Raw genomic sequence first — 288,358 nt, 5'->3', positions numbered from 1 at the left:
TTTTAAATGATCTCTGGCCCAGTGAAAACGCCTGAGCTTGTGGATCTTGCTTAGAAATGGCTTCTTCTTTGCACTGTAGAGTTTCAGCTGGCAACGGCGGATGGCACGGTGGATTGTGTTCACTAACAATGGTTTCTGGAAGTATTCCTGACCCCATTCTGTGATTTCCTTTACAGTAGCATTCCTGTTTGTGGTGCAGTGTCGTTTAAGGGCCCGGAGATCACGGGCATCCAGTATGGTTTTATGGCCTTGACCCTTACGCACAGAGATTGTTCCAGATTCTCTGAATCTTCGGATGATGTTATGCACAGTTGATGATGATAGATGCAAAGTCTTTGCAATTTTTCGCTGGGTAACACCTTTCTGATATTGCTCCACTATCTTTCTGCGCAACATTGTGGGAATTGGTGATCCTCTACCCATCTTGGCTTCTGAGAGACACTGCCACTCTGAGAAGCTCTTTTTATACCCAATCATGTTGCCAATTGACCTAATTAGTGTTAATTGGTCTTCCAGCTCTTCGTTATGCTCAAATTTACTTTTTCCAGCCTCTTATTGCTACTTGTCCCAACTTTTTTGGGATTTGTTGACACCGTGAAAATTGGAATCAACTTATTTTTCCTTTAAAATGATACATTGGAATGGCACGGAGCACGTAGCGGCATGACGTAGGGGTGCGTGTCGCGCTTCTCCCTACGCCGCCTCCCCCTCTCTCCATGCCTCCTGCTCTGCCTCCTGCTCTGATGCGGTACGCGGAGCCCTGCTAGTGACCAGCTGGGAGAGCGTGCACTTCGGTCTCAAATCGGGAGCTGCCTTGGGTGGAACACGGGATCCGGCATTCCGACGTGGGCCCTGGGGGACGACGCTCTGACCCTTTCATCGGTCGAGGCCATACTCCTGGACGCAGTGGCTAAGTGATGGATCCTGCGCTGTACGGCTGAGGTCCCCACGATGTACGGTTGAGGTACAGTTTTCCTACCTTGAGTGGATGTCGGGAGACAGTGCGACCCGTCTAGAGCCGGAGTGTGCGCCACGCTTTGTCCTAGCCCCGTCGATCCTACGGTGGATGTCTTGTGCTCCTTCCATCCTGGCCCTGCTGTGCTTCTCTTTCTTCTGGCTGTCCTCTGGCTGCGGGCGAGCGGTGTTGATTGGCTGTAGACGTTGGTGGAGCCGTGAGTGGGGTCTGTGTTCTGTGGCCTCTGGAGCGAGGTCCCCCACCCGGATTCGACGTGTGGTATGCTTGTGAGGAGTGGAGACCACGGGTGGAGGCTTGCTGTCCCCCACTGTCCCATCAGCAACTGCTAGGTGTACTTTTGGATGTACCAGAGGTCTTGGGCTGATTGACTGGACAACCTTTTTGGCTCGATTTCCTGGGTGGACCAGCTCTATTTGGGGGGCTCTAATGGTCGGGCCGGACTATGGGGTTTAAGAAGGCATTCCCCTGATCTACTATAGTGGCCCCATGCGCTTAAAATATATTACCCCTATAGGACTTTTATGTAATAAGCCCTTTGGTCCCACAGTGATCCGGGGTTGATTCCTACCTATGCCGGTGGATTATATTATAGCTTTATCCCGTGCGAAAGGAGTCCCTCATTTGTATAGTGGGTCTCCTAAGATGGTATAGCGGTGGGAGGGGGCCCACATATTGTGGATATTTTTATGCCTGTGCCTTAGTTTAGCAGGCCCCCTGTTTCTATCCCTGTCTCTTACTTATATTTAGTTCGCTCCTGGAAGCCAGGCGCAATACGTATTTGTAATTAAATTAAGTAAAAGACATTAATTAGTGGCCCTGCCACATACTGCCACGAACATGACTCTTATAGAATGAATACCAGCTATATCTGAGTTTGTTAGTGGTCAGGAACCGCTCTCTGTTCTAGAGGTTGATCTTTATATAAGTATTTGTAACCTTTTACAGCCTTTCTATTTGGGGGACGTAATTTAGTATTTACTGTGCAATTATTTTGTGTATAGGGGTACGTTTCTATTTATTTAGCTTAAAAAATGCCACCAAAGTTCCGTAAATCAGGAGGAGTGACTTCCCCAAAAGGAGGATCAGGGGGGAGCCCACAGGCCCGATTAGATACATTTTTGAAGTCACCACCACCTAAAACTAGAGGAGGGGTACACAGGTCTACCGCCCAGACCGAGTCAGGATTGGAAATTCCGGATCAGTTAGAACGGGGTTTATCAAAGGTCAGTTCCTCCCATAGTGAAGGTTTCGATAGTATTAATAAAAAACTCCAGGATATACTGGGTGTAGTAAACGCTACTAATACCTCGGTGGCAGAGTTGACCTCTTCCCTTTCAGTTGTTCAAGGTGATGTCACCATAATAAGAGACGAAATGGTGAAATTGAGACTAAAGGTGAAGGAGTTGGAATCCGCAGTCAACTCTGTCACCGTAGAGAATGGTCTATTAAAGAACAGATTAGAAGAGGTAGATGAAGACCGCTCTTGGTTAAGAAGGAAAGTGGTTGAACTGGAGGACAGATCTCGTAGATATAACCTGCGGTTAGTAGGGTTCCCAGAAGGGGCAGAACAGGATAACCCGTCGAATTTCATTCAGAAATGGCTGGTAGAGAATCTGGGACCAGACTATGACGTGTCTACCTTCTGTGTGGAAAGAGCCCATAGAATCCCCTTTAAAAAACCTCCTCCAGGGGCCCCTCCTAGGGCTATCCTGGCAAAATTTGTTTGCTCAAAGGACCGGGATTGGGTCCTTAGACGCAAAAGAGAAATAGCAGACACACAATTTAACGGTAATTTGATATCAATCTTTCCTGATTTTTCGTGAGAAACTCAAAATAAAAGAAGAACCTTCTCTGATGTGAAAAAAAGATTGATGGCAGCTAAGATTAACTATTCAATGTTATATCCCGCTAAATTGAGAGTGGTATATAATGATTCGGTGCGGTTCTTTTCCACACAGACGGAAGTGGCACAATGGTTGGACTTGAAGGGTCTATGAGTGGCGCGGAAGGCAGGTGAGGTGGGAGGTTAATGAGGGGAGGTGGCGGGGGGGAGGTTTGGTGGAAGGAGAGAGGTTGATGGGTATTGTGAAATGCCCTGTCAACCAGATAGGGTTTTTTTTGGGGGGGGGTTAAGGGTGGGCTTGGCTGCCGTCGTTTGCTGTGTAGATTCGCGTGCTTCTCCGTTAAGGAAGGGGGTTTTGGAAAGCTTATTTATTATTAGGATATGCCGTGTAACATTCTATTTTGGAATGTGAGAGGGTTGGGAGACAGGGTGAAGAGGACGGTGGTGTTTGACCTTGTAGTCCGCCACCTGCCGGCGATTGTGGTACTGCTAGAGACCCATGCCACATTAGACAGGATTTACACATTGAAAAGGAAATGGGCATCTCTTGAGTACCACTCTTGCTACTCTTCTTATGCAAGAGGGATTAGTGTTTATATTCATCACGGGATGGAGTACCAACCGCTAGATAATCTGATTGATAAAGAGGGTAGATTTGTATTTCTCCATGGGTATTGGAAAGGGCAGGAGGTCATTCTGGCTTTTATTTATATTCCCCCTCCATTTAATGCAACGGTGTTTGCACTGCTAGTGCAATATATATCTACAAAAAATCAATGTGCGCTTTTTGTGGCAGGTGATTTTAATGCAGTACCGGATCCTGAGTTGGATCGGTTCTCGTCGGTCTCCGGGCGCGGCCGCGCAGGATCCCCCTTGACTTCTATATGCCAGGAGTTGGCGCTGGTTGATATCTGGCGCCACCTATATGGCAATAAAAAAATCTTTTCATGTTTTAGCCAGTCATTCGGGTCAATGTCCCGTATAGATTTGGCGTTCGCAAGTCGTGATCTGTGCGGACGAGTCCTGAGAATGAGATATGAACCCCATGGAATCTCGGATCACTCCCCAGTCCTTGTTGTGTTTAAGGAGGCTCCAAATACAGGTAGAACTTTTAAACTGAACCCGCACTGGTTTGATGTGATAGGGGAGCAATCCCGAATAGACCAGGATATTCGGGAATTTTGGGACCTTAATGTAGGATCGACACATATTCACTATGTATGGGACGCCTTGAAGGCTCATATAAGGGGCCTATACTTTAGTAAAATTAATAGGTTTAGAACGGAAGCACGCCATAGTGAACAACAATTGACACACTTAATAAGGAGTTTACGAGCTGCATTAAATGATTCCTATATGGAACAATCTATTAAAGAGTTAAAAGAGGCCAATTTACAGCTCAAGACGCTACTATATAAAAAAGCACAACATAAGCTTCTATTTCAAGGCCAGAATCGTTTTTGCGAATCTGGTAAAACGGGTCGGTTTCTGGCTCGTTTGGTGGCTAACCAGAGGGAGTCTACCAGTATAAGAGAGATTAGGAATTTACAGGGGGCTGGTGTGGACTCTGCAGAGGAGATAAGGGAGGAATTTGCGAGATATTACTCTACCCTCTATAAATCTGAGTCTATGTGTAGTCGGACTGTTATGGATCAATATCTTCAAAAATTAGAGCTCCCCCAGTTAGGCTCTCAAGATAGAGAGTGTCTGGACTCCCCCATTCTTTTAGAGGAACTCCAGGCGACTCTTCCCTCTCTAAAATATAAATCAGCCCCTGGACCAGACGGATTGCCGTTTGATCTATATTGGTTTCACGCTAGCGCACTCTTGCCGATTCTGCTTCTAGTCCTGAATGAATCTTGCGGATGCGGTGCTTTACCCCCATCATTTGGGGAAGCAGTGATTACTTTGGTTTTGAAAAAGGACAAAGATCCGTGTGATATGGGATCATATAGACCCATATCACTTCTGAATACGGATTATAAGATCTTTGCTAAGATTTTGTCTAACCGTCTAAAGAAGGTCATAGCGGGTTTGGTACACCCTAATCAGACGGGTTTTATTCCGGGACGACAGATACAGATGAGCCTATATAGGGTTTATCTGAATCTGTCTGTTGGGGGTAGTATAGACCACTCCATTCTGTCCTTAGACGCTGCAAAGGCGTTTGACAGGATGGAGTGGCCTTTCCTGTGGGCTACAATGTCTCATTTTGGCATCGGGAAGCCCTTTCTGGAAATGACTCAAATGCTATATGCACATCCAGTCGCACGTATTAGTGTCAATGGTATTAGATCTTCCCCCGTTATGATGCGGAGGGGGATGCGACAAGGTTGCCCCCTGTCTCCTCTCCTCTTTGCTCTATTTATTGAACCGTTGGCTTCACGGATTCGCCTAGACAGACGTATAGACGGCTTTGGAGTTGCGGGCGCGGGCGATAAAATAAGTCTATATGCCGATGACGTGATTCTGTTCTTGGACCAGGGGTGGAAAATTCTCCCGTATGTTATAGAGGTAATAGAAGATTTTGGTAAACTATCAGGCTATAGAATTAACTGGTCAAAATCATCGCTTCTTCCGCTGAACCGCAAGGCTGTAGACGAGGGGAGGCGAGTTCGTGTTTTGGTCCCCAATGATACTTTAGATTATCTGGGGGTTAAGATTGGGCTCCCTATAAATAGGTTTTATGATCTTAATCTGGCCCCGGTTCTGAATAAAGTTAGGGACAAAATCTGTGCTTGGCGGAAGGTGATATTGGCACAGACGGATAGAATAGCTTTGATTGAAATGATTATCCTCCCGATAGTTTTATTTCCGTTGTGTGCCTCACCCATCTGGATAGATGATATCTTTTTTCATAGGTTGGAGGCTATGATTAATGATTTAATTTGGGGAAGGAAGAGAGTGCGTATAAAGCAGAGATATCTATGGTTGTCGGAGGCAGATGGTGGGCTGTCACTACCCTTTTTTCAAGGTTATTATTTGTGTGCACAGATTCAGCGTTGTTGATGTTTCAAGGAGAGTTTACTTTCACGATATTTAACAAAACTTTTTGATAAACCAGTGGATAATATTTTTGCATGCCTGGAGAATGGGTCCATGGGAATGAGGAGGTCCTTGTTGATCCCGTGCTCTCTGCAGAGGGTTTGGAACAGATTGAAGAAGACCCTTAAATCTTCCGGTCCGTTTGGTTTCACCCCTCTGTGAGAGAACAGGGAGCTGGAGGAGTTCTTCAAAATTACAGATTTTGGTTATTGGGTGAGTAAGGATATTGACAGGGTGTCTGACCTTTTTTATATGGGTCAGTTTAAATCACTATCGGAGTTTGGTTTTACTGATAGTTCACCATTAGATTTATTTATGTATTCACGTCTGAAACATACATTTAATGCCTCCAGGAATAGAGGCCCTTTTTTTCCACGAGAGAATATATTTTTTGATTTTTGTGACGCTCAGAAATACGAAAAAGTGAAATTATCCAGACTGTATGAAAAACTCCGAATCGCACTGGCAACTGTAACACCTTTCAAGAGCACAGTTAAGTGGGAGCAAGAGCTGAATTGCCCCCCACTACAGTGGTCTACTATTTATAGGAATGTGAGAAGGGTGTCAGTTTCCAGTGCGCACAGGTTAATCCAATTTAAGATCCTTCATAGACTTTACTATATGCCTAAAATTCAAGGAAAATTTCCCCAAAATAAAGAGCGGGATTGCTGCTGCTCCAAATGCGGATATATTAATGCGGACTATGTCCACTTGCTTTGGAGCTGCAGCAAAATAAGAAGTTACTGGGATGAGGTTTTCGCTACCCTACAAAGGGAGAGCTCAACGAATTATAACCCAGGGATTCTGATAATGCTCTTTGGAGAATGTGGGTTAGAAGGGGAAGTCCCGGCCCAGGTCAGACGGATTTGAATGCGGGGTTTGATGGTCGCTAAAGCTATATTGATGAAGTATTGGGGCTCTGTCTCCCCGCCCTCAATAAGGGAGTGGGGTGCATATCTTTAGAAAATTAAAGTTTATGAGGACATTGAAAGGAAACGGAGAATTGCACGCAGATCTACATAGCCATAAGTTGTTATTATTGTAAACATTAAATGATGGAGTGGACGGCAGCCAATGGGGGGGGGGGGATATAGTTATTAATATTTATTATCGTGAGGGTGTTCTTGGGATGTTGTATAGAACTTTTCCATTTGTAAGGATGTTTATCTTTGCCATGTCAGGCATACCGTTATGATTATTATTGTCTTATGTACTAACATTATGATTTGGAAAATAAAAATATATATTTAATAAAAAAAAAAAAAAAAGACCCATTGGATGCAGGGACTAATGTCTGATGGCAATATACTGTACACAGCTGTAGACTATGCCCCAATACTGAGTTATGGCACTTATACTCCTTCACAGGGTTTTACTAAAATGGTCCTGTATTCTAGGGAAGTGTCGATGTAAATTCAGTTAAAGTTAAAAATATATATTTGTACGGTGCTCTTTACCACAAACCAACTAGCTGCACAACATACCTCAGATGGGACAGTTTCCACCTCAAACACATAAAAATGTCCATCATCTACAGTCAAGCTATCACATACAACCGCAAGGAAAAACACTTTGAAAAACCTCAAAAAGACATTTTTGAGTCAGGGATACCATCCAACTACAGTGGAAAACCAAATTGCTAGAGTCACCAGATTACCAAGAAGTGAGCTCCTACAATACAAAAAAAAATATATGAAAATCATCGGGTAGTCACCTACAACCCAAATCTGGAAATTCTGAGGGTTGTTCTGAAACTACATCCAATGATACAAAAAGACTGTTTCCAGACCTCCCACCCATGTGCTACAGACAGCCCCCCTAATCTCAAAAACATCATTTTAAGAAACTCACTGTCCTCTTCAACAACAGGCAGGAACATTCCCACATACCAAATTTAAGACCTCTCCATACATAATGACCAATGACAAGGTACAGGTCCCAAATACACGTCAGGACGCCGGTACGTTGCCAGGTACGTTCACCTGCTCCACGTCAAATGTGGTCTATTTGATTGTATGTACCAAATGTCCTATTGGCGGTCTCTGTGTCTATGAAACTGGTCAAAAACTTAGAACAAGAATGAACGCTCATCGCCACACAGTAAAAGAAGAAAGGAAAGATTTGCCTGTACCTAAACCTTTCTGCAGCCATGACCACAACATGACAGACATGACAGTATTGATACTAAAAGGCAATTTAAAATCTCAGAGGGACAGGAGAATCTGGGAATACAAGTTCATGACAACCTTAGACACACAGATCAGGAATGAATGTGTCTTATGGATTTATGTCCTTCTACATCTCTTAAGGAATGTGCCCCTTAGACTTCTTGGATTCATTGCATTCATGGACTGGATATCTATTACAGAACAATACAACTTTCACACTGCTTATCTATAATCCTCATGTATAAGTGCTCCAACAATTTACTGCTACAAATGTTTGATTACTCCTCCACTCATATTCATCTGCTTTACATCACTTGTCTCATCTACCTCATAATTCCTATGTACTTTGGTGTATAAATATGTGAATCTTCAGATACTGTCTTAAGAGACGCCTGAAGAAGAGGCCCAAGTAGTCTCAAAAGCTTGCAATTTTGTCATCATCTTTTCAGTTAGCCATTAAAAGGTATCAACTACTGAGAAATGTGCATTCAATAATTTGCAGAGACCCCGGTGATCATTGTGATCAAAAAGGTGAAGCTATTACTAATGCTATTGTATATCCTAGTTAGTGGCTATAGTGGGTCACCCCAAAAAAGCACCACAGGTAGAACCACTAGAGATATAAGTTACTGACCTGTAATATACTCTCGACCGCTAGGGATATTCCGCCATAGATTGCTACTCTTTTTTATGTGGTGTATGTTGTCTAGATTCACCATGTGGAGTCTTCTACGTGCAGGTAATCTGACATATCACACTACAATCCATTGGTTGTCACTCAAGTAAAAGTAATAGGCTGCTGTCTGCATTGCTATAGTACATTTTATTAGCCACAAAATGTGATTAATACTCACTCTCTTTGGTAATAATTCTTCTTGAGACAGAAATCCAGGCTGGTGAATGTTAGGATTGTAATTGCCATACTACAAAAGACACATAGGTTAAATATTCCTAGTTTTTCTGATATTGTATGATATATGATATTCATGAAGGAAGGCAGAACAGCATTATGTCATGTGTATTATATCCTACTATACAATGTACTGTACTGTATATGAAGTATAGTATACATGTATATATCTCAAATACTAAAGTGTCAAGGAAATTAAAGGGGTTGTCCAAGATATTAATACTGATGACCTATCCTCTGGAAAACCCTTTTAGTTATTCTCCTGATGTAAGTGATTCCAATCTGTGTACAGTGATGTCGAATACTATTTCATTAAAAATAAAATAACTGGAAAAAAAATAATAAAAAAATAAAATAAAAAATGATACATTTACTCGGATTAAACGTTTGATCTGTCATCTATGTTCTATTACAAATAAAATATTGACATTTGCCATCTCCTCATAATTGCATTCAGTTTTTATCCACAATTTGTTTAGTGTCCCAACTTTTTTGGAATCCGGTTTGTACTTGCCCCAAGAGGCCATCACAGCCATGCCTACTATTGGCATGGCTGTGATTGGCCAGTGCAGCATGTGACCCAGCCTCTATTTAAGCTGGAGTCACGTAGCGCCGCACGTCACTCTGCTCTGATCAGTGTAGGGAGAGGATGCAGCTGCTGTTAGGGCGAGATTAGGCAGGGATTAACTCAGCAAAAACACTTAATTCAGTGATCGATCTACAGCTGTGGATCATTGAACTGCTGCTATTTAATTGCTCACTGTTTTTAGGCTGCCCAGAGCGTTTTTATGTCACTTTTTTCTTTGGTGATCGGCGGCCATTTTGTGTCTTGTGGTGCGCCAGCACAAGCTGCCACCAAGTCCATTTAACCATCAATAGTGTGGTTATTTTTTTGCTATATCCTACATCAGGGGCTTGGCTGTGCTCGCTATTTTATTGAGGGGTGAAATACAATTGCCAAAATAGCAGTACCCTAAATCGGGTGTTTCAGATGTGGCTAGCCAATTGTAATACTGTCTGCTGTCTGGCAAAGGATATATTTTTGTTCTGGGTTGAAATACAATTCCCAGGTTAGCAATTCCCTAAATCAGTGGTTTCTGCTGTATCAGGCCAAGTTTAAATCGATCCATAAAAGGGAATATTAGATTTAAGGTGCGGATAGTGTCATCCTCAATAACTTCACACGCTACCGTGCATTTCCAAGTTTAATTCTGTCCGTAAACGTATACCTGTCACCCAGCGCCTAAATAATAGGCCTAAAATTTATATTCAGCTAAATCTGTGTTTATTGCTGAGGCTGGTCAATTCATTTAGTGTCCGCCAAAGCACAGTTTTTGTTCTGGGTTGAAATACAATTCCCAACTTAGCAATTCCCTAAATCAGTGGTTTCTGCTGTATCAGGCCAAGTTTAAATCGATCCATAAAAGGGTATATTAGATTGAAGGTGCGGATAGTGTCATCCTCAATAACTTCACACGCTACCGTGCATTTCCAAGTTTAATTCTGTCCGTAAACGTATACCTGTCACCCAGCGCCTAAATAATAGGCCTAAAATTAATATTCAGCTAAATCTGTGTTTATTGCTAAGGCTGGTAAATTCATTTAGTGTCCGCCAAAGCACAGTTTTTGTTCTGGGTTGAAATACAATTCCCAACTTAGCAATTCCCTAAATCAGTAGTTTCTGCTCTATCAGGCCTACTTTAAATCTATCCATAATAGGGTATATTAGATTGAAGGTGCGGATAGGGTCATTCTCAATAACTTCACACGCTACCGTGCATTTCCAAGTCTAATTCTGTCCGTAAACGTATACCTGTCATCCAGCGCCTAAATAATAGGCCTAAAATTTATATTCAGCTAAATCTGTCGTTACTGCTGTGCCTGTATTAGTGTAATACGGTACCTACCGTATTTTTCGCTTTATAAGACGCACCTGATGATAAGACGCACCTGGATTTTTGAGGAGGAAAATAAGAAAAAAAATATTTGAACCAAAAGGTGTGCTTTTGCTGGGTTTTGAACTAATGGTGGTCTGTGGATGACGCACTGTTATGGGGGACCTGTGGATGACACTGTTATGGGGGGATCTGTGGATGACGCACTGTTATGGGGGGACCTGTGGATGACGCACTGTTATGGGGGACCTGTGGATGACACTGTTATGGGGGGACCTGTGGATGACACTTATGGGGGGACCTGTGGATGACACTGTTATGGGGGGACCTGTGGATGACACTGTTATGGGGGGACCTGTGGATGACACTGTTATGGGGGGACCTGTGGATGACGCACTGTTATGGGGGATCTGTGGATGACGCATTGTTATAAGGGGGATGTGTGGATGATACACTACTAGGGGGGATGTAGCTTCATATATAGCATCTTATGTAATGGGGGTCACTATTCACACAGGGACAATATACTGTGACACATATGATACTGTGACCAGCATAAGATCATCTTATGCTGGTCACAGTATAATATGTGTCACAGTATATTGTCCCTGTGCGAATAGTGACCCCCATTACACCACAGGGCACAGTAAAATTTCTATGTAAAATCTTTTAATGGCTCTGCTTTCTTCTATACCAGTACTCATTATAAAAGCAGCAGTCCGGCCAGCACGTGACGTCACTCACTCAGTCACGCTCCTGCCAGCTTCATTAATGAAGTGGGAGGAGCATGACCGAGTGAGTGACGTCACGCGCCGGCTGGACCGCTGCTTTCATAGTGAGTACTGTTATAGAAGAAAGCAGATTGTAATGAAGCCGTTTTCATATGTAAAGTCTATAATCTTCAAGCAGTATCTCTGCTTTTAACTAGGGCAATCCTCTGTAGTGCAACTCACTATGAAAGCGGCAGGCAGGGCGGCAGCGTAACCTCGCGATGCTCACTCATTCACGCTCCTCCCACTTCCTTCATGAATGAGTGAGCATCGCGAGGTTACGCTGCCGCCCTGCCTGCCGCTTTCATAGTGAGTTGCACTACAGAAGATTGCCCTAGTTAAAAGCAGAGATACTGCTTGAAGATTATAGACTTTACATGTGAAAATTGCCGTGAGCATCTGTGCGCCCATCTGTGCGCGCTTCCGGCGTTCACATCCTGCCGCTGCTCGCCTGTCTGCGCTACAGCGTAACTTCGGCCTTCACGCTCACCGCCTCATATGCGACGTGCCCACCAGGTGGAACTCCACCTTGCACATGCTGGACAGACTGTGCGAGCAGCAGCAGGCCATAGTGGAGTTTCAGCTGCAGCACGCACGGGTCAGTCGCACTGCGGAACAGCACCACTTCACCACCAATGACTGGGCCTCTATGCGAGACCTGTGTGCCCTGTTGCGCTGTTTCGAGTACTCCACCAACATGGCCAGTGCCGATACCACTTCTATGTCTCCTTGAGAAAACACTTAGGGCGATGATGGAAGAGGAGGTGGCCCAGGAGGAGGAGGAGGAGGAGGAGGAGGAAGAGGGGTCATTTTTAGCACTTTCAGGCCAGTCTCTTCGAAGTGACTCAGAGGGAGGTTTTTTGCAACAGCAGAGGCCAGGTACAAATGTGACCAGCCAGGGCCCACTACTGGAGGACGAGGAGGATGAGGATGAGGAGGAGGAGACATGAAGACTGATTCTCTGCTGACATGAAGCCTGAATCTCTGTAATGGGACCTCTCTCCTCTGTCTGGGTACCGGGGCCTAAATATATGACAATGGACTGTTCCAGTTTTGGATGACGTGAAGCCTGATTCTCTGCTATGACATGAAGAGTGAATCTCTGTTATGGGACCTCTCTCTTCTGTCTGGGTGCCGGGGTGTAAATATATGACAATGGACTGTTCCAGTTTTGGCTGACGTGAAGCCTGATTCTCTGCTATGACATGAAGACTGATTCTCTGCTGACATGAAGGCTGAATCTCTGTTATGGGACCTCTCTCCTCTGTCTGGGTGCCGGGGCCTAAATATATGACAATGGACTGTTCCAGTTTTGGCTGACGTGAAGCCTGATTTTCTGCTATGACATGAAGACTGATTCTTTGCTGACATGAAGCCTGAATCTCGGATATGGGACCTCTCTCCTCTGTCTGGGTGCCGGGGCCTAAATATCTGACAATGGACTGTTCCAGTTTTGGCTGACGTGAAGCCTGATTCTCTGCTATGACATGAAGACTGATTCTCTGCTGACATGAAGCCAGAATCTCTGTTATGGGACCTCTCACCTCTGTCTGGGTGCCGGGGCCTAAATATCTGACAATGGACTGTTCCAGTTTTGGCTGACGTGAAGCCTGATTCTCTGCTATGACATGTAGACTAATTCTCTGCTGACATGAAGACTGATTCTCTGCTGACATGAAGACTGATTCTCTGATGACATGAAGCCTGAATCTCTGTAATGGGACCTCTCTCCTCTGTCTGGGTACCGGGGCCTAAATATATGACAATGGACTGTTCCAGTTTTGGCTGACGTGAAGCCTGATTCTCTGCTATGACATGAAGACTGATTCTCTGCTGACATGTAGCCAGAATCTCTGTTATGGGACCTCTCTCCTCTGTCTGGGTGCCGGGGCCTAAATATCTGACAATGGACTGTTCCAGTTTTGACTGACGTGAAGCCTGATTCTCTGCTATGACATGAAGACTGATTCTCTGCTGACATGAAGCCTGAATCTCTGTTATGGGAACTCTTTTTTATTATAAAATTACAAAACGTTACATAAATAATTACAAGTATAGACATACAAAACTTAAACATAGACAGCATTCCAGCTGCCCCAGCCACATTCACACACACATTCATACCTACACATAAAACTACAAACCTACAATCTACAATAAATAACCTAAAATAAATAAAACTTACCCAGCCGGTTCGGCCGAAATAACCTAACCCAAAGAAATTGAAATAAAACACAGAATAAAATCAAACTCAAACGAAAATATGGCTACTTCGCTGTAACTCAAATCCAGGCAACTTGCCCCTAAGCAAAAAAAATATATGGAGATATCTTCGCGGCTACCTCCAGTCGAGACCAGATCTTCGAGTTTCCTCCTCAGACCCTGATACAGGCGGTACCTGTCCAGGGACCTGAGGCTCGAGAGCTGGCGGAAGAATTTTGCGGCCCGGTCTTTGAATATCTCCCACCACTCTGACTTAGTGTCACAGAGATCCAGCAAAGCTACCTGACTCTGAAGAAAGTCCTCAAAGGATTGTCTTACCTCTGCTTCCTCCAGGACTCCCGCATTCAGCTTCCAGTAACCTCTTCCCATTTGGGGGGATTCTGAAATATTCAGAGAGAACATAATCAGACAGTGGTCGGAGAATTCTACCTCCACAACCCTCAAGGGCGAGAAAGTAGCCTCCTCCTTCAAAAAAAACCTGTCTATTCTAGACCTAATCCTATCTCCTCTATAGAAAGTGAAACCCCCGTGGTCTGGGGTGTGCCTAATGTGGACATCCACCAGACAAGCCTCACTAGCTATGCTATTTAAAGCTATACTATCATAAGCCAGCGGGTTTCTGGTGCCTCCCCTATCTTGGGACCTTATGATGGTGTTAAAGTCCCCACCAAAGACCACTTGCCGGCTTGTAAAAAGGAAAGGCTTGATCCTCATAAAGAGACATTTCCTGTCCCACCTGGACTGGGGCCCATAGATATTGATCAGGCGCAGTTCCTGTCCCCTCATGAGGATATCCAAGATCAAACACCTCCCCATTTCCAGCTCAACCACCCGTCGGCATTCTACCGGTACGGTGAAAAGAACCGCCACTCCGCTATACGACTCAGCCGCAAGAGACCAGAAGGAGGGCCCAGATCTCCACTCCCTCTTCGCCTTGTGGACTTCTGCCAAGTTTGACAGTCTGGTCTCCTGCAAAAATAAAACATCAGCTTCAACTCGGCTGAAAAAATCAAAGGCTGTGTAGCGAGCCGCATCAGATTTAACGCTGGTGTTTAAGCTGAATGTCCTCCTTCCTTCCCGACCCTCTTACCCCTCCCGGGGCTATCCTCTAAGGCGGCGCGTCCTCTTTTGAGAGAGACGGTGGTGTCCATTCCATCTGTCACCACCGCTCCCTCTTGCGTACCGCCCCTGTCTTTCTCAGTTCCAGGAATCAGATTTGCCTCCTCTTCTGGGGACCTTACATCCACACCAGAGAGGGGCACGGGGCCTCCTGGAAGCCCTCCCACCTTCGCCCCCGGTACCCCACTTCTTACCTCCTCCCCGCATGAAGAGGAGGCAGAGGTCTCATCCAAAGTGAGATACCGGTTGGAGAGCTCAAGAGGGGAGCCAGTTATGCCTTCCCTGGCTACTTTGGTCGGGCTCTTTTTTTTTGAGAACCGTTTCCGTCTATTGATATTAGACCCAGTCTCACTACCCTCTGCACTTTCGTAGTTTGAAGACTGGGTCTCATCGGCCCGGTCTAGTCTCCTGATCTCCACACTTAGCTCCCTGTCCCCTAGGGTCTCCGAACTACGGGAGCCCGCCACTTGGGGAGGGGCAGACATCACCCCATTTTGGTGGGGTTCCTTCTGTTCCCTCTCCGCCTGGCGCCTCTCCCTCCGCCTCTGCCGGGACGGACCGCTCTTGGTCTTCACTGACCCCTTAACTCGATTGTCTCCGCCAGCACCCGCATCAGCCGAAGAGACCTCCCGGCCCACTCCTGCGTGAGCTCGGGCCGCATTGACCTCTGAGAGGGGACAGCGACTAAATGGGTGTCCGAGCACACCACACAAGTTGCACCTAATTTCCACACAAGATGCGGCAAGGTGACCTGTCCCTCCACACAACGCGCACTTCTGCACTTGGCAGCTGGCGCTGAAGTGTGAAGGGCTGCCGCACTTGTGACAGAGCTTAGGCTGCCCCCTGTAGAAAACGAGAATCCTATCCCGGCCGATGAAGGCAGAGGATGGAATGTGGGAAACCATGCTTCCTAGACATTTCAACTTCACATTGAAAGTCCAGGCTCCCGACCAAATGCCAAATTCGTCCAGGTTTTTCGATGGTACACCCTGGACGTCCCCATACCTACTTAGCCACGTCAGAATATCAACGCAAGAAAGCGATTCATTACGGGTCAAAACGGTCACTTTCTTGACGTTGTTCTGCCGGGTTATCGCCTGAGCGAAAAAACCCTTCCAATCCGGTAAGTTCTTCACCAGCTCATACCCGGACCAGAAAAGCTCTAGGCCCTCCGGCCGGGCAAAACTGATGTCAAACTCCCTGGAACCATAGGGATGCATCAGGGCGAAGATGTCAGCCACCCTGAAACCCATCTCAAGCAGGAGCTCCACCACCCTCTTTCTCGTAGGGCAGGCATCATTGCTTCTCCACTTGAGACAGACTACATTCCGTCTGGTCCCAGGGCCGGTTGTGGGCAGGGACCAGGTGGTCTCGCCCCCCCTTTCCTCTCGGAAAGCTCGCAGGCCGTGCCTGTCTATCCATAAGGATAGGTCCACCTTCTCACCCTCTACTGTCATTGAACTCTCCCCCTTTTTCAGGGCCTCCAGGAGCCGCCGCTGCAAGTCACCAACCGCGACTCCTGGGAATGAGGAAGCCAACGAGGATAGCCCCTCCCCCCCCACGGCCGCAGCCACACTGGCATAACTTCTGCCAGGTGTTACGGCCGCAGGAGGGGCAACCGAACCGCCCCCCCCCACTACACTAGCACCAGACACCACACCGGACCCCTCCGGAGGGCGGACACTAGGAGCCGCAGCCATCGCTTTCTCAGCGACGGTCCGCTGACTCCCAGCATCTATCCCACCTTTGGGACCAGATGCAACACCTCCACCAACACCCCTACCACTACCCTGCTCACATGCACCCTTTCTCTCTGCTGGGACAGCTGGTGCAGCAGGTGTCATTTTACCTTTATTTTTTTTATTATTATTTGCCTTATCATTTTTTTCTCTACTATGCTCCTTGCCACCCTCATTGCCATTGGTCAAGCCCCCCCCTGCTGCCCTTGAGACCTGGGCAGTGATCATCACACTCCTCCCCTCCCCAGCACTTAATTCAGCGCTGGAGGAGGAGGCGGAGACAGAGGGGGCGTGTCCAGTGGCAATGCACATGGCCACCTGTTCTGGTGCAACACAACCTTTCTTAGTGGACCGGAGCGCCGTAGTCATATCCTCCCCGGCAGCTCCGGCCCCAGACTCTTCAATACGCAGGCGTTTACTGCCTGCACCTGCACTTTCTTCAGCTACGGGAGTGCGTCCAGAAGCACCTCCAGACACACCCCCGGCCACGCCTCCTGCTTCATTCACCGCCGCCGCCTCCCTTGATCCCCGCCGCACGTTGGCAGCTGCAGGCGGGGACCCAGAACTATCACCGCCCCGGGTAGGAGGGACGGTGACCTCATCATCACACCGCCCCAGTACCACCCCACATACCTGAATGGCAGGCAGGGCGGCAGCCAGAGCGGTGGGCGGAGCGGCTGGCAGAGTGGTGGGCGGGGCCTCCCGATGTATTTGCCCGCCCCCCCCACTTTCAATGGGTGACTGTCGGTTCCCTCTATCTGCCAGCACCTTCTCCCTGCCCCCGCATGCAGGGACGGCGTCCGGGGCCATTTTGGGCTGCACAATCTCCCCGCTCCTCTGCTCAGGCACCACCTCAGATGCAGAGCCAGGGAGTTTAGCGGGATACACGCCTGGTGAGGACTTTTCAGCCCCCACCAAGCGTGTATAGACATAACGTGTCTGGATGTTTTCTTCACTATTTTTCTTGTTCTTCTTGTTCTTTTTCTTCTTGCCGCAGCTCTCGTCCTCGTCCAGCAGGTCTTCTCCGAATGCAAAACCCCGAAAGTCCACCGCAGGCGACTCCAACATCCGGATCTCTCTTAGCAGACCACCATCCTCATCGCTGCCCTCCATAGCTGATGCCTCATCCGAAGATGGCAATGCAGGTAAGCGCAATTGTTCTTGCTCTGGCGGAATGCCACTGTATGCCTCCGTTACTGGGGTTACCGGGAGGGCCGGTTCAGACTGCGAGGTTTGGGGACCTGCCTGGGATGCCAGAGATTTGGAGTTTTCCAACTCCTCCACCTCGCTCTCCACACCCCCGCACGGCTCCCCTCTCCTCGCAGCCTCCATCTCCCTAAATCGATCCCCGTTTAATAACTTTTCTCTGAAGGGCCCACTGCCCTCCAGCAACTGGTCCTGCCGCTTCAGGGAGGCCTCCAGGTCCTCTTTCAGGACCCTAATTTTTTCTCTGAGTGGGGGCCTCTTCGAATTAGAGGAGATAGTGGACCTGGCCCTCGTCTCCTTCAGATCCTTCCTTACGGCTTTGAGGTGCCGTCCCAGCTCATCGTATTCTCTCAGGTGGGCAGCTATACGAGAGCTGTAGGTGAGGGTACTCTCTCCCTCCCACCGAGACCCCCAACCTACCTGGGACGACACCTCTCGGCTTCCTGCTGGTAGCCTTTTTCTTTCTGATGTCTTCGGGTCCTCAGGGGGGACTTGGCTACCACCGCGTCCAGATGTTTTCACCCCCTCGCCGCCATCGCTCAGAGTCGGTCGCCGCCCGTCCATGCTCCCCTCCGACCCAAGCCGGGGAGCAGGGGCACCCTTCCGGGAGCTCATGGCCACAGGACCCCACCAGCTCCCTAGGGAGAGGCAGGGCCTGGGCTGGGGGAAAAGGTGTCACACTCCCCCGCAAGCCTGGAACTCCTCCTGGGGAGCAGATGGTAGGAAACTCCCCGGAGAGGCCTGTGCTGTGGAGGTTCAGGAGCTGCAGCAGACACACCCTTTCACCTCAGCTGCAGACACCAGACACACCCAAGCCTGATTCTCTGCTATGGGACCTCTCTCCTCTGTCTGGGTGCCGGGGCCTAAATATCTGACAATGGACTGTTCCAGTTTTGGCTGACGTGAAGCCTGATTCTCTGCTATGACATGAAGACTGATTCTCTGCTGACATGAAGCCTGAATCTCTGTTATGGGACCTCTCTCCTCTGTCTGGGTGCCGGGGCCTAAATATCTGACAATGGACTGTTCCAGTTTTGGCTGACGTGAAGCCTGATTCTCTGCTATGACATGAAGACTGATTCTCTGCTGACATGAAGCCGGAATCTCTGTTATGGGACCTCTCTCCTCTGTCTGGGTGCTGGGGCCTAAATATCTGACAATGGACTGTTCCAGTTTTGGCTGACGTGAAGCCTGATTCTCTGCTATGACATGAAGACTGATTCTCTGCTGACATGAAGACTGATTCTCTGCTGACATAAAGACTGATTCTCTGCTGACATGAAGCCTGAATCTCTGTTATGGGACCTCTCTCCTCTGCCTGGGTGCCGGGGCCTAAATATATGACAATGGACTGTTCCAGTTTTGGCTGACGTGAAGCCTGATTCTCTGCTATGACATGAAGACTGATTCTCTGCTGACATGAAGCCGGAATCTCTGTTATGGGACCTCTCTCCTCTGTCTGGGTGCCGGGGCCTAAATATATGACAATGGACTGTTACAGTTTTGGCTGACGTGAAGCCTGATTCTCTGCTATGACATGAAGACTGATTCTCTGCTGACATGAAGCCGGAATCTCTGTTATGGGACCTCTCTCCTCTGTCTGGGTGACGGGGCCTAAATATCTGACAATGGACTGTTCCAGTTTTGGCTGACGTGAAGCCTAATTCTCTGCTATGACATAAAGACTGATTCTCTGCTGACATGAAGCCAGATTCTCTGCTATGGGACCTCTCTCCAATTGATATTGGTAAATTTTTATTTATTTTATTTTTATTTTTATTAATTTCCCTATCCACATTTGTTTGCAGGGGATTTAACTACATTTTGCTGCCTTTTGCAGCCCTCTAGCCCTTTCCTGGGCTGTTTTACAGCCTTTTTAGCGCCGAAAAGTTCTGGTCCCCATTGACTTCAATGGGGTTCGGGTTCAGGTTCGGGACGAAGTTCGGGTCAGGTTCGGATCCCGAACCCGAACATTTCCGGGAAGTTCGGCCGAACTTCTCGAACCCGAACAACCAGGTGTTCGCTCAACTCTAGCGGTGGGACCTCATCCTTGCATTGAGTTTCTGTCCTGTTTTTTTCAACATAGAGGACTCCAACAGGAAATTTTGTGCAGAGAATCAGATAAACAACATTAGATGTAGAACACGTGAATGTCCCAGGAATCTTATAGTCCTTCTTATATTACAGGGATAGATTCCTTTATCTGTGGTACATGGCCTTGAACTTGATCTGATCAGAATATTCCTTAGATTTGGAGGTTGTCTGTAATCTAGAAAGGGGATCTGGGAATATTGTTTTTAGTCGTTCATCTTTACCTAGGACATGATGTAATATTTTGGCAGTTTTTTTCCTCAGTACCTCTAGTACAGTGGTCGGCAAGCCGCGGCTCGCGAGCCACATGCGGCTCTTTTGATCCTTCACTGCAGCTCTTTGGTTCGGGCTGGCGGGTGGGCGGCCGGCGTGCAGCCATATCGCGCCGCTCAAGCTGCTTGTAAATTGTCTGTCATACGCCTGCTGCCCCGTCTGTCTGCTCCTTCCACTTTATGAATGAAGCAGGCAGGCGGGGCAGGAGGCGCATGACGGAGGAAGAGATGTCACGCTGCGCACAGCAGCAGAAGGGCGGGCAGCGCGGCTCTAGTTCGGCTGCCCACTGTGAGGAGGGGTGGAGTGGTGAAGAGGCCGCCGCTCAGGAGGAACGAAATGTCCTGCAGCAGAAAGGTAGGAGCTGCCCCCGGTGTGTGCACTGCACCGGCCGCGCCGCAAGTGTCCCTGCCCCCTTCCTTCCCCCCACTAATACATTACTTACTGGAAGGCACTTATGGGGGATATCTGTGGAGGGCACTTATGGGGGATATCTGTGGAGGGCACTTATGGGGGATATCTGTGGATGACACATATATAGCATCTTATGCTATATATGCATCATCCACAGATATCCCCCATAAGTGCGTCATCTACAGATATCCCCCATAAGTGCGTCATCCACAGATATCCCCCATAAGTGCGTCATCCACAGATATCCCCCATAAGTGCGTCATTCACAGATATCCCCCATAAGTGCGTCATCCACAGATATCCCCCATAAGTGCGTCATCCACAGATATCCCCCATAAGTGCGTCATCCACAGATATCCCCCATAAGTCCTCCAGCAACTGGTCCTGCCGCTTCAGGGAGGCCTCCAGGTCCTCTTTCAGGACCCTAATTTTTTCTCTGAGTGGGGGCCTCTTCGAATTAGAGGAGATAGTGGACCTGGCCCTCGTCTCCTTCAGATCCTTCCTTACGGCTTTGAGGTGCCGTCCCAGCTCATCGTATTCTCTCAGGTGGGCAGCTATACGAGAGCTGTAGGTGAGGGTACTCTCTCCCTCCCACCGAGACCCCCAACCTACCTGGGACGACACCTCTCGGCTTCCTGCTGGTAGCCTTTTTCTTTCTGATGTCTTCGGGTCCTCAGGGGGGACTTGGCTACCACCGCGTCCAGATGTTTTCACCCCCTCGCCGCCATCGCTCAGAGTCGGTCGCCGCCCGTCCATGCTCCCCTCCGACCCAAGCCGGGGAGCAGGGGCACCCTTCCGGGAGCTCATGGCCACAGGACCCCACCAGCTCCCTAGGGAGAGGCAGGGCCTGGGCTGGGGGAAAAGGTGTCACACTCCCCCGCAAGCCTGGAACTCCTCCTGGGGAGCAGATGGTAGGAAACTCCCCGGAGAGGCCTGTGCTGTGGAGGTTCAGGAGCTGCAGCAGACACACCCTTTCACCTCAGCTGCAGACACCAGACACACCCAAGCCTGATTCTCTGCTATGGGACCTCTCTCCTCTGTCTGGGTGCCGGGGCCTAAATATCTGACAATGGACTGTTCCAGTTTTGGCTGACGTGAAGCCTGATTCTCTGCTATGACATGAAGACTGATTCTCTGCTGACATGAAGCCTGAATCTCTGTTATGGGACCTCTCTCCTCTGTCTGGGTGCCGGGGCCTAAATATCTGACAATGGACTGTTCCAGTTTTGGCTGGCGTGAAGCCTGATTCTCTGCTATGACATGAAGACTGATTCTCTGCTGACATGAAGCCGGAATCTCTGTTATGGGACCTCTCTCCTCTGTCTGGGTGCTGGGGCCTAAATATCTGACAATGGACTGTTCCAGTTTTGGCTGACGTGAAGCCTGATTCTCTGCTATGACATGAAGACTGATTCTCTGCTGACATGAAGACTGATTCTCTGCTGACATAAAGACTGATTCTCTGCTGACATGAAGCCTGAATCTCTGTTATGGGACCTCTCTCCTCTGCCTGGGTGCCGGGGCCTAAATATATGACAATGGACTGTTCCAGTTTTGGCTGACGTGAAGCCTGATTCTCTGCTATGACATGAAGACTGATTCTCTGCTGACATGAAGCCGGAATCTCTGTTATGGGACCTCTCTCCTCTGTCTGGGTGCCGGGGCCTAAATATATGACAATGGACTGTTACAGTTTTGGCTGACGTGAAGCCTGATTCTCTGCTATGACATGAAGACTGATTCTCTGCTGACATGAAGCCGGAATCTCTGTTATGGGACCTCTCTCCTCTGTCTGGGTGCTGGGGCCTAAATATCTGACAATGGACTGTTCCAGTTTTGGCTGACGTGAAGCCTAATTCTCTGCTATGACATGAAGACTGATTCTCTGCTGACATGAAGCCAGATTCTCTGCTATGGGACCTCTCTCCAATTGATATTGGTAAATTTTTATTTATTTTATTTTTATTTTAATTAATTTCCCTATCCACATTTGTTTGCAGGGGATTTAACTACATTTTGCTGCCTTTTGCAGCCCTCTAGCCCTTTCCTGGGCTGTTTTACAGCCTTTTTAGCGCCGAAAAGTTCTGGTCCCCATTGACTTCAATGGGGTTCGGGTTCAGGTTCGGGACGAAGTTCGGGTCAGGTTCGGATCCCGAACCCGAACATTTCCGGGAAGTTCGGCCGAACTTCTCGAACCCGAACAACCAGGTGTTCGCTCAACTCTAGCGGTGGGACCTCATCCTTGCATTGAGTTTCTGTCCTGTTTTTTTCAACATAGAGGACTCCAACAGGAAATTTTGTGCAGAGAATCAGATAAACAACATTAGATGTAGAACACGTGAATGTCCCAGGAATCTTATAGTCCTTCTTATATTACAGGGATAGATTCCTTTATCTGTGGTACATGGCCTTGAACTTGATCTGATCAGAATATTCCTTAGATTTGGAGGTTGTCTGTAATCTAGAAAGGGGATCTGGGAATATTGTTTTTAGTCGTTCATCTTTACCTAGGACATGATGTAATATTTTGGCAGTTTTTTTCCTCAGTACCTCTAGTACAGTGGTCGGCAAGCCGCGGCTCGCGAGCCACATGCGGCTCTTTTGATCCTTCACTGCAGCTCTTTGGTTCGGGCTGGCGGGTGGGCGGCCGGCGTGCAGCCATATCGCGCCGCTCAAGCTGCTTGTAAATTGTCTGTCATACGCCTGCTGCCCCGTCTGTCTGCTCCTTCCACTTTATGAATGAAGCAGGCAGGCGGGGCAGGAGGCGCATGACGGAGGAAGAGATGTCACGCTGCGCACAGCAGCAGAAGGGCGGGCAGCGCGGCTCTAGTTCGGCTGCCCACTGTGAGGAGGGGTGGAGTGGTGAAGAGGCCGCCGCTCAGGAGGAACGAAATGTCCTGCAGCAGAAAGGTAGGAGCTGCCCCCGGTGTGTGCACTGCACCGGCCGCGCCGCAAGTGTCCCTGCCCCCTTCCTTCCCCCCACTAATACATTACTTACTGGAAGGCACTTATGGGGGATATCTGTGGAGGGCACTTATGGGGGATATCTGTGGAGGGCACTTATGGGGGATATCTGTGGATGACACATATATAGCATCTTATGCTATATATGCATCATCCACAGATATCCCCCATAAGTGCGTCATCTACAGATATCCCCCATAAGTGCGTCATCCACAGATATCCCCCATAAGTGCGTCATCCACAGATATCCCCCATAAGTGCGTCATTCACAGATATCCCCCATAAGTGCGTCATCCACAGATATCCCCCATAAGTGCGTCATCCACAGATATCCCCCATAAGTGCGTCATCCACAGATATCCCCCATAAGTCCTCCAGCAACTGGTCCTGCCGCTTCAGGGAGGCCTCCAGGTCCTCTTTCAGGACCCTAATTTTTTCTCTGAGTGGGGGCCTCTTCGAATTAGAGGAGATAGTGGACCTGGCCCTCGTCTCCTTCAGATCCTTCCTTACGGCTTTGAGGTGCCGTCCCAGCTCATCGTATTCTCTCAGGTGGGCAGCTATACGAGAGCTGTAGGTGAGGGTACTCTCTCCCTCCCACCGAGACCCCCAACCTACCTGGGACGACACCTCTCGGCTTCCTGCTGGTAGCCTTTTTCTTTCTGATGTCTTCGGGTCCTCAGGGGGGACTTGGCTACCACCGCGTCCAGATGTTTTCACCCCCTCGCCGCCATCGCTCAGAGTCGGTCGCCGCCCGTCCATGCTCCCCTCCGACCCAAGCCGGGGAGCAGGGGCACCCTTCCGGGAGCTCATGGCCACAGGACCCCACCAGCTCCCTAGGGAGAGGCAGGGCCTGGGCTGGGGGAAAAGGTGTCACACTCCCCCGCAAGCCTGGAACTCCTCCTGGGGAGCAGATGGTAGGAAACTCCCCGGAGAGGCCTGTGCTGTGGAGGTTCAGGAGCTGCAGCAGACACACCCTTTCACCTCAGCTGCAGACACCAGACACACCCAAGCCTGATTCTCTGCTATGGGACCTCTCTCCTCTGTCTGGGTGCCGGGGCCTAAATATCTGACAATGGACTGTTCCAGTTTTGGCTGACGTGAAGCCTGATTCTCTGCTATGACATGAAGACTGATTCTCTGCTGACATGAAGCCTGAATCTCTGTTATGGGACCTCTCTCCTCTGTCTGGGTGCCGGGGCCTAAATATCTGACAATGGACTGTTCCAGTTTTGGCTGACGTGAAGCCTGATTCTCTGCTATGACATGAAGACTGATTCTCTGCTGACATGAAGCCGGAATCTCTGTTATGGGACCTCTCTCCTCTGTCTGGGTGCTGGGGCCTAAATATCTGACAATGGACTGTTCCAGTTTTGGCTGACGTGAAGCCTGATTCTCTGCTATGACATGAAGACTGATTCTCTGCTGACATGAAGACTGATTCTCTGCTGACATGAAGACTGATTCTCTGCTGACATGAAGCCTGAATCTCTGTTATGGGACCTCTCTCCTCTGCCTGGGTGCCGGGGCCTAAATATATGACAATGGACTGTTCCAGTTTTGGCTGACGTGAAGCCTGATTCTCTGCTATGACATGAAGACTGATTCTCTGCTGACATGAAGCCGGAATCTCTGTTATGGGACCTCTCTCCTCTGTCTGGGTGCCGGGGCCTAAATATATGACAATGGACTGTTACAGTTTTGGCTGACGTGAAGCCTGATTCTCTGCTATGACATGAAGACTGATTCTCTGCTGACATGAAGCCGGAATCTCTGTTATGGGACCTCTCTCCTCTGTCTGGGTGACGGGGCCTAAATATCTGACAATGGACTGTTCCAGTTTTGGCTGACGTGAAGCCTAATTCTCTGCTATGACATGAAGACTGATTCTCTGCTGACATGAAGCCAGATTCTCTGCTATGGGACCTCTCTCCAATTGATATTGGTAAATTTTTATTTATTTTATTTTTATTTTAATTAATTTCCCTATCCACATTTGTTTGCAGGGGATTTAACTACATTTTGCTGCCTTTTGCAGCCCTCTAGCCCTTTCCTGGGCTGTTTTACAGCCTTTTTAGCGCCGAAAAGTTCTGGTCCCCATTGACTTCAATGGGGTTCGGGTTCAGGTTCGGGACGAAGTTCGGGTCAGGTTCGGATCCCGAACCCGAACATTTCCGGGAAGTTCGGCCGAACTTCTCGAACCCGAACAACCAGGTGTTCGCTCAACTCTAGCGGTGGGACCTCATCCTTGCATTGAGTTTCTGTCCTGTTTTTTTCAACATAGAGGACTCCAACAGGAAATTTTGTGCAGAGAATCAGATAAACAACATTAGATGTATAACACGTGAATGTCCCAGGAATCTTATAGTCCTTCTTATATTACAGGGATAGATTCCTTTATCTGTGGTACATGGCCTTGAACTTGATCTGATCAGAATATTCCTTAGATTTGGAGGTTGTCTGTAATCTAGAAAGGGGATCTGGGAATATTGTTTTTAGTCGTTTATCTTTACCTAGGACATGATGTAATATTTTGGCAGTTTTTTTCCTCAGTACCTCTAGTACAGTGGTCGGCAAGCCGCGGCTCGCGAGCCACATGCGGCTCTTTTGATCCTTCACTGCAGCTCTTTGGTTCGGGCTGGCGGGTGGGCGGCCGGCGTGCAGCCATATCGCGCCGCTCAAGCTGCTTGTAAATTGTCTGTCATACGCCTGCTGCCCCATCTGTCTGCTCCTTCCACTTTATGAATGAAGCAGGCAGGCGGGGCAGGAGGCGCATGACGGAGGAAGAGATGTCACGCTGCGCACAGCAGCAGAAGGGCGGGCAGCGCGGCTCTAGTTCGGCTGCCCACTGTGAGGAGGGGTGGAGTGGTGAAGAGGCCGCCGCTCAGGAGGAACGAAATGTCCTGCAGCAGAAAGGTAGGAGCTGCCCCCGGTGTGTGCACTGCACCGGCCGCGCCGCAAGTGTCCCTGCCCCCTTCCTTCCCCCCACTAATACATTACTTACTGGAAGGCACTTATGGGGGATATCTGTGGAGGGCACTTATGGGGGATATCTGTGGATGACACATATATAGCATCTTATGCTATATATGCGTCATCCACAGATATCCCCCATAAGTGCGTCATCTACAGATATCCCCCATAAGTGCGTCATCCACAGATATCCCCCATAAGTGCGTCATCCACAGATATCCCCCATAAGTGCGTCATTCACAGATATCCCCCATAAGTGCGTCATCCACAGATATCCCCCATAAGTGCGTCATCCACAGATATCCCCCATAAGTGCGTCATCCACAGATATCCCCCATAAGTGCGTCATCCACAGATATCCCCCATAAGTGCGTTATCCACAGATATCCCCCATAAGTGCATCATACACAGATATCCCCCATAAGTGCGTCATCCACAGATATCCCCCATAAGTGCGTCATCCACATTACATCCACATCTGCAGACAAGTTTAAGTAAAAAATGATAAAGATAAAATGAAATAATAATCAAGATCCAAATAAAAGAAAGTACATATAAAAGTATTCAAAAACACACTCTGGGCTCATGCCCACGAATGTAAGGGCGCCGTGCCTGTGCTGCGGACCGCAAATAGCGGTCCGCAATGCACGGACACAGACCATGGGGCAGCTGTATGAGGATCGCGGACCCATTCACTTGAATGGGGTTCACGATCCGCATCCGACTGCCCGCACCGCAAAAAAGTAGCGTATGCTGAAGTGAATGAGTCCATGATGCGGGCTGCACACGGCCGTGTGCAGCCCGCATCATGGACCCATTCACTTCAATGGGTCCAGGATCCGGGATATGAGTGCTACAGTGTGCTTCCGTGGTGCTTCTGGCTGTGCCTCCGCACCGCAAAAAAGTAGTGCATGCGCCCGGATCCTGGACCCATTGAAGTGAATGGGTCCTTGATGCGGGCTGCACACGGCCGTGTGCAGCACGCATCATGGACCCATTCACTTCAGCATGCGCTACTTTTTTGCGGGCACACGGTCGTGTGCATGAGCCTAATAGTCCTCACTGGTACTGTTGATGCAATATTTTAGGTTTTAAAAATGTGGCTCTCGAAAGAAATTCCAATCGTGGTTTTGGCGATATTTGGCTCAGTTGACAAAAAAGGTTGCCCACCACTGCTCTAGTAGGTCACAACCAGAGGTACGCGCTGGTTCTGTTTCTTTTCATTGTATTGGAGAAGTTGACTTCTGGGTATCTTGGTGGCTCTTGTGATTTGATCTTCAATTGAAGCAGGATGATAGCCCTGGTGTAAAAATGTCTTTCAGATATTGTATGTTTGGGGTAGAAGCTGTCCTATTTGAGGTATGTAGGCCGATCAATAGGTTTTCGATACAGGGATGCCTGTATTGAGCCGTCTTGAAGTTTTATGGTGGTGTCCAGAAAACTGACTTCTGTGTGTGAATAGTTGAGGGTCAGATTTATGGTGGGATGGAATTTGTTGAATTGTTCATGAAATTTTATTAGTTCATGTTCAGAGTCGGTCCAGATCATTAGGATGTTGTCAATGAAACGGAAGTAGGCCATGGGTTTTTTTGGGGCAGGATACCAAAAAGTCATTTTCCAGTTTTGCCATGAAGAGATTTGCATATTGCGGTGCCATTTTACTGCCCATGGCGGTCCCAGTGCACTGTAAATAGTGCATTATAAAAAATAAAAAACTGAGGATGACAGGCAAATTTATAAGATTAGGCAGAGAGAGGCCAAACAAGTTCTAAGAGCTTGTAAAGCACAGGCAGAAGAGAAATTAGCTCAGTCAGTGAAAAAAGGCGATAAGACATTCTTCAGATACATAAATGAAAAAAGGAAACTAAAACAAGGAATTAACAAATTAAAAACAAAAGAAGGAAGGTATATGGAAGAAGATAAAGAACTAGCTGACTGCCTCAATGAATACTTCTGTTCAGTTTATACAAAGGTAAATGTAGGAAAAGGACCTCAGTTAGGAAGGAAGACAAATGAATCTTTTGATGCACGTGTCTTTACAGAGGAAGAGGTTCTAAGTCAGCTGTCTAAAATTAATACAAATAAGTCACAGGGGCCTGATGGGATACACCCAAAGCTATTAAAAAAGAGCTCAGCGGTGAACTAGCAAAACCATTAACAGATTTATTTAACCAATCACTGGCAACAAGAGTCGCCCCAGAAGATTGGAAATTAGCAAATGTTGTGCCCATTCACAAAAAAGGTAGTGGGAAATAGTGGGGAAATTAATGGAAACCATACTTAAGGAGAGGATTGTGGAACATCTAAAATCCCATGGATTAAAAGATAAAAAACTGCATGGAGGGCAGAGTGCTGGATGTAGTGTGCGATCACATTTGCATTTTCCGTTTGTGTATGTATTTCGCCATAGTGATGTGCACCTACAGGCAGGTTGTGCTGACTCAACCCCCTATATTTTTTTCTTTGTAGCATATATTAGAGGCGTGGCGATCTCCTTTGAGTCATGCACACCTGACCAGTTAATCTGTCCTGGAGGCTGGTTTTAAAGTCAGTATAAAACTGAGTCTGCTTATATAGAACCTACCATTAGCCATCTGGCTCCAGGAGAAGTATATGGTGGGTTCAGCATGCATGTTGGTACTTGCATCCCTGGATCCGATGAAAGCTGTAATGGCACCGGACGGGGTTACAAGCAAAGTGTACTTGGCTTGCATGCTGACCTGCATTTCCTGGATTTTATGTGGCTGTCATGGCCCATGAACAGGTAGGAACAAGAGTTAGGGACCACTCAATTGAGACGACCTTGACGCGGTGAGTGGCTTACTATGCTTTGGCCAAAATATAAACCAATGTCTCATCCAGCATGGAGGGCAAAGTGCTGGATGTAGTGTGCGATCACATTTGCATTTTCCGTTTGTGTATGTATTTCGCCATAGTGATGTGCACCTGCAGGCAGGTTGTGCGGACTCAACCCCCTATATTTTTTTCTTTGTAAAAAACAGCATGGGTTTACTTCAGGGAGATCATGTCAAACTAATCTTATTGATTTTTTTGATTGGGTGACTAAAATAATAGATGGCGGAGGTGCAGTAGACATCGCTTATCTAGACTTTAGTAAGGCTTTTGATACTGTCCCACATAGAAGGCTTATCAATAAATTACAGTCTTTGTGCTTGGACTCCCATATTGTTGAATGGATTAGGCAGTGGCTGAGGGACAGGCAACAGAGGGTTGTAGTCAATGGAGTATATTCAGACCATGGTCTTGTTACCAGTGGGGTACCTCAGGGATCTGTTCTGGGAGCCATATTGTTTAATATCTTAATCAGCGAAATTGCAGAAGGCCTCGATGGTAAGGTGTGTCTTTTTGCTGATGACAAAAAGATTTGTAACAGGGTTGATGTTCCTGGAGGGAAACACCAAATGGAAAAGGATTTAGGAAAACTAGAGGAATGGTAAAAAATCTGGCAACTCCATTATTAGGGGAACAGATAGGGAAATCTGTCACAAAGACAGTGATCGCCGAACAGTGTGCTGTCTTCCTGGCGCTAGAGTTTGACACATAGCGGATCGGGTTGACAGATTACTGAGAGGGGCTGGAGAAGATCCAGCGGTTATGGTCCATATCGGAACCAATGACAGAGTTAGAGATAGGTGGAGAGTCCTTAAAAATGATTTCAGGGATTTAGGTCAAAAGCTTAGGGCAAGGACCTCAAAGGTAGTATTTTCCTAAATACTGCCTGTACCACGAGCCACACAAGAAAGGCAGTGGGAGATTAGGGAGATTAACAAGTGGCTCAAGAACTGGTGTAGGAAGGAGGGATTTGGGTTCCTGGAGAACTGGGCCGACTTCTCTATCGGCTACAGGCTCTATCGTAGGGACGGGCTGCACCTCAATGGGGAAGGGGCAGCTGTGCTGGGGAGAAAGATGTCTAGAAGGTTGGAGGAGTGTTTAAACTAGGGACTGGAGGGGAGGGAAATTACACTATAAGAGGGGAAGATAGTGCAGATAGAGACCGGGGGCGAGGTAGTGGGACTGGGGGAGGAATGGAAGGAGGGACTAGAACAGCTCAGAAGGAAAGGTGTAGGGTAAAAAATATACATAAACCTCTCAAATGTATGTATACTAATGCCAGAAGCCTGACTAATAAAACTGGGGAGCTGGAATTAGTGATGTGTGAGGAGAACTATTACATAGTGCGAATAACTGAGACATGGTTGGATGATAGCTATGACTGGGCGGTTAATGTACAAGGTTACAGTCTGTTTAGAAAGGATCATCAAAACCGGAGAGGGGGAGGGGTTTGCCTTTATGTAAAGTCTTGTCTAAAGCCCACACTCCGTGAAGATATAAGTGAGGGACATGAACATGTGGAGTCACTGTGGGTAGAGATACATGGAGCTAAAAACAACAATAAATTACTAATAGGAGTTTACTATAAACCACCTAATATACCAGAGTCCACAGAAAATCTACTACTAAACGAGATAGATGAGGTGGCAAATCATAATGAGGTGGTTATTATGGGGGACTTCAACTACCCAGATATAGACTGGGAAACTGAAACTTGTATATCTCATAAGGGAAACAGGTTCTTGGCAATAACCAAAGACAATTACCTCTCCCAACTGGTTCAGGACCCGACTAGAGGGTCGTCCATACAGGACTTAGTATTAACCAATAGGCCTGACAGAACAACAGACGTGCAGGTTGGTGGAAACCTGGCAAATAGTGACCATAAAGTAATAACCTTCCAATTATCATTCAAAAGAGCGTTTCTACAGGGAGGAACAAAAATACCAAACTTCAAAAAAAGCTAAATTTAGCCAACTAAGAGAGGCCATAGGCCTAACTAACTGGGATAAAGTCCTCACAAATACAGCCACAAAATGGGATATATTTAAAAACATCCTAAAATCTCATTGTGAGAGGTACATACCGTATGGGAATAAAAGGTTAAGGAACAAAAAGAAACCAATGTGGATAAACAGAACTGTAAAGAAAGCAATAAATGACAAAAAGAAAGCATATAAATCACTAAAACAGGAGGGAGCACGGAAGCACTGAAAAACTATAAGAAAAAAATAGAACATGTAAAAAACAAATAAAAGCGGCCAAACTAGAGACCGAGAGATTAATTGCCAAAGAGAGTAAAACTAACCCTAAAATGTTCTTCAATTATATAAATGTTAAAAAGTATAAATCTGAAGGTGTCGGCCCTTTAAAGAGTAATGAGGGGGGAGTCGCAGAGAGCGACGAGGAGAAAGCAAAGCTGTTAAAAAAAATTTTCTCCAATGTATTCACTGTGGAAAATAAACTGTCAGATGACATGCAGAATGTAAAAATAAATTCCCCATTAAAAGTGTCCTGTCTGACCCAGGAAGAAGTACATCAGCGACTTAAAAAGATTAAAATAGACAAATCGCCAGGACCGGATAGCATACAGCCCCGTATCCTAAGGGAATTAAGTAATGTCATAGCCAGACAGTTATTTCTGATATTTGTGGACTCTATACTGACAGGGAATGTCCCATAGGATTGGCGCATGGCAAATGTGGTGCCAATATTCAAAAAGGGTCCAAAAACAGAGCCTGGAAACTATAGGCCGGTAAGTTTAACATCTGTTGTGGGTAAACTGTTTGAAGGTTTTCTGAGAGATGCTATGTTAGAGCATCTTATGGGAAATAAGCAAATAACGCCATATCAGCATGGCTTCGTGAGGGATCGGTCATGTCAAACTAATTTAATCAGTTTCTATGAGGAGGTAAGTACTAGACTTGACAGCGGCGAATCAATGGATGTCGTGTATCTGGACTTCTCCAAAGCATTTGACACTGTACCTCATAAAAGGTTAGTATATAAAATGAGAATGCTCGGACTCGGAGAAAACGTCTGTAAGTGGGTAAGTAACTGGCTCAATGATAGAAAACAGAGGGTGGTTATTAACGGTACATACTCAGATTGGGTCACTGTCACTAGTGGAGTACCTCAGGGGTCAGTATTGGGCCCTATTATCTTCAATATATATATTAATAATCTTGTAGAAGGCTGGCATAGTAAAATATCAATTTTCGCAGATGACACTAAACTGTGTAAAGTAATTTACACTGAAGAGGACAGTATACTACTACAGAGGGATCTGGATAGATTGGAGGCTTGGGCAGATAAGTGGCAGATGAGGTTTAACACTGACAAATGTAAAGTTATGAACATGGGAAGGAATAATGCAAGTCACCCGTACATACTAAATGATAAAACACTCGGTAACACTGACATGGAAAAGGATCTAGGAATTTTAATAAACAGCAAACTAAGCTGCAAAAAACAGTGTCAGGCAGCTGCTGCCAAGGCCAATAAGATAATGGGTTGCATCAGAAGGGGCATAGATGCCCGTGATAAGAACATAGTCCTACCACTTTACAAATCGCTAGTCAGACCACACATGGAGTACTGTGTACAGTTCTGGGCTCCTGTGAACAAGGCAGACATAGCAGAGCTGGAGAGGGTCCAGAGGAGGGCAACTAAAGTAATAACTGGAATGGGGCAACTACAGTACCCTTATTATCAAAATTAGGGTTATTCACTTTAGAAAAAAGACGACTGAGGGGAGATCTAATTACTATGTATAAATATATCAGGGGTCAGTACAGAGATCTATCCCATCATCTATTTATCCCCAGGACTGTGACTGTGACGAGGGGACATCCTCTGCGTCTGGAGGAAAGAAGGTTTGTACACAAACATAGAAAAGGGTTCTTTACGGTAAGAGCAGTGAGACTATGGAGCTCTCTGCCTGAGGAGGTGGTGATGGTGAGTACAATAAAGGAATTCAAGAGGGGCCTGGATGTATTTCTGGGGTGTAATAATATTACAGGATATAGCTACTAGAGAGGGGTCGTTGATCCAGGGAGTTATTCTGATTGCCTGATTGGAGTCGGGAAGGAATTTTTTATTCCCCTAAAGTGGGGAAAATTGGCTTCACAGTTTTTTTTTTTGCCTTCCTCTGGATCAACTTGCAGGTTAACAGGCCGAACTGGATGGACAAATGTCTTTTTTCGGCCTTATGTACTATGTTACTATGTTACTAAAATTTTATGTTGATAAGTGCAAGATAATGCACCTGGGGCATAAAAACCCAAGAGCAGAATATAAAATCAGTGATATAGTCCTAACCTCAGTATCTGAGGAAAGGGATTTAGGGGTCATTATTTCAGAAGACTTAAAGGTAGGCAGACAATGTCATAGAGCAGCAGGAAATACTAGCAGAATGCTTGGGTGTATAGGGAGAGGCATTACCAGTAGAAACAGGGAGGCGCTCATGCCGCTCTACAGAGCACTAGTGAGACCTCATTTGGAGTATTGTGCGCAGTACTGGAGACCATATCTCCAGAAGGATATTGATACTTTGGAGAGAGTTCAGAGAAGAGCTACTAAACTAGTACATGGATTGCAGGAAAAAAAACTTACCAGGAAAGATTAAAGGACCTTAACATGTATAGCTTGGAAGAAAGACGAGACAGAGGGGATGTGATAGAAACTTTTAAATACATAAAGGGAATCAACAAGGTAAAAGAGGAGAGAATATTTAAAAGAAGAAAAACTGCTAGAAGAGGACATAGTTTTAAATTAGAGGGGCAAAGGTTTAAAAGCAATATCAGGAAGTATTACTTTACTGAGAGAGTAGTGGATGCATGGAATAGCCTTCCTGCAGAAGTGGTAGCTGCAAATACAGTGAAGGAGTTTAAGCATGCATGGGATAGGCATAAGGCCATCCATCATATAAGATAGGGCCAAGGGCTATTTATAGTACTCAGTATATTGGGCAGACTAGATGGGCCAAATGGTTCTTATCTACCGACACATTCTATGTTTCTATGTTTCCTTGTCAAAAGAGAAATAGTTTTGGGTGAGGATGAATTTGGTCAGTTGTACTACAGATTCTGAGACGATCCCATTCACCTCTAAGTATACTCGGCAAGCAGTTAATCCATCATTGTGCGGGATATTCAAATACATTGATTCCACATCCATGGTTGCTAAGATTGTGTCTTTAGGGAGGGGACCTATGGTTGACAGTTTGTTCAATAAGTCAGTGGTGTCGTGTAGATAACTTGTTGTGTTCCTCACTAATGGTTTGAGGATGCCCTCCTCCAACCTGAGATTTTTCAGTGAGGGTTCCCACACATGAAATGATCGGTCTCCCTGGATTCCCTGCTTTGTGTATTTTGGGAAGCATGTAGAATACCCTGATCCTGGGATTCTCAGGTACTAAATCTAAAAGTTGCATCACCATAAAACTTCAAGACGGCTCAATACAGACATCCCTGTATCGAAAACCTATTGATCGGCCTACATACCTCAAATGGGACAGCTTCCACCCCAAACATATTAAAAAGTCCATCTATAGTCAAGCCATCAGATATAACCGAATCTGTTCCACCCCATCAGTCAGGGATGAGCATTTACAATAACTGAAAAGGACATTTTTACACCAGGGCTATCATCCTGCTTCAATTGAAGATCAGATCACAAGAGCCACCAAGATCCCCAGAAATCAACTTCTCCAATACAATGAAAAGAAACAGAACCAGCGCGTACCTCTGGTTGTGATCTACAACCCATAAGTAGAGGTACTGAGGAAAACTGCCAAAAGATTACATCATGTCCTAGGTAAGGATGAACAACTAAAAACAATCTTCCCAGATCCCCCCTTACTTTCTTACCGACAACCTCCAAATCTAAGAAATATTCTGATCAGATCAAGTTCAAGGCCATGTACCACAGATAAAGGAATCTATCCCTGTAATATAAGAATATGCAAAACCTGTTCCCATATAATGACAACAGATAAGATCTGGATCCCCAACACACAGCAGGACTATAAGATTCCTGGGACATTCACATGTTCTACATCTAATGTTGTTTATCTGTTACTCTACGTTGGAGAAACAGGACAGAAACTCAATGCAAGGATGAGGTCCCACCGCCACACAATTAAAGAGAAGAAGCTGCACTTTCCTGTGGCTAAGCATTTCTGTAGCCCAGGACACAATGAAGAACATATGAAAGTTCTCATATTAAAAGATAACTTCAAATCCCAACGAGCTAGAAGAATTTGGGAATACAAATTTATAACACTGCTTGATACTTTGAATACTGGACTGAATTTGTCCCCGGAATTTATGACACACTACAAGATCTAAAGAGTCTTCTATAAATATAGTCGGGGCACCAGGTCTCTGAGATAACATCAATTTAGAGACCATAAAACTTTCACACCCCTTATCTGTAAGATAATTAAGGACTTATTCTCAAGATCTTTGATATGTTGTTCTGTAATTTTTCAAATGTCCATTCATTCCCCCATGTCTCTGTTCTTATTGTATATATATTGCTGTTTCTTCATATATTCTTGCAGTACGCCTTATGAAGGGACTGGTGATGTCTCGAAAGCTCGCTATGTAACATCATTACTAGGGATGAGCGAACCCGAACACCTCCGAATTTTGGGGTGTCCGTGACACGGACCCGAACATTTTCGTAAAAGTCCGGGTTCGAGTTCGGTGTTCGGCGCTTTCTTGGCGCTTTTTGAAAGGCTGCAAAGCAGCCAATCAACAAGCATCATACTACTTGCCCCAAGAGGCCATCACAGCCATGCCTACTATTGACATGGCTGTGATTGGCCAGTGCAGCATGTGACCCAGCCTCTATATAAGCTTGGGTCACGTAGCGCTGCACGTCACTCTGCTGATACAAGCATAGGGAGAGGTTGCAGCTGCGACGTTAGGGCGAGATTAGGCAGTGATTAACTCCTCCAAAACACTTAAGACAGTGATCGATCTACAGCTGTGGATCATTGAACTGCTGCTATTCAATTGCTCAGTGTTTTTAGGCTGCAAAGAGCGTTTTTCAGTCACTTTTTTCTGGGGTTATCGGCAGCCATTTTGTGTATTGTGGTGCGCCAGCCCAAGCTGCCACCAAGTCCATTTAACCATCAATAGTGTGGTTATTTAAATCTATCCCTAAAAAGGTATATTAGATTCAAGGTGCTGATAGGGTCATTCTCAATAACTTCACACACACGCTACAGTGCAGATCCAAGTCTAATTCTGTCCGTAAACGTATACCTGTCACCCAGCGCCTAAATAATAGGCCTCAAATTTATATTCAGCTAAATCTGTCATTACTGGTGTGCCTGTATTAGTGTAATACGGTACCTAAATAGATAGCCAGACAGTGTTAGGTGTCTGTAAAATAAGGCCTGAATTTGAATTCAATACATTGGGCCAAATAATATTTTTCTTATTGTGGTGAACGGTAACAATGAGGAAAACATCTAGTAAGGGACGCGGACGCGGACATGGTCGTGGTGGTGTTAGTGGACCCTCTGGTGCTGGGAGAGGACGTGGCCATTCTGCCACAGCCACACGTCCTAGTGAACCAACTACCTTGGGTCCCAGTAGCCAGCAGAATTTACAGCGATATTGGGTGGGGCCCAATGCCGTTCTAAGGATGGTAAGGCCTGAGCAGGTACAGGCATTAGTCAATTGGGTGGCCGACAGTGGATCCAGCACGTTCACATTATCTCCCACCCAGTCTTCTGCAGAAAGCGCACAGGTGGCGCATGAAAACCAAGCCCACTACTGGAGGACGAGGAGGATGAGGAGGAGGTGGAGGAGGATGAGAATGAAGCATGTTCACAGCGGGGTGGCACCCAACGCAGCTCGGGCCCATCACTGGTGCGTGGCCTGGGGGGAAACGCAGGACGATGACGATACGCCTCCCACAGAGGACAACTTGTCCTTACCTCTGGGCAGCCTGGCACACATGAGCGACTACATGCTGCAGTGCCTGCGCAACGACAGCAGAGTTGCCCACATTTTAACGTGTGCGGACTACTGGGTTGCCACCCTGCTGGATCCACGGTACAAAGACAATGTGCCCACCTTACTTCCTGCACTGGAGCGTGATAGGAAGATGCGCGAGTACAAGCGCACGTTGGTAGACGCGCTACTGAGAGCATTCCCAAATGTCACAGGGGAACAAGTGGAAGCCCAAGGCGTAGGCAGAGGAGGAGCAAGAGGTCGCCAATGCAACTGTGTCACGGCCAGCTCCTCTGAGGACAGGGTTAGCATGGCAGAGATGTGGAAAAGTTTTGTCACCACGCCACAGCTAACTGCACCACCACCTGATACGGAACGTGTTAGCAGGAGGCAACATTTCACTAACATGGTGGAACAGTACGTGTGCACACCCCTCCACGTACTGACTGATGGTTCGGACCCATTCAACTTCTGGGTCTCCAAATTGTCCACGTGGCCAGAGCTAGCCTTTTATGCCTTGGAGGTGCTGGCCTGCCCAGCGGACAGCGTTTGGACAAGCTGACGTTCATAAAAATGAACCAGGCATGGATCCCACAGGACCTGTCCTTCCCTTGTGCAGATTAGACATTAACTACCTCCCCTTAACCATATATTATTGTACTCCAGGGCACTTCTTCATTCAATCCTATAGTTATTTTCATTTTACCATTATATTGCGGGGCAACCCAAAGTTGAATGAACCTCTCCTCTGTCTGGGTGCCGGGGCCTAAAAATATCTGACAGTGGCCTGTTCCAGTAGTGGGTGACGTGAAGCCATATTCTCTGCTATGACATGAAGACTGATTCTCTGCTGACATGAAGCCTGAATCTCTGTTATGGGACCTCTCTCCTCTGCCTGGGTGCCTGGGCCTAAATATCTGACAATGGACTGTTCCAGTGGTGGGTGACGTGAAGCCTGATTCTCTGCTATGACATGAAGACTGATTCTCTGCTGACATGAAGCCAGATTCTCTGCTATGGGACCTCTCTCCTCTGCCTGGGTGCCTGGGCCTAAATATCTGACAATGGACTGTTCCAGTGGTGGGTGACGTGAAGCCTGATTCTTTGCTATGACATGAAGACTGATTCTCTGCTGACATGAAGACTGAATCTCTGTTATGGGACCTCTCTCCTCTGCCTGGGTGCCGGGGCCTAAATATATGTCAATGGATTGTTCCAGTGTTGAGTGACGTGAAGCATGATTCTCTGCTATGACATGAAGACTGATTCTCTGCTGACATGAAGCCTGAATCTCTGTTATGGGACCTCTCTCCTCTGCCTGGGTGCCGGGGCCTAAATATATGACAATGGATTGTTCCAGTGTTGGGTGACGTGAAGCCTGATTCTCTGCTATGACATGAAGACTGATTCTCTGCTGACATGAAGCCAGATTCTCTGCTGACATGAAGCCAGATTCTCTGCTATGGGACCTCTCTCCTCTGCCTGGGTGCCTGGGCCTAAATATCTGACAATGGACTGTTCCAGTGTTGGGTGACGTGAAGCCTGATTCTCTGCTATGACATGAAGACTGATTCTCTGCTGACATGAAGCCAGATTCTCTGCTATGGGACCTGTCTCCTCTGCCTGGGTGCCTGGGCCTAAATATCTGACAATGGACTGTTCCAGTGGTGGGTGACGTGAAGCCTGATTCTCTGCTATGACATGAAGACTGATTCTCTGCTGACATGAAGACAGATACTCTGCTATGGGACCTCTCTCCAATTGATATTGGTTAATTTTTATTTATTTTATTTTTATTTTAATTCATTTCCCTATCCACATTTGTTTGCAGGGGATTTAGCTACATTTTGCTGCCTTTTGAAGCCCTCTAGCACTTTCCTGGGCTGTTTTACAGCCTTTTTAGTGCCGAAAAGTTTGGGTCCCTATTGACTTCAATGGTGATCGGGTTCGGGACGAAGTTAGGGTCGGGTTCGGATCCCGAACCAGAACATTTCCGGGAAGTTCGGCCGAACTTCTCGAACCCGAACATCCAGGTGTTCGCTCAACTCTAATTAAAAGGTATCAAACCTGCAATACTCTTATTTTGTTTATCTTAATGAGAGCACTCAACTAATTTTCTATTGGCTAACACGGTACCAGACTTTTTCCTTTTTCTTTTCACCCAACAATGTAACAGACGAATTAGTGAATATATATTTCCCTTTCCACTATGTAGAGCAGGCTATGTAGAGCAGGGGTATATGACAGCCAAAAATTGGTGAATGTCACACAGCAATCTAACAGACAAATTAGGGAAATATATTTCCCTTTCCACTATGTAGAGCAGGGGTATATGACAGCCAAAAATTTGGGAATTTCACCCGACAATGTAACAGACAAATTAGTGAAATTTATTTCCCTGTCTACTAGGTAGAGCAGGGGTATATCACAGCCCAAAATTTGGGCTATGTAACCCAACAATGTATCAGACAAATTAATGAAATGACTTAAAGGGACACTGACAGGTCCAAAAAGCATATTTAGGTATATATATATATATGACAGTACAGGTCTTATAAAGTGTATTAGAATCATCTAAGTATCCCCCCTGTCCACCTTATAACTACAGTAAAATGAAGTTTTATAACCTGCTTGAACCGTGTTCAATCTGCCCAAGGGGCGGCGTTTCTTCTCAACTTGCGCCCAGTCAGCCTCGCCCCAACTGCCGTTTGAAGCGCCGCCCAGCTCATCAATATTCACTTCGCTGGGCGGCTACTAGTTTCCCCGACGCAAGATCCGGCGCATGCCCAGTACAATCCTATGGGCATCGTCCTCCGGCTCATCTTCAGCGCATGCGCCCGGCACCCTCACTGGCCGGGATCGCATCGCCCATTGCCGGGCACAGTTCATAGCAGCGCTAGGTCCATTTGGAGTAGGAGGTTGAGGAGGCGGTGGACGTAGCGGTGTAAGTGGAAGCGGCGGTGGAGGAGGACGAGGTAGCCAACACAGTTTTTTTGTTTTAATTCTATAATTTTTTTTTGTTTAAATTAGGGTACACTGCAGAAGAGTGTGAAAAATCTAAAATACAACAATGAGCAATTGCGCTGGAGTATAACAATGGCTGGGTAAGGCTGGTATACATGTCTATTCTGCACAAGGTAAGGACAAGTCCTGTGGGATCAATGCCTAGTTCATTTTAATGAACGTGAGCTTGTCCACATTGGCTGAGGACAGGCGGCTGCGCTTGTCAGTGATAACGCCCCCTGCCGTTCTAAACACACGTTCAGACAATACACTGGCTGCAGGGCAGGCCAGCAACTCCAAGGCATAAAGGGCAAGCTCAGGCCATGTGCCCAATTTGGAGACCCAGAAGTTGAAGGGAACAGACCCGTCATTCAGTACGTGTAGGCGTGTGCACACATACTGCTCCACCATGTTGGTGAAATGCTGCCTCCTGCTAAGACGTTCCATATCAGCTGGTGGTGCTGGTTGTTGTGGTGTGCTGACAAAGCTTTTCCACATTTTGGCTATGCTAACCCTGCCTTTTAAGGTGCTATGGTGCCCCAGCTGCGTTGGCGACCTCTTCCTTTTCCTCTGCCTTCGCCGCGTGCTTCCACTGTGCCCCCGCTGTCAGGTAGGAATGCCACCAGCAGCGCATCTACCAGCGTGCGCTTCTACTCGTGCATCTTACAATCATGCTGAAGTGCTGGAATTATGGACCGTACGTTGCCCTTATAACAAAGATCCAGCAGCGTGGCCACCCAGTAATCAGCACAAGTTAGAATGTGGCCAAATCGGTGGTCGCTGCAGAGACACTGCAGTATGTAATCGCTCATGTGTGCCAGGCTGCCCAGAGGCAACGACAAGCTGTCCTCTGTGGGAGGTGTATCGTCTGTGTCCTCTGTATCCACCCATCTATGCACCAGTGATGGCCATGAGCTGGTTTGGGTGCCACCCTGCTGTGAACATGGTTCCTCCTTCTCCATTTCCTCCTCCTCCACTTTCGTCATCCTCCAGAACTGTGCCCTGGCTGGACAATTGTGTAGCTGGCATTTGTGGGTGCAGGAACCCATCCTCTGAGCCACTTTTGAATGACTGGCCTAAAACCCTTGGAAATGATCCCTCTTCCTCCTCCTCCTGTGCCACATCCCATTCCATCATCGCCCAAAGGGTTTTTTCAAAGAGGCATAGAAGTGGCATAGTAACGCTGAGAAAGGCGTTATCGGCACTGGCCATGTTGGTGGAGTACTCGAAACAGCGCAACAAGGCACACAGGTCTCGCATGGAGGCTCACTCATTGGTGGTAAAGTGGTGCTGTTCCGCAGAGCGACTCACCCGTGCGTGCTGCAGCTGAAACTCCACTATCGCCTGCTGCTGCTCGCACAGTCTGGCCAGCATGTGCAAGGTGGAGTTCTACCTTGTGGGCACGTCGCATATGAGGCGGTGAGTGGGAAGGCCGAAGTTACGCTGCAGCACTGACAAGCGAGCAGCAGCAGGGTGAGAACACAGAAAGCGTGCACAGACGGCCCGCAGTTTATGCAGCAGCTCTGACATATCAGGGTAATTTTTAAGGAACCTCTGCACCACCAAATTCAGCACTTGCGCCAGGAAAGGAAGGTGCGTCGAACCGGCTAGGCCCAGAGGTGATACGAGATTTCGCCCATTATCGCACACCACCAGGCAGGGCTTGGGGTTTGTCCCCCAAACAGATACGTTTTAAAACTGCCTGCTTTCGTTTACCCCTGGCTGTGCTGAAGTTGGTGGTTAAGGGGTTACGCTAACCGGATGAGGTGGCGGTAGAGGATGAGGAAGCGGAGTAGAAGGAGGAAGCAACAGGAGTCAAGGAGAAGCGCCCTGCAATTCTCGGTGGTGGAAGGACATGGGCCAAACTGCTATCCGCCTCAGGCCCAGCCTCCACTGCATTTACCCAGTGTGCTGTTAAGGAGATTTAACGTCCCTGACTGTCCATACTGGTCCACGTATCTGTAGTTAGATGGACCTTGCCACAGATGGCGTTGCGCAGTGCACACCTGATTTTGTCCCCCACTTAGTTGTGCAGGGAAGGAATGGCTCACCTGGAAAAGTAATGCCGGCTGGCCACAACGTACTGTGGGACAGCCACCTCCATAAGGCTTTTATAACTCTCCGTCTCCACCAGACGGAATGACAGCATTTCAAAGGCCAGGAATTTTGAAATGCTGGCATTCAGGGCCAGGGATCGCGGGTGGGTTGGGGGGTACTTCCTCTTTTGCTCCAGTGTTTGGGAGATAGACAGCTGAACACTTCCATGGGACATTGTGGAGATGCTTGGTGACCCAGGTGGTGGCGTTGCTGGCAGATCCTCTGTTTGCGGGGTGGCAGGTGCCACGGTCGCTCCAGAGGGGGGGGGGGGAGGACGAGACTGCAGCAGATGAGGAAGCAGGAGGAGCCAGAGACCTTTCTATGTTTTTGAGGTGTCTACTCCACTGCAGCTCGTACTTTGCATGCCTAGTCATGCAGGTTGTGCTCAGGTTTAGAACGTTTATGCCTCGCTTCAGGCTCTGATTATCTGAATCTGCAAACCACTCGTGTCTTTTTGTCAGCACATTATCTGAAGAACTGCCACGCCAGTGAACTCCTTGGAGCTGGCTTTGGTGTGCTAGGTCCCTTGGTGCGGTGTGCAGTAGCAGGCGTACTGTCTAGGGGACGGCCGCTCCGCTTTTGCACCCTGCTCCCTCTTCTGCTTTCGAAAGCCACAGCAGTTGGCACCTGTGTTTCATCATCATCGGAGACGTGCTGCGGTGGTCCTCCCATGTACTCATCCTGAAACATAAGTGGCTGGGCATCGGTGCACTATATATCTTCCCCTTCTGGGGCAGGGCTATGTGGATGGCCCTGGGAAACCCTACTAGCAGAAGAGACTGCTGCATGACTTGGGGCTCAGACTGCTTGGCTGATTTGCAAGCGGGTGAGGTGAAAGACTGATGGACATCGGCTGGAGGTGCCAACTCTGATCTTTCAGCAGGAGACAGGGTGGGAGACAATGTGAAGGAACTGGAGGCACTGTATGTCCGCAACCCAATCTACTATCAACTGTACTCAGGGCTGGGACAAGGCCATTTGGTGCCCAGGGCGAAGATGGCAAACTGCGCCCCCCCCCCCCGTTTTTAAGAAAGAATCAATGTTGTTTCAAAACAAGAATATACTTAAAGCAATAGAACAAAGGACTGTGGGACTTTGAAAGTCACAGACACTATAAAGTTCCCCCCCATCATCATGTGCCAGTATAAAGTCCCCCCCATCATCATGTGCCAGTTTTGTAATAAGCCCCCCCAATGTGCCAGTAACACTATTGTAAAAAAAAACAAAAAAAAAACACTTATACTTACCTCAGTGTCAGCGATGCGATGCAGCCTCTTCCTGTGTCCCACGCTGTAATGTAAGGCTCAGGCCGCACGATGACGTCATTGCGCTGGCCTCTGATAGGCTGCCGGCCTAGTGCCTGCAGCCAGGGGCGTACATAAAAATCACTGGGCCCCATAGCAGGAATCTAAATTGGGCCCCCATTCCCCTTTTATAGCCCCTCCCTTTGTTCCATGAACTATTCTTGCTGCTGCGTTTTATAATTTATGCCATCAGGGCCGGATTGGGATTACAAAACAGCCCTGGCACACAAAAGAGGTATAATAGATGCAGATGTATATTATATACAGCAGTGTACAGTTATGTGAGGTACGCGGTATAATAGATGCAGTGTGTACAGGTATATAGTATATTCCCTAGTGTTCTGATATGTGAGGTACAGGGTATAATAGATGCAGTGTGTACAGGTATATAGTATATACAGCAGTGTACTGATATGTGAGGTACGGGGTATAATATATGCAGTGTATACAGTATATACAGTAGTGTAATATGTGAGGTACGAGGTATAATAGATGCAGTGTGTACAGGTATATAGTATATACAGCAGTGTACTGATATGTGAGGTACGGGGTATAATATATGCAGTGTATACAGTATATACAGTAGTGTAATATGTGAGGTACGAGGTATAATAGATGCAGTGTGTACAGGTATATAGTATATACAGCAGTGTACTGATATGTGAGGTACGGGGTATAATATATGCAGTGTATACAGTATATACAGTAGTGTAATATGTGAGGTACGAGGTATAATAGATGCAGTGTGTACAGGTATATAGTAAATACAGCAGTGTATTGACACCTCGTACCTCACATATCAGTACACTGCTGTATATACTATATATCTGTACACACTGCATCTATTATACCTCGTACCTCACATATCAGTGCACTGCGGTATATACTATATATCTGTACATATTGCATGTATAATACTGTGTAATATATGCAGTGTGTGTGCATGTATGTGTGTGTATATATATATATATATATACAGAGCAGTGTATTGATGTGACACATAGAAGGTATAATACTGTAGATGCAGTGTTTATAGAAATATGTGGTCAGTTATGCATTATAGTCACTGTGAGGTACATGAGGTAGTGGTAACTGTCTGAAGTAGTATACATGAGTGAGCAATGAGTAAAAACAGGGCATGGAGGGGGGGGGGGGTAAATGATGAAAAGTGGAGGACCTCCTCTTACCTCTCCATTCCAGTCTGTATGGATCAATACAGAGCTGCTTGTGAACTTTTAATACTTGCTGTTAGGGGTTGAAGGACCTGTGATGATGTCATCACAGGTCCTGGCAGATGTACCTTTGAAACCTAGGAACTACACCATTTTTGGTGCAGTTCCTTTGCTAGATTCTGCAGGACCTGTGATGTTGAAGATGATGTCATCACAGGTCCTGGCAGATGCACTGTTCTAACCTGGGAACTACACTTTACACTGTGCAGTTCCCTTATAGGACCTGTGATGACATCATCAAAGGTCCTTTAGCTTTAGAAAGGTAAACAGGAGTAATTAGGGGGCGGGGCCTCTCCTCCACTTCGGTGCCTGCCTGCAGCCTATCAGAGGAAAGGGAAGGGACACGCCTCTCCCTCCCCTGCACCTCCGCTGGCACAGACAGTTTACAATGGAGATGAGCGCAATGGAAGCGCTCATCTCCCTGTGCCCGGCGGCGGCTGCTCACTTGGGGGGGGGGGTCATTTTAGTTGGGGGGGCACATGGGGGGGCACAGCATGATGTAGGGGGGGCCGTGGCCCCCTCTGGCCCCCCCTGGCGATGCCACTGCTGCTGGCACTTCACCTGCGCCCCCCTCCTGTCCGCAAATGGTAGCGCCCAGGGCACCCGCTCCTTCGGCCCCTGCCTTGTACCGGCCCTGACTGTACTTGTTCTGGCCTCACCATTCGTAGAGCCGCATTCGGCACTACCAAATAACGCTGAAGGTTCTGTCGCCTACTCACACGGAAGGTGTTTCACTTGTGGCACAGATTGACCACCTCCTCTCCCTGCAACAGGAGCTCCACCAGCAGCACCACGACCGGGGCCACGTCCCTTATTTGACGCTCTTCTCATTCTTTGCGTTCACCCACCAAACAGATGATTTATGTCAGGCAACAATGTAAACTCCAATAGTCAACAATTAAGTTCACTGAGAGTAAGGCAGTTCCGGTGTCATAAAGAGGAAAAATTTCTTGAGGTTACACAACAGCAAATTTTATACAATTACTTCACGGTCACAAAATTTTTTAATTTGTCAACCAACAATGTAACTGCAGTATTGACTAGTTGTATTTGACTGTGATAAATGCAGCAAAGTCCCCAGATGTAGGGGGGTCTTGCTCAAAATGGGTGGTTTTTTTTTAACCCAGAATATAACTGCAGTATTTAAAGCTTGTATTCGACTGTCACAAATGCACATATGCTGTGCTAGTGCACTGAACTTGCACAAAATGGCCGACAACGCCCACCTAACAGACGGATAAAAGGTATTTTTCTGTGTCATTGGGCTCAGGGCAGGGTAAAAAAATTGTGCACTGCACACACAAAACAAAATCACTGTAGATCGCTGAGTTAACAAGCACTTCGGATAACAGATTTTTTCCTATTCTCTCCCTCACAACAGCAGCATCCTCTCCCTACACTAGAAAGAGCAAAGTGACGTGCAGCACTACGTGACTCCAGCTTATATAGAGGCTGGGTCACATGCTGCACTGGCCAATCACAGCCATGCCATTAGTAGGCATGGCTGTGATAGCTTCTAAGGGCACATGAGTTAAACGCTTGTTGATTGGCTGCTCTGTGGCCTTTCAAAAAGCGCCAATAACTCGCCAAACACGGAACTCGAACCCAAACTTTTACTGAAAAGTTCGGGTTCGGGTCCGGGGTCCAAAAATCCTAACGTTCGGTACGAACCCGAACTTTACAGTTCGGTTTTGCTCAACACTAGTTTTTGGCAATATTATCTGCTCATATTCAGCCAAATGCTTCAGAACTAGTGATGAGCGAGCACCAAAGTGTTTGGGTGTTCAAGTGTTCGGTCCGAATACATCGCAATATTCATGCGCATGAAGGTGAGGGCCTGAAGGTGAGCAAACCCCATAAAACATTTTAGTGAGGGCCTACAGGTGAGCAGACCGTATGAAACATTGGAGGTGAGGGCCTGAAGGTGAGCGAACCTCATAAAACATTGTACTGAGGGCATATATACTGTATGGAATAGGAGGAGGAGGAGAAAACAAGATTCAAACATATACCCTTTTTTGGAGGTGAAAAGGGTGCATCTGAATCTTGTGGGTTGAGTCCATTGTAAAGCATACATTTAAATTGTGTTTAGCGTTCCTCTGGTGGAGTAGAGAAATCAGGGGCAATCCAGGCCTTGTTGATTTTTATCTGAGTCAACCTGTCAGCATTGCCAATGGACAAGCGGACACACTTATCTGTTATAATGCCACCAGCAGCACTAAATACACGCTCAGACAATACGCTGGCGGCAGGGCAGGCCAGCACCTGCAGGGCATAGAGCGCAAGTTCGGTCCACGTGTCCAGCTTGGACATCCAGTAGTTGGCACCGAGGGATCATTCAGGATGCTGACAGGGTCTGCTATGTATTCTTTCACCATCTTCCAAAACTTGTCCCTCCGTGAGCCACTATGCCGCTCTTCAGGGTGAGGTTGCTGGCGGGGTGCCATAAAAGTGTCCCATGCCTTGGACAGTGTTACCCTGCGTTTGTTCGAACTGGTGTGTGTTCCCCTTGTCTCCCTTCCTTGGTTGCCACCACCAGCATTGTCAGATGTAAATGTTTGGAGCAATTTCTCAACAAGGACCTTCTGGTATTGCACCATTTTACTTGCCCTCTCCACCGCAGGAATGAGAGATGAGAAGTTCTCTTTGTAGCGGGGGTCAAGAAGGGTGAACACCCAGTAATCCGTGTGGTCTAAAATGCGTATAACGCGAGGGTCACGGGAAAGGCGGCCTAACATGAAGTCAGCCATGTGTGCCAGAGTACCAACAGTCAAGGCGTCTATGTCGATGTCAGCATGACTCTCCATCTCCTCATCCCCTTGTACCCGTCCACATCAAACCAGTTAAATTAAAGTTCCATTGATAGTACCCTCTGTAGCAGAGGCAACATTCTCCAGCTCCTCCTCATGGTCTAATTTGCGCTGAGAATACAAAATGTGGGTGGTCTGGCTATTACCCACACTAAAGTCCTCCCCCATTTCCACGTCTGCCACATTCAGAGCATCGTCCTTAATTGTGAGCAGCAATCTTCTCACTAACCCACTCAAAAATGTACTATTTTTCCATTCATAACACATCCATAGATGAGCAGCAATAAAATAACCTTTGAACCAAGGGAGGTTTAAACCCCCCTGTTCCAAAGGTTTATACAAGTATTCCAATTTGAGTCTCACACGTTTTCTTCCCCAAACTAAATCATTTATTATTCTTTCAATAAGTTTAAAATATTTATCCTCTATCCGGTTAGGTATATTCCTAAGAACAGAGGATTTGAGGTAGAATCACCACCTTGACCAGTAAAAGTCGATCTGCCCTGGATAAGGAAAGTCTCAGCCAAGTCCCTACTTTTGCCCTAATTTTCGCTATCAATGGGATCAAATTGAGTTGTACACAATTATTAACCTTGGGAGATATCATCATACCCAAGTATTGAAAATGGTCAGCAACATCTAGCTGGGTTATCAAGGACTCCTTTTGGGGCAACGGATCTATTGGCATCAGAATTGTCTTCGTCCAGTTTATATCTAGGCCTGATACCTCACCAAATAGTTTAACCATTCAGATAATTCTTGGGGCGGTTATTTCTGTATTATCTATTAAAAAAAAAGGATATTGTCTGCATATAAGGAAATCCGATCCTCACGCCTAGTATTCCAAATCGTTTAATTTGAGTGTCCTGCCTAATAGCCAGAGGCTCAATATAAATATCAAATAGGAGTGGTGACAATGGGCAGCCCTGGCGAGTACCTCTATTTAAATCAAAACTGGTAGTAAGGCACCCGTTGAGACTCAACAGCCGTGGGGGATCTATACAATAGTTTAATCATATTTATGAATCTCTCCCCAAAGCACATCCTGGCCAGGACCCTCCACAGGAATCGCCACTCCACCCTGTCAAAGGCCTTAGAGGCATCCAGTGACAGGATGGAGCGGGCAGACCCCCCAGGGGCCTGTATATTAGCAAAAAGCCGATGAAGATTATGGCGAGTGCCCTTTTTTGGGATAAAACCGTTCTGGTCCAGGTGGACAATGGAGGAGATGACCCCAGAGAGTCTTGTGGCCAAAATCCTTGCGAGGAGCTTTACGTCCGCGTTCAACAATGAAATCGGTCTGTAGGATCCCAGTTCTGTGGGGTCCTTACCTTTTTTTGGAATTAATATTATCACAGCTCCTGACATTGAACCCGGCAGGGTCCCCTCCTCCACCTACTCAGCAAAGACCCCCAACAATTTGGGAAAAATAACCTCCTTATATTTACTATAAAATTCATATGGGAGTCCATCTGAGCCGGGGGTAGAGTTACCCGAGCAAAGTTTAATTGCCCCTTCAAGCTCCTGGATTGAGAGATCAGCCTCAAGTAGCCTCCTTTGAGCCGAGGTAATAGTAGGGAAAATAATACCGTCAAGATAGACATCCATCATTTCATCCGTAATCCTACAATCAGCTCTATAAAGTTCAGAAAAGTAGTGATGTCCCGAACTATTCACCGGCGAACAGTTCCCGGCGAACATGGCTTGTTCGCGTTCGCCGCGGCAGGCGAACATATGCGATGTTCGGTCCGCCCCCTATTCGTCATCATTGTGTAAACTTTGACCCTGTACCTCACAGTCAGCAGACACATTCCAGCCAATCAGCAGCAGCAGACCCTCCCTCCCAGACCCTCCCACCTCCTGGACAGCATCCATTTTAGATTCATTCGGAAGCTGCATTGTCAGTGAGAGGAGGGAGAGTGCTGCTGCTGCTGATTTAATAGGGAAAGCGTTAGCTAGGGCAGTGTTCTGTGTCCACAGACTCATCTGCTGTAAGGACAGCGTCCTGACAACACCCCAAAAAGCCCTTTTTAGGGCTGGTACATCAGTCTGCTTTTTTTTTTTTTTTATATATAGATATATACACTGCTCAAAAAAATAAAGGGAACACAAAAATAACACATCCTAGATCTGAATTAAATATTCTTCTGAAATACTTTGTTCTTTACATAGTTGAATGTGCTGACAACAAAATCACACAAAAATTAAAATCAAATTTTTCTACCCATGGAGGTCTGGATTTGCAGTCACACTCAAAATTAAAGTAGAAAAACACACTACAGGCTGATCCAACTTTGATGTAATGTCCTTAAAACAAGTCAAAATGAGGCTCAGTAGTGTGTGTGGCCTCCACGTGCCTGTATGACCTCCCTACAACGCCTGTGCATGCTCCTGATGAGGTGGCGGACGGTCTCCTGAGGGATCTCCTCCCAGACCTGGACTAAAGCATCTGCCAACTCCTGGACAGTCTGTGGTGCAACGTGACGTTGGTGGATAGAGCAAGACATGATGTCCCAGATGTGCTCAATTGGATTCAGGTCTGGGGAACGGGCGGGCCAGTCCATAGCATCAATGCCTTCGTTTTGCAGGAACTGCTGACACATGAGGTCTAGCATTGTCTTGCATTAGGAAGAACCCAGGGCCAACCGCACCAGCATATGGTCTCACAAGGGGTCTGAGGATCTCATCTCGGTACCTAATGGCAGTCAGGCTACCTCTGGCGAGCACATGGAGGGCTGTGCGGCCCTCCAAAGAAATGCCACCCCACACCATTACTGACCCAATGCCAAACCGGTCATGCTGGAGGATGTTGCAGGCAGCAGAACGTTCTCCACGGCGTCTCCAGACTCTGTCACGTCTGTCACATGTGCTCAGTGTGAACCTGCTTTCATCTGTGAAGAGCACAGGGCGCCAGTGGCGAATTTGCCAATCTTGGTGTTCTCTGGCAAATGCCAAACGTCCTGCACGGTGTTGGGCTGTAAGCACAACCCCCACCTGTGGACGTCGGGCCCTCATATCACCCTCATTGAGTCTGTTTCTGACCGTTTGAGCAGACACATGCACATTTGTGGCCTGCTGGAGGTCATTTTGCAGGGCTCTGGCAGTGCTCCTCCTGTTCCTCCTTGCACAAAGGCAGAGGTAGCGGTTCTGTTGCTGGGTTGTTGCCCTCCTACAGCCTCCTCCACGTCTCCTGATGTACTGGCCTGTCTCCTGGTAGCGCCTCCATGCTCTGGACACTACGCTGACAGACACAGCAAACCTTCTTGCCACAGCTCGCATTAATGTGCCATCCTGGATAAGCTGCACTACCTGAGCCACTTGTGTGGGTTGTAGACTCCGTCTCATGCTACCACTAGAGTGAAAGCACCGCCAGCATTCAAAAGTGACCAAAACATCAGCCAGGAAGCATAGGAACTGAGAAGTGGTCTGTGGTCACCACCTGCAGAACCACTCCTTTATTGGGGGTGTCTTGCTAATTGCCTATAATTTCCACCTGTTGTCTATCCCATTTGCACAACAGCATGTGAAATTGATTGTCACTCAGTGTTGCTTCCTAAGTGGACAGTTTGATTTCACTGAAATTGAATTGGAGTTACATTGTGTTGTTTAAGTGTTCCCTTTATTTTTTTGAGCAGTGTTTTTATATATATATATATATTTATTGCAGTTGCCTGCCCGTGTGTGAGAGGCTGCAGGCCCACAGACTGTACTGTGTGCACACCACTCATGTAGGGTGTCACAATACCTTGCAGATAAAAAAAAGTCAATTTATTATTATTTTTTAAATATAATCACAGTTGCCAGACAGTGAGAGGCTGCAAGCTCGCAGACTGTACTGTGTGCACACCATTCATACAGGGTGTCACAATACCTTGCAGATAAAACTAAAGTCAATTTATTTTTTTCTCTGTAATAAATATAATCACAGTTGCAAGCCAGTGAGTGTCTGGCCCACACAGACTGTACTGTGGCCACTGGCCAGGCCACCACTCATACCATTACAGGGTGTCACGATACCTGGCAGATAAAACTAAAGTCAATTTATTTTTTCTCTGTGATATAATCACAGTTGCAAGCCAGTGTGTGTCAGGCCCACACAGACTGTACTGTGCCCACTGTCCACCACTTATATAGGGTGGCACAGTACCTTGCACGCATAGTACCACTTATCTAAAAAAAAATTACAGGCAGAGGCAGGCCACCCTGCAGGGGCCGTCGTGGTCGTGGTGCTGTGATTTCCACTGGCCCTGGAATAACGCCCAGTGTTCAGAGGCCACGTACCCTGAACCCGAAAAATTCGGAGAAAATAGTTGACTGGCTTACACAGGACACCCAATCTTCAACAGCTTCCGCTAAGAACCTTGACGCACCATCCTCCTCCAGCTCCGCTTCGGTCACCTGCTCTCAAGTTACCACTATCCCGCCCGCCGCCACCACCACCACTACAGCCACCACAGCTGCTTCACTTGATCCGTCAGAGGAGTTATTTACACATCAGTTGGATGAAATTAGTGATGCGCAACCATTATTGCCAGAGGATGTAGATAACAGGGATATGTCTCAGTCAGGCAGGATTACACACATGGACGTACAGTGTGATGATGATGATGATGATGATGATGATGTTGTACCCGCTGCTGCTTCCTTTGCTGAGGTGTCAGATACAAGTGAAGTGGTTGATGATGACGATGTGTCCGTGGATGCCACGTGGGTGCCTGCTCGAAGAGAAGAAGAAGAGGGGGAAAGTTCAGAAGGGGAAACAGAGAGAAGGAGGAGACGAGTTGGAAGCAGGGGGAGGTTGTCGCAAGGAGCTAGTGGCACAGTCGGACAGCATGTATCGGCACCCGGGGTCAGCCAGATAGCACGCTAATTAACGCATGCTGTTGCCACCACCAGAATGCCGTCATTGCAAATCTCAGCAGTGTGGCATTTTTTTGTGTGTCTGCCTCTGACAACAGCGATGCCATTTGCAACCTGTGCCAAAAGAAACTGATTCGTGGGAAATCCAACACCCACCTCAGTACAACTGCTTTGCGAAGGCACATTATCTCACATCACAAACGCCTATGGGATCAACACATGATGACGAGTACAAGCAGCACACAAGCTCAGCAGTGTGGCATTTTTTTTGTCTGTCTGCCTCTGATAACAGCAATGCCATTTGCAACCTGTGCTATTGGGCAGACTAGATGGGCCAAATGGTTCTTATCTGCCGACACATTCTATGTGCCAAAAGAAACTGAGTCGTGGGAAGTCCAACACCCACCTCGGTACAACTGCTTTGCGAAGGCACATGATCTCACATCACAAACGCCAATGGGATCAACACATGAGTACAAGCAGCACACAAACGCAAATCCACCATCCTCCTCCTGGTCCAGCATCTTCAGCCACGTCAACCACTGCTGTCCTCCTTGCCCCCTCTCAACCATCCGCCACGCCGCCTCTCACCTTCAACAGTTCGATCCCATCTGCCCACAGTCAGGTGTCTGTCAAGGAAATGTTTGAGCGTAAGAAGCCAATGTTACAGAGTCACCCCCTTGCCCGGCATCTGACAGCTGGCTTGACGGAACTCTTAGCCTGTCAGCTTTTACTATACAAGCTGGTGGAGTCTGAGGCCTTCAAAAAATTTGTCGGTATTGGGATACCACAGTGGAAGGTACCCGGACAAAATTTTTGTTCAAAAAAGGGAATCTCAAACCTCTACTCAGTTATTGAAAAGGAAGTCATGGCATCTCTGGCATACAGTGTTGGGGCAAGGGTCCATCTGACCACTGATACCTGGTCTGCAAAGCACGGGCAGGGCAGGTATATCACCTACACTGCGCATTGGGTCAACCTGCTGACGGCTGACAAGCATGGAATGCGTGGCTCTGCAGCGGAGTAGGTGACACCACCACGACTTGCAGGCAGGCCTACTGCCACCTCCTCTACTCCTCCTACTCCATCCTCTTTGATAACCTCCTTGGCTGAGTCCTCTTCTGCTGCGGCATCTGGCTGCACATCAACTAAATCCCCCCAGCTCCCCAGGGGCTATTCCACATCCCGGATACGACAGTGTCACGCTGTCTTGGGGTTGACTTGCCTGAAAGCAGAGAGCCACACCGGACCAGCACTCCTGTCCGCCCTGAATGCACAGGTGGATCAGTGGCTGACCCCGCACCAACTGGAGATCGGCAAAGTGGCGTGTGACAATGGAAGCAATTTGTTGGCGGCATTGAATTTGGGCAAGTTGTCACATGTGCTGTGCATGGCACATGTGTTGAATCTCATCGTACAACGCTTTGAGTCTAAGTACCCAGGCTTACAGGACGTCCTCAAGCAGGCCAGGAAGGTGTGTGGCCATTTCAGGCGTTCCTACACGGCCATGGCGCACTTTTCAGATATCCAGCGGCGAAACAACATGCCAGTGAGGCGCTTGATTTGAGACAGCCCAACACGTTGGAATTCAACACTCCTAATGTTTGACCGCCTACTCCAACAATAAAAATCCATCAACGAGTATTTGTATGACCGGGGTGCTAGGAAAGCCTCTCCGGAGCTGGGAATTTTTTTTGCCACGTTACTGTAGGCTCATGTGTCCTTTTCAGGAGGTGACAAACCTAGTCAGTCGCACCGAAGGCACCATCAGCGACCTCATCCCATTTGTTTTCTTCCTGGAGCGTGCCCTGCTAAGAGTGCTGGATCAGGCTGTAGATGAGCGTGAAGAGGAAGAGTTGTGGTCACCATCACCACCAGAAACAGCCTTGTCATAATCGCTTGCCAGACCTGCGGCAACGCTGGAAGAGGAGTATGAGGAAGAGGAGTCAGAGGAGGAATGTGGCTTTGAGGAGGAGGAAGACCAACCACAGCAGGCATCCCAGGGTGCTCGTTGTTGTCACCTATCTGGGACCTGTGGTGTTGTATGTGGCTGGGGGGAAGAACAGACCGTCAATGACATCAGTGAGGACGAGGAACAGGAAATGAGTAGCTTGGCATCCAACCTTGTGCAAATAGGGTCTTTCATGCTGTCATGTCTGTTGAGGGACCCTCGTATAAAAAGGATGAAGGAGAACGACCTGTACTGGGTGGCCACGCTACTAGACCCCCGGTATAAGCAGAAAGTGGCGGAAATGTTACCAAATTACCGAAAGTCGGAAAGGATGCAGCAGTTAAAAACCAAACAAAAAAATATGCTTTACACAGCTTATAAGGGGGATGTCACAGCACAACGTGAATCTAACTGGGGAAGAGGTGAAACTAATCCTCCTCCTACCACGACCACGGCAGCAAGGACAGGACGCTTTACAGATGTGTTGTTGATGGAGGACATGCAGAGCTTTTTCAGTCCTACACATCGCCACAGCCCTTCGGGATCCAGCCTTAGAGAACGACTCGACCGACAGGTAGCAGACTACCTCGCCTTAACTGCAGATATCGACACTCTGAGGAGCGATGAACCCCTTGACTACTGGGTGTGCAGGCTTGACCTGTGGCCTGAGCTATCCCAGTTTGCGATAGAACTTCTGGCCTGCCCCGCTTCAAGTGTCCTGTCAGAAAGGACCTTCAGTGCAGCAGGAGGCATTGTCACTGACAAGAGAAGTCGCCTCGGTCAAAAAAGTGTTGATTACCTCACCTTTATTAAGATGAATGAGGCATGGATCCCGAAGGGACTGACAGTGGGGGATATGTTCGACTAACAAAAAGCCTGCTGACATGCCTTGGCCTCAAAATGGTCCCCACGCTGCTGTATTTAATGTCTGCATACCGGATGAATTTCGTGAATTCTCCGCCACCAACTAGGCTTCAAGCCGCAATGTTTTAGTCACCTTTCTGCCTGGAAAACATAATTTTTTCCGGCCGCTGCTACAACAGCGGCTGCAACAATAACATTATTTTATAGGCATGTGTACATGCCTAATTTTTCTGTCCTCTGGTGCTGCACAGTGGCTGCAAAAACAAAACAAAACAAAAAGGCACATACAAGTGTCAATTCCCCTTCGTGATCGTTACCTTGTCGTGGTGAAGGGGCTTGCGTATCACAATGAAGCGATCATCACCTCTATGAGTGTGTTGGTAATGTTGCCACACCCCAGATAAGGCCGTTGTTTCATTATGATCAGACCAAAAGCGATTGGCTGGATAATTTTTCATAGGAAAAACATTAAATTTTTTATTTTTATTTTTTTTAAGTTGTATGGGTTTTTAATACATAAAATAAAAAAATCATAATAAAGTCTCTTAATAGTTTATTCGAAATAATGCAGACAATTTAAAAAATCCCCATCAATTCCAGTACAAAGCAAGTACAGAGCTCAGAACTAAATTATTTCAGGATGTCGCAATGGTTCGTTAATTCAACAATGGTTAATCAATTCGACACACGTCCCCGGATAGGGGACGTAACAGGGATTAAACTGATAGGAATAGTACTAGTTAACACACCACTCATACCGTGTGGCAGAGTACATTGCACGGTGCACGCGCAGTGCCCCAAATTTGAAGCAACAAGAAGGACGCACACGGATAAATCACATTTCTGCAAGGAGTTTGTCAACTTTTGACAACTGTTTACGGTCGTCTAAAATCCATTCAATACATGTCCCGACAGGGGACGTAACAGGGATTAAACTGATGAGAATAGTACTACAGAAAATACCACTCATATCGGGTGTGAGAGTAAATTGCACGGCGAAGACGCAGTGACCGTGGATTCAAACAAAGGGGAGGGAGCCAGCGTTTTTTTAACCATCTCCCCGTTCGAAAAATCAATTCAATAAATGGACCCCAGATTGGGGACGTAACAGGGATTAAACTGATGAGAATAGTACTACAGAAAATACCACTCATATCGGGTGTGAGAGTAAATTGCACGGCGCAGACGCAGTGACCGTGGATTCAAACAAAGGGGAGGGAGCCAGCGTTTTTTTAACCATCTCCCCGTTCGAAAAATCAAGTCAATAAATGGACCCCAGATTGGGGACGTAACAGGGATTAAACTGATGAGAAGAGAACTACAGAAAATACCACTCATATCGGGTGTGAGAGTAAATTGCACGGCGCAGACGCAGGTACCGTGGATTCAAACAAAGGGGAGGGAGCCAGCGTTTTTTTAACCATCTCCCCGTTCGAAAAATCAATTAAATTCACCTTTCGGGGACCCTTGGTGTTGTACGTGGCTGGGTGGAGGAAGAAACCTTCAATGACATCAACGGGACATGGCTAGCTTGGTATCCAACCTTGTGCAAATGGGGAGTTTGCGGTTGGGCAAATGGACTGTTTGCGGTTGTTTGCGGTGCATTAAAAGGGGAGTTTGGTCTGTCAATGTCTGTGAAGCGGGCGTAACCCTTACACTACCTGATGGATACAACATCATACCTGATCGTATACACACACTGGATGTTTTAAACCACGTTGTTCAAAAAATTTTAGGATTGTTAGGTGATTTATGCCCTTTATAGATTAAAACCCAACTCTGCGTCAACTATGTAATTTTCCATGGGAGTTTTGCCATGGATCCCCCTCCGGCATGCCACAGTCCAGGTGTTAGTCCCCTTGAAACAAATTTTCCATCACTACTGTGGCTAGAAAGAGTCCCTGTGGGTTTTAAAATTCGCCTGCCTATTGAAGTCTATGGCGGTTCACGAACATTTGAGGAAATTCGCGTTCGCCAACTGAAAATTTTATGTTCGCAACATCTCTACTGAAAAGTGGTCCAAGAAAACTTTCTCTATAGAATTTTGTCCAACAACTATCCTCCCATTAGCCAATCAGATATTGTCTATATTTTTCTTGGGTTCCTGACTCGAGATCACTCTAGATAGAAGTTTCCCTGGACGCCCCGATTCAGTAAAGTATTTTTGGCCCTTAACCCCTTAAGGACATAGGACGTACCGGTACGCCCTATTTCCCGAGTCCTTAAGGACCAAGGACGCACCGGTACGTCCTAACTTTTAAATCGGGATTCCGGCGCCCCAGGGGTTAAACGGAACGGGATTTCGGCTGAAATCCTTCAGCCGGCATCCTGTGACAACGCCAGGGGGGGTCATGTGACCCCCCCGTGTCGGCGATCGCAGCAAACCGCAGGTCAATTCAGACCTGCGGTTTGCTGCACTTTTTGCAGTTTCTGATCCGCGGGGATCAGAAACTTTAGAGTGGCTAAAATCAATATTTTTCACCCCCCCCCCTGCACCCCTGCATGATTTGATGCCGGCGGGGGTGTCGCAGGCGGTGGGGGCGTTGCGGGAGGCGGGCGGTGGGCAGGCGGGATCGCGATCCCCCGCCCGCCTCCCCATGAATGATCATTGGCTTCTAGTGGGTATACCAGGGTGCCAGCACATTGCTGGCACCCTGGTATAAACGGCTGACATCTGTGCAGATGTCAGCCGTTTAACCCTCTCCATACCGCGGTCCGTACGGACCGCTGTATGGAAAAAGTTAACTGTCATCGGTCAGGGAGCTCCCTCCCTCTCCATCGGGGGGCTGCTGTGCCTTTGCAGCCCCCCGATGGAGAGGGAGAGAGCCCCCAGACAGCCCCCAGAGAGCCCCCCTCAGCCCTGTGCTTACCCTTCCCCGTCTGCGAAGTTGTGGCAGACGGGGAAGGTTCCCATGGCAACAGGACTGTACTGTATTATACAGACATCAGACCCACTGGATCTTCAAGAACCAAATGGGTCTGGGTCACAAAAATGTAAAAAAAAAGTGAAAAAAGTTAAGATAAAAAAAAAAACATTTATCACTGAATAAAAATTAAAAAAATAAAATACACTACACTTATAAGGTATCGCCGCGTCCGTAACGACCTGATCTATAAAACGGTCATGTTACTTTCCCCGCACGGTGAACGCGATAAAAATAAAAAAATAAAAACTATGAGAAAATTGAAATTTTGCCCACCTTACTTCCCAAAAAAGGTCATAAAAGTGATCAAAAAAGTCGCATGTACGCCAAAATAGTACCAATCAAACCGTCATCTCATCCCGCAAAAAATGAGACCCTATTCAAGATAATCGCCCAAAAACTGAAAAAACGATGTCTCTTAGACTATGGAAACACTAAAACATGATTTTTTTTTGTTTCAAAAATGAAATCATTGGGTAAAACTTACATAAATAAAAAAAAGTGTACATATTAGGTATCGCCGCGTCCGTATCGACCGGCTCTATAAAAATATCACATGACCTAACCCCTCAGGTGACCACCGTAAAAAAATAAAAATAAAAACAATGTAAAAAAAGCCATTTTTTGCCATCTTACGTCACAAAAAGTGTAATAGCAAGCGATCAAAAAGTCATATGCACCCCAAAATAGTGCCAATCAAACCGTCATCTCAACCCGCAAAAAATTAGATAATCACCCAAAAACTGAAAAAACTACGGCTCTTAGACTATGGAGACACTAAAACATTTTTTTGGTTTTAAAAATGAAGTTATTGTATAAAACTTACATAAAAAAAAAAATTGTATACATATTAGGTATTGCCGCGTCCGTGACAACCTGCTCTATAAAATTAACACATGATCTAACCTGTCAGATGAATGTTGTAAATAACAAAAAAAAAAACGTGCCAAAAAAGCTATTTCTTGTTACCTTGCTGCACAAAAAGTGTTATATAGAGCAACCAAAAATCATATGTACCCTAAACTAGTACCAACAAAACTGCCACCCTATCCCGTAGTTTCTAAAATGGAGTCACTTTTTTGGAGTTTCTACTCTAGGGGTGCATCAGGGGGGCTTCAAGTGGGACATGGTGTCAAAAAACCAGTCCAGCAAAATCTGCCTTCCAAAAACCGTATGGCATTCCTTTCCTTCTGCGCCCTGCCGTGTGCCCGTACAGCTGTTTACGACCACATATGGGGTGTTTCTGTAAACTACAGAATCAGGGCCATAAATAATGAGTTTTGTTTGGCTGTTAACCCTTGCTTTGTAACTGGAAAAAAAATATTAAAATGGAAAATCTGCCAAAAATTCGAAATTTTGAAATTGTGTCTCTATTTTCCATTAAATCTTGTGCAACACCTAAAGGGTTAACAAAGTTTGTAAAATCAGTTTTGAATACCTTAAAGGGTGTAGTTTCTTAGATGGGGTCACTTTTATGCAGTTTCTACTCTAGGGGTGCCTCAGGGGGGCTTCAAATGGGACATTGTGTCAAAAAAACAGTCCAGCAAAATTAGCCCTCCAAAAACCAAACGGCGCACCTTTCCCTCTACGCCCTACTGTGTGCCCGTACAGTAGTTTACGGCCACATATGGGGTGTTTCTGTAAACAGCAGAGTCAGGGCAATAAAGATACAGTCTTGTTTGGCTGTTAACCCTTGCTTTGTTAGTGGAAAAAATGGGTTAAAATTGAAAATTAGGCAAAAAAAATGAAATTCTCAAATTTCAACCCCATTTGCCAATAACTCTTGTGCAACACCTAAAGGGTTAACGACGTATGTAAAATCAGTTTTGAATACCTTGAGGGGTGTAGTTTCTTAGATGGGGTCACTTTTAGGGAGTTTCTCCTCTAGGGGTGCATCAGGGGGCTTCAAATGGGACATGGTGTAAATAAACCAGTCTATAAAAATCAGCGTTCCAAAAACCAAACGGCACACCTTTCACTCTACGCCCCGCTGTGTGGCCGTACAGTAGTTTACGGCCACATATTGGGTGTTTCTGTAAACGGCAGAGTCAGGGAAATAAAGATACAGTCTTGTTTGGCTGTTAACCCTTGCTTTGTTAGTGTAAAAAATGGGTTAATAGATGATCAAAAAATGCTCCGGCACTCGAGGACGTTCTGTGCAAGGAATCCCGATCTTTATTATCTTCACCCAAATACAGGTACAGACAGCAAACAGTGACACGCGAACCCCACTGCTCCCCACGATCTACGCGTTTCGAACGCTATCGTTCTTACTCATGATCACAATATGGGTTAAAATGAAAAATTAGACAAAAAAATTAAATTCTCAAATTTCCTCCCCATTTGCCAATAACTCTTGTGCAACACCTAAAGGGTTAACAATGTATGCAAAATCAGTTTTGAATACCTTGAGGGGTGTAGTTTCTTAGATGGGGTCATTTTTGGGTGGTTTCTATTATGTAAGCCTCGCAAATCGACTTCAGACCTGAACTGGTCCCTAAAAATTGAGTTTTTGTAAATTTCTGAAAAATTTCAAGATTTGATCCTAAACTTCTAAGCCTTTATAACATCCCCAAAAAATAAAATATCATTCCCAAAATAATTCTAACATGAAGTAGACATATGGGGAATGTAAAGTCATCACAATTTTTTGGGGTATTACTATGTATTACAGAAGTAGAGAAACTGAAACTTTGAAATTTGCTAATTTTTCCAAATTTTTGGTAAATTTGGTATTTTTTTGTGCAAAAAAAATATTTTTTTTTACTTTATTTTACCAGTGTCATGAAGTACAATATGTGACGAAAAAACAATCTCAGAATGGCCTGGATAAGTCAAAGCGTTTTAAAGTTATTAGCACTTAAAGTGACACTGGTCAGATTTCCAAAAAATGGCCTGGTCCTTAAGGTGAAAATGAGCCCGGTCCCTAAGGGGTTAAAGAATAAACTCTGTTGGGCTTTCTCCAGCAGGAAGTTGGAATATACTTGTGTGGTTTTCTGCGTGGTTTCCCTATTTTCCTCTGTCCTATTTATATAATAAGATTGTGTAGCTAGTTCTTTTAAGTTTCCCTCCTTTTCCCCGTACTCCTTTCTTAGGTTAGCACTATTACTAACCATTATTCCCCTCATATAGGCCTTAAAAGTGTCCCATACTACTTGGGTTTTTGCTGAAGTATAATTAGCCTCCCAAAATTGGTTAATTTCATTTTGTATTATTTCATGATTTTCTATTACTGATAACCAATAGGGGTTAAGTCTAAATGGAGACCTCCCTATTTGTTTATCCTGGGTCAGGCAGAGTTCGAGGAGTAGGGGCAGATAGTCCGAGAGTGACCTAGTCTCGTACCTCATTCGTTTTACATATCGCAGATTTTTTTTATTATTTAAAGCATGGTCTATTCTGGACATAGATCTACCTAATTTACTAATGCATGAGAAGACCCTTCTCCCCTGTCCCAGACTTCCCCAAACATCCTCAAACCCAGCCTCCAAACAGAAACGTGCCAAGGGGGACCCCTGAACAGAGGTGTCCCCCTTGACACCACTAGAGACCCTGTCGTCCGCGGGATTGATGATACAATTGAAGTCTCCCATAATCAATGTAGATCATTCTGGCCATTTATCCATGAATTTTAGCAGAGAGTTAAGTACTAAGAAAGAAAATGGAGGTGGAATATAGACAAAGGCCAGAATACACATCTTCCCCGCCAGCTTACAATATAGGAAGACAAATCTCCCCTGGGGGTCAACAGAGGCTGCCTCGCACATAAAATCAGTCGTTCTAGGAATAAGACAGTCACTCCCCTAGAATGACTAGAAAAGGTAGAATGGTATGTGTGCGCAACCCAGCCCCTGGTGACGACCCTGGAGGTTTTCCCCGTAAGATGTGTTTCTATCAAACATATAATAGCTGGGAGATGTGAACGCATCAAATCAAAATCCGCTTGTCTTTTTCTTCTATCCCCCGGGCCCCTGACATTCCAGGTAGGAATTCTGATTGACATTATAAAAATTAATCAAAAAAAATAAATAAATAAACACACACAACTCTTCCCCACCCTAGACACATCCAACCCCCCCAATCCAATTAATCCACCACATAAATCAGCAGATCCCTGGCCTATGACCATCCCCCCCACCCCTCCGCTTGACACCTCCCCGCTAGTTAACCAAAGAAAGGGAACAATATAGAGCATAATCTGCCAGCTAATGATCCCGACAAAACCTTAAGCAGTTAGATCACATATTGTTTCGTTCAAGCCACTCCGCAGCTTTCTCCGGCGTATCAAAAAATAAAGTTGTATCATTGAAAATAATCCGGAGTTTGGCTGGGAAGACAAGTGAGTATTTAATATCCCTTTCTCTTAGTCTCTTTTTAACAGTAATAAACAAGCGTCTCTTTTCTTGGACATCTTTGGAAAAATCAGTGAAAAAGGCCAGTCTATTTCCATCATATAAAACAGGGGGACATTCCCTCGCCCGTCTTAGTTCTATAACTCTGTCTCTTGAAGCCAGCATTTTAGCAAGGAGTGTCCGTGGTTGTCTCCCAGGAATTAATTTACCACCTGGGACCCGATGGGCTCTTTCTACTAGAAACAAGGGCGAAAAGTGCTCCCTCCCAAAATTTTCAAGAATCATCACCTGTATGAATTGAGTAGGGTTCTTATCTTCCGCGCCCTCTGGGATCCCCAGGATTCTTACATTGTACCTTCGTGATCTGTCTTCCAGATCCACCACCTTTTTTTAAGGCGATTAAAATCTGTCTTTAACGTGGACATCTCAGTGTTTATTTCTTTGTATTCATTCTGTATAGTAACCATAGAGCTCTCCACCTTATTGACTCTATCACAGATTTTAGACAGATCATCTCTAATCAATTCAATCGACTTGAATTGCGCCCAGCTGGGTTGTAATAGCCTGTATTAGGTCCCCGTTCTGTTTTACTGCCAGAAGAATTTCATTTAACGGCGAGGGGTTGGGGTTGGTCACACCTTCTCCATCTATTCCCTCCTCCCCTTGGGGATGCCCAGGAGCTTTTTGTAATTCGAGTTCCATCACTTCGGGATTCTCATTTTTTTTTTAGAGCTGGTATCCTTTTGCCCACCTCTGGTATTAACCCTTGGGGACCTCAAAAACTGGTCTATTTTCCCTCCTTCAGAGGGTTTAATAGCTGGTTTCTGACCAGAAAGGTCCACAGAACGCCTACTGGACTTCGGTGCCATTTCCTTTTTTTTTTTTTCTTCTTCTCCCTTTTTCATCTTTTTTTTCCTCTTTCTCTCCTTCAGCCTTGGTTTTCCTTTTTTTTCACTTTTTTTTTCTTTTTTTCCTTCCGCTTGTCTCTCTCCACTATAATATTCTCCTCACCAACCACCTCCCTCTCTCTCTCTCTCCCCACAAACCGTTTGATTTTATTTATTTTTTTCTGGACAGAATACCTCAATTCCTATAGGTACAATATCCCATATAGAGTATGGGTGTAAGTTTAGGCTGCATAAATGTCCTTAACGTTGAGAAGGTTAGCTGGTTAGAGGATTAGTTGGTTCCTCAGTTAGTAAAAGTTAATGTTAATGGGAGGAGAAATACAGAAACAATCTCACCAGTCTTCAGTTCACTGTTTAAAGGCCCGGCTGGAGAGAACAAGGGGGACACACTCAGGGAGATCTGGTAGATCGCAAGGTGCAGGAGGGACGAAGGATTCGGAAGACCAGAGAGGAACAGCCACCGGAGCACACCGCACGCAGCAGCAGAAACCATCCAGAGGCACCGGGATATCACCCCAAAACATCGGCAACCTCCTGTATTTCACACAAGAGCTCAGGAGACACCGGGTAGGAGGAGGAGGAGCAAAAGCACCAGCACCGCTTGTTCAGGTCCGCAGGTCCCCTATCCGGGCGTGGGAGCAGGAGGCAGAGGGAGAGACGCCGCAATCAGCGGTCAGCGAGGCAGCCGAGTATCGGGGAGGAGAGGCGAGCGCAACATCCTCACGTCATCACCCGCAGTATTGTTGGTACTATTTCTTTATTTTGAAAGCTTTTTGGTACTGAACACAGCGATTTTCCAGCCCTGCACTATCTGTCCCTTCCTGCAGACGCCATTCCCCAATACTGCTGAATTTAACCCTTGTTAAAAAAAAATCAAAATGCTGCACTGCTGTCAAACACACACTTTAGTCTTGAAGCGGACTGTTTTGTCTTTCAAGAGGTTTTTGGGAGTTAAATTGTTGTAATTTCAGCAAACCGCTATATGTCCTGCCTACCGTCGGCTCTCCCTGACACTGAATGATCCGAGTGCGGGACGTTGGCTCCTATATAAACTAGTACCACGTGTTCCGGCCATCCGGTGTAAGGCTTATAGCTAACATGGCTATGGCATTACACTGGAGGGAATTACTTAACTGAACGCTGATTGGATGCTTCAGGAGGTGCCAAACGTGCGGGGCGGAGACTCGAGCAATGCGACGAGCACATGTGGTATTCGGCCGAGTACCGCCACAAGCCGAGCATAGCGATGCTCGAGCCGAACCGGTACTCGGCCGAGCATGCTCGCTCATCACTATTCAGAACTTATTGGATGGCGCTTCACAGTGCAGATGGACAATGACCCAAAGCATACTGCAAAAGCAACCAAAGAGTTTTTTAAGGGAAAGAAGTGGAATGTTATGAATGGCCAAGTCAATCACCGGACCTGAATCCGATTGAGCATTTCACTTGCTGAAGACAAAACTGAAGGGAAAATGCCCCAAGAACAAGCAGGAACTGAAGACAGTTGCAGTAGAGGCCTAGCAGAGCATCACAAGGGATGAAACCCAGCGTCTGGTGATGTCTGCACGTGGGAGGCACATAAGTAAAATGTTGTAATTCCTACACCGTTCACCTGATTTGGATGTAAATACCTCAAATTAAAGCTGACAGTCTGCAGTTAATCTCTTCCGGACACAAGGTGTACCGGTATGCCCTGATGTCCCGGAAGGACCCAGGGCGTACCAATACGTCCTGTGTATTTCTGATCACCGCTGCTCGGCGGGCGGTGATCGGAACAAGATGCCTGCTCAAATCAGTCCAGTGACCCCCCCCCCCCCGTGTCGGCGATCGCCGCGAACCGCAGGACAATTCAGACCTATGGTTCGCGGCTTTTACCTGGTGCGGCGGCGCCATCGGGTCCCTATGCGGCTGTAGGGGGGACCCAATGGCATGGAAGGCAGCGCGAGGCCTTCCTTAGGCATCGGCGCTGCCTTCCTGTGACGAGCCTGTGAGATCCAGCCCCCTGGATCTCACAGGCCGGAAGCTGTATGAGTAATACACACTGTATTACTCATACAGCCAATGCATTCCAATACAGAAGTATTGGAATGCATTGTAAAAGATTAGACCCCCAAAAGTTGAAGTCCAAAAGTGGGACAAAAAATAAAGTGAAAAAAAGTTGAAAAAATTAAGTTTTCCCCCCAAAAAATTAAAAGTTTCGAGTAAAAATAAACAAAAACGTAATTTTCCCAAATAAAGTAAAAAAAAATAGGGGGAAAAAAAAAGTAGATATATTAGGTATCGCCGTGTCCGTATCGACCGGCTCTATAAATATATCACGTGACCTAACCCCTCAGATGAACACCGTAAAAAATAAAAACTGTGCTAAATAAACCATTTTTTTGTCACCTTACATCACAAAAAGTACAACAGCAAGCGATCAAAAAGGCGCATGCCCACCAAAATAGTACCAATCTAACCGTCACCTCATCCCGCAAAAAATGAGCCCCTACCTGAGACAATCGCCCAAAAAATAAAAAAACTGGCTCAGAATTAGAAATGCCCCGAACAATTCGCCGGCGAACAGTTCCCGGCGAACATAGCTTGTTCGCGATCACCGCGGCGATGTTCGGCCCGCCCCCTATTCGTCATCATTGAGTAAACTTTTACCCTGTACCTCACAGTCAGCAGGCACATTCCAGCCAATCAGCAGCAGACCCTCCCTCGCAGACCCTCCCACCTCCTGGACAGCATCCATTTTAGATTCATTCGGAAGCTGCATTCTTAGTGAGAGGAGGGACAGTGTAGCTGCTGCTGATTTAATAGGGAAATCGATAGCTAGGCCAGTGTATTCAGTGTCCACTCCAGTCCTGAAGGACTCATCTGATCTCTGCTGTAAGGACAGCGTCCTGATAGCACCCCAAAAAGCCCTTTTTAGGGCTAGTACATCAGTCTGCTTTTTATTTTTCTCTGTAATCTAATTGCAGTTGCCTGCAAGCGTGTGTGTTTCAGGCCCTGCAAGTGCACAGTGTCACCAGTGCCACTCTATCTGGTGTCACAGTAAATTACATTTAAAAAAACAACAACAATTTTGACTGTAATATAATAGCAGTTAGTTGCCTGCAAGCGTGTGTGTCAGGCCTACAGCGTGTACTGTGCCAACTACTGCCAGTGCACAGTGCCACTCATATCTGGTGTCACAGTAGCTTGCACGCATAGTACAACTAATCTAAAAAAAATTACAGGCAGAGGCAGGCCACTCCGCAGGGACCGTCGTGGTCGTGGTTCTGTGATACCCTTTGGCCCTAGAATAATGCCCAGTGTTCAGAGGCCACGTACCCTGAACTCGAAAAGTTCTGAGGACATAGTTGACTGGCTAACACAGGACACCCAATCTTCTACAGCTTCCGCTCGGAACCTTGACGCACCATCCTCCTCCAGCTCAGCTTCGGGCACCTCTCAAGTTACCACTCGCCCGCCTGCCGCCACCACCAACACTAGCACCACAGCTGCTTCACTTGATCTGTCAAAGGAGTTATTTACACATCAGTTGGTAGAAATGAGTGATGCGCAACCATTATTGCCAGAGGATGTAGATAACAGGAATATGTCTCAGTCAGGCAGCATTACACACATGGACGTACGGTGTGATGATGATGATGTTGTACCCGCTGCTGCTTCCTTTGCTGAGTTGTCAGATACAAGTGAAGCGGTTGATGATGACGATGTGTCCGTGGATGTCATGTGGGTGCCCGCTCGAAGAGAAGAAGAACAGGGGGAAAGTTCAGATGGGGAGACAGAGAGGAGGAGGAGATGAGTTGGAAGCAGGGGGAGGTCGTTGCAAGGAGCTAGTGGCACAGTCAGACAGCATGTATCGGCACCCGGGGTCAGCCAGACAGCACGACAATTAACGCATGCTGTTGCCAGCACCAGAATGGCGTCATTGCAAATCTCAGCAGTGTGGCATTTTTTTGTGTGTCTGCCTCTGACAACAGTGATGCCATTTGCAACCTGTGCCAAAAGAAACTGAGTCGTGGGAAATCCAACACCCACCTAGGTACAACTGCTTTGCGAAGGCACATGATCGCACATCACAAACGCCTATGGGATAAACACATGATGACGAGTACAAGCAGCACACAAGCTCAAAGCCACCATCCTCCTCCTGGTCCAGCATCTTCAGCCACGTCAACCACTGCTGTCCTCCTTGCCCCCTCTCAACAATCCGCCACTCCGTCTCTCGCCTTGAGCAGTTCCTGCTCATCTGCCCACAGTCAGGTGTCTGTCAAGGAAATGTTTGAGCGTAAGAAGCCAATGTCACAAAGTCACCCCCTTGCCCGGCGTCTGACAGCTGGCTTGTCGGAACTCTTAGCCCACCAGCTTTTACCATACAAGCTGGTGGAGTCTGAGGCCTTCAAAAAATTTGTAGCTATTGGGACACCGCAGTGGAAGGTACCCGGCAGAATTTCTTTTTCACAAAAGGCAATCCCCAACCTGTACTCTATTGTGCAAAAGGAAGTCATGCACTATGTGGTGTTGGGGCAAGGTTCCATCTGACCACTGAAACCTGGTCTGCAAAGCACTGTCAGGGCAGGTATATCACCTACACTGTGCATTGGGTAAACCTGCTGACGGCTGCCAAGCATGGAATGCGTGGCTCTGCAGAGGAGTTGGTGACACCGCCACGACTTGCAGGCAGGCCTGCTGCCACCTCCTCTACTCCTCCTACTCCATCCTCTTCGATAACCTCCTCGGCTGAGTCCTCTTCTGCAGTTGCGTCTTGCTCCACATCAACTGCACCCCCCTATCCACATCCCGGATACGACAGTGTCACGCCGTCTTGGGGTTGACTTGCCTGAAAGCAGAGGGTCACACCGGACCAGCACTCCTGTCCACCCTGAATGCACAGGTGTATCAGTGGCTGACTCCGCACCAACTGGAGATCGGCAAAGTGGTGTGTGACAACGAAAGCAATTTGTTGGCGGCATTGAATTTGGGCAAGTTGACACATGTGCCGTGCATGGCACATGTGTTGAATCTGATTGTGCATAAGTACCCAGGCTTACAGGACGTCCGCAAGCAGGCCAGGAAGGTGTGTGGCCATTTCAGGCGTTCTTATACGGCCATGGCGCACTTTTCAGATATCCAGCGGCGAAACAACATGCCAGTGAGGCGCTTGATTTGCGCACCCCGACATGTTGGAATTCAACACTCCTAATGTTCGACCGCCTGCTCTAACAAGAAAAAGCCGTCAACGAGTATTTGTATGACCGGGGTGCCCGGACAGCCTCTGCGGAGCTGGGAATTTTTTTGCCATGCTACTGAACGCTCACACACAATGGCTGTCGGCTCATGCGTCCTTTTGCGGAGGTGACAATCCTGGTCAGTCAAACCCAAGGCAACATCATCGACCTCATCCCATATGCGTTTTTTCTGGAGCGTGCCCTGCGAAGAGTGCTGGATCAGGCCGTAGATGAGCATGAAGAGGAAGAGTTGTGGTCACCATCACCACCAGAAGCAGCCTTGTCGTCGATTGCTGGACCTGCGGCAATGCAGAGAGAGGAGTCTGAAGAAGAGGTGTCAGAGGAGGTGGAAGACCAACCACAGCAGGCGTCCCAGGGGGCTTGTCACCTTTCGGGGACCCTTGGTGTTGTACGTGGCTGGGTGGAGGAAGAGACATTCAATGACGTCAGTGAGGACAAGGAACGGGACATGGCTAGCTTGGTATCCAACCTTGTGCAAATGGGGAGTTTGCGGTTGGGCAAATGGACTGTTTGCGGTTGTTTGCGGTGCGTTAAACCGGGAGTTTGGTCTAACCCTTACACTACCTGATCAATACAACATCATACCTGATCGTATACACACATTGGATGTTTTAAAGCACGTTATTTCAAACAATTTAGGAATGTTAGTTGATTTATGCCCTTTATGGATTAAAACCCGACTCTGCGTCAACTACGTAATTTTCCATGGGAGTTTTGCCATGGATCCCCCTCTGGCATGCCACAGTCCAGGTGTTAGTCCCCTTGAAACAACTTTTCTATCACTATTGTGGCCAGAAAGAGTCCCTGTGGGTTTTAAAATTTGCCTGCCTATTGAAGTCTATGGCGGTTCGCCCGGTTCGCCCGTTCGCGAAAATTTGCGTTCGCCGTTCGCGAACGGAAAATTTTATGTTCGCGACATCTCTACTCCCTGCGTCCATATCGACCGGATCTATAAAAATATCACATGATTTAACCCCTCATATAAACACGGTAAAAAAATTAAAAAAAATTAAACTGTGCTAAAAAACTATTTTTTGTCACCTTACATCACAAAAAGTGTAATAGCATGCGATCAAAAAGTCATATGCACCCCAACATAGTGCCAATCTAACCGACATCTCATCCCGCAAAAAATGAGACCCTACCTAAGAAAATCGCCCAAAAACTGAAAAAACTATGGCTCTCAGAATATGGAGACACTAAAACATGTTTTTTTTTTGTTTCAAAAATGATATTATTGTGTAAAACTTACATAAATAAATAAAAAGTATACATATTAGGTTTTACAGCATCCGTATCGACCGGCTCTATAAAAATATCACATGACCTGCACCCCAACATAGTGCCAATCTAACCATCATCTCATCCCGCAAAAATCATACCCTACCCAAGATAATTTCCCAAAAACTGAAAAAACAATGGCTCTCAGACAATGGAAACACTAAAACATGATTTTTTGTTTCAAAAATGAAATCATTGTGTAAAACTTACATAAATAAAAAAAGTATACATATTAGGTATCACCGCATCCGTAATAACTTGCTCTATAAAAATATCACATGAACCCACCCCTCAGGTGAATACCGTAAAAAAATAAAAATGGTGTAAAATAATCCATTTTTTGTCACCTTACATCACAAAAAGTGTAATAGCAAGCGATCAAAAAGTCATACACACCCCAAAAAAGTTCCAATCAAACCGTCATCTCATCCCGCAAAAATCTTACCCTAGCCAAGATATTCGCCCAAAAACTGCAAAAACTGAAAAAACTATGGCTCTCAGACTATGGAAACACTAAAACATGATTTTTTTTGTTTCAACTAAAACTTACATAAATTTAAAAAAAGTACACATATTAGGTATCGTCGCATCCGTGACAACCTGGTCTATAAGAATACCACATGATCTAACCTGTCAGATGAATGTTGTAAAAAACAAAAAATAAAAACGGTGCCAAAACAGCTATTTCTTGTTACCTTGCCTCACAAAAAGTGTAATATAGAGCAACCAAAAATCATATGTACCCTAAACTAGTACCAACAAAACTGCCAACCTATCCCATAGTTTTTTTTAAATGGGGTACATTTTTGGAGTTTCTACTCTAGGGGGGCATCAGGGGGGCTTCAAATGGGACATTGGGTCAAAAATCCAGTCCAGCAAAATCTGCCTTCCAAAAACCGTATGGCATTCCTTTCCTCTGTATCCCAATCGGCACCCCGCAAATAAGATTGTGGGGTGAAGATGCCAGTGAAGGCAGGCCGAGACCTATAGTAGGCCTCAAGCCTTTCTCTAGTGTTTCCCAGCAGGCTGCGCCTCTGGTCAATGTGAGTATAAGGGCTCATGCACACGACCGTATGCCCTCCGAGACATACGGTCAGTGAGCGGCCATATGTCCCGGAGCGGCATACATAGTGCGCACGGGAGCGCACAGCATCATAGGTTACTATGATACTGTGTGCATCGGGCCGCCCGCAGGACTATTGTCCCGCATTCATATGATATTATGAGTACAGGACAATAGCCCTGCGGGCGGCCCGAAGAGCACAGCATTATAGTAACCTATGATGCTGTGCGCTCCCGTGCGCACTATGTATGCCGCTCCGGGACATTTGGCCAGCTCACGGACTGTATGTCTCTGAGGGCATATGGTCATGTGCATGAGCCCTAACACTGACATCAAAATACAATGCACTATAGAAATTTTATAAGCAATCAAAAGATTAAATGGTAGAAAAGTAAAAAAAAAAACACATTGAATAAAAAAATACAATGAAAGAAAATATGCTTTTTTCCCACAAAAAAAAAACTTCTCAATGAAAAAAATTACAAAAATAAAATCTCCCCCACATGTTTGGTATCACTGCATCCATAATGACCTGCACTACACAAATACCATGCAAATTATCACGTACCGTACGGTGAACACCTAAAAAAAATGAATTTTTCTGGAATGGAATTAAAAGTGATCAAAAAGCATTATGTACCCAAAAATGAAAACTACGAGACATCCTGCAAAAATCAAACTCTCACACAGCTCCGTAGAAAGAAAAATAAAAAAGTAATTTTTTCTTTAAAAAAAAGTGTTTTTATTTATGTTATTTTTTTTTTTTTAAATTGTATTTGTTTATGTTATTTATGCAGAAAAATGAACATCACAAAATGTATATTGTAAACACTCAGTGTTACGTTGCTTTTTTTTTCCCCCTACCCCCCTCCCAGAAAGAGTTAAGAGGACACATTTTGGGACACATTTTGGCCGGAGGCACAGCAGTGGAAAGAACGGTTCCTTTGTGTAACAACTAACAAACTGATCTGGATGATGCGGCTTCCGCTACTTGTAGCAGAGGCAGCTGGAAAATGGCTGCTAAAAATTGGCAATTGCGGACAAGGATAGGCATATTCTATTAGTGCCAGCGATGTGCGGTTCACAAAATGCGGAACACACATTGCCATGTCCGTGTTTTGCGGATCCGCGGATTTGTGGATCCGCAAAACACACTAGGGACGTGTGAATGGAGCCTTACTCTGATTGGAAATGCTGGCCGGATCTACTTACCACAGGATCCGATGAAGCCGCCTCATGGGCTACAATAGAGCCCGGTACCTATTTTTGAACACCCACGGCTTATATTAATCCTGCAGATTTTGCACACGTCTGTGGCTTTGTGTCTGCGATGACGGGAACTGCTGGCACAGAGCTGGAGGCCCTGCCAGTGAAGAGAAGTTCAGGCCAGATGTTGCTTGTGCTCTTTAGTGCCACTGCAGCCACCACTCTCCTCCTCCGGTCATCTCCTGCCCTCAGCACCCTGACCTGTATGCGTGGTCCTGTCCTACATACAACACTCCTCATAGTCCTCACCCTGCCCACCACTGTTAGCAGCCTGTGATATGTCATCATAGGTTTCTGGTCTGTATTTGCAGCAAGTGCCACCATCACTACCACTGTCACCTCCATGGCTACAAGTACCACTACTACTGGCCACGTGGCTGCTGCTGCTACTAAACACATTCTGAAGAGGCCTATGCCTTTCATTTCCACTCTTCAGTTTTCCAGATATTTTATTATGAGGCCTTTAAATAAAAACTTACCAGTTTCCTATAAAGGAAAAGTCAAGGGTTTCCGAAATGAAAAATCATAAGTTTTGTACACAGATTACTGAATGGTACAAGCAAAATAGCAAGTGTTTTTTTTTATTTTTTTATTTATATAAAATTTAGATTCATTTTGTGGACAGGTTTTTGTGTAATTCACAACAAATCTGGTTAATTTAGAACCAAATCGCTCTTTCCTACCATTAACCCTTGTTTTTCACTTTTCTTTTTATTGGGGTGGCTATTTGTATCTAATTGTTTTATGTCTTAAAGTGTCCTTGGCGGTACTTACTACTGGTGTTTACCATCACTGTGTTATTGGACTGGTATATCAGTAACAGGTGAATGGGTTTCTATTGGTCCCTGTTACCGATTGATATGGAGGTAGATGTTTGGTTGGTCTGCATTTCATGGTCCCTCTGCCTTCCTCCCTATAATCTGGTCCTGGTCAGAAATCCTATGGTCATTGATTAGTGAACAGTCATGTTTAGATCCTCCTTACAATTAGATATGAATTACTTCTTCTTACATCATCTTTACTACAAGAAGTCATTAGAAAGTCAGAAGAAATGCAGAATACTTACGGAATACAGTCAATTGAATGTAAATTCTCTAGAAATGTAGACCCGTGATATCTGGAAACAGAGGACGCTAGTTGTATTATCCCTCCAACTATCAGGTCCCCTGGGCTTTCGGTGAAAGAAGTTGTATCAATCATTTCCAGTCTGCATGGAGGAGCCCAGGAACAGGTTCTGTCAATGATAATAAGCATCCGGGCGAAGAACTGTATGAGGCTCCTCATGATTTCCTAAAATAACAGAAACATATCCCAAGTTAAGACATTGTCAGTCTGGTCCTTCATGCTACATATGATGTATCTTATTAGAGCAGTAGATGAGAGTCAAAGTGAAAAAGCTCCTCTTACATTCTAGAAAAAGAACAGCATGGTGGCATAGATGGCCTAATGTGTAATAAGGATTATACTGAGAAAGAGCCCCAGCTGGAAAAAGGAGTGATATGTCATAGAAAGCAAAATATTTCTTCCTGATCCCTGTGGAGATGACACTGGATGAACCTTCAGACAAGGATTTTACTATATAAACGCTTATGTAAGACAGGACTGCAGGTAATCAACAATTCCAGTTACTACATGTATACGGCTAATGAGTGCAGAAAGCTTCCAGAAATCATGACTTACAATGTTATATATCACACCGGGCTAAGGGGCTAGGAATGTCATTACTGATAGATATGTCTGAGTGAGGGGCGTCAGGGTCCATGTGATGTCTGAGTGAGGGGTGTCAGGGTCCATGTGATGTCTGAGTGAGGGGCGTCAGGGTCCATGTGATGTCTGAGTGAGGAGCGTCAGGGTCCATGTGATGTCTGAGTGAGGAGCGTCAGGGTCCATGTGATGTCTGAGTGAGGAGCGTCAGGGTCCATGTGATGTCTGAGTGAGGGGTGTCAGGGTCCATGTGATGTCTGAGTGAGGGGCGTCAGGGTCCATGTGATGTCTGAGTGAGGGGCATCAGGGTCCATGTGATGTCTGAGTGAGGGGCGTCAGGGTCCATGTGATGTCTGAGTGAGGGGCGTCAGGGTCCATGTGATGTCTGAGTGAGGGGTGTCAGGGTCCATGTGATGTCTGAGTAAGGGGCGTCAGGGTCCATGTGATGTCTGAGTGAGGGGCGTCAGGATCCATGTGATGTATGAGAGAGGAGCGTCAGGATCCATGTGATGTCTGAGAGAGGAGCGTCAGGGTCCATGTGATGTCTGAGAGAGGAGCGTCAGGGTCCATGTAATGTCAGAGAGGAGCGTCAGGGTCCATGTGATGTCTGAGAGGAGCGTCAGGGTCCATGTGATGTCTGAGAGAGGAGCGTCAGGGTCCATGTGATGTCTGAGAGGAGCGTCAGGGTCCATGTGATGTCTGAGAGAGGAGCGTCAGGGTCCATGTGATGTCTGAGTGAGGGGTGTCAGGGTCCATGTGATGTCTGAGTGAGGGGTGTCAGGGTCCATGTGATGTCTGAGTGAGGGGCGTCAGGATCCATGTGATGTATGAGAGAGGAGCGTCAGGATCCATGTGATGTCTGAGAGAGGAGCGTCAGGGTCCATGTGATGTCTGAGAGAGGAGCGTCAGGGTCCATGTAATGTCAGAGAGGAGCGTCAGGGTCCATGTGATGTCTGAGAGAGGAGCGTCAGGGTCCATGTGATGTCAGAGAGGAGCGTCAGGGTCCATGTGATGTCTGAGAGAGGAGCGTCAGGGTCCATGTGATGTCTGAGTGAGGGGTGTCAGGGTCCATGTGATGTCTGAGTGAGGGGTGTCAGGGTCCATGTGATGTCTGAGTGAGGGCTGTCAGACTCCCTGTGATGAGTAGAAGTGGCGGTCATTTACCTGTTAGTATGGAGATCCTGACTGTACGGTGACAGGTGAAGATGATTCCAGGTCCTCTTCTTCCCAGAGTCTGTCTCTGATCCTCACATTTATCTTCTCCTTACATCAGCGCTGGCTCATCTGTGAAGAGATCAGGTAGAAATAGAAGAGTTCGGGGAATTATGAGAAATTTTGAAATATGTTTTTGCAGAAGATGAAATATTCTTATTTAGCCCCCTGTGTCTTGATTATAAAATTATACATTTCTTTTCTGAAGTTTCTCACATCTGCTCACTGTAAACTTTGTTATAACTTAGAAGTGCCACAGTAACATCAAACCATTGTGCACCAGTAGAAATAAGTGAATTGTAAAAGGCTCATTCGTGAGGTCTGGTGAAAAGTGACCAGTAGAGGCGAGGTTATCGTACCTCCCCTGTTATTATCCAAGTGGGTGTGTAGTGCCCTGGAGCAGGGAGTACTTTGAGGTTTGGACATTTGTCCATTTCCCAAATGCAGGGTTATAGACTTCTTATTTTGTTTCACTTGAAGGGGTTAACTTGAACTGTTTAATACTGTGTAACTGCATTTTATATGTTGTAATATATATATATATATATATATATATATATATATATATATATATATTTGTGGTCGTGGCTAATAATACGAACTCGGGCATGCATGCCCGCCTTGAACCTAAACCGGCTGAGGTGTGCCTGGAGCCGGGTACGAGAGCAGCCTATAAGGGGGCAAAAAAGTAAACCAAAATAGTTAATTCAAGAATTTATTAACTCATAACACCAGAGACTGAAAGGCTTGCGAAATCTCTACCTGTGGGTTAGGTATATACGTGGTGAAACAAGACGAGCGCCACTTTCCCATTCTCCGGATGATATGAGCGGGGACCCTGTGCTGGGAAGCCGCGGAGGCAGCTCCAATGTGGAAGGAATGGCCAGATATAGAGCCGGGGTCAAACCCTAAGTCAGAGGCAAGAGTACGGATATATGGCTGATGAATTGTGCGGAGGTGAGAGTGCCATTGAGATGTGGTAGAAGTGGGCTGTGAGGGGGAGCATCATGGATGGCGTGCATGAGCTGGCCAAAAACTTGTACTGGGCACCATTTATTGCCAGACTGGAAAAAATTAACCTCTTAGTGGATGTTAACAATCATATAATGGTCCTGGTTCCGAACCAGCTGTTCCTTTGACAGACCGCTACGCCCCGCAAAACTGCAAGTGAATTCGCCTGGCCTAAGGAAACCATAGAAGCCCAAGTACATAGCAGCTTTAATGACCAAGCTGGAGAAGGGCCCAAAAGGGGCACCATCCAGGGCTGAAGACAACCTCCGGAACATCTCCCCTGTGACAGCCTGTCTGCGGGACGGGGGATTGACCCTACCTTTCTGGACCCCTCGCAAGGTGGCTGTAATGACCGGCATCACGCACAGGGAGGGAAAAGGGAAAGCCCTGCCCAAGGGAGAGGGAAAGGTGGTGACCCCTGACTCACCTTGCGACTGGCACCTGACTGCCCTGACGTCCCTAGACGGGTTCCTCACCCGTGCGGCGATCACGTGCCTAAACCCTGGCTTTCCCTAGAATGAGCCCTAGATAGTGAACGGGCCGGTGGGATCGCTAGTCCGCACCACTGTCACTAAGAGGGAAACACCAGGGAGAGGACAGACAATACCCAGGTGGGCGACCACAGCAGACCACAAAAGGTCCAACAGGGATCCGGAGGGAAACGTTCTGGACCAACAACCAGAGAACGCAGCAACACAGCTCCAGTGGGTCAGTATAGATGTCCAGACAGGAAGCTCTATATCTGGCAACCAGAGAAGTGTGAGAGGGGAATATAAGGAGGTTGGGAGTGCTGGACAAGGAACAGTTGAGGAGAAGGAGCTACGGATCCCTGAGTGAGCCAAAAAGGGTTGCAAAGCAAACCCAGAAAGCTACCAAGGAAACAGCCCTATCTTACTACATAGAGCGCGCAGCCAAGCGCTGCGACTTTCTGACCCCGGGTATAACGGAGTCAGGCGTGGTTCTTGACACCCTCGTGACAGTACCCCCCTCTCTACGAGGGGCCTCCGGACACTCAGGACTAGGTCTTTCAGGATGAGAGGCATGAAAAGCCCGAACTAGCCTGTCGGCGTTTACCTCAGACGCAGGAACCCACATTCTTTCCTCGGGACCGTAACCTCTCCAATGTACCAGATATTGAAGAGAGCGGCGGACCCGACGAGAATTAACAATTTTGGATATCTGAAACTCTAGATTACCATCCACAACAACAGGAGAGGGTGGCAGCAGTGACGGTTCTAGAGGTGGAACATATTTTTTGAGTAACGACTTATGAAAGACGTTATGGTTTTTAAAAGTCTGAGGTAGCTCCAGGCGAAAAGCCACGGGGTTGATGATGGCTACAATTTTGTAAGGGCCAATGAAACTAGGACCCAGTTTCCAAGAGGAAACCTTTAATTTAATATTCCTAGTAGACAACCACACATAGTCATTCACTCCTAGGTCCGGACCTGGCGACTGTCTCTTATCAGCCATGCATTTGTATTTACCTCCCATATTTTTCAAGTTAGCTTGCACCTTCTGCCATATCGATGAAAGAGATGATGAAAACCGTTCCTCTTCGGGAACCCCAGAAGACCCCCCCTCTTTGAAAGTACAGAATTGGGGATGAAAACCATATGCACCCAGAAATGGTGACTTGCCAGTGGATTCCTGACGACGATTATTTATGGCAAACTCAGCTAACGGTAAATATGATGACCACAACTCTTGGTTTTCAGACACAAAACATCTTAGATATGTCTCAAGGTTTTGTTTGGTACGCTCAGTCTGTCCATTCGACCGAGGATGGAAAGCTGAGGAAAAAGTGTACCCCCAAACGGGAACAAAAAGCTTTCCAAAATTTAGAAATAAACTGGGTACCCCGATCCGAAACATCGGAAGGGACCCCGTGAAGCTTCACGATTTCACTGATGAATACCTGAGCAAGAGTCTTAGCATTAGGTAGTGCGGGTAACGCAATGAAGTGTACCATTTTGCTAAACCTGTCCACTACTACCAAAATAACTGTTTTACCCGCAGACAAAGGTAAGTCAGTGATAAAATCCATTGACAGATGTGTCCATGGTCTATTGGGAATGACGAGTGGTATTAGAGACCCTGCAGGGCGTGTATGCGAAACTTTTGCGCGCGCACAGGTAGAACAAGAAGACACAAAATCCAATACATCCTGACGCAACCTTGGCCACCAAAAACGACGAGACAATAGCTCCAAGGTTGCTTTACTACCCGAGTGTTCAGCAAGTGCCGAATTATGATGTTCCTTTAATAATTCGAAACGCAGGTTCAACGGTACAAACAATTTCTCTGAGGGGCAAGAGACCGGGGCGTCCCCCTGGGCCTCTAACACCTTCCCCTCCAGAGCAGAGTGTACCGCAGAAACAACCACTCCTCTTTGAAGAATGGGTACCGGATCACTCACATTACCCCCTCCAGGGAAACAACGAGATAGTGCATCAGCCTTGGTATTTTTTGCCCCAGGACGATAGGTAATAACAAAGTTAAACCTGGTAAAAAATAGCGACCACCTAGCTTGTCTAGGAGTGAGACGCTTAGCTGATTCGAGGTACAGAAGATTTTTGTGGTCCATAATCACAGTGACGGGGTGGACTGCCCCCTCTAAAAAGTGACGCCATTCTTCAAACGCTAGTTTAATAGCTAATAGTTCCCTATTGCCAATATCGTAGTTATTTTCTTCTGCAGATAGTTTTTTAGAAAAGAAAGCACAAGGACGCCATTTACCAGGAGACGGACCCTGAGACAGCACCGCCCCCACTCCCACCTCTGACGCATCAACTTCAACAAATAAAAGGCTGAGAGACATAAGGTTGGACTAGTACAGGTGCCGAGGTAAACCTCTCTTTTAGAGAGGAAAAACCAACTTTAGCGGCGTCAGACCATTTAGAAAAATCAGTCCCCTTCCTAGTCATGTCAGTAAGGGGTTTTACAATAAGTGAATAATTTTTTATGAATTTCCTATAGAAATTTGCGAAGCCCAAGAACCGTTGCAGTGCTTTGAGGTTCTCAGGAAGATCCCAATCTAAAATTGCCTGGACCTTCCTAGGATCCATACGGAAACCTGAAGCGGATAAAAAATAACCTAGGAATTGTATCTCCTGAATGGCGAAGACACATTTTTCAATTTTAGCATATAATTTATTCGTCCGTAGGACCTGCAGTACTTGTCTGACATGCACCTCATGTGTTCTCAGATCAGACGAATAAATTAAAATATCATCTAAGTATATTACCACAAACCTGCCGATTAGATGACTAAAAATGTCATTAACGAAATGTTGAAAGATGGCAGGAGCATTGGTCAGACCAAAAGGCATAACTAGATTTTCATAATGCCCCTCAGGGGTGTTAAAAGCTGTCTTCCACTCATCCCCCTCCTTGATACAAATCAGATTGTAGGCCCCCCTAAGATCAAGTTTGGAGAACCACCTAGCACCCGCAATCTGGTTAAACAGGTCAGGAATGAGAGGAAGAGGGTATGGGTCTCGGATGGTTATCCGATTTAATTCGCGAAAATCTAGGCAAGGACGCAAACCCCCATCAATTTTTTTAACGAAGAAAAACCCTGCAGCCACGGGAGAAGAAGAGGGTCTGATGTGTCCCTTAGCCAAGCTCTCGGAGATATAATCTTTCATGGCTTGTCTCTCTGGACCCGAAAGATTATAAAACCTGGTCATGGGTAATTTTGCGCCGGGAATAAGGTTAACCGGGCAATCATAAGGACGGTGAGGTGGTAACTTCTAACAACCCTTTTCAGAAAAAACGTCCTCAAAATCCGAAATAAATGTAGGTAGGGTAGTTATGGAGGCGACTAAACAATTGCTATTTAAGCAATTTTCTCTGCACTGCTCACTCCACTCCGATATCTCCTTGGCCTGCCAATCCACCACTGGATTGTGCGCTACCAACCAGGGAAGGCCCAGCACTACCGGAGTGGGAAGCCCCTCCAGAACATAACATGAAAGCATCTCGTTATGGTGGTCCCCTACCCGAAGGTGTAAATTATGAACAATGTGGGTGAGGTTTCTCTGAGACAGGAGCAGAATCAATAGCGAATATGGGAATAGGTCTCTGTAGCGTACAGAGAGACAAACCCATAGTGCGGGCAAAATGGGCATCTATCAAATTTACCCCTGCTCCACTGTCTAGAAAGAAAGAAATAGTCTCCGTCTTAACACCAAAAACAATAACCGCTGGCAACACAAATTGCGATGTACGTATGGAGGAAACATATACCCCCCGGCTGACATCCTCCACACAGCCTGGGGTTAGTAGTTTTCCGACGGTCTTTTGTTTCTGAGGAAAGAAGGACAGACATTAATGAAATGACCCCTCTCCCCACAAAAAAAACAAACCCCACGCCTACGGCGAACCTCAGGAGGACGGACCTGATGAGTGGTTCCTCCTAGCTGCATAGGCTCGTCTAAGTCCGTACAGACTAACTGCTGCTTGGGAGGGGTTACCAATTGCTCCGGTTTTTTTGACCTGTCCCTAAGGCGTCTATCTATTCGGATAGAAAGGGACATAACCGCATTAAGGGAAAAGGGGGTCTCATATAATGCAAGCGCATCCTTAACCCTTTCGGATAACCCAGTGCAGAACTGACTCCTGATAGCCGGGTCGTTCCATTTGGTATCCGTAGCATACCTACGGAAGTCAGAGCAATACTCCTCTACCGGCCGCTCTCCTTGTAGGAGTCTCCGTAATCTTGATTCAGCCAGTGCGACTCGGTCAGGGTCGTCATATATGAGACCCAAGGCCCCGAAAAACTCATCCACTGACCGAAGAGCCTGGGAATCAGTGGGTAAAGAGAACGCCCAGGACTGCGGGTCCCCCTGCAGCAGGGAAATAACAACCCCCACCCGCTGTTCTTCATTACCAGAGGAGTAAGGGCGCAGTTTAAAATATAATTTACAGGCCTCACGGAATGTCAAAAACTTGTCCCTTCCCCCAGAAAATCTGTCAGGGAGAGGGACCTTGGGTTCCGCAACAACCTGGTTACCAGTAGCAACCGCTGGGCTTGCGGTCAGTTGTAATTGCTGCTGTTGCTGGAGGACCGACGCCTTCAATCCTGCCACCTCCAAAGACAGGCCATGAAATTGTTTGGACAGAGCAGCAATTGGATCCATACTGGATTCTAAGTAGGTAAAAAATATATATATATTTTTTTTACCTACACAAAATAAGGGCCAGATATAATGTAATGACCGGCGTCACGCACAGGGAGGGAAAAGGGAAAGCCCTGCCCAAGGGAGAGGGAAAGGTGGTGACCCCTGACTCACCTTGCGGCTGGCACCTGACTGCCCTGACGTCCCTAGACGGGTTCCTCACCCGTGCGGCAATCACTTGCCTAAACCCTGGCTTTCCCTAGAATGAGCCCTAGATAGTGAACGGGCCGGTGGGATCGCTAGTCCGCACCACTGTCACTAAGAGGGAAACACCAGGGAGAGGACAAACAATACAAACACATAAACCCAGGTGGGCGACCACAGCAGACCACAAAGGTCCAACAGGGATCCGGAGGGAAACGTTCTGGACCAACAACCAGAGAACGCAGCAACACAGCTCCAGTGGGTCAGTATAGATGTCCAGGCAGGAAGCTCTATATCTGGCAACCAGAGAAGTGTGAGAGGGGAATATAAGGAGGTTGGGAGTGCTGGACAAGGAACAGCTGAGGAGAAGGAGCTACGGATCCCTGAGTGAGCCAAAAAGGGTTGCAAAGCAAACCCAGAAAGCTACCAAGGAAACAGCCCTATCTTACTTCATAGAGCGCGCAGCCAAACGCTGCGACTTCCTGACCCCGGGTATAACGGAGTCAGGCATGGTTCTTGACACCCTTGTGACAGTGGCCTTGACCGCATGCGCAGAAAAAATGGAGCCCCCCCCAGGTTGTGGAGCATGGTGTGGTGTTGGACGCCCGCATGGTATAACTTGATGGTGTTGTATGAGAGATGCAAATGGTGATGACAATGGGCGATGAAGGCCATGATGTATGGGATGTCCGCTAGGCCACCCTGCGGGTGCAGATTTGAAAACTCCCGGTAGGTTCTCAGGCCTGATTGATAGTTCCTGGCTGTATTTGGGGCGAGGGACTGCTGTGCCAGGTCCCTTGCTGAGGAGACGAGCGTATTTAGCCCATTGTCAGGGAACTGAATGCCGGGATGGGACATCTGAGTGGATCGGCTTCTGGCATGACCTGAAAAAAAGAGGGTGAAATTAAACCGGGATAGCGCGTCAGCCGCTAAGTTTTGCTGACCCGGAATGTGGCTGCAATGTAAATGTAAATTGTCGGACAGGGCAAGCCATACCAGCTGGCGTAATAGTGCCATGATCTTTTGGGACCTAGCCCTACCCTTGGCCAAGATGTCGACTAGAGCCTGATTGTCCGTAACAAACATCACCGGTGAGTTAGCCCAGAGATGACCCCATGCCTGAGCAGCTGCGACAATGGGGTATAGCTCCAACAGGGAGTAGGTGCGGATGGACTCGGCATCCTCCAGGATGAACATGGGCCAACGGTCAACCAGCCAATGGGCACCCCAAATGGCTGCGTAACCGCAGGATGCGGCGGCATCTGAAAAGATAGTCGGGAAGGAGGGTGACCACGGAGGGACGAAGAGGGAGATGCTGTTCCACTGGGAGAGGAACAACTCCCACATGGCCAGGTCTGCCATTGCCTGGCCGTCTAAATGGATGAATCTGTCCTGTTCGGGTACCGAGGGAAGAAGCTGGAGTAGCCTTGACACGAATGTCCTTCCCTGGGGCATGATCCTAGAGGCGAAATTAAGCCGGCCCAGAAGAGATTGCAACTCGACCCTAGTGAGGTACCCAGAGGAGGCAGCGTGGGAAATGACCTCTCGGAATTGAGTGAGTTTCTCTTCCGGGAGGCTGGCCTGCAGGCTGACAGAATCCAGGATGATGCCCAGGAACAAGACCCTAGTGGCAGGACCCTCAGTCTTGGCCTGGGCGACCGGAACATCCAGACTGGCGAACATCTTAAGGAGGACGGCGAGAATGCCAGATCCGACCTGCGGGCCCTCAACGACCAGAAAGTCATCTAGGTAGTGGATGACCGTCTGAAGGCCACCGTGATGGACCAAGATCCAATGTAGCGCCTTGGCAAACTGGTCGAATAACCAGGGGCTACTTTTAGAGCCGAACGTGAGTCTGTTGGCAAAGTAATATTGGCCGGCCCACTCGATGCCATAGAACTGCCACAACTGTGGTTGGATGGAAAGGAGCTTGAACGCATCGGCGATGTCTGCCTTTGCCAACCAACCGCCCCTGCCATGCAACAGAATGGCTCGTATGGCGTCGTCTATGGAGGAGTACCTCATGGCAAATTCCTCCGACGGAATGAGGGAATGGAGTCTGGGAATAGCAGAAACGTGAGGGGCGGAAAGGTCATATATCAACCTTTTTTTATTAGTGTTCTTCTTGGACACTAGGCCGATTGGGTTGATGCGCCATGATGCAAAGGGAATTAGCGGGAAAGGGCCTAAGAGGAAACCTTTCTCCACCTCAGACTGGATCAATTCGCTAGTTGCCGGTTAATCCATGGTGGCCGCTAGCAGATTCCTGCCTTCCCAGGGAACCTGTGGCAGTGTAATGAGCCCTGTGTGGAACCCCTGCCAGAAGCCTGCCAACAGGAATGCCACGAAGTTCTGATCGTGGTGGTCCCGAAGGAGAGCCGCCAAGAGGTCCACATTAATGTCGGCTAGTCAGGACCCTTTGGCTGCCTTTTTAGGACAGGAGGACCGTGGGGGGGGGCTCTGAAACACAAGGAGCACACATGGAGAGATCTGCAACTGGCATAGGACCAACCACCCGAATTAAAATTGTTGCAGATCTGACTCCTTCCTAAGTAGACAATGGGTCGGCCAAGTTTGTCAGTGGAGGGGTTGGACGGCTGAGACCCGGAGATTCCCGGGAGAGCCCTGTCCTGAGACAGGTGAGCGTTATTTGGGCACCATTCAGACGTTTGAAAAATCGACTGGCACATTGCGCAGGTGGGTGCCCTGAGGCCAGCGAAGTGACGGCAGAGGAGTTCTATGTCAATGGAGGCCCAGCTGGTGACATATTGGAACTGCGCCAAAGCTGCTGCCGCTTTAGCCGAGAAGGAACGATGGTAGTCGTAGAAGGCTGAACCACCATACTTGTGACCCAGGTCAGTGACCAGATACAAGTAGCTGTCCAGCACTTTTCTCCTTTCAGGCTGTGCTCTGCAGACAATGTCTCTGAAGAGGCTAAACACTAAAACAAACTCAGGAATAGACAACCTGCTGTTAAGCTAAGAGTCCTTGGCCCTGAGGACCACAGACACATCCCCACAATTGATCACCCTGTTCTCGGGCACATCCTGGGCGGCAATGAGGATCGATGCCAGATTAATGTCCTTCCCTGCCAGAATGTCCCTCTTGAGATTGTCAGGGATGAAATGCGAGGGGGCCACCTGGGGAATGGGCCTGGGCATACCTGGTGTCAGCCACATCGAAGTGGACGGAGTGATCAGTGGGACGGGTGCCGGGGACGCCATGGATGGCCGGGACTCCAGCTCTGACACCCTCGCCCGGACGTCAGCTACAGAGTCGACCAACGAGTTCAAGGTAGACTGCAGCTGTACCAGTGACAGCTGGATGGAAGACGTCTCCGGTTGCACCACAGAAGCACTAGCGTTGATCATGAGAAGTTTGTATAGTTCTGCCTTTCTGGCGGTGGCTGGGTGCGGGATGCCTCTCCGGTTAAGCTCCGCCAGCAACTTCGGAATGGTCCAACTCCTTAAGGATGATGGACCAGCTTGGCCTGACATGACTGACCCTGAGACAGATAGGCTGTCATCTATATCCGATGCCCGAGACATAGTTGAGCTGTTGAAATATAAACAGCGTGACAGATAATAAAAAAAAAAAAAAAACGAAAGTGATAGAGCAACGGGATCGAAGAGGTGCAATACGGAGATAAACACGTACCCGAAATAAAACCCGTAACATGGACTAGCAGAACCTGACCTGGCCGGATAGACGAAGAAACAAATTAACTGTGAACATTGACCCGAGGGGTACGCTGACGGAGTCAGTTCGAACTTACCTGTACAGGACCGATAGGAACCTGGGAAAACCCTGAAAATAAAAGCAACAGGCAAAATTTGAGAGTGCAGAGTAAAGGGTGTTTACCTGTTAGAACCAGGTGAACTGGCCAGGATGGGGCGCACCCCTATGTCAAGTAAACAATCCGAGCGTATCTGACTGGTTATTTTGACAGAAGACCACCTGAGCGTACCAGGTAGGTGAAAGGAGCGATGGCGCGTTGCCATGAGATAGAGGCTGCGCGTAGCAGCGACCCGCGAAGGGCGGCAGACTTACATGGAGAACCTGTGAGTCAGGGGAAAAAGAGCGTAGAACAACTAGGGGAGCAGCCGGAGAATGGCCCCTTAGACAGTACAGAACGACAAGGACAAGCAAGCAGAAAGGTGCGACGAGACCCACGTATCAGAGAAGGAGAAAAGGAAGAGGACCTGGGCGTACCAGGAATGTATCGTAGTCTGGGCGATCCAGGGGAGACACTGTGACAAGACAAGACCACCGACTGTGCCCTGGTGACAAAGATCTAAGTGGCTATAAACACAAAGACAACAGTGGCCTGGGCGTACCAGGTAGATGAAACCGGCCTGGGCGCAACCAGGTAGAGAGCAATTGAAAAGAAGCAGGGCGAATCCTGAAAATGATGGCCACCTTAGTGGTTAAGGTGGTGGTTTTATTTTTTAACAATTTTTTTTTTTTTTTTTTTTTTACTTCTAAACGTGAAATTATTATTTTTTTTTCAATGGCCCCCCAAGAGCATGGAAGAAGGCCCTGCCGCACCCCACCTGGGATTCTAGCACGCGGAACCCTGGCGCAGGAGAAGTTAACCTGGTCTTAAATATTTATAAAACAGGAATTATGTTGTGGCTGGAAGAAAAACACATAGCGGTTGCACATTTAATAAAACCCGTGGAACTTGAGCTAAAAGCCCCAGGGCATGGAACCGAAGGTGCTGCAGCCAGGAGGAGGCGCCGCATGCGCTCCACAGTGGAACGCATGCCGCTCCCCCAGGACAGGCGCTAGTATAGAGACGTGCCTACCTATGCAGCCAGCTAGGCAAGGACCCGTAAGCGCTCCACGCCGGAACGCACGCCGCTGACCGCTGCATAGGGGCCCGCAGGAGCCGGTCAACCCCCTGTCGCCAGCCATGATGAGGGGGCGCGTGCGTTCCACGGTGGAACGCACCCCACTGTATAATGACGGTGACTGCCCTGGGGGTGGATCAAAACAAGGCGGCTGCTAGGACCAGGAGGCGCATACGTTCCACCCTGGAACGCACGCCGCTGCGTGCTGCATATGCGCCTATTAGAGTCAGCCAACCGCCTGTCGCCAGCCATGATGAGGGCCGCGTGCGTTCCACGGTGGAAAGCACGCCGCTGCAGCAGCATCGTGAACCGCCATGGGGGTAGGACGAAGCAAGCCGGCCACCAGGACCAGGAGGCGGGTGCGTTCCACGCTGGAACGCACACCACCGACCAAAGAAGTGTGCGAATGGTGGTGGGACTGCCGCTGTCCCTTGCTCGGCTCGGCACCGATCGGAATCCCCAACTTATCCACTTGAAACGGAGCTGTAGCGCGAGGCAGCTGGCAGAACGAGGGAAGCACACGTCACTCTCCTACCCGGAAGTTGAATACCGGAACGCCTACCAGGTGAGGGAGAGAGGGGGTGATAAAGGTTCAAGCCCCTCCCACAAATGCAGGCTGAGCTTCAGCCTTACAAACATATATATATATTATAAGGGGTTACACTCTAAGGTAGGGCGGTGATGACAGATTCTCTTGCAGACCACAGGGTTAAAGTCCAAATGTTGCTTTATTTGTGGTCAGGACCTAAACGAGTGGAAGATGCCCAACCACCACCCCCCTACCTAACTGGCCTGAGGTGTGCCTTGGCCTCACTAGGTCGGTATGCCTGAAAAAGGGGGCATACCCTGAATGTGATGGTTGAATGACTGAATGAAGAATGGGAATGGGTGGGCAGGGGACGTCCGAATGCCGACGTGCTGCCTGGGAGAGCCGGACTGCTTAAGACAGGTACCGGCCCCTCCCACAAATCCAGGCTAGCCTGCGGTCAGCCTTAACACTTGTGGTCAGGACCTAAACGAGTGGAAGATGCCCAGCCACCACCCCCCTACCTAATTGGCCTGAGTTGTGCCTTGGCCTCACTAGGTCGGTATGCCTGAAAAAGGGGGCAAAACCCACCAGTGAGGGAAGGATTGGCCTGAGGTGCTACTCTGCCAATGTACTGAATGCTTGGACCAGCTCCGCTTGTGGCTCCGGGATATACCGTACAAAGCACCCCGAGCGCCAGCGCCCCAAGTGTTTAATGATATGCACAGGGACTCCATGCTTGGACGCTGCGGATGCCGCACCGATGCGGAAAGAATGCCCCGAGAATTGAGCCGGATTCAATCCTACACTGGTCAACAGGATGCGAATATGTTTGATGAACTGGCTGGACGTCAGTGGACCAACAGGGAAAGGAAGTAATGGGTCGGTGGGGCTGTGAAGACTAAGGGCCAGCAAGAGGTTGTCCAAGACTGTCACTGGACACCATGCGTTTGTGGTCTGGAAGAACTTAACTACATGGCCGGGACCTACCTGCCTTGTTTTGTTGTGAGGCAACTGCAAATGAGTTACTGCCCATCCTGACTAAATCTCCCTTGCGGAGAGCCACCGCCCCTTGTCTGGCCTGTGTCACTTCACCTGGTCTTAAAAACCCGTAAAACGCCAAGTACATCGCCGCCTTGATCACCAGGCTGGGAAGGACTCCGAATGGTGACAATGTGAGAACTTCCGACAGGCTACGAAACGTGTCCCCCTTAATAGGTCGACGGACCGACTTGACCGTGACCTGGCTTTTTTGAATGCCTCTGAGGATGGCCTTGATTTGGTGAGCTGAAAATATAGAGGGTCTGTCTGGCTCTTGAAGTGCCAAAAAATGCTGCACCCCAGCCAAATATAGCCCAATGGTGCCGTAGGATAAAGCCAATACCGAATGACAATAAGACACGAAAGCCACCATATACTTGACCTGACCTGTGTCACCTCTAGGATATGCCAACTTAAAGTTCGAAAAAACCACCCACGCTCGGCGGTACGACTGCAACGTACTGGCCGACAAAGACTTGGTAATGAGTGAACTGGCGACCACCATCAGAGAGTCTAATCCAAGACCAGCAGCCGCCAGTCCGGTACCGGGGTGCCCACTGAGTCTGCTTCTGGGTTCTGTAAGAAAAAGCGAGAAAAATCAAAACAAGATAAAGCATCAGCTGCAACGTTGCTGACCCCGTCCAAAAACAGGGCATGAAAATGAAACCCCTGTTCCAGAGCTATCCAGGTCAATCTACGCATGAAAGACATGATGAGTAACGATTTAGATCTGCCCTTGTTAATAATCTCTGCGGTCGCCATGTTGTCAGTGTGGAAACCACCGTGTGACCCGACCACCTATGCCCCCAGACTATAGCAGCTGCTACGATAGGATAGATCTCGAACAATGCCGACATCTGAGAAAACCCCGGCAACTGTAGCACGTGTGTGGGCCATGAGCCGGCGAACCAATGTGAGCCAAATATGGCCGCGAAACCTACCGAGGCAGCCGCGTCTGAAAATACGTGTGGAGAATCAGAAGTGGCCCTCAGAATAAACTTGGAAATGCCGTTCCACCCACTGAGAAATCTGTCCCACATGAACAGATCTGCTCGGGCGTTCGCATTAAGATGCACTGATGCGTCCAAATCACTGGTCTGTTGTAATAAGACTAGCAATCTTGAAATGAATGATCTACCCTGAGGAATGATCCTCATGGCAAAGTATAACATGCCCAACAGAGACTGCAATTCTCTCTTGGTGCAAACCTGAGACATGAGCAAGGAACGGACACCTGATTTGATTCTGTCGAGTTTGTCTTGTGGCAGACTGGCCGACATGGCACGTGAATCCAGAGGGATCCCCAAGAACGTGACAACATGCGCAGGCCCTTCTGTTTTGTGTTCGGCCACTGGAATGTTTAACTCCTTGAAGACCTGCAAGAGAACCTGCAAGTCAACAGGTGCCTGTGAGGGTTCTTCGATCAACAGAAAATCATCCAGGTAGTGAATGACATTCTGGCGACCCTGTTCCAACAAAATCCATTCCAGTGCCTGCGCTAACCTGTCAAACAGACTGGGGCTGCTCTAGGAACCAAACGTCAACTTGGTGGCGAAATAGTACGCATCTCTCCATTTGATGCCATGCCACTGCCAGAGAGATGGGCTAATGGGCAGCAGTTTGAACGCATCAGAGACATCTGCTTTGGACAGCCAAGCCCCCATGCCTGTCTGAAGAATGACCTGGATAGCCTGGTCTACGGAAGTATACTTTAAGGAAAATTCCTCGGACGGAATCAACGAGTTGAGACTAGGAACGTGGGAAGAATGTGGAGCAGACAAATCATAAATCGAACGAAATTTATTGGAATATTTTCCCTGCACCACCCCCACCGGGCTCACCCTCCAAGTGCAGAAAGGAGGGGACTGGAAAGTACCAATGATGAAACCCTTGTCCAGCTCAACTGCCAAGAGTGAATCCACCAGACCAGCATGTTTAGAAGCCGACTGCAAGTTGGGGCATTCATGAGTCTGCTGGGGCAAGGTGATGAGCCCAGTGTGAAACCCCCGTGAAAACCCTTCCACCAGGAATGTACGGAACGGCTGAACCGGATGAAGCCGCAGCAGCTGGTCTAGTGCCTCCACATTCACCCGGCTCAGTCACGCCGGCTTCAATGTGCAGACCGTGACCGGATGTGCCCTAAAACATGTGGCACAGACATGCAGGAGCCTGCACTGGCTGAAGTTGCAGATGGCGTTGACCACTGCAAACAACACAACAAACACCACAAAACAACAACAAAAAAAAACGAAGAAAAAAAGAAGAGAAAAAAAAAACAAAAAAAACTGTTAACCCTACGACCTGCTGCCCGTAAGCTGACAAACAAGATGATGGAATCTAAGCCCCTCCCCCCCCCCCCCCCCCCCAGCAGCGTGAAACGATTGAACGAAAAGCCTTCGAGGCTGACAGGGAGTATGATAGTCGTTTCCACTGACGTATGAAGCGAGCCCGAGTTTGTGTGAATCTGTGACGTGGCAGATTAATTAAAAACGAATACTGCGGGCTAAAGAACCTACAGACGTGGTAGGTAATGTATGTAAGTATAGGATTTGTGGAAAACAGACCGTATGACGTATGACACTAGTCTACGAGATGAAACGGGGTGTGTATGTCGTGCGAGCGTGTAGCTGTATTGGCGGATGTACCTATGCTAGAGGTGTATGGATGAAGCTTGGTGGATAAAGTTTTTTTTTTTTTTTTGGTTTTTTTTCTTCTCTTTTTGAACAACCCACTCTTTTTTTTTTTTTTTACTTTATTTAACAATCCACTTGTACCCTTTTTTTTTTTTCTTTATTTGAACAACCCACTTTTTTTTCGTCAAACTGCCTGATGTGCGAACTATGTGTCTAAGGTATGTATGTAGTGTATGTGATGAGTGTCAAACATGTGCACAACCAGCAACCTTGTAAGTAATCAACTCAGTAATGGCACCAGGACCCAGCTGCCAGAGTTTAACTTGCTGAGCCCAGATGACTCGCAGCCCCTGTATGAACTTAGATACAGGTTATGCTGAAAGTGCTGAACAGGCAATGAGCTCCAACTATGTGACAATGCTGCCCCCTGGTGCCAAAACTTGAATTGCATGTGCCTGAACGCAGTGAGGAGAAGCGATCCTCCGGCACACTTCCCCCTCTCTACACACCCTCCTACCCTCCTCCACGTTGCCACGCTCCCCAAACAAACCAGTTATCTTGGAAAACGATCTGAACAGCTTGCAGACTGAAGTGAAAGGTACACCCGGCTTCTCTGAGATCCGACTCGTGCAGGACGCTTGCTGATGACGTCACACCCGGAAGTAGCAGACGTCCGAATGCCGACGTGCTGCCTGGGAGAGCCGGACTGCTTAAGACAGGTACCGGCCCCTCCCACAAATCCAGGCTAGCCTGCGGTCAGCCTTAACACTTATCACACTCCGGCAATACAGGCGACCCTAGTTATAATTCACTGGGTAAGGTGAAGGTCCAGCCCCACAAAACATAAACCAAAATAAACACCTGCCCGTCTGGGCTCTGGCTAATACAGTGAAGTTCCTAACTCACCTATTGAACACCGTCCACACAGAGAATTTGGCTTCTCTAGCCAGCAGGGCAGCCAGCTTCCCAGACTTTCTCCAGGTAGTACTCTCCCCAGACTGACAGCCTGGACTGTGCTTTATTTCTGCAATGAGCAGGACACTGGGTCATTGGGGCTGCTATGCAGTGGGTCAGATTTGGGTGTAACTAAGTTCGTGACGCCAGTTGCAGCTTGCGCAGGTAAGATGGTATGAGCACACGTAATAGGTTAAGAATGCCAGAGGGGGATATTGTCTTTGTATTGTGTCAACGGTGTCTCCTACCTTAGTACGGCTGGACTCCTGTATCCTGGCTCACATGCAACAAAATTGAGTGCTGTAAATTGGAGTAATGGAGGAATGATGGAATTCCACACAGATAATAGGGTCCAACTCGTCTTTACTTGATGTTATAAGTGGCAGCTTTAGTTCCATACAATTTACGGCAGTAGTCTAGGGTCCCAGCAGGTGTTGGCAATATGTGGCAGGAATTATATCTATATATTCTGCATCTGAACATAAGCCTATAGATCTGGCAGGTATCTGTCTTCTGCTCTGTCTTGGGTTCTGCTTGGTTTGGGCCTGACTAGCTATGGAGGTACTTATCGTCTCCTTGTTCTGGAATCTGTACTTACAGGACTGCCCGCAGGGAATGGTGGTTTCGTCCTGGAGATCTAGAAGTTCTGCAGTTGCTGCTTTCTTTGTCATCCAGCTGAGGTAAGGAACTCAGGCTAGGAAGGTTGCTTTGGGCCTCAGGTTAGGCCTGAATCCTTGGTTGGGATCCCTGTTTCTCTGGGAGCTCCTATTCACACACAGCCTACCCCAACAGGGGGGCTGGTGCACACTCACAAAAACTTTCTGTCCTCCCTCTGAAGTAAGAGTGGGCACATTCCACTCCTCCTCAGATGGGGGAAGCTAGCCTGGAATGGTCTATTCCAGTCTAGGTATACTAACTTTCCTACAGACTATCTGCTACATACTGCTGCCACCTTCTGGTATACATGGAAATTACAGCAAATATATAAAATACAGATAAATATAATGTCAGATTACATAGGATATTAACACATTCACATCTTAACATCATGAAGCTGGGTGACAGAGTTAAGTGACATACTCTGGGATGTTACATTTTCCCTTGATGATCCCAGCTGGCTTCAGCTGTGGATCCCTCAGGCTAGGGGAAAACCTGTCCCGGAATGGGGTGGACTGGGGAGGTCCCTCTACAAATCCTACCTTCTCCCAGTCCAATAAAATCCAGCCCATAAACTTAACAAAACTGTCTCAGCAACCTACACATTGCTGAGACCATTTTAACCTTCTGGATTTTATTTACCTCACCCAGTTGAGGAAGCTGGGTGGGATATACACCCCTTCCAGGACTTTACCATACACTTTTCTGTTCAGCTTACCACATATCCCCCCCTTCCTCTTCTCCAGACCGGAGGTCTGGATATTTTTAGCCAACAAGCAATGTATCCTGGAAAAAGCATCTAATTAATATTTTGCAGGGAGAGAAACCACCTGGTCACTCTTCAGCAGGGGCGTAACTAGAAGTGACTGGGCCCCACAGCAAATATTTGTAAGGGCACCCCCAGCGCGCTTCGCACCTCCCTCCTCCTGTGTAAACCCCACTCCTTTGGCACAGTGTAGCCGTATACTGTATATTGTGTGGCACAGTGGATGCTATATGTGTATAACATAAACATATTTCATATGAAAACTTACAGTTACTTGACCCTTGGGGATCTCGGACGCCACTTCCACACTTGGCCGGGGGCTCGGCGGAGCTGATGTTGTGTTTTATCCTAATGAGAAAGATTTCATAATAAGGATTTGGAGAAGGGGCAGAGGGATAGCAGAGCAGGGGGAGGCTGGTGCTGCTACTAGGGGGTCATAACATGGGGGAGTAATAAAGCCCACTATAATGCCCCCCCCAGTAGTAATAATTCTCCTTATAATGTGACAGTGCAAAAATACCCCTTTGTAATGCCCCCAGTTGAGCTAATGTCCCCATAGTGCCCCCATAATGTCCCAGTATAAAATACCCCTATATAGTGCCCCCAGTAAATTCCCCCATAGTGCTCCTCTCCCCCCTTACTGCTAGTGCCCCCCATAATGTACCAGTATAAAATGCCCCATATATAGTGCCCCAGTAGATGCCCCTCAGTGTCCGGCCTCTGATAGGCTGCCGGCCTAGTGTCCCCCATAATGCCCCCCAATAATGTGCCAGTAAGTGTCCCCATAGATGCCCCCCCCATCATGTGCCAGTATCAAGTGCCCCTCCTCGCCCCCCCACATGTCCCAGTATCATAGTGCCATCTCCCCCCCCAATGTGCCAGTATCAAGTGCCTCTCTCCTTCCCACCCCCATATGCCAGTATCAAAGTGCCACCCCCCCCCCCATGTGCCAGTATCAAGTGCCTCTCTCTTCCCCCCCATGTCCAAGTATCATAGTGCCATCTCCCCACCCAAAAAAGTGCCAGTATCAAGTGCCTCCCCCCCCCCATGTGCTAGTATCATAGTGCCAAACCCACCCATGTGCCAGTATCAAGTGCCAACCCCACCCCCCACATGCCAGTATCAAGTTCCTCTCTCCTCCCCCCCATGTCCCAGTATCAGGTGCCAACCCTCCCTCCCAGGTGCCAGTATCAGGTGTCAACCCCTCTCCCCCCCCATGTGCCAGTATCAGGTGCCTCTCTCTCCCCCCCCCCCCATGTGCCAGTATCAAGTGCCCCCCGCTCCCCCCTTGGCAGTAACAGTCGGGTATTAAAAAAATAAAATAAACACTTCTACTTACCTCCATGTCAGCGATGCAGCCTCTTTCTGTGTCCCACCCTGTATGTCCATATATGGAGTCAGTGCTTGTATTTCAGAAAAGTTTCTGCCGGGATTCGAACCCACGACCTTCTGTATCAGAGGCAAAGCACCTAACCACACAGCCATAAGAGATGCCTTGCTGCTGACTGAAAAAATATGAGACTTCTACTGTTATAGCTGGCTAAGTGTACATCTATACACATGACAGCTGCTCATATATAGAGATATAGCAGAGCTGAGTGTGCTGGGACAGCTGTCATATAGAGATATAGCAGTGCTGGGTGTGTTGGGGCACTTGAAAATAAACTGTCACACACGCTGCCGGGGCGCCGGGCCCCCTTGGCAGCCCAGGCCCCGAAGCAGCTGCTTCCCCGGTAGTTACGCCACTGCTCTTCAGTTTTTCTCCCTGTTTTGTTTCATCCAAGTTAAAGGAGCGTGATCTGTTACCAACAGAAATTTCCTACCCAGCAGGTAATATTTAAGTGACTCCAGAGTCCAATTAATGGCTAGACACTCTCGTTCCATAATTTTTCTCTGCTGGGGTCAACCTCCTACTTAGGTACATCACTGATTGCTCCTCCCCATTTATCACCTGTGACAGGACCGCTCCCAAGCCTGTCTCAGATGCATCAGTCTGGACCAGAAACTCTTTTCTGAAATCCGGGGAAATGAGCACCGGCTGTTGACAGAGAGCGGACTTTAGGCTTTGAAAAGTCTTTTCTGCCTCTGGGGTCCACTTCACCATTACTGACTTAGGGCCTTTCGTTAAGTCAGTCAATGGTGCTGCCATCGAGGCAAAACTCAGTATCAACCGGCGGTAGTACCCTGTCATGCCAAGGAAGGCCCTAACTGGTTTCTTCGTTAAGGGCCTAGGCCAGTCTTGTATCGCCTCTACTTTATTGATCTGGGGTTTAACCAGCCCTTTACCGATAATGTAGCCCAGATATTTTGCTTCCTCTAGACCCGCTGCACACTTCTCAGGGTTTATGGTTAGGCCAGCATCACTAATGGAGTCTATAACGGCCTGTACCTTCCAGAGGTGACTTCTCCAATCAGATGAAAAAATTACCACATCATCAAGGTAAGCGGCAGCATAGTCACGATGTGGCTTCAAGATCAGGTCCATCAACCTCTGAAATGTAGCAGGGGCTCCATGTAACCCGAACGGCATCACTGTGCACTGGAACAGCCCCTCTGGAGTGGAGAATGCCGTCTTTTCTTTTGCATCATCTGCTAATGGTATCTGCCAATACCCTTTTGTAAGGTCAAGGGTCGTGATGTACCTTGCTTTCCCAAGCCTCTCAATTAGTTCATCTACTCTGGGCATGGGGTACGCATCGAATTTTGATACCTCATTTAGCTTCCGGAAATAATTACAAAATCTCCAAGTCACATTAGGCTTCGAGATTAAGACAATAGGGCTTGACCACTTACTGGTAGATACCTCAATGATGGGAAGAGGCACCAAGGGACTCCGGAAATGTGAGGTCGGGGCACTTATCTGGCAGGTTGGGCAGGACTCGCAGTATATTTCCACTTCCTTGTATACTCCAGGCCAGAAAAATCTTTGCAGTACCCTCTCCTGTATTGATATGTAGAGAGAATCTAAATCGCACATCCTCATTCCTATACTTCTGATATGACAACTGTTTGCAATTTTCAGCATTTCTTTTGATAAAACATGGCTATACAGCACTATTATCAATCATTTGCTGTGCACTATTAGGAGGTATCAGTATACAGTTTGATCAAAGAGCATAGGCCCACTTACCGCGACAAGGTTGCCTCTTTTAAGTGGGGACCTACTCTAACCATGGCGCGGCGCCGTGCGCGCGACCACCGCGCCTCCACGCCGCTCCAGCAGGCAATGGGATCCAGCAGCCACACAGCGGCCCCACTGTGCAGCTGTGGTAGGAATTTATAGACCCTAATAAGAGGCAACCTTGTCGCGGTAAGTGGGCCTATGCTCTTTGATCAAACTGTATACTAATTGCCTCTTTATAGTGCACAGCAAATGATTGATAATAGTGCTGTATAGCCATGTTTTATCAAAAGAAATGCTGAAAGTTGCAAACAGTTGTCATATTAGAAGTATAGGAATGAGGATGTGCGATTTAGATTCTCTCTACATATCAGTACCCTCTCCTGTGTTTTGCTAACACCCAAATGACCCCCAAGTACGTGGTTATGTGTGAGATTTAGTACCATACGTCTATAGGGTTTTGCCACCAGAAGCTGCTCCACAATTTCATTGTTGCATTTATTAACTCGATGCAGCAGGTTTCCACTCATGGCAAAATGCGGAAATTTCTGGTCAGCTTCTGGTACCGGTGGTACACCATCTATCACGGTAACATTTCCGTGAGCACTCATGAGAGAGGGGTGTCTCAGGGTAACTTTGGTACACAGCAATTGAGAGACCCCAAAGTCCAACACCTTTTACCCAGTTGGGGAAGCTTCATCTTCACCAGCTAACACCTGCAATGGAAAAGTGTCATTATCAGGTATGTCACATAACCCTGCATATTCATCAGACATTTCAGTTACCATGACATCTTCATTTTGCACCTTATCGGCACCATTGTTTTCAATGGTCTCTTCCTTTAAACCATTGGATTCAATGGGCCCCTTTTAGCAATGATTATTTAAAGGAGAAGGCACAAATTCTGCAGGAATATTTCTCTTCTCCCACAACTTCCAAAACAAGGGGAAGTCCCGACCCAATATCATATCATGCATAAGTCTTTTTACGACCACTACTTCATAGAATACATTCCCAGCCGGAGTCTCCAGCTTAACGCAAGCCACCGGGTATGATTTTGCTCTTTTGTCCGGCACATAATTCCCAGCCACGAAGCTGGCATGCACTAAGGTGACCAGACTACCGGAGTCCAACAGAGCCCTGACGGAGCAGTCATTTATCACCAGGGTACACATCTGCGGCTCAGTCTCTAGTCCTGGGGAGGCCGCACACACTGGCACCGCATACAGCGACTGTCTCAGGCTCCCAGCACACTCCATGGGCTCTGAGGTCAGAGGGCAATAGGCAGCAATGTGTCCCTTCTCATGGCACCTCCAGCACTGAGGCGCCCCGGGTCTTCTAGGTGAGAAGACCTCTCCGGGTCCGGACTGCCCGGGAGACTCAGTCTTATGCCCACGCCCAACCTCTAGAGCCTTATTTCCTCTTGCACCCTTCCACACACCCCCAACAGCCAGAACTCTCTTACCCATAGATGACACTGGTCGGGCACTCCAGGGAGGTGTTGGTGTGGTAGGGACATCACGGAGGTAGTCCTCAGTCGCCAGGAACCTTTCCACCATGTTCACGAGCTGATCCGCAGTTTTGGGGTCTCCATGTGCGACCCACCGTTGTAGCTCCGCCGGGAGGGCTCTGAAGTAGTGATCCACCACTACTTTATCCACGATCTGGTCCGGTGTAGAAGACTCAGGTTCCAGCCACTTCCGTACAAGATGGAGGATGTCAAACATCTGAGATCGGGCAGGCTTGTCCATGGTGTAGCTCCACGTGTGGACTCTCCGGGGACGAACCGCCGGTGTAACGCCCAAACGAGCCAGGATCTCCATTTTTTATTTGACATAGTCCCGGACATGTGAAATATTTGAAAAAATGAGTCGTTTTGGATCACCTATTATTTAACAAAGAGGCCTGAGGAGGCGATCGTATGGAGTATGTAGAAACTAAAACGTAACTTTTAATACATTTCAATGCAGCACGCCAGACCTGCAGGGTATAGCGAAGTGAGGTCACGGTTATGGGCAATCGAGGGTTGCTCACTGTATTGGAGAACCCTGGGCAGGCATGCGGCAGTGAAGGAGAGGGAGACACAGTTCCTCTGGGGCATACTCGGTATGTAGGGACCAGGCCTGATGGTGGATGAGGTGCCCTGGATGTTACAGGTATTTTGAGTGCCTGAAGCAAGGTCCCTTTTGGATTCGTGACGCCAGTGCCTGTAACGTTGGCACACCGATTTATAGTTGGAATAAGTGAGGTACACAGGTGGTATAGTGAACCAAACGTTGCTTTACTTAACAGTCCAACTTTGTACAGCAAGATAGTTATACAGTCCTTTAGATCACAAGCTTCACAAGCAGGCTTATTCCACAAGATGGCAGGTATTGATCATGCAAGATACTCAGAGGGTAAATCCACAACACACTCAGAATCAGGTTGTACCTTTCCTCAGAAATAGCGTACACTGTTCTTTTAGAACTCCTGTCTGGTTTCTATCTCAAGGCCCGGATGCCTAAATGGTGGCTTAAATCCTTGGTAAAATATATATCTTCCTCCCGTATAAATCCTTGCTTTGCTTTGTAGTTCCTCTGCCTATTAGTGTACTTATCTTGGCTGGAAATATCCTTACTTGACCGGTGAATGACTGTAGGTTTCTCCCAGGAGGTCCTGTCCTTCTACTGGGGTGTCTCAACTGAGCTAGTCCTAGCCTCAGGAGCTTCAGGAAGATGAAGTAACTCCTCTAGTCCCCTGGAATGAACCAACTTCCCCTGTCTGGGCCTACCTATATATAACCAGGGCTCTCTGGCTCCCTCTAACGCCCGGGAGGCTAAACTGCACCCTGACAGGCCTGACACCCAGTTAACACAGGGAAATGCATACACATGACATTAAATGCAATCAAAACACATTAACCCCTTTTGTGCAGTGCCCACCTTTACCTAGTGGGACACTACATACAACCACGCTATAACGTTGCCCGTCCTCGGCGCAACATGGAGGGGCCCTGCCCGGCTGGATACTGCAGCCTGAAAGACAAAATAGAAAACCCGGCATACATGGCAATTATCACAACAACAATATAAAGATTAACAAACATTGTAACTGAAGGAATGGTGAAAAGGGGCGTCGTTCTCTTCTCTCAGGATAATGGAAGGGAACAGGGGCGCTGACCTGGTGCAGCGTATCAATAACCAGGATAGTCCATAAAAATGCAAACAAACATAAGTCCTTGGAGGCTCAAAGGATCACATGAGTCCGTACCCAGGCTTGCAAAAGGGTTAAACAGGGGTTTCCCGTGAGGGGCTACCTGGGCCCATGATGTAGTCCTCAAACCTCACAGGTGGGTGTCCCCTGGTAGAACGAGTGGACCTCCTTAGTGGCAGGGATTCTTCCTGCCTGGACTCAGGAAGGTCAGGGGAGCTCACCGCCTCTGGAACTTCTTCAGGAGCCCTCTGGGGTAAAATGTCTTGAGACGGAGGACTAACAGGAACAGGAGCAGGAACCAGTAAATTCAACCAAGGCGTGAGGGCCCAGTGGAGTGGCTCTTCATCATAGATCAAGTTCTCCACAGCCTGCATAGGGTCCATAGGTGGAGCCGGCAACTCTTCCTCAGAAGGCTCAGGCTCCATCTCCTCTGCCGCTGGTTCTCCTTCTACACAGGGCTTGAGGCGGTTCCGGTGAACGACTTGGGGACCTTTTCCTTCTCTGGAGACCTGCTAAACGTGGGCTGCAGTATTGGGTATGGCAGTAATAACGTAGGGAATCCTTTCCCATTTGCTGTCCAACTTGCTGGTCCGGTGGTTGTTTTTCAACCATACCTTGTCTCCAAGAGCCAGGGGTCCCGCATGGGCAGTCTGGTCGTAGTCCTTTTGCTTGCGTTCCCGGACATTCTCCATGCGTTCTTGCACAATCTCCTTGGCATTAAGAAGACGCCTCTGGTGCTCCACTACCCAATCAGTCCTGGGCAGTGGGTTGATCACATCCGGCACTTGTACCCCCAGGGAGTGATCCACAGGTAATCTCCCTTGTCGCCCAAACATCAGATAGAACGGGGTGTAACCGGTGGAACAATGGATGGTGTTGTTATAAGTATACATAAGTTGTGGCAACAGAGTAGACCAATCACCCCTCGTATCAGGGGGTACTGCTCGCAGCATTTCAATGAGAGTCTTATTCATTTTCTCACAGAGTCCGTTACCTTGCGGATGATAGGCGGTGGTCCAGACTTTCTGGCAGTTGTGCAGCAGACACATCTCATGGAACAGCTGTGACTCAAACGCAGACCCTTGGTCGGTGAGGATCCTTTCTGGGCAGCCGTAGGGCAACAGGAAATGCTTCCAGAACGCCTCTGCTGTGGTCTTGGCTGTCAGGTCTTTCACAGGCACTGCTACGACAAACTTGGTGAAGTGATCAATTATAGTCATGGCATATGTATACCCAGAGCGACTCGGCTCCAACTTCACATGATCAATCGCGACAAGTTCTAAAGGAGCTGTACTTACAATAGGATGGAGAGGCGCCCTCTGGTCATGGTGTTCAGTCCGCCCCACAGCACAGGCAGTGCATTCTCGGCACCATTTTTCAATATCCTCTCTCATCCCAATCCAATAGAATCTTCTCCGTATAGTGGCCTCAGTCTTTTGCACACCGAAGTGTCCGGACTGGTTGTGGTACATGTCCAGTACCAGGCTGGCATCCCGACGTGGCAGGAGAATTTGGTACACTCTATCACAGGACACTGGATCCAGACTCCTTCTGAGCAACAGGCCTCTTTGAAGGAATAGTTGGTGGCGATGTCTCCACAGTCTCACTAGTTCTGGGTCTGCACTCTTCCTGCGGATTCTCTCAGGGATTTTCCCACTGGTAAGGAAGTCAAGCAGTTCACCGAGGACTCTACTTTCGGACTGGAGCTTAATCCATCTTTCTTGATCGCCTCTGGACTCAGGATCATCTGAGGAGGGAGGATCAGCAGCAGGGGAATTTTCAGTACGGATATCATCGTTCTGGGCAAATTTTTTGTAAAACGCGGGCATTTCCACTTCTTCCCAGGCATCTTTTAGCTCATCTGGGGCCTCTGTAGTGGGAAGCCGCGACAGAGCATCGGCGTTATCGTTGGAGCGGCCTGCCCGGTACTTCACAGTAAAGTCATAGTTGGCCAGGCGGGAGGCCCATCTTTGCTCCAGTGCCCCTAATTTGGCTGTATTCAGATGTGCCAGGGGATTATTGTCCGTGAAGGCAACAAATGGTGTGGCAGCGAGATAGTCTTTAAACTTTTCGGTCACAGCCCAGACTAAGGCAAGAAACTCCAGCTTGAAAGAACTGTAATTCTGGTCATTCTTTTCAGCTCCCTTCAGGGATCTGCTGCCGTAGGCAATTACCCTCTCTTTGTTATCTTGCACTTGAGCCAACACGGCCCCCAGGCCTCTTTTACTGGCATCCGTGTAGAGGAGGAATGGCTTCTGATAATCTGGGTAACCCAGAACAGGGGGTTCAGTCAACTTCTTCTTTAGGAGTTGAAAGGCAATTTCCCGTTCTTGGTTCCGTTCAACAGGAATAGGGGTTTTCGGGCTCTTCTTTGGATGCCCCCTCAAAAGTTCCTGGATGGGATCCGCAATTTGTGCGAAATGCGGGATGAAACGCCTGTAGTACCCTGCAAAACTGAGAAAGCTTCTCACCTCTTTCACGGTCGTCGGAATAGGCCAGTTGCGGACAGCAGCAAGTTTATCAGGATCAGGCTGTATTCCTTCGGCACTGACAACATGCCCAAGGTATTTGACCGCTGGTTTCAGCAGGAGGCACTTGGATGGCTTGATCTTGAGGCCATATTTAGCAAGAACTTGAAACACCTCACCCAGGTGCTTTAAATGGTCCTCATACGTCTTGGAGTATACAATGACGTCATCCAGATATAAGAGTACAGTCTCAAAATTCCTATGGCCTAAACAACGTTCCATCAGCCTCTGGAACGTTCCTGGAGCATTACACAGCCCAAACGGCATATAATTGAATTCAAACAGGCCCATAGGTGTAGTGAAAGCAGTCTTTTCCCGATCTTCTGGGGCCATGGGTACCTGCCAGTACCCACTGGTTAAGTCCAAGGTGGAGAAATAGGCTGATGACCCCAGGGCAGTCAAGGACTCTTCAATGCGTGGCAATGGATATGCATCTTTGTGGGTGATTTGATGAATTTTTCTGTAATCCACGCAGAACCTTATGCTGCCATCTTTTTTTTGGACAAGTACTAGAGCGCAGCCCAGGGACTATGACTGTCCCGGATTATGTTAGAGTCTTTCATCTCTTGTATCATCTCTTTCACAGACTGATAGGTAGTAGGTGGTATGGGTCTGTGCCTCTCCTTAATAGGAGGATGAGAGCCGGTGGGTATGGTGTGTTTGATTACACTGACCTCTCCGTAGTCCGTGGAGTGCTTGCTTAAAGCCTGGTGGTGCTCCTTCACCAGCTTCAGGATTCCCTCTATCTGCTCCTTTGGGGTGGATTCGTCCCCCACATGTAGTTCTTCCCACCAGGATGTTGAAGAGGTGCTGCTGCTCTGTGTGGTCTGGAACGCCTCCGTGGCAGGCAGACGGATTACATCCTGGAAAGACACCTGGAAAAGCTGAGCAACGGGGCAATGTTTAAAGAGAGTAACGGGATGATCACCAAAGTTAATTAAGCGGACAGGCACTTTACCTTGAGACACAGTCACCATGCTCTTGGCTGTCCGTACGAAGGGATGATTTTCAAAGGGAATAGGTTCCACTAGGGCTTGATAGTCCTGGCCCTGGATCCCTAACACCACACGGCACCACAGGATGATCTGGGAATTTGGAGGCAGAATTACCAGCCGGTTATCCCGGATCCGGACAGTGCAAATTTCTCCTTTCTTGTTGGCGAACTTTTGTTGAGCACACAGCACACAAATAGTCTTTTGAATAACTCTTCTGGAAGCAGGTGAGGCTGAAGATATAGTTTGATTTAATGCATCAAGCACTTTAGAGTAAGAATTTTTTAGAACGTTAGTCCCTAATATCACAGGGTGTCCTCCTTTATCTCTTGCTTGCACCACAATCACGCCTTGCTGTGGCAGGGTGGCTTCTCCCACCTGAAGGGTAGGTTCCCAATACCCATGCACTTTCACTGGCTTACCGTTGCTGGCAATGATATCTAGCCAGGACTCTGGTGGCTGGGTGAGGAGACTTGGATCCCAGAACTTGTCAAAGGCAGGCCGTTGAATGGTGGTGACCTGTGACCCAGTGTCCAACAGGGCTTCAAAGGGTATCCTGTTGATACATATATTGACTTTTGGACGGGATCCTACATACTTAGGCATCCAGCTTGGATCCTTCGGACCTACTGTTCTACCTCCCGAGGGGCGGTCCTCTGCCTCAGGGGTTGCCCGTTTAACTGCCAGCACATTGATTCAGTATGTCCATATTTCTTGCAGTGGTGGCAGACAGGCTGTTTTCTACTTCTGGGCCGGTACCTCGGTCGCCCATCAGGCTCTTTTGGGTAGACGTATCCATATGCAGGTGGGAGCCTTGGAGGAAAAGGGCCTTCATCTTCTAATAACAATGGTCTCTCCCACTCTTCTATCTTCTTGCACACCTTCTCTAGACTTAGAGTAAGATGGTTCACTTGCTCCATAAGGGCTGCCACTACATCTGTGACTGGAGCTTGGGTCGCCTGACTGACTCCTGCAGGTCCCACATTAACAGTCTTGGGCTGACAAGCCTGGGGTTCATAGGAGGCTGCTGGCCCTGGAGCAGGCTTCTGGCCTAATATACTGATGGCCAATTCCTTAAAGTCCAGAAATGCACAGTGGGGGTGTTGAGCTGACAACATGCGTAGCTGGCCCTTTAAATGCTCAGTACTTACGCCCGCAATGAATTGCTCTCTAAGAGTCCGGTCCTGGTCCTCAGCTTCTTTAGGATCCACTTGGACTACAGCTCTCAGTGTCTCTTGTAAGGACAGGGCAAAATCTCGGAGCGACTCTCCAGGGTGCTGCTTTCTGCTGAAGAAACACATTTTAACTTCTGACACCGTTCTGGCTTCAAATGTGGTGCCCAAGCGATCAAAGATCTGTTCCAGGCTACTTTTCTCAGAGCGGGGCCACGACATGACTTCCCTGCGGGCGGCCCCTTCCAACTGAGCTAGGAGGATCTCCATTTGCTGTTCAGCGGTTATGGGATAAAGCCGGAACAAGGCCAGTATCTGCTCCCTAAAGTCCTTTAACTTGTGAGCTTCCCCTCAATAACGTGGGAACCAGGGGGCCCCAAAATAGTACGGCATAGTTAGCGGCATCAGGCTTGGCAGTGCCGCGGCGGCAGGGGCCCTAGGGTCGGCTGGGGATACTTCAGAAGGCACGACTGGGGCCACCTGTCCGATTTCCTCAGGTGTAGACATGGCGTTGCTAGGTGGGTATGGCCCTTTAAATGTAGCAGAGCGGACCGGAGCGGCAATGGTAATAACTTTTTTTTTTTTTTCCACAGTAAAGTCTTTGGTCACTAAAGGGGTTCCCTCCGGTGCCCTGACAGGGGTCGGGAATGTTCCGGTAAGGTAATCAGAGGAGCCGGCAACAGTTCCAAGTCTGTACTTACTACGGTGATGCGAGATGCGTGGCTACAGGCGTTGAGCGTCCTGCGTACAGCGTCAGCAGGTGGGCGCGGCCTCTCGTAGCTCCGGGACTCAGGTAGGCGGCATCTTTTCTTCCAGACAGGGCGGCGTTCTTCCTCCTTGTTGGCCGGGCGATGACTCCGCCTGGTTCTTTTCGCGCCAAAGTCCTCTTTTTCGCGCCAAAACGGATCCACAAGGCGCACTTGTAATCCACCTCAGGTTAAGTGGGCAAAATCGCTGTCTATTCACTGACAGCAAGCGGTGGCTTCAAATAAGCAGGAAACAGTCCAGAAAATATTATCTTCACACTGATAATTATAACAGTTCTTTGGCCCAGCAATAATTAAATAAAACAATAGGGCTTGGTCACTTTAAGGCAATTTTTAGCACACAGTTTTATATCCGCAATGGCGCAGGAATGTTCCGTAAATCCTGTTTGTGACGCCAATTTATGCAGCACGCCAGACCTGCAGGGTATGGCGAAGTGAGGTCACGGTTATGGGCAATCGAGGGTTGCTCACTGTATTGGAGAACCCTGGGCAGGCATGCGGCAGTGAAGGAGAGGTAGACACAGTTCCTCTGGGGCACACTCGGTATGTAGGGACCAGGCCTGATGGTGGATGAGGTGCCCTGGATGTTACAGGTATTTTGAGTGCCTGAAGCAAGGTCCCTTTTGGATTCGTGACGCCAGTGCCTGTAACGGTGGCACACCGATTTATAGTTGGAATAAGTGAGGTACACAGGTGGTATAGTGAACCAAACGTTGCTTTACTGAACAGTCCAACTTTGTACAGCAAGATAGTTATACAGTCCTTTAGATCACAAGCTTCACAAGCAGGCTTATTCCACAAGATGGCAGGTATCAATCATGCAAGATACTCAGAGGGTAAATCCACAACGCACTCAGAATCAGGTTGTACCTTTCCTTAGGAATAGCGTACACTGTTCTTTTAGAACTCCTGTCTGGTTTCAATCCCAAGGCCCGGATGCCTAAATGGTGGCTTAAATCCTTGGTAAAATATATATCTTCCTCCCGTATAAATCCTTGCTTTGCTTTGTAGTTCCTCTGGCTATTAGTGTACTTATCTTGGCTGGAAATATCCTTACTTGACCGGTGAATGACTGCAGGTTTCTCCCAGGAGGTCCTGTCCTTCTACTGGGGTGTCTCTACTGAGCTAATCCTAGCCTCAGGAGCTTCAGGTGGACGAAGTAACTCCTCTAGTTCCCTGGAATGAACTAACTCCCCCTGTCTGGGCCTACCTATATATAACTAGGGCTCTCTGGCTCCCTCTAACGTCTGGGAGGCTAAACTGCACCCTGACAGGCCTGACACCCAGTTAACACAGGGAAATGCATACACATGACATTAAATGCAATCAAAACACATTAACCCCTTTTGTGCAGTGCCCACCTTTACCTAGTGGGACACTACATCAATAATATAAGGTATCCCTGAAAATATATAATATACAATACAATACATCGAAATTGTAGTAGGAAAAAATGGTGCACGGCGGTACCTATGGGTCCCAGGAAGGAAGCTAAAAATAGAAATTCAAACTATCCCTGGGTATGATGACGTGGTGATGAAAATGACCGGGAAGGGGCAATGTCCCTAGTTACGTCCTGAGTGGGGGGTGCTGCTCTGGCCCTGATAGCTAAATAAATGTAGCAGCCTAACAGCAGAGCACCCGCCCTGAAAAGGACGACCCTGGCAGGAACCTTGCCCTGAAATAAATAGCCCTAGTACGCCCTGCTCCAATCTATCCCTACATCAGACATCCCAACCTGCAAAAACTCATTTCAGGGAGGTTTTCTTTTTTTTTCTGTCACAAACTTTTTATGACATTTCCCAGCCATCTGCAGTATCTGCACACTTTGCTCTATGGTGTGGAGGACGGGGCTCATTACCCTGCCCCAAATTATCCTATTTATATGATTAAAGGGATTCTGTCACCACCTATAAGCCCTGTGAGCTAAACATCTGCTCATGTCCAGGGCAGCATTCGGATTTCTAAGGTGGCCTTATAAAAGCTATTTGTGGCTTTATTCTGCGGAAAAACAGGTTTTACTAACCTGTCAATCATCGAATTAAGATGCCCAAGCAGGGGAGGTCTGTGGATGCATGGTGCCCGGCCGCACGCATCGCCGTTCGTGCCCAGCGCCGCCTTCTACTCCTCAGTGCCGCCTCTCCCTCCCTCCTCCCGCTTTGAGATCCCGCGCGTGCGCACAGGCTCAGCCTGATGCGCCGTTGCGGACTGCTGGCATCGGCTTCTTCTTGCACTGTGCGCACGCACCGAGAAGGGGACACTGCTACAGGTTGCCGGAAAGGTTTACTGCGAGTAAACTAGAGATGGGAAGTTCGGATCTTTCACATGAATCGGTTCATTCGCTGAGCCGACAAGAAGCAAGTGTACCGAAGCTTAGGTTGCGCATGCGCGGATGCTTCCATTCACTCGCTGACTCGCTGAGTCGGCTCTTGGTCTGAGTCAGGAAGTTTATTCTTTAAAACCCTGTGTGTAATTATCTACCCCACTGTAGGAAAACTGTCAGTTTTTGCAAGGACCGCTGCACAGCCCTCCTCACATTCAAAGTCTCTGGGGGGCTTACCTCCACTTGTGGGGCTGGCGTTACAGCGGTCTCTCTTATTGCAGCAATATGCTCCATCAACAAACGATTAATTTCCTGCTGCTGTGCCATGGCCTGTTGTTGCTGCGCATTAGCCTGTTGTTGCTGCGCATTAGCCTGTTGTTGCTGCACATTAGCCTGTTGTTGGACACATAATGATTCTTCGTGTCTCTTTTTATCCTCTGCATGCAACCTCTGCTGTTGCTCCATGGCCTGTTGTTGCCTTGGGTTAGCCTGAACCAGCTGCTTCATCATTTCCTCCATGGGACTTGATGCACTTTGCATTGTATTTTACCCAGGACATTAAATCATCAACTGTCACGCCGTTGCCCTTAGCAACCCGCTATTGCCTTTTTTCAGCAGGGACGCTTGCCCGCATCCGACACCAATTGTAAGGGGTTACACTCTCAGGTAGGGCGGCGATGACAGATTCTCTTGCAGACCACAGGGTTAAAGTCCAAATGTTGCTTTATTTATCACACTCCGGCAATACAGGCGACCCCAGTTATAATTCACTGGGTAAGGTGAAGGTCCAGCCCCACAAAACATAAACCAAAATAAACACCTGCCCGTCTGGGCTCTGGCTAATACAGTGAAGTTCCTAACTCACCTATTGAACACCGTTCACACAGAGAACTCGGCTTCTCTAGCCAGCAGGGCAGGCAGCTTCCCAGACTTTCTCCAGGCATTACTCTCCCCAGACTGACAGCCTGGGCTGTGCTTTATTTCCCCTTGATGATCCCAGCTGGCTTCAGCTGGGGATCCCTCAGGCTAGGGGAAAACCTGTCCGGGAATGGGGTGGACTGGGGAGGTCCCTCTACCAATCCTACCTTCTCCCAGTCCAATAAAATCCAGCCCATAAACTTAACAAAACTGTCTCAGCAACCTACACAGCCCGAGACCATTTTAACCTTTTGGATTATTTTTTACCTCACCCAGTAGAGGAAGCTGGGTGGGATATACACCCCTTCCAGGACTTAACCATACACTTTTCTGTTCCCCTTACCACAATATATATATATATATCCTGTTCATTATCACTGTATTTGCAAGGCTCTGTGGAAAGAGTTAATAAATATTCCTGACAAAAACAAGTTTCCAAACATAACAGAGCTAAACCAGACATTCAAAAGGTCAGACTGTCTGGTTTTGGTGTTAAATAGAGATGAGCAAATTTAAAAAAAAATTTGATTCGGCCGGTTTGCCGAATTAAAAAAAAAAATGTGGTTAGATCCGAATTTATTTGCGGCAGATCGAGTTAGAAAACGGCTATTTCCTGGCTGCAGAGAGCCTTTATAGCGGTGTAGAACACTGTGCCTTGCAGTAACACACATAGGGAGTCTGCTGTGGTAGTGAAACAATACTGTCAGTCAGTATTACATGCGGATGACAGGCATCGCTCTTAGAATTACTGCACACTTCACTTATTTGGGCCAAAAACTGACCAAAACGGACCAAATAACTCGAGTATGAACTCAGCCTTACAGGTCGATGTTAGCACCAAGAAGAAGCGCACTCTTTTTACACCATCGTCAGCTGATTCCACATAGATGTCTACAAAACCTGTTCTATTAAACGCTTATACAAGTAGAACGCCCCCAACAGAGTGAAGAGGGTGTCAGCAGTAAGTTTGTGTTGACTTCACTGATTATTTTGCCCTTCCTCTTATCCCTCAGAACAATAACCCCCAAAATACGGATCCTGTCCGTTGAGCATCCGCCTTTACTCAGTCAGCATTCGGTCAGTAATCCATCAGTAATGCTAATGCCCAAAAAAACAGGAGTGGATCCAAAACAGAGATGACATATGAATGGAATATTTGCATGAATTCTGTGTTTTGTATCCACTCCTGCTTTTGGCTACCAAATCACAAGCCAATTCTGATGGGACCATACAGGCCTTACAGCTGCTACACAGACAGGATCCGTTGTGCGTCTCATTTTTCCTTCCTTTTGACAGATCAGAAGAAGGGTCAAATAAATGATGATGTCAGCGAGGCAGAAAGGCAAAATAGTGGCCCAGTCATGAAGTGGGGAGGTGGAATCAGCTTAAGGACACCACAGAGTGGCCAAATGACAGAGTCTGGAGGTGGCGGCAGCATCAGGAGGAGGCCACAGAGTGGCACAATGACAGAGTGTGGAGGTGGCGGCAGCAGGAGGCAATTGTCACGGATGGTGTACAGGAAACAAGACAATGCAAAATAATCTATGACCCACTGGATCCACAACTAAGGAACAAAAGGGAGACCCCTGCATGAGACCTGGCACACTCTCCCTGACTGCTCAGCCTATGCGAACACCCCAAAGGTGGATGGTCGCATATCCACGTACCTCGACTATCTAACACCTGAAGACCCTACAATAGTGAGAGGACACGACCACCGGCTCCCTACACTAGACACGGAGGGAGTCAGGGTCACCTGAGATCCAGCAAACAGAAAATCACAAATAAAAGAACAGCACTTATCTTGCAGAAGACTGGGAAATAGGAACAGCATGCACACACACTCCAGGAAGTTGTATAAGCCGCACACTACTGCATTATGGGGAGGAATTTAAAGGGATGCAATCAGTCCAACTGCATGACAGCTGAGAGAGGCTAACAAGATGAGGAACTGAAAACCAAAACAAAGAAAACTCAAGGAGGAGGTTCTGAAAGGCTTCTGTCAGAGCTTCTCAGCAGTCTGGTTGTGACAGCAATAGAGTGACAAGGTGACAAAGTGTGGAGGTAGCAGCAGCATGAGGAGACCACAAAGTGGCAAGGTGACATAGTGTAGAGGTGGCAGCAGCATGAGGAGACCACAGAGTGGCAAGGTGACATAGTGTGGAGGTGGCAGCAGCATGAGGAGACCACAGAGTGGCAAGGTGACATAGTGCGGAGGAGGCAGCAGCATCAGGAGGCCACAGAGTTACCCAGTGACAGAATGGGGAGGTGGGTGGCAATACCAGTACCAGCTGAAGATGGTGGGTGAAAGAAGGAGCACTTGGCATCAGATGTGTGGCATCATTCATTCAAGAACCGCTGGGTTGCTGGTCAAGACAAAACAACTAGCTGACACTGGGAGCTCAGGTTTTCAAAGTGACCCCTGCTGCCATGGCCCCTTACTCTTTTACGACCTGTGCCTGCACCAGAAACATTTAGGCCTCTGCCACTCCCCTGTGCAGTTCCTGGCACTTCTCTGTCTGACATACTGTTAGATCAAATAAATAAATAAAAAGGAAATTAAAACACCCCAAAAAAGTCAGCAATTTTCTCACTTCACCACACAACGGCTAATAAGCCCTTTTTTTCCCCCCACTAATACACACAAAACAGGGCATTAGAAAATATTACTGCACCGCTGAACGGCAAATAGGCCCTTATTTTTTTCCACTTATGCATGCCACAAAAGGCTTCAGAAAATATAACTGCACTGCTGAACCGCAAATATATTTTTCTTTTGCCACTAATACACGACAAAAAGGGCTTTAGAACATATAACTGCATTGAAACGGCTAATTTTATTTACTTTTGCCACGTGAAACCTGCCGTTTGCTCAGGCCCTTTGAGTACGCCACGTTATTTGTCAGTTGCAAGGAGTATGGGATGAACAACGTCATTTCACTGCTTCATGTACTGGAACAGATGGTTGTAACAATAGCTGATCAGGGGACAGGAGACGTGGCGCCTATATTACATGGCCACATGAGCCCTGTGGGGGCTGAACTGGAAGAGGAGTAGGAGGGTGAGGAGGACATTGGAGCACAGGCAATGTGTAGTGAAATGGGTGGTTTATATACTCAGCTGACAGGAGAGGAGGAGCAGGAGCAGCCAGAAGAGCTACAGGGCGATGAGAAAGATGAGACAGAGGACCCAGACACACCATGGCAGTATGCAGTGGAGATGGAGACAGGGAGTTCCTCCGAGTCACTTGCACAAATGGCCCAATGCATGCTCACTTGCTTGCGTAGTGACAGATGAATAGTCACCATTCGGCAGAGGGATGACTTCTGGCTCTCCACCTTGTTGGACCCTCGCTACCGGTCTGGAATGGGGGCCTTTTTTACACCCAGTGAGAGGGAGGACAAACTAAACTATACCAGAAACATCCTATGTAGTCAGTTGGCCGCTGCCTATCTGCGCCATTATCCATCCTATCGCAGATCTGGCCGGGGGAGGGGGCTTTCTGCGCGCACGTTCCACTGCCATGGCTGCTGGGGAGGGGTGGGGTGGCAGGAGCAGTACCAGCTACTGCAGCAGCAGCATGAGTCTGCAGTTGATGATGAGTAGCATTCTTCACCCGCATAGTGAAGAAACTACAGTCGTGGCCAAAAGTTTTGAGAATGACACAAATATTAGTTTTCACAAAGTTTGCTGCTAAACTGCTTTTAGATCTTAGTTTCAGTTGTTTCTGTGATGTAGTGAAATATAATTACACGCACTTCATACGTTTCAAAGGCTTTTATTGACAATTACATGACATTTATGCAAAGAGTCAGTATTTGCAGTGTTGGCCCTTCTTTTTCAGGACCTCTGCAATTCGACTGGGGATGCTCTCAATCAACTTCTGGGCCAATTCCTGACTGATAGCAACCCATTCTTTCATAATCACTTCTTAGAGTTTGTCAGAATTAGTGGGTTTTTGTTTGTCCACCCGCCTCTTGAGGATTGACCACAAGTTCTCAATGGTATTAAGATCTGGGGAGTTTCCAGGCCATGGACCCAAAATGTCAACGTTTTGGTCCCCGAGCCACTTAGTTATCACTTTTGCCTTATGGCACGGTGCTCCATCGTGCTGGAAAATGCATTGTTCTTCACCAAACTGTTGTTGGATTGTTGGAAGAAGTTGCTGTTGGAGGGTGTTTTGGTACTATTCTTTATTCATGGCTGTGTTTTGGGGCAAAATTGTGAGTGAGCCCACTCCCTTGGATGATAAGCAACCCCACACATGAATGGTCTCAGGATGCTTTACTGTTGGCATGACACAGGACTGATGGTAGCGCTCACCTTTTCTTCTCCGGACAAGCCTTTTTCCAGATGCCCCAAACAATCGGAAAGAGGCTTCATCGGAGAATATGACTTTGCCCCAGTCCTCAGCAGTCCATTCACCAAACTTTCTGCAGAAGATCAATCTGTCCCTGATGTTTTTTTTGGAGAGAAGTGGCTTCTTTGCTGCCCTTCTTGACACCAGGCCATCTTCCAAAAGTCTTCGCCTCACTGTGCGTGCAGATACGATCAGACCTGCCTGCTGCCATTCCTGAGCAAGCTCTGCACTGGTGGTACTCCAATCCCGCAGCTGAATCCTCTTTAGGAGACGATCCTGGCGCTCGCTGGACTTTCTTGGACGCCCTGAAGCCTTCTTAACAAGAATTGAACCTCTTTCCTTGAAGTTCTTGATGATCCTATAAATTGTTGATTGAGCTGCAATCTTAGTAGCCACAATATCCTTGCCTGTGAAGCCATTTTTATGCAACGCAATGATGGCTGCACGCGTTTCTTTGCAGGTCACCATGGTTAACAATGGAAGAACAATGATTTCAAGCATCACCCTCCTTTTAACATGTCAAGTCTGCCATTTTAACCCAATCAGCCTGACATAATGATCTCCAGCCTTGTGCTCGTCAACATTCTCACCTGAGTTAACAAGACGATTACTGAAGTGATCTAAGCAGGTCCTTTAATGACAGCAATGAAATGCAGTGGAAAGTTTTTTGGGGAATTAAGTTAATTTTCATGGCAAAGAAGGACTATGCAATTCATCTGATCACTCTTCATAACATTCTGGAGTATATGCAAATTGCTATTATAAAAACTTAAGCAGCAACTTTTCCAATTCCCAATATTTATGTCATTCTCAAAACTTTTGGCCACGACTGTACTCACCAGAAGCAGCAGGTAGACCTGGAGCAGGACCTGAACCAGCAGGTGGTGGCATACTTGGACAGCACCCTGCCAACCCACATAGAAGATCCGCTGGACTTCTGGGCAGCCAAACTGGATTTGTGGGCGCAACTAGCAGTTTACCCTGGAAAAGCTGTCCTGCCTGGCCAGTAGTGTGGCATCAGAGTGGATGTTTAGTGCGGCGGGGGCCATAGTAACCCCAAGGAGAACTCGCCTGTCCACCCAAAATGTGGAGACACTGACCTTTGTCAAGATGAATCAGGCGTGAATCAGCCAGGATTTACACCCACCAATGCCTGATGCATCAGACTAGATCATCCATGGTGCCACACCAACACTATGACAAAATAGACCGGTATCTTCTGCCTACCTGCCTTAGCTACTCCTCTGATGCTGCCACCCGCCTGATGCCACACATCTGATGCCAAGTGCTCCTTCTTTCACCCACCTTTGTCAGCGGGTACTGGTTGTGCCACCCACTGCCCCACTCTGTCATTGGGTCACTTTCAGGTCTCCTGCTGCTGCTGCCATCTCCACACTATGTCACCTTGCTACTCTGTGGTCTCCTGATGCTGATGCTGCTGCTATCTCCACACTGTCACCTTGCCACTCTGTGGTATCCTGATGCTGCTGCTGCCATCTCCACATTATGTCACCTTGCCACTCTGTGGTCTCCTGATGCTGATGCTGCTGCCATCTCCACACTATGTCACCTTTCCACTCTGTGGTATCCTAATGCTGATGCTGCTGCCATCTCCACACTATGTCACCTTACCACTCTGTGGTCTCCTGATGCTGTTGCTGCCATCTCCACAGTATGTCACCTTGCCACTCTGTGGTTTCCTGATGCTGCTTCTGCCTTCCCCACACTATGTCACCTTGCTACTCTGTGTCCTACTGATGCTGCTGCTGTCGCCCCCTCCAAACCCTGTCATTGCGCCACTCGGTGGCCTTCTCCTGATGCTGCTGCTGCTGTCAACTCCAGACTCTGTCATTGTGCCACTCTGTGGTCTCTTCATGCTGCTTCCAACTCCACACTCTGAAATTGTGCCACTCTATGGTCTCCTCATGCTGCTGCCACATCCACACTCTGTCATTGGGCAGCTCTATTGTCTCCTGATGCTGGCGCCACCTACAGACTCTGTCATTGTGCCGCTCTGTGGTCTCCTCATGCTGCTGCCACCTCCAAACTCTGTCATTGTGCAGCTCTGTGGTCTCCTCATGCTGCTGCCACATCCAGACTCTGTAATTGTGCCACTCTGTGGTCTCATGATGCTGGCACCACCTCCAGACTTTGTCATTGTGCCGCTCTGTGGTCTCCTCATGGTCTTCCCATGCTGCTGTCACATCCATGCTCTGTCATTGTGCCGTTCTGTGGCCTACTGAAGCTGCTGCTTCCTCCAGACGCTGTCATTGTGCCGCTCTGTGGTCTCCTGATGCTGCTTCCACATCCACACTCTGTAATTGTGCCGCTCTGCGGCCTACTGAAGCTGCCTATCACGGCTTGGATGTAGTTTGCTGTAACATTTCCGCTGCGCATGCTAGTTGACGGTGGCAACGTGTTGTTGTTGTTGCATGTGGGGGCACTTCCCCTTTAAGGCAGTCTTCCTTCCCATTCTGGTTATTACGGGGTTAAGAGGTGTGTAAGGTGGAGCTGGGTTTGGCCTCATGGCTCTTATTGTTATGAGTTGTGAGCCTGAGGTCAGATTGTCTTCAGTGTTTTGAGCTGGTGCTATTCCATCGGCCAAGTCCTTGAGGGCCACCTTATGGGACATCGATATCACCTGATGTCTTCTGATGTCACCCCTTTGTGTCTGTTTCAGTTTCCTTACCTCACTTGTTGTATGTTTGGTGTGGGTTTATGTTTGGGGTTGTTGTTATGTCTAGTTTGGTTTTAAATTTCTGGCCTGTTTGGTGTTTCAGGTCAGCATGGATGCCAGACATATCCTTTGTATGTCCTAACCTCTGAAAGGGGGTCCCTGGAGTTCCCCGGAGGGGAACTACAAGCAGCGCAGCCTGGTGCCGCCATGGTTCATGATGCATGGTGGTGCAAGTTGTTTCTACTGGATTCTGTGTTTGGTGTTCGTGCTGGGTCCTGCTTGGTGTGTGGGTTTGGGCCTAAGCGCATTACCAGGATCCTGTGCTAGCAGCGTGGACGGCTCGAGTACCTGTTGCAGCTGTGTCAGGTAGGTGTCCATGTTGGTCCAGTTGGCAGTGGTGTTTTCTGCCACTGGACACTAACCTGTCGTGTCGTCCACTGCTGGTTGCTTTCTTCCCCTTTGTTGCTAGGCCTGTTGGAGACTCCGGTTCCTCAGTGTCTTGGAGGAATCAGCTGTCTCCACCTTCTGACGCCATATTGCAGAGATCATTGGGGTCAGTTGGGCCCAGGTTTGAGAGTATGAGCCTCCCTACCTTCAAAGGTGGCTCATACAGTCAGGAGGTCAGGGATAGGATTTAGGGATGCTTAGTTGGTTTCCAGCTCCCTTTTCCCTGTTTCCAGGCCTAGCTGCTACCTTATTTTTCCCCACATTGTACGGTGGAACACCGTGACACTGCCGCTGCCTCCAGACTTTATTATTGTGCCGCTCTGTGGTCTCCTCATGCTGCTGCCACCTCCAGACTCTGTCATTGTGCCGCTCTGTGGTCTCATCATGCTGCTACCACATCCACACTCTGTCATTGTGCCGCTTTGTGGTCTTCTCATGCTGCTGCCACCTCCAGACTCTGTCATTGTGCCGCTCTGTGGTCTCCTCATGCTGCTGACACCTCTACACTTGGTCATTGTGCCGCTCTGTGGTCTCCTCATGCTGCTGCCACCTCCAGACTCTGTCATTGTGCCGCTCTGTGGTCTCCTGATGCTGCTGCCACCTCTAGACTCTGTCATTGGGCCGCTCTGTGGTTTCCTCATGCTTCTGCCACATCCACACTATGTCATTGTGCCGCTCTGTGGTCTCCTCATGCTGCTGACACCTCTAGACTCGGTCATTGTGCCGCTCTGTGGTCTCCTCATGCTGCTGACACCTCCAGACTCTGTCATTGTGCCGCTATGTGGTTTCCTCATGCTGCTGCCCCCTCCACACTCTGTAATTGTGCCACTCTATGGTCTCCTCATGCTTCTGCCACATCCATACTCTGTCATTGTGCCGCTCTTCGGACTCCTGATGCTGGCGCGAACCTCCAGACTCTGTAATTGTGCCGCTCTGTGGTCTCCTCATGCTTCTGCCACATCCACACTCTGTCATTGTGCCGCTCTGTGGTCTCCTCATGCTGCTGCCACCTCCACACTCTGTAATTGTGCCGCTCTGTGGTCTCCTCATGCTGCTGCCACATCCACACTCTGTCATTGTGCTGCTCTTTGATCTTCTCATGCTGCTGCCACCTCCACACTCTGTCATTGTGTTGCTCTGTGGTCTCCTCATGCTGCTGCCACATCCACACTCTGTAATTGTGCCACTCTGCGGCCTCCTCATGCTTTCCATTATGTCATAGGGCCACTAGTGGACTTCTCATGCTGTTTCCACCCTCCTCACTTTATAACTGGGCCACTATTTTTCCTTTCAGCCTGGCTGACATCATCTTTTTTTTTACCTTTCTTCTGATCTGTTAGAAGGAAGGAAAAATAAGAGGCACAACGGATCCAGTCTGTGTAGCAGCTGTAAGGCCTGTATGGTCCCATAAATTATTATTTTGTGATTTGGTAGCCAAAAGCAGGAGTGGGTACAAAACACAGAAGACATGCAAATATTAAATTTACGTGTCATTTCTGTTTCACACTAGCGTTTTTGCAGATCCATCATGGATCTGCAAAAATGCTTCTGTTACAATAATACAACCGCATGCATCCATCATGAACGGATCCGATTGTATTATGTCTTCTACAGCCATTACGGATCCGTCTTGAACACCATTGAAAGTCAAAGGGGGACGCATCCGTTTTCTATTTGCCAGATCGTGTCAGAGAAAATGGATCCGTCCCCATTGACTTACATTGTGTCCCAGGACGGACGTTTGGCTCCTCTTCATCAGGCGGACAGCAAAACGCTGCAGGCAGCGTTTTGGTGTCCGCCTCCAGAGCGGAATGGTGACTGAACGGAGGCAAACTGATACATTCCGAGCAGATCCTTTTCCATTCAGAATGCATTAAGGCAAAAATAATCAGTTTTGGAACGCTTTTGAGAGCCTTGAACGGATCTCACAAACGGAAAGCCGAAACGCTAGTGTGAAAGTGGCCTTACTGACCAAATAAAGGCGGATGTGGAACAGACAGGATTGTTTTTTTTGTGGGTTATTGTTCTGACGGATCAGAGGAAGGGCAAAATAATCAGTGACATTAACACAAACTTACTACTGACACCCTCTCCACTCTGTAAGGGGGGCTCTACTTGTATAATAGTTTAATAGAACAGGCTCTGTAGACATCTATGTGGAATCAGCTGACGACGGTGTAAAAAGAATGGCGCTAACATGGACCTGTAAGGCTGAGTTTATACTTGAGTTATTTGGTCAGTTTTAGCCCCGTGACTGCCCAAGTAAGGGAAGTGTGCAGTGATACAAAGTGTGTCATACAAAGTACATCTTTATTGTGTCTCATTAAAAAGACATGCAAGACATAAATATCAACAATAATAAAAAGTAAAAATGCAGAAGGAACTGAAAGAGTGATACCCCCCAATCTCTAGGTCCCATTGTATATCTCATTTATAAATCTGTCATAATTATAAGATGGCAAAAGTTCTTACATACAATAAAAATCACAACTTCTATCATGCATAGTGCCTCATTCATCCACATATATGATATAACAATCCATTCCCCAATATTCTGTCTTACCATGCCCCCCTAGTGAGTACACTGGGGCAACACACGACCAAATGGCCGTCACAGTTCACTCAATGGGAATATAATTTGTCTCCTTTTAACAGAGCTTAAAGGATAACTGTCGTATTTCTATTTTTTTGGGAGTATTGGATTGTGGTGATTAATATCACCTTGGTGGCCCTATTTCAACTTTTCACTTTGTATTCAATTACCCCTTAATTCCACATTTTTGTTCCCTGTACTGCCTACTTTTACCTATGCTTAAAATAGGGTTGCGAGGCATGGTCCGTCTAGCTGTTGAAGGATGGAGCACGCATCGTGCAGGCTCACATTACTGACAGCCAGGGACTGTAAGTAAATGATTAAAGCCAGGTAAATGATTAAAGCCAGCCACGCAAGCCTCGCATCACAGAGCGCTACCATTCCGGACAGATTTCTTCAGGCCCCAAGTAAGTACTGGGAGCTCGGAGCCCTCAGCTTCTTCTCCGTCCCCTGCCAGGGATCTCTTCCCGCGAGAAGTCTGCATGCCTCGCGTGCAGGCCACGGTGGAACGCACGTACATCCGCCGGCGCTCCAGGCACTTCCAGCAGAGCGCCGAGTGACTCCCCCCACACACGTCCGCCGCCCACTCTTTCAGGGATGGAGCAAGCGACGGGGGACAGCATTCCGCAGCAGGGCACAGGTCCAGGGTCCCCCCCACCACCGACCTCTGAAGCACTCAGGGCGCTGCGCACCACCCGCACAGCCGCCAGATCCTCTCCCCAAACATAGGAGCACGTGCTATACAGCAGAGGCGGCACGGTTAGGCAGCAGGGTCACATCAGGCACCGGCGGCGAGCCGGCAACGGGCAGCCCGGCTCCCAACCGGTATCAGGAGGCACATCCCACACAACGGATGCATACCCACACACCCATCACCCTGCCAAGTCACGGGTCAGTCCAGGCCATTTGAAACACACAGGCCAGGGCTGCGCAATAACATGGAGGCGGGGCCCCACGGCAGCAGTAGGCACCGGGGGCCCCGATTGCGCTTCACAAGCATCACCGCTTCATCGCATGTCCCAGCCAGGCGAAGGGGACAGCAATGAACGAACAGTCGAACAGGCCCATAGCTTATCCGGGCCGTCCATATGCAGCCCCGCGGATACCGGCCACGTCTTTAGGTCTCCCACCTGGATCGTCCAGGCCAAGTTTGAAATATCAGCTGTTTTGTTACCTGGATCGTCCAGGCCATGTGCAATATCGCATGGCTCCCGGATCGTCCGGGCCAGGCGTAATATTGCATGTTACCTGGATCGCCCAGGCCGAATCCAATGTTGCACGTCACCTGGATCGTCCAGGACGAGTTTTAAATATTGCATGTCACCTGGATCGTGCAGGCCGAGTGTAATGCTGCATGTCACCTGGATCGTCCAGGCCGAGTTCAAATGTTGCATGTCACCCGGATCGTCTGGGCCAAATCCAATGTTGCATGTCACCTGGATCGTCCAGGCCGAGTGTAATGCTGCATGTTAACTGGATCGTCCAGGCCGAGTTCAAATGTTGCATGCCACCTGGATCGTCCAGGCTGAGTTCAAATGTTGCATGCCACCTGGATCGTCCCGGCCGAGTTCGACGTTGCACGTCACCTGGACCCTGCCGGGCCAGCTGCGGCAGACCTCAACTATGTCAGTTGTTTGTTACCTGGATCGTCCAGGCCGAGTTTTGAATGTTGTATGTCACCTAATTCTCCCAGGTCTAGCCTCCACAGATACCTGTGATGTTATTGTTCGTTATCTGGATCGTCCAGGCCACGTTAAACGTTGGACGTCACCTGGATCGTCCAGGTTCAGCTACCGTTGACTCCGCCATGTCATTTATTTTGTCTCCCGGGTTCCCCAAGACAAACTAACCGCTTGGCCGTCAATTAGACCGCCGGGTCCAGCCGCCCGGCTACCACACTATGTCAGGCGGAGCCCTCCACATCCTGCACGCTATCCTGACCCGCCTTTAATTAAGAGCCCCCCGGACTGCGAAGGGTCTAACGGTCCGCATCTTGCCTCCACGGCTACGTTATTCAGTCTACTTAATGTTCCCCCTCAGATTCCTAGAAGTGTCTACCGACCACCATCGTCTCCAATTCAGGCAAAGCCTCGCAAGGTAAGAAATGCGCAATAAGGGTAAAAGCATCGGTAGGTCCTATCCATGCATACCCCAGTCTGTATATACTTTGTTAGTTCTTATTGTTGGTTTTCCACAACCTAGGAGCAGGTCTTGGTCCGGTTAAAAGACTGGTCCACGATGTCACAGGTGTCCGACATAGAGGACAATGGTTCCATGCTAGGCTCTTCGATTTCGGGCCAGGCCAACAACGGGTCCCTCCGGAGCTGGACCATCCCAAGACTGATCATGGAGCTGAACAAAAGAGGGATTCAGTATCCAGCTTCTGCCAGGAAAGCCGAACTTTATAGGCTACTGACAACAGAGGCCGGGCCCTCAGAGGAACAAACCTCCCTTCCGTCCATTCAACTCTCATTGGCCCAACTCCAGTCCTCCATCAATGGCTTAGTCAGCTCCATCTCAGACATCCAGTCCAGGGTGGGGGTCCTGGAATCTCAGCCGTCAGTGTCCGGTCAGACCCAGGCACCAGCACCATCCCTGCTTCTCCCACAGCTTCTTCCAGGTACACTCATGCCCCCCCCCCCCAGGTTGCCCCATCTTATTTCTTACCAGATAGCCTCAAAAAGGATATCTTGGCAGGGAGGGATATAAACCTAGCATCGATCCTGATAGCGTCCCAAGACGCCCCAGAAAGTCGAGTGATTAATTGCGGGGACGTGTCAATAGTCCTGAAAGCAAAGGACGCACGCATGAATAGAAAGTTGACCATGCCCGAATTTGTGCTGGCCTTCAGCATATACAGGGATGTGGTATGTTCAGCCCAGCCAGACAGGAGGGAGGAACTGGACAAATACCTATAACGGGTCACCGACCTAGGCCAGAAATATGGTGGATCGGCTTTTTACGATTTCCACCGGTCCTTTTCCGCCAAAGCAGCAGCAGCACTCACCCAATTCCAGTTTGTCACTAATTGGGCGGAAATGGACATAGAACTTTTCTGCCGACACTTCGCGGGTCTCCGGGCTTCCACATGCGCAAGCTGGCAATCTATATTCCACTCCACCGAATGGTGCCCGAACTCCAAACCTGCTACTCCGCAAGGGGGCGTGGCCCGGCCCCTCCGGAACCCAGGGGAACTCCGGCACAGCCGACAAACTAGGGAGACCCATAGTGTACCTCGGCAAGAGCCAACTATGCAACAACTTTAATCTGGGAAGTTGTGCCTTCAACGCATGTAGGGCCCTCCACATTTGTTCACTATGTTTCAGAGCCCACCCTCGCTCCACGTGCCCTAGGAAGACGTCCAAACATCTATGACTAACCGACATCAATGTCGAATTGCTGTCGGGGCTCCTCGAAAACCACCACGACCGAGCCTTCGTGGAGTTCCTGATATCTGGCTTCCACGAAGGGTTTCATACAGGGATAATCGCCCTTCCACAAACCAATTGGGAGGGTCGTAACCTACTATCCGCTAGTCAGGACCCGGAAACAGTCGAATCTCTGCTCCAAGCGGAGGTCACTAAGGGTTTTTTGTTGGGCCCCTTCTCTGATGTCCCCTTCCAGCACTGGCGCATTAATCCAGTCGGCATTGTGTCTAAACAGTCGTCAAATAAAAAACGTCTCATCTACGACTTGTCCGTTCCACATGCTTCTTCCACCCCAAGCCTGAATTCCCTGATACCTTCAGACGAGTATTCGATGCGTTATTCCTCCATCGACCAGGCAGTACAACTCATTTTGCTCTCAGGCAAAGGCACTTGGCTCACAAAGGCAGACATAGCCGACGCTTTCAAGCTGCGGCCTGTTCGGCCGCAGCTCTGGGGCTACTACGGCATCAGGTGGTCCAACAAATTTTACTTTGCAAACCGTCTCACTTTCGGATGCAAAAGCAGTCCCTGGATTTTTGACCAGCTGGCGAAAGCGCTCCACTGGATCTTGGTCCACCACGGTGACTTGCCAATGGTTATCCACTATTTAGATGACTTCCTGATAGTCGAAAAACAACATCCTCACCCGTCCGGCCTAGTCACGCTAACGGAGACCTTCAGACAGTTACAGGTTCCGATAGCTTCAAATAAGACAGAAGGGCCAGCCACCCAGGTCACCTTCCTAGGCATCATTCTGGACACTGTCCGGATGGAAGCCAGGCTCCCAGCAGAAAAACTGACCAAGATCCGAACAGCCATAACTAAAGCCAGACTCGCAAATTCCGTCACCAAAACGGAGCTCCAGTCTCTTCTGGGGATGCTTAACTTTGCGACCAGGGTCATGCCTCAAGGCAAATCATTCATGTCGAGGTTGCTTCAGTTTCTCCCCGAAGCTCAAGATCAAGGCAGCACCATTCCCCTAGATAGTCATGCCATAGCAGACCTGTCAATGTGGGAATCTTTTCTAGCGGACTGGAATGGCGTTGCTTTATTCATCCCCCCTCGAACCATGCTCTCACCCATTGTTTTTTCGGACGCAGCAGGGTTAGCCGGGTTTGCAGCCATTTTCGGCAACCACTGGTTGGCAGGTGGGTGGCCCCTAGAACTAAGCTCAGACACAGAAGCCTTAAAGCCATCTCCTCTCCTGGAGTTATATCCAATAGTCGCCGCGGCTCGAGTCTGGGGCGAAAAGTGGGCCAACTCCTCCGTCTTGTTTGTCACGGATAGTCAGGCGTTGGTCGACATCCTGCACAAACAAAGAGCCAAGTCACCCAGGATCATGTCTTTGCTGCGCAGGCTGGTATGGCTATCCCTTTCCCTCAACTTCCGTTTTTCAGGTGAACACATTCAGGGCCAAAAAAATGTAGCTGCAGACGCACTGTCCAGATTAAATTTTACGGTTTTCTTTCAGGAGATGCCCGACGCGGATCCCACGGGAGCCTCAGTCCCAGCATACCACACCCTAGTCATGGGTTAGAAACTTTGGTTTCAATGGCGAAACACCTCATGGGCCAGTCTCTAGCCCCAAATACATCCAGGAACTACAGAGCGGGGTTGAAAGCGTTCGATCAATTTAAGCTTCGCTATCCTCAGGACGGCCGGGATGAAATATCCTACCTTCTGGCGTTCATAGCCTTCTGTCACTCCCAACAAAAACTTTCACACAGTACCATCAAATTATACCTAGCAGGTCTCCAACATCACTTCATCCTCAGTAACCCAGGTCACTTTTCCATTTTTTCAAACCAGGCCATCAAGGCGGCTCTCAGGGGAATCCAAAAAAGTGCCAAACAGGCTCCCACCGGCAGGCAGCCAGTATCCAGCGAGTTGTTCAGGGACTTGTCTGCCGCCCTGGACGGCAACCCTTTTGGGCCCCTCACCAGCACGGTAATTCAAGCGGCCATGTTCCTAAGTTTCTATGGCTTCCTCCGGCCAGGAGAGTTCACTGGCAGCTCGCTGGGCCATGGCTGTCTCCGCAAAGAACAGCTGTCTTGGCACAATAATCATTTCATACTCAGCATCCCGCTGACCAAGACAAGCCAGACGGGGCCACCCATGGAAATAAGATATTTCCCCACCCAGAACAACTGGCGCCCAGTCCAGATCCTCAACAAGTTATTGTCCCTGTTACGAACAGCACCTCCTGACAGTCCTGACTGCTGGTATCCAGGGTAACAGGGAGAGGGGATACCACCTTTAACTCACCCTTGGCCCCTTTACCCAACCTTGACCCATAACAAAAGACACCGACAACTGTATTATTTTATTGCTGGATGGTGATCGGCCACAGCTTCTTTATTAAAGCGGCAAACCTTAATAAACCATAATATCGGAACGGTATGCCAAAGGCTGGACTCCCAGCGGGCAAGTTAAACCGTAATCATCAGAGCTGTCTGCCAACCGCTGGACTCCCAGCGGGCAGTTACTCCATCTGCTACCACCATATCTCCGCTGTACTCAAATGCCGCCACGGAGGAGGCCCGTTCTCCCAACGGGGCTCCGACCACCACCCAGCATAACCGAGTCTGTTTTAGCTCACGTACAGGCCAGAAAAGGAATTGTCCAAATTAACACCCAAAAGGAAGACACCATCAGGTCCCATTAAAAACCAAGGCCAATAATGCCCGTGATGAGAGCATAGTCCAACCACTTTTCAAATCACTAGTCAGACCACACATGGAGTACTGTGTACAGCTCTGGGCTCAGAGGAGGGCAACTAAAGTAATGACTGGAATGGGGCAACTACAGTACCCTGGAAGATTGGCAAAATAAGGTTTATTCACTGTAGAACAAAGACGACAGAGGGGAGATCTAATAACTGTGTATAAATATATCAGGGGTCAGTACAGAGATCACTCCCCTCATCTATTCATCCCCAGAACTGTGACAAGGGGAACATTCTCTGTGTCTGGAGGTAAGAATGTATTTTCACAACATAGAAGAGGATTATTTACGGTAAGAGCAGTGAGACTATGGGACTCTCTGCCTGAGGAGGTGGATGAGAAAGGGATAATCATATGTCAGGACACATGAGGTCCAGAGCTCTGGAATAGACAACGGGGCATTACCACAACACGGGTCACCAGCATCACCGCGCCTCCGGTGGAACTCTATACCAACCACCTCCGGAAGGAGTTATGACCACCTGAATTCCAGGATCCCTGTCCAAAAGACTTCCACCTCTCGAAAAACCAAAGAGCGCCCACCAGCCTCTGTTTCTCTCTCCGCACCGCACAGAAGGTATACGAAAGCCAGCCATCGAACCGCAAAACGCCACAAATCTGAAAGAAAAAAACAATTAGCCAGAGCCACAACACGCAAAAGAGGATCGCACAACTAGACACAGAATAGTTATATTTCATCCAAAAAGTATTTTCTTTTTTGTTATTATTATTATTATTATTATATATTTTTTTTTTAAAAGACCAAGGTAAATTGTCAAACCATAGTGCACTTGGAAAGAGTAAACGGATGGCTCACTGTGAGTGATCACGCTGGGTGCTCTGGACGAAGAGAGCCACCCTTTGCTCTGGAGAAGGTAAGATACATGCATAAAATTAAAAAGCAACTAACAAAACAATATCCTTAATCGATGAATACTCGATTTTCCTGGAGACCTAGATGTTTCTCACAATAAAAGTCCCAGTGTAATAAGCCCATATCATATGGGTGAGTCCCAGTGGAGATGATACAAGCTGTGTCCCAGTAGGAGTAATCAGAATTGTATCCTCAAAGCTCTATATAGAGAACAGGGTTGTGCCTATCCAGGCTGGCATAGATAATAAATGCAACCAGATTTATTTTATTTTACCGTACCCGAACAAACTAGTCCGGGTACACACCCCCCCGGGCGCCCCGAGCGCCGGCCCAAATCACCCACAAATTGTCAAACCGCCTGGGGGGGAACCTAACCTAAAGGGAAAAACAATTGGAGCCCAACCATGCGTGAAGTCATTACAGAATACCAAACGAACCGACCAGCCGGACCGAAACCAGGTGGAGGGGAGGTACACACCCCTTTATATTAACTGGATCGACAGGTATAGACGGACCCCAATCCCGAGTACTATTACCCCATACAAAAATTCTGGAATAACAACCCCCTGCGCAGTGTGGCCTTGAATGAAGAGACAAACACCTTGGAGAAAATCTCAATCAGCCAGAACAGAAGGCTGAAGGAGACGGGACGTGACTATCCTAACTAAATACTCCCTAACTATACCCGTATCGCCTACCATACAATGGAATGATACATGCAAATAATGCTTGGAGGGTCACCATGCCGACCTGTGAAGTCCTGTCAAGAGGACCCGTCAGTAGGACTGACCCGCATCACAACATAGATCCGAACGGGGAATGAAAGGCTGCAGTTTAACAGTGTAACTCCATGAATGGTGTTATATCAAGGCTCCACCCTGAGCAATGTCTACGAACGGACCTGGTTATCCGCTACTGGCTTACTATCTAGTTATACCTGCGACTACTGATTTCGCCATATCCACTCAACTAGGGGCAGCCCTGCTTCGTACAAACCATGCTGCACCAGTATACTAATACCGCCCTCACGGCAACCAACCCAGCTGGACTAGAAGAAAGTCTCATGTACTGCTAACATCGTGTACATCTCCCCTGGATTCGACCCTACTGGATCCCACCGCACTGTAACTCCTGCAACACTGGACATGAGGCAATTGCATCACCACCAAGCTGCCCGCCTGCACAGACATGTTAGAAGCTCAGCAGAAGTGCCCAGGTATCAACCATACCAACGGAACCTTGGGCCGGTGACCCGTACCGTAGACTGCAGAAAGAGAAAACCGTAATTGCGGCTGTGATGATATGAACTCACAACCATTTACATTAAAGGAAGGTCCATAGCCACGAGCTATAGAGCTGAATGCTAGAGGGATTACTACTACTGCGTCTCGCCTCCGTATATATGTACTAACCATGTCCTGTATGTCATTGTTGAAAGGCAAATAAAACGCTTATATATTTTTTATTTATATTTTTTATTATTTTTTTTATTTATTTTTTTATATACACACGGCCTAGTGCCCGCAGATAGGATCATAACAGGCAGTACTACTTTTTTTTTTTTTTTTTTTTTTTTAATACTACACTCCATGCTGAAAGGGAAATTGGGAGAACACCCGGCAGGACTGATCTATCCTGAAAAACATCCGCAAAAAAGGCCAGCCAATAAACAAGACACAAGGTAGAAGCAAGGCTTCTCATGCAGGAGAATCTAAACATACATAATAAATATATACATAGATCAAACCTAATTATTTATTTATATATGTATTTATTATTATTTTTTTATTTTTTATTATTATTATTTTTTTTTTATACATTTATCGTAATATATATATTCCATTTTTTTTTTATCCATAAAATTACATTGTTAAATCATTTATTATTAGTATCATTTCATTCTTTTTAATCATGTTTTATTTTAATTTTTTTTATTATTTTTTTATAATACCTATATATATATATACTCAGTTCCATTATTATTTTTTTTTTTTTTTTATAATACCCTCTATTATTCATTTGTATATTTTAATGCCTATAATATATTAATTCGGTTAGTAATTTTTTTTCATTTTTTTTTTTAAACGTATAGACAGAAAAAACCTCCATATATGCTAATGATATCCCGTTGCTCAGGGCTGCACCTGAGTTGCCCAATTTCCAGGAAAATATGTGCGAGTAACCTACAGGCTCTGTAAATCCACCCTGAAGCCATTAAGCGACCATCGAGATTGTTTTTTTTTTTTTATTATTATTTATTTTTTATTCATTAAGGCAGGGACACCGTCTCTACCAGTGATTCTAACTCTGCACAAGAACCATCCTCCCCGCAGTACTCACCAGTCACAGAGAGGGACGGAACCTCCAAAGGAGCGGTTACGGGCTGCAGCGACCAGGCCGAGCCCTGGAGTGACGGTCAGGCAACAGCCTCGATACGGTGATTGTATAACCAGACTCCTCCGATGCGCCTGACATCCGTCCTAAAGACGATGATAAGCGCCACCTGAGGATCTGGAGCGCCCATTTCTCCCTGAAACCCAGGAACGGCGACAGGACTGGCGCATGTGGAATCCATTACGGCCATGCCTCCAGGCAACCTAAGGGAAGAAAAAAACGCACCTGTGCCTGCGTGAAGGGGAGGAAGGAAGGGGGGGGGGGTTGTCGCCATAATGGCTACAAATAAGACTCAGAGAGTCTCATTGTACGGAAGGGGCTCTGATCGCAACGCTGGGACAATACCCCTTAGAAGCCATAGGCACAGGTGCACCGAAATCGGACATGGCAAGCACGAGGGGTTAATCTATAATACTGGACAGGAGACTGGGGGAAGCTAAAACAAGCAGCACATATGAAATATCCTGAGGGAAACATAGGTGAGCGGATCCCTTTTTATTTTTATAAATTACATATGAAAACTCGCCTGCCCAGCGGTGCCCGGTACAGGACTCGGTAAACTCTGCAGGGGAAGGGGGGCGGGGCTTAGGTGAAGCGACCTAGCTTGCGCCATGGGAGCTAAAGGAGGCCGTCCAAAGCAGCAGGGGGAGGGGTGAGGACTCCATATTGCCCTACATTACCGGGGAGACCAACAATCCCGCCCGGCTTGCTTAGCCCTAACGCCATGGATCAGAAGCTGGGAAGGGGGGGGGGGCGGAAACACAGCGCAGCGCCACAGACATCACAGGATGGGTCGAAAGAAACGGCGCACACACGCGGGAAGCTGGGGGATAATAAAAGTCGGGGGGGGGTTAGGAGGAACGGCGAGCAGACCGCCGGACCTTCGCTGAAGCGCTGGAGCTGCATGTATACCGCAGCAGCAGCTCCACAAAGCCCCAGAAGCAGGCACAGGGGAGGAGGATGGCAGAGCACAGCTAACCCTCCCCTCCTCATGTAACTCACCAGGAAGCAGCCAAAGGGCAGAACCACCTGTGGACTCCTGGTGTGGACAGAGCAAAGGGGTATGTACATACCAATCTGCTTCCACTTGCAAGAGGAAGTGACCAGGACAGAGAGGAGGTATATGTGACCTTCAGGATTTCCTGCACCGCCCCCATCCTGTCTAAGGAGGTTCCCCAGGGATTAACCCTCAATGACCCTAATCTGCAACCTACTTAACCATTACTGAGACGGGGCCAGATTCCTAAATGCCCTTAAGGGGAAAAGGGGGGAAGGGGGAGGACCATCAGTCCCTAAGCACCCTCCCTATACAGTCAGGCGCTTTCCACTCCTGCCGTTCAAAAACAAGCCACTCTCTTCAACCCAATTTATATCCCATATCCGCTCCCTGGTGTCCGGTCTCGGGTACGACCCCAAAGTCATTTCAGGCCATTCATTCCGCATCGGGGCAGCATCTGCAGTGTCAAGGCACAGGGTCCCCACTCATGTCATCCGGTGCATGGGGCGCTAGAGATCGTCTTGCTTCAGCAGGTACATCCCCGATCCACACAGGGAAATCTCTCAGGCTTTTCAGTTATTGGCATTATAGATTATGCATGTTGGAAAGAATTCGAATAAACTGATTTAGTCAACACAGTGTCCTTGACTTTTTGCCCTCTCCAGGCCTACCCACGCCCGTGGCTCCAGGCACAACCCAGCCATATAGTTCAGGTTCGGCATGCCTTACCCACGACCAAGACGCGTTCAGCCCTGCCCATAAGTATTAAGGCTGAGGTCAGCCTGTATTCGTGGGCAGGGCGTCGGCACCCTATATATACCTGCCTCCCCCGTTCTCTAGTAGTGTGACTCACTTACCCCTCCCTCCCATCCCCTTTTCTCACACACTCCAACAGGGTATGCCCTCTCCAGGCCTAACGGACTAGACTGAATAAATAAGAAGCCGTTCGGGTATAGGTACCTAGTAATTACGTAGAACAATTTAATTGGAATAATGGTCACCTTTAATATTTAACTTTTAATAATATTTATAATAAAATAGTTGCCCTTAGATGAGGTGCAGATAGAAAAGGGAGGGATGGGCATCCACCCTACTCCTGGTGAATGTACAAACACTTCTAGGGAGGGAATAGGGAAAGGGGGAAGGGGAATGCTGGGTCTCAGCCCCTATTATTACCCTGGTAAAAGGGCCCTTTTCCTAGACACCGCAACCTCCTATGCAGCCCCTAGTAAGTCCCTAAGCAGTGCTCTGACTGCCCAGCTTCGTCCTGAGGGGGAGGGAAAGGAGGGGGAGGGAATCCCTAGAAACCGATAAGGTACACCACTCACAGAACCGCTCCCAGGTCCCTGGAAACGGCTGTGAATATGACACTAGACCTGCGAGGATCCGTGTCCTGAAAGAAATAGTGTGTTTAGGGTGTCACGCGGTGATCACCCAACACATATACACATAGATTCCTGCTGAAAGGATCAGTAACATAAAGTGGCCCGACGCGTTTCCCTGTTGTGTTACAGTTCGTCAGGGGCCCACAGAAATTGACATCAGCAGCAGTAACAGTGGCCTGTCCTCAGGTTGGGGCAGGTCACCAGAATTTCCAACAGAATATACTCAGCATTAGTTAGTTCACAACCGCTGATATGTATCATGCCTCCCTCACACACCTCCCATGGTGTGGCAGTATAACATTAGCCGCAATCACAAATGGGGGTCGAGGGAATGTTACTTAGCTCGTCAGGAATAGCCGGTCAGTGGACCTGTTCCCACGATACAGACTGGTTCCAGTTCCTCGTCAGTCTGTGTGCTGGATCCCACGTGTGGCAGTACAGCAGAGAACGCCGGCATCGCTGCACCATTTAAGCCCTTAAATGGTGCAGCGATGCCAGCGTTCTTTGCTGTACTGCCACAGTAATGTAATGTAATGCTGAGTATATTCTGTTGGAAATTCTGGTGACCTGCCCCAACCTGAGGACAGGCCACTGTTACTGCTGCTGTTGTCAATTTCTGTGGGCCCCTGACGAACTGTAACACAACAGGGAAACGCGTCGGGCCACTTTATGTTACTGATCCTTTCAGCAGGAATCTATGTGTATATGTGTTGGGTGATCACCGCGTGACACCCTAAACACACTATTTCTTTCAGGACACGGATCCTCGCAGGTCTAGTGTCATATTCACAGCCGTTTCCAGGGACCTGGGAGCGGTTCTGTGAGTGGTGTACCTTATCGGTTTCTAGGGATTCCCTCCCCCTCCTTTCCCTCCCCCTCAGGACGAAGCTGGGCAGTCAGAGCACTGCTTAGGGACTTACTAGGGGCTGCATAGGAGGTTTTGGTGTCTAGGAAAAGGGCCCTTTTACCAGGGTAATAATAGGGGCTGAGACCCAGCATTCCCCTTCCCCCTTTCCCTATTCCCTCCCTAGAAGTGTTTGTACATTCACCAGGAGTAGGGTGGATGCCACCCCTCCCTTTTCTATCTGCACCTCATCTAAGGGCAACTATTTTATTATAAATAATATTAAAAGTTAAATATTAAAGGTGACCATTATTCCAATTAAATTGCCCTCTCCAGGCCTACCCACGCCCGTGGCTCCAGGCACAACCCAGCCATATAGTTCAGGTTCGGCATGCCTTACCCACGACCAAGACGCGTTCAGCCCTGCCCATAAGTGTATAAATGAAAGCAACATGTGGTAAGAGGACCCCTTTGTGCTGCAGGAGATTAACCCTTTAGGGGGAGGGCTCTGGTTACTGACACTTTTGGGGGGCTATTGTTACTGGCTAGTGAGGGCAGGCGGGATTAGCCTCAGGGTGAGGGCAGTGGCGGCCATCTTAACTGAATAGTGAAATCGCAGTTTTATGCAGACTGGTTGCTAAGGGCTGAATCTTATTAAATATGGGGTAAGTCAGTCTAATAGTAACTGATTCTGGAATATCATGTTATTAGTAACTACATATATGAAAATTGAAATTAGGGTCTAAATGTGACAGTTATCCTTTAAGAGCATAGCATGAAGGAGGCACAGTGCATGGCTGATATGAAAATAAAAGAGCATACAGACCAAGAGCTGGAGCAGACTGGACAAACCCCGATGTACGCTTCTTCTAGTAGACGCCCCCAGAGACTTCAAACCAAACTCCCACCTGATACATATTTAGGACCCAATAAGCAATCAGCAATCCACACATACAGCCTAACAAATAGAATCTGTTAGGCCAAAACCACAGCATTCAATCCAATATCTGCTCAAATTAGATATCCAGTCAGGTCCATAAATATTGGGACATCGACACAATTGTAACATTTTTGGCTCTATACACCACCACAATGGATTTGAAATGAAACAAACAAGATGTGCTATAACTTCAGACTGTCAGCTTTAATTTGAGGGTATTTACATCCAAATCAGGTGAACGGTGTAGGAATTACAGCAGTTTGCATATGTGCCTCTCACTTGTTAAGGGACCAAAAGTAATGGGACAATTGGCTTCTCAGCTGTTCCATGGCCAGGTGTGTGTTATTCCCTCATTATCCCAATTACAATGAGCAGATAAAAGGTCCAAGTTCATTTCAAGTTTGCTATTTGCAGTCTGTTGCTGTCAACTCTCAAGATGAGATCCAAAGAGCTGTCACTATCAGTGAAGCAAGCCATCATTAGGCTGAAAAAAACAAAACAAACCCATCAGAGAGATGGCAAAAACATTAGGCCTGGCCAAAACAACTGTTTGGAACATTCTTAAAAAGAAGGAACGCACCAGTGAGCTAAGCAACACCAAAAGACCTGGAAGACCACAGAAAACAACTGTGGTGGATGATGAAGAATTATTTCCCTGGTGAAGAAAACACCCTTCACAACAGTTGGCCAGATCAAGAACACTCTCCAGGAGGTAGGTGTATGTGTGTCAAAGTCAACAATCAAGAGAAGACTTCACCAGAGTGAATACAGAGGGTTCACCACAAGATGTAAACCATTGGTGAGCCTCAAATACAGGAAGGCCAGATTAGAGTTTGCCAAACGACATCTAAAAAAGCCTTCACAGTTCTGGAACAACATCCTATGGACAGATGAGACCAATATCAACTTGTACCAGAGTGATGGGAAGAGAAGAGTATGGAGAAGGAAAGGAACTGCTCATGATCCTAAGCATACCACCTCATCAGTGAAGCATGGTGGTGGTAGTGTCATGGCGTGGTCATGTATGGCTGCCAATGGAACTGCTTCTCTTGTATTTATTGATGATGTGACTGCTGACAAAAGCAGCAGGATGAATTCTGAAGTGTTTCGGGCAATATTATCTGCTCAAATTCAGCCAAATGCTTCAGAACTCATTGGATGGCGCTTCACAGTGCAGATGGACAATGACCCAAAGCATACTGCAAAAGCAACCAAAGAGTTTTTTAAGGGAAAGAAGTGGAATGTTATGCAATGGCCAAGTCAATCACCTGACCTGAATCCGATTGAGCATGCATTTCACTTGCTGAAGACAAAACTGAAGGGAAAATGCCCCAAGAACAAGCAGGAACTGAAGACAGTTGCAGTAGAGGCCTGGCAGAGCATCACCAGGGATGAAACCCAGCGTCTGGTGATGTCTATGTGTTCTAGACTTCAGGCTGTAATTAACTGCAAAGGATTTGCAACCAAGAATTAAAAAGTGAAAGTTTGATTTATGATTATTATTCTGTCCCATTACTTTTGGTTCCTTAACAAGTGGGAGGCACATATGCAAACTGTTGTAATTCCTGCACCGTTCACCTGATTTGGATGTAAATACCTTCAAATTAAAGCTGACAGTCTGCAGGTAAAGCACATCTTGTTTGTTTAATTTCCAATCTATTGTGGTGGTGTATAGAGCCAAAAATGTTAGAGTTGTGTCGATGTCCAAATATTTATGTTAGACAAAAAAAATCAATTTCTGGGATATGAAAAAAGACAAAATAACCAAACCTTATTGGGCTTTTTGGGGAGTTCAGGTCTCTTGAGCCAACCTTTGATGTAGCAAAAAATCACAGAAAAAATAATAAGAAATTACATGAATGGTGTCAGAGCAACACTCCCCTTAAAGGGAATCTGTCACCTAGTTTGAGCATATTAAACTGATAACATAGCGATGTTCAATAAAGTACCTTCATTCCAGGAAGGGTCTTCTTTCTTTTATTCAAGTTTTCATTTTGATCAAAAGGTGATTTTCCAAATATGCTAATTAAGCTTCAAGGTGCCCAGAGGGGCGTTATTCCTCTTCTCTAGTGCCCAGTAAGGCCCCCCTGCAGTGCCCAGCTGGCCTTTATTTCAAGCCCAGCATGCCTCTTCATAAATTAATTTACTCCCACATCGGAGCCGAACGGCCCCGCCCCCTCCGCTACGTCATGTAATTTATTCACCCCACGATCCTTGCGTCCTCCTTTCATTCTCCAGAAATCTCGCGCAGCCGCAGTATCGCCGACTGCCTGCGCCTGTTCTATACTACGGCTCCTGAGGGCAACAGCCTCAATAGTGTCACTGGGCATGCGCCGAGCCCAGTACGCTGGTGAAACATGTAGGAAGGGTTTGCTTACAGGTACCGTACCTTTTTTTAGGCAGGAAACCGCTATTCTATCTCTAGCACGGATAGAAGAATGTGTGTATGTGTGGGCGACTCTAGTGTGCCCTCTCCCCCTTCTCTTTGCCCAGGTGTAAGAACAGAGAAAGGGGAGACCCCAGCAGTGGAAGAAGTCTCTCTTCACACATAGGCTCTGTGTATGTGTGATCTGAATGTACCTTCTCTCCCTCTCTCCTTCCCCTGTTTAGGGGTATAAGAAAGGAGTAAGGGGAGTTTTTAGGAGTGGATGAGGTCATGTAGGACTGCTGACAAAAGCGAGGAATCACAAAACCGAATGCTCCTCTGCTTCTTTGGAAGAATCGAATAATCAGACCAGACTGAGACCACTAGATCTGGGACGTATTGGGTAATCTGGATACCTACAGATTCACCCCAAAACATTGGTGAATTAACCCTCCACCAGAATTTCATGTGCACTTTAAGCCAACACCTCACTCCAATATCCTATCAGATGATAGATGTGATCTTTACACTATAATAGAGGTATAGCAGTACCCCGATAGTTTTAATGGATCACACTTGTATTTACTTTCAGCATAAATAGTAAAAATTATGTTTTATCTCGGGGACAATTTTTTTGGGGGGGTTATGAACCCTCTCATTCAGTTTTTGAAACAAAAATAAATTGTGAATAAGTGTTAAATGGAGTAAAGTGAGTAGAAATCTATTATGTCATTTATTATTTTTTTCAGTGATTTTTGCTTACTCTGTACTAAATACTTGAAACAGTGGCACCTTCTGGTGTGAATGCACTTCTATATTATCATGGGAGTTACATTTCTGTGCACTTTTTCTCAGCCTATCCCACAGGCGACCTTGATTAGGTGTACACCCATTCTAGATGACCCTGAGATGGAGAAGTAATGAGGAGCCCAATTGTTCTTCAACCTTCTCATGGACCCTGAACTTTTTAGAAGATCCTGTCTTGGTCTAGGGCAGTGCTCCAGACCCCAAAAAAATGACCAGGAGCCATTGGCTCCTAAACTAAGAAATTTAGCAGCTAAATTACACTTTTTAGTCGCCAAATTTAAAATGCATATAATTAAAAAAAAAGGACTTTGAAAAGATGAGACGCAGGTGACAGTAGTGAGCCAGCACTACATATAGGAGAATACAGCACCACATACCTCTCACATCCAGGGACATCTTCTGGGGGACAAGGTGACTAAAAATGGCGAATTGCGTGGTTTAGAGGTTTTTTTTCTGTTACGGCCTTCACCGAGAGGAAATATTTTTTAATATTTTAATAGCTCACACTTTTTGGGACGTGGCGATATGTAATATGTTTATTCTTTATTGTTTGTAAATTTTATATGTAAAACTGGGAAGGGGGCCATTTAAACTTTTAGTATTTTGGTGTTTTTTTTGTTTTTTTTAAACTTTTTATTTAATAACCATTTCTTCCCTTAGGGACTAGAACCTGGATCTTTTCATCCCTTGTCCTATTCACCCTGATAGAGCTGTATCAGGGTGAATAGGATCTCACACATCTCCCTGCTGCCCTGTGCTCTGTGCACACAGCAGCAGGGAGCTGACCATGGCAGCCAGGGCTTCAGTAGCATCCTGGCTGCCATGGTAACGATCTGAGCCCCAGCAGTGTAATCTGCCACTGCAACCAATGAAGGGGATGGGACCCTGTGGCCACCATATAACAATGGGGGGGGGGGACTTGTGGCCAGTGATAATGGGGGGGAAGAGGCTTTGGGGGGGGCGCACTGCACCACCAATGAATGTAATTAAAGAGGACCTTTCGTGGGTCGAAAGAATATGAACTTAGTAGTAGGCTGCATAGAGCGGCGCCCAGGGATCTAAGTGCACTTACTATTATTCCTGGGATTATTCCGTTCACCCGCTGTGGCCCCCGGTATTTTCAACATTCAGAGCAAGGAGGAGGAGACGCCAGTGTCTCTCCTTCTCCCTGACAGCAGCGCTATCCAATCACAGCGCAGAGCTCAGAGCCAGCGAGAAAAAAAAACTCCCTCGCTGTGATTGGGCAGTGCTGCTGTCATGGAGACGGAGAGACACTGGCGTCTCCTCCTCCTGCGTCTCCTCCTCCTTGCTCTGAATGTTGAAAATACCGGGGGCCACAGCGGGTGAACGGAGCGGCGCCCAGGAATAATAGTAAGTGCACTTAGATCCCTGGGCGCCGCTCTATGCAGCCTGCTACTAAGTTCATATTCTTTGGACCCATGAAAGGTCCTCTTTAACTCCTTTATACAATTGTCTGCAGCGGTATCACAGACCCGGCCTCAATAACAGGGCATGCGATCTGTGGCACCTGAGGGGTTAATTGCCGCGGATCGCATGCCCTGTTATTGAGGCCGGGTGCCGGGTCTGTGATACCGCTGCCTATACTTATGTTTTACATTCATTGGTGGCGCAGTGGCGACAGCTCCTCCCCTCCTCCGCCCTGCTATCTCCCCATTGGTGGTAGTGGCGGCCGCGTCACAGTGGAGAGGGAGGGACTACTTCCTTCTCCACTGTGCTACTGAAGAGAACTTAGGCTGCGCAGGAGCGCGGTGGTACAGTCACAAATGGCGACAAGACTAAAAAGTCTTGTCGCCATCTGCAAATTTTAAGGCGCATTGGCGACCGTTTTGGTCGCCATTTGGAGCCCTGTAGGCTCAACTCCACTATGGCTCATTATGCCAGTTTATACTCACTGGACAAGTAAATGTGCCAAGTGTGACACACTAAAGGGAGTTGTATGGGGAGGCAGGAATTTTCCTCCCAGTGTGTGCTACTGGACTGATTTGCGGCCAGGTGGGGTCAAACACCGGACTGAATTCATGTGTCGGTCTGGGTTTTGACAACACCTAGCTGCCATTAAAAGACAGCTGGGTTCAGCAGAAAGGATCACTTTATTGGGATCTGAGGCTTGTGCTGGGCTTGAAGGTCTGAGACCAGTGTGAGGGGAAACAGGCCGCCTAAAGTCTGTTTGTAGTGTCCCACCATGTAAATGTGGGCACTACTCAAGGGTCAATTGGGTCACAATGTTCTCCACCTCTTGTGGAACAGTGTCATGGTATTTTAATTTTCATTTTAATGTATGTTGTAGTATTATCTCCTGTGTACCAGGCCTGTTAGGGGTGTAGTTCCTCCTCCTAGGCTGTAGAGGGAGCTAGGGAACCCCCTAGTATATATAGTTAGGCCCAGACAGGAAAGAGGCAGTCTGTGTGTAGTCAGAATTCAGTGTGGACTTTAGCCAGAGAGGAGAGCTGAGAAGCAGCTTCTGACATGCAGCTAGATAGCCCAGGCTCCTAGCTTGCCATCCAGGGGAAGAGTTTGCCTCCTGAGAAACCAAGTTCCTATAAAAGTACAGTGCAGAGCCAAGTTTTATTCCAGCCAAACAGAGAGCTGAGGCCAGAAGGATATTCTACAGCAAGGAGACATATACCAGAGGAAGTTTTCCCTACCCAAGGATAAAGCCAGCAATAGGGCAAACACGCCTTGGAGAAAGCCAGACAGGATCTGAGGAAAAGTGCAGCCTGATCTGTAAGTGTTATTCCCTCTGAGTATCTTGCAAGGACTTTGCCTGCCATTTTATATGAAGCCTGCCTGTTACAACCTTTTTACATGTGGAACTGACTAAAGACTGTAAATAGTTGAACAGTTCCAGTAAACAAAAGTTCTGGTTCACTGCAACTTGTGTTCCTCAATTATTACTACAATAAATCGGTGTGCCACCGTTACCGGCACTGGCGTCACGAACTTAAAGGGATCTTGCATCGGCACATTAAACCTGCAACACCCAGGGCACCTCACCTACCACGTGGCCTGGTTTCTATACACAGAGAGTGCCCCAGAGGATCCATGTGCCAGCCTCTCCATCACTGCGGTACGCCTGCCCAGGGTATATAAAAACTGTCAGTACCAAGAGCAACCCTCGGTTTGTTAACTACCCCTGTGACCTCACCATTCGCCTCACCCTGCAGGGCTGCGTACTGCATGTTCATGGACTTTTTGAGGCAGAACTGCCAGCTGGGTGTAAACTATCACCAAAACCAAAAGGTGACTTTTTGTGTTGAATGTGACTATTTGTTCATGAACTTTGCCAAGAGTGTGAATAAATAGTGAACTGTTTGATTTAAGAACTGGTTGGTGCATCCGCTTATCCTGTCTACCAGAGCAAATCCCCACAGTTGGTGGAGAATGCGTGCAATCGCAGTGAGGCTGGCATAAAAGCCAAAATATTATTTTTTTTTTTTTCTGGGCACGTCCTGGATTAAACCAGCTAAATTTCAACCTGTGTTACTCTGCAAAATGGAAGCTGTAATGAAGGCAAACTTGCAACAACGGGAGGCTAATAAACAGCAGCAAGAAACAAACCAGCTGCTGCTACAACACGTGATGGCTTTACAGACGGCAGGAGCATCTCCGAGCATTCAAGATGCCCAGAAAGCGGTTCATACGGCGATCCCCCAGATACCTGGCGGTATTCGAGAAAGTGGCCGTGAGGGAGAATCTACCCCGAGATCAGTGGTCTGAGGTCGTCGCTCCGTTCCTGGCATCCGAGTCCCAGCAGGTTTATTTTTACTTACCGGACGAGTAAGCGGACGATTACCAGAAAGTCAAGGGTGAGATCCTGGCGAGGCTGGGGGTGAATGTGTTGGTCCGGGCTCAGAGGGTGCACCCGTTGGCATGGAAGGTAGCGCGATGCCTTTCTGGATCTCACAGGCCGGAAGATGTATGAGTAATACACACTGTATTACTCATACAGCTAATGCATTCCAATACAGAAGTATTAGAATGCATTGTAAAGGGGATTAGACCCCCAAAAGTTGAAGTCCCAAAGTGGGACAAAAAATAAAGTGAAAGAAAGAATTGAAAAAATAAAGTTTTCCCCCAAAAAATTAAAAGTTTAAAGTAAAAATAAACAAAAACGTAATTTTCCCCAAATAAAGTTAAAAAAAATTGCTAAAAATTAGGGGAAAAAAAAGTTGACATATTAGGTATCGCCGCGTCCGTATCGACCGGCTCTATAAACATATCACATGACCTAACCCCTCAGATGAACACCGTAAAAAATAAAAAATAAAAACTGTGCTAAATAAACCATTTTTTTGTCACCTTACACAACAAAAAGTACAACAGCAAGCGATCAAAAAGGCGTATTTCCACCAAAATAGTACCAATCTAACCGTAACCGTAAAAAATTAGCCCCTACCTAAGACAATCGCCCAAAAAATATAAATAAATATGGCTCAGAATATGGAGACACTAAAACATCTTTTTTTTTTGTTTTAAAAAAGCTGTTATTGTGTAAAACTTAAGTAAATTAAAAATGGGGGAGAAAAAGGGTTAGGTTGAAACAAAAATACTTATGGTTAGATGAAGAAGATGGTGGTTTGTCAGTTCCCTGTTTTCGAGGCTACTATTATGCCTCCCAGCTTCAGTGGCTAATGACAGAGGACGACAGACTGCGTCGATTTCTGGTGGGCGAGTTTGAAGGTCTCCAATATAACATTGTTAGTGTCCTAGAAACTGGGATCATAAAAATAAAGGGCAGGAAGTGCCCAATTAGCAATATGATGAACTTGGTATGGGTTAATGTCAAAAAACTATTGGGCATAAATTATTCACTAAAGATTACCCCTATTTGGGGAAACATAAATTTAGGTGAGTTTCAGAGACTAGATGATTACATATTTTGGGGAAAAAATGGTATTAAGTTTATCTCACAGATTGAGGTGAAAGGAAAGCTTAGGACATTAGAGGAAATGGGGCTTAGTATAGATCTAGACACCCCTACACGGTTTAGATACTTCCGATTAAAGCACGCATTTGATTCAACTAAGAATAAAGAATATTTAGCCACTAATTATTATAATTTTTCTTTATATATTTTTCTTATGAGAAATGAAACAAGATAAGGATAGAATTTTGATGTTATTTAATGATAATTATGTAACACATGTTTGAGTATATTTCTGTATTTTTATTGCCTATCCTTTTTCTTATCTTGCATTTTTATATGCTGAAATTGAAAATAAAAATATTGATATGGAAAAAAAAAAAAAAGTAAATTAAAAAAAGTATACATATTAGGTATAGCCACGTCCGTAATAACCTGCTCTATAAAAATATCACATGACCTAACCCCTCAGGTGAACACCATAAAAAAAAAAAAAAAATGTTTTAAAAAACAATTTTTTGTCACCTTACATCACAAAAAGTGTAATAGCAAGCGATCAAAAAGGCGTATGCCCACCAAAATAGTACCAATCTAACCGTCACCTCATCCCAAAAAAAATAGGCCCCTATCTAAGACAATCGCCCAAAAAATAAAAAAAACTATGGCTCAGAATATGGAGACACTAATACCATTTTTTTGTTTTAAAAAAGCTGTTATCGTGTAAAACCTAAGTAAATTTAAAAAAGTATACATATTAGGTATCGCCACATCCGTAATAACCTGCTCTATAAAAATATCACATGACCTAACCCCTCAGATGAACACCGTAAAAAAAATAAAAACTGTGTAAAAAAAGCAATTTTTTGTCACCTTACATCACAAAAAGTGTAATAGCAAGCGATCAAAAAGTCATATGCACCCCAAAAAAGGTAAACAACACAATGTAACTCCAAGTCAATCACACTTCTGTGAAATCAAACTGTCCACTTAGGAAGCAACACTGAGTGACAATCAATTTCACATGCTGTTGTGCAAATGGGATAGACAACAGGTGGAAATTATAGGCAATTAGCAAGACACCCCCAATAAAGGAGTGGTTCTGCAGGTGGTGACCACAGACCACTTCTCAGTTCCTATGCTTCCTGGCTGATGTTTTGGTCACTTTTGAATGCTGATCCAAATTTTAGGACCACATGCCTTTAAAAGGCCAAATCTGTGCAAAGATGTGGATTCATTGTCATTTTCTGTCAGGTAGTCACACGTTGTGATGGCAAAGGCAAAAAAACTCTCCCTTTATGAACGTGGTCGGGTTGTTGAACTGCATAAGCAGGGTCTCTCACAGCGCGCCATCGCTGCTGAGGTGGGACGCAGTAAGACAGTCATTTGGATTTTCTTAAATGATCCTGAGGGTTATGGAACAAAAAAGTCAAGTGGAAAAAATTTCATCAGCACTGAGCCGGAGGACCCAATTGGCTGTCCGTCAAGACACTGGACGATCCTCGACCCAAATTAAGGCCCTTACTGGTGCTGACTGCAGCGCCATAACCATCAGACGGCATCTGAGACTAAAGGGCTTCAAAAACAAAAAACGTCATCAAAGACCTCGTCTCCTTGAACGCCACAGAACTGCTCGTTTGGACTTTGCAAGAGAGCACCAAACATGGGACATTCAAAGGTGGAAGAAAGTTTTATTCTCTGATGAGAAAAAATGTAACCTTGATGGTCCTGATGGTTTCCAACGTTACTGGCATGACAAGCAGATCCCACCTGAGATGTTTTCTACGCGCCACAGTGGAGGAGGCGCCATAATGGTCTGGGGTGCCTTTTCCTTCAGTGGAACAATGGAGCTTCAGAAAGTGCAGGGGCATCAAACGGCCGCTGGCTATGTCCAGATGTTGCAGAGAGCATTCCTCATGACTGAGGGCCCTCGTCTGTGTGGTAACTTTTTAGAAAAAACTCACTGTAACCGCATTGAAAACGCATGCGATACTGGTGCGTTTTTTATACTATATGATCCCGAAGCAGATGTAGAGTAACTACATAAAAGGTTTTTTGTCTGGCAAATTGCAAACAGTGGGTTTTTACGTTTTTATGCTCTTATGCTTTAAATATATCTTTTATGTCCCATTTAAGAAATATGCTTTCTATGATATATTGTGGTAAATATATATATATATATATATATATATATATATATATATATATATATTTATACAATTAGTCGGCCAGTAAGAATGTTGATAGTTTCATTTATATGCAGATATATGTGAGGTTCTTTTGGGAAAATTTGAGACCCAGGGACATTCAAAAAAATCGTATTGCAAACCAGGTTTTCATACACACTTTGCCCACTATAAAGGTGGGGCATGAATAGGGGGATGTCAACCACTGATGAAGGGGTCACTGCTCTAAAACCCCAAAACGCGTCTGGTATTACCCCTATTTGGAAAAGCACATTGCCAGACTGAGAAGGCATGGACATCATCGTATGAGATATCGAACCGCCAAAGAAAAAAAACACTACTGCACGAAAGATATTTGGCTCTAATACAAGACCACGTGTGTTCAGAGGTTTTGGCGCTGAATTCAAACTCAACCAAGCAGCCCTTGAGACCGGAACCCTAATCCTCAAAGAAGGTAGACCGTGTCGAGGGCCTGAAGTCCATTTAAAAGACCTCCCAGTAAGACTGTGCAAATTCCATTCAGAATTAAGCGATCGCTTTTCAGTCTAAAATACAGTGGGACGCCGCTGTCTGCACGCCGCTCCATACACTATTGACTTCCATTCGTGTTCCGAATCTTGGCTACTAACTGTATGTGTGCTAAAAATCGGTCAGTAGCTGGCACATAATCCGAATATTCGGAAGAACTTGATGGTTCATTCTTTTGTGATTTTCTTACCTTCGAATTTTACCAGCTAATTTCACCATCGAATATTTATTATCGAATATTTATTATCGAATATTTATGGTCGACTATTTCATTTTCACACTATCTGTCATATTGCGATTATTTTATTATTGGAGACCCTACAGAGTGTTGCCTTTTTAGAATATATTGATTATTGGGATCTGTATATTTATGTATAAGATTTTATAGTTTTTTTTAGAGTTTTATGATTATATCCAGTTTATTATTGTCATTTATTGTCGATATTTTACAACTATATCTCTGACCTATGGAATATTAATTATTGTGCAATATTTTATCTGATTATCAATAAAGATCCCTATACTATAGAGAGTGCCCCACTACTATTTATTTATTTATTCAAATTTTGTCAGACTGGGTGTTGTCTGTCAGTGGGAGTACCTCTGCGAGATCCCCCCTCACTCTAGCGCGACATATCCTTGTATTTATAGTTCCAGACAGTAGATGGCTTCGTGCGGCCGTCTTCACCACTTGGAGAAATGTTCCCACTCACCTCATGGAAACGTTTGCATCAAGCATGCCGAAACAAATTTTGGAATTTTGGAAGTGATAAACAATAATGGCGGAGCTACTCATTACTGAGTTCATGTTTTGAAGTTGGATTTCTGTTTTGGGGTTTGTTTGTTTTTGGAGGTGTGGTCCTAAACTTTTGATCAGCTGAAAAACAGCCTGTTTCAGTTTATTCGTTGTTTTAAATAAATTGAATGCTCAAAAAATGTTTTGTGTTACTCCCATTTCTTCTTGTTGCATGTTGAAGCTCTACTTGGAACCTTGTTAAGATCCAGCCATTCTAAATATGATTTCCATTTTTCAAGTGGTCTTAAATAGGGATGAGCGAACCCGAACTGTATAGTTCGGGTTCGTACCGAATTTTGGGGTGTCCGTGACACGGACCCGAACATTTTCGTAAAAGTCCGGGTTCGGTGTTCGGCGCTTTCTTGGCGCTTTTTGAAAGGCTGCAAAGCAGCCAATCAACAAGCGTCATACTACTTGCCCCAAGAGGCCATCACAGCCTTGCCTACTATTGGCATGGCTGTGATTGGCCAGTGCAGCATGTGACCCAGCCTCTATATAAGCTTGGGTCACGTAGCGCTGCACGTCACTCTGCTGATTCAAGCATAGGGAGAGGTTGCTGCTGCGACGTTAGGGCGAGATTAGGCAGATTAACTCCTCCAAAAGACTTCATTCTGTGATCGATCTGCAGCTGTGGATCATTGAAGTGCTAATATCGACTTGCTCACTTTTTTGAGGCTGCCCAGAGCGTTTTTAGATCACTTTTTTTTGGGGTGATCGGCGGCCATTTTGTGACTTGTGGTGCGCCAGCACAAGCTATCACCAAGTGTATTTAACCATCAATAGTGTGGTTATTTTGTGCTATATCCTACATCAGCTGCAGGCTGAGCCTGTGTCACCGAAGTGCATTTAACCATCAACAGTCTGGTTATTTTTTGGCCATATACTACATCAGGTGCAGGCTGAGCCTGTGTCACCGAAGTGCATTTAACCATCAACAGTTTGGTTATTTTTTGGCCATATACTACATCTGGTGCAGGCTGAGCCTGTGTCACCCAAGTGCATTTAACCATCAATAGTGTGGTTATTTTTTGGCCATATACTACATCAGGGGCAAGTTGAGCCTGTCACCCAGTGCCTAAAAAATAGACCTGACATTTCTATTCAACCAAATCTGTACTGTTTTAGCTGGTCAAGTTATTTGTAGTGACCGTAAAAGCACAGTTTTTGTTCTGGGTTGAAAAACTATTCCCAAATTTGCCATTCTCAAAATAACTAGTTTCTGGTATATGAGGCCTACTTGAAATCTATCCCAAAAAGGATATCTTACATTGAAGGTGCAGATAGTGTCATTCAGAAAAACCTAAGACACACGCTACCGTGCAGATAGAAGTCTGATTCTGTGATTAAACCTATACCTGTCACACAGCGCAAAAAAAAAACAGGTCTGACATTTCTATTCAACCAAATCTGTACTGTTTTAGCTGGTCAAGTTATATGTAGTGACCGTAAAAGCAGACTTTTTGTTCTGGGTTGAAAAACTATTCCCAAATTTGCCATTCTCAAAATTGTGGTGAACGGGAACAATGAGGAAAACATCTAATAAGGGACGCGGACATGGTCGTGGTGGTGTTAGTGGACCCTCTGGTGCTGGGAGAGGACGTGGCCGTTCTGCCACAGCCACACGTCCTAGTGAACCAACTACCTCAGGTCCCAGTAGCCAGCAGAATTTACAGCGATATTTGGTGGGGCCCAATGCCGTTCTAAGGATGGTAAGGCCTGAGCAGGTACAGGCATTAGTCAATTGGGTGGCCGACAGTGGATCCAGCACGTTCACATTATCTCCCACCCAGTCTTCTGCAGAAAGCGCACAGATGGCGCATGAAAACCAAGCCCATCGGTCTGTCACATCACCCCCATGCATATCAGGGAAACTGTCTGAGCCTCAAGTTATGCAGCAGTCTCTTATGCTGTTTGAAGACTCTGCTGCCAGGGTTTCCCAAGGGCATCCACCTAGCCCTTCCCCAGGGGTGGAAGAGATAGAATGCACTAACGCACAACTACTTATTTTTCCTGATGATGAGGACATGGGAATACCACCTCAGCACGTCTCTGATGATGACGAAACACAGGTGCCAACTGCTGCGTCTTTCTGCAGTGTGCAGACTGAACAGGAGGTCAGGGATCAAGACTGGGTGGAAGACGATGCAGGGGACGATGAGGTCCTAGACCCCACATGGAATGAAGGTCGTGCCACTGACTTTCACAGTTCGGAAGAAGGGGCAGTGGTGAGACCGAGCCAACAGCGTAGCAAAAGAGGGAGCAGTGGGCAAAATCAGAACACCCGCCGCCAAGAAACTCCGCCTGCTACTGACCGCCGCCATCTGGGACCGAGGACCCCAAAGGCAGCTTCAAGGAGTTCCCTGGCATGGCACTTCTTCAAACAATGTGCTGACGACAAGACCCGAGTGGTTTGCACGCTGTGCCATCAGAGCCTGAAGCGAGGCGTTAACGTTCTGAACCTTAGCACAACATGCATGACCAGGCACCTGCATGCAAAGCATGAACTGCAGTGGAGTAAACACCTTAAAAACAAGGAACTCACTCAGGCTCCCCCTGCTACCTCTTCTGCTGCTGCCGCCTCGGCCTCTTCTGCTGCTGCCGCCGCCTCGGCCTCTTCCTCCGCCTCTGGAGGGACGTTGGCACTTGCCGCCCAGCAATCATGGGATGTACCACCAACACCACCACCTGCGTCACCAAGCATCTCAACCATGTCACATGGCAGCGTTCAGCTCTCCATCTCACAAACATTTGAGAGAAAGCGTAAATTCCCACCTAGCCACCCTCGATCCCTGGCCCTGAATGCCAGCATTTCTAAACTACTGGCCTATGAAATGCTGTCATTTAGGCTGGTGGACACACACAGCTTCAAACAGCTCATGTCACTTGCTGTCCCACAGTATGTTGTTCCCAGCCGCCACTACTTCTCCAAGAGAGCCGTGCCTTCCCTGCACAAACAAGTGTCCGATAAAATCAAGTGTGCACTGCGCAACGCCATCTGTGGCAAGGTCCACCTAACCACAGATACGTGGACCAGTAAGCACGGCCAGGGACGCTATATCTCCCTAACTGCACACTGGGTAAATGTAGTGGTGGCTGGGCCCCAGGCGGAGAGCTGTTTGGCGCACGTCCTTCCGCCGCCAAGGATCACAGGGCAGCATTCTTTGCCTCCTGTCTCCTCCTCCCTTCTACTCAGCTTCCTCCTCCTCTTCTTCCACCTGCTCATCCAGTCAGCCACACACCTTCACCACCAACTTCAGCACAGCCCGGGGTAAACGTCAGCAGGCCATTCTGAAACTCATATGTTTGGGGGACAGGCCCGACACCGCACAGGAGTTGTGGCGGGGTATAGAACAACAGACTGACGAGTGGTTGCTGCCGGTGAGCCTCAAGCCCGGCCTGGTGTTGTGCGATAATGGGCTAAATCTCGTTGCAGCTCTGGGACTAGCCGGTTTGACGCACATCCCTTGCCTGGCGCATGTGCTGAATTTGGTGGTGCAGAAGTTCATTCGCAACTACCCCGACATGTCAGAGCTGATGCATAAAGTGCGGGCCGTCTGTTCGCGCTTCCGGCGTTCACATCCTGCCGCTGCTCGCCTGTCTGCGCTACAGCGTAACTTCGGCCTTCCCGGTACAAAGACAATGTGCACACCTTACTTCCTACACTGGAGCGTGATAGGAAGATGCGCGAGTACAAGCGCACGTTGGTAGACGCGCTACTGAGAGCATTCCCAAATGTCACAGGGGAACCAGTGGAAGCCCAAGGCGAAGGCAGAGGAGGAGCAAGAGGTCGCCAACGCAGCTGTGTCACGGCCAGCTCCTCTGAGGGCAGGGTTAGCATGGCAGAGATGTGGAAAAGTTTTGTCAACACGCCACAGCTAACTGCACCACCACCTGATACGGAACGTGTTGCAGGAGGCAACATTTCACTAACATGGTGGAACAGTACGTGTGCACACCCCTCCACGTACTGACTGATGGTTCGGCCCCATTCAACTTCTGGGTCTCCAAATTGTCCACGTGGCCAGAGCTAGCCTTTTATGCCTTGGAGGTGCTGGCCTGCCCGGCGGCCAGCGTTTTGTCTGAACGTGTATTCAGCACGGCAGGGGGCGTCATTACAGACAAACGCAGCCGCCTGTCTACAGCCAATGTGGACAAGCTGACGTTCATAAAAATGAACCAGGCATGGATCCCACAGGACCTGTCCATCCCTTGTGCAGATTAGATATTAACTACCTCCCCTTAACAATATATTATTCTACTCCAGGGCACTTCCTCATTCAATACTATTTTTAATTTAATTTTACCATTATATTGCGGGGCAACCCAAAGTTGAATGAACCTCTCCTCTGTCTGGGTGCCGGGGCCTAAATGTGTGACAGTGGCCTGTTCCAGTGGTGGGTGACATGAAGCCTGATTCTCTGCTATGACATGAAGACTTATTCTGTGCTGACATGAAGCCAGATTCTCTGTTACGCGACCTCTCTCCTCTGCCTGGGTGCCTGGGCCTAAATATGTGACAGTGGCCTGTTCCAGTGGTGGGTGAAGTGAAGCCTGATTCTCTGCTATGACATGAAGACAGATTCTGCGCTGACATAAGGCCAGATTCTCTGTTACGGGACCTCTCTCCTCTGCCTGTTTGCCTGGGCCTAAATGTGTGACAGTGGCCTGTTCCAGTGGTGGGTGACGTGAAGCCTGATTCTCTGCTATGACATGAAGACAGATTCTGCGCTGACATAAGGCCAGATTCTCTGTTACGGGACCTCTCTCCTCTGCCTGGGTGCCTGGGCCTAAATGTGTGACAGTGGCCTGTTCCAGTGGTGGGTGACGTGAAGCCTGATTCTCTGCTATGACATGAAGACAGATTCTGCGCTGACATAAGGCCAGATTCTCTGTTACAGGACCTCTCTCCTCTGCCTGGGTGCCTGGGCCTAAATGTGTGACAGTGGCCTGTTCCAGTGGTGGGTGACGTGAAGCCTGATTCTCTGCTATGACATGAAGACTGATTCTGCGCTGACATAAGGCCAGATTCTCTGTTACGGGACCTCTCTCCTCTGCCTGTTTGCCTGGGCCTAAATGTGTGACAGTGGCCTGTTCCAGTGGTGGGTGACGTGAAGCCTGATTCTCTGCTATGACATGAAGACAGATTCTGCGCTGACATAAGGCCAGATTCTCTGTTACGGGACCTCTCTCCTCTGCCTGGGTGCCTGGGCCTAACTGTGTGACAGTGGCCTGTTCCAGTGGTGATTGACGTGAAGCCTGATTCTCTGCTATGACATGAAGACAGATTCTGCGCTGACATAAGGCCAGATTCTCTGTTACAGGACCTCTCTCCTCTGCCTGGGTGCCTGGGCCTAAATGTGTGACAGTGGCCTGTTCCAGTGGTGGGTGACGTGAAGCCTGATTCTCTGCTATGACATGAAGACTGATTCTGCGCTGACATAAGGCCAGATTCTCTGTTACGGGACCTCTCTCCTCTGCCTGGGTGCCTGGGCCTAAATGTGTGACAGTGGCCTGTTCCAGTGGTGGGTGACGTGAAGCCTGATTCTCTGCTATGACATGAAGACTGATTCTGCGCTGACATAAGGCCAGATTCTCTGTTACGGGACCTCTCTCCTCTGCCTGGGTGCCTGGGCCTAAATGTGTGACAGTGGCCTGTTCCAGTGGTGGGTGACGTGAAGCCTGATTCTCTGCTATGACATGAAGACAGATTCTGCGCTGACATAAGGCCAGATTCTCTGTTACAGGACCGCTCTCCTCTGTCTGGGTGCCGGGGCCTAAATATGTGACAGTGGCCTCTTCCAGTGGTGGGTGACATGAAGCCAGATTCTCTGCTATGGCATGAAGAGACTGATTCTCTGCTGACATGAAGCCAGATTCTTTGCTATGGCATGAAGAGACTGATTCTCTGCTGATGTGAAGCCAGATTCTCTGCTATGGGACCTCTGTCCAATTGATATTGGGTCATTTTTATTTTTTTTATTTTTATTTTAATTCATTTCCCTATCCACATTTGTTTGCAGGGGATTTACCTACATGTTGCTGCCTTTTGCAGCCCTCTAGCTCTTTCCTGGGCTGTTTTACAGCCTTTTTAGTGCCCAAAAGTTCGGGTCCCCATTGACTTCAATGGGGTTCGGGACGAAGTTCGGTTCGGGTTCGGATCCCGAACCCGAACATTTCCGGGAAGTTCGGCCGAACTTCTCGAACCCGAACATCCAGGTGTTCGCTCAACTCTAGTCTTAAACTTTTGATCAGGACTGTACATTTTATTACCCAATTCCCACCCTTTTTTATAAAATAAGTCCCCTCTTACCTGATGTTGTCTTTGGTCTCCCCTGGTTACGGCCACCTCTCCTGTCGAATCCCGCCGGAACGCGATTGCGCGGAAGACTGAAGATCCTCTCCCGGCCGGGCAATGTCTTGAACGCGCATGCCGTCACGCATGCGCCATGATGACTTCTTCCTGGCCAGTATAGTACAGAGCCGCGAACGTGCACGCCGACTCTGTACTATACAGGCCAGGAATAAGTCACCATGGCACATGAGCGGCGGCGTGCACGTTCAGGACATTGCGCGGCCTGGCCGGGAGAAAATCTTCAGTCTTCTGCGCAAGCGCTGCCCTGCCGGGAGAAGAATCCAGGAAGTGAACGTCGCGCTCAAGGAATGTAAGTATGAAAAGGGAAGATGAGAATACCCCTTTAAGAAATCATAAATTCTGCAAGGGTATGTAAACTTATCAGCACAACTGTAAGTAGCTGTGTGATATAAATCTGTGGAATATGGGAAGCATAAGAGGATGTGCACCATAAATCCCATCTTTGTAAGGCCTCTTGCACATAGCCGCTGTGTGCCTGTGGTCGTATTGTGGACCACATACGGCGGTTCCGCAATACACAGGGCACCAGCTGTATCCGTGATGTGGACCCATTAACTTGAACGGAAACACAGATCGGATCGCCACAGAAGCACTACAGAATGCTTCCATGGTGTTTCTGGCCATGCCTCCACACAGCAAAAAAGTAGAACATGTTCACGACCCATTCAAGTTGAATGGGTCTGGATCTGTCCCGGCTGCTGCACGCACGTTGCCCGTGCATTGGGGACTGCAAATTGCTGTCCCCAATGCACAGAATGGACCAACAACGTCCATGTGCAAGAGGCCTAACACTTGTGATCTAGTTTTGTGTGAAGCGGCATATATACATTCGGAGTGACAGGAGATTTCCAGAATCTGATTTATTTTTTTGTCGCCATATTTTGACCCCTATAACTTTTTTGTAATTATGTGTACGGAGCTGGATGGGGGCTCATTTTTTGCAGGGCAATCTGAACTTCTGATACTATTCTGGGGTGTTTAAGACTTTTTGATCACTTTTTATTTAAATTTTTGTAGCAAATGAAGCGACCAAAAACGGCGAATCGGACATTTGGACTCTTTTTTTTTTCTGTTTTGCTGTTTGCCGTATGGGGAATATATTTTTATACAATGGGTGTTTTTACACATTGCGACACCCATGATGTGTATTTTTTCTTTTATTTTCATTTTGGGAAAAGGGGAGTGATCTGAATTTTTATGGCGCTTTTTTTTACACTTTTTTATAGTTCCCAGGTTACACACACATCTCTGTAACACAGTACACAGCTCTGTTCTGACCCTTCCCACACGTGACTTGTCACATGGTCAGGACGTCATCACAGGTCCTTTGCCTCTCCAGCAGCTAGCAGCTCCGTCAGGTGAAGAGTGTGTGTAGTAGGGCGTATTTTGAGTTAGGGAGGACGGAGTTTTGGATGAGGGAGGACTGAGTTTTGGCTGATGTCTGAGGGAGGACGGAGTTTTGGATGAGGGAGGATGGAGTTTTGGCTGATGTCTGATGGAGGACGGAGTTTTGTCTGATGTCTGATGGAGGACAGAGTTTTGGCTGATTTCTGAGGGAGGACGGAGTTTTGGCTGATTTCTGACAGAGTTTTGGATGAGGGAGGATGGAGTTTTGGCTGATGTCTGAGGGAGGACGGAGTTTTGGCTGATGTCTGAGGGAGGACGGAGTTTTGGCTGATATCTGAGGGAGGACGCAGTTTTGGATGAGGAAGGACGGAGTTTTGGCTGATGTCTGAGGGAGGACGGAGTTTTGGATGAGGGAGGACAGAGTTTTGTCTAAAGTCTGAGGTAGGAGGGAGTTTTGCCTGATGGAGGATGGAGTTGTGGATGATGTCTGACGATGTCCTAACATGTATGCCGTACACTAGAGGGCACCAACACATTCTAGTCATCCTAGACTACGCTACCCGGTACCCGGAGGCGGTGCCACTGCGGCATACATCAGCCAAACTCATAGCTAAAGAGTTAATGGAGATGTTTTCCCGCGTAGGACTACCCAAAGAGGTTTTGACGGACCAAGGTCATGTCCAAGGTCATGCACATAAAACAGTTACGGATGTCCGTCGACCATCCGCAAACGGACGGGCTGGTAGAAAGGTTTAACCAAACCTTTAAAAATATGTTAAAAAGAGTGGTGTCCAAAGATGGAAGGGACTGGACCTCCACCTGCCCAATTTCATGTTCGCAGTGCGAGAGGTGCCCCAGGCCTCTACTGAGATCTCGGCCTTTGAACTGCTATATGGCAGACATCCTCACAGGCTGTTGGATGTAGCCAAGGAGGCATGGAACCAACACCCAACTCCGTATAAAAGTGTTATTGAATACGTGACCCAGATGTAAGAATGGATAGAGACCGTGTTGGTTCGGGAACATATGGAGGCTTCTCAGCGGGCCCAAAGTCGAATCTATAACCGGCAGGCTCAAGTCCGGAGCTTTAACCCTGGTGATTGGGTCTTGGTTCTGGTACCAACAGTGGACAGTAAGTTCTTGGCTAGGTGGCAGGGGCCCTATGAGGTAATAGAGAAAATTGGAGATGTAAATTACAAGGTACACCAGCCAGGGCGGCGAAAGCCAAAGCAGGTCTACCATGTTAATCTACTAAAACCTTGGAAGGATAGGAAGACCTGCGCTGTGGACAGACCGCAGTCGGTTTGTCTAGGGCAGGGGTGTCAAACTCAAATTCATCGGGGGCCGCATCAGCAGTTTGGTCACCCTCAAAGGGCCTGAAAACTTACAGTTACTTGGCTTGGCCCTTGGGGATCTCGGACGCCACTTCCACACTTTGGCCGGGGGCTCGGTGGAGCTGATGAGGTGTTTTATCCTAATGAGAAAGATTTCATAATAAGTATTTGGAGAAGGTGCAGAGGGATAACAGAGCAGGGAGAGGCTGGTGCTGCTACCAGGGGGTCGTACCATGGGGGAGTAATAAAGCCCACCATAATGCCCCCCCCCCCAGTAGTAATAATTCTCCTTATAATGTGACAGTGCAAAAAATACCCCCTTATAATGCCCCCATTTGAGCTAATGTCCTCATAGTGCCCCCATAATGTGCCAGTATAAAATGCTCCAGTAGATGCCCTCAGTGTCCCCCATAATTTGCAAGTATAAAATACCCCTTCTTAGTGTCCCCCGTAGATGACCCCATAGTACTCCTCTCCCCCCTTCCCTATAGTACCCACCATGTGTCCCAGTATAAAATTGCACTGTACAGAGAGCCCATATAAAATACCCCTTCTTTGTGGCCTCAGTAGATGCCCCTATAGTGCCCCCAATCATGTGCCAGTATTAACAGCCCCCCTCTGTGCCAGTAATAATAGCCCCCTATGCCAGTAATAGCAGCCCCCCTGTGCCAGTAATAGCAGCCCCCAGTAATAACAGCCCCCAGTAATAACAGCCCCTCTGTGTCAGTAATAACAGCCCCAGTAATAACAGCCCCTCTGTGCCAGTAATAACAGCCCCCAGTAATAAGAGCCCCTCTGTGTCAGTAATAACAGCCCCCAGTAATAACAGCCCCTCTGTGCCAGTAATAACAGCCGCCAGTAATAACAGCCCCTCTGTGCCAGTAATAACAGCCCCCAGTAATAACAGCCCCCAGTAATAACAGCCCCTCTGTTCCAGTAATAACAGCCCCCAGTAATAAGAGCCCCTCTGTGTCAGTAATAACAGCCCCTCTGTGCCAGTAATAACAGCCCCCGCCAGTAATAACAGCCCCCTTTGCCAGTAATAACAGCCCCCCCTTTGCCAGTAATAGCAGCCCCCCTGTGCCAGTAATAACAGCCCCCAGTAATAACAGCCCCCAGTAATAACAGCCCCTCTGTGTCAGTAATAACAGCCCCTCTGTGCCAGTAATAACAGCCCCCAGTAATAAGAGCCCCTCTGTGCCAGTAATAACAGCCCCCAGTAATAAGAGCCCCTCTGTGCCAGTAATAACAGCCCCCAGTAATAAGAGCCCCTCTGTGTCAGTAATAACAGCCCCCAGTAATAACAGCCCCTCTGTGCCAGTAATAACAGCCCCCAGTAATAACAGCCCCTCTGTGCCAGTAATAACAGCCCCCAGTAATAAGAGCCCCTCTGTGTCAGTAATAACAGCCCCTCTGTGCCAGTAATAACAGCCCCCTTTGCCAGTAATAACAGCCCCCCCTTTGCCAGTAATAACAAACAGCCCCCCTTTGCCAGTAATAACAGCCCCCACCAGTAATAACAGCCCCCCCTTTGCCAGTAATAACAGCCCCCTTTGCCAGTAATAACAGCCCCCTTTGCCAGTAATAACAGCCCCCCCCTTTGCCAGTAATAACAGCCCCCGCCAGTAATAACAGCCCCCCCTTTGCCAGTAATAACAGCCCCCGCCAGTAATAACAGCCCCCCCTTTGCCAGTAATAACAGCCCCCGCCAGTAATAGCCCCCCCTTTGCCAGTAATAACAGCCCCCCCTTTGCCAGTAATAACAAACAGCACCCCCCCCCCCCTTTGCCAGTAATAACAGCCCCCGCCAGTAAAAGTATTGTACATAATAAAAAAAATTTAAAAAAAAACACATACTTACCTCCTTGGCAGCGATGCGATGCAGGCCTCTTCTGGCCTGTGTCCCACGCTGTATGGCTCAGGCAGCGCGATGACGTCATCGCGCCGCCTGCGCCGGCCTCTGATAGGCTGCAGGCACTAGGCCGGCAGCCTATCAGAGGAAGGGAAAGGGACACGCCTCTCCCTCCCCTACCGCAGCACAGGCAGGCATCTGTATCGCTGTCCTGAGGACGGCGATACAGATGACTGGAGATGAGCGCTTCCACAATGGAAGCGCTCATCTCCCTGTGCTCCGCCGCCGCCGCCAGCTCGCTCGCCTGCCGCATATCGGGGGCGGCTGCGCGGGCCACATGACGAGGTCTGGCGGGCCGGATTCGGCCCGCGGGCCTTGTGTTTGACACCTGTGGTCTAGGGGAAGAGGTTTTGGCCCCTCTGTCTGCTGCAGGGGAATCGGTTGCCACAATAAGACTTGCTGACAGCCTCTCCTCTAAACAGGCTCAGGAAGCCAGGGAGTTCATTAGTTGGAACACGGATGTGTTCTCGGAACTCCCTGGACGCACTTCCATAATCCAGCATGATATTGTCACCGAGCCCCAGGCAAAAGTCCAGTTAAAGCCGTATCGGGTGCCCGATGCTCGGCAAAAAGCCATCTCGGAGGAAGTGAAGCTAATGCTGAGGCTAGATGTCATCGAGGAGTTTAAAAGTGAGTGGGCCAGCCCAATAGTTCTAATACCCAAGTCAGACGGGACATTACGGTTCTGTAATGGTTTTCATAAATTAAATAAGATTTCTAAATTTGATGCGTATCCCATGTCCTGGGTGGATGAGCTTATCGAGCGGTTAGGACAGGCAAGGTATTTCTTGGTCTTGGACCTCATCAAAGAGTACTGGCAAGTGCCCTTAACGGAGGCTGCCAAAGAAAAAACTGCCTTTATCACCCCTGAGGGGCTGTATCAGTATAAGGTGTTACCCTTTGGCCTTCATGGCGCCCCTACGCCGATTAATGGAAATTGTACTTCGTCCCCATCGTAGATACGCCTCCGCTTGTCATTTATAGTACCGACTGGGAGAGTCACCTGCCCAATGTGCAGGCCGTAGTGGACTCCCTTCGGAAGGCTGGACTAACTGCTAACCCAAAAAAATGTGCGATAGGGTTAGAGGAGACTAAATACCTAGGATATGTCATTGGGCGCGGACTCGTCAAACCCCAATTGAACAAAATAGAGGCAATACGGAACTGGCCCCTACCTGTCACCACTAGGCAAGTAAAGTAATTCCTAGGAATGGTGGGCTATTACATGAGGTTTGTCCCCCACTTTGCTACTCTAGCCGCACCTTTAACAGAACTCTTGAAGGGAAAATCAGTGATGGTTCGCTGGGATGATGGGGCGGAAGAGGCTTTTTCCGCTTTGAAGTTGGCCCTGTGTGGGTCACCGGTTTTGTGCCGTCCGACTTCAAGAGGGAGAACTGCGCCTGGTCTCATTGCTCCAAGAGTAAAGCATATACCTCTCAGAAATGGTCAAATGGTCTCCATTGAATTTCCTAACACAGCAAAAGCAATATAGAACATTGTGACTCAGTTGCTCAGTCCAGCCCACTTCCCTGATTATTGGATTTGAAGTGTCTGCCTTGACTTTGGCTTATCCCTGAGTACGATTTTGCCTGATCCCTAAGTACTCCACACCAGTGTTTCTTGACCCCCATGAGTCAGCAATCACTTGAACAAAAACTACTACAAATGGTAGCAACCTGGTGGTTCCCCTACAGCAGAGTCCAGATCCCTGTCAGTCGTCAGTCTGTGCACTAGTTTCATCATTAGGATGTCTTTCTCTCCATTTTTATTTTTTGGGTAGAAAAGAAAGATGGTAGATTTTCATGAACTGAACAAAATTAGTCAGTAATCAGTATCCATTGCCTTTAATTCCTGATGTGTTCAATCAGCTGCTTGGTATTATTTTTTTTAAAACAACCTATAATCTTATTTGCAATGTAGAAGGTGAGTAATGGAAATCTGACTTTAACAGTCCAGATGGACATAATGAGTGACACTGCTGCAGTGTCGGAGAGCACCCCAATATTTTGTTAACAATATTTTCAGCAATTTTGTGGGGTGATTTTTTTGCTGTATATCTGAGTGATATCTAGATGTTTTCTCCTGACCAATCTCTTAGGTTATGTACTTTCAGCAAAATATTTTTGGATGGAGCTACATAAAATCCAATCCATCAAAGATTGACTCCAACCACAAAACTTTGAAGGAGTAAACCTTATCTAATCTCCTACACAGCCTATTAGTGTACATGTCAAGTTTTTCTTAGGGCAGTATTACATTTAGCGATGTGGCTGACGAGTGTGGGGAGGGAACAGTTCCTTCCCAGCAAACGCCTGCCCACTAGCGGAGGAGACCGCTGCTATTACATGCAGTGATGTCCTCCACAGTAGGAGGAGGAGCATTTATCATTATGCCATCATTCGTCCCCATACTGACTAGCTGTTTGCTGGCAACAGATCATGATTAGACAGAACGATCTGCAGCCGGCAAACAATGATTTTTAAGTTTGCTTAAAAATCTGGATTACCCAATGAACAAGCATTTGCTCGTTCATCAGGTAATCGGTGGCTATATTACACTGCCAGATAATCACTAATGGACGCTCGTTAGTGATGATCTGTCAGACAATCTGCCAGTGTAATACAGACCATAGTCTTCACTCCAATCTCCATGCTGATGCTGCGCTCCACTGCTTACAACTCAAACTTCTAGGTTGTGGGAATACATGAGCTGCAGCCATAACACTTCTCAGTGCTGTGTGCTGCAAGATCACCCAGAAATGTAAATGCCTATTACACCCTCATCTGGTCCAAAAACTCTTCCCGTTACACCCTCATCCCCTGTTGCCCCCACACAGATTCGATATGACAAGCAGTGGACTCCACCTAGCCTTTTTATCGATTGAGAGCATCAACCAGACCAAAAACAAATGGATTTGAAATTGTGACCATTTGGGTGGGGATGCAGACAGAGGGCATCATGGGGGGCCGGTGATGTTAGAGGAAATAAAGTGTCCATGGGGGTGCAGTCAAACCACTCTCCCGATCTCCAGAATAAGACAGAAAAAGTAGTGCAAGTGCATTAGTACGTTGAATGGCATGGCGGGGATCCTGCCATCACTCATCCTCATATGGATTCCTGCTGCCCAGGAGCAATGATTGAGGTATCCACAGATCATTGCACAGTATTTTGCTCATTCATCGGGTCATGAATTATTAGGAACAAGCCTTCGTACAAACATTTGTTCCTGTTAATCTGTCTAAAATCAGCACATGTAAGTCTAACATTACTATACACTGCGTGCAGAATTATTAGGTAAATGAGTATTTTGACCACATCATCCTCTTTATGCATGTTGTCTTACTCCAAGCTGTATAGGCTCGAAAGCCTACTACCAATTAAGCAAATTAGGTGATGTGCATCTCTGTAATGAGAAGGGGTGTGGTCTAATGACATCAACACCCTATATCAGGTGTGCATAATTATTAGGCAACTTCCTTTCCTTTGGCAAAATGGGTCAAAAGAAGGACTTGACAGGCTCAGAAAAGTCAAAAATAGTGAGATATCTTGCAGAGGGATGCAGCACTCTTAAAATTGCAAAGCTTCTGAAGCGTGATCATCGAACAATCAAGCATTTCATTCAAAATAGTCAACAGGGTCGCAAGAAGCGTGTGGAAAAACCAAGGCGCAAAATAACTGCCCATGAACTGAGAAAAGTCAAGCGTGCAGCTGCCAAGATGCCACTTGCCACCAGTTTGGCCATATTTCAGAGCTGCAACATCACTGGAGTGCCCAAAAGCACAAGGTGTGCAATACTCAGAGACATGGCCAAGGTAAGAAAGGCTGAAAGACGACCACCACTGAACAAGACACACAAGCTGAAACGTCAAGACTAGGCCAAGAAATATCTCAAGACTGATTTTTCTAAGGTTTTATGGACTGATGAAATGAGAGTGAGTCTTGATGGGTCAGATGGATGGGCCCGTGGCTGGATTGGTAAAGGGCAGAGAGCTCCAGTCCGACTCAGACGCCAGCAAGGTGGAGGTGGAGTACTGGTTTGGGCTGGTATCATCAAAGATGAGCTTGTGGGGGCTTTTCGGGTTGGGGATGGAGTCAAGCTCAACTCCCAGTCCTACTGCCAGTTTCTGGAAGACACCTTCATCAAGCAGTGGTACAGGAAGAAGTCTGCATCCTTCAAGAAAATCATGATTTTTATGCAGGACAATGCTCCATCACACGCATCCAAGTACTCCACAGCGTGGCTGGCAAGAAAGGGTATAAAAGAAGAAAATCTAATGACATGGCCTCCTTGTTCACCTGATCTGAACCCCATTGAGAACCTGTGGTCCATCATCAAATGTGAGATTTACAAGGAGGGAAAACAGTACACCTCTCTGAACAGTGTCTGGGAGGCTGTGGTTGCTGCTGCACGCAATGTTGATGGTGAACAGATCAAAACACTGACAGAATCCATGGATGGCAGGCTTTTGAGTGTCCTTGCAAAGAAAGGTGGCTATATTGGTCACTGATTTGTTTCTGTTTTGTTTTTGAATGTCAGAAATGTATATTTGTGAATGTTGAGATGTTATATTGGTTTCACTGGTAAACATAAATAATTGAAATGGGTATATATTTGTTTTTTGTTAAGTTGCCTAATAATTATGCACAGTAATAGTCACCTGCACACACAGATATCCCCCTAAAATAGCTAAAACTAAAAACAAACTAAAAACTACTTCCAAAAATATTTAGCTTTGATATTAATGAGTTTTTTGGGTTCATTGAGAACATGGTTGTTGTTCAATAATAAAATTAATCCTCAAAAATACAACTTGCCTAATAATTCTGCACTCCCTGTATATTCTGGTAGCTGAATTTGCACTACAGAATTATTATCAAGAATCAATTAAAACTTCATTCTTATTTTTGGTCCACATCTTTCAAAGACTTTGATTCTTCTGAGTTTGGATAGCCAAGAAAGACATTCCACTCAAGGTTCCTTATGCTAAATTAGGGTCAAAATACAAACCGGATTCCAAAAAAGTTGGGACACTAAACAAATTGTGAATAAAAACTGAATGCAATGATGTGGAGATGGCAAATGTCAATATTTTATTTGTAATAGAACCTAGATGACAGATCAAACGTTTAATCCAAGTAAATGTATCATTTTAAAGGAAAAATACGTTGATTCCAATTTTCACGTTGTCAACAAATCCCAAAAAAGTTGGCACAAGTAGCAATAAGAGGCTGGAAAAAGTAAATTTGAGCATAACGAAGAGCTGGAAGACCAATTAACACTAATTAGGTCAATTGGCAACATAATTGGGTATAAAAAGAGCTTCTCAGAGTGGCAGTGTCTCTCAGAAGCCAAGATGGGTAGAGGATCACCAATTCCCACAATGTTGCGCAGAAAGATAGTGGAGCAATATCAGTAAGGTGTTACCCAGCGAAAAATTTAAAAGACTTTGCATCTATCATCATCAACTGTGCATAACATCTTCCGAAGATTCAGAGAATCTGGAACAATCTCTGTGCGTAAGGGTCAAGGCCGTAAAACCATACTGGATGCCCGTGATCTCTGGGCCCTTAAACGACACTGCACCACAAACAGGAATGCTACTGTAAAGGAAATCACAGAATGGGCTCAGGAATACTTCCAGAAACCATTGTCAGTGAACACAATCCACCGTGCCATCCGCCGTTGCCAGCTGAAACTCTACAGTGCAAAGAAGAAGCCATTTCTAAGCAAGATCCACAGGCTCAGGCGTTTTCACTGGGCCAGGGATCATTTAAAATGGAGTGTGGCAAAATGGAAGACTGTTCTGTGGTCAGACGAAATGGCCAGTCTGCAGTCCAGATCTTTCACCTACAGAGAACATTTGGCGCATCATAAAGAGGAAGGTGCAACAAAGAAGGCCCAAGACGATTGAACAGTTAGAGGCCTGTATTAGACAAGAATGGGAGAGCATTCCTATTTCTAAACTTGAGAAACTGGTCTCCTCGGTCCCCAGACGTCTGTTGAGTGTTGTAAGAAGAAGGGGAGATGCCACACAGTGGTGAAAATGGCCTTGTCCCAACTTTTTGGGGATTTGTTGACACCATGAAATTCTGATTCAACATATTTTTCCCTTAAAATGGTACATTTTCTCAGTTTAAACTTTTGAAAAAAATTAATCTGTCTTTGACAACCTTTATCTTTCAGTATTGTCAATGTGTTCCATAAGTGTGTACTTAAGCCAAAATATGGCTGTGAGAATGCACCCTGAGATAGCTTACCTCCAATCATGAATATTGACAGATGATTCCATTTCATGAGTAGTCCTTTCTACTGCTTAGCAGATAACGAAAAACAGAATAACGTTCAGAAATTATTTTATTGATTTTATTGAGTTCTTAATATTAATAATATAATAGATAATTAATAAATAACAGTAATAACATGCGTTTTCTAAAGAATGATAATTATTTAGCTTTGCAATTTCTTTTTATTTAACTACAAAAATTAGCTTCGATTTGATGTTCAGTTCTGGTTTCAGTAGAATAATGTAACATTTGGGAATGAAGATACAGCCCAGAAGTCCAGCACTGGAACATGAGATGGCAAAAACTTCCACAGCCACCATGTACTTCCCCTTGGTGCTGAGATAGGCCGGGATGAAGGAGATCCACACACTGCAGAACACCAGCATGCTGAAGGTGATGTACTGAGCCTCATTGAAGGTGTCTGGAAGTCTTCTGGCCAAGAATGCCACAATAAAACTCAACATAGCGAGGAATCCAATGTAGACAAAAACAATGTAGAAAGCAATGGAAGATCCTTCGTTGCACTGTAATATTATCTTATCAAAGGCAACCTGGGTATTATGCTCTGGAAATGGTGGTGAAATTATCAGCCACAAAACACAGATAACAAACTGACCAAAAGAAGAAACTAACAACAGACTTGTTGCAAGGTTCTTCCGGAGCCATTTTCTTACGGTCCTGTCGGGTTTGGTGGCTCGAAAGGCTAAGACCACGGTGACTGTTTTGGCCAAAACTGAAGAAACAGCAACTGTAAAAATGTTCCCAAAAGCCACTTGTCGTAGGAGACAGGACAACTTTGATGGGCGTCCAATAAATAATAGAGGGCAGAGAAAGGATAACATAAGAGAGAGGAGAAGAATAAAGCTGAAGTTCCGGTTATTGGCTTTCACAATTGCTGTGTCTTTGTATTTGACAAATATTCCTGATATCACAGCTGTCAAGAAACAGAATAACAGAGAGATGACAATGAGAGATATCCCCAGTGCGTCTCCATGTGATAGGAACTCAGTTGCTCGGGGGATGCATGCAGTCCTTTCCTGGTTTGAAAATTTGTCTTTTGGACAGGTCATACATTTCTCCATATCTGAAAACCAATTAGTAAGTATGATATTAGTCAACTAGTCATATAAGAATCACCCATTTTTAGGTCAGCGGGTCAGTGTCCGCTGCTGTCCTGCTACTTACTATGACACTTAGCAAACTTTGCAAGCTACTGTCTCCATTGCTGCAGACTCGGTTCCCTGAGAGCGTGTTCGTTCTCACCTGTGGGCTCTTAAAGGGCCAGTGCATGCATCTGCAAATCATTCCCTGGTATTTAATGCAGCCTCCCCAAGGGGAGTGTGATTGGGCTTTTTCGGTTGTCTAGTATTTAGTCGCCAGCAAAGGTGTTCTCTCTTTTCTGACTACCCATTTACCACACCTTGCCTGTCCACCGATTCTGCTCTTTGCAGTCTGCCCTGAGCTTGGACTTACTACCTGGACGATGCACGTACTCTGCCTGCCCTAACCTTGGACTGTGCTCAGACTACACGTTGCTTTATCTCTTGGTGCTTCTGCTATTATCTTGCATCATCCCTGCATTATCTCCAACCTGTGTTCCTGTGAGTTCTTCAGTGTTCCAGTACCTCTAGTTTTCAGTGCGAAGTTCTGTTTACATACTTCCTCTGTATTGTCCATGCTCCTACCCAGTAGCCAGTCTGTCTGCCTTGCCTGAGTCTGGTAACCTCACTGCTTGTAAGCTTCTCCCTGTGTCTTCATGTTTTTCTTCAGCCTGGAGTCCAAGTTACCGAAAACCTGTCTAAGTGCTTGTTCATGCATACCTACGGTTTTGGTGCGTTTTACGCATCCCGAGCTCCCAATGCTTGCAATGGAATCCCTGACTCCAGTGGGTCAGCTACTGACCCCACCGGAACTATCCCAGGAGGTAGAGGCCTGGTTGTTTACCCGCAGGAAAAAGTCCCAATCCCTGTATAGGGGTTAAAAGGTGAATATCGAGAAAGCACCAGGATAACGCCTTTAATGTAAGCCCTAAGTCAAACTGATTGTTTGACACAGTGGGTCTACATTTGCTGATCTGTGACACCCATAACATAAAACCACAGAAAGATGAACTGAAAAACATAATCTCATGACAATGACATCTGTCAAGGGTTTGGGATATTTTTTGCATCAAGTGAATAGTTCTTAAAATTGATTTCAACACAAGTATCTGAGAGAGTTTTGACAAGAGTCACGTTGTGAGGGCTAGACAATGGGATCAAAGCTTCTCCAAAATGACAGGTCTTCTGCAATGTTCCCTGCAAGCAATGGTTAGTACACACCAAAAGTGGTCAAAAAAGGGCAGGTAGTGTATTGATGATATGGTCATGGGTCACCAAGGCTTTTTATACAAATAAGGAAAAAGGCTAGCCCATCTGGTGCAGTCCTACATACAATCTATAGTACAACAAACTGTTGAAAACATCTGTGCTGGCTATGAAAAAGATGTAAGGACACACGGGGCAGCATGCTGTGTAGACACAGACTGGTCATGGTACCCATGCTGACTCGGGTTCACTGATGAAAGCGCTTATGATGAGTACATGAGCATCAAAACTGCACCAGGGAGCAATGGAAAAAAGTTGTCTCATCTGATGTAATACATTCTTTTATATAATGTGAATGGCTAGCTACAGAAGTGGGCATCGCTTACATGGGGAACACATGGTACAAAGATGCACTATGGAAAGAAGACAAGTCAGAGGAAGTACTCCCAGCAGAATATGTGTGGATGTGACATATGCCACCTACAGTATATAGACATTGTAAAGACCAAGTTTCCCACTTCAAGGCACCAGTGTCCCTAATCCTTCAGTAGGACAATGTCCCAACTACACTACAAAATTTGTCCAGAAATGAGGAATAGGACAAATAGTTCAAGCCTGGTTTTCACTTGGCCTCCAAATTTTCGAGAGCTCAATCTGATTGAACCTCTGTGGGTTGTGATTAAAAAAAATATTAATTGAGGGAAAACTGGTCAGTTTTAGCACCGCTTTTCAACTGCACATCCATGGAAGTCAGCAGGTGGGCAGCTAAAAAGCAGTGGCAGCAAGAAGAAACTGGGAGCCTCTTTTCCAATTGGTAGGTCATGCTGATGGAGTCCTGACTCTTTTGGTTTGGCCCAGGCACTGCTTTACTATATCGAGAGGACATGCAGATCAAGGGCATAGTGTACAGCAGCACCAACAATGTCCTAATGCTGAGCAGCATCAGGTCACAGTACAGCAGCGGCAGGTGCTGAATGAGAGCTATAGGACGGTAATCATTAGGGTATGATTCGCATAAAAGTTTGTTTGAATACTGTACGGAGCGAGCGCTTCGTACAGTATTAGAATGTATTGGCTCAGATGAGCCGAAGTTATTACTTTGCGAAGTCTCGCGAGACTTTGGGTAATAACTTCATAAATGAATTTCTACTGTAAAAAAACATTTCCCGAACTCGGGTTCGGTTTCAAGGTACCACTTTTATGGAAATCGACTTCGCTTTGGATGTTTCATCCGAAGTCGATTCGCTCATCCCTAGTAAGCATATATACACTACTGGAAATGAAAAAAGAGCACCTGAGAGCTGAGATTGACAAAGTACAGTAAAAACTGCTAGTGGTGCTTGGTCAATTATTACACACTGTCACTGTGCGGTTCACTGTGACAGTTGTGGCAGTGCAGGCTGGCTGCAGGCTCTCCCACGTACTGGCTGCAGACTGTGTATGCCGGTTCCTTGGAGCTGCGTGCTGGCTGCAGTTTTGTGTGTGAACTGTGGCCTGTGTATCCCCTCATCCATATCTCTGTGGTTCCTGCCACCGGTGACGTGCAAACTGGCTGCATACGCTTTGTGTACTGGCTGTGGGTGTTCCCATGTATGCTGGTTCTGTGATGCGTGCTGGCTGCGGCTGAGTTTGTGAACTGACACTTGTGATTGCATGTTCTGTGCCTCTGGTTACTTCTGGTTCTGTTGGGGTTAACATTCCCTGGTCTGTGCCTGGGTGTGGTTTATCAGGTGTCCTCTTAAGCAGCTATTTCTACCTGTGAGCTGTGGGGCTTTTGGTCAGTCTATCTTGTGCCTTGCTGGGTGTAGCCCCTTGCTGCTGACCCAGGGGGTTTTGCCATCTGCCCTTCTGTGTGGTGTCGCCTGGTAAAGCATTAATGTTGTTGGTGTTGATGTTTCCTTGTCCATGCCTTGTCTGATCTTCTGTTCTGTGTCTTGATCCACTCTGTTCCATGTTTAGCCTAGCAGTGCTCTAACTGCGTCTGATAGCTTGGCAGTGTTAAACTGTTCTATGTCCAGCCTGGCATTGCTCAACTGCTTCTGATCCAGTCTGCTCCATATCTTGCATGCAGTGCCTTACTGCTTCTGTTCCTGTCCTGTGTATGTCCTGCCTTCATGAGAGAGCTCCTGGGTTCTCCGCAGGGAGGATATCTAGTCTGTGTGCAGCTCTGCTTGTGACCGCCATGCTTCTGTTCTGCATGGGGCCCAGGCATCTGCTTGTTTGCAGGTTCCCATTTGTTGGCTGTTCCATGTCCTGTGTTTGCTTGGGTTCCGGTTCTGTTGTCTGTTCCACTGGTGCTTGCACCAGCGTGGTTCTTTGCAGATAGGGGCCAAGTGTACCGACACCTTCCTGGAGGTTCGACCAGTGAGCCCTCGGCCCAGTTCATTCTCACCACCAGGGGCTCTATGAAGAACGAGGCTTGCTGGCTCTCTGCCCTCTGGGTTTTTCCTCTGGTCTGCTGGTGCACTCGGCTCTGTGGTAGTGCTACCACTATTGCCTAGCCTGCATTTGTTACTGTCATGTTCATTTATTACATGTGTAATAAAGTATTCTTTTGGTCCCTGGTCTGTATACGCTTGTGTCCTGTTTGCAAGACATTCCTCTGACACACAACCTAGGTGGTGTCCCCATTATTGTGGATTCTGCATCAGAGTATATGTTGAGGCAGGGTCACATTAATACTAGGTAGCATTGATTATACTTTGGAGATCTTTTCTAGTCTTATCAGCATCTAAAACCTTTTATATGACACCTCAATGACATGAAGACTACCTCCATAGTGAATCCTCTGGGTGGCAATGGATGGAGGTCAACATATCTGGTTTGGGGACCGTGTGCAACAGTTGACCTACTGTAAGTATGATCCTTCTCCATGCACAAATAAGAATGGTAAAGCTTTACCAGACTATCCTGTATGATAGTTGTAGGACAATTCTGTACCATGGTAGTAAAGTCGCCTCAATTGTCTTAGGGAAAGAAGCCAAAATTTCAAAACTTCTCCCACATGTTTGACTTTTTCAAATTGGCCTTTGGACAATGAATGATAAGCAGTAAAGAAATCCAGTTTGACCTCCAATAAAAAAAAAAACGTAGCAATTGCTAGAATATGGATGTAAACTGGACTCCATGTCTGTGATGATATGCAAATAAAGATCACATGGGCAGAAGATATTCTTCATTAAAAGAGAGAACACTTGGATGTCAGAAGGGTGAACTAGAGGAGGAACAATAAGCATTTTATAGAAGTGGTCTACTAACCATATGATAGTACTGTTTGAGGAATTTGGCAAGTTAGTTATAAAAAGTCCATAGTGATGTGAGACCATGGGGAATTTGGAACTGATAAGAAGATGGAATAGTCCAGCAGTTTTTTTCTGTGTACCCTTGTTTAATGCATAAATTAAGTAAGCTGTTATAAAGTCTTTGATGTCATGAACCGAAGAGGCCACCAATAATGCTGAGAAGCATAATCTAAGGTTTTGCATATTCCTGGTTATCCCTGGACAGAATTAGCTATTTATGGATAAAATTCCTTCCTGAAATAATGTTGCAAACTTGCACCAGACAGGCAAAATGTGACTGCATTGAATAGTATACTGACGTTTGCCAGCCATATAACAAGAGTCAAATCATCTCAACAGGGCATGGTACTGACATTCTTATCTACATGGAAAAAATTAACAAAAGAGACCAGTTGGGTGGTGTACCTGCACAGTCTCACTCTATCCAATCAGTGCTGCCATTTTAAGACTGTGCAGGTACACATCTCCAACTGGTTATCATTAGGAAAGAGCGAACCCGAACATTTTCGTAAAAGTCCGGGTTCGGTGTTCGGCGCTTTCTTGGCGCTTTTTGAAAGGCTGCAAAGCAGCCAATCAACAAGCGTCATACTACTTGCCGCAAGAGGCCATCACAGTCTTGCCTACTATTGGCATGGCTGTGATTGGCCAGTGCAGCATGTGACCCAGCCTCTATATAAGCTTGGGTCATGTAGCGCCGCACGTCACTCTGCTGATTCAAGCATAGGGAGAGGTTGCAGCTGCGACGTTAGGGCGACATTAGGCAGTGATTAACTCCTCCAAAAGACTTCATTCTGTGATCGATCTGCAGCTGTGGATCATTGAAGTGCTAATATCGACTTGCTCACTTTTTTTAGGCTGCCCAGAGCGTTTTTATATCACTTTTTTCTGGGGTGATCGGCGGCCATATTGAGGCTTGTGGTGCGCCAGCACAAGCTACCACCAAGTGCTTTTAACCATCAATAGTGTGGTTATTTTTTGGCCATATACTACATCAGCTGCAGGCTGAGCCTGTGTCACCCAAGTGCATTTAACCATCAACAGTCTGGTTATTTTTTGGCCATATACTACATCAGCTGCAGGCTGAGCCTGTGTCACCCAAGTGCATTTAACCATCAACAGTCTGGTTATTTTTTGGCCATATACTACATCAGCTGCAGGCTGAGCCTGTGTCACCCAAGTGCATTTAACCATCAACAGTCTGGTTATTTTTTGGCCATATACTACATCAGGTGCAGGCTGAGCCTGTGTCACCCAAGTGCATTTAACCATCAACAGTCTGGTTATTTTTTGGCCATATACTACATCAGGGGCAAGTTGAGCCTGTCACCCAGCGCCTAAAAAATAGACCTGACATTTCTATTCAACCAAATCTGTACTGTTTTAGCTGGTCAAGTTATTTGTAGTGACCGTAAAAGCACAGTTTTTGTTCTGGGTTGAAAAACTATTCCCAAATTTGACATTCTCAAAATAAGTAGTTTCTGCTATATCAGGCCTACTTGAAATCTATCCCAAAAAGGATATCTTAGATTCAAGGTGCTGATAGTGTCATTTAGAAAAACTTAACACACACGTTACCGTGCAGATACAAGTATAATTCTGTGATTAAACGTATACCTGTCACACAGCGCAAATAAAAATAGGCCTCACATTTCTATTCAACCAAATCTGTACTGTTTTAGCTGGTCAAGTTATTTGTAGTGACCGTAAAAGCACACTTTTTGTTCTGGGTTGAAAAACTATTCCCAAATTTGCCATTCTCAAAATTGTGGTGAACGGGAACAATGAGGAAAACATCTAATAAGGGATGCGGACGTGGACATGGTCGTGGTGGTGTTAGTGGACCCTCTGGTGCTGGGAGAGGACGTGGCCGTTCTGCCACAGCCACACGTCCTAGTGAACCAACTACCTCAGGTCCCAGTAGCCAGCAGAATTTACAGCGATATTTGGTGGGGCCCAATGCCGTTCTAAGGATGGTAAGGCCTGAGCAGGTACAGGCATTAGTCAATTGGGTGGCCGACAGTGGATCCAGCACGTTCACATTATCTCCCACCCAGTCTTCTGCAGAAAGCGCACAGATGGCGCATGAAAACCAAGCCCATCAGTCTGTCACATCACTCCCATGCATATCAGGGAAACTGTCTGAGCCTCAAGTTATGCAGCAGTCTCTTATGCTGTTTGAAGACTCTGCTGGCAGGGTTTCCCAAGGGCATCCACCTAGCCCTTCCCCAGGGGTAGAAGAGATAGAATGCACTAACGCACAACCACTTATGTTTCCTGTTGATGAGGACATGGGAATACCACCTCAGCACGTCTCTGATGACGAAACACATGTGCCAACTGCTGCGTCTTTCTGCAGTGTGCAGCCAGAACAGGAGGTCAGGGATCAAGACTGGGTGGAAGACGATGCAGGGGACGATGAGGTCCTAGACCCCACATGGAATGAAGGTCGTGCCACTGACTTTCAGAGTTCGGAGGAAGAGGCAGTGGTGAGACCGAGCCAACAGCGTAGCAAAAGAGGGAGCAGTGGGCAAAATCAGAACACCCGCCGCCAAGAGACTCCGCCTGCTACTGACCGCCGCCATCTGGGACCGAGCACCCCAAAGGCAGCTTCAAGGAGTTCCCTGGCATGGCACTTCTTCAAACAATGTGCTGACGACAAGACCCGAGTGGTTTGCACGCTGTGCCATCAGAGCCTGAAGCGAGGCATTAACGTTCTGAACCTTAGCACAACCTGCATGACCAGGCACCTGCATGCAAAGCATGAACTGCAGTGGAGTAAACACCTTAAAAACAAGGAAGTCACTCAGGCTCCCCCTGCTGCCTCTTCTGCTGCTGCCGCCTCGGCCTCTTCTGCTGCTGCCGCCGCCTCGGCCTCTTCTGCTGCTGCTGCCGCCCCCTCGGCCTCTTCCTCCGCCTCTGGAGGAATGTTTGCACCTGCCGCCCAGCAAACATGGGATGTACCACCAACACCACCACCTGCGTCACCAAGCATCTCAACCATGTCACACGGCAGCGTTTAGCTCTCCATCTCACAAACATTTGAGAGAAAGCGTAAATTCCCACCTAGCCACCCTCGATCCCTGGCCCTGAATGCCAGCATTTCTAAACTACTGGCCTATGAAATGCTGTCATTTAGGCTGGTGGACACACACAGCTTCAAACAGCTCATGTCGCTTGCTGTCCCACAGTATGTTGTTCCCAGCCGGCACTACTTCTCCAAGAGAGCCGTGCCTTCCCTGCACAAACAAGTGTCCGATAAAATCAAGTGTGCACTGCGCAACGCCATCTGTGGCAAGGTCCACCTAACCACAGATACGTGGACCAGTAAGCACGGCCAGGGACGCTATATCTCCCTAACTGCACACTGGGTAAATGTAGTGGCGGCTGGGCCCCAGGCGGAGAGCTGTTTGGCGCACGTCCTTCCGCCGCCAAGGATCGCAGGGCAACATTCTTTGCCTCCTGTCTCCTCCTCCTCCTACTCAGCTTCCTCCTCCTCTTCTTCCACCTGCTCATCCAGTCAGCCACACACCTTCACCACCAACTTCAGCACAGCCCGGGGTAAACGTCAGCAGGCCGTTCTGAAACTCATATGTTTGGGGGACAGGCCCCACACCGCACAGGAGTTGTGGGGGGGGGTATAGAACAACAGACCGACGAGTGGTTGCTGCCGGTGAGCCTCAAGCCCGGCCTGGTGGTGTGCGATAATGGGCGAAATCTCGTTGCAGCTCTGGGACTAGCCGGTTTGACGCACATCCCTTGCCTGGCGCAGAAGTTCATTCGCAACTACCCCGACATGTCAGAGCTGCTGCATAAAGTGCGGGCCGTCTGTGCGCGCTTCCGGTGTTCACATCCTGCCGCTGCTCGCCTGTCTGCTCTACAGCGTAACTTCGGCCTTCCCGCTCACCGCCTCATATGCGACGTGCCCACCAGGTGGAACTCCACCTTGCATATGCTGGACAGACTGTGCGAGCAGCAGCAGGCCATAGTGGAGTTTCAGCTGCAGCACGCACGGGTCAGTCGCACTGTGGATCAGACCCACTTCACCACCAATGACTGGGCCTCCATGCGAGACCTGTGTGCCCTGTTGCGCTGTTTCGAGTACTCCACCAACATGGCCAGTGGCGATGACGCCGTTATCAGCGTTACAATACCACTTCTATGTCTCCTTGAGAAAACACTTAGGGCGATGATGGAAGAGGAGGTGGCCCAGGAGGAAGAGGAGGAAGAGGGGTCATTTTTAGCACTTTCAGGCCAGTCTCTTCGAAGTGACTCAGAGGGAGGTTTTTTGCAACAGCAGAGGCCAGGTACAAATGTGGCCAGACAGGGCCCACTACTGGAGGACGAGGATGAGGAGGAGGTGGAGGAGGATGAGGATGAAGCATGTTCACAGCGGGGTGGCACCCAAAGCAGCTCGGGCCCATCACTGGTGCGTGGCTGGGGGGAAACACAGGACGATGACGATACGCCTCCCACAGAGGACAGCTTGTCCTTACCTCTGGGCAGCCTGGCACACATGAGCGACTACATGCTGCAGTGCCTGCGCAACGACAGCAGAGTTGCCCACATTTTAACGTGTGCGGACTACTGGGTTGCCACCCTGCTGGATCCCCGGTACAAAGACAATGTGCCCACCTTACTTCCTACACTGGAGCGTGATAGGAAGATGCGCGAGTACAAGCTACTGAGAGCATTCCCAAATGTCACAGGGGAACCAGTGGAAGCCCAAGGCGAAGGCAGAGGAGGAGCAAGAGGTCGCCAACGCAGCTGTGTCACGGCCAGCTCCTCTGAGGGCAGGGTTAGCATGGAAGAGATGTGGAAAAGTTTTGTCACCACGCCACAGCTAACTGCACCAACACCTGATACGGAACGTGTTAGCAGGAGGCAACATTTCACTAACATGGTGGAACAGTACCTGTGCACACCCCTACACGTACTGACTGATGGTACGGCCCCTTCAACTTCTGGGTCTCCAAATTGTCCACGTGGCCAGAGCTAGCCTTTTATGCCTTGGAGGTGCTGGCCTGCCCGGCAGCCAGCGTTTTGTCTGAACGTGCATTCAGCACGGCAGGGGGCGTCATTACAGACAAACGCAGCCGCCTGTCTACAGTCAATGTAAACAAGCTGACGTTCATAAAAATGAACCAGGCATGGATCCCACAGGACCTGTCCATCCCTTGTGCAGATTAGATATTAACTACCTCCCCTTAACAGATATTAGATATTAACTACCTCCCCAGGGCACTTCCTCATTCAATACTATTTTTATTTTCATTTTACCATTATATTGCGGGGCAACCCAAAGTTGAATGAACCTCTCCTCTGTCTGGGTGCTGGGGCCTAAATGTGTGACAGTGGCCTGTTCCAGTGGTGGGTGACGTGAAGCCTGATTCTCTGCTATGACATGAAGACTGATTCTGTGCTGACATAAGGCCAGATTCTCTGTTACGGGACCTCTCTCCTCTGCCTGGGTGCCTGGGCCTAAATGTGTGACAGTGGCCTGTTCCAGTGGTGGGTGACGTGAAGCCTGAATCTCTTCTATGACATGAAGACAGATTCTGCGCTGACATAAGGCCAGATTCTCTGTTACGGGACCTCTCTCCTCTGTCTGGGTGCCGGGGCCTAAATATGTGACAGTGGCCTGTTCCAGTGGTGGGTGACGTGATGCCTGATTCTCTGCTATGACATGAAGACAGATTCTGCGCTGACATAAGGCCAGATTCTCTGTTACGGGACCTCTCTCCTCTGTCTGGGTGCCGGGGCCTAAATATGTGACAGTGGCCTGTTCCAGTGGTGGGTGACGTGAAGCCTGATTCTCTGCTATGACATGAAGACAGATTCTGTGCTGACATAAGGCCAGATTCTCTGTTACGGGACCTCTCTCCTCTGCCTGGGTGCCTGGGCCTAAATGTGTGACAGTGGCCTGTTCCAGTGGTGGGTGACGTGATGCCTGATTCTCTGCTATGACATGAAGACAGATTCTGCGCTGACATAAGGCCAGATTCTCTGTTACGGGACCTCTCTCCTCTGTCTGGGTGCCGGGGCCTAAATATGTGACAGTGGCCTGTTCCAGTGGTGGGTGACGTGAAGCCTGATTCTCTGCTATGACTTGAAGACAGATTCTGTGCTGACATAAGGCCAGATTCTCTGTTACGGGACCTCTCTCCTCTGTCTGGGTGCCGGGGCCTAAATATGTGACAGTGGCCTGTTCCAGTGGTGGGTGACGTGAAGCCTGATTCTCTGCTATGACATGAAGACTGATTCTGTGCTGACATAAGGCCAGATTCTCTGTTACGGGACCTCTCTCCTCTGCCTGGGTGCCTGGGCCTAAATGTGTGACAGTGGCCTGTTCCAGTGGTGGGTGACGTGATGCCTGATTCTCTGCTATGACATGAAGACTGATTCTGTGCTGACATAAGGCCAGATTCTCTTTTACGGGACCTCTCTCCTCTGCCTGGGTGCCTGGGCCTAAATGTGTGACAGTGGCCTGTTCCAGTGGTGGGTGACGTGAAGCCTGATTCTCTGCTATGACATGAAGACTGATTCTGCGCTGACATGAAGCCAGATTCTCTGCTATGGCATGAAGAGACTGATTCTGTGCTGACATGAAGCCAGATTCTTTGCTATGGCATGAAGAGACTGATTCTCTGCTGACGTGAAGCCAGATTCTCTGCTATGGGACCTCTGTCCAATTGATATTGGTTAATTTTTATTTTTTTAATTTTTATTTTAATTCATTTCCCTATCCACATTTGTTTGCAGGGGATTTACCTACACGTTGCTACCTTTTGCAGCCCTCTAGCTCTTTCCTGGGCTGTTTTACAGCCTTTTTAGTGCCCAAAAGTTCGGGTCCCCATTGACTTCAATGGGGTTCGGGTTCGGGACGGAGTTCGGGTCAGGTTCGGATCCCGAACCCGAACATTTCCGGGAAGTTCGGCCGAACTTTTCGAACCCGAACATCCAGGTGTTCGCTTAACTATAGTTATCATCTCTCTGTACCCTTACTGCAGACTGCTAGCAATTCATTCATAACGTCTAGTAGAAATAATAAAGGAATAGCACAACATACAGCCATAAGAATAGATGCTTCAGAATTGTTATTACATAGAGAAGGTCCTCTTTAACACCAAGAACCGTACTCTTCAAGCCAAAGAGACCTTTATAGAATTAGAAAAGCCTTGTCCTCTGCCACAGCACTTTATCCTAACAATACTAAGTCGTTCTTCCGGGAGGTTGAAGCTAATAAAACAGGCATGTCAGGAGAGGTGAAAGGTCCTTTTTAAGCTCCTTCTCAGAGTAATAATAGGTGCAACTACAGAAAAGAAGCGGGAAATAAACTGGCAATTGTTAGCAAATCAGAAGCATTAGATAGCCCTTAGATCCTGAGGACGAGTCTAATCATGAACTGGAGACAGCTTCTCTGAGCTCATTTGCAGGTCCTAGTTTGAGATTACATTTCCTAAAAATACTCAGTCAAGTCATCTCAAAATGGCAATTCTCAAACTTAGCATTGCCGTGATTTTCCCAGAGAGGCTTGTAAAACAAAATGGACAGCTACTTGGTGGGAATCTAAATCAAGAGATATGCCAGAATATCATCCAGGTATCCAAGTATGCCACCACACAAATATAAAGAACATCTTAGAATATGGTATTGATGTGATCCTGAAGGATGAATCTAGGATTACTAACTCTATTGTGAATTTTTAAGGTTGTCTTCCATTTATCGTCATCATGAATTTGGATTAAATTACATGCCCACTGAGGGCCAATTTGGTGAAGATATTAACCATTTGAATCCTCTCTGAGGTCGAATTTGGTGTAAGTCTTAACAACTCGAATCTTATCAAAGATCTTGAAAATGAGAGGAAGTGGGTATTTGAAATTGATTTTATTTAACCTCCGGTCAGCAATACAATAATGCAGGGGCACATCCTTTTTTCTCAACAAAGAATCTGACTCTGATGTTCCACTTGCTGTAAAGAGTCTTGGTCTCAGTTTTGGGGAGCGATAATAGGTAAACCTGTCTAAAATTAGAAAGTGTGACAGGGAGATCAATAGTGCAGTCATAAAGTTGATGTGGAATGGTCTCCACTTATTATTCACTGAAAACAATATCTAGATTAGGCAATCCAAGCAATCCTGGGTTGACAGATTACTGGCAAGTAGTGAGAGTGAGAATGTTCTTCCCAGAAGGTAATCTGATCAGAGTTCCAGTTAATGAATTATGCTTCTGTAGCCATATAGATCCCAGTTAAACAAGACCAATGAACCTTTGAAAAAAAAAAACATAAAGAAATACATGCAGGATCAAAGAAGCTATGGTGGAGCAAACTACCTCAGGAAAAGCTTGGATATTCATGGAAGCAATGGGATTGACGCAGGAAGTTCCCATTGTACCCAGAATCCAAGAAGGCTTGTACAATAAAGCTGGGTCCGGGAATAGTTACATGTAGGGTGATAATTGAACATTTTTAGAGTAAAAGTTTGTGCCTAAGGCCGTCTCTCCTACTAGCTCTAGGCACTGTAGTTTCCCAGCTTTATGGAACATTACTACAGAAAGTGAAACTTCTCTCAACTGTACTAGTACAAATTGTTGCTACACTTATGTTGACACTCTTCCACAGAGAGCTTGAGACTTTCTGCTTGCATAGGTTCTTCCTGAGGGGCAGGTGCAGAAGCCTAAAGAAGTCTAGCACAGGTATGATCAGTTTAGTTACCCTTCCGTCTTTCCTAAAACCTAATGTTCAGGATATCACGATGAGTTAAGAAATTTGAGTTAAGAGTTTGAGTGTGAACTCTGCTACATCCGTAAATATGGTTGGCAAAAATATTAGTTCATCCGGATGGCACACAGGTCTCATCCAGCAAGTTTATCTTAAATATAACCAGATCTTCTTTTCCAGAAGGAAGCTACAAGCACCTCATTACTTCACATTACTTCATTTCAAATTGTTAGCCACAGTGTTAATCTGAATGGTATACTGTCACAAAGTGGAGAAGGAGAACAAAGGGAATACTACAGATAATGCCGAAAGTTTGATGGACTCAAGAAAGTGGACAAAACAGGATTGTTCCACTCTTGAAGCTGAAAAACCTAGGCAAGTGCTTTTCCGGACAGCAAAGACGAGATGAACACCACCTTTGCTTTGTCAGATGAAAACTTATGTGGCAAGACCTCAAAATGGATGGTACTTGGATTAATAAATCATCTGCAGAACTTTGGGTTGGCATCATAGCAAATAAGTAAAAGCAAGTGTGGCCAAGAACAACAGGAAGCTGTTATTGGTGAAAGCATCTTGGCAGAAGTAGAATGAGCTGCAGCAGCTGAAACAGGAGGTTGGTTCATCCAAATGAGGTGTGTTGTTCTGCAGAATCTGGAGTGGCTTATCATGGTGGCTCCACTAGACAGTTCTCAGGCAATGTCATAGACCTCAGGATTAGGGGATCAGCAGAATCCATTCCAGTAGGTAAAAGTTATTCTCTAATCACAGAATATGGGATAAGTATCAGATCAATGGGGGCCCTTCTGCTGGGAACCCCACGATCACGAGAACAGTGGCTCCGTACCCCCTGAAGGTCCCTGTGAAACCGGCCATTTCAGGGGAGAAGCAGGAGGCCTGCAGGGGGTAAGGGCCCCCGTTCTTATGATCAGTGGGGGTCCTTGTGGATAGGGGATAACTTTTACCTACCGGAATACCCCTTTAAATAGCCATATAATTCAGTGCTGAGAGAGTTAAAGAAAGTTTAGCTGCTGAACTGGATATGGTCAGGCAACATGGAGTCAGTAAGCAGAGCTACTAGAGCTGTATTTGAATTATGCAATCATGTCATCAGGCCATTTTATTAACCTAAAGAAATCCACATGAAATGTAATTTGTGTGATTTTTTTTGTTGTTTAAATTATATTGTAAAGTGAATTTGTTCCTGTTTTTTAGAGGAAATGATTGCTTCAGATGGGGTGTCCTTGCTTTTTCATTCTACGGTAATAGACACGTACTACTGCTATTCCAAATTACTAACCCGTGGCATTAGAGATCTGACCCTCCGGACAAGTGTAACAGCTGAAGCAGCATTTGTGTTGTCCTTTCATGGGAATTCGTTGGTATCCGATCAGGCAACTTTTACTGCATGTAGACGCGGGAGTCTGGAAAGATATATGATACATAAGAAGTGTAGGTAGTCACATAAGTCAGAAATTCAGATGTAGCAGAGACAAATATGTTCATGAGTAAAGTTTTATGCTGGAATTATAAATTCAGTTTTTGCTGAAAATTTGAAGCAAACACAGAAGTGAATGCCGAAGAAAGAAGTATCAGCATTTCCCTGATACCTGTCCTTCTTTTGGGTTCAATCCAGGATTTGGCTCGAAAACTGCCACAAAACCTGTATGTGTGATCCCAGTCTTAAAAATGTAAAGTGCAATCAATCCTGTGCAAGGAGAAAGAATAGGCAGTGCTATCTATACCTATATTGATTGCCAGGAGAACAATCAATATTGTCTGTATCTGAAAAAAGTATAGAAAGACTAGTGGTATTGCTTTCTGTACCAAAATCGGAGGCTCCATGGAGTCAGTACTATATCTGTAAGCACATCATATTCAGAAAGATAAGGGCAGTATTATCTGCATCTGCAGGTGTAGCACACATCAAACGAAGATTCTGCATGGAGGCAGTGCTATCAGTACCTACATCATTTACATGGAGACAGTGCTATCAGTACCCACAGTCCATCATTTACAAGGAGGCAGTGCTATCAGTACTCACATAATTTACAAGCACTATCTGTACCTACAGTACATCACTTACAAGGAAACAGCGCTATCAGTACTCACATGATTTATAAGAAGATACAAGGAGACAGCGCTATCAGTACTCACATGATTTACATTGTATGCACGGATTGTCACCGAGTGCATTAGAAAAAAAAAAAAAAATTCTGTTTTTGCTATTGATTCTGCACCTCTAGCTCAGAATTGTTTATCTCAAGTGGTGCATGATATAAGATTAAGAGTGGGCGACTGTCATCAAAAATGTATCTCGTGTTTTGTGTTGGAGGGTCTCCCTGCTCCATTGGTTCTGGGTTTACGGTGATTAAGCAAGCACAATCCAACCATCGATTGGCAATGTAGACAGATTCTGGATTGGAGTGATTATTGCATTTACAATTGTCTGAATGCATCTTTTTCTGTTTTAGCTACTAAGATATTACCCTCTTTTATATCTGATTTTGCCAACGTGTTTTCTGAGAGTGGATGCCAGGATTTACCTCCGCATTGGGAATATGATTGTCCTATCAATCTTATTCCCGGAGCTAACTTGCCTAAATCTAGGTTGTATAACCTTTCTGAACCTGAAAGACTGGCTATGAGAGAGTATATTACCAGGTTTGGCTAAAGGACACATAAGACCTTCCAAGTCTCCAGTGGCAGCAGGGTTCTTTTTTGCAAAAAAAAAAAAAGACAGATGTCTTCGGCCATGTCTGGATTTCCGAGAACTCAATCGGATTACTGTCCGTGATCCCTACCCTCTTCATTTGATTCATGATTTGTTTAACCAGGTTATTGGTGCCAAGGTGTTCTCCAAGTTGGACTTAAGGGGGGCATATAATGTGGTTTAGAGATGGCCTTGCGGTTCACCCGGCGGTCGTTTCACGACGAACTTTACGAATTCGCCATTCGCCGAACATGCGAACATATGGCGATGTTCGCATGCGCCATATTCTTTTGCATTGCACCGAACTTTGACCCATGACACATCCATCAGGTGGGACAGGACAGCCAATTGAGACGTTTCAGCACATGGACACACCCCCATCCCTATAACAGAACCCAATCTGGCAGCCATTTTACATTATGTGTTTTGCCAGAGGTTGCATTTTGGAGCAGGGACAGGCTGTTAGGAACATAGGGACACCAAACACTAGCTAATAGGGCCACAAAGGTCCTTTTAAGGACTGGTAATGTTGTGCTATCAATAGGTGTGCTACACAGATGGCTGTGATATACTTATAATATACTTTCTAACATAGAAAGTATATTATAGTGCATTTGCATGCTTCCAGAAAATACTGATTGAGGGCTGCAATCTATCAACTTCCACAAAATAGTGATTGAGGTTTTCCATATACCTGCGTCCACAAAATTACTGCTTCAGGGTGATATACCAGCTTCAACTAACAACTGATTGAGGCCTTCCATATATCATCTTCCACAAAATAGTGGTAGAGGATTTCCATATACCTGTGTCCACAAAATACAGATTGTAAGTTTTGATATACCTGCTTCAACTAACAACTGATTGAGGCCTGCCATATATCAGCTTCCACAAAATAGTGGTTGTAATGGGGCGCTGAAGGCGCTCTCGGTCTCCCATCAGCCGCGGACCTGCTGCTTAGCTTCGGGAGCGAGGATCTGTGTTCAGCCTCGTTCCCAGGGCGGCTTTTGCTAGCTGGGAGGCTCCCTGCTCCTAGGTCTGCCTTGAGCGCTGAGCTGATCACTCGGTGCTCGACTTGTTTGTCTGTCGGTCATGTGACGCTGGCCACGTCACATGACCCTCACTCCCCACTATAAATACAGGCAACCTGCTGGCTACAGGTTGCCTGTGATTTTGGTCCCTTAGGCTGTGTATTATTATTGTTATTTTGCTTACCTTTGGATTTGACCATTGATCTGCTTCCTGACACCTCTTCTGCCTGCTCCCTGAACCTTGACGCTACCTCTCAGATTTTGACCTCGGCTTGCTTTTTGATTTTTTTTGCCTCTTCTCTTGTACTCACATGACCTCCTGGACTGACCCCGGCTAGTTGACCCGCCTCGCCTTTCTGTTTTTGGTGGTACCTTGCTTGTTCCACCTCTCTGTCCGCTCTAGTGCTACCTCTCATTGGCTGTCCGCTTCCCTGCTGTCCATCTCTCTGCTTGCACTTATTCAGGTCAGGGACTGTCGACCAGTTGCGCCCCATCACCTAGGGCGGGTGGTGCAAGTAGGCAGGGACAGGGGACCGGGTGGCAGCTCAGGGGGTGCACCTCCGCTCTATCTTTATACCCGCGACTCTACCTTGTGACAGTGGTAGAGATTTTCCATATACCTGCAGCCACAAAATTACTGCTTGAGGGTGATATACTAGCTTCAAGAAACAAGAGGCCTGCCATATATCAGCTTCCACAAAATAGTGATAGAGGTTTTCCATATACCTGTGTCCACAAAATTACTGCTTGAGGGTGATATACTAGCTTCAACTAACAATTGATTGAGGCCTGCCATATACCAGCTTCCACAAATACTGCTCTTCTCTAGGGACTTTGGCACAGGGTCATTTTGAAAATGACAGGCAGAGGAAGAGGCAGGCCGTTCCACAGAAGTGGTAGGGGTCGGGCAAGTGCACTAGGCCGGAGCCTAAGTGGGAAGTTAGAGAAGGTGCGTGTGATTATGTCAAAGGATGCACCACAGTTGGTTGAGTGGCTCACTCAGCCTTCCGCTTCTGCACCCTCCTCATCCTCTGTATCTGCACCTTCCTCACTCTCTGCTGTGTGCACCACCAAAGACACAACCACCACCATAGCCCCTCCACTTGAATCAGAGGAATTATTTTCCCATCCATTCCCAGACCTTACCGATGCACAGCCATTCTTGGCATCGGATGAGGAAGAGGAGGTAGCAACAGCCGCCACCCAGCGGTCTGACGACAGTACCCACATCAGCCCAAGGAGGGAGGTCCCCGCTATTGCTGCCTACTCCGAGATCTCTAATGTCAGCGGTGGTAAAGGTGATGATGACGTGTCGATGGATGTCACGTGGGTGCCCACAAGAGAGGAAGAGGAGGGGAGTTCAGAGGGAAAGACGGAGCAGCAGATAGGGAGGAGAAGGAGAAAAGCAGGCAGAATTTGCAGTGCACAGGAGGCAAAAAGCAGACTGCAAATGTATCTGGAGAAAGCCATCCACCATGCACGGTAACATCTTGCGCTCCCAGGACTCCAGCACATTTCTTTGCAGTGTGGGCTTTTTTTAACGTGTCATCTGCTGACAATAGTGTTGCCATCTGCAGCCTGTGCTGTCAACGCATAAGTCGTGGTAAGCCCAACACTCACCTCTGGAAGACCGCCTTAAGAAGGCACATGGCCTCCCATCAACGAGCCCAGTGGGAGCAACACTGTCAAAACCCACAAAGCCACACTCCCGGCGCTCCACGTCCTGTCTCTTCTTCTTCTCCTCTCTCCTCCCATTTGTTCTCCACTCCACCTTCCACCTTGCTGTCGTCTCGATCATCTGGCACAAGGCACGCTTCCATGGCCCAAATGTTCGAACACAAAAGAATGATGACACCAGATAATCCTCTTGCCCAACGGCTGACCGCTGGCTTGTCGGAACTGCTAGCCCGCCAACTACTGCCATATAAATTGGTGGACTCGGAAGCGTTTAGAAAATTTGTGGCCATTGGCAATGGAAGGTCCCCGAGAGGAAATATTTCTCCCAGAAGGGCATCCCTGAACTATATGGCCACATTCAGCGGCAAGTTAATATATCTCTGGCACACAGTGTCAGTGCCAAGATACATCTGACCACAGACACGTTATCTAGCAAACATGGGCAGGGAAGGTACATAACTTTTACTGCCCACTGGGTGAACCTTCTGACGGCCATCAACCATGTAACCTGTGGATTTGGTGTTACCGCCACGGATTGCATGCAGGCCTGCCTCTTCTTCTCCTCCTCCTACTCCATCCTCCGTCTCCTCCTCGGCTGACTTCTCCTTTTCCACTGCTACCGCCTCTTCCTCTGCACCCCCCAAGCTCCCCAGAACCTATTTGACATGCCAGGTGAGACGTTGCCATGCTGTGCTGTGGCTGTTGTGCCTGGAAGCCAAGAGCCACACTGGTCCTGCACTGATTTCAGCTCTGCGGTCACAGGCCGATCAGTAGCTAACCCTGCTCAATTTGACAGTTGGTAAAGTGGTGTGCGATAATAGTGCCAATCTGCTGAGCGCGCTGAAACAGGGCAAAATGACACACATGCCGTGCTTGGCACAAGTCCTGAACTTAGTCGTTCAGCGATTCGTTGCCAAATATCCCGGGGTCCAGGATGTCTTGCGGCAGACCAGGAAAATCTCTGCCCATTTTAGAAGATCTTACACAACCATGGCTTGCCTTGCTGACATTCAGCGGTGACAACACTTGCCCGTCAGACGTCTGATTTGTGACTGCCTGATACACTGGAACTCCACCTTGTATAAGCTTGATAGGCTGCTCCAGCAGAAACGTGCCGTTAACGGACTACCTGTATGAACTCTGCGGCAGGACACGTTTTGGGGAGCTTGGTTTCTTTTCACTGTGCCAGTGGCTGCTCATGCGCAACGCATGCAGACTTCTGCGGCCACTTGATAAGATTACCAAACTTGTCAGTCGCAGCCAGGGCGCCATCAGTGACATCGTACGTTACACCTTCTTTCTGGAGCGTACATTGCTTCGTGTCATTGATCAAGCCGTCGAGGAGCAGGAGCTGGAAAATGAGGAAGTCGCAATGCTGAATGAATTCCCAGTGGGGGCTAATCCATCTGAGACAAGTCAGCAGGAGTCTGAAGAGGAGTCAGAGGAGGATGGTGGCTTGGGGAGGGAGGAGGAGGAGGAGCAAGAAGAGCAGGATTTTTAATTTTTGGGGATCCCTGGTGTTGTCCGTGGCTGGGGGGAGGAGACCGAGGACGACATTCTCCTGGGCGATGAGCAGGAACCAGGGCGCTCCACTGCTTCCAATTGTGCAAATGGGGGCCTTCATGCTCCAGTGTTTGAAGAGGGACCCCTGTATAAAAAGCAAAAAGGTCAAGGACCTGTACTGAGTGGCAACGTACTTAGACCCCCGGTACAAACACAAAATGGCGGACATGTTACCAGCATCACAGAGGGCTGTCAGAATGCAGCATTTCCAGGCCTTTATGCGAGAGATGCTGCATTCTGCTGTTACGGGCACTGGCAGAGGAATTTCCACCCACAGCGAAACAGCTGCGGGTACCAATCCTACCACGCCTGCAAAAAGAGGGCGGTTTGAAGATGTGTTGGTCACTTCGGATATGAGATAATTTTTGCAGCCAACCCATCAGCAGCTGCCCTCCGGACCCAGCCTCAGGGAACGTCTGGACCGACAGGTGTTTGACTACATTGGGTTAACGGTCGATGTGGAGCTCTGAGAAGTGAGGAAAATTTGCCATGGAACTCGTTTTTGTTCTGCCTTTTGTCCGCTTATTGTAACTTCTCAGGGGCTGTCCTCTTCCCTGCTGTCTCTTTCTCTCTGCTTGCACTTAGTAGGTTAGGGACTGTAGCCCAGTTGCGCTCTGTCACCTAGGGCGGGTGTTGCAAGTAGGCAGGGACAGGGGACCAGGTGGCAGCTCAGGGGGTGCACCTCCGCTCTATCTTGATTCTCGTGACTCTACCCGTGACACTGTGCCCCCTTATACCCTGCATTGTGTCCTCATTCCCTGTACTGTGCCATCTTATACCCTTTTATCCAGTCACAATAGGGCGGTGTTATCCGGTCACTGTACAGAGGTGTTATACGGTCAATGTATGGCAGTGGTATCCAATAACTGTATGGCCATAACTGTATCCCTTTTTTAAACCTGGCATTAGCGGGAAAAAGATGCAGATAGCGGTGCTAAGGACCTTTGCGCCACAATCTGTGTAAGAAAAACGCCTAATATAGACGTATTTCTATATAGTAAATGACCACCTAATTGTATTACTATTCGGGGGTAGAGCTAATATCTTTATATTATATAGATTCTAGTGTATTATACTGTGCCCTGTATTTCCCAGTAGAAAAATGATCCTTGGGAAACACAGTCCTCACCCCTGACCACCAGGACCAGGTAGCGCTCTGTCAGTACATGGTGGCCTCCCCTCTCCACCACGCTGCTCCGCTGTGTACTAGTGCTTATTCTGACACTAGGGATGGGTTCACATCATATTTTTGCCATCCATTTAATGCATACCAAAAATTTATGTGTTAACCACCCCAGGACCGCCGTACGCAGGATTGCGTCTTTGCGGCGGTCCTGTTGTTCTGGGTGGACGCGCCGGTGCGTCCTCTCGCGAGACGCGAGATTTCCTGTGAACGCGCGCACACAGGCGCGCGCGTTCACAGGATCGGAAGGTAAGCGAGTGGATCTCCAGCCTGCCAGCGGCGATCGTTCGCTGGCAGGCTGGAGATGTGATTTTTTTTAACCCCTAACAGGTATATTAGACACTGTTTTGATAACAGCGTCTAATATACCTGCTACCTGGTCCTCTGGTGGTCCCCTTTGTTTGGATCGACCACCAGAGGACACAGGTAGCTCAGTAATATGTTGCACCAAGCACCACTACACTACACCCCCCCCCCTGTCACTTATTAACCCCTTATTCACCCTTGATCACCCCTGATCACCCCATATAGACTCCCTGATCACCCCCCTGTCATTGATTACCCCCCTGTCATTGATCACCCCCCTGTAAAGCTCCATTCAGATGTCCGCATGATTTTTACGGATGCACTGATAGATGGATCCGCAAAACGCATACGGACGTCTGAATGAAGCCTTACAGGGGCATGATCAATGACTGTGGTGATCACCCCCCTGTCATTGATCACCCCCCTGTAAAGCTCCATTCAGACGTCCGCATGATTTTTACGGATGCACTGATAGATGGATCGGATCTGCAAAACGCATCCGGACGTCTGAATGAAGCCTTACAGGGGCATGATCAATGACTGTGGTGATCACCCCATATAGACTCCCTGATCACCCCCCTGTCATTGATTACACCCCTGTCATTGATCAACCCCCTGTAAAGCTCCATTCAGATGTCCGCATGATTTTTACGGATGCACTGATAGATGGATCCGATCCGCAAAACGCATCCGGACGTCTGAATGAAGCCTTACAGGGGCATGATCAATGACTGTGGTGATCACCCCATATAGACTCCCTGATCACCCCCCTGTCATTGATTACACCCCTGTCATTGATCAACCCCCTGTAAAGCTCCATTCAGATGTCCGCATGATTTTTACGGATGCACTGATAGATGGATCAGATCCGCAAAACGCATCCGGACGTCTGAATGAAGCCTTACAGGGGCGTGATCAATGACTGTGGTTATCACCCCATATAGACTCCCTGATCACCCCCCTGTCATTGATTACACCCCTGTCATTGATCAACCCCCTGTAAAGCTCCATTCAGATGTCCGCATGATTTTTACGGATGCACTGATAGATGGATCCGATCCGCAAAACGCATCCGGACGTCTGAATGAAGCCTTACAGGGGCATGATCAATGACTGTGGTGATCACCCCATATAGACTCCCTGATCACCCCCCTGTCATTGATCACCCCCCCTGTCATTGATCACCCCCCTGTCATTGATCACCCCTCTGTAAGGCTCCATTCAGACATTTTTTTGGCCCAAGTTAGCGGAATTATATATTTTTTTTCTTACAAAGTCTCATATTCCACTAACTTGTGTCAAAAAATAAAATCTCACATGAACTCACCATACCCCTCACGGAAACCAAATGCGTAAAATTTTTTAGACATTTATATTCCAGACTTCTTCTCACGCTTTAGGGCCCCTAGAATGCCAGGGCAGTATAAATACCCCACATGTGACCCCATTTCGGAAAGAAGACACCCCCAGGTATTCCGTGAGGGGCATATTGAGTCCATGAAAGATTGAAATTTTTGTCCTAAGTTAGCGGAACGGGAGACTTTGTGAGAAAAAAATTAAAAATATAAATTTCCGCTAACTTGTGCCAAAAAAAAAAAAATTCTATGAACTCTCCATGCCTCTAATTGAATACCTTGGGGTGTCTTCTTTCCAAAATGGGGTCACATGTGGGGTATTTATACTGCCCTGGCATTCTAGGGGCCCCAAAGCGTGAGAAGAAGTCTGGTATCCAAATGTCTAAAAATGCCCTCCTAAAAGGAATTTGGGCACCTTTGCGCATCTAGGCTGCAAAAAAGTGTCACACATCTGGTATCTCCGTATTCAGGAGAAGTTGGGGAATGTGTTTTGGGGTGTCATTTTACATATACCCATGCTGGGTGAGAGAAATATCTTGGTCAAATGCCAACTTTGTATAAAAAAATGGGAAAAGTTGTCTTTTGCCAAGATATTTCTCTCACCCAGCATGGGTATATGTAAAATGACACCCCAAAACACATTCCCCAACTTCTCCTGAATACGGCGATACCACATGTGTGACACTTTTTTGCAGCCTAGGTGGGCAAAGGGGCCCATATTCCAAAGAGCACCTTTAGGATTTCACAGGTCATTTACCTACTTACCACACATTAGGGCCCCTGGAAAATGCCAGGGCAGTATAACTACCCCACAAGTGACCCCATTTTGGAAAGAAGACACCCCAAGGTATACCGTGAGGGGCATGGCGAGTTCCTAGAATTTTTTATTTTTTGTCACAAGTTAGTGGAAAATGATGATTTTTTTTTTTGATTTTTTTTTCATACAAAGTCTCATATTCCACTAACTTGTGACAAAAAATAAAAACTTCCATGAACTCACTATGCCCATCAGCGAATACCTTGGGGTCTCTTCTTTCCAAAATGGGGTCACTTGTGGGGTAGTTATACTGCCCTGGCATTCTAGGGGCCCAAATGTGTGGTAAGGAGTTTGAAATCAAATTCTGTAAAAAATGACCTGTGAAATCCGAAAGGTGCTCTTTGGAATATGGGCCCCTTTGCCCACCTAGGCTGCAAAAAAGTGTCACACATCTGGTATCTCCGTACTCAGGAGAAGGTAGGGAATGTGTTTTGGGGTGTCATTTTACATATACCCCTGCTGGGTGAGAGAAATATCTTGGCAAAAGACAACTTTTCCCATTTTTTTATACAAAGTTGGCATTTGACCAAGATATTTATCTCACCCAGCATGGGTATATGTAAAATGACACCCCAAAACACATTCCCCAACTTCTCCTGAGTACGGAGATACCAGATGTGTGACACTTTTTTGCAGCCTAGGTGGGCAAAGGGGCCCATATTCCAAAGAGCACCTTTCGGATTTCACATGTCATTTTTTACAGAATTTGATTTCAAACTCCTTACCACACATTTGGGCCCCTAGAATGCCAGGGCAGTATAACTACCCAACAAGTGACCCCATTTTGGAAAGAAGAGACCCCAAGGTATTCGCTGATGGGCATAGTGAGTTCATGGAAGTTTTTATTTTTTGTCACAAGTTAGTGAAATATGAGACTTTGTATGAAAAAAAAAAAAAAAAAAATCATCATTTCCCACTAACTTGTGACAAAAAATAAAAAATTCTAGGAACTTGCCATGCCCCTCACGGAATACCTTGGGGTGTCTTCTTTCCAAAATGGGGTCACTTGTGGGGTAGTTATACTGCCCTGGCATTCTAGGGGCCCAAATGTGTGGTAAGGAGTTTGAAATCAAATTCTGTAAAAAATGACCTGTGAAATCCGAAAGGTGCTCTTTGGAATATGGGCCCCTTTGCCCACCTAGGCTGCAAAAAAGTGTCACACATCTGGTATTGCCGTACTCAGGAGAAGGTGGGGAATGTGTTTTGGGGTGTCATTTTACATATACCCATGCTGGGTGAGAGAAATATCTTGGCAAAAGACAACTTTTCCCATTTTTTTATACAAAGTTGGCATTTGACCAAGATATTTATCTCACCCAGCATGGGTATATGTAAAAAGACACCCCAAAACACATTCCCCACCTTCTCCTGAGTACGGAGATACCAGATGTGTGACACTTTTTTGCAGCCTAGGTGGTCAAAGGGGCCCATATTCCAAAGAGCACCTTTCGGATTTCACAGGTCATTTTTTACAGAATTTGATTTCAAACTCCTTACCACACATTAGGGCCCCTAGAATGCCAGGGCAGTATAACTACCCCACAAGTGACCCCATTTTGGAAAGAAGACACCCCAAGGTATTCGCTGATGGGCATAGTGAGTTCATAGAAGTTTTTATTTTTTGTCACAAGTTAGTGGAATATGAGACTTTGTAAGAAAAAAAAAAAAAATCCATCATTTTCCACTAACTTGTGACAAAAAATAAAAAGTTCTATGAACTCACTATGCCCATCAGCGAATACCTTAGGGTGTGTACTTTCCGAAATGGGGTCATTTGTGGGGTGTTTGTACTGTCTGGGCATTGTAGAACCTCAGGAAACATGACAGGTGCTCAGAAAGTCAGAGCTGCTTCAAAAAGCGGAAATTCACATTTTTGTACCATAGTTTGTAAACGCTATAACTTTTACCCAAACCATTTTTTTTTTTACCCAAACATTTTTTTTTTTATTAAAGACATGTAGAACAATAAATTTAGAGCAAAATTTATATATGGATGTCGTTTTTTTTGCAAAATTTTACAACTGAAAGTAAAAAATGTCATTTTTTTGCAAAAGAATCGTTAAATTTCGATTAATAACAAAAAAAGTAAAAATGTCAGCAGCAATGAAATACCACCAAATGAAAGCTCTATTAGTGAGAAGAAAGGGAGGTAAAATTCATTTGGGTGGTAAGTTGCATGACCGAGCAATAAACGGTGAAAGTAGTGTAGGTCAGAAGTGTAAAAAGTGGCCTGGTCTTTCAGGGTGTTTAAGCTAGGGGAGCTGAGGTGGTTAACAGATGCCATACAGTGGCGTCCATTCACCATACAGTTCCATAGTAAAAAAAAAAATATTTTTAACATATGCATTTTTTTTACTTGACTCTCCAGGATACAAAAAAACGTGGAGTGCTGCACCGATAGGAAATAAAAATTTTCTAGGCTCCAGCAGGGCACATTTTTGAGAGTTTCCCTTTAAAACACAGAAAAATGGCCCCTGATTAAAGGGTTTCTATCACTTCGTATGACATAATTAGTTCTCAGACACTAGCGATCCGCTAGTGTCTGCTCTGGCCAACCATCCTAATATAGCAGCTTTTGGGGCAGCCGTTTTGCTAAAAAAAGAATTTTTATAAATATGCTAATGAGCCTCTAGGTGCTATGTGGGCGTCATTAGCACCTAGAGGCTCCGTCTACCTTCATACACAGCCACCGCCCAGCGCGTCCCTCCAGCCCGCCCATCTCCTGCTGAATGCGATCCTCCGTGTGACGCAGCGGACGAATTCTCGCGCATGCGCCGCGCGCGGCTGTATTCGGCGCATGCGCAGTGAATGTCTGACCGCTTCCCTGCTCAGACATCTCCACTGCGCCTGCGCCGATGACGTCATAGTGCTCCAAGGAACAGGCGCAGTGGAGATGTCTGAGCAGGGAAGCGGTCAGACATTCACTGCGCATGCGCCGAATACAGCCGCGCACGGCGCATGCGCGAGAATTCGTCCGCTGCGTCACACGGAGGATCGCATTCCGGAGGAGATGGGCGGGCTGGAGGGACGCGCTGGGCGGTGGCTGTGTATGAAGGTAGACGGAGCCTCTAGGTGCTAATGACGCCCACATAGCACCTAGAGGCTCATTAGCATATTTATAAAAGTTCTTTTTTTAGCAAAACGGCTGCCCCAAAAGCTGCTATATTAGGATGGTTGGCCAGAGCAGACACTAGCGGATCACTAGTGTCTGCCAGCTAATTATGTCATACGAAGTGATAGAAACCCTTTATAATACATATTTTTTTGTGGGAACTTTTGCCAGTGATCCCCCTCTAGTATGTCACTGTCCATGTTGTGAGACTATTTGTGCAATTGTTGTAAGTATTTGGTGGCTGCAAATATGACCTGAAGGTTTTTCAGGTTCGCCTGCTATTAAAGTCAATGGTCGCGATGCGAATGCGCGGTTCGCGAACATTTGATCGCGAACGCGCGTTCGTGAAACGTCCCAGCCGATGTTCGTCCATCACTAATCTGGTTAGGATCAAGGAAGGGGACGAATGGAAGATGGCTTTTAATACTCTTGAGGGGCACTTTGAGAACCTGGTCATGCCTTTCGGGTTGACCAATGCTCCTACGGTTTTCCAGCATTTTGTGAATGACATTTTTCATCACCTTCTAATTTATTCTGCTGACATGGTAACACATCAGGATCACGTTAGACAGGTGTTACAGATCCTAAAGGACAATAGATTGTACGCAAAATTAGAGGATTGTGTTTTTGCTGTACACGAGGTGCAGTTTTGGGCTACCTGCTGTCATCTTCAGGTTTTGAATGGATCCAGAGAAAGTCAGTGATGTATTGGACTGGGATCGACCCGAAAATCTGAAGGCTCTTATGCGTTTTTTGGGGTTCACCAACTATTACCGAAAATGTATTCAGAAATATTTGGCAACAGTAAAACCCTTAACTGACATGACTAAGAAGGGGACAAATGTCTCAGTGTGGTCTAATTCGTCGTTGCAAGCCTTTTCTGCGATTAAGGAATGCTTCTCTTCTGCCCCTATACAGTATTGGTGCAGCCAGATGTATCACAAACTTTCATTGTGGAAGTGGACGCGTCCGAGGTGGGGGTAGGAGCAGTTTTATTGCAGCACCCATCACCTGGTAAATGGGGTCCATGTGCTTTTTTCTCAAAAAAAACTCTTCCGCAGAGAGAAATTATGATGTGGGTAACAGAAAGTTACTGGACATTAAGTTGGCTTTTGAGGAGTGGCTTCATTGGTTGGAAGGGGCGATTCATCTGATCACTGTGTTTACAGATCACAAAAACCTGGCTTACCTGGAGTCGGCTAAACGACTGAATAGTGGTGAGTGGCATAGGCAATATTAGTTTTCGAGATATTTCACAAATTTTTTGCTTAATATTTGCAATAAATTCGCGAATTCTAGAATTTGTGATCTCCAGTCATTATTTTCACGACTGAGCAAATCGGCACTAATGATGTGCATATTTTTTGCGCAATACATGCAACTTCACATTTTATCAGGTCTAAGTAGATAATAATGATTGGTGCACTAAGTATTGTTGTGACGTCACAGCACTATGTCTGTAGCATGTATGTATTGTGGTAATGTGAACAGTGCTGGAAGGTGTGTTGTCCCACTTCAGGTACCTCAGATGACAGATAAAATCCAGAGAGTGGCAGTAGTCTCAGCAAAGCATAGTTTGCTGAGACATTTTTGAATACATTTTCTGGGCTGGATTTTCCTTGGACTGGTGGCTAGGCTTGGTAGAGGGAGTTGCCAGTCCACACCCTTCCAGTACAGGTTTTCCTTTCTACCTGAGGTGATCGCAGGTGAGGCCTGCTGTAATCAGGCTGGCATAAAGCGCCTCAGAGTAGGTCAGTCTGGGGAGAGATACGCTGAGAGATACAGAGACCCAGAGCAGAGGCTCTGTGCGTGGTCTCAGCTGACCAGGTGAGAGACCCTGGGGCTCTGTGACAGCCCGAAGTTTGGGAAACGCCGGGATTCAAGGGTCACAAGGCCGGAGTCGGGAGGACTGTTGGGCCACACTTCCCCATACAGGTACGGGACTAATTACAGCCGGAGAGGCTGGTTAACTACGGGCTGAGAAAAAGCGGCATATGGGTTTTGTGTGTGAACAGGGTTCTGTAGCTGAGTCAGTGCAACGTTAACAGGTGTAGTGAGAGCCCAGCCGGGCAGGTATTTGTTTTATTTTGATGTATGTGGGAACCTCATCACACCCAGTGATTATTAACTGGACTGTTCAGTGTATGAAAAATGTCCCAATAAATGCAATGTTTGGCCCCGAAAGCTGCGGTGGACGATGATTCTTGTGAGAATGATCCCTTACAGTATGGACAGCAGAGAAACAGTAATTCCTATCACACTACCTAACACCCTGCACTGGAACCTATCAGCTGCACTATATCACTATCTAACCTACACTGACTATCTGTATTATATATATGAGCTAACTATCTTATCAAATGTAATTGGATAAGGAATAGGATCCAGATGAAAGCACAGAGCACAGTTATTTCACTGCTCTCTCTCAGAACTGCAAAAAAACTGCAGAAAATGGCTGCTGGGGAGGTTCTTATATAGTAAAGGGGTAGGCAACTTTCCTATTGATTGCTAGGGATGTTGCTAAGCTCTGACAAAGATATTGCAGCCTTCTCATTGGCCCACAAGCAAGAAGGGAGGTTACTGATAAAAACAAAATATAGAATATTCGCGATTAAGAATATATAGCACTATATTCGCGATAAAAAATTTGGAATAGAATATTTGCGATCAACACTACGACTGAACTCGAGACAAGCCAGGTGGTCTTTGTTTTTCATCAGATTCAATTTCATTGTCACCTATCGTCCTGAGATTAAGAATGTCATGGCAGATGCCTTGTCACGTAGTTTTCCTGGAGGTGGTGATTTTAAAAATCCTAGTCCGATACTGTCGGAAGGGGTGGTGATATCCGCTCTTTACCCTGACCTAGAGGTGAAGGTGTTAGAGGCCCAGGGAGACGCACCGGATTCTTGTCCCTCTAGGAAACTGTCTGTGCCATCGAAATTGCGTCACAAGGTGTTTGAGGAACATCAATGTACGGTTCTTACGGGACACCCTGGGAGTAGATCCGTTGCCAACCTCATCTCTTGTAGATTCTGGTGGCCGGGGTTGCATAAGTGTGTTGAAGACTGTGTCAGCCTGTAGTACATCTGCACGTGCTAAGGTGACACATACTCAGCCTTCCGGATCTCTACTTCCGTTGCCCATCTCGTCCAGACCATGGACTCACTTATCCATGGATTTTATCACTGATCTACAAAATTCTTCAGGAAAGACAGTTATTCTAGTTGTAGTTGATCGCTTAGTAAAATGGTGCACTTTATAGCATTGCCGGGCCTACCTAATGCTAAAACACTTGCACAAGTGTTTGTTGACAACATTGTGAAACTCCATGGCATTCCCTCTGACGTGGTCTCGGATCATGGGACTCAGTTTGTTTCCAGATTCTGGAAGGCGTTCTGTACTTGACTGGGGGTACAACTATCCTTTTCTTCAGCTTTTCATCCTCAGTCGAACGGACAGACGGAATGCACTAATCAGAGTCTTACTTGAGATGTTTTTTCTCTGAGAACCAGGAGGAGTGGTCTTCGTTTTTGTCTTTGGCAGAGTTTGCCATAAACAATCGTAGACAAGAGTCCACTGGTAAGTCAACGTTTTTTGGGGCATATGGGTTTAACCGGCAGTTTAGCACATTTTCTGGTTCTGATACTTCTGGTATCCCTGAGGAAGAACGTTTTTGTCATCATTGTCATCTATATGGTGGAAAATTCTAAATAACGATGAATATGGGCAACAAGTATAAATGTGTGGCTGACAGGAAATGTATGAATGGTCCGGACCTAAGAGTGGGTGAATCTGTGTGGCTGTCCACAAGAAATATTAAGTTAAGGTACCTTCTTGGAAGTTGGGTCCAAGATTTATTGGTCCATATAAGATCACTGCCATTATTAATCCTGCAGCTTTTCATCTTGAATTCCCTCAGGCCCTGAAAATTCCTATTGTATTTCATAAATCTTTGTTGAAGAGATATGTTGAACCTTTGGAGCAGTCTTACTTGCCACCCGCTCCTGTCATGGTGGACGGAAGTTTGGAATTTCAGATCGCCAAGATAATTTACTCTCGGGTTCTCTGTAGATCTCTTCAGTATCTTGTTCACTGGAATGGTTCTGGACCAGAGGAGAGGATGCGGGTATCGGCATCTGACGTGAATGCCAGTCATTTGGTGAAAGCTTTTCACAGGTCTCACACAGATAAGGTCGCTGCTGGGTGCCCGGAGGTCACCCGTAGAAGTGGAGGTACTGTCACGGACGTTCCTGTGACAGGTGGCAGGAGATCGGTGAGACTGGCAACACATGGTTTGATCTGACAGGTTTTCCTTGTGGATTAATAGGCGTCTGTGTTGTTTCTGGTAATGGCCACACCCCTTGCCTCAGGTGTTGCTAATGTGGTAATTTAACCTTATTTATAGTTGCTTCTCCCACATTGCTGTGCGATTTATAGCTTCAGCTTCTCTTCCTGTGGATTGCTGGTGTGTGGATCTCAGCGGAGTTCCTGGTGCTTCGATAGCCCCTTTGAAGTTAAGTCTTTCCTTTCCCTCTTGTATTTTGTTTGGGTTCTGTGTGTTGCATTTCCCTATTGTTTGTATTAGGCCTGAAAGAGACTCTTTTCCATCCCTCCTTTTGGAGGAATAGGTAGTTTCGTCCCTGCCATTAGTACCATGGTCCTATAGGGCTAGATAGGACTGTAGTTCTTCCTGCATATGAACACACCTACATCTGGGGTCTGTTCATACTGGTAGTCAGTCAGGATTTTGGTTAGGGTTTTACTAGGAGGTGTCCATCTTCCTTCCCTACTTCTTAGGCCTGATTCCGTATTCCCCCCTTCCCTCTTATGTTCGGTGTGTTTCCCTCCCACACTGAAGCGTGACACCCACAATACATCATTTACAAGGAGATACAAGGAGGCAGCACAATCAGTACTCACATGATTTACAAGAAGATACAAGGAGGCAGTATTATCTCTACTTACAGTACATAATTTACAAGAAGGCAGTACTATTTGTGCCTACATCATTTACAAAGAGATGCAAGGTGGCAGTACTATCGGTACCTACATCATTTACAAGATAAGAGGAAAAGAAGAGATAAAAGAAAGTAACATTATCAGTACTCACATAATTTAAAAGAAGATGCAATAAGGCAGCATTCTTAGTTCCCACTTCATTTACAATGAGATACAAGGAGACAGTACTATCTGTACCTACATCATTTACAAGAAAATACAAGAAGGCAGTGTTATCTGCCCCTACACCATTTACAAGAAGAGGTTAGAAGGCAGTATAATCTGTGCTGACATACCATATCTTACAGGGAGATATAAGGAGGCCGCACATTTAAATGAAGAGTTAGGGAGTCAGTACTATCTGTACCTACAGTGCATCAATTACAGGGAGACACATAGAGGCACTATTATCATAATTGTAACAACGCCAGATGTATGCAAGACAGCAGAACCAGACATTACCTATAGCAGTCCATTTTCCAAAGTCCTAATTGATGGCTCTTGGTACTCAAATAACCCCAGGACTTTAGTAGAGCAGAAAAAGGTAACATAAGGTGCAGTTAAAAGTAAAGATACCGTATATGAAGTACATATCAGACAACAAATGCAGAATAATTAACTCACTGATAGATGACAGCAAACTGAATGAAGATGGTAACGGATGAGGGAGAAGAGTCTGGCAGTGAAAAGATGACAGACGGCAATGGCAAACAGGTGGAGAATAATGAATGTAGGTAAACCTAGCAGAACCTGACCCTAAACTGCTAAGTCCAAGGAAACAGAGGGGAAATCACCAAACTCAGCCAACCTGAAGCTTAATCCAGAAGAAATGTATCATATCATAATACCAGCCTTATTGCAGACGACCAGGTGGAAGCACGAGGGGAGAGGATGAAAGTAGTACCGTAGTAGTGTGTGGGTGGTGATGTTACTCACGGTAGTGGCTGTCCTGCTCCAGCACTTCCTTGGGCCATGCGCAGTGGAGAGGGATGCACCTGATGGCAATATTCCTTTGGGCACACCTTGGTCGGGTCTCCTGTCTGTTGGAAGGTGGAGTGCCTTTGATGTTGGTGGTACTGAGGTGTAATGCAGGGAAGGGGGTAGGCAGTGCAGTTCAATAGATAAGTCTTTACTGAAGAACCAGTTTTTCCACAATCATCCACAAGAAATAGAGGCACAGTTCTTCAACTGTTGTAAACATTCATCTGGCTGACTTATGGGGTTGATTCCAGGAGCTCCCTGAGGCAACACTTTATGTCCCAGTTAAGCCAAGGGATGCAATTCTCACAAAAATGTATGTCTGCAGTGCCCACTACAAGGTGTGGACCTTAGGAAAGAGACACAGTGGGGGAGATTTATCAAACTGGCAAAAAGTAGAACTGGCTTAGTTGCCCATAGCAACCAATCAGATTCCACCTTTCATTTTTCACAGCTCCTTTAGAAAATGAAAGGTGAAATTTGATTGGTTGGTATGGGCAACTAAGCCAGTTCTACTTTTTGCCAGTTTGATAAATCTCCCCCAATCTGTCTCACTAATATGACTGGGAGCCAGAGGCCATTAAAACTCAGCCAAGGGCTGTGGCATCCAGGACCATGAACATACATAACCTCCACAGCCTGCTTCCGTGCACAAACTCTCTTCTCTTGACTGCCTAACCTTCTTAGGGTTGCTGACTTTACCTCACTTCTGCAGCTGATTCACCGACTCACACCACAAGAAAGAGCCAAGCCCACAAGTTAGGATCAATTCTGAAGAGTTAGCTCTGGAATGTCCACTGTGAGGCTTTAGGAATAGAAAGCTTAGTTTGTGAGTCAGTGTTGGAGATGCTGTGCGAGATGTAATCAGGTTCTGAGTTTTACTGGAGACAATCCCTGTGATGGACTAGTGAGACAGCTTCCGAGGAGTGTGGATTCTCTGCTGGCCTAAGGCATGGCCTAGTCAGTGATGGATCTACCACTTTAGCAGCCATAGAGGATGTTACAGGGACAGCAGGGTCAGAGGGGCCAGGCCATCAGGCCTCGTCTGCCAATACACGCAAACATGCACAGTAAGTACAACTGTGTGAATACTGGCAGGTGATGTTCAGGCTGTCAAGGATGGCATACAGAGCAGCCGGACCCAGGCCAAATACTCGGGCTTCATCCCTTGGCCATGGTCTCATCAGCAGGCGTGATCCAGTGAAATCATGACAACTGCTGGTCTGAGTAGGAGAATGTTCAGGCCGAGTATCATTGCCCGATGTGTCTCTGGCCTGTGCAATCCCCTACTCAGCCCAGCAGACACGATGATGTCACCACATTGCACCTGCTGGAGACAGCAGGCTTTGCTGCCTTCATAAAGGGAATGGAGCTAGGTGAGTATTACTTTGTATATTTTATTAACACTAAGGGAGCAGCACTATTGTAAGTAGAAAACTGAGGGGAAGCACTACAGCGAGGGGGGCACTAAGGGGCAGCACTACTGTATGGGGATGTTAATAAGGGAGCAGCACTACTGTAAGGGGACACCAAGTGGGCAAAACTACGGTGTAGGTGCACAAAGGGGAATTCTACTATGTTTAGGCACTAAGGGGGCATAACTAGTATGTGGGGGCACTAAGCGAGGAATCTACTGTGTGAGGCAGAAAGTGGTAATGACTACTATGTGGGGGCACTAAGGGTGCATTCAACTGTGAAGGGGGTGTTAAGGGGGCATGACTACTGTGCGAGGGCCCTAAGGAGGCATGACTAAAATGAAGGGTGAATAGCTATGGGGGCATAACTACTGTGTGGGGGCACAAAAAGGGAATGACTACTGTGTGGAGACACCAAGGAGACATTTTACTGTGAACGGGGCACTAAGGGGGCCTAAATACTGTGTTGAGGGACTAAGTGGTCCTGACTACTGTGAAGGGGGTAGAAACTCTGCTGTCCGGTGGCACTAAGGGGGAATAACTGTTGTGTTGGACCCTAAGGTGACATATAGTGCCAGTGTGGCATACTGTAAACTGACTCCTCCTCCCGTCAAGGACAGCACTAGTTGTGGGAATTATTTATTTATTATTTATTTTATGCGCTTATATAGCGCTGCTATATTCCACAGCGCTTTACAAACATGGGCAGATGCTATTTAGCCCAGCCTTTTTCCAGTGCTCTGGTGGCAGCAGGGCAGCTGGAGATGTTCGCTTCCATTGCTTTGAGCGCTGCTGATAGTTTAGCTCCTTTGTTGGGTGGTATGTGTATATAGTGTATATATGGTGTATTTATGTATGTGTACAATGTATATGGTGTATTTATGTGTATGTGTGTTGCATATATATGGTGTATGTATATGTAAATATGTTCCGTGATGCCACATGTCTGCCGTTGAGTAGGGAACCTGTTGTTAAAAATTTGAACCCCACCCCTGGCTGGTGGTACCGTTCTGGAATAAGTTGGGTTTATAGACTTGACAGTGGATGTTCACTGAGCTTGGATCCTCCTGATTATTGCTGCATTCATCTGGACAGTTAGAGATAGCAGACTGCAGGATACTTATATATAACAACCTCATGTAAACAGACATGATTATTCCTCTCTTATTTGAAGCAGCCAGGATATGTCAGGTTAGTATAATACTATGTAGTACCTGGAAAAATTTTGGATTCCATCGTATGGCGCTGTTATTTATTTGTAATTGGATCCCATTCGTTTCTCGGTAATATCCAACTGTGTTTGTCTGCTTCGATTTATTCTCAAATATAATAAAGTTTAAAACATCAAACTTTGGAAGAAAGTGTCCATCTCTATTGAAATAGATCTCCTCTTTCCCGGGGGTCAACACGTGAATCCTCTTCAGATAATAATTGAGCTGGTCATTTACAAGAAAAAAACATTTTATCAGTTATTCCATACAAATTATTTGTGTTTTGCATGGCTGTTATGCTAGAAATGATGAGCTAGTAGACTTTGCGGCCCATGCCCTCCACCACTCAGCTACCCAGGGCAGGTACTGGCGCCGGGTTACTCACCCTGCTGCCAGTGCTCTAGTTTTCTGGACCCACTGGTCCCCCACAGCTTCCTTCTGGCGAGTCCAGCTGTTGGAGTCTGCTGGTTCCTCTTGCTCCTGCTGGCAAGGCTTCTTCCCCCTCTGCCCTTAGGAAATGCATGCATGCTTTTGCCGGCTCTAATATTTTAGTGTGCTAGTCCCTTCAAAGGTGTTTTGTTCCATTTGTCTGTCTATGTACAGAGCTCTGACCGATTCTTGACTCTGATCCTTCACTGTCTGACCTGACCTGTGCCTGTTTACCATATTGACCCTTTTCTTTTCTTTTTTCACAATAATTTTTATTATTTTTGACAAAGCAATATAAGTTTGCAGTTAAATGTGGGCGCAGCCATTCAGGATGAATGACAGATGTAGCAAACAAACATGAGAGTGGGCGCAGCCACTGGATAAGACAGTAAGCAAAGATCCATCATAAATCAAGTTCTGCGGCACCCGCTCGGGTGCTGCCTACGTAGAACAGCGACAAATAAGAATAGGTAACATGTGGAGAATAAACACAGGAACATTTGAGGAGAAACACAATTAAAACAAAAATAAAATAAAGTATACATGTGAAATCGACGGTCACGGGCTTATCTTCACCATCAAGTCAGACTAGAATAAGGCATTAATCTAGCTTTAGACCTAAGAATTTTGCAAGCCAAGGAGACCACGCAAAACGGAACTGCTTCAGCCTATCAGCCCGCAGAGCCCAAAGGTGTTCATATATAGCATGAGTGGAAATTTTATCTTTGAGTTCACATAAAGTAGGGCTTAAAGGAGATTTCCAAAGTTTAGCAACTAAAAGTTTGGCAGATAGAAGAATATGACACGTTATTAACCTATGCTGACGTGGAATTAAATCAACATCTAGGGAGAGGAGTGCCAAAGCTGGGGATAAGCGTATATTGTAGCCAGTCACTTCTCTCACCATTTCTTCAACCTTAAACCAGAAAGGTTACAATATGACACAATCCCAAAATATATGCAACAGGTTGCCTGTTGAATTCTTGCAACGCCAACATATGTTTTCTGAATTGGGGTAGAATCTATTGAGCTTAGCGGGTGTGAAATACCACCGTGTAAGTATTTTGTGATAGCATTCTAGTAAGGTGGAACACTTTGTGGCTTGATACGTAATTCTTATCGCAGTTTGCCATTGTGATATGGAATATGAGCACTTCAGATCTCTGTCCCAATTCAAAAAGTGGGCCTTTTTAGTCAATCGCATATCTTCTATCACCCTTTTGTAAACCGAGCTAGTAGGGAACTGGAAGTCGCCATTTGAACTTATCAGAATATTCAGGAGATCAACTGGAAGCAATAGATCTCTCTGTTGCCACTTAGCCAAAAAGTGACCAATCCTGGTATAATGATATTGATACGAGTCTGGGATAACAAAAGAGACCTGTAGGCTTGAGAAGGACCTCAACACATCATTATCATAAAAATCATTTAACACCTGTATCCCAGCCCATAGTACTGCAAGATCTCTATGGGGATCTGTATTCTTTTCTTTGGAGCTGTCGTGTCAGTGTGCTGAACCAGTAGTTTCCATGTATGGATGGATGTTCTCAAAGTTAACGCTGAGGGAGGCGGGAAGCTGGGATCAACAGCATGCACTAGGAGTAGAGAATAAAGCGATCTTCCCTTGTTAAGATCAACTTCTATCTGTTTCCAACTAGGTGACGGACCTCGTTTGCACCAAAATCTTAGCTGTTTGAAGACAAAGGCTTCGTAGTAACCATGAAGATTAGGCATTCCCAGGCCACCATGAGACCTGTGATTGTAAAGTATAGAGGCTGCAATTCTATGGGGGCCTTTATTCCATATAAAAGAAAGCATTTGAGACTTAAATTTTGCCATAACTGAGGTGGGAATAGGGATGGGTAAAGTGCAAAATAGGTATAAGATCTTTGGGAGCACCATCATTTTATACAGTACTATTCGCCCTAGCCAGGATAAGTTTATCTTTGAGTAGCGGTCAAGGTCAGCTTGTAGGGAATTGTACAGTACTCCATAATTACTTTTGACTAATTGCGTGAGGGGATAGCATACTTGGACGCCCAGATAAGTAATTGAGTCAACTGCCCATTGAAAAGGTAACTCGCTTTCAATTGCCGACCATAGTGAAGTCGCAACCTTTATCGCCAGGATTTGGGATTTAGATTCATTAATTTTGTAATAAGACACTTCCCCAAATTCCCGTATAATCCGCAAAGTGGCTCTCAGAGAAGGTCAGTTATAGTCAAAATAACATCGTCCGCAAATAACCCTATTTTATGCTGCTGACCACCAGCCGGGATGCCCCGTATCGAATCTGACGTCCTTATCATTTCTGCAAAGGGCTCCATAACCATTAAAAAGATTAAAAGCGAAAGGGGGCAACCTTGTCGGGTACCGTTTGTAATTACAAAGGGAGAAGAGAGGGAGCCATTCGCTAAAACTCTAGCTGAGAGAGTGGAGTATAACGCCTGGATCGCATTTTTAATAGGGCCCTGGAAACCGAATTTATCTAATACCGCCGATGCAAATCCCCAATGTATACGGTCGAACGCCTTCTCTGCATCCAAGGTTAGAAGCAGAGAAGGCGATCCCAACCCCCCGGCCTTTTGTAACAGACCCAATATCCGACGGGTGCCGTCAGGTGCTTCTCTACCTCTAGTGAAACCAACCTGGTCACTATGAATAAGCATGGGCAGTATTTTCAAGAGCCTATGTGCTAACAATTTTGCGTATAGTTTTACGTCGCAATTGAGGAGAGAAATCGGGCGAAAATTTGCAGGGGAGTCCATTGCCTTACCTGGTTTCGGGATGGTAACAATCGTTGCCTGTAACATTTCAGAGGGAAACTGTTCCCCAGCTAGAACCTTATTAAACAGCTTAGCCAAATGTGTATGTAGTAGGGGCGAGAACAGTTGGTAATATTCATTAGAATATCCGTCAGGGCCTGGCGATTTGTTCGGTTTTAGGGATTTAATCATAGCATCAATTTCGGAAATAGAGATAGGGGAATTCAGTTGTGTAAGCTGCTCTTTATTTAGAGAAGGGAGATGAACCTTGTGGAGAAACGAATCAATTTTCTCCAGGGACGGCTGATGTGTGGATGGGTCATTATTAAGGTTGTATAGTTTAGAATAGTAATGATTAAAGGCCTCTGCTATTTCATTTGGGTGTGTAATTCTAGAAGATTTGTCTGGAGCAAGCATGTAGGGTATATTTACTTTTTGAGTTAAAGGTTTTATTCTCCTCCCCATTAATGTACTTGGTTTGTTGAAGGAGTGATAATAAGCCATTCGCATAAAGGTTATTTGACGGTCATAATCCACTTGTAAAACGGAGTGCATTTTGTGTCTTACCGACATTAGAGACTTATGGAGAGATGCGGATGGGTCCAATCTAATCTGATCTTCTAAACTAGCTGCATGGTCAAGAAGGATTGATAGTTTAGCCTCTCAGGATTTTTTGAAGTGTGAACTCTGCTTTATCAGTTCGCCCCTAATGGTAGCTTTGTGAGCTTGCCAGAGGGTAAAGGTATTTATGTTCTGGGTATCATTAAGGGAAAAATATTCTGTTATGGCGGATTCTATCAGTGGCTTGTACTTAGGATGGCGTAACAGGAAGGTATTATTCCTCCACGATTTCTGAGAATTGAAAGACAGGATTTGGGAAATTAAACATGAAATTGGAGCGTGGTCAGACCACGACGTAACCCCTATGTAAGACTTAGAAATCCTGAGTAATAATGGCCTATCCGAGAGAAGTAGATCAGTTCTAGAGAACGATCTATGTCTTGCAGAATAAAAGCTGAACTCTTTTGAGTTCACATTTAAACACCGGAAGGTATCATAAAGTTGATTGTCTCTCAACCAACGCCCTAAAGATGAAGCTGTTGTCCTGGTAGAACCCGTAGAATCCAGGAGTCTCTCTGGTACTATATTAAAATCCCCACATAGTAATAGATAGCCTTTTTGGATACTACGTGTTTTCCGCAAGATTTTGTTCAAGAACCTTATAGGAGATTTATTGGGAGCATATAAATTGACCAGGGTCAGTGCCACCGAACCCACTAATCCCACTAGGATAATGTAACGCCCACCTTCATCGATAGACACTTTTTCAATTTGAAAAGTACTACCTTCAAGTAGCTCACTAAGGTGTTACATTTGTTGCTGGGGGAGGAGTTTGGGAAGGAGTGTGTGTATATATAGAGACAGACTCATTAGCTGGCCTAATTCATTAGCTGCAAGTACTACCTTCAAGTACTACATTAAGTACTAGTAAAGAGATATTGCAGGAGACTGAAGAGATTCAAGAGATACTGCAAGTGATTGGCTTAGAGTCTCCAACTGGCTCATCTGTGTTGTTTTTGCTGATCATTGCTTGAGAAGAGGTAAGGAATTTGGTCAGGTGTTTGCTATTGTGCGTTTGCTAATGAGCCTAGCTCACTATGGTGTTACATTTGTTGCTGGGGGAGGAGTTTGGGAAGGAGTGTGTGTATATATAGAGACAGACTCATTAGCTGGCCTAATTCATTAGCTGCAAGTACTACCTTCAAGTACTACATTAAGTACTAGTAAAGAGATATTGCAGGAGACTGAAGAGATTCAAGAGATACTGCAAGAGATTGGCTTAGAGTCTCCAACTGGCTCATCTGTGTTGTTTTTGCTGATCATTGCTTGAGAAGAGGTAAGGAATTTGGTCAGGTGTTTGCTATTGTGTGTTTGCTAATGAGCCTAGCTCACTAAGGTGTTACATTTGTTGCTGGGGGAGGAGTTTGGGAAGGAGTGTGTGTATATATAGAGACAGACTCATTAGCTGGCCTAATTCATTAGCTGCAAGTACTACCTTCAAGTACTACATTAAGTACTAGTAAAGAGATATTGCAGGAGACTGAAGAGATTCAAGAGATACTGCAAGAGATTGGCTTAGAGTCTCCAACTGGCTCATCTGTGTTGTTTTTGCTGATCATTGCTTGAGAAGAGGTAAGGAATTTGGTCAGGTGTTTGCTATTGTGCGTTTGCTAATGAGCCTAGCTCACTAAGGTGTTACATTTGCTGCTGGGGGAGGAGTTTGGGAAGGAGTGTGTGTATATATAGAGACAGACTCATTAGCTGGCCTAATTCATTAGCTGCAAGTACTACCTTCAAGTACTACATTAAGTACTAGTAAAGAGATATTGCAGGAGACTGAAGAGATTCAAGAGATACTGCAAGAGATTGGCTTAGAGTCTCCAACTGGCTCATCTGTGTTGTTTTTGCTGATCATTGCTTGAGAAGAGGTAAGGAATTTGGTCAGGTGTTTGCTATTGTGCGTTTGCTAATGAGCCTAGCTCACTAAGGTGTTACATTTGATGCTGGGGGAGGAGTTTGGGAAGGAGTGTGTGTATATATAGAGACAGACTCATTAGCTGGCCTAATTCATTAGCTGCAAGTACTACCTTCAAGTACTACATTAAGTACTAGTAAAGAGATATTGCAGGAGACTGAAGAGATTCAAGAGATACTGCAAGAAACATAGAAACATAGAATGTGTCGGCAGATAAGAACCATTTGGCCCATCTAGTCTGCCCAATATATCTGAATACTATGGATAGCCCCTGGCCCTATCTTATATGAAGGATAGCCATATGCCTATCCCATGCACGCTTAAACCCCTTCACTGTATTTGCAGCTACCACTTCTGCAGGAAGGCTATTCCATGCATCCACTACTCTCTCAGTAAAGTAATACTTCCTTATATTACTTTTAAACCTTTGCCCCTCTAATTTAAAACTGTGTCCTCTTGTGGTAGTTTTTCTTCTTTTAAATATGCTCTCCTCCTTTACCAAGTTGATTCCCTTTATGTATTTAAAAGTTTCTATCATATCCCCTCTGTCTCTTCTTTTTTCCAAGCTATACATGTTAAGGTCCTTTAACCTTTCCTGGTAAGTTTTATCCTGCAATCCATGTACTAGTTTAGTAGCTCTTCTCTGAATTCTCTCTAGAGTATCTATATCCTTCTGGAGATATGGCCTCCAGTACTGCGCACAATACTCCAAGTGAGGTCTCACCAGTGTTCTGTACAGCGGCATAAGCACTTCACTCTTTCTACTGCTTATACCTCTCCCTATACATCCAAGCATTCTGCTGGCATTTCGTGCTGCCCTATTACATGGTCTTCCCACCTTAAAGTCTTCTGAAATAATTACTCCTAAATCCCTTTCCTCAGATACTGAGGTCAGGACTGTGTCAAATATTCTATATTCTGCCCTTGGGTTTTTACGCCCTAGGTGCATTATCTTGCACTTATCCACATTAAATTTCAGTTGCCAGAGTTCTGACCATTCTTCTAGTTTTCCTAAATCCTTTTCCATTTGGCGTTTCCCTCCAGGAACATCAACCCTGTTACATATCTTTGTGTCATCAGCAAAAAGACACACCTTCCCATCGAGGCCTTTTGCAATATCACTTATGAAGATATTAAACAAAATTGGTCCCAGTACAGATCCCTGTGGAACCCCACTGGTAACATGACCTTGTTTTGAATGTTCTCCATTGACTACAACCCTTTGTTGTCTGTCCCTCAGCCACTGCCTAATCCACTCAACAATATGGGAGTCCATGCTCAATGACTGCAGTTTATTGATAAGTCTTCTATGTGGGACAGTGTCAAAAGCCTTACTAAAATCTAGATATGCGATGTCTACTGCACCTCCACCGTCTATTATTTTATTCACCCAGTCAAAAAAATCTATAAGATTTGTTTGACATGATCTCCCTGAAGTAAACACATGTTTTTTTTCATCTTGCAATCCATGGGATTTTAGATGTTCCACAATCCTATCCTTTAATAGGGTTTCCATTAATTTGCCTACTATTGATGTCAGACTCACTGGTCTATAGTTGCTCGATTCCTCCCTACTACCTTTCTTGTGAATGGGCACGACATTTGCCAATTTCCAATCTTCCGGGACGACTCCTGTTACTAATGATTGGTTAAATAAATCTGTTAGCGGTTTTGCCAGCTCACCACTAAGCTCTTTTAATAATTTTGGGTGTGATTCATCAGGCCCATGTGACTTATTTGTCTTCACCTTAGACAGCAAACTTAGAACATCTTCCTCTGTAAAGATACATGCATCAAATGATTTATTAGTCATCCTTTCTAGTGGAGATTGGCTTAGAGTCGACAACTGGCTCATCTGTGTTGTTTTTGCTGATCATTGCTTGAGAAGAGGTAAGGAATTTGGTCAGGTGTTTGCTATTGTGCGTTTGCTAATGAGCCTAGCTCACTAAGGTGTTACATTTGTTGCTGGGGGAGGAGTTTGGAAAGGAGTGTGTGTATATATAGAGACAGACTTATTAGCTGGCCTAATTCATTAGCTGCAAGTACTACCTTCAAGTACTACATTAAGTACTAGTAAAGAGATATTGCAGGAGACTGAAGAGATTCAAGAGATACTGCAAGAGATTGGCTTAGAGTCTCCAACTGGCTCATCTGTGTTGTTTTTGCTGATCATTGCTTGAGAAGAGGTAAGGAATTTGGTCAGGTGTTTGCTATTGTGCTTTTGCTAATGAGCCTAGCTCACTAAGGTGTTACATTTGTTGCTGGGGGAGGAGTTTGGGAAGGAGTGTGTGTATATATAGAGACAGACTCATTAGCTGGCCTAATTCATTAGCTGCAAGTACTACCTTCAAGTACTACATTAAGTACTAGTAAAGAGATATTGCAGGAGAATGAAGAGATTCAAGAGATACTGCAAGAGATTGGCTTAGAGTCTCCAACTGGCTCATCTGTGTTGTTTTTGCTGATCATTGCTTGAAAAGAGGTAAGGAATTTGGTCAGGTGTTTGCTATTGTGCGTTTGCTAATGAGCCTAGCTCACTAAGGTGTTACATTTGTTGCTGGGGGAGGAGTTTGGGAAGGAGTGTGTGTATATATAGAGACAGACTCATTAGCTGGCCTAATTCATTAGCTGCAAGTACTACCTTCAAGTACTACATTAAGTACTAGTAAAGAGATATTGCAGGAGACTGAAGAGATTCAAGAGATACTGCAAGAAACATAGAAACATAGAATGTGTCGGCAGATAAGAACCATTTGGCCCATCTAGTCTGCCCAATATATCTGAATACTATGGATAGCTTCTGGCCCTATCTTACTGTATATGAAGGATAGCCATATGCCTATCCCATGCACGCTTAAACCCCTTCACTGTATTTGCAGCTACCACTTCTGCAGGAAGGCTATTCCATGCATCCACTACTCTCTCAGTAAAGTAATACTTCCTTATATTACTTTTAAACCTTTGCCCCTCTAATTTAAAACTGTGTCCTCTTGTGGTAGTTTTTCTTCTTTTAAATATGCTCTCCTCCTTTACCGAGTTGATTCCCTTTATGTATTTAAAAGTTTCTATCATATCCCCTCTGTCTCTTCTTTTTTCCAAGCTATACATATTAAGGTCCTTTAACCTTTCCTGGTAAGTTTTATCCTGCAATCCATGTACTAGTTTAGTAGCTCTTCTCTGAACTCTCTCTAGAGTATCTATATCCTTCTGGAGATATGGCCTCCAGTACTGCGCACAATACTCCAAGTGAGGTCTCACCAGTGTTCTGTACAGCGGCATAAGCACTTCACTCTTTCTACTGCTTATACCTCTCCCTATACATCCAAGCATTCTGCTGGCATTTCGTGCTGCCCTATTACATTGTCTTCCCACCTTTAAGTCTTCTGAAATAATTACTCCTAAATCCCTTTCCTCAGATACTGAGGTCAGGACTGTGTCAAATATTCTATATTCTGCCCTTGGGTTTTTACGCCCTAGGTGCATTATCTTGCACTTATCCACATTAAATTTCAGTTGCCAGAGTTCTGACCATTCTTCTAGTTTTCCTAAATCCTTTTCCATTTGGCGTTTCCCTCCAGGAACATCAACCCTGTTACATATCTTTGTGTCATCAGCAAAAAGACACACCTTCCCATCGAGGCCTTTTGCAATATCACTTATGAAGATATTAAACAAAATTGGTCCCAGTATAGATCCCTGTGGAACCCCACTGGTAACATGACCTTGTTTTGAATGTTCTCCATTGACTACAACCCTCTGTTGTCTGTCACTCAGCCACTGCCTAATCCACTCAACAATATGGGAGGCCATGCTCAATGACTGCAGTTTATTGATAAGTCTTCTATGTGGGACAGTGTCAAAAGCCTTACTAAAATCTAGATATGCGATGTCTACTGCACCCCCACCGTCTATTATTTTATTCACCCAGTCAAAAAAATCTATAAGATTTGTTTGACATGATCTCCCTGAAGTAAACCCATGTTGTTTTTCATCTTGCAATCCATAGGATTTTAGATGTTCCACAATCCTATCCTTTAATAGGGTTTCCATTAATTTGCCTACTATTGATGTCAGACTCACTGGTCTATAGTTGCTCGATTCCTCCCTACTACCTTTCTTGTGAATGGGCACGACATTTGCCAATTTCCAATCTTCCGGGACGACTCCTGTTACTAATGATTGGTTAAATAAATCTGTTAGCGGTTTTGCCAGCTCACCACTAAGCTCTTTTAATAATTTTGGGTGTATTTCATCAGGCCCATGTGACTTATTTGTCTTCACCTTAGACAGCAAACTTAGAACATCTTCCTCTGTAAAGATACATGCATCAAATGATTTATTAGTCATCCTTTCTAGTGGAGATTGGCTTAGAGTCTCCAACTGGCTCATCTGTGTTGTTTTTGCTGATCATTGCTTGAGAAGAGGTAAGGAATTTGGTCAGGTGTTTGCTAATGTGCGTTTGCTAATGAGCCTAGCTCACTAAGGTGTTACATTTGTTGCTGGGGGAGGAGTTTGGAAAGGAGTGTGTGTATATATAGAGACAGACTCATTAGCTGGCCTAATTCATTAGCTGCAAGTACTACCTTCAATTACTACATTAAGTACTAGTAAAGAGATATTGCAGGAGACTGAAGAGATTCAAGAGATACTGCAAGAGATTGGCTTAGAGTCTCCAACTGGCTCATCTGTGTTGTTTTTGCTGATCATTGCTTGAGAAGAGGTAAGGAATTTGGTCAGGTGTTTGCTATTGTGCGTTTGCTAATGAGCCTAGCTCACTAAGGTGTTACATTTGTTGCTGGGGGAGGAGTTTGGGAAGGAGTGTGTGTATATATAGAGACAGACTCATTAGCTGTCCTAATTCATTAGCTGCAAGTACTAGCTTCAAGTACTACATTAAGTACTAGTAAAGAGATATTGCAGGAGATAGTCAGGAGCTAGGCTGGAAGGTGGAAACAATACAAAAAAAAAAAGGTAAGATTTGTTTGATTTGTTTGATTTAAAGTTACAAATTTTTTTTTTTATTTTTTTTTATCCTCTTAAAAATGGCAGACTTGGTTCAGTGCTGGAATTGTTGTGCATTTATTTCATGTTCCACTCTTTGGAGATTCGGATGCTGTCAGATCTGTAGACAGTTCTCCTTACTGCAGCAGGAAATTGCATTTTTGAAAGCTGAAATATTTAAATTATCTGTTAAACAAACTCCAGCTAGGACTGCTGCAATGCCACTGCCACAGAGGACCCCCAGAAATGGCAGATGGGTTACTGTAGGTTCTGGAAGTCTTAGAGTGGTGGATAGAAGACATGTCCCACAGTCGGTGGTTCTCCATAATTCATTTGCAGCACTCTCAGAATGTAAGGACAACATGGATATGGACTCAAGCACAGAGGGTGAGAAACCATCGACTCCTATGTCTAATGTATGCAACAAAAAAGATAAAGTGAAGTCTCAAAGTAAGCAGCTGTTGCTGGGTGATTCAATCATAAGAAGTGTGGAGCTTAAAGAAAATGGTTTTGTGAGATGTCTCCCTGGGGCTACTGCTAGAAGAGATAGAAGACGTATTATTAATATTGTTAAGCAAGCAAAGCAGGAAGGGGACGTGGATGTTCTTGTCCATCTAGGGACAAATGACCTGGCTTGCAATGAAGTGTCAGAGGTGAAAAAATCTTTTATCACACTTGGTAATGACGTACAGGATTTTGCATCCACCATTTCATTTTCTGAAGTTCTGCCTGTGCATAATGTTCAGAATGATAGGCAGAGGCGCATAAAGGAGTTCAACATATGGCTTGGTAAATGGTGTCAAGAGCAAGGATTTGGCTTTGTTTCTCATGATAGCTCTACTTGGAATAGAAAGGAACTGTACAAAAAAGATGGTTTGCATCTTTCTCTCAAAGGAACAAATGTACTTAGTGAACAACTCCAAGAATTTGCGAAAGAGTATTTAAACTAGGAAGGGGGGGCAAAAGAGTGAAAATAAAAGAGTCCAATTGCCCCCCGAAACAATGCCAGAACAGGTCAGAAGCACAGAGGTTAAGAAATGATAAGCTCAGAGTCCTGTCTACAATTGCTCGCAGTTTAGGTAAAAAAATCAATGAACTTGGGTCAATAATGGCATCTGAGAATGTAGATTTAGTGGCTGTTACGGAGACATGGTTTAATAAAAGAAATGACTGGGACATAACCATACCAGGGTACTCTTTATACAGAAGAGACAGAGAAGGCAAGAAAGGAGGAGGAGTGGCCCTGTATGTGAAAGATAGCATTAAATCTAACCTAATACAAGTTGGTGAGGCCAACATAGAGTCAGTTTGGGTTACGTTGCAGTTTGCTAACCATGCAGTAACTCGTGTAGGTGTGATATATAGACCACCTGGTCAAGTTAAAGAACTAGATGATCTACTAGTTGAAGAAATAGCTAAAATGACAATGAAAGGAGAAGTTATCATTATGGGAGATTTCAATCTTCCAGATATAAACTGGAAAACCAAAATAGCAAGTTCTACCAGGAGTACAGATATTCTAAATTCCCTACTGGGGTTATCTCTACAACAAGTGGTTGAGGAGCCAACCCAGAGGGAGGCCATTTTGGATTTGGTATTCACAAATGGGGATTCGGTATATGATGTCATTGTAGGCGAAACCTTGGGATCTAGTGATCACCAGTCAGTTTGGTTTAATATAAGAACTGTGAAAGAGTCCCACCACACAAAAACAAAAGTTTTAGATTTTAGAAAAACTGACTTTTCAAAAATGAAATTAGTCATAAATGAGTCCTTATCAGACTGGAATGGATTACATGGAGTCCAGGAGAAATGGGACTACTTAAAAGGTGCATTATTGAAGGCAACAGAAAATTGCATTAGACTTGTCAGTAAAAGCAAAAAAAAGGAGGAGACCACTGTGGTACTCAGCAGAAGTGGCCCAAATCATTAAAAATAAAAAGCTAGCATTTTGTAATTCTAAAAAAAACCAGAGCAATGAAGATAAGGAAATCTACAAGATTAGGCAGAGAGAGGCCAAGCAAGTTATAAGAACTTCTAAAGCGCAGGCAGAAGAAAAACTAGCTCAGTCTATGAAAAAAGGGGATAAGACATTCTTCAGATATATAAATGAAAAAAGGAAATTAAAACAAGGAATAACTAAATTAAAAACAAAGGACGGAAGGTATGTAGAAGAGAAAAAAGGGCTAGCCGACTGCCTTAATGAATACTTCTGTTCAGTTTTTACAAAAGAAAAAGGAGAAGGACCTCCACTAGAAAGAATGACTAATAAATCGTTTGATGCATGTATCTTTACAGAGGAAGATGTTCTAAGTTTGCTGTCTAAGGTGAAGACAAATAAGTCACAGGGGCCTGATGAGATACACCCAAAATTATTAAAAGAGCTTAGTGGTGAGCTGGCAAAACCGCTAACAGATTTATTTAACCAATCATTAGTAACAGGAGTCGTCCCGGAAGATTGTAAATTTGCAAATGTCGTGCCCATTCACAAGAAAGGTAGTAGGGAGGAATCGAGCAACTATAGACCAGTGAGTCTGACATCAATAGTAGGCAAATTAATGGAAACCCTATTAAAGGATAGGATTGTGGAACATCTAAAATCCCATGGATTGCAAGATGAAAAACAACATGGGTTTACTTCAGGGAGATCATGTCAAACAAATCTTATAGATTTTTTTGACTGGGTGAATAAAATAATAGACGGTGGAGGTGCAGTAGACATCGCATATCTAGATTTTAGTAAGGCTTTTGACACTGTCCCACATAGAAGACTTATCAATAAACTGCAGTCATTGAGCATGGACTCCCATATTGTTGAGTGGATTAGGCAGTGGCTGAGTGACAGACAACAGAGGGTTGTAGTCAATGGAGAACATTCAAAACAAGGTCATGTTACCAGTGGGGTTCCACAGGGATCTGTACTGGGACCGATTTTGTTTAATATCTTCATAAGTGATATTGCAAAAGGCCTCGATGGTAAGGTTTGTCTTTTTGCTGATGACACAAAGATATGTAACAGGGTTGATGTTCCTGGAGGGAAACGCCAAATGGAAAAGGATTTAGGAAAACTAGAAGAATGGTCAGAACTCTGGAAACTGAAATTTAATGTGGATAAGTGCAAGATAATGCACCTAGGGCGTAAAAACCCAAGGGCAGAATATAGAATATTTGACACAGTCCTGACCTCAGTATCTGAGGAAAGGGATTTAGGAGTAATTATTTCAGAAGACTTAAAGGTGGGAAGACAATGTAATAGAGCAGCACAAAATGCCAGCAGAATGCTTGGATGTATAGGGAGAGGTATAAGCAGTAGAAAGAGTGAAGTGCTTATGCCGCTGTACAGAACACTGGTGAGACCTCACTTGGAGTATTGTGCGCAGTACTGGAGGCCATATCTCCAGAAGGATATAGATACTCTAGAGAGAGTTCAGAGAAGAGCTACTAAACTAGTACATGGATTGCAGGATAAAACTTACCAGGAAAGGTTAAAGGACCTTAATATGTATAGCTTGGAAGAAAGAAGAGACAGAGGGGATATGATAGAAACTTTTAAATACATAAAGGGAATCAACTCGGTAAAGGAGGAGAGCATATTTAAAAGAAGAAAAACTACCACAAGAGGACACAGTTTTAAATTAGAGGGGCAAAGGTTTAAAAGTAATATAAGGAAGTATTACTTTACTGAGAGAGTAGTGGATGCATGGAATAGCCTTCCTGCAGAAGTGGTAGCTGCAAATACAGTGAAGGGGTTTAAGCATGCATGGGATAGGCATAAGGCTATCCTTCATATAAGATAGGGCCAGGGGCTATCCATAGTACTCAGTATATTGGGCAGACTAGATGGGCCAAATGGTTCTTATCTGCCGACACATTTTATGTTTCTATGTTTCTATAAATCTCTAACTACGATAGCCACTCCCGCTTTTTTCTTGTTTGAATTGGCTAAAAATACAGTAGAGAAACCTTTACGATTAAATTCTGGATGCTTGTTGCGCAAGAAATGCGTTTCCTGGACACATAAAATATCAGTCTGCGAGGAGCATACATCCTTCCAGAGCGAAGATCTCTTATAGGGGGAGTTTAATCCTTTGGCATTAATCGACATTACTTTAACTGCCATTAAAATGGACTTTATCTGAAAGCTGGGTACATATTAAAAACCTTACTCGTCGCGACCGAAGTGTTATGGGTATTAGAAGCATGAGACCATCAACAAAACAAAGTAAAAGAAATTTCAACTTGGGATATTAGCATAGTTAGCGAAACAAGACTAATTAGGTCTGGTCTAAAAAGAAAGGTTGGAAAGGTTGCACGAAACCAAGACCAGATACAGTGGGGGTTAACAGTTCGGCCTTACTCCGCCATCCCTAATAATAATAATAACCATTAGGCAAGAAGGACATAACGGAAAATGTAAGAAATATCACCAGAATTACTCCCCCACTGAAGACCAGTCTGGGGCCACATGGGAGGTGTTTTTCTTTCTCACTGGAACCGGCGAATTAGATCCTCCAGCCTGCCTTGTTTTTAGGAGGGCTTCTCCTTCTTCAGGATTTTTAACCACAAATGTTTTTCCCTCTCTGTGAATCAAAAGTTTCATCGGGAATCCCCACTTGTATTGGATTTGGAGATCCCTTAACACTTTAGTGATTGGGGAAAGTTGTTTTCTTCCCGTCAGTGTAGCCTGAGAAAGATCCGCAAATATCTGGATGTCCTGAAATGGAGCAGGCAGAGTGCGATTCTTCCTGATATATGAAACCAGGTCTTCTTTCACACAGTAAAAATGGAAGCGTGCTATAACGTCTTTGGGCACTGATGCTGGAAGATGTTTAGGCTTAGGTAGGTGATGAGCTCTATCGATCAAGAGCAACTGGGGATCTTTGTCTGGAAAAATCGCCTTCAACATGTCACCCAGGAATTGCTGCAAGTTGGCTGGGGGTATTTTCTCTGAAATCCCCCTGAATTTCAGGTTGTTGCGCCTATTTCTATCTTCTAGGTCGGCCATCTTGGCTCTCAACCCTGCTACCTCATCCTCCAGAGAATAATGGGCATCAATAAGATCATTATGGGAACTTGTTAATTCTCCCATTTTATTTTCGATGTGATTCACTCTGGAGCCTAAATCATCCACTGAAGATGTAATGGAGGCTGCTACTTGCTGCAGCTGTGATATAAGCAAGTGATGTACCGCCGTCATCATAGCTTTAAGTGAGTTCTCTGTTACTGTCTGGTCAGTACAGATAAAGTTCTGCAGTGGGTCTGCAACTGCAGCTGGTGCAGGGGATTAGAGATGGCCCGAACTATCCGACGGCGAACAGTTCCCGGCGAACATAGCTTGTTCGCGTTCGCCTCTGCCGGGCGAACACATGCGATGTTCGGTCCGCCCCCTATACATCATCATTGAGCAAACTTTGACCCTGTACCTCACAGTCAGCAGACACATTCCAGCCAATCAGCAGCATACCCTCCCTCCCAGACCCTCCCACCTCCTGCACAGCATCCATTTTAGATTCATTCTGAAGCTGCAGTCTTAGTGAGAGGAGGGAGACTGTAACTGCTGCTGATTTAATTGGGAAATCGATAGCTAGGCTAGTGAATTCAGTGTCCACTCCAGTCCTGAAAGACTCATCTGATCTCTGCTGTAAGGACAGCGTCCTGACAGCACCCCAAAAAGCCCTTTTTAGGGCTGCAACATTAGTCTGCTTTTTTTTTTTCCTTTATATACATATTGCAGTTGCCTGGCCTGCCTGTGTGTGAGGAGCTGCAGGCCCACAGACTGTAGTGTGCCCACTGCCAGTGCTCACCCCTGTCATTCCGTGTGGCACAGGACTTTGCTTAAAAAAAGGCACTTAATTTTTACACTTTAATCTAAGGTTAGTTGCCTGCCAGTGTGTGTCAGGCTGACTTCCACTGACTGTAGTGTGCCCACTGCCAGTGCCCACCACTCATACCGGCTGGCACAGGACTTTGCATAAAAAAGGCATTTAATTTTTACACTTTAGTGTAATTTCAGCTGCTTGCCTGCTGCTAGTGTGTGTCAGGCCGACTTCAACTGACTGTAGTGTGCCCACTGCCAGTGCCCACCCCTGTCATCCCGTGTGGCACAGGACTTTGCTTAAAAAAAAGGCACTTCATTTTTACACTTTAATCTAAGGTTAGTTGCCTGCCAGTGTGTGTCAGGCCGACTTCAACTGACTGTAGTGTGCCCACTGCCAGTGCCCACCCCTGTCATCCCGAGTGGCACAGGACTTTGCTTAAAAAATAGGCACTTAATTTTTACACTTTAATCTAAGGTTAGTTGCCTGCCAGTGTGTGTCAGGCTGACTTCCACTGACTGTAGTGTGCCCACTGCCAGTGCCCACCACTCATACCGGCTGGCACAGGACTTTGCTTAAAAAAGGCATTTAATTTTTACACTTTAATGTAATTTCAGCTGCTTGCCTGCTGCTAGTGTGTGTCAGGCCGACTTCAACTGACTGTAGTGTGCCCACTGCCAGTGCCCACCCCTGTCATACCGAGTGGCACAGGACTTTGCTTAAAAAATAGGCACTTAATTTTTACACTTTAATCTAAGGTTAGTTGCCTGCCAGTGTGTGTCAGGCTGACTTCCACTGACTGTAGTGTGCCCACTGCCAGTGCCCACCACTCATACCGGCTGGCACAGGACTTTGCTTAAAAAAGGCATTTAATTTTTACACTTTAATGTAATTTCAGCTGCTTGCCTGCTGCTAGTGTGTGTCAGGCCGACTTCAACTGACTGTAGTGTGCCCACTGCCAGTGCCCACCCCTGTCATACCGAGTGGCACAGGACTTTGCTTAAAAAATAGGCACTTAATTTTTACACTTTAATCTAAGGTTAGTTGCCTGCCAGTGTGTGTCAGGCTGACTTCCACTGACTGTAGTGTGCCCACTGCCAGTGCCCACCACTCATACCGGCTGGCACAGGACTTTGCATAAAAAAGGCATTTAATTTTTACACTTTAGTGTAATTTCAGCTGCTTGCCTGCTGCTAGTGTGTGTCAGGCCGACTTAAACTGACTGTAGTGTGCCCACTGCCAGTGCCCACCCCTGTCATACCGAGTGGCACAGGACTTTGCTTAAAAAATAGGCACTTAATTTTTACACTTTAATCTAAGGTTAGTTGCCTGCCAGTGTGTGTCAGGCTGACTTCCACTGACTGTAGTGTGCCCACTGCCAGTGCCCACCACTCATACCGGCTGGCACAGGACTTTGCTTAAAAAAGGCATTTAATTTTTACACTTTAATGTAATTTCAGCTGCTTGCCTGCTGCTAGTGTGTGTCAGGCCGACTTCAACTGACTGTAGTGTGCCCACTGCCAGTGCCCACCCCTGTCATACCGAGTGGCACAGGACTTTGCTTAAAAAATAGGCACTTAATTTTTACACTTTAATCTAAGGTTAGTTGCCTGCCAGTGTGTGTCAGGCTGACTTCCACTGACTGTAGTGTGCCCACTGCCAGTGCCCACCACTCATACCGGCTGGCACAGGACTTTGCATAAAAAAGGCATTTAATTTTTACACTTTAGTGTAATTTCAGCTGCTTGCCTGCTGCTAGTGTGTGTCAGGCCGACTTCAACTGACTGTAGTGTGCCCACTGCCAGTGCCAACCACTGATACCGGGTGGCACAGTAGCTTGCCGATAAATAAGGCATTTAATTTTTAGACAGTAGTCTAAATTCAGTTGCTTGCCTGCTGCCAGTGTGTGTCAGGCCCGCTTCCACTGACTGTAGTGTGCCCACTGCCAGTGCCAACCACTGATACCGGGTGGCACAGTAGCTTGCCGATAAATAAGGCATTTAATTTTTAGACAGTAGTCTAAATTCAGTTGCTTGCCTGCTGCCAGTGTGTGTCAGGCCCTCTTCCACTGACTGTAGTGTGCCCACTGCCAGTGCCAACCACTGATACCGGGTGGCACAGTAGCTTGCCGATAAATAAGGCATTTAATTTTTACACTTTAGTGTAATTTCAGTTGCTTGCCTGCTGCCAGTGTGTGTCAGGCCCGCTTCCACTGACTGTAGTGTGCCCACTGCCAGTGCCAACCACTGATACCGGGTGGCACAGTAGCTTGCCGATAAATAAGGCATTTAATTTTTAGACAGTAGTCTAAATTCAGTTGCTTGCCTGCTGCCAGTCAGTGTGTCAGGCCCTCTTCCACTGACTGTAGTGTGCCCACTGCCAGTGCCAACCACTCATACCGGGTGGCACAGTAGCTTGCCGATAAATAAGGCATTTAATTTTTACACTTTAGTGTAATTTCAGTTGCTTGCCTGCTGCCAGTGTGTGTCAGGCCCGCTTCTACTGACTGTAGTGTGCCCACTGCCAGTGCCAACCACTCATACCGGGTGGCACAGTAGCTTGCCGATAAATAAGGCATTTAATTTTTACACTTTAGTGTAATTTCAGTTGCTTGCCTGCTGCCAGTGTGTGTCAGGCCCGCTTCTACTGACTGTAGTGTGCCCACTGCCAGTGCCAACCACTCATACCGGGTGGCACAGTAGCTTGCCGATAAATAAGGCATTTAATTTTTACACTTTAGTGTAATTTCAGTTGCTTGCCTGCTGCCAGTGTGTGTCAGGCCCGCTTCTACTGACTGTAGTGTGCCCACTGCCAGTGCCAACCACTGATACCGGGTGGCACAGTAGCTTGCCGATAAATAAGGCATTTAATTTTTAGACAGTAGTCTAAATTCAGTTGCTTGCCTGCTGCCAGTGTGTGTCAGGCCCGCTTCCACTGACTGTAGTGTGCCCACTGCCAGTGCCAACCACTGATACCGGGTGGCACAGTAGCTTGTCGATAAATAAGGCATTTAATTTTTACACTTTAGTGTAATTTCAGTTGCTTGCCTGCTGCCAGTGTGTGTCAGGCCCGCTTCCACTGACTGTAGTGTGCCCACTGCCAGTGCCAACCACTGATACCGGGTGGCACAGTAGCTTGCCGATAAATAAGGCATTTAATTTTTAGACAGTAGTCTAAATTCAGTTGCTTGCCTGCTGCCAGTGTGTGTCAGGCCCTCTTCCACTGACTGTAGTGTGCCCACTGCCAGTGCCAACCATTCATACCGGGTGGCACAGTAGCTTGCCGATAAATAAGGCATTTAATTTTTACACTTTAGTGTAATTTCAGTTGCATGCCTGCTGCCAGTGTGTGTCAGGCCCTCTTCCACTGACTGTAGTGTGCCCACTGCCAGTGCCAACCACTGATACCGGGTGGCACAGTAGCTTGCCGATAAATAAGGCATTTAATTTTTAGACAGTAGTCTAAATTCAGTTGCTTGCCTGCTGCCAGTGTGTGTCAGGCCCACTTCCACAGACTGTAGTGTGCCCACTGCCAGTGCCAACCACTCATACCGGGTGGCACAGTACCTAGCACGCGTAGTACCACTTATCTAAAAAAAAAATGACAGGCAGAGGCAGGCCACCCCGCAGGGGCCGTCGTGGTCGTGGTGCTGTGATTTCCACTGTCCCTGGAATAATGCCCAGTTTTCAGAGGCCACGTACCCTGAACCCGAAAAATTCAGAGGACGTAGTTGACTGGCTTAGACAGGACACCCAATCTTCAACAGCTTCCGCTAAGAACCTTGACGCACCATCCTCCTCCAACTCAGCTTCGGTCACCTGCTCTCAAGTTACCACGCACCCGCCCGTCGCCACTACCACCACAGCCACCACAGCCGCTTCACTTGATCCGTCAGAGGAGTTATTTACACATCAGTTGGATGCAATTAGTGATGCGCAACCATTATTGCCAGATGATGTAGATTACGGGGATATGTCTCAGTCAGGCAGGATTACACACATGGACGTACAGTGTGATGATGATGATGTTGTACCCGCTGCTGCTTCCTTTGCTGAGGTGTCAGATACAAGTGAAGCGGTTGATGATGACGATGTGTCCACGGATGCCACGTGGGTGCCTGCTCGAAGAGAAGAAGAGGGGGAAAGTTCTGAAGGGGAGACAGAGAGAATGAGGAGACGAGTTGGAAGCAGGGGGAGGTCGTCGCAAGGAGTTAGTGGCACAGTCAGACAGCATGTATCGGCACCTGGGGTCAGCCAGACAGCACGCCAGTCAACGCATGCTGTTGCCACCACTAGAATGCCGTCATTGCAAAGCTCAGCAGTGTGGCATTTTTTTTGTGTGTCTGCCTCTGATAAAAGCAATGCCATTTGCAACCTGTGCCAAAAGAAACTGAGTCGTGGGAAGTCCAACACCCACCTTGGTACAACTGCTTTGCGAAGGCACATGATCTCACATCACAAACGCCTATGGGATCAACACATGAGTACAAGCAGCACACAAACTCAAAGCCACCATGCTCCTCCTGGTCCTGCATCTTCAGCCACGTCAACCACTGCTGTCCTCCCTGCCCCCTCTCAACCACCCGCCACTCCATCTCTCACCTTCAGCAGTTCCTGCTCATCTGCCCACAGTCAGGTGTCTGTCAAGGACATGTTTGAGCATAAGAAGCCAATGTCACAAAGTCACCCCCTTGCCCGGCGACTGACAGCTGGCTTGACGGAACTCTTAGCCCGCCAGCTTTTACCATACCAGCTGGTAGAGTCTGAGGCCTTCAAAAAATTTGTCGCTATTGGGACACCACAGTGGAAGGTACCCGGACGAAATTTTTTTTCAAAAAAGGCAATCCCAAACCTCTACCATGTCATTGAAAAGGAAGTCATGGCATCTCTGGCATACAGTGTTGGGGCAAGGGTCCATCTGACCACTGATACCTGGTCTGCAAAGCACGGTCAGGGCAGGTATATCACGTATACTGCGCATTGGGTCAACCTGCTGACGGCTGACAAGCATGGAATGCGTGGCTCTGCAGCGGAGTTGGTGACACCACCACGACTTGCAGGCAGACCTACTGCCACCTCCTCTACTCCTACTCCATCCTCTTTAATTTCCTCCTCGGCTGAGTCCTCTTCTGCTGCGGCGTCTGGCTGCACATCAACTGATTCCCCCCAGCTCCCCAGGGGCTATTCCACATCCCGGATACGACAGTGTAACGCTATCTTGGGGTTGACTTGCCTGAAAGCAGAGAGCCACACAGGACCAGCACTCCTGTCCGCCCTGAACGCACAGGTGGATCAGTGGCTGACCCCGCACCAACTGGAGATCGGCAAAGTGGTGTGTGACAATGGAAGCAATCTGTTGGCGGCATTAAATTTGGGCAAGTTGTCACATGTGCCGTGCATGGCACATGTGTTGAATCTCATCGTACAACGTTTTGTGTCTAAGTACCCAGGCTTACAGGACGTCCTCAAGCAGGCCAGGAAGGTGTGTGGCCATTTCAGGCGTTCCTACACGGCCATGGCGCACTTTTCTGATATTCAGCGGCGAAACAACATGCCAGTGAGGCGCTTGATATGCGACAGCCCGACACGTTGGAATTCAACACTCCTAATGTTCGACCGCCTGCTCCAACAAGAAAAAGCCGTCAACGAGTATTTGTATGACCGGGGTGCTAGGACAGCCTCTGCGGAGCTGGGAATCTTTTTGCCACGTTACTGGACACTCATGCGCAATGCCTGTAGGCTTATGCGTCCTTTTGAGGAGGTGACAAACCTAGTCAGTCGCACCGAAGCCACCATCAGCGACCTCATCCCATTTGTTTTCTTCCTGGAGCGTGCCCTGCGAAGAGTTCTGGATCAGGCTGTAGATGAGCGTGAAGAGGAAGAGGAAGAGTTGTGGTCACCATCACCACCAGAAACAGCCTTGTCATCATCGCTTGCCGGACCTGCAGCAACGCTGGAAGAGGAGTATGAGGAAGAGGAGTCAGAGGAGGAATGTGGCGGCTTTGAGGAGGAGGAAGACCAACCACAGCAGGCACCCCAGGGTGCTCGTTGTTGTCACCTATCTGGGACCCATGGTGTTGTACGTGGCTGGGGGGAAGAACAGACCGTCAATGACATCAGTGAGGACGAGGAACGGGAAATGAGAAGCTCTGCATCCAACCTTGTTCAAATGGGGTCTTTCATGCTGTCATGTCTGTTGAGGGACCCACGTATAAAAAGGATAAAGGAGAACGATCTGTACTGGGTGACCACGCTACTAGACCCCCGGTATAAGCAGAAAGTGGCAGAAATGTTACAAAATTACCGAAAGTCGGAAAGGATGCAGCAGTTCAAAACCAAACTAAAAAATATGCTTTACACAGCTTATAAGGGAGATGTCACAGCACAACGGGAATCTAACAGGGGAAGAGGTGAGTGTAATCCTCCTCCTACCACGGCGGCAAGGACTGGACGATTTACAGATGTGTTGTTGATGGAGGACATGCGGAGCTTTTTCAGTCCTACTCATCGCCACAGCCCTTCGGGATCCAGCCTTAGAGAACGACTCGACCGACAGGTAGCAGACTACCTCGCCTTAACAGCAGATATCGACACTCTGAGGAGCAATGAACCCCTTCACTACTGGGTGTGCAGGCTTGACCTGTGGCCTGAGCTATCCCAGTTTGCGATAGAACTTCTGGCCTGCCCTGCTTCAAGTGTCCTGTCAGAAAGGAGCTTCAGTGCAGCAGGAGGCATTGTCACTGACAAGAGAAGTCGCCTCGGTCAAAAAAGTGTTGATTACCTCACCTTCATAAAGATGAATGAGGCATGGATCCCGAAGGGACTGACAGTGGGGGATACGTTTGACTAACAAAAGGCCTGATTACATGCCTTGGCCTCAAAATGGTCCCCACGCTGCTGTATTTAATGTCTGCATACCGGATGACTTTCGTGAATTCTCCACCACCAACTAGGGTTCAAGCCGTAATGTTTTAGTCACTTTTCTGCCTGGAAAACATAAATTTTTCCGGCCGCTGCTACAATAGCGTCTGCAACAGTGCCATTATTTTTCAGGCATGTGTACATGCCTAATTTTTCTGTCCTATGGTGCAGCACTGTGGCTGCAAAAACAAACCAAAAAAAAAAGGCACATACAAGTGTCAATTCCCCTTCGTGATCGTTACCTTGTTGTGGTGAAGGGGCTTGCGTATCACAATGAAGCAATCATCATCACCTCTATAAAAGTGTGTTGGCAATGTTGCCACACCCCAGATGATAAGGCCGTTGCTTCATTATGGTCAGACCAAAAGCGATCGGGTGGCCACGCTACTAGACCCCCGGTATAAGCAGAAAGTGGCAGAAATGTTACCAAATTACCAAAAGTCGGAAAGGATGCAGCAGTTCAAAACCAAACTAAAAAATATGCTTTACACAGCTTATAAGGGGGATGTCAATGGGGGATTCGACAATGGTTAATCAATTCGACCGGATAGGGTCCGTAACAGGGATTAAACTGATAGCAATAGTACTAGTTAAGACACCACTCATATAGGGTGTCACAGCACATTGCTCTGTGCACGCGCAGTGCCCCAATTTGGGAGTAAGAGGACCGACCAAGCTGCTTTTTCCATCTCCCGGTTCCTGAAATCAATTCAGTTTAGTGTATGAGAGTTTGGTCTGTCACTGTGAAGGCAGTCGAAGGTACCCGGCCTAAATTTTTTTTCATAAAAGGCAATTCCTGATATGGGACGTAACAGGGATTAAACTGATGAGAATAATACTACAGAAAATACCACTCATATCGGTGGAGGGAGCCAGCGTTTTTTTAACCATCTCCCCGTTCAAAAAATCTATTTAATAAATGGCCCCCAGATTGGGGATGTTAGAGGGATTAAACTGATGAGAATAGTACTACAGAAAATACCACTCATATCGGGTGTGACAGTAAATTGCACGGCGCAGATGCAGTCACCGTGGTTTAAAACAGAGTGGAGGGAGCCAGCGTTTTTTTAACCATCTCCCCGTTCGAAAAATCTATTCAATAAATGGCACCCAGATTGGGGACGTTAGAGGGATTAAACTGATGAGAATAGTACTACAGAAAATACCACTCATATCGGGTGTGACAGTAAATTGCACGGCGCAGACGCAGTCACCGTGGTTTAAAACAGAGTGGAGGGAGCCAGTTTTTTTTTAACCATCTCCCCGTTCGAAAAATCTATTCAATAAATGGCACCCAGATTGGGGACGTTAGAGGGATTAAACTGATGAGAATAGTACTACAGAAAATACCACTCATATCGGGTGTGACAGTAAATTGCACGGCGCAGACGCAGTCACCGTGGATTAAAACAGAGTGGAGGGAGCCAGCGTTTTTTTAACCATCTCCCCGTCCGAAAAATCTGTTTAATAAATGGCCCCCAGATTGGGGAGTCGGGGACGTTAGAGGGATTAAACTGATGAGAATAGTACTACAGAAAATACCACTCATATCGGGTGTGACAGTAAATTGCACGGCGCAGACGCAGTCACCGTGGATAAAAACAAAGGGGAGGGAGCCAGCGTTTTTTTAACCATCTCCCCGTTCGAAAAATCAATTCAATTGACCTTTCGGGGACCCTTGGTGTTGTACGTGGCTGGGTGGAGGAAGAAACCTTCAATGACATCACCGGGACGTGGCTAGCTTGGTATCCAACCTTGTGCAAATGGGGAGTTTGCGGTTGTGCAAATGAACTGTTTGCGGTGCATTAAAAGGGGAGTTTGGTCTGTCAATGTCTGTGATGCGGGCGTAACCCTTACACTACCTGATCGATACAACATCATACCTGATCGTATACACACACTGGATGTTTTAAAGCACGTTATTCCAAACAATTTAGGAATGTTAGTTGATTTATGCCCTTTATGGATTAAAACCCGACTCTGCGTCCACTACGTAATTTTCCATGGGAGTTTTGCCATAGATCCCCCTCCGGCATGCCACAGTCCAGGTGTTAGACCCCTTGAAACAACTTTCTCATCACTATTGTGGCCAGAAAGAGTCCCTGTGGGTTTTAAAATTCGCCTGTCTATTGAAGTCTATGGCGGTTCGCCCGGTTCGCCAGTTCGCGAACATTTGCGGAATTTCGCGTTCGCTGTTCGCGAACTGAAAATTTTATGTTCGCGACATCACTACAGGGGATTGGGACCTTTGTGCAGGGTTGCTGTTGTTTGCCACATCGCCAGCTATGGAGTCACTCACCGGCGGTAGATTAATCATGGCGTCCCCTTGTTCACGGCCAGAGGCTCCGCGATCTTCTCTGTCCCTTGTGCTGGGTAGCTGAATCCCATGTGAACGCTCGTTCCGACCCAACGAGTCAGCGCTGCTTGAAATCGAAGTAGGAGACATTTTCCTGGACGTGGGGGCCGAGCGTTCATCTTTCCCTTGATCTGATGGTGATGTGACTGAACGTAGTGGCGGAAGCCGCCATCAGGCTCCTGTGTTGAGAAGAAGTCTGTGAGGCGACGGAGACCCGGGCGGGAGGCTTTCTTCCTGGTCATCATGACACTGTTAAGGTAGGAGATGGTTTACCAGCACAATTCCTTCTTGGCTACTGTGTTATATGTCGCTTAATAGGGATGGTGAACCAGAGCTCTCTCACTAAGCAGCCATCTCGTTCGGCAGCAGGCCACGCCCTCCATATTGACCCTTTTCTGCCTGTCCTGACCTCAGACTAGGTGCCTGATACCTCAGTTCTTCTGCCAACCATATTGGGAATATTCCAATAGATGCAACCTAGTGGCCCTCTTGCAGCAAAGACTGGATCCCCCTATTTAAAGGGTGATTATCAGAGGACTGAACAGGATAATGTTCTTAGGTTTAGCCCAAAGTTAAAAGGTTGGTGGACACAGTGATTCCACATACTCTGATTGTTACAGATTTATTATGGTCTTCAAGACATATGATATCAGAAATCTGTATTTGCTCAGACTATGGTTCTGACAGTAGTGTGCAGAGCAGTGGTACAATGAAAAATGAAAAAAAAAAATTTTCTGTATAACATTTACTGTATTTTATATGCACATGGTATTAATGGGCTATATTGTCAACATTCTAGTCAGTCAATTCAGAAAAAAATAGTGAGGGCTGATAGTTTAGCCTGTCCTGGAGCAGGTACCAACAATGGCATAATTTCACAGACGCTTCTAAATATAAGACAGCTTTCTAGCCTAAACCTGGGTACAAAGATAGATTGGAGTGGTGATCTTAATTAAAACATAACTTTTAATTAGCTCAATAGAAAAAGAGTCCCTAACTTGACCCTGACGTCCTAACCACGGAGTACCCGTCCTGAGAAGAACGACCCCGTCCGGAACCTTGCCCTTACGCTACTTGGCCCTGTTGTGCCCTAGTGCAGCTGATCCCTACATGCATGTTTCATGTAACAATCATCAGGGGAATATTGTGCAATCGAGCAGGGTGTTGATCTAGATGATTCAATAATCAACACTGAGGGTATTCAATGTGAAAGCAAAAGGCACTTAAATCAATACAAATGGTGGCCCGTGGTATAGGCTCCACTGGGTTTTAGGGCTAAACGCATGCCTAAAGATATAAGGCAGTATAAGGTGCAGGGAGGTGATGTGAAAGGGGCGGTCCATGCACCCGCGCATGCACAGTCCACGCTGAAGATCGACAGCGCTTGTAGGACTAGACAATGCAGTCTGACATAGCCGGTTCGACATACGTCATTGCAAACGGCCACGGATTGTGTCATCAGCCCAGGACACAACTACTCCAATGGCCATGGTTGAACGCGTTGCCATGCAACCGGGACTGTTTATGGCAGTCATCAACACATCAGCGCTATTATATACGTAGGACAGTGCTCCCATTTTGTGGCAATCAAATAAGAAGAGGTCTACTAATCTAAGAGGCCCACACACAGGGCCATGATTTAACCGAGGTATATGAAAAATATCCCACCTCAAAAGATTCGGGTGAGCCGACATATCAGGCATTACAGATAGGGGGGGACCGTTGCCTTAATGCTTTGGGGGTCCTATATATGACGACATACAGCTGTATCTCTCTTATTGGAGATATCCCCCAGGTGTTCCCCAATCTGTCTGCGTAATTCTCTCTTCGTTTTCCCTATGTATTCCATAGGGCACTCGCATGTTATTTTTTTAGATGACGCAGCGAGTCCTGCAATTCACAAAATCCTTAATTAAAAAGGTTCTTTGAAGATTACCACTGGTGAATGTTTTACCTGTCTGTAAAGTACTGCAGCCAACACAGCCACTACATCTAAAACAACCCAGGGGCCTTCGATCTAACCAAGAACCGCCCCTGGGAGATGGATTGTAGTGGCTATGTACCAGCAGGTCTCTGAGGCTGTTTCCCTTCCTGAATGTTATCTGTGGGTAGTCGTGAATCCTGTCTTTGATATCTGGATCCATTAGTAATATCGACCAGTGTTTCTGTAAGACATTTTTAACTTGATTGGCTGCCTCATCAAAGGTACCAATTAATCAAATTTTCGGCTCAGTTTTAGGCTTAATTCTGGGAATCAATAATTCAGTACGTGTTGATGAGAGCGCTGGTTGTTAAGCTAGTCTTAACACTGAGTCGGGATACCCCATGAAGAGAAACCTTCTCCTGAGGATTACGGCCTGTTCCACAAACTCAGGTTTATCATAACAGTTATGTCTCAGGCGCAAATATTGGCCACGCGGTATTCCTCTCTTCAGAGGTAGGGGGTGACTACTGTTCCAATGTAACACCGAGTTTGTAGATGTAGGCTTCCAATAGATCCTGGAAGTTAGTTCATCTAAACCCTTTCTTGAGATCAGGATATCCAGGAAGGGAAGAGTGTTCTTTTTTGTCTCATAGGTAAAACGTAGTCCCAGGTCATTGCAAGTGAGCTTATCAACAAGGGTTGAAAAGGCCAATTCGGTCGCATTCCATATGATGAGGATGTCATCGATGTACCGGGCCCACAATGCCACGGGCTCGGTACAAGACGACACCGCATCACTGAATACGATAGTCGCTTCCCATCAGCCCAGGAGCAAATTAGCATAGGATGGTGCACCCGAACATCCCATTGCAGTGCTCCTGAGCTGGTGGTACCACTTGCCATCAAAAAGAAAAAAGTTGAGTAAGGATGTATCTCAGAAGTTTCAGGACAAAATGATTATGTTCACTAAATTGCTTTCCCCTCATGCTCAAGTAATAGCTGACTGCTTGGAGACCCGCTTCATGCGGGATAGACAAGTATAGCGCCTCCAGGTCTATATTTGCCTAGGATAGACTGTTGGTCCAATGTAAAACCATCTATCCTTTTTATAAGATCCATGCTATCGCGTATGTATTAGGGCAGGGATGTCACGAATGGTAAAAGTATACAGTCAATGTATTTGCCCAAGTTCTGACAAATACTCCCTACTCCTGAAACTATCGGTCGTTCGTCCTTTTAGGGGATTTATACCCTTATGAATTTTAGTGAGCCCTTAAAGGTAGCGACCACTGGGAATTTTGGATATAAAAAATCGAATTCCGTTTCTGAGATAATCTTATTGCATTTTGCCTCTAACAGAATGTCGCGCAATTCTGCCAAGTAAGGAATCGTTGGATTTGTGGTAAGTATACCGTAGTTCTGTTTATCACTCAGAAGTTGTCTGCACATTTTGCAATAGTCCTCTGTATTCATGATAACAGTGTTCCCCCCATTATAAGAGGGTTTTTAATTGTAACTGAATGATCGTTTTTAAGAGATCAGATTGCTTCACGTTCCTTACTAGAGAGATTGCTCGACATCCTGGAGGATGCTAGTTCCCCCAACTCCGAGGTGACCAGTTGGAGAAACACATCCAAACATGAGATACCCTCAGGTGGTTGAATTTTTTTACTTCTTTCTTTCAAGGAGGTAAAGGGTTCTATTCCCTAATTCCGATTGTCCATTTCGGACAGGCTATTTTGTAGTCTCACATCATCTAGCATATTGGGGTAATTCTGAGGTCCCGACATTGGCACTTCTCTGAGTTCTTAAAGAACTTATGCCATCTAAGTTTACGAACAAATAGATTCAAATCCTTTACCCAGGAAAAGTCATTGAAGCGCTGCGTCGGGACACAGGAAAGTCCCTTACTGAATACTGTCATTTCGGTGGGGGACAAAGACCTGATGGATAAGTTAATAAATTCAGGGCCTGTTGTTCTCGCTGTCGCGAGCGGTTTCTCAGGGGATTAAAAAAATTCCCTGATCTAAAAATTATTAGAGGGAGGGCCTGCAGATTGTCCTCTCGCTCTGCCGCCCCTTCCCCTGCCTCTTCTATGTTGCTATCACCACTGTATTATCGAATAGTCTGTTCACTTATTGCCTTAATTTTATTGTTATATGGGTTTCTAGCTATATTTCTTTTTGGCTGTTCCCATTCACTGTCAGAGATATCTGTTTCAGTAGTGGAGAGATCTGATGGCAGCTCTCTTATTGGTGGCTTTTCTCTGAGAACACAATAGGCCTTGTTCTCCTTGAATTCTGCTAGATCCCGATTGAATTGCCGATGTTTTCTATCGTAATAGAAAAAACTGGAATTTCTCCACAGAGGTCTGAAGTAATTTCTCCTTGTTATTAAATTCTGGGTCTTGTGAGAAAGATTTAACAGTCTCTATTTGCGTTTTCAGTTTCTCGCTTAGATTGTCAAGATGCGTCTTTTCCTCCTCCAGTAATAAGGTCATAAACTGGACGTAGCTAGTTGTTCCTACTTACTATTGAAGCCTGTGCTTCTTTGTTTAGGTACAGGAACAAGGGAAATCCTTAGACGTCTGGGGACAATTCCATGCTTTATATAATTATCAAGACTTTGTACCTCCCACCAGCTAGAAAGGTGTTCACAATACAGTTTATTCAACTCCTTGAAAGCTGAACTAAATGATGGTGTAAACTTCTTTTGTGTATATGTTTTATCTGAAAACACTTCCTTTGCCTCTGCAAGCCATGTCTCCGTGTTTAGGCCACCTGCCAGAAAACCCGCCATGCCAAAAAGGAAATATATAAAGTAGAAAAAAAAAATGTTGTATGATAATCTATGGCTAGATCACCTATAAATACAGAGTACAAAGAAAGATTGGAGTGGTGATCTTAATTAAAACGTAACTTTTAATTAGTTCAATAGAGAGAGGGAGGGTGAGAAAAAGAGAACAAACTTAAGGGAGATAAATGTATAAATAAAAATTGGGATCGAGCAGAAATGTGGGAAAAGCTATTGAGGCGCAAATGTGGGACAAATTACAGAAGCCCAAATGTGGGCCAAAAGAGTCAAGCGGAATTGTGGGAAAAGCTATTGAGGCACAAATGTTGTCCAAAAGAGTATAGCGGAAATGTGGGACAAAGTATTGAAGCTTAAATGTGGTACAACTTGTTTAAGTTTAAGCATTGAATCAAAGGAGGTGGCGCACATCAATTAACGAAACATTTCAGACATTTTATTACCTGTCACCTATGCAGAGCAGGGGTTTATTCATGTCTAAAATTGTATAATGTCAACCCAAGAATGTAACTGTAAAATTACAGAAATTAATTAACCTGTCTACTTGTTAGAGCAAGGGTCTATGACAGAAAACAATTGTTTATTGTCACCCGAAAATGTAAAAATTATTGAAATTTATTAAGCAGTCAACTAGGTAGAGGAGGGGTATATTACACCCAAAAATTGGTGAATTTGTCCATAAAATGTAACTGACAAATGTTTTTTTTTTTTTTTAACGATCTAATAGGTATAGCAGTGGTACTATACAAACAAAAATTGCTGAATTTCACCAGAAAATGTAACAGATAATTTTTTAAAAATTTATTTTACAGGACTAATAGGTATAGCAGTGGTACTATACACCCAAAAATTTGTTAATTTCACCAGAAAATGTTAATGACAAGTAAGTGAAATGATATAAAATAAAACATGTACAAAAAAATAAAAACTATTGATTTATGAGGTGGAGTTCCATATGGAGTAGGAGTTTGAGGAGGCGGTGGACGTAGCGGAGTAGGTGGAAGGAGGACGAGAGCCAACACAGGTTTTTGGTTCTGATAAAAAAAATAAAAATTAAGGTACACTCCAAAACAGTGTGAAATATCCAAAATACAAACATGAGCAATTGCGCTGCAGTATAACAATGGCTGCTTAGTGCCGGTATACATGTCTATTCGGCACAAGGTACGGACAAGTCGTAAGGCATCCATGCCTGGTTCATTTTAATGAACATGAGCTTGTCCACATTGGCTGTGGACAGGCGGCTGCGCTTGTCTGTGATAACGCCCCCTGCCGTGCTAAACACACGTTCAGATAATACACTGGCTGTAGGACAGGCCAGCACCTCCAAGGCGTAAAGGGCAAGCTCAGGCCATGTGCCCAATTTGGAGACCCAGAAGTTGAAGGGGGCAGATCCATCAGTCAGTACGTGTAGGCGTGTGCACACATACTGCTCCACCATGTTGGTGAAATGCTGCCTCCTGCTAAGACGTTCCATATCAGCTGGTGGTGCTGGTTGTTGTGGCGTGCTGACAAAGCTTTTCCACATTTTGGCCATGCTAACCCTGCCTTCTGAGGTGCAGGCGGTGCCCCAGCTGCGTTGGCGACATCTTCCTCGTCCTATGCCTTCACCTTGTGCTTCCACTGTGCCCCCGCTGTCAGGTGGGACTGCCACCAGCAGCGCGTCTACCAGCATGTGCTTGTTCTCGCGCATCTTACGATCACACTCCAGTGACGGAATTAAGGACGGTACGTTGTCCTTGTAACGGGGATCCAGCAGCGTGGCCACCCAGTAATCAGCGCAAGTTAGAATGTGGGCAACTCGGCGGTCATTGTTGAGACACTGCAGCATGTAATCGCTCATGTGTGCCAGGCTGCCCAGAGGCAACGAAAAGCTGTCCTACTGCCCACCACAGCAAGGGACCGAGCACACCAAGCTCCTTGGAGCTGGCTTTGGTGTGCTCGGTCCCTTGCTGCAGTAGGCAGTAGGAGGCATACTGTCTAGAGGACGGCCGCTCCACTTTTGCACACTGCTCCATCTTCTGCTGTGCTGGTGGCTCTGAGCGAACACAGTCTCTTCCTCCGAACTACATAGGTCACTCTCATGACCTTGATTCCATGTGGGGTCGAGGACCTCATCGTCCTCCACATCATCTTCCACCCAGTCTTCACCCCGGCCTTCCTTGTCGGTCTGCACACTTTCGAAAGCCCCAGCAGTTGGCACCTGTGTTTCGTCATCATCTGAGACGTGCTGCGATGGTCCTCCCATGTACTCATCTTGAAAAATAAGTGGTTGGGCATTGGTGCACTCAATCTCTTCCACTTCTGGGGCAGGACTAGGTGGATGGCCTTGGAAACCCTGATAACTGAGTCATCAAAAAGCAGAAGAGACTGCTGCATGACTTTGGGCTCAGACTGCTTGGCTGATTTGCAAGGGGGTGAGGTGAAAGACTGATGGACATCGGCTGCAGGTGCCAACTGTGGTCTTTCAGCAGGAGACTGGGTGGGAGACAATGTGAAGGAACTGGATCCACTGTCAGCAACCCAATCTACTATCGCCTGTACTTGATCAGGCCTCACCATTCGTAGAGCCGCATTAGGCCCGACCAAATACCGCTGCAGGTTCTGTCGTCTGCTCGCACCTAAGGAAGGGGTTTCACTTGTGCGTGTCCTCTCCCTACAACAGGATCTCCACCAGCAGCACCACGACCTGGGCCACGTCCCTTATTTGACGCTCTCCTCATATTTTTCGAATTTAGGATCTTGCCCTAAATGGGTGTTTAATTAATAGTAGAATAGAACTACAGTATGTAAAGGGTGTATCTCACACGGCCTGAACCAGTGTAGGCCTAAATTAAATATTTCTTTGCCCAAAATGGCTGTATTTCAAATGGCTGAATCAAACCCCTGTATGTAGAGGGGGTATCTCAAAGGGCCTAAACCAGTGTAGGCCTGAATTCAATATTGGTGCACCAAATGGCGGTATTTAAAATCTCTGAATGTAACCCAAATGTATTAAGGGTGTATCTCACAATGACATCTGCATCAAAGGCTGCCCAAAAAATTTTTTGTGCCCAAACGAGTGTTTGTTTAACAACTTAATTTGACAGCAGTATATAAGCCTGTAATTTCACACGTGCCGATGCTGCAAGGCCTGAAAATAGTGTTTTTTGTCAAAAAAGTGTGTTTTTCAAACCCCAGAAAATGATGGGTGTATTTCTAGCTTAAATCGCACACTGACTAATCCAAATGTTGTATATTGCCAGAAAACTGTTTTTTTGGTAACTGAATATGAAAGCTGTATATATTAAACTTGAATTTAACACTTGCAGATCAGGAAAATACAGTTTTTTTTAAAAAAAATAAGTGTGTTTTTAAAACCCCAGAAAATGATGGGTGTATGTCTAGCTTAAATTGCACACTGACTAATCAAGATGTTGTAGTTTGCCAAAAAAATGGTGATTTGCAATGTCCCAAAAGCTCAGATGCAGTGCTGGTGCACTGAGCTTGCATAAAATGGCCGCCACCGCCGCCCACCTAACTAGCAGAATTATAAAAGTTGTTTTTTTTTGGTCAATGGGCTCAGGGCAGGGTGAAACGATAGTGCCCTGCACCCACACAACTATTTCTCTGTAGATCACTGAGTTAGATTCTCTCCTATTCTCTCCCTGAAATCACCAGTCCAGCAGCATCCTCTCCCTACACTAGTAACAGCAGAGTGACGTGCAGCACTATGTGACCCAAGCTTATATAGAGCCTGGGTCACATGCTGCTCTGGCCAATCCCAGCCATGCCAATAGAAGGCATGGCTGTGATGGCTTCTAAGTTCAGACAGTTAACCGCTTGTTGATTGGCTGCTCTCCAAGAAAGTGCCGACACTGAACCCGAACTTTTCATGAAATGTTCGGGTTCGGGTCCGGGGTCCAAAAATCCTAAAGTTCGGTACGAACTCGAACTTTACAGTTCGGGTTCGCTCAACCCTAGTCCTATTCCCTCATTCCGATTGTCCATTTCGGACAGGCTATTTAGTAGTCTCACATCATCTAGCATATCGGAGGGAATTCCGAGGTCCCGACACTGGCGCTTGTCTGAGTTCTTAAAGAACTTATACCATCCGAGTTTACGAACAAATAGATTCAAACCTTTACCCGGGAAAAGTCATTGAAGCGCTGCGTCGGGACAAAGAAAAGTCCCTTACTGAGTACTGTCATTTCGGTGGGGGACAAAGACCTGTTGGATAAGTTAATTATTTTGGAGCCTGTTGGTCTCGCTGTCGTGAGCGGTTTCTCAGGGGATAAATTCCCTGATCTAAAAATTATTAGAGGGAGGGCCAGCAGATTGTCCTCCCGCTCTGCCGCCCCGTTCCCTGCCTCTCCTATATGGGTTTCTAGCTTTATTTCTATTTGGCTGTTCCCGTTCACTGTCAGAGATATCTGTTTCAGTAGTGGAGAGATCTGAGGGCAGCTCTCTAATAGGTGGCTTTTCTCTGAGAACTCAGTAGGCCTTGTTCTCCTTGAATTCTGCCAGATCCCGATTGAATTGCCGATGTTTTCTATTGCGTAGAAAATACTGTAATTTCTCCACAGAGGTCTGAAGTAATTTCTCCTTGTTGTTAAATTCTGTGTCTTGTAAGAAAGATTTAACAGTCTCTATTTGCGTTTTCAGTTTCTCGCTTAGATTGTCCAGATGGGTATTTTCCTCCTCCAGTAATAAGGTCATAAACTGAAGGAAGCTGGACGTAGCTAGTTGTTCCCACTTACTATTGAAGCCTGTGGTTCTTTGTTTAGGTACAGGAACAAGGGATATCCTTAGACCTCTGGGGACAATTCCATGCTTTATATAATTATCAAGACTTTGTACCTCCCACCAGCTAGAAAGGTGTTCACGATACAGTTTATTCAACTCCTTGAAAGCTAAACTAAATGATGGTGTAAACTTCTTTTGTGTATAGGTTTTATCTGAAAACACTTCCTTTGCCTCTGCAAGCCATGTCTCCGTGTTTAGGCCACCTGCCAGAAAACCCGCCATGCCAAAAAGGAAATATATAAAGTAGAAAAAAAAAAGTTGTATGATAATCTATGGCTAGATCACCTATAAATACAGAGTACAAAGAAAGATTGGAGTGGTGATCTTAATTAAAACGTAACTTTTAATTAGTTCAATAGAAAAAGAGTTCCTAAATATAACACATATTAACAATCTAGTGCACAATGACACATAACATTCTTGGTACACGGCGGCACCTGAAGCGTAACCGGTTGTCCTACCGTAACCCAGGTGTCTTCCAGTCTTTACAGATGTTCAGTAGATGTAATCTTGCTGAAAATACAAAATGTCTGGAACCAGGCGGGAATGATGGTGGGCTCTAAGACCCTATATAACCCTAGGATAGGGGTGCTGCATATCAAGAGACCTCCCTGCACCTTATATTGCCTTATATCTTTAGGCATGTGTTTGGTCCTGATACCCAGTGGAGCCTATACCACGGGCTACCATTTGTATTGATTTAGGTGTCTTTTGCTTTCACATTGAATACCCTCAGTCTTGATTATTATTGAATCATCTAGATCAGGAGTGCTCAACCTGCGGCCCTCCAGCTGTTGTAAAACTACAACTCCCACAATGCCCCGCTGTAGGCTGATAGCTGTATGCTGTTCAGGCATGTTGGGAGTTGTAGTTTTGCAACATCTGGAGGGCCAAGGGTTGAGCATGCCTGATCTAGATGATTCAATAATAATTAGCCCTGATACCCAGTGGAGCCTATACCATGGGCTACCATTTGTATTGATTTAAGTGTCTTTTGCTTTCACATTGAATACCCTCAGTGTTGATTATTAAATTATCTAGATCAACACTCTATGTGATTTATGCCCTGCTCGATTGCACAATATTCCCCTGATGATTGTTACATAAAACATGCATGTAGGGATTAACTGCACTAGGGCACAACAGGGCCAAGTAGCGTAAGCGCAAGGTTCTGGACGGGGTAGTTCTTCTCAGGATGGGTGCTCTGTGGTTAGGACGTCAGGGTCACATCAGCACTCCTATCCTAGGGTTATATAGGGTCTTAGAGCCCACCATCATTCCCACCTGGTTCCTGCCATTTTGTATTTTCAGCAAGATTAATGTCACGGCGGACGTGCACAGTTTAACAGATAACACACCAACCAGGCTCTGGACAAGAGACGGGGGAAGGGTCACCTCCTAGTTTATCCCTGACATCTTTCCCTGCAATGCTCAGCCCACAGACAAACCTTGAAGGTAGATTTGCTGTGTCCTCCAGCCTATACTAACAGAACCCTGAACTCCCTGAGATGGTGAAGTGGGGAGAAAGGAGCAGCCTGCTCGCACAGAACCTGGATGGGATAGATGACATAAACAACTAAACGAAAAGACACTTATCTGCTGAGAGCAGGAACAAACAGCCAACCTTCCCTCCAAACATCCCAGACCATAATGAACAGTATAATCCGCTCAGAGCACTTAGCTGGAGACCATTTAAACTAATGACTCCACCCAGTGCACCTGATGCGAGGCGGATCCAGCACAGCATCAAAACAAATACTAGACTCGTGCTGCAATCCTGGCTGACCTCCGCACATCGTCAGAGTGGGGCATGACAATTACATCTACTGAACATCTGTAAAGACCGGAAGACACCTGGTTTACGGTAGGACAACCAGTTACGCTTCAGGTGCCGCCGTATACCAAGAATTTTATGTGTCATTAATCACTAGATTGTTAATATGTGTTATATTTAGGGACTCTTTTTCTATTGAACTAATTAAAAGTTACGTTTCAATTAAGATCACCACTCCAATCTTTCTTTGTACTCTGTATTTATAGGTGATCTAGCCATAGATTATTATACAATTTTTTTTTCTACTTTATATATTTCCTTTTTGGCATGGCGGGTTTTCTGGCAGGTGGCCTAAACACGGAGACATGGCTTGCAGAGGCTAAGGAAGTGTTTTCATATAAAACCTATACACAAAAGAAGTTTACACCATCATTTAGTTCAGCTTTCAAGGAGTTGAATAACCTGTATCGTGAACACCTTTCTAGCTGGTGGGAGGTACAAAGTCTTGATAATTATATAAAGCATGGAATTGTCCCCAGAGGTTTAAGGATTTCCCTTGTTCCTGTACCTAAACAAAGAAGCACAGGCTTCAATAGTAAGTGGGAACAACTAGCTACGTGCAGCTTCCTTCAGTTTATGACCTTATTACTAGAGGAGGAAAAGACACATCTGGACAATCTAAGCGAGAAACTGAACGCGCAAATAGAGACTGTTAACCCCTTAGTGACCAAGCCTGTTTGGGCCTTAATGACCAAGCCAAATTTTGGAAATCTGACGTGTCATTTTAGCTTAGAATAACTTTGTAACGGTTTTGCACATCAAAGTAATTCTGACATTGTTTTCTCGTCACAAATTATACTAAAATATGCGTATCTTTATTTTTAAAAAAGTGAAAATTTATGAAATTTTTTAAAAATTGGCACATTTTCCTATTTTCAACTGCAATATTTCACATACATACATAAATACTATTAGATATTTTTTATCAGAAATATATTTCCACATCTTTATTTTATTTTGGCTGCACTTACAAAAAATATTACCTTTTTTTAATTTTATTTAGATGTGGTGGGTGGCGCCCTAATAACTTTATTTAACACATCTGGGGGCCATATTGCCCCAATCGGGGTGCTGGGGGACCCGATCGGGGCATAATTTGAACTTCTAAATCCTTTCCTGAGGAGAGAGACCTTACTGAGAGCAGCGGTGGCCGGCTTTCAGTCTGCGCATGCGCCGGGCCGCCGCCGCCATCTTTCTTGATGGTAAGGGGGGGTGGGGGGGTGAGGATCGGGACCCAGCTTAGAGCCAGAAGCGCTGGGGGACCCGATCGCTGCACCGGAGACTTTCTCCGTCCTCTCTTACATGAGAGCTACCGGAGGGCACGGACCTACAGCGCTTGATTTTATTGCTAACTTGGGCTGAAGTGCCGCCGTAAAAAGGCGGCTCTCTAGCCCAAGGCCCCTTAGTGACCGCCGTAAAAACACGTATGGGTGGTCACTAAGGGGATAAATCTTTCTCACAAGACCCAGAATTTAACAACAAAGAGAAATTACTTCAGACCTCTGTGGAGAAATTCCTGTATTTTCTACGCGATAGAAAACATCAGCAATTCAATCGGGATCTGGCAGAATTCAAGGAGAACAAGGCCTACTGTGTTCTCAGAGAAAAGCCACCAATAAGAGAGCTGCCCTCAGATCCCTCCACTACTGAAACAGATATATCTGACAGTGAACGGGAACAGCCAAATAGAAATAAAGCTAGAAACCCATATAGGAGAGGCAGGGAACGGGGCGGCAGAGCGAGAGGACAATCTGCTGGCCCTCCCTCTAATTATTTTTTAGATCAAGGAATTTCTTATCCCCTGAGAAACCGCTTGCAACAGAGAGACCAACAAGCCCCGAAATAATTAACTTATCCAACAGGTCTTTGTCCCCCATCAAAATGACAGTACTCAGTAGGGGGCTTTCCTTTGTCCCGACGCAGCGCTTCAAATTACTTTTCCTGGGTAAAGGATTTGAATCTATTTGTTTGTAAACTCAGATGGCATAAGTTCTTTAAGAACTCAGACAAGCGCCAGTGTCGGGACCTCGGAATTCACCCCCGATATGCTAGATGATGTGAGACTACTAAATAGCCTGTCCGAAATGGACAATCGGAATGAGGGAATAGGACCCTTTACCTCCTTGAAAGAAAGAAGTAAAAAAAATGCCACCACTTGAGGGTATCTCATGTTTGGATGTGTTTCTCCAACTGGTCACCTCAGAGTTGGGGGAACTAGCATCCTTCAGGATGTCGAGCAATCTCTCCAGTAAGGAACATGAAGCAATCTCCTCTCTTAAAAACGATCATTCAGTTACAATTAAAAACCCTCTGATAATGGAGGGAACACTGTTATCATGAATACAGAGGACTATTGCAAAATGTGCAGACAACTTCTGAGTGATAAACAGAACTACGGTAAACTTACCACAAATCCAACGATTCCTTACTTGGCAGAATTGCGCGACATTCTGTTAGAGGCAAAATGCAATAAGATTATCTCAGAAATGGAATTAGATTTTTTATATCCAAAATTCCCAGTGGTCACTACCTTTACGGGCTCCCTAAAATTCATAAGGTTATAAATCCCCTAAAAGGACGACCGATAGTTTCAGGAGTAGGGAGTATTTGTCAGAACTTGGGCAAATACATTAACTGTATACTTTTACCATTCGTGACATCCCTGCCCTCATACTTACGCGATTAGCATGGATCTTCTAAAAAGGATAGATGGTATTACATTGGACCAACAGTCTATCCTAGGCAAATATAGACCTGGAGGCGCTATACTTGTCTATCCCGCATGAAGCAGGTCTCCAAGCAGTCAGCTAATACTTGAGCATGAGGGGAAAGCAATTTAGTGAACATAATCATTTTGTCCTGAAACTTCTGAGATACATCCTTACTCATAACTTTTTTCTTTTTGATGGCAAGTGGTACCACCAGCTCAGGGGCACTGCAATGGGATGTTCGGGTGCACCATCCTATGCTAATTTGCTCCTGGGCTGGTGGGAAGCGACTATCGTATTCAGTGATGCGGTGTCGTCTTGTGACGGCCCATGGCATTGTGGGCCCGGTACATCGATGACATCCTCATCATATGTAATGCGACCGAATTGGCCTTTTCAACCCTTGTTGAGAAGCTCACTTGCAATGACCTGGGACTACGTTTTACATATGAGATAAACAAGAACACTCCTACCTTCCTGGATATCCTGATCTCAAGAAAGGGTTCAGATGAACTGACTACCAGTATCTATCAGAAACCTACATCTACAAACTCTGTGTTACATTGGAACAGTAGTCACCCCCTACCTCTGAAGAGAGGAATACCGCGTGGCCAATATTTGCACCTGAGACGCAACTGTTCTGATAAACCTGAGTATGTGGAACAGGCCGCATTCCTCAGGAGAAGGTTTCTCTTCAGGGGGTTTCTCGACTCAATATTAAGACCAGCTTATCAAGCAGCGCTCTCATCAACACGTACTGAATTATTGGTACCCAGAATTAAGCCTAAAACTGAGCAGAAAATTTGATTAATTGGTACCTTTGATGAGGCAGTCAATCATGTTAGAAATGTCTTACAGAAACACTGGTCGATATTACTAATGGATCCAGATATCAAAGACAGGATTCACGACTACCCACAGATAACACTCAGGAAGGGAAACGGCCTCAGGGACCTGCTGGTACATAGCCACTACAATCCATCTCCCAGGGGCGGTTCCTGGTTAGATCGAAGGCCCCTGGGTTGTTTTAGATGTAGTGGCTGTGTTGGCTGCAGTACTTTACAGACAGGTAAAACATTCACCAGTGGTAATCTTCAAAGAACCGTTTTAATTAAGGATTTTGTGAATTGTAGGACTTGAGGCGTCATCTATAAAATAACATGCGAGTGCCCTATGGAATAAATAGGGAAAACGATGAGAGAATTACGAAGACGGATTGGGGAACACCTTGGGGATATCTCCAATAAGAGAGATACAGCTGTATCTCGTCATATACAGGAGCATCACCATGGGGACCCCCAAAGCATTAAGGCCATGGGCATCGAGGTACCCCCCCTCCGACACAGGGGGGAGACTGGGACCGTGTACTTCTTCAACATGAAGCCCGATGGAGCCATACTCTGCGTACCGTAGCCCTCTTAGGCCTAAATGAACAGCTGTGTTACAGCTGTTTTATTTGACAATGTTATGGGACTATAAATAACTGGGCCTTTCATTTACGGGACCTTCCTAACCATAATATTCATATTATGGTCCGAATTTCCTAGTCAAAATTTCTATCTGTAATGCCTGATATGTCGGCTCACCCGAATCTTTTGAGGTGAGATATTTTTCATATACCTCTTTTAAATCATAGCCCTGTGTGTGGGCCTCTTAGATTAGTAGACCTCTTCTTATTTGATTGACACAAAATGCCTTATATTAGGAGCGCTGTCCTATGTCTATGATAGCGCTGATGTGTTGATGGTTGCCATAAACAGTCCCGGATACATGGCAACGCGTTCATCCGTGGCCATTGGAGTAGTTGTGTCCTGGGCTGATGACACAATCCGTGGCCGTTTGCAATGACTTATGCCAAACCGGCTACGTCAGACTGCATTGTATAGTCCTACAAGCGCTGTCGAACTTCAGCGTGGACTGCGCATGCGCGGGTGCGTGGACCGCCCCTTCATGTCACCGCGCTGCGCTCCAAGCTGTCTGAGGCAAAGGTATGTTTAAAATCGCGCGGGCGAGCGTCCTTAGGTAGGCTAAATCACAGCCTCAGGACGTATCGCGGCACGCTGGTCCGGGGGAGCCGCATATCAAGAGACCTCCCTGCACCCTATACTGCCTTATATCTTTAGGCATGCGTTTAGCCCTGATACCCAGTGGAGTCTATACCACGGGCTACCATTTGTATTTATTTAAGTGTCTTTTGCTTTCACATTGAATACCCTCAGTGTTGATTATTGAATTATCTAGATCAACACTCTATTTGATTTATGCCGTGCTTGATTGCACAATACTCCCCTGATGATTCTTACATGAAACATTGATGTAGGGATCAGCTGCACTAGGGCACAACAGGGCCAAGTAGCGTGAGGGCAAGGTTCCGGATGGGGTCGTTCTTCTCAGGACTGGAGCTCTGTGGTTAGGACGTCAGGGTCATGTCAGCACTCCTATCCTAGGGTTACATAGGGTCTTAGAGCCCACCATCATTCCCGCCTGGTTCCTGCCATTTTGTATTTTCAGCAAGATTACATCTACTGAACATCTGTAAAGACCGGAAGACACCTGGGTTACGGTAGGACAACTGGTTACGCTTCAGGTGCCGCCGTGTACCAAGAATTTTATGTGTTGAACTAATTAAAAGTTATGTTTTAATTAAGATCACCACTCCAATCTTTCTTTGTACTCTGTATTTATAGGTGATCTAGCCATAGATTATCATACAATTTTTTTTCTTTATATATTAGCCTAAACCTGGTGTATAAAATGGAAAATGAGATGGGCCTGCCAGCCCATACCCTTCCCCGCCCATGCCACGCCCACTTTTTTTTAGACCTGGCGTGAGCGGGGAGAAGTCACAGATTGTGGCACAAAGGACCTTTGCACCGCAATCTGCTTCAGAAATACGCCTAATATAGGTGTATTTCTGCTTAATAAATGACCCCCTTCATTTTTCTGATATGTGATTTCTAAAACTGCAAGTGGAAAAGTGTGGTATGATTTATTATGCAGATTCCACATTAAAATCAATAAGAAGTTCTGCATGCATTTTTGGTGTGGAATCCGCATCAAAATCTACACCCAAAATACTCTGAATGAACCTAGCCTAAGGTGGTCATACACCTTAGGCATACACTACAAAATCCACCTGCCTATGTTTTTTCTCCACAAGATGGGCACACAAAACCTCAACTGTGTGCAAGATCTGCTGGATTAAAATAAGCCGTGGCCATTCAAACACATTCATACAGTAGGTAACAGAGGTCTATTACACCACATGAGGCAGCATAATGGGATCATTTGGGAAAATACAACTGGCCAGCATTCCCAATCATAACATGACTGTCTGGTCCTCTTTGTCACAGACAACCCACATATCCAAGTAATATGGTATCTTTGTCATCATTATTCATCATCATCACCTTCTATAATTGAAAGTTTGGCCAGAAACTAGCTTGTCTACAAGCTGAACCCCCACTGGGCCATGTTGCTGGTTCTGTATTGTAAAAGTGCCTTGTACTCTCACGTGTTCAGGCCACTCTCTTTGTGATGGACACCTGGAGCAGCCGTTTCAGGCAGGGACAGTACATGTCTTTCACGGCCCACTGGGTACTGGGTCATTGGACCCTTTGACCACCCCCCAAGATTGTATCGGCCTAGCTCCCACAGCAAGCACTTATCCTCCTCCTCTTCCATGAAAGCAGTCCTGTTCCTAACAGCAACAGGGAACAGCGTCACTCTCACTACACCTCCTTCCTATCACATGTGTCAAGTCAAGATTTGCCATGCCGTGTTGAAGCTGACTGCCTGGTGTAACAGATCTCCTAGCACCCCGACCGGGTACCTCGGTTGATAAATGCTCCCAGTGCCTCCTGAAGACTCCAAGCACTCCGCTCGACACCGATACCACCACAGGAACCAGGAACAGGAACAGCTCTTACAAGAGCTAGGAGTAATAGCCAGGTGAGTATACACGTATAGCAATCCCCACACACATGAGACGAGGCTCTATGTTGCGTGTAAAACAGGGACTCTTTATTGAGGGCTACCCGCCCGTATTTATGCAGGTCCCCATCTGGTGGACACACCCCTAGGGGACCAGATGGAAGACTGTGACACAGGACAGATATGCAGCAATTCAGGATACACAGACACAAGACATCCCCACAATGCATCATGGTTTCCTCCTCTCTGCCCTGGAGACACCAGAGGAGTAATTCAATTATCTCTCAGGACAAAGGGAAATCGCCAATACACATGTGGGGACAACAGGACAGAAATCACCATTTAAACATACAATGTCACAACCCTTACAGTAAACACAGATATTTAACATATCCCCAGATAGCTCAAGTCTGAGTGCATATTATTAGATGAATGGCACTCAGACAACATGAATACAATAAAATGAGCTATCTGGGTACCCTCACATAACATACAATACAATTACACAGACAGATGGTTCTGTCACACACCTCAAAACCCCACATATCCCTATAATGTATACATCCATGGATAGCTCTGATCTGGGTGAACAACATATCCAAAAATCACTTAGATCCGAGCAGGGGTTCCCGAATTCCATGGAAGTCACATTTGGCCGACCGCAAGCATGGCTTTCCTGCCCAAAACAGTTCCACAGATTTAAGCTGTGCAGCCGGTCTGTCTTCTCCTTTAAAGTTAGTATGGGCCATAATCCTGAGGCAAGAGGCTGGCAAACAGGCCCCTCCAAAACCCAGTGGCGAGGTTATTTTCGCCACACCTGGGAAACAGTAGCCACCCCGACGAGAAGTGTCAGCTAAAGTACATCAAGAACCAGACATCCCACTGGCTGTCGCCCTGCCGACTCTAACTGGGCAAGGTTGTCGGCGACAATGGGTGCAACATCCTCACCACCGTGAACCTGGGGGAAATAATACATGCATGGCCTTTTTTTTTTAATGCCCTGGCTTCCGCAAGGTGCTGGTAATGTCCAGTAGACTGTCCCTCTTTTCAGCCATTCTCACATGGTAAAGAATGCTCTCCTGGACTTGCAGCATCAGAATGGTCTGCAGCTACACTGCTTAATCCACAATGTTCCAACTTGTACATGCTGGAGCATCTGTAGAAGCAGCAGAAAGCCATGAATGATTTTGCCATGTACTAGACTGCCTCAGCCGCAGGGTGCATGTGTTGTTTCCACGTCAGGCAGTGGCAGCTGATGCTGTTCATACTATAGTTGTCCCTTATCTCCTACCTATGTATTTTTGAAGAGAAGCTGATGCTTATGCAACAGATGGCAACATAGGAGGGAGAAGAACAGCTAATGCATCCTGCTGTCTGCCCTGTTGCTGTTGGGGACCCACAATGAGAAACTCCCATGGGGGAGGAGGAGGTGCTGCCACTTGAAGGGGACCAAGAGGATGATAATAATGACGGTGACACCGGTCATGACATCCAATTGTCTCAGTGGGGGGGGCGGAGGACTATACCTAGGGGGAGTTATAGGGTCATGTGTCTATGTGCATGGGCAGTGGGCGGGAGTTCCCCTATTGGTGTATGGTTCGGGGACGCCCGCTAGTGTTGATCACGAATATTCGAATTTCGAATTTTTATCGCGAATATAGGTACTTCGAAAATTTGTGAATATTTCGAATATAGTTATATATATTTGTAATTTTGAATATTCAAATTTTTTTAAATATTTTTTTTTTTTTTTTTCGATTTTTTCAGTACACATGATCCCTCACTGCTTCTAGCTTGTGGGCCAATAAGAAGGCTGCAATATACTTGACTTTAGGAGTAGTAGTGTTTGCGAATTTTGCTCTATATTCTTTTTTTTGAATATTCACTATATATTGCTATATATTCTTGTTTTAGAATATTACGAATATTCGAAAAAACAAAATTATAGCAATAGAGAATATTCGAAAAAAATCGAATATAGAGCAATTTAGCTAATATAGTGCTATAATCTTCTTTGTCTAATAGTTGTAAGTTGAAAAATTCTCAATGAAAAATTTGAATCCGAAAATTCGAATTCCGAAAATTCGCATATTACACAATCATTACCTTCCCGATTTTTCAAGATTTTTTATTTTTTTACTCAAAAAATCGGGAAGGTAATGATTGTGTAATATGCAAATTTTCGGAATTCGAATTTTCGGACGAATATTCTACAAAATATTCGCGAAATATCGCGAATTCGAATATGACCCCTGCCGCTCATCACTAACGCCCGCTCAGCAATGTTTGCTAATGAACTGGGGTATAAATAGGTGGGGTGGACGGCAGTTGGGTATGCCCCTTGGAAGAAGCGCATAGCGCAAAACGTTCGTCGGGCTTCAGGTTTTCTCCCCCTCAAGAGGTCAGTACCCCACTCTATCATATGTTATTGCCTTTGGCAACTAGTATCTTTGCTCATGTATTTAGTGGGGTTGGTTTAGGGTGAACACTTCTTTTCAACTGCAACTTGCCATAACTATTCCTCCTTTTAGGCTGCAAATTTTGATATTTACAAATATGAACTTATGACTTCAATAAAGATGTAATGTTGGTACTTAAATGTGTGGTAGCGTTAATTTTTGGATTTGTGGTTTATTCCCACTCATGCAATATTGTTTGTTACATCTGTGTATACTTACCTACTCCTACTCCAGGTTCAGGGCTACCTAAACTCTGGCCAGTCTCTGGTGCATACCATGTTCCTTGACCCCATGGATTTCTGTGCAGGCAGACACTGGCCCAAACTTGCACATCAGGCTCTCTTTCTTCTTTCTTGCCCAGCCTCCAGTCTCATCTCAGAGAGGGTGTTCAGTGAACAGGGGGCGCGATGACACCCAAACAGACAAAGTTCTCCTCCACCAGTGTCCAAAACACCACTTTTATCAAAATGAACCAAGACTGGATTGGGGGTGATTTTCACACTCCTCTGGATGAGGCTGATGAATAGATTTGGCCTTGCTGTCAGTGCCCCATCTTGCCACTGTTGCTGCCTGCTTGCCTCCACCATGCCACCACCGCCATCATGCCATTGCTGCAACCTGCCTCCACTACCACTACTACTTTTACTACTACTACTCTAGCCACTCTACTACCTTGTATAATCCATGCTATGTTACTTCTGATGCTGCTACTATTGCGGCCACATGCCACTGTATCCATACCCTTTCCACATCCACACTGCACTGCTGCTGTTCCCAAATTAAAGGGAGAATTTTTTGTCTTCTGATAATTAACACTTGGGCGTGTCGTATGGGCAGGCATTCTGACCCTACAAGCTATAATTTTAGAATGCTTGGTTCCCCCCAAGCCACTTTTTTATTTATTTTTATCCCGTATCACTGTGTGCATTTTAACATCATCTGCCACTGATAAGGACCAATTTTTGAAAGCTTTGGATTATAAAATAAAAGCATAACACATGTGCCGGCGCAGTGTTTTTTTAAACACACTGTATGTAAATGCCATCAAATGTGCATTTACCTATAGCTATGTATGTCAGTGGCACTCAGATCATTTACTGTTGGTGTCATTGTGTTCGAGAGCTTGGGGAAAGGGGAGTGGAAAAAAATTATATTCTTAAAAAAATAAACAAAAAGACAATAACATGAATAACATAACAAGTTTCCAAAAATTCTGAGTCCTAGGAGGCTAGAAGGGGTTATATACCAATTTTTAGGGCAACTGCAGCAATTTCGGTTCAGCCCAAATCGATTTGGGTTCAAACGCAACTTTTTTAAAAATTCAATAAACCTGAACTGAACAAAATCTCAAGCGGTTCGCTCATCTCTAATATATATACACTGCTCAAAAAAATAAAGGGAACACTTAAACAACACAATGTAACTCCAAGTCAATCACAATTCTGTGAAATCAAACTGTCCACTTAGGAAGCAACACTGAGTGACAATCAATTTCACATGCTGTTGTGCAAATGGGATAGACAACAGGTGGAAATTATAGACAATTAGCAAGACACCCCCAATAAAGGAGTGGTTCTGCATGTGGTGACCCCAGACCACTTCTCAGTTCCTATGCTTCCTGGCTGATGTTTTGGTCACTTTTGAATGCTGGCGGTGCTTTCACTCTAGTGGTAGCATGAGACAGAGTCTACAACCCACACAAGTGGCTCAGCTAGTGCATCTTATCCAGGATGGCACATCAATGCAAGCTGTGGCAAGAAGGTTTGCTGTGTCTGTCAGCGTAGTGTCCAGAGCATGGAGGCGCTACCAGGGGACAGGCCGGTACATCAGGAGACGTGGAGGAGGCCGTAGGAGGGCAACAACCCAGCAGCAGGACCGCTACCTCCGCCTTTGTGCAAGGAGGAACAGGAGGAGCACTGCCAGAGCCCTGCAAAATGACCTCCAGCAGGCCACAAATGTGCATGTGTCTGCTCAAACGGTCAGAAACAGACTCCATGAGGGTGATATGAGGGCCCGACGTCCACAGGTGGGGGTTGTGCTTACAGCCCAACACCGTGCAGGACGTTTGGCATTTGCCAGAGAACACCAAGATTGGCAAATTCGCCACTGGCGCCCTGTGCTCTTCACAAAGCAGGTTCACACTGAGCACATGTGACAGACGTGAAGAGTCTGGAGACGCCGTGGAGAACGTTCTGCTGCCTGCAACATCCTCCAGCATGACCGCTTTGGCATTGGGTCAGTAATGGTGTGGGGTGGCATTTCTTTGGAGGGCCGCACAGCCCTCCATGTGCTCGTCAGAGGTAGCCTGACTGCCATTAGGTACCGAGATGAGATCCTCAGACCCCTTGTGAGACCATATGCTGGTGCGGTTGGCCCTGGGTTCCTCCTAATGCAAGACAATGCTAGACCTCATGTGGCTGGAGTGTGTCAGCAGTTCCTGCAAGACGAAGGCATTGATGCTATGGACTGGCCCGCCCCCGTTCCCCAGACCTGAATCCAATTCAGCACATCTGGGACATCATGTCTCGCTCTATCCACCAACGTCACGTTGCACCACAGACTGTCCAGGAGTTTGCTGATGCTTTAGTCCAGGTCTGGGAGGAGATCCCTCAGGAGACCGTCCGCCACCTCATCAGGAGCATGCACAGGCGTTATAGGGAGGTCATACAGGCACGTGGAGGCCACACACACTACTGAGCCTCATTTTGACTTGTTTTAAGGACATGACATCAAAGTTGGATCAGCCTGTAGTGTGTTTTTCCACTTTAATTTTGAGTGTGACTCCAAATCCAGACCTCCATGGGTTGAAAAATTTGATTTCCATTATTTTATTTTTGTGTGATTTTGTTGTCAGCACATTCAACTATGTAAAGAACACAGTATTTCAGAAGAATATTTAATTAATTCAGATCTAGGATGTGTTATTTTTGTGTTCCCTTTATTTTTTTGAGCAGTGTATATATATATATACAGTTGTGTTCAAAATTATTCAACCCCCAATGCTGTAAAGGGTTTTAGGGAATTTAGTGTACATTTGTAATTGTGTTCAGAATGAAATCTTACAAGGACTTTTTAAAGAACCAAATGCAACTAAAATGACATCAATTGTTTTTGTAATACAGTATTAAATGTTTTTTTTTTGTGATTTCTTCATTGACACAATTATTTAACCCCTTAAGAACTACCACTCTTAAGAACAGAGGTTCATTCAAGTGTTTTCGATCAGTTATTGAAAACACCTGTGGATGTCAAGGAGCAGCAATCAAGCATAATAAGCACCAATTAGGCAGATTTAAAAGGACTGTGATACTCAGCTCCTTCTAGACATTTACTGGTGTGTTTACAAACATGGTGAAGTCAAGAGAATGGTCCAGGAAGAGAAGAGAAGAGGTGATATCTCTTCACAGGAAGGGCAATGGCTATAAGAAGATTGCAAAGATGTTAAACATACCAAGAGACACCATAGGAAGCATCATTCGCAAATTCAAGGCAAAGTGCACTGTTGAAACGCTACCTGGTCGTGGCAGAAAGAAGATGCTGACTTCGACTGCTGTGCGCTACCTGAAGCGCAAAGTGGAGAAAAGTCCCCGTGTGACTGCTGAGGAACTGAAAAAAGATTTGTCAGATGTGGGTACTGAAGTTTCAGCTCAGACAATAAGGCGCACACTGCGTAATGAAGGCCTCCATGCCAGAACTCCCAGGCGCACCCCCTTGCTGTCTCCAAAGAATAAGAAGAGTCGACTGCAGTATGCCAAAAGTCATGTGGACAAACCACAAAAGTTTTGGGATAGTGTTCTGTGGACTGATGAAACAAAATTAGAACTGTTTGGGCCCATGGATCAACGCTATGTTTGGAGGAGGAAGAACAAGGCCTATGAAAAAAAGAACACCTTGCCTACTGTGAAGCATGGCGGGGGGTCAATCATGCTTTGGGGCTGTTTTGCTTCTACAGGTACAGGGAAGCTTCAGCGTGTGCAAGGTACCATGAATTCTCTTCAGTACCAGGAGATATTGGATGAAAATGTGATGCAGTCCGTCACAAACCTGAGGCTTGGGAGACGTTGGACCTTTTAACAGGGCAATGATCCCAAGCATACCTCCAAGTCTACTAGAGCATGGCTGCAGATTAAAGGCTGGAACATTTTGAAGTGGCCATCGCAGTCACCAGACTTAAATCCGATTGAGAACCTCTGGTGGGACTTAAAGAAAGCAGTTGCAGCGCGCAAGTCTAAGAATGTCACTGAACTGGAGGCTTTTGCCCATGAAGAATGGGCGAAGATACCCGTAGATCGCTGCAAGACACTTGTGTCAAGCTATGCTTCACGTTTAAAAGCTGTTATAACTGGAAAAGGAAGTTGTACTAAGTACTAAGATTGAATGTCACTTGGGGGTTGAATAAAACTGATAATGATGTGAGCAAAAGACATTTGTGGTTATTTCATTATAAATGTTATGTTATATTTGTCTGACTTACAAGAGCCTCTTTGATTTAATTGCAAACAAGATGACTGAAATGATCAAAATCAATGTCAAACTGGCCAAAACACTAAATTTCAGTGGGGGTTGAATAATTTTGAACACAACTGTATATATATGTATATATATATATATATATATATATATATATATATATATATATAGGCTTTTGACTTTAATATTTATTATGTTTTTTTCTTAGTCTTTTTAAGGGTCTTGAACCTACATACTTCTGCATTACAGTGCAATCACTCTTCTATTAGATCCCACTAGAGGCAGGAGGTGATAGCAGCACGGGACATGGTAGACTTCAAAAGGTCCTCAGCTGTCATAACAACCATTCAACACCTCGTGATTGTGTTTGCTGGGTGCCAACTGGAAGACAGAGGAAGAACCATCCACTTGTCTAAACTCTCAGATGCCATGGTTGCTATTGACCATGGGTTAAACTGTTGTGACAAGTGACAGTGCTCCATCGCCATGTCTTACTTTTGCAACACCCAGCGTTAACTATCTGTATTCGATGATGTAATAGTATTCATACAGCGAGAAGGGGTTAAACATTTATACTTATTGTACACTTGGATAAAACATTTAATACGTTTTGGATTCTGGCCATTTTTTCCTTCCTTTTTTCTTAGACAATAGGGAGCCTGGAATAATCAATCACATAAGTTACCTCCAGCAATCGCTTGTGTTCCTTGAGAACAAGAAGTTGTCTATGTTGAAATAAACATCATTAAACATGCCCTATACTTCATTCCCAGGACATCTACCCTCAGGTGTGAGTTGGGACAATCATATGCACATTAATTTTCAGTAGGTCCTACCGAAATCTGGCAGATTTTCACCTAATGTGTATTTTGTGACTTCTACACAGAATAAAGATTACAAATACAGTGAGAATTTACCTTCCATTTTGGCAAAGAGTCAAGGGAATGGTTCTGTATCCTGTGAGAAGTCAACTCATGCAAGGCATACGCTAGGGCATACACTGCCCCATACACGAAGAAGGTGAGACGAAAATTGTCCACATCATATGCTTCACTTTTTAATTTGTGAAAGTTAGTGGACTCATTGCAGACAGTAGCTATATATTCAATTAAAGTGTTTGGCACAAAACCATGAGGCAAACAATTAAATGTATTTACCCAAATTTTCCTTAAAACAAGAAGATCTGGATATTTCTGGAGGTGTGCATCTAGAAGGAATTTCTTCAGACCAGGAATCCCCATTCTGGGTAAAGTTAATATTAAAGAACCATTAAGTTCTAACATTTGTTCAAAATTAAGTTTTGTTGGAAAGTTGAAAAGAAAAATGAAAACTTTTCTTAACTTAATTTTTGTACTGATGTCCGATAACAAAACGGTGTCATCAAATTCACAGTTGAAAATGACCACATGGCAGGTGGATCGTTCTACTGCCATTTTGGATGTTAAAGATTGTTTTATAAACAGTGAATAGTGCATTTTATGTGTGTATTGAAATTCCACGCAGATCCCGTTCTGATTCAGCTTCTTCTTCAGCTCCACACTAGAACGTTGGCTGCTTTCATCACTCGAAGAAAAAATTCCAACCCAGGTCCAGCTGAAATGTTTCAGTAACTGTACGAGGGCGTCGTGCTGAGCTCTCTGACTCGGAAATGTGTGATGGAATGAGGGGAACTTAATTTCATCATTGAAAACAGTATCTCTGCTCCCATAACTGAGCTGCCAATTACAGAAAGGAAAAAAGATGAAATGTCAGAGCTAAATGCCACCTTTGAATGCAACATCATAATTAGAGATGAGCGAATCGAAGTTGACGACGTAGAATTCAGAAAAAAAATCGATTTTCACTGAATCCAAATTTCCTCACACTTTGTGGTAACGAATCACATTTTTTTCTATAATGGCTGCTGCACATGTTAGGACATAGAGCAAAGAACTCTGGGAACGAGGGATCACCCACAATGCCATGCATGCAGCCAATCAGCAGCCAGCCAGCCCTGTGATGTCACAGCCCTATAAATAGCCTCAGCCATCTTTTATTCAGCCATTTTCCAGTGTACTTAGTGCAGGGAGAGACGTCAGCAGGCGCTAGGGACAGTGCTAGGAAAGACTTGATTGTGCTTAAAAAACAATTTACAAGTTCAAGGAAAGATTATTCAAGGTGTAGGGAAAGGATAGGGAGGCATCATCTACACTATAAAAGGATAACAGGGTGCAATAAGAGTGTACAGCCTGGGTAATAGGAGCGATTCTATTACACCTTGCTGCACTAATTGGAGATCCAAATTGGTGTTATACTGCTGCTTTTAGGTTGTTTGCAATATATGATAGCGCAGTAATTCCATCAAACCTTGCTTGTGATTGGGGTGCAAGTTCTGTGTGATACAGCCATTTACGGGATGTATTAATAGGAAAGATATGTACGTCCCATTAGCCGTTCTGCATTGATTTTACATAGTTTTTTTTTTAGGGGGGTGTATTAATAAGGAAAAAAAATAAAAAAATTGACGTTCTGTGGTGAAGTTACATCGTACTACAGCCATTTACGTGTAGTTATAGGAAAAATAATACATCTTAATTGCCGTTCTGCGTGTGAATTGTGATTGTTATATTTCTTTTTTTTGGGTGTAGAAATAGGAAAAAAAGGAAAAAATATGTCAGAATTGGCGTTCAGCAGTGAGGTTACATTATACTACAGCCATTTACGTGGTGTATAAAAAGGAAATATACATACGTCGCATTAGCCATTCTGCGGTGAATTGTGATTGTTATTTCTTTTTTTGCGGTGTAGAAATAGGAAAAATAATACGTCTTAATTGACCTTCTGCGGTGAATTGTGATTGTTATTTTTTTGGGGGGGGAGAATTCATAAATATGAAAATAAATATATATCTTAATTGCCGTTCAGCAGTGATGTAACATTGTACTACAGCCTTTTTTTGGGGGGTATTATTTTAATTTAATAATTTTATTATACAGTATGTCAGGCAGACAGGTGACAGGCCCTTCAAAGGGAACGGGCAGCAGCCAAAATGTTTCTGTCGCAGACAGCAGAAGAAGGGGGGGTGGCAGCAGCAGGAATCGCAGCGAGATGCCTCAGCTCCCAGTGTCATCTAGCGGTCGTGTCTTGACCAACAACCCAGAGGTGCTTAAATGGTTGACTCGGTCTTCGACTTCGGCGCAAGTGACATCAGACACCCAGAGCCAAGAATTGGTGGGTTCCTCTGACACAACACTTAGTTGGCATGGCCCGGAATCAGGCACTGTGCCCCCACCCATCCTGGACCTTACTCTGTCATTTTCAGTTCCCTCAGCGCGAGAAGTAATATATGCCGTAGGCTCGGCTACACTTTTCATCGAGGAGGAGCAACCGCTGCATCACCGAGTGGCACGCACCCAATTTCATGCAGTCAAGGCTCCACCACCTCAGCTGAAGGGAGCTGTCTGTCCTGATGCTCCTGCTCCTCCTACTCCTTGTTAGTGATGAGCGGCAGGGGCAATATTCGAATTTGCAATATTTTGCAAATATTTGGTAGAATATTTGTCATATATTCGCAAATTCAAGATTATTTTCTTCATCGCAAAAAATCGACAATGTAATATTCATGTAATGCGCGCAAAATACAGGCGTGGGTCACAAAGCTACATTTTTCAAGCTGCTAGTAGTTTCCTGAGACTGGAGAAAATGGTTGGCATGGCAGAACATTATAGGCAGATAGAGTGCTCAAATATATTCGGGATTGCGAAATCAGCACTAATAATGCAAATATTTTGGCGCAATATGTGCAACTTAACATTTTAACAGGTCTGACTACTTATTAGTGATTGGTGCACTGAGTATTGTTGTGAACTTGTGACATCACAGCACTATGTATGTATGTATGTAGCATACTGTAGGGATTTCCCAAATGGTAGCCTTCGGATAAATACACAGTAGCCTTTTAGTGGTGGAAATCAAAGTAATAAATGTCTTTTATTATTGGCACACCACAATTCAACAGGCGGCAGAGATCAGCTTACTTCAGCCGACACTTAAAGAAAAACAATTCAGTCTCGAATCTGAACAAATCACATAGGAAGTTTTAAGGCACGGTACCGTACTCCACACGGAGTGGATGGGGACCTTGCTTTGTCCTTTGTCTCTATGCAGAGACCCTCTGGTTTTCACTCGGCTCCAAAAACACACAGCTACACAGAGCTCCACCATCAGCCAGGTAATCACACCCCTTGACCCTGCTGGCTGACTTTTTGTAAGCCCGTCAAAACCCAGCCTGGACCATGGGGAGTAGCCACCCACCCAGCACTATAGCTACTACCAATAAGAGTCGTCCCGGATTAGCTTTTCACAGCTATGCTAACTACCAAAGTGTCCATCAGAAACTGCTGCGGACCTATGCACTACTGGCTCCTACTTCACCGAGGCCAGGAACCTCGGTGACACATATCTTCCATCTATGATGGTCCCTTGTGCATTTCTACAATACATACATACATACATACATACATACAGTACAGACCAAAAGTTTGGACACACCTTCTCATTCAAAGAGTTTTCTTTATTTTCATGACTATGAAGGCATCAAAACTATGAATTAACACATGTGGAATTATATACATAACAAACAAGTGTGAAACAACTGAAAATATGTCATATTCTAGGTTCTTCAAAGTAGCCACCTTTTGCTTTGATTACTGCTTTGCACACTCTTGGCATTCTCTTGATGAGCTTCAAGAGGTAGTCCCCTGAAATGGTCTTCCAACAGTCTTGAAGGAGTTCCCAGAGATGCTTAGCACTTGTTGGACCTTTTGCCTTCACTCTGCGGTCCAGCTCACCCCAAACCATCTCGATTGGGTTCAGGTCCGGTGACTGTGGAGGCCAGGTCATCTGGCGCAGCACTCCATCACTCTCCTTCATGGTCAAATAGCCCTTACTTTCAAAGTTTTCCCAATTTTTCGGCTGACTGACTGACCTTCATTTCTTAAAGTAATGATGGCCACTCGTTTTTCTTTACTTAGCTGCTTTTTTCTTGCCATAATATAAATTCTAACAGTCTATTCAGTAGGACTATCAGCTGTGTATCCACCTGACTTCTCCTCAACGCAACTGATGGTCCCAACCCCATTTATAAGGCAAGAAATCCCACTTATTAAACCTGACAGGGCACACCTGTGAAGTGAAAACCATTTCAGGGGACTACCTCTTGAAGCTCATCAAGAGAATGCCAAGAGTGTGCAAAGCAGTAATCAAAGCAAAAGGTGGCTACTTTGAAGAACCTAGAATATGACATTTTTTCTGTTGTTTCACACTTGTTTGTTATGTATATAATTCCACATGTGTTAATTCATAGTTTTGATGCCTTCAGTGTGAATCTACAATTTTCATAGTCATGAAAATAAAGAAAACTCTTTGAATGAGAAGGTGTGTCCAAACTTTTGGTCTGTACTGTACATACATACATACAGCAGAGAGTACAGCAATAACATGGCTGTCTCTCTCAGATCTGCAAAATACTGCATACAAGGGCTGCTGGGGAGGTTCTTATATAGTAAGGGGTAGGCAACTTTCCTATTGGTTGCTAGGGATGTTGCTAAGCTCAGAAAAAGACATTGCAGCCTTCTCATTGGCCCCTAAGTAGATGGGAGGTTACTGATGATGAAAAAAAATCTCGAAAATTAAAGATTACGACTATATATCACTATATTCAAAATATTTGCAAATTCTCGAAGTGACGATATTCGCAATTAATATTCGCTATTCGAATATTCGCGCCCAACACTACTCCTCGTCAGTCATTCCGTCAGCAATCGATCACCGAAGCAATTGCCAAGAGACAACAGTATGCGTGCACTCATCCAACAGTGCAGAAGCTGAGTGTGCTCCAATTGTTGCTGGTGCTACAGTCCCTTCCTTTACAATTGGTGAACTCTGCACCTTTCAAAGTACTGATGGCTTGGGCCGAGCCAAGGAAGAGAGTCCCAAGCCGTCATTTATTTGCACACATATGTAGAACAGAAGGTGGGACAGTCCTTGAGCCTGTTGGTGTCACAGCCAAAGTGCACGGCAGCGCCAACGCGTGAACCTGTAACTACGGTCAAGGACCGCTGGGTAAATGTGGTTCCTGCCCAGCCATACCAGCAACTTGGCTAGGTGACACCGCTTTCGCCTCCATGTTCTCACGCTTTTGGTCCTGCGACAATGTCCGCCTCCGCCTCTGCCTCCTCATCCTCCACTGTGTCCTCACCCTCCACTGCAGGGACAATTCACAGTGCTCCTCCAGCATACCACATGCACTTCAGCCACTCATACACCGCAAAGCACACTCTCCTTGAGCTGCAGCAGCAAAACGGCGTCCCGCATGATAGGCTGATATACAACGTTTCCACCAGTTGGAATTCCAACCTCCATATGTTGGACCGATTATATGAACAGAGAAAGGCCATAAACGATTTCTTGATGATACAGGCAGACAGAGGTACTTCCTTGTGTAATTTCGATGTTAGCCAGTGGCAGCTCATGCGTGACACTTGCCGTTTGCTCGGGCCCTTAGAGGAGGCCACTTTATTTGTCAGTTGCCAGGACTACGGGATGAACAATGTCATTCCACTGATTCATGTCCTGGAACAGATGCTGCTAAATCTGGCTGGCCTGGGGACAGGAGACATGGCAACTACATCCGACGCCCACATGAGCCCTGTGTGGGCTGAACTAGAAGAGGAGAAGGACATTCGAACACAAGCAATGTGTAGAGATATGGCAGGTTTTTCTACACAGGGGACAGGTGAGGAGGAGCAGGAGCAGAGGCAGATAACCCAGACACACAGTGCCAGTATGCAGTGGAGACTTCACTGGCGCAAGCGGCCCGTTGCATGCTCAGTTGCTTGCGTAGTGACAGCCAAATTGTTACCATTTAGCAGAGGGATGACTACTGGCTCTCCACAATGTTAGGACCTCGCTCCCGGTCCTAATGGAGGCCTTTTTTTACACCCACTGAAACTTAAGTCTAGAGTCACTGATGAGCAGTTTTCTTCACCCGCCTACTTAAGAAACTACTCACCAGCAGCAGCAGGTAGACATAGAGCAGAACCTGAACCAGCAGGTTGTGGCATACTTGGAGTGCACCTTGCCACCCTACATCGAAGATCCCCTGGACTCCTGGGCAGCCAAAATCGATTTGTGGCCCCAACTGGCCGAGTTTGCCCTGGACAAGCTTTCCTGCCCGGCCAGCAGTGTAGTATCAGAGCGGGTTTTTAGTGAGGCGGGGGGCATAGTTACCCCAAGGAGAACTCACCTGTCCATCCAAAATGTGGAGAAAATGACCTTTGTGAGGATGAATCAGGCGTGGATCAGCCAGAATTTTCAAACACCAGTGCCTGATACATCAGACTAGATCATCCATGGTGCCACACCTACACAGAGACATGTTTCTTCTGGCTACCTGCTTCGGCTACTATTCTGATGCTGCCACCCGTCTAATGCTAAACCTGTTGCCAGGTGTCCTGCAGCCACCCACCATCTCCAGCTGGTATTGGTATTGCTCCCCCCCCTCCCACTATGTCACTGGGCCACTCTGTGGTCTTCTTATGCTGCTGCCATCTCACCACTATGTCACTGGGCCACTCTGTAGTCTCCTCATGCTGCTGTCACCTCCACAATATGTCACCTTGCCACTTTGTGGCCTCCTGATGCTGCTGCCACCTCACCACTATGTCGCTGGGCCACTCTGTGGTCTCCTCATGCTGCTGCCACCTCACCACTATGTCACTGGGCCACTCTGTAGTCACCTTATGCTGCTGCCAGCTCACTACTATGTCATTGGGCCACTCTGTGGTCTCCACATGCTGCTGCCACCTCCCCACTATGTCACTGGGCCACTCTGTGGTCTCCTCATGCTGCTGCCATCTCACCACTCTGTGGTATCCTCATGCTGCTGCCACATCACCACTCTGTGGTCTCCTCATGCTACTGCCACCTCACCACTAAGCCACTGGGCCACTCTGTGGTCTCCAAATGCTGTTGCCACCTCACCACTATGTCACTGGACCACTCTGTGGTCTCCTTATGCTGCTGCCATCTCACCACTCTGTGGTATCCTCATGCTGCTTCCACATCACCACTCTGTGGTCTCCTCATGCTACTGCCACCTCACCACTAAGCCACTGGGCCACTCTGTGGTCTCCAAATGCTGTTGCCACCTCACCACTATGTCGCTGGGCCACTCTGTGGTCTCCTCATGCTGCTGCCACCTCACCACTATGTCACTGGGCCACTCTGTAGTCACCTTATGCTGCTGCCAGCTCACTACTATGTCACTGGGCCACTCTGTGGTCTCCACATGCTGCTGCCACCTCCCCACTATGTCACTGGGCCACTCTGTGGTCTCCTCATGCTGCTGCCATCTCACCACTCTGTGGTATCCTCATGCTGCTGCCACATCACCACTCTGTGGTCTACTCATGCTACTTCCACCTCACCACTATGCCACTGGGCCACTCTGTGGTCTCCTTATGCTGCTGCCATCTCACCACTCTGTGGTATCCTCATGCTGCTGCCACATCACCACTCTGTGGTCTCCTCATGCTACTGCCACCTCACCACTAAGCCACTGGGCCACTCTGTGGTCTCCAAATGCTGTTGCCACCTCACCACTATGTCGCTGGGCCACTCTGTGGTCTCCTCATGCTGCTGCCACCTCACCACTATGTCACTGGGCCACTCTGTAGTCACCTTATGCTGCTGCCAGCTCACTACTATGTCACTGGGCCACTCTGTGGTCTCCACATGCTGCTGCCACCTCCCCACTATGTCACTGGGCCACTCTGTGGTCTCCTCATGCTGCTGCCATCTCACCACTCTGTGGTATCCTCATGCTGCTGCCACATCACCACTCTGTGGTCTACTCATGCTACTTCCACCTCACCACTATGCCACTGGGCCACTCTGTGGTCTCCTCATGCTGCTGCCACCTCACCACTCTGTGGAGGTGGATGCTCCACAGGCAGGATCCATTTTTTTTGTGGGTTATTGCTCTGACGGATCAGAGGAATGGCAAAATAATCAGTGACGTCAACACAAACTTACTGCTGACACCCTCTCCACTCTGTCGGGGGGCTCTACTTGTATAAGTGTTTAATAGAACAGGTTCAGTATACATCTATGTGGATTCAGCTGACAACGGTGTAAAAGGAGAGCGCTTTTTCACTCTATAGTAGGATCTTGGTCCAATGCACGGTTCTTTATACCTGACGCTAACATTGACCTGTAAGGATAAGTTCACACTTGAGTTATCTAGTCAGTTTTGGCCCCGTAGTTGACCAAATGAGTGAAGTGAGAAGTGACTCTAAGAACGACACATGTCATCTGCATGTCATATGGACTCACAGTATTATTTCACTACCACAGCAGACTCCCTATGCGTGTTACTGCATGGTACAGTGTTCTACACCACTATACAGTGTCTCTGAGCCAGGAAATAGCTGGTTTGTAACGCGGTTCGTCACAAATAAATTTGGATCAAATCAAATCTTTCCAGAGAATTTGGCGAATCGACCTAATTGAATTTTTGAGAAATTCGCTCATCTCTAATCATAAGGTTGTCCAAAAGTATGGAGACAACTGAATAGATTGGTAGCAAATGTGTGAGGGGAGATCTCCAACACAGTGCCCAATTTGAAAACTGCAATCTTGGAACCAAGTAAATATATTAAAATGGGAAGGGGTGCAAGTGACATATCTATCTGATACAGAATTTGATGAGGAATCCAAATTTGTGACATACTTTTATTCCTGCCAAAGTTATTAACAATTTTCTCTTTGTTACAGACACAGATATAACTGAAAGAATAAAATGCAAGGAGAGGACAGAGATTGTGTCGATCTCTTAATAGGAAAGTAACCAAGCCATAGCAGCATATTTTAATGCCCATCACCAGACAACCCATCCACCAAGGCATAGTTGACAAACAAGTTCTGTGTTGGACCTGTCAAAAAGTGGACGTAACAAAACTACCACAGACAAAGCAACTTCAATCGCCATCCTGGTGTCCTTCAGCAGGAGCCCACATCGTAACAGCTGGTGTTTGTCACCAGAGAGTGGGGTGAGTCTAACCACCATCAGAAAGATACTGGCTGTGCAAACATGCCACCCATACAAGATCCAGTTGCTGCATCATTTCAATGAGGATGATCCCGACCCCTATATTGAATGGGTCTCAAAGCAATTGCAATGGGACTCATATTTGGCAGAAACTGTTCAGCAAAAATTGGGAGATCTACATAATCTCTGTAGTGATGGGAAGTTCGAATCATTTAAATTAATCAGTTCATTCAAAAGAACCGATTAATGAATCAAATCTTCGATTTACTTGCTGAGTCGGCTGACAAGCAAGTAAACAAAAGAAACAAGCATCCAGGGGGTGGGGAAAACTCAGGACTGGGGGGAAGGGGTAATATAATTAAAATGGTTGCAGACCAGGTGGGTTGGGAGGGCCCAGCCTTCACCCTAGGATCATGTTACACAAGACCTGCTAGAGTCTCTGCTACCTCACATGGATCAGCTCAGTCTGATGAATTGACTCCTCCAGTCCAGTGAAAGGAATCGATTCAAAACAACAACAACGAAACATTTGTAAAATGTTTTTCTCCCGTAGGACTCAAAGCGCATTCAAAAGAACGATTAGTTCGAGAACTGGACATCTCTAAATCTCTGTCCTCTCGTTGCCCCATTTTCCATTTATTCAGGTGTCTCCATACTTTTGGATCACCCTGTACTATGATTTAAAGGGAGTTTCCAGGGGAATGCATTTTATTTAAAAAAAATATAAAAAATGGTGTGTGTAATTAGATTATATTGATATTATTCACTTGGACCCTCCGTGTCTGTATATACCTGTATGACTCTATTCCTCGTGAGCTTTGAGTGACCGAAAGTACACTGGAGTTACTGGGATCATTGCTAGGTCTGGGTGCTCAGCCAGATACTAGACGTAGTTCTCAGCCTTGAGTTAGATAAGGGAGAAACAAGATATCATGCAGTGATCATGCGGGATCATCCCTACGTCTCAACCTATGAGTTTAGATGTGAAATATGATAATGCACGTTATGTAAAGTTGGCCGGTCGTCACTCCCCTGTTTCTAAACTTACACGCAGTTTTAATAAAGTGGAATCAGCTTCGAGTACACCTACTGCCTATGTCTCTATTTATTCTCACAGCTGGTACTTATCAGGAATGCAAGATAATTTAAATTAAATGTGACAATTTGAGTAAGAATCCGCTTAGGTTTCGATAACAGGGTGGAATGGGTTAAAAAAAAAAAAAAAAAAAAGCTACCACTGTGGTCGTGGCTGCACTTTACCATAGAAAATGACTTGGCTTCTCAAGTCAATCACTGACTGAAGTGGACCACTGCTCGTCAGGTCACCAAAGAATATGATTAGAGATGAGCAAACCCGGAAAACCCGAATTGGCTGCTTCGCCAAATAAAAAAAAAATATTGCTTTGTTACAAATTACTTCATCACGAATCGCATTTTTTTGTAAGTAGTAGGTGCAATGACAAGGAGCTGCGATAGCGCCGCTCCCCATCATTATACCCCTCAGATGCCACGTTCATCGTTGATCAGGGCATCTAAGAGCAAAAAAAGTGTAAAATTAAAAGAGAAAAAAAATTACCGTGGCATGCACCTAGTTTGCAGATGGAGGGGGCTCCCTATCCGCCCCCTTTGGGTCCCTGTGCTACGATGATGGGGTCTCCACAGGCAGGCTGTCAGTGTATTACACTGGTAATACACTGACAGTCAATGCATTACAATACACTATGTATTGGAATACACTGTAGAGAGAATAGACCCCCAAAAGTTAACACAGTGTAGCAAAAATAAGTTTAAAAAATGGGTTTTTTAAAAATAAAAAAATAAGTTCAAGGGAAAAAAAGCACCCTTTCCTCTCATCAAGCCATATACAATAAAAAAAAAATATAGATTAGGTATCTCCATGTTCGTATTGACTGGCTCTATAAAAATGTCACATCATCTAGCCCGCCAGATGAACACCGTCAAAAAAATATAAATAAAAACGGTGCCAAAATAGCCATTTTTTGGTCACTGCCTTTCAAAGTGTAGTAGTGAATGCAATGAAAAAGTACAATGTTCCCTACAATGATACCACTGAAAACGTCACCTCATCCCACAAATGAGCCCCTAAACAAGATGACTGACACAAAAATAAAAAAGCGTATTTAAAAAGAAAAAAAAATTAAAATATAGACATTTTAGGTATTACTGTATCCGTAATGATCTGCTCTATAAAAATATCTTATGGTCTACCCCTTCAGGTAAATGCTGTAATATTTTTTTTTAAATGATATCAAAACAGCCATTTTTGTCACCTTGCCTTAGAAAAAGCGTAATGTACCCAAAAATGGTACCAATGAAAATATCAACTTATCCCACAAAAAATAAGCTCCCACACAAGATGATCAGCAGAAAAATTTAAAAAGTATATCGCTCTCAGAAAATGGTGACTGAAAAACAAGAATTTTGTTTCCAAAAATGCTTTGTGTAAAAGTGGTAAAACGTTAAAAAAAAACTATATAAAATTGGTATTTCTGTAATCGTACTGACCAGCACTATAAAGATAATGTGTCATATTTCCCGCACGGTGTTCGCCGCAATAACGAAACGCAATGGCAGAGTTGCTGCCTTTTCTTTATCCAGCTATCCAAAAAGCTAGATAGACAGCGATCTAAAAGTTGTATGTACCCCAAAATAGAACCAATGATAAAGCTCCGTTGAGAGAAAAATTAAAATGGTTGGTTGTCAGAAAATGGCTGCACCGATCTCCAGAGGCTGATGAATACCAACATGGCGCCCGTAAACCATTCCACCAAAATCTGCCCTCCAAAAACCATATGGCGTTCCTTCTCTCCTGATCCCTGCCATGTGCCCAAACAGCTATTTAAGACTACATATGGGGTGTTGCCGTGTTCAGGAGAAAATTCTGAACAAAATTTGTTGTGCTTTTTCTTTGTAACCCCTTGTGAAAATGAAAACTGGGGAGCTTATGCAACACTTAAATAAAAATCTTTATATTCACAACCAAGTGTTTCTAAATTCTGTGCCTGTAGGGTTAAAGTAGTCAGTACACCCCTCAATAAATTCCTTGAGTGGTGTAGTTTCCAAAGGGTCACTTTTTGGGGCATTCTACTGTGGGGGTACCTTAGTGTGCCTTCAAATTTAACATGACGCCCAAAAACCATTCAAGCAAAATCTGCCCTCCAAAAACCACATGTCGCTCCTCTCTTCTGAGCCCTGCCGTGTGCCCATACAGCAGTTTACGACCACATATGGGGTGTTTCTGTAAACTTCAGAATCAGGGTAATAGATATTGAGGTTTGTTTGGCTATTAACCCTTGCTACCTTACAGGAATAAAAATACTGTAGATTAAAATGTAAAATCTGAAAAAAAGAGAAATTTTGAAACTTCACCTCCATTTCCTTTAAAGCCTCATTCACACGTCCATGTCCGTGCTCAAATCCGTGAGCAGGTGGTCAGTGATGCATCCGTGAAGCTGTCGGTGAAGGATCTGTGTTGGGTCCGTGTGTCTGTTTTTTGCTGTGCGTGTTGCATCCGTGTTTCACTGACACTGAACAGTTGAAAAATAATTTTCAGAGCATCTCTTCTTAATGATCCGTGAAACACAGATGGCATCCGTGTTGCATCCGTGGATTTCAGAGACCCATAGACTATAATGGACATCTTAACATCGTAAATGCCATGAACATGAAATTCACATACAAATATGGAGGTGACAGGTTAAGGTTTCTGGATGTCCTCATATCCACACAGGGGGGAGAGTTGGTTGCTGAGGGCTATCGCAAGCCCACGGCAACTAACTCTGTTACAGTTTTCTAGCTACCACCCGATTCACGTAAAAAAGGCTGTACCCTATGGTCAGTTTGTCAGCCTGCAAAGCATCAATGGGACCGAGGAGGGTTTCAGGAGACAGGCTTTGGACCTAAGGGGCCGCCTGTCTGCTAGGGGTTATCCCTCAGCCCTATTGAATGAGGCCCTTTCTAGGGTTACTGATGTGAGGTCAGAAAAATCAGCAGAAAGACAACAAGTTAAAAAAGAAGGGCGTATTACTTCAAAACCTTTTGTTTTCTCAGTCCGATGGCGGCTCCTATTAAAAAAGTAGTGAGGACCCACTGGGAGTCGCTGAAGCAGGACGAGAGCTTGGAGAGTATAGGGGATATTCACCCGTTAATTGCGTTTAGAAAATGTCGTACTCTGAAGGACAGGTTGGTTCGTAGTCTCTTCACTGTACGTGGGACGACTACGTGGCTAGACAGCCTTCAGCCTAAGGGCAATAGATGCTGTGGAAACTGTTTGTTCTGTGCCTTTAACCCCCAGTGGGATGTGTTGTCCTTTAGGGGTTTGAGGCACAGGTTGAACACATTGATTACGTGCCGAACGAAGTTTGTGGTGTATGTAATATCTTGTATATGCGGGAGATTCTATATTGGGAAAACCATCCGCAGTATGTTTGAGATTGTCTTTCTGTGTTGGTTTTGGATATCAGGTTGGCTTTCTTTTGTGTAAAGGGTCTGTGGATATATGTGGTGCAATCCGGTCTTTACTGTTAGTAACCTCCCAGTATAGCGAGTGACGACCTCACCTGTGGGCGGGTTGAGCACCAGGTGTGGTATTAAGACCTGCATTGCCCACACATACAGACTTAGGCCAGAGGAAGCGCATACAAGCGCGAAACGGCTGTTGCCGACTTTTTACATTTGCATTCTATGTTGTCTGTCCCGCTGACCCAGCTTTTAATAATGGAAGAATAAAGAAAGTTGTTTACATCCGGAGGTGAGTGCCGCAATTTCCTTTTTCTTGTGCACTGGATTGTTGAAGATATTGCCTGTCAATGCAGAGCACCACTAGATGTTTTATTATATATGCTTTGGTTTGCATTTGTGACGCTATCAGTAGAAGACTGTCTTTACATTCACGTAGTGCCACTCAAGCTTTTTCTACGGTCTGATTGATGATTGATAATGGACATGATGGATCCGTGAACATGGACAAAATAGAGCATGCATCAGTGCTAAAAACACGGACCCACGGACCGTGCTAAAACACTGATATCTGAATACACACATTAAAATGAATGGAGATGTGTGCTGTCCGTGGAGAACACATACGGCACACGTCCGTGAAACACTGACGTGTGAATAAGACTTAATTCTTGTGAAACATGTAAAGGTTTAACAATGTTTTTAAAATCAGTTTTGAATAACTTGAGGGGTGTAGTTTCTAAAATTGTGTCATTTATGGGTGGTTTCTACTACTTAAGACTCACAAAATGACTTCAAAACTCAATTGGTCCTTACAAAAGTGGATTTTCCTTAAAAATGTAAAAATTTGCTTCTAAAAATCTAAGCATTTGAATGTCCTAAAAAATAAAACCTCCAGCCTGAGGTGTAGAAGAGTAATAACTCATCCCACAGTACCCCTCACCTAAACCAAGCAACTGGTCAACTCGGGCTCAACATACATGGGAACATGTTCAATAGTGATGAGCGGCAGGGGTCATATTCGAATTCGCGATATTTCGCGAATATTTTGTAGAATATTCGTCGAAAATTCGCAAATTCGAAAATTCGCTAAAATTCACGATTTTTTTTACTTAAAAAATCAGAAAGGTAATGATTGTGTAATATGCGAATTTTCGGAATTCGAATTTTCGGATTCAAATTTTTTATTGCGAATTTTTCAACTTACAACTATTAGACAAAGAAGATTAGATCACTATATTAGCTAAATTGCTCTATTCGATTTTTTCGAATATTTTCTATATTGCTATAACTTTGTTTTTTCGAATATTCGTAATATTCTAAAACAAGAATATATAGCATTATAGCGAATATTCAAAAAGAACGAATATAGAGCAAAATTCGCAAACACTACTACTCCTAAAGTTAAGTATATTGCAGCCTTCTTATTGGCCCACAAGCTAGAAGCAGTGAGGGATTATGTATACTGATAAAAAAAATAAAAAAAACGGAAATTTTTTTTTTCTAATATTCGAAATTTCGAATATATATAACTATATTCGAAATTTTTGCGAATTTTCAAAGTGCCTATATTCGCGATAAAAATTAGAAATTCGAATATTCGTGATCAACACTAATGTTCAAGACTGATGGAGAAGCATCCCTGGTGACTAACACATGAAGTTGGTTGAGAGAATAACTAGAACATGCAAATCATTTATCAAGGCAAAGGGGAGCAACTTTGAAAAATCAAAAATTTTAGACAGTTTCTGGTCACTGCATACTGTAGGTTGTATTACTTCTTAGTCTAAATTGCATGAAAATGAAATATAAGGGATCCCCAGTAATGGGGTGTGTGATAAATATTAGTAAATAAAGTACTCTTCACTCACCTGGGGATACTTATAGATTCCAATCACACTCGCCATTGAAACTGATAAAGATGATTGTTGATGTCCAACTATACCGACCAATTGACCCTTCTGGTAGCAGTTGTAATTTGGAGTAATGATTTCTCTCCCTGTTATAACACAGAGTGTATTCTGCAGAGCTCTCCTTTCTGCCTCACATGAGTCATAGAGAATGTAGCCCAGGGTAATATTTGGTAAGATGTCCCCTCGACTGTTTATTTCCTGTATGGCAAAAATGAATGCCAGGAGGTGTCTGAGGTAATAGAGCATTGGGCTGCAACAGACAAGGATCAGTGAATAATAATGACCGAAGCATAAATAACACAGAGATTAAGCAAACCACCTCACCGCCATAGACCTCCAGGAATGTACATTAGCCTCTTTACTTCCTAAACGGACTGAACTTCAGGCCAATTATTGGGTATAAGGTGCTGGCGATCACTTGATGAACGAGCAGATGCATGTTTGTCTTCATACAGCGGAGATGACGACTGCAGGTAAATGTAGTCCTTATCTCCGTTGATAATCAGCCAATTATCGGGAACATCTGGTTCATTCCCAATAATTGCCTGACACATCAGTCTGTGTAAAGTGACCTTAATGCCACCACTGATTCTACGCTGCACCATGTCGGCACCAGTGTACAGTACAGACCAAAAGTTTGGACACACCTTCTCAGTCAAAGAGTTTTCTTTATTTTCATGACTATGAAAATTGTAGATTCACACTGAAGGCATCAAAACTATGAATTAACACATGTGGAATTATATACATAACAAACAAGTGTGAAACAACTGAAAATATGTCATATTCTAGGTTCTTCAAAGTAGCCACCTTTTGCTTTGATTACTGCTTTGCACACTCTTGGCATTCTCTTGATGAGCTTTAAGAGGTAGTCCCCTGAAATGGTTTTCACTTCACAGGTGTGCCCTGTCAGGTTTAATAAGTGGGATTTCTTGCCTTATAAATGGGGTTGGGACCATCAGTTGCCTTGAGGAGAAGTCAGGTGGATACACAGCTCATAGTCCTACTGAATAGACTGTTAGAATTTGTATTATGGCAAGAAAAAAGCAGCTAAGTAAAGAAAAATGAGTGGCCATCATTACTTTAAGAAATTAAGGTCAGTCAGTCAGCTGAAAAATTGGTAAAACTTTGAAAGTAAGGGCTATTTGACCATGGAGGAGAGTGATGGGGTGCTGCACCAGATGACCTGGCCTCCACAGTCACCGGACCTGAACCCAATCAAGATGGTTTGGGGTGAGCTGGACCGCAGAGTGAAGGCAAAAGGGCCAACAAGTGCTAAGCATCTCTGGGAACTCCTTCAAGACTGTTGGAAGACCATTTCAGGGGACTACCTCTTGAAGCTCATCAAGAGAATGCCAAGAGTGTGCAAAGCAGTAATCAAAGCAAAAGGTGGCTACTTTGAAGAACCTAGAATATGACATATTTTCAGTTGTTTCACACTTGTTTGTTATGTATATAATTCCACATGTGTTAATTCATAGTTTTGATGCCTTCATAGTCATGAAAATAAAGAAAACTCTTTGAATGAGAAGGTGTGTCCAAACTTTTGGTCTGTACTGTATATGTCGTCAGTGTTTATGGGAGGCCCTATGTTGATCATGCCATGTTGAAAAATTGAATGGTTACCCAGTTGTGGGATCCCACTGAGTTGGTGCCTTATATCTATAAAAAGATTTGTGAATTGTCTTCTTTCATGAACATGCAGGACATGCTTTAATTACTAAACATAGTCCCTGAGCTTGACATATATGCAATTTATTGAGAAAATATAGACACTTACAACTGACAGGTGCTTTCTGATGGTGCACTGTTAAAATCAAGGCCAGACATTGTTGCTGAATTGGAGACCTTCAGCACCCCTCCAATAATCGCATCTCCTTCCATCACATAGGAATTAGGGATATACATTTCTTCCAAGTAACACACTGGATTCCTAATGGTATCATTAGTAATGGAAAATTTAGAAAACAGGAACAATGGGTTGATGCATTTCAGCAGTGTTTCTGCCAGCCCACTCTGGTTAAAGAGAAATACAATTTCTATTACATATAAATGCAGTAGCCCAGAATGGGGTCACTGCAAAGAGTACATTTTTGTAATGCTCTATTGTAAAGGGAAATGCTGTGATTTCTTATATTTGTACGCCTTGTCTTGTGTGGACAAGCAAAGGTTAACAATCCCTTGGTACATCCCTTAGGCCTCATGCACACGACCGTTGTGTGCATCCGTGTCCGTTGTTCCGTTTTCCGTGATTTTCTGCGGACCCATTGACTTTCAATGGGTCCATGGAAAACTCTGAAAATGCACATCCGCGTCCGTGATCCGTGTTTCCAGTCCGTCAAAAAAATATGACCTGTCCTATTTTTTGGACGGACAACGGTTCGCGGACCCATTCAAGTCAATGGGTCCGTGAAAAAAACACTGAGGCACACAAGATTGTCATCCGCGTCCGTGTCCGTTTTTTTCCTATAATTTTCAAGGCAAACTTGACTTAGATTTTTTTTTCACTTTTCTTGTCTGGTGATCCTCCAAAAATCAAGGAAGACACACTGTTAGGAAATCTCAACGTCCCACTTGGTACCCCTGGCACCAAACTTCTAGTATCGGCTTGGTTTGAGTCTTGTTCTGACGTCAGGAGAGCGATTCACTCAGTAGGGAATAACAGACACAACAATGATGTACTGAATGAGAACTCTGAAGTTTATTTTTAATGCACACAGATTATATAGAGGGGGCTTTACCCCCTTTATTAGCATATCATCGTAAGTTATGTATTCAACCTATCATATTAACACGTTCTATTCTACAGACAGAAAAAGAGAAACAAAAACGGAACTTCCATATTAGGAATATTGTCCGGGAGTAGTGCCAAAGAGATAAAATTCAGGGTTACAGAGAAAAGATACTTAACAGCAATCAGAGTTAGTTTCTAACAGAGAAATGAAACTTTAATAGAAAGCAGATTTAGTTTTAACATATAAAAACATGGATTCCTTTCACACACGGAAAAAAAAACGGACACGGATCACGGAACAACGGAACCCCGTTTTGCGGACCGTGAAAAAATACTGTCGTGTGCATGAGGCCTTAGGTTGTGAGAAATGGACCTGAATCTTCCCCCTGCTTAGTCAGTGTGGAGTGAAAGTGTAGCTAAGAAAGTGTGAGGACCTTCTTGTGCAAGTTGCTAGGAGTAAGGCAGAGAATATTTATCTATGAGAGATCTACAGCCAGGAAAAGCTGTTTTATCACCCAAAGTGCTTCAGGGAAGAAGCTAGAAGATCCAGTATCTGCAAGACCGTGTGTTTATGGAAGGAAGAAACTTTGCTGCTGGGAGAGGGAACCTTGCTGATGCACCCTTCCACATTCTGAGACAGTTTGCCCAGCCATATCTAAATTCTGTACCCTTCAGTACAAACAGCCTTATTGCCAGCCTAAAGTTCTGCAGAGAGAGACTTTAGAGAGACGGAGAAAAGGAGCACTACAACTCCCATCATTACTGCCGTCCATACACTGCTATTTGGGGAATAATTACACTGTGATCTACTGGGAATTGCTCCTTGTTACTGTTAAATGTATTACTACTCCTATCCAGCATATTAGTAACTGGCATAGTTACTGACTCCTCAATCTTCTGCCAACCACTGCTTCCATGCTCCTGCCTTGCACCAGGCTGTCAACACATGTAACATTAATGTCACCCCAATCACCACCAGGAATAAGCCCTAAGACCAGGGTGTGCCCAGAGGAAAGAAAGGGTGCGCCCCCGCCCTTCCCAGTTACTGCATAGCCCCAAGAAGAGCGAGATAGAGGGAATTGCCACTGCGAGTACTACTACCTCCCTGAGGACCAAAGCTACCACACCTGTCCTCTGCTCCCCTCTCCTAGGCTCACTGCATAGGTTTTATATCTTCCATTTGATGGATTGCAATTATTTACCTTTTCTAGTATTCAGAGCCACTGGGTCATCATATTATCTGAAGTAACATTCTATTAAGCTGTTGTTCAGCTTTCTTGGTCTTCTACATAATAGAAGCTCGTTGACAGCCACTAGATCCCTACCATTAGAGAAATTATCACCTCAGCCTTTTATAATTCTTGATCTCATTACATATTTCAATGCAAGTGTAAGGAGAGGGGAGGTGGGAGGAGTGAGCAGGAGCTCAGCACAAGTGCTTCATTCACAAAATTACAGGTCAGGTTTATTTTTTATGGCATTCCCCGTTTTTATCAACCCCCCCTGATCAGCTGCACAAGTGCCCCCTGAGTCCCATATAGTTTATTTAACACACATGAAATTAGACTTACAGAATTAAATCTTGTGGTTATGCCTATAAAACATCTAACGGTGCGACACTAACTGATCTGGTGAGATCTGGACTTTGCCAGAAGCTTCCTTTTTAGCTGCTAACAAATCTACTGTGCTATTTAATCAAAGAAAACTGCTTTAGGCTTTATTGTTTTATATGTGTTCTTGGTTTATGATTCACTCCTGGCTTTGGCTTCAAAAACGGCATAAAAAAACATGAATGTGGAAACCATGTAAAAATAGTCATTCTATCGTGTACATATGTTTGGCGATCGAACGACAAATGATAAAACGCTCACTTGCCGCTGATCAAAACCTTTAACTTAGACATGAAGAAATTTGGTAGTGAGCACCTCTGCTCATGTAAGCAGGGGATGTGCTGCTAATAATAATGTATGTACTGTATGTGAGGACAGGGGAAATGGGCGATCGCACAAATTATAGTTTGTAGGAACCTCTCACCATAAGTGCAACATGAAAGTGAAAATAGTCTTCATCGTTACTGGTAGAGATGAGCGAATCAAATCCCACAAAGTGGAATTCGATCCGAATTTCAGGATAAATTCGATTCGCCTAGAAGCCGAATTTCCTCGTGCTTCGTATCAGCGAATCGATTTAACCTAAAAAAGTATAAATAACAAAAAAATTCTAACTTACCTCCTCCATTTGCTCGCGACGGGACGGCTGCCACCATCTTGCTTGAAGATCTCGGCTGAAATCTTGTGCGGCGCAAGATTACATAATACGGTGTGATGACGTAAGTTTGATAAAAAAAATTTTATTGTTAACTTTACACTCAGATGCCGCGATCATGTATGAAAGCGGCATCTGAGGGGTACAATGATGGGGGCGGGGGAAACCAAAAAAATTTTGAAATTCGGCGAATCAGCCGAATCAAACTTTTAAGAAATTCGCTCATCTGTAGTTACCGGCAGATTCCACCTTTGTGTAAATGGGTCTTTAGTGACCCGGAGTGATTACATGTTCTTCTGGCGTTACAGTGACATCTACTACAACTTGTACATTCTCTCTTCTTCCAACCCACCCACCACTTTATGTCTTACCTTCATCTCTGTGTTTGGCAATCTCTGTTTTATAGGTGACAGATTTTTCTGTAGAGCTTCTTACTGTGCACAAACTGAAAAAAATGAAAGCTTATAAATGATCAGAGATGGAATACCTGGTCTTCATTGCATAACTTTGATCATCATCATCATCATCATCAATCCCTCAATCATCTTTAAATGATATGAACACTTTCTGAACAAATTTGTGTTTTTTATGATTGCATCTTACTCATTTTGGGCTAAAAAATCTTTTTTCAATTGGTCTTTATTAAAAATGTTCAGTAGTTTTTGTCCTACAGAGGAAAAATTTCAGCTTATGCTAGTTTCACACTAACATGTTGCGGCAGGCTGTTCCTGCATTTGGAATAGCCGGAAACTGCCACAGCACTGCCGTACCCTGTTGACTATAATGAGACCAGACGGGGATCTGGCCTGTTTCCAGCATTAGGGCCCAGGTTCGTCCAGACAAAAAAACTATGTGGAGAAAGGTAGTTATCTGTGATCTCCTGACCGCTTATAATAGCTAAATTCCTATCAAGCGGATAAGAATATGCCATTATGCCAAGTCATTATTCGAGTTAAAGGGACTCTGTCACCAGTTCTATGGTGTCCTAACTAAGGGCAAGATAAAGTAGTGGGTCACTTTCTTTAATAGTACCAGAGATTTTGCCAAAATATTTGTATTGAACAGCTCAAGCGCATGCCAATGAGCTCCTGGCTCTCCCAACGCAATCAGAGGCAAATGGGTGAGAAGAGCCGTGAGCTCATGAATATGGGGACTCATTGGCATGTCCTGGAGCAGTTAGGATTTAAAAGTAAAGGCAACAGAAAACCGGTGACAGAGTCACTTTAGCTTTCGAACGATTACCCTTTAGATGAGAAGAGCATCATGTAAAAATTCCTGAGTTTGATCGTGTAACATATCGTTTGTCAGGCAAACAGTTACTGTACATTCTGCACCCGCTGTGGTATCTTCTATGCTGTAAATGATACCTGTTAATACTTATGGAATTCTGAATGACGAATAATGATTTAGGCGTCTACATCAGTGATCACAACAACGACAAACTATAAACAATTATTAATTCAATGCTGTCACTATGCTTGAGAGAATCAACCTTCGAATCATAGATTTCAAAAACTATTTAAAATAGCAATCCGAAGAGGGCTTTGGTACTGGCTGGTACCTCGGTATCAAATCCCTCTCCGGTTGCTATTTTTAATTGTTTTTAAAGACTTCGGCCCAAACGAACTTTGGGACGAACTGGACTTCGATACGAATTTCAGAAAAAATTCCTTTGTGATTTGTGGTAATAAATCGATTTTCCCTGAAATGGCGATACAAATAAAAATTATACTTACCTCATCCATTTGAGCGCGAAGATGCTGCCACGGCCATCTTGCTTGAAGATCCCGCGCCACATGATGATGTCAATGTGCGCCGCTCGAGATTTTGCCCTGGATCTTCAAGCAAGATGGCTGAGGCGGCCTCTTCGCACTCAAATGGATTAGGTAAGATTTTTTTTTTTTTTTAAATTAGCAAACACTAAAATGATTTAATATGAATCTCAAGTGATCGCGGGGTTTAAATGATGGGGGAGGCTCACCATTCCCTTTCATTGCACCCGCTATTTACAAAGAAATGCGCTTCATAACTAAGTAATTAGTCACGAAGCGAATTTTTTTGTAAAATTTGGCAAAGCAGCCGAATTGAATTATAGAGAACTTATATCTGTCACGAGGGTGTCTAGAACCACGCCTGACTCCGTTATACCCGGGGTCAGGACGTCGCAGGGGTTGGCTGCGCGCTCTATGTAAGATAGGGCTGTTTCCTTATGGTAGCTTTCTGAGTTTGCTTTGCAAACCCTTTTGGCTCACTCAGGGATCCGTAGCTCCTTCTCCTCAGCTGTTTCTTGTCCAGCACTCCCAGACCTCCTTATATTTCTCTCTCACACTTCTCTGGTTGCCAGATATAGAGCTTCCTGCCTGGACATCTATTCTGACCCTCTGGAGCTGTGTAGCTGTGTTCTCTGATTGTTGGTCCAGAACGCTACCCTCCGGATCCCTGTTGGACCTTTGTGGACTGCTGTGGTCACCCACCTGGGTGTATGTGTTTGTCTGTATTGTCTGTCCTCTCCCTGGTGTTTCCCTCTTAGTGTCAGTGGTGCGGACTAGCGATCCCACCGGCCCGTTCACTATCTAGGGCTCATTTTACGGAAAGCCAGGGTTTAGGCATGTGATCGCCGCACGGGTGAGGAACCCGTCTAGGGACGTCAGGGCAGTCAGGTGCCAGCCGCAAGGTGAGTCAGGGGTCACCACCTTACCCTCTCCCTTGGGCAGGGCTTTCCCTTTTCCCTCCCTGTGCGTGACGCCGGTCATTACATTATATCTGGCCCTTATTTTGTGTAGGTAAAAAAAAAAATATATATATATATTTTTTTTTACCTACTTAGAATCCAGTATGTATCAAATTGCTGCTCTGTCCAAACAGTTTCATGGCCTGTCTTTGGAGGTGGCAGGATTGAAGGCGTCGGTCCTCCAGCAACAGCAGCAATTACAACTGACCGCAAGCCCAGCGGTTGCTACTGGTAACCAGGTTGTTGCGGAACCCAAAGTCCCTCGCCCTGACAGATTTTCTGGGGGAAGGGACAAGTTTATGACATTCCATGAGGCCTGTAAATTATATTTTAAACTGCGCCCTTACTCCTCTGGTAATGAAGAACAGCGGGTGGGGGTTGTTATTTCCCTGCTGCAGGGGGACCCGCAGTCCTGGGCGTTCTCTTTACCTACTGATTCCCCGGCTCTTCGGTCAGTGGATGAGTTTTTCGGGGCCTTGGGTCTCATATATGACGACCCTGACCGAGTCGCACTGGCTGAATCAAGATTACGGAGACTCCTACAAGGAGAGCGGCCGGTAGAGGAGTATTGCTCTGACTTCCGTAGGTGGGCTACAGATACCCAGTGGAACGACCCGGCTCTCAGGAGTCAGTTCTGCTCTGGGTTATCCGAAAGGGTTAAGGATGCGCTTGCATTATGAGATGACTGTTTTATTGGTACTATTTTAGGGTGCATATGACTTTTTGATCACTTGGTATTACACTTTTTGTGATGTAAGGTGACAAAAAATGGCTTTTTTGACACCTTTTCTATTTTTTTTTTATCGTGTTCACCTGAGGGGTTAGGTCATGTGATATTTTTATACAGCAGGCTGTTACGGACACGGCAATGCCTACTATGTATACTTTTTTTTATTTATTTAAGTTTTACACAGTAACAGCATTTTTGAAACAAATAAAAATCATGTTTTAGTGTCTCCATAGTCTGAGAGCCATAGTTTTTTTTTGGTTGATTGTCTTAGGTATGGTATCAATTTTGCGGGATGAGATGACGGTTTTATTGGCACTATTTTGGGGTGTATATGACGTTTTGATCGCTTGCTATTACACTTTTTGTGATGTAAGGTGACAAAAAATGGCTTTTTTTACACAGTTTTTATTTTATCTTTTTTACGGTGTTGACCAGAGGGGTTAGGTCATGTGGTATTTTTATAGAGCAGGTTGTTACGGATGCGGTGATACCTAATATGTCTACTTATTTATTTATTTTTTACATTTAACACAATAAAAGCATTTTTGAAACCCAAAATCATGTTTTAGTGTCTCCATAGTCTGAGAGCCATATATATTTTTTTTTTTGGGCAATTGTCTTAGGTAGGGGTTCATTTTTTGCAGGATGAGGTGACGGTTAGATTCGTACTATTTTGGAGGCATACGCCTTTTTGATTTAAGACGTAACATTTATTTCATTTTTATTAAAAAAGGTATAGAACGGGAAGAAAGAAAGAAAATTGGTTAAAAATTATGTGCGGCTGGGCTCTGCGGCTAGGGATGGTGAGATGCTTTACCAATGGACACTACCTCTATATATCTATCTATCAGTATCTAGGGATTAAATATTTTTTCAGCTCTCAGCTTTCTGACTATTTGTCCTGTAAGTATTGAGATCTTTCATCTATATCCCTATATATTATGGTTGGAGGAGCGCTATTGTCTGATATTGTTTTCCTGTCCCTATATTCACTGGTATTTGCCTCTGATAGATTCACCCTGCCGCTTGTGTCCGCATGCTGAGTGTCTGCAGTGCACTGAGACGCGGTCACTGAGTCACAGCCACACTTAGCCTAAAACCTAAATTGCAGCTCTTAGAGGGGGAATTTCAGTTGAAATTCAACAATTTTTGGGTGTGATGTACCACTGCTATACCTATTAGACCGGTAAAAAAATAAAAATAAAAATAAATAAAAAAATTGGCAGTTACATTTTCTGGTGAAATTCAGCAATTTTTTGGTGTGATGTACCACTGCTTTACCTATTAGACTGGTAAAAAAAAAAAAAGAACATTTGTAAGTTACATTTTAGGTTTAAATTCACCAATTTTTGGGTGTAATATACCCCTCCTCTACCTAGTTGACAGCTTAATAAATTTCAATAATTTTTATTTTACATTTTCAGGTGACAATAAACAATTTTTTTCTGTCATAGACCCCTGCTCTACCAAGTAGACAGGTTAATAAATTTCTGTAATTTTTCTGTTACATTCTTGGGTTGACATTATACAATTTTAGGCGTGAATAAACCCCTGCTCTGCATAGGTGACAGGGAATAAAATGTCTGAAATGCTTCTTTAATTGATGCGCGCCACATCCTTTGATTCAATACTTAAACAAGTTATACCACATTTAAGCTTCAATAATTTGTCCCACATTTCTGCTATACTCTTTTGCCCAACATTTGCGCCTCAATAGCTTTTCCCATATTTCCGCTTGACTCTTTTGGCCCACATTTGGGCTTCTGTAATTTGTCCCACATTTGCGCCTCAATAGCTTTTACCACATTTCTGCTCAATCCCAAAAATTTTTTATAAATTTATCTCCCTTAAATATGGTCTCTTTTTCTCACGCTCCCTCTCCGGCATGGAACCCTGATTCGCCGATAACCGTGATCAACATGGTAGGCTCAGAAAAGAACATCGAAAGTTGATAGAGAAGATATCCAAATGGATGGTGGATGTCACTGGAGCACCTCTACATAGGTGACAGGAACATAAATTAAAAAAATCGTCAATTACATTGTCACGTGACATTTTTGAAATTTTGCCGGATAGAAACCACTGCTCTGCACATAGTTGACAGTGAATAAAATTTAAGAAAATATTCATTAATTGATGCGCGACACATCCTTTCATTCAATGCTTAAACTTTAAAAAGTTGTCCCACTTTTACGCTTTAATACTTTGTTCCATATTTCCGCTCTATAATTTTAAATTTGAAAAAATGTATCCTCCCTTGGATGTGGTCTCTCTTTCTCACGCTCCCTCTCCGGCCTGGAACTCTGATTCCCCGCCACTCGTGATCACCATGGTAGGCGCATAAAAGAACATCAAAAGTTGATAGAGCAGATATCAAATTTGATCATGAAGATCACGGGGACGTGTGACATGGTGGGGCAGTAAGTGTGCACATGCCTACATGAACTGACTGACAGAGGTCAGCCCCTGCAACTTCTGGGTCTCCAAATTGGGCACATGGCCTGAGCTTGCCCTTTACCCCTTGGAGGTGCTGGCCTGCCCTGCAGCCAGTGTATTGTCTAAACATGTGTTTAGCACAACTGGAGGGTTATATTTCCCAATGTTTTGGGGTGTACCCTAATTTTAAAAAATTTAAATAAATTTAAAACCAAAAAGCAGTGTAGGCTACCGACTCCTCCTCCACCGCCACTTCCACCTACACCGCCACATCCACCGCCTCCTCAACCTCCTACTCCATATGGACCTCCTCCTCCTAGATAAAGATTATTATTTTTTTATTTTTACTTATTTTATGTTATTTAAAGTCATTTCCCTATCCACTTTTGTTTGCAGAGCACTTGCCATGCTCTTAACCACATTTTGACACCATTTTCAGCCCTCTAGCCCTTTCCATGACATTTTTACAGCCATTTTTAGTGCTCAAAAGTTTGGGTCCCCATTGACTTCAATGGGGTTCGGGGTCAAGTTCGGGTCAAGTTCAGGTCCCGAACTCCAACTTTTTTCTGAAGTTCGTCCAAACTCGTTGAGCCCGAACATCCAGGTGTCCGCTCAACTCTAAAAAAAAAAATTTTTAGCACAGTTTTTATTTTTTATTTTTTGTAAAACTTCTTTTTTTTTACTACTTGTTTCACTTTATTTTTTGTCACACTGTGGGACTTCAACTTTTAGGGTCTGATCCCCTTTACAATGCATGACAATACTTCTGTATTGTAATACATTGGCTGTAAGTGTATTACCAGTGTAATACAGGGGGCTGGATCTCACAGGCTGTCACGGAAGGCAGCCATGATGCCTAAGGAAGGTTCCGGGCTGCCTTCCCTGCCATCGGGTCCCCATCACAGCAGCGCGGGGACCCGATGGCTGCTCCGATCCCCACAGGACATCGCACGTGTCACGGTCAGCGCTGATCGCGGCACATCTAGTGTTAATGCGCCGACATCGGTCTTTTCACTGATGCTGGTGCATACAGCAGGGGTCTGACTATCAGTGACTGTCGGATCCCTGCCGCTGATCCTGCACTCGCCCGATCACCATGAAGTACATGTACGTCACTGGGCTTTAAGTCACGTCCAGATATGACATACATGTATGTCAACGGGCGTTAAGGGGTTAATGACCTATTCTGAGCATAGGTCATCGATATCTAAACACTGCACAACCCCAAGTTTTAACTCTTTAAAAAAAAATCTAATCTATTGAAAAAATGCTTCATATCACCATAGTCCATCCATAGAGCTGTGTGAGGGCTTGTTTTTGTTTTAACTTGCAGTTTTTATTAGTACAATTTTGAAGTACTTACAGCTTTTCAACTTTTTAAATTAAAAAAATGGAAATTCGGGAATTCCCAAGATCATAGCACTATTGCTAATCGATTGCAATACTATTTGACTGAAGTCTGTGGTATAAGCGATCCAATGGCTGCAATGTTCAAACCCTCCAAGGGTGCTAAAAAGAAAAGGTTATTTTCCCATTTTACAAATAATATTGCCGAGTGGAACATGACCAAATTAAATAAAAAAATAATATCATTAAAATGTTATAGTATTCATTGAAAGGCGTAAGGGAAGAATAAAATCAAATGTGCGTCACAGAGCCTGAAAGAGTTATTTAAATAAGTACCCAAAATGATTCTAATAAACACTACTGGCCTCCTCGCAGAAATCATTTGACATCACTACTACATTTGTACCAACCTGTAAAATAAAGTGAATTTGCTTTTTTTACTGCAATGCAAAAAACAATGGTGGTAATGGTGGAATTAAACTAAGGGTTTTTGCCCCCTTCCCCCCCCGATTCTGAGTATGGATCCCGACCTCTCAGAGGCCGTGACCGAACGTCCGTCTGTCTCCTACCGCCGGGGTAGAAGCCTTAGGGATCGGTTGGTGACTAGCCACTACACGCCTCCAGTCAAGGTGGGCACATGGCTGGACCGCAGACCGGTGGGTCTTTACAGATGTGGTGGCTGTAAGGCCTGCGTGTTTTTGAACACAGCGAGAACCATTATTGGATCAGCATCTGGACAGACCTTTCAGATACGTGACTTTATCAACTGTAAATCTAGGGGTCTTATCTATCTATGCCAGTGCACTTGCCCCCTTGACTACGTGGGGAAAACTATCAGGGAATTGAGAAGACGTATCCTTGAGCATGTAAATGATGTCAAAAATAAGGAAGTTACCCCGATTGCGACACACGTAAATGAATTCCATGGGGGAGACCCTAGGTGCCTCCGATTCACAGTACTAGAATTGGTACATCCATCTCCACGTGGGGGTGACTGGGATAGGAGGATCCTACAAAAGGAGAGTGAATGGATCCATAGACTCCGGTCCCAGTCCCCCCGCGGGCTAAATGAAAGATTAACTTTTTCATGTTTTCTGTGACTTGCCTTTGGCCTTTTTGCCCTTTCGCGCTAGGTCCTTATCTTCCATTCCCCTGCCCCTTTCCCTTCCCTAACTTTATTCTTGCTACTTATGAGCCCGGTAGTTAGTTTTGTCCCTTTACTGGACCGGGTGCGCGAAGCACCGAAACTATGATTATCTATAACGGTGATTATAAACGGTTTCACCGGTTTTATTATATATTGTTCTATCAGTGTTTATCTATTTACTCAAAAATCTTGTCCTTTATATGTGTACCCCCGCTCACTGAGTCCTCATATAAACTAAGATTTGCAGGGTGTAGGGCATGGTCGCCTGTTTTGGCCACTGTATCATATACCTTACCCCTGCTATTCTCTGGCTTGTATTATACACTATAATTAGGTTTACTACCTGTGTTAGGCAATTTTTGTTATTCTGCTCACAGTCTAGTGCACGATCCGGTGGTCTGCGTTCCATGTATGGAACGCATCGGCCCGAGGAGATGACGTCGTACCTGGACGCCCTCTAGGTGATTGGCTAGCTGTTCAGGCTGGCACTGGGCTGGAACTTATGTCCCGATGACGCTACTTCCGGTACCGGAAGTCGCGTCACGTGCGTTCCACCCTGGAACGCACGCTACCTTTCATGGCGCCGTATATGCCTTCCACATGGCGTACATTGCAGTCCTAGGCGGAGTTACTGGTTGGGACCTCACCCTGACACAGGTATTAACAATTAGAAGACTCTTTATGGTGAGTATAAGAGGGGGTAACTTTGTGAGAGTAATAGCTGGACCCAGGGAGGGGACGTGTGTCTATGGCTTGACTACCAACAGTAAGTAACATGATCTCAGTACCTCTAGACATGAGTTGTCTGCAGCGGGACCTTGGTGATACATGCTCTTTCTTGTCATACAGTGGACCGGTATCTAATAGGTTGACCTGGCATGGGTGACTGTTGTTGGTGCTTCAACATATATCTGAAGGTATGCTCATCCTTCTATTCACCTCCATGATCCCCTGCATTTTGAGTGGTATATGACTATTTGATGATCTTCTTACTGGGTTTATAGTCTACCTCTGTGACTGATACATGTGAACATCAGTGACACGCTTGGTCTCTGCACACTTCTAAGGGAGTTATTTGCTTTATCTATATGACTGATCGAGTGCCCTTAAGTATATGGAATTTCCTCCTGATACCGTGAGTGAATCCCTCTATTTTAACCCATACTGGTGGTGGTCATTCACACTTTTGTATGAGGTGCTGGGATACATACTTAAGCCTTTCATACGTATATATGGATATCCTTCTCTTTTTCTCTGCAGATATGATGCACACATATGATATATCAAGACTGTCGCCATATGCTCCTCTATCCGTCCCTCCCAACATCGTCATCTGGTCCAAACATTTTTTGATCTCATTACATTTTTTGATCTCATTATTGAATGTCATAATTGACACCATTTATTGAACGGCTTCTTCACGGATTTGCCAACTGTATCGGGGCTTCCTTCCGTTTACTTTATATGCCGTCTGTATCTATTTAATTATCTTTTATCTATTACCCCCTGATGATCCCACACCGTGGGGGAAACGCGTTGGGGTTGACCACGGTTTAATTCTGTGGCATCTAGCGTTATCCTATCTAGGTGTTGTTTTAGTTTAGTAATTTGCTGCACCGTGTACCTGATGATAGTTTCTATCGTCGGGGCTGTATACACTGTGCTTTTTTTCATATTTTTGTTTTTGATCCTCTCTGTCCATGCCCACACCAGCCCAATACCCTATATATCACCCAATTTTGATCACTTGAGGGCTGTATAGGAGTTTTTAGCTAGGTTCGAGGACAGGGGGGCTCCACCATCAGGAGCTGCCTCTGGGCTCAGGGCCAAGCTATAGTACATGTTAATAGGGTCAGTCACCCCATTCCCTAGCAGCATCTTTGTTGGCCTGGTGTGTGCCTGGACATAAAAGGATAAGAATTTGTAATTGAATATTAAAATTTATATATTTATAGATTTATTAGGGTTACTCTTTAGCTGGACTTCTATTTTTTGCCCCCTTCCCTCTCACCAAGAAAAATAAAAAAACAGAAAAGTTAATCAAAAAATTAGTATGTGCCAGTTAGAAATGCAAAGCATACAGCTACAGTACACCGACAGCAAAACACAAAGGTTATAGTTCTTAAAAATGAAACAATGAATGTCTCGTTTGGACAAAAGTTAAAAAATTTAGTGAGTTGAATGAGAGAAGATAAAAAATTATTTCTATGATAAGTACGAGCTTTTTCAAAAAATGTTTGAGAGCTTTGGTAGTATTCCACACATCACTGAAGACAGTGAGGCTCAGTGGAGGAAAAAAAGTTCACAAAAATTAAGCTTCATGTACAGAGAGGACTTGATATACGACATGTGAAAAGAGTCACTATATAGACATAGTAGTATTATAGGTTGGACTTGATGGACCTGTCTCTTTTTTCAACTTCGTCAAATATTTTATTGTATTTTACACTCCATAAGACATATAGGTTTTAAAGGAAGAAAATAAAAAAAAATGTTTTTCATCAGACCTCAGATCAGAATCCCAACTTTCATCAGACCTCAAATCAGACCCCAAATCTTCATCAGATCTCAGATCAGACCTCCAATCGTCGTGGGAGCCCCAATCCTTATCCTACCTCAGATCAGACATAAAATCTGCTTTGGATGGTTCCACCACTCAGGAGATTCAGAGTGCTCTTCCTGCAGCACTGTGGTGTGAGCTAATGTCACACAATGTCAGATTATAGTGCGCATAATGGAAGTGCTCATTAGTATTTGCTTCATAAGACACACTGGCATTTTTTCCCAACTTTGAGGGGAAAAGTATGTCTTATGGAGCAAAAAAAAAATGGTACAATATGAGAGGACATTGAGGAAACTGAACAATAAAGGTAAGATGATTAATATTGCATTGGCAAAAGATAGAGTGAAGGAGAACCTCAGAGAGAGGCAGATCTAATTTGAACCCCAGTAGCAGAAAACTTATTTAGTATAAGATGGAGATTTAAAGTGTAAAATGAGGCTGAAAAATCCAGAAGAACAAGAATAAAAATGGTCGGCATTGGATTTGGGTATAAGAAATGTTAGTAAGAGCAGGATCTTTAATGTTCAGACCAAGGAGTCCATATTTTAGTTCAGGAGAAAATGGGCAGAGAGACAAAGTGTTGTAGGAGATTGGAGACAAAGAGGGGGTTGTGGGGCAGGATGGTAATCATCAGTACAGGTTGGACAGAGGAATGGTTTCAGGAGACAGGGGTCTAAAAGTTATGTTAAATAGAAGAGGGAAAAATACAAGAAGGGAGAGATTAAGATGTCGTCTGATGAAGACGAACATAACCCCCAGCATGCTACCTCCAGTAGTTAACACTAAGTACTTCACAGGTAAGTTATAATTTGACGTCGGTCACCATCTGCATATCGCTTGTATGTTCATCTGGTGTTTGCAGAGGTTTCCTTCCGATACTCTTTGTCTTACATAAAAATTATGTAATCAGAGGAGCTATGAATTATTATAAAGCACTAGTTCCAGGCCACTGTGCATAGGAAAGGGGTTTAGAGTAGATATGCAATATAATACAAAGAATACACTACGCAAGAACCAACTGGGTTCCAGACTGGCAGAGGGAGAGAGGACCCTGATCATGAGGATCTACAATCTACAAGGGATGGGAGAAGGAAATGATAGGTGAGGGCACAAGCAGCTCATATGGTAATGTAGTCTCAGCAGGGTTATTGTGGGTTTCAGGTTATCCTGAGGAGCTGGGTTTCAGATTGATTATGAAACATGGATCATGGAGGGAGAGGCTGATGTGCTTGTTTAATGAGTGCTAGAGTATGTGGAATGCACTGAAGAAGTTGTGGGGATAATTGTGTGAGGGGCAAACAAGAGGAAAGCAAAGATTACAGTATGTGTGGTGATGTATCTGGAGGGGACAGGTTGTGGACCAGAGTTTACATGTGCGGAGGTATCAGGAGGTCACGTCAAAGATGGAAAGGACAGATTGTGGGCAACCCTTGTATGTCATTGTTAATATTTTGAACTAAATTTGTTGGGCAATGGGCAAACAGTGAAAATGGAGGCAGAGTGGAGATGCAAAGAAGAAAGGAAAGTAGAGGTGGATTAACCGGGCAGCAGAGGAAGAATTGGTGGGGTGCAAGAGTGTTAGATTGGAGGACACAGAGAAGGATGCTGCAGTAGTCTAGGCAGGAGATGATGAGAGAGCGTGCACTAGCATTTTAGTTGAGCAAGGAGTTGGAGGTTGCAGGATGTTTCATATAGTTACATAGTTAATACGGTTTAAAAAACATCCATCAAGTTCAACCAAGGGATAGGTGGGGACGCGAATCCCAGAAGGAAGTGAGACTCAGATTTCCACATGTTTTCATAAGCATTTATGTTTTTAACTTTTAAGAATGTGGTAAGGGCTTGGATGTGTGATTTGAAGAAGAGGGTAGAATCAAATGTTATCTCAAAACTTGTGAGACTTGGAGCCAAGCAGCATATAAACTCATGCAGTGTTCATTATCAGTCTCCACCTGTATTATTATATGTGCATTACATGCCCAAATCATCTCAGCAGCTGGAGATAATATAAGCAGCACTTCTGGCCTGACAGGTGTATGCTCCAGGCTGTACTCCGTTCCCCTACAATCACACAAATCCTCTTACCTTCTCCCCGTAGACATTCAGTAGCTGCTGGGACACATGGCCGCGGCTTCCTGCAGTCTGTGCTGTTCCATAGATCAGTATAATCAAGGATCTGTATATAAAAGGTGATGTTTTCCTCAGCCAGGAATTCCCAGGAGAATTTCCACCTTGCTTTCTGCTATGAAGAAAAACATTCTTTTTATTTTAGTCATAAACAAATGAATAGAAAATTATAGGATTCCAAACCTGATTATTATCTGAAGCCAAGAGCAAACATATATAGAGACTTATAACTCTTGAGGGATCCATGAGTGGTATTCTCACAGGAGAAGGATTCGGTGGTTAAATCTGAAACAGGAATTAGACGGAATAAAGGTAATGTAACTATACAAATAGAATAACGTACAACTACTATGTGGCTCCTGCAGTGGCTGGGCTGGAGGTGACCCCCAGGTATCACCATGTGTTGCTGCTCTCCGAAGGGGATTTTATTACAAGACCCGGAGGCTCGTATTGCCATTCTCCTTCTTTACTCTGACCAATAGCAGCAAAGACAAAAATATTGAAACATTTGAACAGCCCCTCCCCATAGTCCTAGTATAACAGGCCACACTTCCTGTAAATCCTCCTCTTTCTTTGCTGCTGACCGCAGAGATAAGTACCTATGATATATGTGGGATTATTATTATTACTATTATGTAGTTTTTTCCCCCCTTTTTGGGTTGATGGGATATACTGTTGTGTTGCAGGTTTAATTTACAGGCTCTCCCCTATTTCTTTTGCCGTGTAACTCTTTGACACAGCTCTGGTGTCCCTGTTATTCAGGAGAACCCCTATGTGACCGATTATCTCCTCATGGGGTTATGTATCCCCTTCTGTCTGTCCCTTCTTGTGGTGATTGTCTTTTTTGCTTCTGACTGAGTTTCCTCAGTCCCTTCAATCAGCTTGCTCCCCCACGGTCCCCCCTTCCCCCTCGGCTGTTTTCGCGCCGCGGCTCACCTCTGATCTTGCCGCCGGCTCTCCTGCTTGCTGCGCTTCGCTCCGCCCGAGATCTCGCGAGATCTCGGGCGCTTCCGCTTCCGGGTTTTCAGTGCGGCGCTCCGGAGTCTCGGCGTCCCCTGCTCGGCATCTGCTCTCCGGCTCCTGTGCATCGGCGGCCTCTGCTGCTCTCCGGCTCCTTCCTTTTAAGGTTTTTTCTTTCCCCACTTTAGCTTCTCCCTGGCTGGGGAAAATCCTCACCAGCGGAGCTCATAGGGTAGGATTCTATTTATAATTAACCCTATCACTACCAATAGTGAGGCAGGCTGTGTTTATCATGCCTAATACAAGTCACAGTGGGCAAGGCCCTATTGAGGAAGACATGCCTCAAGTTGATTTAACCCCTTCTGGGGATGATGGTGACACAGTGATATCCCCTGTGGATCAGTCCCTGGTTTTTCAAAACACATTATCTAATGTGATTGCTGCGGCTATGGGATCAATGACCTCTGTCATTTCCCAGTCCATTGCCCAGGCCCTTGCTACCCATCCAGCTGCCTCTCCCACCCCACAGCCCGCTACGGTTTCTAAACCAACCGGGCCAGGGCCTGCCTCCAGAAAACGCATGACTGGTGACGATGTTTCCACCAATGTTGGCGCGCTAGGTCCGCGCAAAAGAGCCTGTACGCGTCAGGCAGAACGTACGCGAAACTGGAAATGTGCTAGAGCACAGCAGGATACAGCTTCCGACTCTGAAGTCGGTTCTGATGAGGAGGCTTTAGATGACGCCTATGAGGAGGCAGAGGACGACCCTTCTGGGGTCATAGATTCTAACCCCTTACCTGGGTGTAGCTCCATGGTTTCGGCAGCAGATGTATTCCCTGCTTCTTTGACAGATCCCTCAGGGGAGCCTCTGTTTGACCCGGATTCCCTCCACCACCCTCGGTCGGCGGAGTGGTTGCCATTGGATCATGTATCCAAATATTTGGAGGCCCGCGTGCGTTGCCCCCTCTCCAAAGAGACGCGCAACAAACTTAGGGCAGAATGCCCCAGGCCCATAGTTCCCAACAGGGTTTGTGAGACTCCAGCGGTAGACCCCAAAATGACCCAATTCCTCACCAAATCTGGGTGGAATCCGAGGAAGGGTTTGAAGTCGGCCCTGCACGCTTGTCAGGACAAGGTCCTGGACATATTTGGCCCCCTGGCAAAGATCTTCGACTTGGCCGAAGCTGCCAAGGCTGAGGGTAGGCAGGTAGACCCTCTAGAGCTGCGCGAGTGGGTGCAGCGCGAAATTTGCGTAGCAGGAAACGTGAACACGTCCCTGGCTATTGAACGGCGCAAGGCCATCCTTTTTAAAATTGAGCCAAAACTCTCCAACTTGGCGCTTACCGAAGCCGATAAGGAGGCCCAGGGCCTGCTCTTTGGCGAGTCCTTTATCAAGGACTTAGGACGATTTGTCGGTGCTTTTACTGCACTCGACAAAGCCCAAAGTTCAATGAAACGGGTGTTTCATGGTAGGGTCTCTACCAGGGCCGGCAGTTTCAGGGGCCGCCTGTCCGGCCGTGCCCATTTTCAAGCCCGTGGTTCGGGCCGAGGCTCCTTCGCCCAGAGACCTGCATTCCAGGACCAAAGGCGAGAGACACCATCCTTTTTCCCTTCCCGGGGAGGATCCTGGAGACCTAGAGGATACAGAGGACACCCTGGTTCCAGACGTCCCTACGGTAAGACCAATGCCTCATGTCAATTCTTTAACTGTTTGCGTAGGGGGCAGACTCCGGCTCTTTTCTCGAGCTTGGTCACGCATCACCTCGGACCAATGGATTCTATCCACGGTCAGGGGTTTCCACATAGAGCTGACGTCCTCTCATCTACCCATTCCGCCCCCACACCCTGCAGTGCTGTCGGTAGAAAGCCGCTTACTGGTGGACTCAGAGTTATCAGATCTCTTCCGCAAAGGGGCCATAGAGCCGGCACCAGCATCCCCGGGTGCGATAATCAGCAACATCTTCTTGGTGGCGAAAAAAGGGGGCCATCTGCGGCCCGTCATCAATTTACCCGCCCTCAACGCGTTCGTCAGGTACCGCCATTTCAAGATGGAAGGCATCCATCTCCTTCGGGACCTTCTTCAGGTGGGCGATTGGATGGTCAAGTTGGACCTGAAGGACGCTTATCTTACCGTCCCTGTCGAGGACGCGTCCAGGAACCTTCTATGCTTCTCTTGGAAGGACAGGATTTGGCGGTTTACTTGCCTCCCTTTCGGCCTCTCTTCAGCTCCATGGTGCTTCACCAAGCTGATGCGCCCGGCCATGGCCTGGCTGCGCAGTCGGGGAGTTTGCCTCATCGTCTATCTGGACGACATCCTGATCATGGCACAGGACCATTCGGTGTTACTGAATCACCTTCGCTGGACAATGGATCTCCTGTCGGATCTGGGTTTCCTCCTCAATCAGGAGAAGTCCTGTCTCACTCCGGCGCGCAAGATGGAGTTCCTGGGGTTTCTGGTGGATTCCACGGCAGGAACTCTTAGCCTACCACCGGCCAAGGTCCGGTCCATACGGAAGGAATTGTGCAGAGCCAAGTCATCTTCCCAGATCCCTTTGCGCCAACTAGCAAGGATCATAGGCCTTCTTGCCTCATCCATTCAGGCGGTCTTCCCGGCCCCACTACATTACCGGGCTCTCCAACGACTGAAGATCTCCCACCTGCGGACGGGGGCTTCCTATGTGGATTGGATTTCCCTGGACGAGGAAACCAAGGAGGAGCTATCCTGGTGGATCCTCAATTTGCAGGCTTGGAACGGCAAGGCCATTTTCGGTCATCGTCCGGACTTCGTGGTAGATTCGGATGCCAGCCTGTCGGGCTGGGGTGCTCATTGCGAGGGGATCTCAACCGGAGGCGGCAGGTCAGCGGACGAAGCGGGATTCCACATTCTATCTCGGTTGGCGAAGGATTTCTGGGACTACTGCCTGGACAAGGAGTTGATTGTCTTGGCAGAATATCTTACAGGCGTCCAGAACTTTCGGGCGGATTGGAGCTCTCGATATCTCTCCGACTCCAGCGACTGGCAGTTAGATCCAGCGGTGTTCCGTTCCTTAATATCTCTGTGGGGACCTTGCTGTATCGACCTGTTTGCCTCCCGCCTGAACACGCAGATACCACGTTTCTACAGTTGGCGCCCGGACCCGGAGGCCGAAGCGGTGGACGCGTTCCTACAGGATTGGTCCAGGGGCCTGCTGTACGCATTTCCTCCTTTCCAGCTGATTCCCAGGACCCTGATTCAAGTACGCCGTCATGCAGCGGATCTGGTTCTTCTGGTCCCGTTTTGGAATTCCCAGTCGTGGTTTCCTCACCTTCTGGAGATGATGATAGAGACCCCGTGCCTGCTCCCGACATCTCAGACTCTCCTCCGAGGTCCGAATCACCAACCACACCCTCTTCTCCTGGACGGATCCCTGCGCCTGTTGGCATGTCGAATTTCAGGGGACCCTGGGAGGTCCCAGGAGTTTCGGGAACAGCTAGAGTCCTCTTGGAGAACGCTTGGGCCCCAGGAACCAGAAGATCTTACAGATCTGCCTGGGGATCTTGGGATCGCTGGTGCGTGGCTAGGGACTTGGATCCCGTTTCGGCACCTGTGACGGAGATTTTGCATTTTCTGTCTTCTCTTTTCGACCAGGGTAAGGCCTATCGCACGATCAGCCTTTTCAAATCGGCCATTTCTGCGTCCCATCAGGGATTTGATGGTACTCCCGCGGGCCAACATCCTTTGGTATGCCGTCTCTTGCGGGGCTCTCGGATGTCTCGTCCTCCTAGGCATAGATTTTCCTCTACTTGGGACGTGTCTTGTGTCCTTTCCTTTTTGTCTTCTTGGCCTCAGAATACAGACCTTTCCTTAAGGCAACTGTCGGCGAAGCTTGTCACTCTTTTCTGTCTAATTTCCTGCAAGCGGGTGTCCGACGTCCGGGCTTTGGATTATGATGCCCGCTCGTACACTCCGGAGGGGGTCTCTTTTGACATCTCTAGGAGGACCAAGACTCACATTCGTTCAGTCGCTTATCCTGCTTTCCCGGCCTCGCCTTCTCTCTGTCCGGTGGAATGCCTCAAGGAATATGAAGCTCGCACGTCACTTCATCGTTCGCGAGAATTTTCTCATCTCTTCCTCTCTACCATTCGTCCTTTTGCCCCAGTGACCACTCCCACGCTGGCTAGGTGGATGAAGTGGATCACTTCTATTTTTTCGGCGCATTCCGCTAGGGGGGCATCGGCTACCTCTTTGGCGGTTTCTGGCGCCAGACTGGAGGACATTTTTAAAATTGGCGGACTGGTCCAGAGTATCCACGTTCAGGGAATTTTATTTTCGGCCAGGTCCTCACGTTTTCTCATCGATCATTGAGAATTTATCTTAAACTTTGAACTTGCAATACGAGCCTCCGGGTCTTGTAATAAAATCAGGTGATTTTCCTATTTCATGACGTAAAGTCATGATTTTATTAAAGACACGGAGGTGAGTATTGCCCACCCTATGGTCCCTCCCTATATGTATGTTTATTATTATGAAGGATGTTTATTCCGAAAGATATTATTGATTTGTGGTCATAATGCATATTGATTTTAACTCTATGAGTTTTTCCTGAGTAGGTTTGTCGCAACCAGTTGATTTTGGATACCATGTCCCTATTGGTTTCTA

The 288,358-nt window shown here is 46.1% G+C and overlaps 1 protein-coding gene across 1 annotated transcript; it reads right to left on the bottom strand.

Moving 5' to 3' along the window:
* Positions 1 to 125,325: 125,325 nt before the first annotated feature.
* On the bottom strand, positions 125,326 to 283,847 carry LOC120998899 (vomeronasal type-2 receptor 26-like). The gene is made up of 7 exons (XM_040429778.1): positions 283,696 to 283,847; positions 264,638 to 264,929; positions 197,454 to 197,675; positions 176,389 to 176,512; positions 160,977 to 161,845; positions 160,648 to 160,672; positions 125,326 to 125,378 (listed from the first exon to the last, which is right to left on the bottom strand). The coding sequence occupies exons 1-7, from the start codon at positions 283,845 to 283,847 to the stop codon at positions 125,326 to 125,328; spliced, it is 1,737 nt and encodes a 578-aa protein (XP_040285712.1).
* Positions 283,848 to 288,358: the final 4,511 nt, after the last annotated feature.

The sequence above is a fragment of the Bufo bufo genome, chromosome 4 (genome assembly GCF_905171765.1).
Source record: "Bufo bufo chromosome 4, aBufBuf1.1, whole genome shotgun sequence".
NCBI lineage: Eukaryota > Metazoa > Chordata > Amphibia > Anura > Bufonidae > Bufo > Bufo bufo.
This window is presented reverse-complemented; position numbering and strand designations above follow the sequence as displayed.

Coding starts and splice junctions, on each gene's coding strand:
- LOC120998899 (XM_040429778.1), bottom strand. CDS start 283,847: ATGCACAGGAGCCGGAGAGCAGATGCCGAGCAGGGGACGCCGAGACTC. Junction 197,676..264,637: donor GAATCTATAAGTATCCCCAG/GTGAGTGAAGAG, acceptor GTAAATGACCAG/CTCAATTATTATCTGAAGAG. Junction 160,673..160,976: donor TACTGAAACCAGAACTGAAC/ATCAAATCGAAG, acceptor CACTTATGGAAC/ACATTGACAATACTGAAAGA.